At 37.3% G+C, this 209,106-nt stretch overlaps 6 protein-coding genes and 1 long non-coding RNA gene across 16 annotated transcripts; 4 read left to right on the forward strand and 3 right to left on the reverse strand.

The window, feature by feature from the left end:
- Positions 1 to 12,901: 12,901 nt before the first annotated feature.
- On the forward strand, positions 12,902 to 13,833 carry LOC113105312 (uncharacterized). Its single transcript, XR_003292345.1, has 2 exons — positions 12,902 to 13,385; positions 13,474 to 13,833. It is a non-coding gene; the product is annotated as an uncharacterized LOC113105312 (long non-coding RNA).
- Positions 13,834 to 20,044: 6,211 nt separating this feature from the next.
- LOC113106354 (F-box only protein 44-like) lies at positions 20,045 to 22,966 on the forward strand. 2 transcript variants are annotated; one of them, XM_026268198.1, is made up of 6 exons: positions 20,045 to 20,298; positions 21,372 to 21,633; positions 21,708 to 21,822; positions 21,955 to 22,050; positions 22,461 to 22,544; positions 22,630 to 22,966. In XM_026268198.1, the coding sequence occupies exons 1-6, from the start codon at positions 20,209 to 20,211 to the stop codon at positions 22,814 to 22,816; spliced, it is 834 nt and encodes a 277-aa protein (XP_026123983.1). In that variant the 5' UTR covers positions 20,045 to 20,208; the 3' UTR covers positions 22,817 to 22,966. The 2 variants fall into 2 exon arrangements, with proteins under 2 accessions (XP_026123983.1, XP_026123984.1); XM_026268199.1 differs by having other exon boundaries at positions 20,049 to 20,298; positions 22,412 to 22,544.
- Positions 22,967 to 31,711: 8,745 nt separating this feature from the next.
- Positions 31,712 to 35,091, reverse strand: LOC113106356 (sentrin-specific protease 8-like). Its single transcript, XM_026268209.1, has 2 exons — positions 34,949 to 35,091; positions 31,712 to 34,138 (listed from the first exon to the last, which is right to left on the reverse strand). The coding sequence occupies exon 2, from the start codon at positions 34,104 to 34,106 to the stop codon at positions 33,468 to 33,470; it is 639 nt and encodes a 212-aa protein (XP_026123994.1). The 5' UTR covers positions 34,107 to 34,138; positions 34,949 to 35,091; the 3' UTR covers positions 31,712 to 33,467.
- A 114-nt stretch (positions 35,092 to 35,205) lies between these two features.
- On the forward strand, positions 35,206 to 157,603 carry LOC113106355 (unconventional myosin-IXa-like). 8 transcript variants are annotated; one of them, XM_026268201.1, is made up of 44 exons: positions 35,206 to 35,537; positions 63,970 to 64,887; positions 98,911 to 99,005; positions 99,081 to 99,143; positions 100,680 to 100,779; positions 105,340 to 105,393; positions 110,898 to 110,998; positions 111,342 to 111,468; positions 114,478 to 114,567; positions 115,922 to 116,038; positions 117,165 to 117,299; positions 120,700 to 120,821; positions 121,554 to 121,695; positions 123,680 to 123,875; positions 125,364 to 125,477; positions 127,102 to 127,168; positions 132,492 to 132,620; positions 132,731 to 132,770; positions 133,328 to 133,450; positions 135,599 to 135,679; positions 135,793 to 135,903; positions 138,620 to 138,745; positions 138,920 to 139,069; positions 139,834 to 140,132; positions 140,733 to 142,199; positions 143,406 to 143,493; positions 143,686 to 143,883; positions 146,569 to 146,669; positions 147,087 to 147,217; positions 147,318 to 147,529; positions 147,618 to 147,734; positions 147,930 to 148,118; positions 148,630 to 148,677; positions 148,771 to 148,882; positions 149,142 to 149,203; positions 149,283 to 149,475; positions 150,564 to 150,692; positions 151,104 to 151,209; positions 151,496 to 151,627; positions 151,721 to 151,844; positions 152,340 to 152,393; positions 153,209 to 153,411; positions 154,203 to 154,345; positions 155,670 to 157,603. In XM_026268201.1, the coding sequence occupies exons 2-44, from the start codon at positions 64,045 to 64,047 to the stop codon at positions 156,098 to 156,100; spliced, it is 7,665 nt and encodes a 2,554-aa protein (XP_026123986.1). In that variant the 5' UTR covers positions 35,206 to 35,537; positions 63,970 to 64,044; the 3' UTR covers positions 156,101 to 157,603. The 8 variants fall into 8 exon arrangements, with proteins under 8 accessions (XP_026123986.1, XP_026123987.1, XP_026123988.1 ...); XM_026268202.1 differs by having other exon boundaries at positions 110,901 to 110,998; XM_026268203.1 differs by lacking the exon at positions 152,340 to 152,393.
- A 1,115-nt stretch (positions 157,604 to 158,718) lies between these two features.
- scamp2l (secretory carrier membrane protein 2, like) lies at positions 158,719 to 167,226 on the forward strand. Of its 2 annotated transcripts, XM_026268211.1 has the most exons (9): positions 158,721 to 158,907; positions 159,553 to 159,630; positions 159,909 to 159,983; positions 160,138 to 160,252; positions 160,334 to 160,462; positions 161,388 to 161,547; positions 162,681 to 162,782; positions 163,364 to 163,481; positions 166,289 to 167,226. In XM_026268211.1, exons 1-9 carry the CDS (start codon positions 158,851 to 158,853, stop codon positions 166,427 to 166,429), a joined length of 975 nt encoding a protein of 324 aa, XP_026123996.1. In that variant the 5' UTR covers positions 158,721 to 158,850; the 3' UTR covers positions 166,430 to 167,226. The 2 variants fall into 2 exon arrangements, with proteins under 2 accessions (XP_026123997.1, XP_026123996.1); XM_026268212.1 differs by lacking the exon at positions 162,681 to 162,782 and having other exon boundaries at positions 158,719 to 158,907.
- A 6,748-nt stretch (positions 167,227 to 173,974) lies between these two features.
- LOC113106358 (uncharacterized) lies at positions 173,975 to 178,332 on the reverse strand. The gene is made up of 4 exons (XM_026268213.1): positions 178,252 to 178,332; positions 177,422 to 177,449; positions 176,828 to 177,312; positions 173,975 to 176,741 (listed from the first exon to the last, which is right to left on the reverse strand). The coding sequence occupies exons 2-4, from the start codon at positions 177,442 to 177,444 to the stop codon at positions 176,230 to 176,232; spliced, it is 1,020 nt and encodes a 339-aa protein (XP_026123998.1). The 5' UTR covers positions 177,445 to 177,449; positions 178,252 to 178,332; the 3' UTR covers positions 173,975 to 176,229.
- Positions 178,333 to 180,605: 2,273 nt separating this feature from the next.
- Positions 180,606 to 182,947, reverse strand: LOC113105313 (uncharacterized). The gene has a single exon (XM_026266360.1). It carries the CDS (start codon positions 182,831 to 182,833, stop codon positions 180,773 to 180,775), a length of 2,061 nt encoding a protein of 686 aa, XP_026122145.1. The 5' UTR covers positions 182,834 to 182,947; the 3' UTR covers positions 180,606 to 180,772.
- Positions 182,948 to 209,106: the final 26,159 nt, after the last annotated feature.

The raw sequence follows: 209,106 nt of genomic DNA on the forward strand, positions 1-209,106 counted from the left end.
TCCACGCCCTCTTATGAACTTTTGCCAGTGTCTAGTTATCATAAATACTGATATGTGTTCTGAATTCATGAAATTCTAAGTATGTTATATGCCTTAAAATCACCTGAGAAGTATTGAAGTTTGACATGTTGCCACGGCAACAATATTTTTAGATATCAATATCCCCCTAGCAGATTAATATAGGCTGTGTTTTAACATTATTCTGATGAAGTTTTGAAGCAAATCGAGTAAAAATAAGATGCTGAATACAAAGCATTTTGAAAATGACACACTTCCTGCTGCCAGTTGGTGGCGCTATAACTTTGACTCCTAATAGTCACATATATGCGATCGACATCATACAATGAATAATCTGATGAAGTTTTATTAAAATCAGGAAATGTATGTGGATGGTATTAGACACTTCCTGTTTCTCATTTCTCGCCATAATTTCAACGCCTCGCCACGAGCAAACCGTTTGAGATATCAAAAATCCCCTGGCAATTTTCATCCCATTGTCTTGAGATCATGTTGACCGAGTTTGGCGGCAATCGAGTAAAAAACCTATGACAAGTATTTCAAATTCCAGAGCATATGCCTTTTTACATAACTCTAAATAGCTGACTTCCTGTTGGGCGGAGCCTATAACATGCAATACGCAAGTTGTTAGGCACGATGAGATCTAAATGTGTACTGAGTTTCATATTAATACGTGCAAGTATGTGTGAGCTATACATCAACATTTATGACTGTGTTCCAGGGGGCGCTGTAGAGCCCCTGTGCCACGCCCAGGTCCCAGACTCTGCAGGCTCCTTAAGGCCACAGATTCAAAGTGTGCGCAAACTTTCAAGAGTTTTTGAGTATGTTAAGGACCCCAAAAGCCCCCACAACTTTGACGACAAATATGAATAATAAACCCCAAATAGCCAACTTCCTGTTGGGCGGAGCCTATGATATGCAATTCGAAAGTTGTTTGTATTGATGAGTTCTATATGTGTACCGAGTTTTGTGCGTCTACGTGCAAGTATGTATGATATATGGCCTCAGCATTCCAGGGGGCGCTGTAGAGCCCCTGTGCCACGCCCGTGTATCAGTCTCTGCCCGCCCTAATGGCCGCAGGTTCCAATGTGTGTGCCAATTTTCAAGACTTTTTAAGCATGTTAAGGGCCCCAAAAGCCCCCGAAACCTTGAAGAAAAATAATAATAATAAATAATAAATATAGCTGCAAGCAGCGATGGCGGGCTCAAGCCACCAATGCCATCACCACCCCGGTGGCATCAGGTAAACTGTGCCCAGCGGGCACATGCATTCACAATATCCCTCTGGCAGTGAGGTTTTAAAGGATAGAGGGAGCGTAGAGGGGAGCGTGCATTTGCAGTGGCTGGGGCCACGACTCTGGAATACCCTGCCTTTAGAGATCAGACTGGCCCCTTCCTTGTCTATTTTTAAATCTTTGCTAAAAACTTTTTTATTTTCCTAGTGTACTGACTACTGTGTTATGCTACAATTTTGAAATGGGTGGTTTTAAATTTTTTGTCTGGTCTATTTTTATATATGTGTAATATTCTTGCTCTTATGTTAAGCACTTTGGTCAGCCAGGAGGCTGTTGTAAATGCGCTATACAAATAAATTGAACTTGAACTTGAACTTGAACTTGATATGGCAGTTAAAGGGTTAATCCGAATCATCTAGACTTTAAAATCACATTCACAGAACAATATATATATATATATATATATATATAACTTTAGTAACACTTTACAATAAGATTTCATTTATAAACATTATGTTAACATGAACAATATTTATATAGCATTCATTCATGTCAGTTAATATTCCAAACTTAAACATTAAAACATTGTTTTATTGTGATTTTTTCCCAAGCACATTTTACCAATTCCAAACCATATCAATCTTAATAACTACCATTATTTTTTATTTAATCATTTATGAGTGCTATACAATAGTCCAGGAAAGCTGGAAGAGAAAAACAGGTCAAGAAGAACTGACAAAAGAATTGCAAAAGAATTAGGAATTAATGTGAAGATTAATTTTTAGTCAATTCTGCAAGACAGACTTTCAGGAAAGGAGGTGGAATAAAAATGAGCTCCTAAATCTTAATCCCAGATTCTGGAAGATATATTCCTCAAACCATCAGACAAGAGGAGGTGGTGCTGGTCCTTCACGAGTCACTCTAATCTGTTCATTAAGCCTATATATAAAGTCTTAATATATAGTATTTCACAATACTTCATGGTATTCTAATTAAATAATTTTTTGGAATCTTAGATCTCTCAGAACCTGACACATTGTAATTCTGAGACTCCAGGAAAGTGGCAGTTCTGTAAAATGTTGGCGCTGGAGACTAAATGCTCACTGATAGTTTTCAAACCTAATTCACTTAAAACACACACAAACACACACACACAGTGACAGAGGGACAGAGTGACATCAGATGTATGTTTTTTAATTTTCTGTCATCCATATAATGTTGTATAGTCATGAAACTATGCATATTTCCTCAGAATGACTTGTCTTCTATGTGTACATTTTTTTGAAGTGTTTAGAAGCTGCACTTTTTTTTACTGGTTCCTTTTTTACTATTATTTCAAAAAATCACCACGACAAAACCATTCAAGCCATTCAAAATTCATCCGCACCTGTACTGTAAGATACATTCTTTAAACAGTGGTAAAAGAGGATGTGGTGCTGATCCTTCAAGAGTCACTCAAAACGTATTTGTCCATAAAGCCTATAAAGAATTATTCTTAATATACAGTTCACAATACTTCAGCTTGATATTCTAATAAAGTGAGGGTCATTTTATCAGTAAAATACATAAAATTCATATTATTTTTCTTTGAAAGATTTCTATAAATGATTTAAATCATATTTGTTTCTACAATAATTATTTAAAAGTGATCCTATAGCACCATCTGGTGGCCATTATTGGTACTAAGAATTGCAAGCTTGATTTATATGTTATGATAGTTTTAATTTTATGCTGGCTCTTGAAAATGATAAAGCTATGAAACTTACTGTGCTTCCTTCAAATGATGACTTCTACGTATATAAAAAATTATGAAGAGTTGGAATTAAAATTTTTAAAGATATAGTAAAATAACTATTGTATTTTTTTATGTTACTTTAATAAATCTCTATGGCCACACCATTTAAGGTATCCTAAACCCATTCCCAATTTAACATCTTCAGTATATGGCTTCATGTTAAAACAGTTTGGTGTGAACTACTTGTGTCTTCTTGGAGGAGAATGAATTCATTTACAGGCTGAGTTTATCATAAATCCACAATAACATTTCTGAGTTCTGTATCAATCAGTGTTGTTGTTTGTTTATTTTTATTTTATTTATTTTTCATAGGAAGATAACTGACCCTTTACTGTCCTTTTTAATAAATGAGCTATTTATAGCTGTATTTATAAACTGCTTACTACTGACTATTAATATTGGGACAAGGCTTTATGAAGCATGAACTGACTATTTACTAATGAGTGCAGTTATTATAAAGTGTTATCAATGCATTTGCTAATGTTAACAAATTAGACATTATTTTAAAGTGTTATTAAATCCCTTAAATGATTTGTAAGTGTTTTGTAATGATTATTGACTTATAAGCATTTGTGAAAGTTCTGCTTGCATTACAGCTTAGTCTTGATCTGTGAGCTGAACAGATTTACTGTTACATCCATGAGATTATGTAAATTCAAATAAATATCATGTCACAGTATGTCAGAGATCAGTATCAAATTAGTTTGAAATTATTATTTGCAGCACAAATAAGGTTTTTTAGGATTTTTAAAAATCCCTAAAACTGTCAGAAAAGGATAAGGCCTAAGATTTCTATGTGAGTGGCTAAATTTGTTTGTTTTTATAACTATAATGCATAAACTATGAAACTATACAAAATGTATAAAAAAGTACAAGTTATTCTTTTCCAATGTTTTTATTTATTTAAAAAAATTTTTTTTTTTGGATTTACATTTAAAAAATTTAGCCTACGGCAATCATTCTAAACCTCTTGAATAAAACCTGTCAATATTTATTATAGACCACTGTAACTGTGTATAATCTAACAAACGAGTTTATTATGAAAATAAAAGCGTGTACACCAGATAACTTGGACGATAAAGAAATTGCTAACAATAGTATAATAGAGCATGTTTTAGGTTTTTAGGCGTTTAGATGCAGAAATGGACAAATCAAATGTAAAATAAAATGTAATTGATTTAATTAAATATAGATTAAGTCTTGTTAGAGCAAAATAATAAATAAATACGTACACACATTAAAAAAGCAGCCAAGATGAATGAGTTTAATTTTTTATATAGATTAAAACTGAAGACAGAAGCAGCTGGTATATGCGGTCACTTAATATTAAAATCCAGTAGATCCACTTCAGATTTATTTCTCAACAGTTTATGTTCACGTGGCTGTTTTCGTTTATATTCGCCAAGCTATTATGTATTTTGAAATAATCTTGTCCGTGATGTGTTCGTTCTTACGACGAAAGGCAGAATCCTGCAGCTCGAGAGATACATGTTATTCTGCCAGTCGCGCTTTCAAATAGTCTTGCACACTTAAACAGGTCACAAACACCTGCATTTAGCTCTTGTTGTGTTATAATGGATGTATTGTGTGCATTTATGGCAATAATTTATTTTAAAAAGCTCTTAAACAAGAATAAATTCGTTAGTTTTGAACTTGTGACACTGTGCGCGCTGATCGGAGGCAGTGATTTCAGATAGGCAGCCGCGAATATTTCATTTTCACACAAACAGTTCAAAAACATCTTAATTTAGCTCATGGTGTGCTCTAATTGGTGAATTGTGTGATATCGCTGCAATACTTTATTTTTAATAGCTATAAAACAAGAATAAACTCGTTTTTTCTGAGCTCATCATTCCACACGCTCCTGCTCAGAGCAGTGATTCATCTCTCGTGTTTCTCACGTATCACTGACCACACATCCATTATTAATGAGCCCTGACCTGATAATAATCATATATGTTGGTTTAGCTTGTCATTGTGAATTAAATCCAAGTATTTATTTGTATTTTAACCGATTTAAAATCGAAACCAAAAGACAGTCTCCTCCCTTTTTAAGTCCGGTAACTGCACCTGTAGGGGCGCTATTTCTCTCAGACAATGGAAGTCTAAGCACACTCACTCAAACAGAGGGACAGAGTGATATGAGATGTCTGACAGTTTTTTTAATTTTCTGTTATCCATACAGTGTTGTAAAGTCATGAAACTATGCATATTTACTCAGAATAACTTTTTTTCTGTATGAAAAAAGGTTTTGAAGTGTTTGGAATTTAAAAATGCAGAAAAATTAATAATTCCATCTTTATTGTCATTTTAAAAAATCACCACGACAAAACCATCCAAGCTATCCAAAACCCATTCACAATTTAAGTTCCTCAATGTTTTTTCAACATGTAGACAAAGTTTGATGTTTATAGTGTTACTCTCCTCTGAGCAGTATGCATTAATTCACAGCTAAATGTAAAAAACAATCCACATTCAAATCAAAATAGCCGACTTCCTGTTGGTCGTAGCTGATGACTGTGAATTAGAAAGTTGTCCGTCTTGATAAGAACAATTTTTGTACTGAGTTTGGTGTCTGTAGCTAAAACTAACCCCCTCACTTTTGACAAAAGGTGGCGCTATAGAGTGCCTCATCCACGCCCTCGTATGAACTTTTGCCAGTGTCTAGCTGTCACTAATACTGATATGTGTTCTGAGTTTGAGGAAATTCTAAGCATGTTATATGCCTCAAAATCACCTGAGAAGTATTCCAGTTTGACATGTTGCCACGGCAACAATATTTTTAGATATCAATATCCCCCCAGCAGATTTATATCGGCTGTGTTTTAACATTATTCTGATGAAGTTTGAAGCAAATCGAGTAATAATAAGATGCTGAATTCAAATCATTTTGAAAATGACACACTTCCTTCTGCCAGTTGGTGGCGCTATAACTTTGACTCCTAATAGTCACATATATGCGATCGACATCATACAACGAATAATCTGATGAAGTTTGATTAAAATCAGGAAATGTATGTGGACGGTATTAGACACTTCCTGTTTCTCAATTCTCGCCATAATTTCAACGCCTCGCCACGAGCAAACCGTTCGAGATATCAAAAATCCCCTGGCAATTTTTCATCCCCAATGTCTTGAGATCATGTTGACCAAGTTTGGCGGCAATCGAGAAAAAAACCTATGACAAGTATTTCAAATTCCAGAGCATGCGCTTTTTACATAACTCTAAATAGCTGACTTCCTGTTGGGTGGAGCCTATGACATGCAATACGAAAGTTGTTCGGCACGATGAGATCTATATGTGTACTGAGTTTCATATTAATATGTGCAAGTATGTGTGAGCTATACATCAACATTTCTGACTGTGTTCCAGGGGGCGCCGTAGAGCCCCTGTGCCACGCCCGGGTCCCAGCCTCTGCAGGCTCCTAAAGGCCACAGATTCCAAAGTGTGCGCAAATTTTCAAGAGTTTTTGAGTATGTTAAGGACCCCAAAAGCCCCCACAACTTTGACGAAAAATTTGAATACTAAACCCTAAATAGCCAACTTCCTGTTGGGCGGAGCCTATGATATGCAATACAAAAGTTGTTTGGATTGATGAGATTTATATGTGTACCGAGTTTCATTCGTCTACGAGCAAGAATGTATGATATATGGCCCTCCATATTCCAGGGGGCGCTGTAGAGCCCCTGTGCCACGCCCGTGTATCAGTCTCTGCCCGGCCCTAATGGCCGCAGGTTCCAATCTGTGTGCCAATTTTCAAGACTTTTTAAGCACGTTAAGGGCCCCAAAAGCCCCCGAGACGTTGGAAAAAAATAATAATAATAATAATAATAATAATAATAATAAAAAATAATCCTAAGGAAAACAATAGGCCTCTCGCCCTTTGGGCTTGAGCCCTAAATATAGCTGCAAGCAGCGATGGCGGGCTCAAGCCACCAATGCCATCACCACCCCGGTGGCATCAGGTAAACTGTGTCCAGCGGGCACATGCATTCACAATATCCCTCTGGCAGTGAGGTTTTAAAGGATATGGCGGTTAAAGGGTTAATCCGAATCATCTAGACTTTAAAATCACATTCACAGAACAATATATATATATATATATATATATATATATATATATATATATATATATATATATATATATATATATATATATATGTATGTATATATATATATATATATATATATGTATGTATATATATATATATATATATATATATGTATATACATATATATTTAGTAACACTTTACAATAAGATTTCATTTATAAACATTATGTTAACATGAACAATATTTATATAGCATTCATTCATGTCAGTTAATATTCCAAACTTAAACATTAAAACATTGTTTTATTGTGATTTTTTTCCAAGCACATTTTACCAATTCCAAACCATATCAATCTTAATAACTACCATTATTTTTTATTTAATCATTTATGATTAAAAGAAAAACTCCTTATATTCATGTGTGCAGAATCATTAGGCATGTTTTCTTTTACAGATGAAATGCGCTAAAAAAGAGTTTTAACTCAAACTGTTTTAACTCAAAGTCGAAAATTATGAAATACCCATGAGAAATATCAAACACAAATGCAATACAGAAATGGATAAGTTAAGACTTGACCATTGTACAAAAATGCTGACTGGGTCATGAGGTTAGAAAAGAAGAAGAAAAAAAAACAGGTCAAGAAGAACTGACAAAAATAATTGCAAAATAATTAGGAATTAATGTGAAGATTAATTTTTAGTCAATTCTGCAAGACAGACTTTCAGGAAAGGAGGTGGAATAAAAATGAGCTCCTAAATCTTAATCCCGGATTCTGGAAGATATATTCCTCAAACCGTCGAACAAGAGGAGGTGGTGCTGGTCCTTCACGGGTCACTCTAATCAGTTCATAAAGCCTATATATAAAGTCTTAATATATAGTATTTCACAATACTTCATGGTATTCTAATTAAATCATTTTTTGGAATCTTTGATTTCTCAGAACCTGACACATTGTAATTCTGAGACTCCAGGAAAGTGGCAGTTCTGTAAAATGTTGGCACTGGAGACTAAATGCTCCCTGATAGTTTCACACCTAATTCACTTAACACACACACAAACACACACACACACATTACCCACAGTGACAGAGGGACAGAGTGACATCAGATCTATGATAGTTTTTTAATTTTCTATCATCCATATAGTGTTGTATAGTCATGAAACTATGCATATTTCCTAAGAATGACTTGTCTTCTATGTGTACATTTTTTTTAAGTGTTTAGAAGCTGCACTTAAAAAAATAAAAGACATTTACTGGTTACTTTTTTACTGTTATTTCAAAAAATCACCACGACAAAACCAGTCAAGCTATCCAAAATTCATTCGCACCTGTACTGTAAGATACATTCTTTAAACAGTGGTAAAAGAGGATGTGGTGCTGATCCTTCAAGAGTCACTCAAAACTTATCTGTCCATAAAGAATTATTCTTAATATACAGTTCACAATACTTCAGCTTGTTATTCTAATAAAGTGAGGGTCATTTTATCAGTAAAATACATAAAATTCATATTATTTTTCTTTGAAAGATTTCTATAAATGATTTAAATCATACTTGTTCCTACAATAATTATTTAAAAGTGATCCTATAGCTCCATCTGGTGGCCATTATTGGTACTAAGAATTGCAAGCTTGATTTATATGTTATGATAGTTTTAATTTTATGCTGGCTCTTGAAAATGATAAAGCTATGAAACTTACTGTGCTTCCTTCAAATGATGACTTCTAGGTATATAAAAATTTATGAAGAGTTGGAATTAAAAATTTTAAAGATATAGTAAAATAACTATGGTATTTTTTTATGTTACTTTAATAAATCTCTATGGCCACACCATTTAAGGTATCCTAAACCCATTCGAAATTTAACATCTTCAGTATATGGCTTCATGTTAAAAAAGTTTGGTGTGAACTACTTGTGTCTTCTTGGAGGAGAATGAATTCATTTACAGGCTGAGTTTATCATAAATCCACAATAACATTTCTGAGTTCTGTATCAATCAGTGTTGTTGTTTGTTTATTTTTATTTTTTTTTATTTTTCATAGGAAGATAACTGACCCTTTACTCTCCTTTTTAATAAATGAGCTATTTATAGCTGCATTTATAAACTGCTTACTACTGACTATTAATATTGGGACAAGGCTTTATGAAGCATGAACTGACTATTTACTAATGAGTGCAGTTATTATAAAGTGTTATCAATGCATTTGCTAATGTTAACAAATTAGACATTATTTTACAGTGTTATCAAATCCCTTAAATGATTTGTAAGTGTTTTGTAATGATTTTATTGACCTACAAGCATTTGTGAAAGTTCTGCTTGCATTACAGCTTAGTCTTGATCTGTGAGCTGAACAGATTTACTGTTACATCCATGAGATTATGTAAATTCAAATAAATATCATGTCACAGGATGTCAGAGGTCAGTATCAAATTAGTTTGAAATTATTATTTGCAGCACCAATAAGGTTTTTTAGGATTTTTAAAAAATCCCTAAAACTGTCAGAAAAGGATAAGGCCTAAGATTTCTATGTGAGTGGCTAAATTTGTTTGTTTTTATAACTATAATGCATAAACTATGAAACTATACAAAATGTATAAAAAAGTACAAGTTATTCTTTTCCAATGTTTTTTATTTATTTACAATTTTTTTTTTTTTTTTTTTTTTGGATTTACATTTTTTGCCTACGGCAATCATTATACACAGCTTGAATAAAACCTGTCAATATTTATTATAGACCACTATAACTGTGTATAATCTAACAAACAAGTTTATTATGAAAATAAAAGCGTGTACACCAGATAAATTGGACGATAAAGAAATTGCTAACAATAGTATAATAGAGCATGCTTTTGGTTTTTAGGCGTTTAGATGCAGAAATGGAAAAATCAAATGTAAAATCAAATGTAATTGATTTAATTAAATATAGATTAAGTCTTGTTAGAGCAAAATAATAAATAAATACGTACACACATTAAAAAAGCAGCCAAGATGAATGAGTTAAATTTTTTATATAGATTAAAAGTGAAGACAGAAGCAGCTGGTATATGCGGTCACTTAATATTAAAATCCAGTAGATCCACTTCAGATTTATTTCTCAACAGTTTATGTTCACGTGGCTGTTTTCGTTTATATTCGCCAAGCTATTATGTATTTTGAAATAATCTTGTCCGTGATGTGTTCGTTCTTACGACGAAAGGCAGAATCCTGCAGCTCCAGAGATATATGTTATTCTGCCAGTCGCGCTTTCAAATAGTCTTGCACACTTAAACGGGTCACAAACACCTGCATTTAGCTCGTGTTGTGTTATAATGGATGTATTGTGTGCATTTATGGCAATAATTTATTTTGAAAAGCTCTTAAACAAGAATAAATTCGTTAGTTTTGAACTTGTGACACTGTGCGCGCTGATCGGAGGCGGTGATTTCAGATAGGCAGCCGCAAATATTTCATTTTCACACAAACAGTTCAAAAACATTTTAACTTAGCTCTTGGTGTGCTCTAATTGGTGAATTGTGTGATATCGCTGCAATACTTTATTTTAAATAGCTATAAAACAAGAATAAACTCGTTTTTTTCTGAGCTCATCATTCAACATGCTGGTGCTCAGAGCGGTGATTCATCTGTCGTGTTTCTCACGTATCACTGACCACACATCAATTATTATGAGCCCTGACCCGGTAATAATCATATATGTTGGTTTAGCTTGTCAGTGTGAATTAAATCCAAGTATTTATTTGTATTTTAACCGATTTAAAAGTGAAACAAAAAGACAGTCTCCTCCCTTTTTTAGTCCGGTAACTGCACCTGTAGGGGCGCTATTTCTCTCAGACAATGGAAGTCTAAGCACACTCACTCAAACAGAGGGACAGAGTGATATGAGATGTCTGACAGTTTTTTAATTTTCTGTTATCCATACAGTGTTGTAAAGTCATGAAACTATGCATATTTACTCAGAATAACTTTTTTTCTGTATGAAAAAATGTTTTGAAGTGTTTGGAATTTAAAAATGCAGGAAAATTAATAATTCCATCTTTATTGTCATTTAAAAAAATCCCCACGACAAAACCATCCAAGCTATCCAAAACCCATTCACAATTTAAGTTCCTCAATGTTTTTTCAACATGTACACCAAGTTTGGTGTGTATAGTGTTACTCTCCTCTGAGCAGTATGCATTAATTCACAGCTAAATGTAAAAAACAATCCACATTCAAATCAAAATAGCCGACTTCCTGTTGGTCGTAGCTGGTGACTGTGAATTAGAAAGTTGTCCGTCTTGATAAGAACAATTTTTGTACTGAGTTTGGTGTCTGTAGCTAAAACTAACCCCCCCACTTTTGACAAAAGGTGGCGCTATAGAGTGCCTCTTCCACGCCCTCTTATGAATTTTTGCCAGTGTCTAGCTGTCACTAATACTGATATGTGTTCTGAGTTTGATGAAATTCTAAGTATGTTATATGCCTCAAAATCACCTGAGAAGTATTCCAGTTTGACATGTTGCCACGGCAACAATATTTTTAGATATCAATATCCCCCCAGCAGATTTATATCGGCTGTGTTTTAACATTATTCTGATGAAGTTTGAAGCAAATCGTGTAAAAATAAGATGCTGAATTCAAAGCATTTTGAAAATGACACACTTCCTGCTGCCACTTGGTGGCGCTATAACTTTGACTCCTAATAGTCACATATATGCGATCGACATTATAGAATGAATAATCTGATGAAGTTTGATTAAAATTAGGAAATGTATGTGGATGGTATTAGACACTTCCTGTTTCTCATTTCTCGCCATAATTTCAAAGCCTCGCCACGAGCAAACCGTTCGAGATATCAAAAATCCCCTGGCAATTTTTCATCCCCAATGTCTTGAGATCATGTTGACCGAGTTTGGCGGCAATCGAGTAAAAAACCTATGACAAGTATTTCAAATTCCAGAGCATGCGCTTTTTACATAACTCTAAATAGCTGACTTCCTGTTGGGCGGAGCCTATGATATTCAATACGAAAGTTGTTCGGCACAATGAGATCTATATGTGTACTGAGTTTCATATGAATATTGGCAAGTATGTGTGAGCTATACATCAACATTTCTGACTGTGATCCAGGGGGCGCCGTAGAGCCCCTGTGCCACGCCCGGGTCCCAGCTTCTGCAGGCTCCTAAAGGCCACAGATTCCAAAGTGTGTGCAAATTTTCAAGAGTTTTTGAGTATGTTGAGGACCCCAAAAGCCCCCACAACTTTGACGAAAAATATGACTACTAAACCCAAAATAGCCAACTTCCTGTTGGGCGGAGCCTATGACATGCAGTACGAAAGTTGTTTGGTTTGATGAGATCTACATGTTTACCGAGTTTCGTGTGTCTACGTGCAAGTATGTATGATATATGGCCCTCAGTATTCCAGGGGGCGCTGTAGAGCCCCTGTGCCACGCCCGTGTATCAGTCTCTGCCCGGCCCTAATGGCCGCAGGTTCCAATGTGTGTGCCAATTTTCAAGACTTTTTAAGCATGTTAAGGACCCCAAAAGCCCCCGAAACCTTGGAAAAAAATTAGAAGAATAAATAATAATAATAATAACAAATAATCCTAAGGAAAACAATAGGGCTCTCGCCCTCCAGGCTTGAGCCCTAATAATAATAATAATAACAAATAATCCTAAGGAAAACAATAGGGCTCTCGCCCTCCAGGCTTGAGCCCTAAAAATAATCCTAAGGAAAACAATAGGCCTCTCGCCCTTTGGGCTTGAGCCCTAATAAATAACATACACACACAGTACAGAAAGTGAGTTTAAATGTCATTAAAGACATAGTTCTCCTATGAATTAAAATTCTGTCATCATTTACCAAACCTGTATGACTTCCAATCTTCTGTGAATCACATAAGAAGATTTGAAAAATTGTCTTAGTGTTTTTATTCATACAGTAAATGTCAACATGAGCCCATGTACATTATTTAAGCTTTTAAAATGCTCGCTTTTGTATTCCAAATAAGAAAAAGTAACACAGGTTTGAACTGACTTGAGTGATAGTAAAAGATGACAGAATCTTTATTTTTATGTGATCTAGCCCATTAAGAAGACAGTACCAGTGTTAAATCAAATTCTAATTAGAAAACATAGAACCACATTTATTTTGATGTCTCATCTGCAGGTATGCCCCACTCTCTGATTGTGGAAGTGAGTATCAGATCTGTGTGGAGCTGCTTGATGAGAAGAAGAAACCCATCAGTACCTTTCAGCCTGAGAAAGTTTTCTTTCAACAGGGGATAATTTATCCATGGCGTCAAGTGTGTAGAATAATACTGATTGTCCCGTTATTCCCCTGTAATTGTCAAAACCTAAAACTGTCTGTGTGTTTATTCTGGTATATTACAGATGTTCCACGTGTTCAGGAATTACGGACCTGGAGTTCGGTTTATCCGTTTCACTCATGGTGGGAAGGATACTAAATTTCAGGAAGGCCAACATGGAATAAAGGTCACTAATAGTAGTGTGGAGATTTATTTAACTGATTAGAGTGTTTTCCAGATTTAAATCCATCACCTGCAAAAGTGACCTTCAAGTGATGAACTGTAGTGATGCAATATGCTTTAAGGATATCTTATATACCGCTACATAGCTCTATAGCAAATATATTATTTTACATTAAATGTTGTATGTTACACTGTTAAAATGAAAGACCTTAGTTAAACTGCTCATCATATAATCAAGTACAATAAACATCTCATAGCTACTGTGTGTGCTCTTACAAATTAATTTCTAAGCATTATACACTTGAAAAAGCATTAGCATTCATTTTGATTCATACCATATGTTATATCTTCAAGTGAGAGAGAGACAAAAAGTGGGTAACCTCTCAAAATGGGTAATAAGACTTTACTTTTTGGAACATAATAAACACAGTTTACATTTATAATGGCTAGAGGTGGGAGTAAGTCACATATGTGCAAGTCACAAGTAAGTCTCAAATCTTAAACTTCAAACATTAAGCAAGTCCAAGTCATTTTTTGTGAGAATCAAGAAAGTCAATACAATAAAAATATATAATAAACAAATAAATAAAAATTAAAACTACATAGCCTAAGATGTAAATGTAACTGAAATTAGTCAAACATGAAAAGTATTTAAGTACAACTGTTTCTATAAGCCTTAAACATTGAAGAAAACCATGAAAAAAATATTAAACAATTCAAGTAAAATGGTTTATATGCAACCAAATGGCATTCTTCCAACAAGCATCACCCTTATGGGACATGAACACATCTTTAAGTTAGATTCTTCCTTGTTTAACAAAATAATACAACAAGACCAGTTTATAATGTACATCTCAATAAATGTACAGTTTATAATGTACATCTCAATAAATTAGAATGTCATGGAAAAGTATATTTATATCGGTAACTTAACTCAAATTGTGAAACTCTTGTATTAAATAAATTCAGTGCTCACAGACTTAAGTAGTTTAAGTCTTTGGTTCTTTTAATTGTGATTATTTTGGCTCACATTTAACAAAAACCCACCGATTCATTATCTCAACAAATTAAAATATGGTGACATGCCAATAAGCAAATTAGCTCAAAACACCTGCAAAGGTTTCCTGAGCCTTCAAAATGGTCTCTCAGTTTGGTTCACTAGGTTACACAATCATGGGGAAGACTGCTGATCTGATAGCTCTCCAGAAGACAATCATTGACAACCTTCACAAAGAGGGTAAGCCACAAACATTCATTGCCAAAGAAGCTGGCTATTCACAGAGTGCTGTATCTAAACCTGTTAACAGAAAGTTGAGTGGAAGTTAAAAGTGGAAGAAAAAGATGCACAACCGAGAGAACTGCAACCTTATAAAAAAGTGACATGACATTCAGCCAAGTATGGTGACCCATACTCAGAATTTGTGCTCTGCATTTAACCCATTCAAAGTGAACACACACAGAGCAGTGAACACACACACACACACACAGCCGGGGCAGTGGGCAGCCATTTATGCTGCTGCGCCCGGGGAGCAGATGGGGGTTTGATGCCTTGCTCAAGGGCACCTAAATTGTGGTATTGTGGCCCGAGATTTGAACCCACAACCCTAGGGTTAGGAGTCAAACTCTCTAACCACTTGGCCACGCCTTCCTTTTGGCCTAGTGAGGATTGTCAAGCAAAATCGATTCAAGAATTTGAGTGAACTTCACAAGTAATGGACTGATGCTGGGTTCAAGGCATCAAGAGCCACCACACACTGAAGTATCAAGGAATTTGATGAACCACAGACAACGTCAGAGGCGTCTTACCTGGGCTAATGAGAAGAAGAACTGCACTGTTGCCCAGTGGTCCAAAGTCCTCTTTTCAGATAAGAGCAAGTGTTGTATTTCATTTGGAGACCAAGTTCCTAGAGTCAGGAGGAAGGGTGGAGAAGCTCATAGCCCAAGTTGCTTGAAGTCCAGTGTTAAGTTTCCACAGTCTGTTATGATTTGGGGTGCAATGGCATCTGCTGGTGTTGGTCCATTGTTTTTTTTTAAAACCAGAGTCACTGCACCCATTTACCAAGAAATTTTGGAGCAATTTATGCTTCCTTCTGCTGACCAGCTTTTGGAAGATGCTGATTTCATTTTCCAGCAGGATTTGGTACCTGCCCACACTGCCAAAAGCACCAAAAGTTGGTTAAATTACCATTTTGTTTGTTGTGCTTGACTGGCCAGCAAAGTCACCAGACCTTCTCTATGGGGTATTGTCAAGAGGAAAATGAGAAACAAGAGACCAAAAAATGCAGATGAGCTGAAGGCGACAGTCAAAGAAACCTGGGGTTTCATACCACCTCAGCATTACCACAAATCGATCACCTCTATGCCACGCTGAATTGAGGCAGTAATTAAAGCAAAAGGAACCCCTACCAAGTATTGAGTACATGTACAGTAAATGAACATACTTTCCAGAAGGCCAACAATTGTCTAATAATGTTCCTTTTTGAACGTTCACTCTCGTTATGTATGGGAAAACTCCTTTTTTCATTCTGCTGAAGTCTAATTTGTTCATGTTTGTGTAGATGCACAAAAAAATGGCGCTTCAGCCAGCCAAAAGGGGAGGGGCAACCACTCGCGTGTCACCTTGTTTCACTACCGAAGCTGCCCTAGGGAGCTAGAGAGGAAAACGAGGGGCTTCGTTCTCGCCTAGGCTGGAACACCCCCCAAAAGCTCATTCTCCCTTGCCTGTATGCGTTTCCTCCTATCTCCCCGATTTGCCAGATCATCAGGCGAGTCAGGGAAACCAAATGCTCCCTCCTCTTAGTAGCTCCGCTCTGGAAGAACCAGGCTTGGATTAATAAATAAACTTTTCCACAACATTCTAATTTATTGAGATGCACCTGTAAATAGCAGCAAGAAACTCCTGGAAGCTCAGATGTGTGAAGCTGTAGACTTTCCTCTGATGAATCACAGATTTCTCCTTAAATATTTCAGTGCAAATCCTAGAATACACTGAGGCATCAATGACATCTATGTTGCACTCTTTCAGATCCTCATATGATATTGCCTTTCTTCAACTGTTTGAAATCCAGTTTAGCAAGTTTCAAAATCACATCTCGGTTGGGCAGCCATAGTTTTCCTTGATCTCGCCTATCGATGTACTTCTAATTCCTTATGTTACTGTCAAGGTCCAGAAAAGTATAAAAGACATCGTCAAAATAGTCCATCTGCCATCAGTGGTTCAGTTTGAATTTTATCAAGCAACAAGAATACTTTTATGCAAAGAAAACAAAAATAACAACTTTATTCAACAATTCCTCTCCTCTATGTCTTTCCGTATCACCATGGCACCATTCTGGAGAACATCAATTGAACGTATGCAGTGTACGCTCATCTGTGTTTTCTTTAAAATCAAAGCATAAATACATGTAGTAAACATATCTGTGTGTCGTAGCTGACACAGAATAGCGTACGCAGTTTGCATTCAGCGGATGTTCTCCAAAATGGATATATGTGATATGTGATGCGGAAAGACAGAGGAGACAAATTGTTGAATAAAGTTATTTTTGTTTTCATATTGTTAGATTTTTAATACTTTGTGACCTGGATCCCCCCCCCCCCCCCCCCCCCTTATTTGTATTTTTATCTCATGTGAGTGTTTATAATTATAAAGACATTAGTCAAAATACTCTTTTAGTCTACATCTGTATAAAGAGCTACTGTAAACATTTAAAACGTTCAGCCTTTTGAACTTCCATCAATCAGTAGAAAAAAGAAATAACACAGGGTTCTTTTCATTCATCTTCCAGTGGGCCAAAGTCTCTTAACTTCCCAGGAAATTTGCAGGCCTGATTACTATTCATACATTTTAATTATGGACATTTACTACAAACAACTCTGTTTTAAATACAGAGAAATAAATAGCCTAATTCTTTTCATTGTTCTTTAGTCAAAGCACATCCTCTCGGAATTTCAAAAGTCTTTGCACCATCAAAAATCGCTGCTTTTCTTCTTGTGTAATTAATAATCTCCTGCGACAGGGTATGGGATCAGAATCCCGCCAAATGTATTGCAGTCACAGATCGAAAGATAATAAGCATAAATCAAATATTTAAAAACCCGTGTACAATAATAAAGCACAAAACGAGTCATGGATTGAAAAATAATATGTGTAAATATATGCATTTTCCCCATAGACTTTTGGAAAATCGCCAAAAATAAGATCTGTGTTCAACAAAGAGTTATGATCCTTACATGTTTTGTTTATCAAGATAATCTTTACAAGTTAATCAAAAATGTATACATTTTGAACCCTAAATAAAGCCGTCAGATATAAAATGCTAACGGCAGGCTATAAACGGACTACAGCACACCATGGTTGTGGATCAACGTCATCATCACTGGAATGCTCTGCAAACGTCATCAAAGGAAGTCAACGATGGGGTCGCGCAGATTATGATATAACATAAATATATAGGACTACATTCATATTTTAATTTTTATTAACAATCACATTTAAAATATGTACACTATACTATAATAAGAAATAAAAAAAAAACTATAGTACTATATAGTACTATAAAGTACTATATAATGAAAACTGTATGTTTAATATACACTTTAATTGACTATTGCTGCTATTACTTGACTATTAACAGAATTGAAGCCCTGCTGTAACTGTCATGAAAATAAGAAAATAAACTTTTATTTGGTTAACTGTGTATATATGTGTTTTTTATAAATGTTCATATAATTGCATAGCTGTCTCGTGTGCCTTCTTCCTGTGCACAGCCATATAGTAAACTTTTCTTTGCACTTTTGCCAATCAAATAAACATTAAATAGAATTAAGATTTTATTATAAGATCTTGATTTTATTGTTTTTTAAAAATGATTTGGGGTTGTATTTAATCCTATCTTGATGTTTTATGTTTTATTGATGTCTATTAAAGTAAATGTAATGATAAATATACATTTCAAAGAGTTCTATGTACTGTAATTATATAAAGCTATACTGTCAGTGCACCATAGTTAAGCAAATGAAGTAGATCATTGGGTTTGATTCAGTTCATAAGGATTAAAACATCTTGCCGACACAACGCACAACGGTACACAACAATGTTCCGATCTAGGTCGCATTAGCTTTTGGTATCGGAAAACCTTTTTCTCCATGGTTAAAATGCCAAAAACTAGATATAAGAACAACCAGAAATGTTTGTCACTTTTCAGTTTCGCGCTATACTCAACGTTATCGTGTGGGTAAGTGTCAGATGTAAAATGGAACCGGAAACTGTTAGGCCAGTAGAGAGTGTAGTCGGAAACATGTCACAATTCCCACTGCATATAGTCTATTCGAAGGGAGTGAACATGTTCAGTTTGAAGGGCACATCACAGGGAATAAGGGAACATCGATACATCACTTCACAGGAAGTGGAGAGCGATTATCCCCCAACCGTCATTGCGCGCAGCACGTCATCACCAGTCAAAACCAGGGGGGCAGGGTTTCATATTTTATTGAAGCATCCCTGGGCACCGCCATTGGCTAACGGACCCCCATCTGCTGTTAGCATTCCATGGACTCCCATTCATTTTTGCATCACTTTGACAGCGAATAACTTTACATCTGAGTCGTTTAAAGACTCCATTTGTCCATTCATTATTTCTAAAGAAACACGAAAATGTATAAAAGGCCCATTACCTTGTATCTTACATTGTGGCCCTGTAGAATCAGTTTTTGTAAAAATAGGCAAACGATTGCATCATAACCTGCGACTCTTTGTCGCACAGTAGAGAAATTACCGTATGGACAGGAGGAGAAGCTCGCAGACAATCTTTTACTGTGTATGAGGCAATCGGGGGGACGTGGAGGCATGATAGGCTTTTCAATCGAGGGAACCCATGCGCCGCTAACTTCCGGGTTGTCCTACAAAGTAACGCCATAACTTCGGCACTCTATTTAGAAATGCAAGCGCAGAACGTGGAAACAAGAGTAAAGGGGAAAAGACCACAAGCACAAAAAAAAAAAAAACAACAACAACAACTTTTGAGCAGGAAACCTGATTTTGTTTCATTTGGAAAATTTTGAATTCATGTTTCAGTTTTGTGCAATATAATTTTAAATGTGTTTACATTTTTGATTCACGCATATTATTTTTCGATCCATGACTGCGCTGTTTGTTTATTTTTCGGTTTTGTGCTTTATTATTGTACACGTGTTTTTAAATATTTGATTTATGCTTATTATTTTTCGATCTGTGAATGCAATACATTTGGCGGGATTCAGATCCCATAACAGGGCTGTGATGTGACTGTTGAGTTTTGAGTTAGGACATCAGAGTTATATTCTAAAGTTATGAAACTTTATTTTTTTAGATAATTGTTCAAGATGCTTCTGTAAAACCGGTTCTTATTTCTGTAGTAAAGATAAAAATAAATAAAGCACTTTGGATTTTGTCTTAAATTATATCCTGAGCCAATTTCTTTATAATAACCCTACATAGAGTGCATGTGACTAAAAGGGGATTTACAGAAAGGGTCTGCTGTCCACGTCCTCCGCGCATGTTCCACTTTTCCAGAAGAGATTGCTGCCACATAAAAAGTCAGAGTCAGTGTTTGTACTGTTAGAAGAAGGGTAACTTCTGTGGATCCACGTATCCCTCCGAATGCATAAAAGAGTAGAGTTGGCTAAACGTCAAAAGAAAATGTATCAGAAAACAAGAATGTCGACAGACTCTGAAACCAGATCAGACGCAGTAAGTTAATGAATTCTTTGTTTTGTTATACGGAATTGATGACCAGTTTGCTGCATTACTTTTACACACCACCTAATGTCAGGATTTTTATGGAATAATACGTTCAATCTCGGTTTGTTTTCACCAAACCCTGTTGTGTAGCCGCCTTTCCATAGTGACCGGAAGTCACTATTTTCCAATAGAAATAGAATAGAAAGTAGTGCGGGAGCTGCGTGGAGTTCCGATCACATGCGTATGCGGAAATTTCGGATCCGAGTTGAGCCTCGGATACGTTCAAATATTTGAACTTCTGCGACTAGACCGTATGCTAACGCCCGACCGGATGTGATGTATTCTAATAAAAACTATCGGTGCGAGGTCAGAATTACCAATATTTTGTTAACATAAACATTATCCTTTAAACACTATTTCTGTAAAATTGTGGTTTATAATAATTATGCCAGAAATAATTATTTAATAATTATTAAACCATTATTTACGTTGATTAGCCCCCTAAAACCTACTGTTTTTATTTTGGGGGTCATCTGATTTGACGATGCATTCATACATTAACTATGTTCATTAAAATTATTAATTTTACCATGGTGAATATCAAATGCCAAGGTAACGGTTGCTGCACGACCAGTTTGAAAGTTCTGCGCGACTGCCGCTAGAGGGAGAAATGCGTCTGCAGTGGACGTGTGTCTTTTGGTCGCTCGGTATTCACTGCAATGTATGCGCGCAAGCGGGACATTTCTTTACATTTCTCCATTTGTGGTCTGAAAAAGAAAGAAAGGCAAACAGCATTAGAACAACACAAGGGTGAATAAATTATGACTTAGGCGTTTTTGGGTGAACAGGAAGTTTAAAATGTTTCACACGGGCTACTTTTCTCAAAACCCAACGTTTTATGCAAATTATAGGCTATGTAATGTAATATTTCAGTAGCTTACACTGCAAAGTTTTGCGATTTAGGGGCACATCATGAATAAATGTTGTTTTTTGGGACATAGTAGCTGATGACGAGCAACCACGTTCCACATGTTGATTTTCAAAAAGGATTAGAACTGTAAGGTAATCCTTTCCTCTGTCAGTGTTCAGGTCAGCAGTCAGCTGTTCCTCTGGCTGTGGTTGAGGAGGTCTTACTGAACCTGCCAGCACATCAGGTGGTCCAAGTCTGTCGGTTGGTGTGTCATGAGTGGAAGGAGCTGGTGGACAGTGCTGCACACTGGAGAGTGCGCTGTCGGAGAGAGGGGCTCCAGCCGAATGATGCTTCCAGATCCCCAGAGGACTGGTGCCAGTTTTACTTTCTATCTAAGTTCAGACGTAACCTGCTCAAGAATCCCAGAGCTGATGGTAGGATACATAATTAGGATTGTACAATATAATGAATTTTGCAACTGGTGTCTCTTCTCTGATGTGTTTATTAGATGGACTTCAAGGATGGGAGATTGTACAGAATCGAGCTGACAACTGGGCAACCGAGTTGAACAGAATACCGTTTCCAGACAACACCGTCACCAAATGTTTTGTAACATCTGATAGGTATGTTTGATATTTTAGATCTTTAAAAAATTTTTTTAGCTCATTTTATTTCAGTCAATGTTGCAATATGAAGATAAAAGCAAATACCAAGCCAGTCCACACGTGAATCACCCACCTCAACTTTGTCCTCAGTCTGTGTTTGAAGGAGCAGCTGATTGATCTGAAGGAAGAAGGCTACAGTGAGGCTTTCATGGATCAACTGCGACCTCATATCAAAATATCAGACTGGTGAGCATTTACTCAAACTCCCACAGTATCTTAGGGGGTGGATCCTGTAATTATTTCTAATTTCTATTCATTATTTTATTGTTCATCTAAACCTGTGTGACGTCTTTGTAAAAAAAAAAATAAAAAAAATAAAAGAGATACTTCTGTGTTACTTCTGTGATATAGTGTTTTTTTTTTTTTTTGTCAGAATGATGAGAGTTAATTGAGTCACACAGGCTAAGAGTGACTGAGTGACTGTAAACGATAACAGTTTTCATCTTAAGATGAACTATCCCTCTAAGAAGACAGTACCAGTGTTAATTCAGATTCTAATTGGAATTTTTTTTAACAGAGACACATTTATTGGATGTCTTATCTGCAGGTATACCCCACCCTCTGGTTATAGAAGTCATTATTGCTTGTCTGTACAGTTCCTTGATCAGGAGAGGAATCCCATCATTAGCTGCCATCCTGATGTTTTCCGTCAACAGGGGAACGATTATCCATGGTGTCAAGTAAGTAGAGTGACACTGAAAGTCCAGTTATTCCCCTGTAATCAAGCTACTAGTCAAAGCTTGAGTTTTGTCTGCTTTATTTCAGATTACCTACATCTTTAGGAATTATGGTTCTGGGATTAGATTTATCCGTTTCACTCATGGAGGAATGGAATGGTCTGGAATACGGGTTACTAACAGTAGTGTGGAAATCTGTCCAGCTACAGTTTTCTAGAGTGATTTTTTTTTTTACTTTCCTAAATGTAAACGGCACAAAAGTGACCTACAGGTAAAGAATTCTAATGAATTCTAATATGTCTTTAGGAGATCACGTATTTATTATAATGTAAATCAGTGGTTCCCAACCTTTTTCAATTCGTGGCCAACACAACCAAACACATATGTTTCCGTGGCCCACTGCAAAAAATGAACCGACCCCGCTATTGTTGGGTTAATAACTTAGTATTCAGAAGCTAGATTGTTAAATGTATTTATTGAATGTACTAGGGCTGTGCGATATGGACAAAAAAAAAAAAGATTTTAATCATGATTTTGACACACACAGATATGCTTTACAGTCATAAATGCATTCAGGATGAATTTGAAAGATATTTACAAAAGAAAACCAATTAGAGCTTTATCAAAAAGTTGTAACGTCTCTAAAACAGACATAAGTCAAAATAATCACTACAGTAAAGGTGTAACAAAATGTATATAAATACATAAATAAATAAATCCCAGGGACTTTTATTTTTTTTGCCATGCATTGTTCATAGAGCTCATTAATTGTAGCGGTGCCTCAGGTGTTGAAATAGATTTGTTATACATTATACAGGTTCACACGTACTCCGTCTGCAGTGCGTATATACAGTATGTGTATGGAGTTCAGAAGCAGCAGCGAGAGAGCGTTATTGTAACACGAAAGCAGTGTTACACATTTTAAGGAGGAGACACATTTTAAGTGTGGCCACTTAAAATGTGTCTCCTCTCACTTAAACTGCGTCCTGTGCACTCAGCTCTCTCTATGCTCATGTGCTATTAATTATTTTCACTTGTTTTTATTGCTAGCCTTTTACTGCGTGCAGTGTGAACGCTGATCCGTTAACATGGGCTCGGAAAAAAAACGCATTCTGATTGGATCGGATAGTATACTGCGGGAGGTCAGTGCAGCTGAAAATTGTGCTATAAAGCGATTTAGAAATTGCGCAAGCTCAAATCGGGATTTTATGATGATTTCGGTTCATCACACAGGCCTAGAATGGACTGGAAATGAACAGAAAATAACTCGGGCTGACACCGCTCAGCCAAACGAAAAACCAGATCCAGGCAGAGCTCGGCAGCGGTAGCAGAGCAAGCAGGAGGAAGCATGTTGACAGCCATTTATGCATGTTTGAATTTGTTGTTCTATGCAGCAAAAATATCTAAGATATATTGGTAGTTTATTCTTAAACCAATCAGCGAGCTCGAATAGTGGAAGCATATCACAGTTTAATATTTATTTTTTTGTTATTTAATTATGTATATGAAATGATGTTATTATGTTATGACTTAGACATTTTTACATATATTAACAATATTATTGTTTCTTTTAATAGTAATTGGTGGCCCAGCTGCAATACCACAATACCACCGCGACCCACTAGGGGGCCGCGGACCATAGGTTGAAAACCACTGCTGTAGATGTATTCTGTGCCAATCAAGATTGTTATACTGTTAAATGAAGGACCCTAGTTGACCACTGTAACTACAGCTATAGACACATACTGCTTAGGGTATCAAAATCGTATATCTCGACATGAGTAATTGTATGCAATGAGAACGACAATCACAATTCTCGATATAAGAGCAAAAAATACTTGCCTAATTAATGTGAGATAAAAGTTCTCTAGTTTATTAGACAAATAAAATGCTATAAATTAAATTTGGTTTGATTTATTTTGATGGGTCTATCTAATAGAAATAAGAAATAGTAAAAAAATTGAATAAAGTAATCAAATCTAAAATAAAACTTCACTGTACAAATTAAATATAAATATTTTCATTAAAGTTAAAAAAGTGAGGTGGAAGGGGGTGGGATCAGAAAAGCACAAGCTGGGATTTGATCCCAGGTTGCCTGAAGAAACACACTTTTACAAATCCATATAGATTTTAAGGAAAGCAACAAAGTAAAAACGGTACATAGTACATCACTGCAATTACATTTCAAGAATAATTATTGGTCTAGATTATGAAATATTGCACACAGGCACTGTTTTTATCTAGAATTTGTATTAAGATTGCAATCCCTTGCAGAGATAGTTAATTACCACAGAGCCACGAGACGTATGGGATCATTTGGTGATACTTTTTGTGTGTGTGTGTGTATATATATATATATATATATATATATATATATATATATATATATATATATATATATAAATATTGAGGCTGATCACACTGCCATTATACTGCCATTTATATGGAAGTTTTTCAACATTTCTCCTGTTATGTTTGAAGAAAGAAAGAAGGGCATAATTATTATTACTCATTATATTCTATAGGCTATTTTAATAATTAAAATACATAGGTTAATATATTATTGATCTAATATGATTTTAAAATCATATATTAATTAATGACATTGTAGTAAAATATTACACCACCCAAATATGTATTTACTTCCCTCTAATTCTCAACATCAGTGCAGGCTTTTTTTTAGCTTATATTGACTGTTATAAAAAGTGATTAGTGGCCTGCATATAGATAGCCTTGAAAATAAAACAACTGGACAAAATTATAGTTGATTACTAGACATAATATAATTTCATGACTCTGGACACTTCTTTGTGAAGCAAGTGGTATAATACAGAAAAATTATATTTTCTTTAGCCATATAAAAACAGTTGGGTAAAATTTATCTGCTGGAAATTTTAGGTATACAGCGACCCCTTGCAGCTCTAGTGTTAAAGGGGTCATAGGATGCCCATTTTCCACAAATTTATACGATTCTTTAGGGTCTTCATGAAAAGTGTTTAACATAGTCTGGTTAAAATTAATGGTAGTGAAAAAAAAAAACGTCAAAAACAGCTCTTTTCAGATCATGCAGTTTTGTAGCATTTTCCTTTAATTGTTAATGAGCTATGCTGACCCCGCCCCTCTCTTCCGAGTTGCTCACTGAGGTACTGTTTACTTTAGCCACATTCATTGTGAAATAGGGCTGTCAGTTTTGTGAAAAAATAATTTTCGATTTTTAAGACGTAAGTGTTTATTGAATCGATTGTAAAATAAGACGTTTCCTTTTTCAACGTCAAATAATGGACGAACGTAAAGAGAGTGCTGGAAACGCACAAGTCAGCAATATTTCTTATTTATTGGCATGAAGTTTCATGCAGAATAACAAACAGCAACAGAAGTGCAACATTCTTGAAAAAATATATTTGCGGAGGGGACGGCTGCCATAACAAAAGAAAAACATCACTGCAGGCTTCAACCCGGCTGCATTTATGATTTAGACAATTCAAAAATCTCCAAGATTATTTTAAATAATGATTCAATCCATTTCAAACAACTGTTCAAAAAATTAAACTTTAAATGGACAGAATCTCCTGTAACTAGATGCGCGAATGAGGTGAATTCGCCTCTACCACATCGCGAGACCTCCAGATGCACGTAAACGCTTCTTTATATTGACTTAACATTGAAATCATTCGCTCCAGATGCTCTATTCGCGTTTGGTGTGAACGCAGAGTAAGAGGTCGCTTCGACATCACTGGGTCTTATAGGCGCATAAAATTGCTGGTATTTTCTGTCTAGCTTTCGCAAGGCATAATGCACTTTCTGAATTCTTTATTTTCTTTTTCTGCTTGTTTGTGAGTTTTGTTACATCTATATTTTTTAATTGTTTAATTATTTTAAAATTAATAGTGTACATATTTGGTTAAAATCGATTCCCTATTTTCATTTTCGAAACTTTTTTTGGTTGGTCCGATCGATTGTGCAATCGATTTTCGAACTAAAAGTGACAGCCCTATTGTGAAACTTGCTAATTAGCAAAGGCAATTTGCAAAGATTCATTAAAAAGCCTTATACACACTTCTTCTTTGGGTAAAGCTGGATCATGAATGATTTGCGCGAACATAGACTCATTCACTTCAGAAACAAACGTAATCTATACTCCATCTTCAGTGGCTCAGATGTCGGGAGTAAATGACGACTGCCATGTTCATTATTACATCCACCACAGAACACCTCAATCGCTTAGGAAACATTCTTGTCATATATATATATATTTTTTTTTTTTTATTTTTATTTTTTTTTTTGAGGCCTTCTGACCCCAAGATTCAGCTAATCTCTGCAAATCTCCATCTCTCCTCCTCACCGTGCATTAGGGTGATAGAGACACACATTCTACTTCCATGCAGATCTGTAACGTCTTTAGTTGATTAGAACCTCTTAATAATTGCCCTGATCATGGAAATGGGGATTTCCAGTGCTCTAGCTCTTTAATTACAGCCAAAAATCAAAAATGTTGTTCTGTACAACGAAACACAAATCTTTGGTTTTACTCCTGGTGATTGATGATTAAACAAAAAAAAAAAAAAAAAAAAAAAAAAAAGACAAAGCAAAACAATTGCCCTACATGAAGCACTGAGAAATTAGGAATAAGTCAAACCAAGTGAAGCAATCAGTCAATCATCAATAATCTTTTATCAATCAATTAATAAACAAACAAGCATACTTTTAAATGACAAAGTGAATTATTTACATCAAATGCTAACAAATTAGTCATAAAGCAATCAAGGGAATTGTTCATCAATAAACAAACAATTAAACAACATTAAAAAGTTTTAAATTACAAAATGAAACGTTCCCCTCAAGTAATTAACCAAAGGAATAAATAATAGAACGACTTTCGTTATGTCGAGATAACGAGAAAATTAAGTCATTATAACAAGAAAATGACTTTTGTTATGTCGAGATAACCAGAAAATTAAGTCATTATAACGAGAAAACGACTTTCGTTATGTCGAGATAACGAGAAAATTAACTCATTATAACGAGAAAACAAGAAGGAAAAAAATTATAATGCATGGCCACTTAGAACTTCCGTTACTATGTGCACAAGAGAATAAGAAATTAGTTAACAAAACTAATTAAACCCTTGAAAACACAGTATGTAAAAAATAAATAAATGAATAAAAGTACATGAGACAAAACGTTCTGTAATATTTCACACCAGACGATCATTTAAGCACACATAATTCTGATTGTTGATGAGGCTGTAAGTTCACCATGGGTAAGTGAATCAAATCCTCAAAAAAGAAATTATAATAGAATAATAGAAGAAAATAGAAGAAAAAAAGTATTTTAAAGAGATCCTAAAAATAAATCTTTTCTCATTTACTCACCCCAGTATATCAAAAAATAAAATGAATCAAACATGAGTTTGTTTGTTTTTATTACCCTCATACAGCACATATTTACACTTTTAAAAGTTTTATTAATATTTGTAATAATAAAGACAAGTATATTTAGCTATTTACTTTATTATTATTTTTTTTTAATAATAAATTCATTTTTATTTTATAATCAATGCTTTGCACTTTAATATCATGTTTCTAAATGTTTTTTGTTTGTTTATTCCATATACTGTGTATAACTGGTGACACAATTTAATTGTGGTATTTTTTATTAAGTAAAAAAAAAAAAAAATTGCAAACTTATTTCTGTACCAATAAAATGTGGAACACTACATGTTTTGACACCAAAATGTAATCTCTATTTAATTTAACTTACAAAGTAAAGTTTTCCTCTGTATCACTTGATTTTGGGACATGTAAGATCCTGAACATTACAAATGATGGGATACAGTGGTCCCCAGTGCAGAAGTCCAGAGGAACTCAAATCTGCTCCTCCCAGAGCTTGACAGTGGAGGTCGCTCCCTGCTTCTTCAGCTCCGTTGTCTCGGCTGAGGAGCCAGTGATGTCCCACTACTGCTCTACACACTTTATGTTTCAACTCAACCAAAATCTTCACAACACCTGCACGTCATTACCAGCTCTAAAGCACATCACTGGCCTTGAATAAAGACACATAGACTCTCTTGTAATGTTTATTTGTTACTCCAGTGAGTGTCTTATCTGAGTTTACATTCCATCCTCATATCTGTTTTCTGCCTGACAGTACAACTGTGCCTTCCAGGGAAAAAAAACAATGCAGTGCTTTGAACATTAGGTGGAGACAAATATCTGAAACCAAAAATCAGTCATAATCATTTTAACATCTCATCTGAACTTACTATTCCTTTTACTTTATTCGCAAAAAAATGGGTCCGGTTTTTTGTGCTTTGATGCAACAGAGCTCCGGTGATACGTCTGATTTACAGGTGGTCACAAACTCAAAGATAACCATCACTATTTACTTACAGATGAGCACATCTGGTCTTAGTGGCACCTAAAATGTTACTTCAGTAAGCATTTCTCAAGGTCTGCTGAAAGTCAATTTCTGCATAAATCTGTAAAAGCTAATAAAATTGCAATATAGTATCTGAAACACGTTAACAGGGGACACCAGGGTAAATTTCTATTGTTTCGTTTTTTTCTCTCTCCGGTGACTTTTTCTCTAGATATGTTTGTTCTTGAAAGTCTTGTTGTAAGCACATACCCTAAATAATTGTATACCTTTATTGCTCCATGTTCATTTAACACACACTGACCTTCTATGGTTATAGAAGATCACATTTATAAATTGAATAAAATCAGTGTATAAAAACATTTTATACCCCAAACTCTACCCAAGCTGACATTTTTGACAAATGACATTATAACTAATGCAACTTATACATTTAATGTACATGACTTATCATCTTTTGTGTAAAAATCAGAGAGATCTGCATCATGGACATGCAGCCGACAAACCTGCAGCCACTGTGTGATGGTATAATGTCAATATAGAGCAAAATCTCTGAAAAATGTTTCCAGCAGACAGTTGAATCTATTCCATGTTCATGCGTTCATTAGTTCTGAAGGCTACTAGGTGTTCAACCTGGCACTAAAAAGTGTACCTAATAAAGCAGCTAGTGCGTGTACAGAGTAAAAAACTGTTGTACGTTTGCCTGTACAAGACTGTAGAAATGCTACAGCAAAAACTAGTTACTACATGGAAAAAACTGTAATAGATTCTTGTATTATTGTAATTTTTTTTTTTTTTTTTTTTTGTAAATTACTTTAAATGTACATTTTTTGAATTAAAAATGAAGAAATCATCCTTTAATTTACAGTGAAAAACTATAAACTGACTCTGGTTTTTTATGTAAGATTATGTTGTATAATTAATGTTTAGTCCATTATTTCAATGTAATGTACGTATGTTACCAGTGCCATGTATTCGCCTCAGCTTGTAGAAAGGTCATTTGTGATCAACATGAATTCTTCCTGTGGCTCTCTTTGTATCACCTGTGTTATTATGCTGATTATTAGTGTGTGTTAAAGATAAAAAACAGATTTTGGTAGCAGCGTGGCCTTGATCATTCAGCAGAAAAGTAAAAATCACAGCATTTTTTTCATTGCATGGGCTTTAGTTTACTGTAAAGTCAGTAAAGAGAGAGAAAAGGATACAAAATAAATTAATTCCTAAGAAGAGCATGAGTAGACATCTCTAAAATGTTTTTTTTTTTATCATTTGTCATGTAACACAGACTTTAAGCCTTCCTTTTCATGTCCTGCGATGCCTTGACCTATAACTATTAGCTCAAGGCATGTTTTCAAGCCTACTAAACCTGACCTATAGGTCCAGCCTGCCTCATTTATCCCAGAGACAGAGGGTTTTCATGTGGAAAAAATAGCAGCAACCTTCGGATGTCCTGTCTTCAAGTTCATAAATCCATTGCTTTGTTTTTGTCAGTGGAATTTGTCTTTAAGGAAGTCGGCTACACATAGTAACCTGTCTGGTGGCTTTGTCAAGAAATGGATTTTGCAGCATCAAATAAAAGACTTCTCTTTAAGTCTTTACATATATAGCCTATCACCAAATTTTTTTACGCTATATCTTTTTTTTGTGTGCACTTGTAAAACTAGTTGAGATCGGTTACAGACCTTTTGGAGAATGTGCAGGAGGCTATTTGTGTTCACCACATGATCTCAAATTACAGACCTCATACTGTAACAGAATATTTTGAAGGGCCCAAAATGGGTGTGGATGATCAATAACATACTTTTCACATCACACTAGACATTCCTTTGTCAGCTATTGTCAACATCCACAAAGTTCAGATCTAATAGGTTTTGGGTTTACAATTTTTTTTTTTTATTAAGAACTATTCAAGAACCATCAACACTTCAAATATATATGTGTGGACACGTTTTTTTCTTTTCTTCCTGAAATTCATTTACACTTCTGAGGAGATCTGCAGTACATTAGAGTGCAGTTTAAGAGGATGTGGATGAGGTGTACTGTCCCAGAACTGAGATCATGAAGGTCAGGACCCCCTCAGAGAGATAATGTGAAACACCTGAGGCCCCGGAGGAGCTCAGAGAGCTTTCATACAGAGTCTACTGTTGAGAGGAAACCTGGTAAACCTGAGGCCCCACAGCTATCAACACGGTTCCGGTGATTACCTTTGCATTATGGACTGCGTTTCATATTAAACGGGTCATTTGTTGCATAGACAAAAATGGCACGACAATATATGAAGGTACGGTTTTGATTATTTAAATCTACGGACTTGTTTCTGTAAGTTAAGAGTATTAAAGCGTCTTAAATTTTCCCACGCATTTTAGCCAATCAGTGAACATGACATTTCATGATCATATTGGGAGAAAAATTATACACACACACACACACACACACACACACACACATATATATATATATATATATATATATATATATATATGTACTTCATTCAAAATGTCTACTCAATAAAATATTTTGTCTTATTTTCATATGTGGTAATATATATTTTCTATATAATATTGCTACACAGGTATTCTTCTTAAAAACATCTGACAATAAGCAAGAAGTTTCCATGTAACAACTCACTGTACCCCACTACAGTATGTCTGGTTAATTAACTTTATTCTTTCATTTAGCAATAATATTGACAATGTTCAACAGCTTTTTTTTTTTTTTTTGCGTAATGCTGATTTTAATGTTTCTTTATTTGAGCAATATTCTGAAGTAAACAGACTGACAATTTAACCTTGTCTCCGCTTAACACCATTTTATTAATTTCAATAAGATTTTTCTTAATGTCACAAAACAATTTGATAGATGTCATAAATATGTAGAATGTTTCAATGTAGAATTTGCAATTCAGTAACATTAGAGAATTTCTAATCTAGTATCTGAATACTGTTGCAAGTTTCTGTGTGCATCCAAACAGTCTGGTCTTGCTTTAGATCAGCAAAACCCTCTTTTCTGCAAGTGTATTTTTCACAAATAATAATAAAACAACAACACAAAAAGGTTCCACTAGGAGTTGTGATGAAATGCCTCCAAAGGACACACATAACTCATAATGGTTTAACTGAAGTCAGTATTACTTGTATAGTAAAGTGAACTGCAAAGCAGACATGTGTTCCCTGCAAGCAGTTTTTTTTTATTGGGACGATAAATAATGTGCTCATTCTTATCAGTTTTATTCAGTTGTAAGAAAACTGGTATATACAGCTGAGGAATATACTGTCACACAATCATGCATTTGCTGGTGTGAGGTCACAAAGCATCTTTTCAGCTCAGCCAGAGGATGCACTTGGTTAATTTAAAACTACTCTACTGTTTTTTTTGTTTTTCAGCATGTGTTATAATATAACATTTCCCTTAGACAGTTATAACACAGATCACATTCTTTGTCATCTGAAGTCCTCTCAAAATAAGCCCTGAGCAAAAAGTCCTGTAAACAAGCATCACATTCAGTTACTCAATTCAGGCTACTAATCTAAACTAATCAGCAACAATACATTCTGAATCTACTGCACCAACTGATTTGTTATACTGATCACAAGTTTCTTCTCTCTTTTAAAATAGAGGAAATGTCTTAGACGCTTTCTTAAAAGAAACAGCACATCCAAAAGTGAAACCATCAATCTGTATTTACTTACCCTTGTATGACTTTGTTTCCTTAACGGAAGATGTTTTGCAGAATGCTGACATTTTCATACAATGCAACGGGAATGATGTCTGAGGCTGCCAAGTTCAAAATATGATAAAAAATGCAGGCATTATAGACATAGAAAATTCTCATCCATAACGTAGATGAGTTTGTTTCTTCATTGGAATGGATTTGGAGTAATTTACATTAAATGGATCCTCTGCAGTGAATGGGTACCGTCAGAATGAGAGTCCAAATGGCTGATAAAAACATCACAATAATCCACAAGTAAGTCGCATAACTTCAATATATCAATTAAAGTCTAGTGAAACAAAAAGCTTTGAGTTTGTACAAAACAAATCCATCATGATGCTTTTAACATTATTCGGATATTTTTATCAGATATTTGGACTTTCATTCTGACGGCACCCATTCACTGCAGAAGATCCACTGGTTATCACGTGGTGTTTTGCTACATTTTTTTCCAAATCACAGTGGCCCAAGGATTAATACATTCCCAGCTAATTTTAATCTTGTGGGTGAACCATTCAATAATGATGCTTATTTGTAATTACTGGAGCATGATAGAGCAGTCCAAATTCACTTACACCGTATGAAAAAAATAATTAAAAAAACTTCTCATTTTGGGATTAGAACGAGGTGAGTAAATAGTTGATGGAATTTTCATTTTTGTATAAACTATACATTTAAGAGTTTGGCAAAAATGTTTGAGAAGTGCATGCTGTTTTCAAATGCAGTTTATATTGTGCAACCTTTGTGCAGGATTGACTATGATAAATAAGTGTGTTCACTTTGCCCAGTGGCTAATAGAGTTCATGCGATGCCGTTGCATGATATAAAGGGTCAGCTAGTCATTCCTTGGCAAGTCTCTGTATTAGCGAATACCATTCTGTCCGTTTCCGTGTAATGTAGGCGGGTGTTATGATCTGAGCAGGCAGGTGGGGACAGCCCTCGACTCTAGCACTCTCACACAGAGCCTCAGCATTACAGATCACATACATGCCACAGTCATAGCTGTTCTGCTGCGAGGGGCTTTGCTCCTCCACAAAGGGCACTTTGGTTCCAGTGCCTACAAAAGCCTCCAACTTAGCTGCAATACGCCGGGCATGCAATGAGTTGCTTCCACTCTGGGAGTCGTAGTGGGAGAACTGGCCGGTGTCTCGCCGATAGAGAAGCAGGCTCCAATGGGAGCCACCGGCTGATTGATTAGAGTTGTCATTGACAGCCAAAAAAACCCACCGACGAGATGCGAGACTCAGCGGCTCCAGGAAAATGGCGAGTTCCTCTTGACATGAGGCGTACTTTATAAACTGAGCGACTTCAGGGCTGATGAAACAGACCTTCTCACCCAAACCTTTGAAGCGTTCTGTTGCAAAGTACTCAAAGGCGAAACCTATGACTTGATCGTTGAGCCAGTGGGGTCCATTTAAAAGTGCCACATCTGAGCACCGCAGGAGACTGTCCTGGTAGCTCAGTACCACTGGATCCATCCTCAAGGCAACCAGAATGACAGCAGCAGTTACTGTGGGGATGAAATTTAAGAGATTTTATTGATTTATATACATAGTACCAAGTTAATACCATGGTAGTTAATGCTTTTACATCAAGTAAACTTTTTAATGGTCCCCCTCAAAACATTTCAGCTTATCCAAAATTCTGAAGCTTGGCTATTAACTACAGAAAGTTTACTTGATGTAAAAGAAAGTTCAAAATCTTTTCACCATAGTTTTTAATTCCTTTTCTATGTATTATGTTGTTTTTTGATTTTATTTTATCTGTGATGCATTTGATCTTATGCTTATTTTGTTTGTGCGTGTGTGACATTTGATGTATGTGATTCTACATAAAGCACTTTAAGCTTCATTTAGATATCATGTAATGAAGTTTTATTATATTACATTATTATTATGAAACTGTCTATCTATCAATCAATCAATCAATCAAATCTATCTATCTGTGATCTTTAACTGTACCATTCCACTGACACAATACTTTCGTAACAGTCATTTATCACCTACACGTTCTGTTCTTCTTACAATTTTGTATGGCTATTAAATTATTAGTACAACTTAAAAATTACTCTGATCTGTAGTTGTTGTGTTAGTTTTGAGATATAAGACTATTTATACTGTTATTTTATAAGTGATTCGGCATTAATTAAAGTTGTCTTATATGCAAAACTTGCACAAATCAGTCACGTCACTGCACCGCGCACTAATTTAGGCCAAACAAACAACGATTTAAAAACAAATACATTCAGCTTCTCAGCTTTCTTCATACTTTTAATAATGAAACAGTTAGTCGTCTAATTTGACGACATATCGTTTCTTACCTTGCTAAAGAAAGAGTCCCCAACGTAAGCTCTCATAACGTTCACCTTCCTCTTCAAAGGCTCAACGAGGGCGGGTGCCGTAAACAATTCACTGTTGTTATAGAAAATGTCGCGCTTCTACGCGATTGCGACAGTGTTGAGGGGCAAAGCGCTTCTTCGCCTCACGAACACGCCTTTTTCCAATACACGAAGGTGATTGGCTTACATAAGTGACGCAACTAAATACTCTGAAAGGCAGCCCCCGCCCATCGCTGCAGCTTACCCCGCCCAATTCCTCCCGATTCCAAGACCAGCCCGTCTGAACGCTGATGAGAAGCAGCACTGATTAAGCAGAAAAACCCCCAGAAAGGAGTTCTGCGAGCGACTCCCACGAGAAAAGAAACGTCGCACTGTTGGGAAATTTCAATGGGAAAAGGACTGTAGTAATTTTTTGGTCAAAATGGCACATCGGCACATATGTTTGGACACGGGAAAGTTGCAAGGGACAATTTGAGAGAGACAGTTCTGGGATATCAGTGGATTCGCTGGATTTGATCTGTCCTTAAAGGAGAAGCGCGGTACACTGGATTTTTACACTGAACTCCGAGAGGTGAGGTTTAGTGTGAATTACACAAAAAAACTTATCGTTCTCAGTCACCATTACTCGAAATTTCCCCGCAGACACCGGTTTTATATCCTGCTTTAAGTCTAGGTTTTCTCGGGACGTTTGCGCGTGGCATACGTGCAACGGTATATTGTGATATTTGTGTTGCTTCGGTGTCAGCAGACATCAGGGTTACCAGTGAAGGGTGTAACTAGTATAAGTGTGTTAGAATAACTCTGAGCTGACATTTCAAAGCGGCTGAGTAAACCCCTTTTAAAGTGTGGAGATGATGATGATGATGGTGCATGTATTATTGAACACTCACTTCAGCCTCAGTACTGCAGTAATCGTGGGCCAAATCTGCACAGTCATCCGGACCCAGTCATACTGTTTCATTTTCCTTTCATTCACTGCTCTTTTTTTGGAGATACTGTGGCCCTAAAAGTATGTGGGCACTCAAGCCATGCCATTGCATTTAGGTAGCATCTACAAACAAATTATGCTACAGCTTTATTCATTTGTTTTATTTATTTATTTATTTTATTTCAGAACTAATGTCACTTCCCTGAGCTGTTTTGTATGTATTTGAACCATCTGATTCAGCTGTTAGGGTGGCTTGAGAGATTGTGCCAAGACATGACTTTACTCCGACAACTGTCTGGCCCTGTAAATGGCATCCAAGAAATTAGTCAAAAACCTCCTCGTGTGGTCAGGGAGCTGTTTTCTTTCAAATCAGATTCATAAGTCGACACAATAGTTTGCTACTGTGCTTAAATAAATAGTAAAGTGGTGATATCATGGTCCTGAAATATTGTATTAACGCGTTTATATGAAACGTATTTTAAGCACACCATGTTGCTATAATGTATTTCAATAAATTATGTAAGAAAAAAAACAACAACAGTACAACCATAGACTTTGTTGTTGTTTTTTTTTGTGAGAGAGTTTTTTTTTTTCGAGAGAGAGAGGCTTTCAGTTTGAAACAAAATCACTTCACAGGTTTAAAATTCCTTGTTATTAAATATTAACGCAGAGCAGAAATAAAAGTTGCATCACTTAGCCCGGGGGGAGAAGGTAAGGCCGGATGAGAACACTCATTTTAGTGACTACTTGAAATTGCTCTGTGGTTGTGGTTATTTAATCCTTTAAAAAAGAAATTCCAAATGCTTTTTGTATCTTTCCTTTTTCTAGATTCTGTTTACATTTAATTTTAGTTATCAAAAAGCATGTTTAACTGAAACCATGAAACTCGTACAGTTTAACAGCCATTTATTAAAAGTTTAACATTACATTTTAGGGCCGTATTTATTAAAATTACATTTCCCCTAAATACTATTTTATGTTTTCCATATTAATGCGTGTTAATATTAATAATTTTATCAGGATTCCATTTTAATGGTTCAATTAAACTTGAATCAAAAAGCATTTCATAACACTGGAACAATTTGATAATTTGTTACAATTTCTAAAATATAGGGCCCTATGAAATTTTTTAGTTTCTTTTTTTCCAGAAAGTCTGTTTGAATCTTTCTGGATGTATATCATATAAAAATGTTATAAAATGAAAATGTTATGCCAAGTAGAGAGTGATATTCCTTAAAAAGAAAGTAAAAAAAAAATTGTTTATCATTATAATAAGATATTACAAAAGTAATATGTAGTCATCATCACAGTTTCTTAAATTTAAATTAAACTTTTATTTTGGCAAGTTGTAGTAGTCAAGGCATTTGAGTTAGATGTATATTTGATATGATGGTGGTGGTTGGTTTTATCAGATGAAAGGGTGAAAGTGAACTCTCAGAGCAGCTCTGGAGATGAAGTGAAGTGAAGTGACATTCAGCCAAGTATGGTGACCCATACTCAGAATTTGTGCTCTGCATTTAACCCATCAGAAGTGCACACACACAGAGCAGTGAACACACACACACACACACACTGTGAGCACACACCCGGAGCAGTGGGCAGCCATTTATGCTGCGGCGCCCGGGGAGCAGTTGGGGGTTCGATGCCTTGCTCAAGGGCACCTAAGTCGTGGTTTTGAAGGTGGAGAGAGAGCTGTACATGCACTACCCCCACCCACAATTCCGTCCGGCCCGAGACTAGAACTCACAACCCTTCGATTGGGAGTCCAACCCTCTAACCATTAGGCCACGACTTTCCCCAAAGCTCATGCTCATGCTTTCTCGTTCTCATATAGTGAGACAGCAGGCGCTGAAAACACCACAGCTGTAATGCATGCTTGAGTATGTTGTAGACTACGTGTTCTACTGTAAATTCCATTTTTATGACTTGATTCCGTGTTTTGTCAGCATTGTTTACATTGTGGAACTCATAGGGTCTTACTGTACTTTATGACGTCTGGGGAGGTCTAGCTGATTGTTAGAGGCTCTGTATGATGAACCTCGCTTGTAGGAGAAATCTGAAGCAATTTTTTGTACCACAACAATAAGAGGAAACTTCCATAGGAAGTAGTATAACTTTCTGCCAGCATCAAGTTGCCTGGATTGTACTGTGAAGGAGATGCAGTAAGTAATCCACATTCCAGAAACTCTGTATTTGGACATATGTTCTATGCTCTGACTAAAACCTGTCAGCATTGTATAACCGTTCATCATCTAAACAAACCAAACATGAGTTACACTGTCTGTTTTTTATTGTATTTATCTTATAAATGTTTATCTTTTGAATATGTCAGCTGTTCTTCAGACAGTAAGTTATTTAGTTGAATTGCAGATTGCGGACAGCTGTCTGCAGACAGACAGACAGCTGAAAAGGAGTATGGGTCATATTCCCAGGCATTAAATAACTGGAAACAACAGTAATTATTCCTTAAAGCCTTCTGTATTTCAAACACAGACTGATGTGTGTTGACAGTTTATTGTTCGGTTACCATTCAGATCAATTTTCATATAAAGATGCTCACGCGATTGCCGTGCTATTTTGCTTACTTTGTGCATTTTGACTTCAGAAATATGTGTATTGGGTTTCCATAGAGCCAAATTGACCACAATATGTGCCAGTCCTAAATTATCATCAAGCAATAAATCTTCTTGGATTTATGTATCTTACAGGCTGTAATTTTTCTTGGAGCTTGTTTTCGAGATGATCTGAAATTCAAAGCCTGGTGTTATGTTTGTCCAATCCAAACAAATATTTGGAGTGGATTTGGATGTAATTCAGGTCCGTGTGTTGTCTAATTCCAGAACTTCCCTTTAAAATGGCTTTTAAGCCTCTATAAACTCCCAGCAAAATGATTCACTGAAAACATTATTTAATAATCTTTAATAAGTTCTGATGGTTTTCCCTCATTGAATATGACTTTTTAAGGGTTAATTCACCCAAAAATGGAAATTATATCATTAGTTGCTCACCATCTTGTCATTCCAAGAACACTTTTTTTCCAAGAACAGTCTTTTGTTAATCTCTGAAACTCAAATTAAAATATTTTTTTATATATTTCTTATGTCCCTTAATTCCCTTTGTTGCTTCAAAAGGTTCATAAAAACATTGTAAAAGTAATCCATGTGAATAAGCAGTTTAATCCATGTCTTCTGAAGAGACACATAATTAATTTATATGATAAACAGATTTAATTTAGGCTTTTATTCACATATAACAACTGATCAGATGCAATGCAGATTTAATATGGATTTCTTTTACAATCTCTTTCTGGGCTGCATTTCTCAAAAGCTTCGTATTGTAGATCCATTGCCACCAATGGTCTCTGTCAACTTATCTCACAATGCTTTACAGTTTTGGCTGTCTGGACTTTCAGAGACGGGACAAAAATCTCACGTTTCATTAAAAATATCTTGTTTTAAAGAAGGCCAAAAAGGTCTTATTAGTTTGAAATAACACAAGGATTTGAACTAAGCCTATATGTTAACTCAATTTATTACGAATAGTTACTTAAAACTCTTGATGTGTCTATCTTTAGGAAGGCCTGTATACATTTAACAGACCTGATCAAATGGTATAAATAAATAAGTCAAGGTCTTGCCTTTAACATCTACAGATAGATCAGCGGGGAAAGGAATGCATGTGTTTTTGAAAATGAGAATATTTTTAAATCAACACGACATCTTAAAACTCATCACTTATGAATGCACAGGATGCAATGTAATTGGCCGAGACATCTGTCTAGATGTAATTGGCTGTAGTGGCAGTGGTGTAGAGGGGATGAATTAAAGCCCAGCAAACTGTTGGTATGCTAATTAAAGCTTTACTGCTAAAATATCAATGCTAAAATAACGATTTGAACTAATAATTGACTGGTTGTTTGGTAGATGACTAATAGATCCATTTTCCGTTTCACTCCACTTTTTTGAAGCACTGAAAAATTTATGAAAATCAACGTCTTCCCAGATTTGACCCTTTAAGACAATCTCTTGAGGCCATCATAATTATTCTAGCTAGTACTCTTCATTTGGAGATTCTGTGTGTTTCAGTGGTTTTTCGTAGCCATCTTGAGTTGGATCCTCAATTAGACAAGAGAACAACTGAATCCATTGCTTTCGTTAGCTTTTCATCTGCCTGTGATGAGTGTCTACAAGATTCCTCTGTATCCCTGAGGACAGATCCTGAAGGCAAGCTGTCACATTTCCTTCTTCCTGCTGGGATAGGAAGGATTGAATGGTGCCCAGACAGTAACGATAAACAGAACGTTACATATGATATTTGTGCATGTTGTATATTGGAATTTACTTTTTTTTTTATTCTAAAAACTTTAGGAGAATTTTGAATTTCCAAAAATACTTAGTGTTCATTTCTTAAGAAAAAAAAAAAAACCTATAAGAAAAATCTTAAAATTCAGCATAAATAACAGAATAATATTTCAACTTAAATCCCCAAAGGAAAGATGTTTTATGAATTTGAGTTGATTTAAATATTAAGTATAACAACATAACACTAGCTACATAAAATACCTATTACTGTTATTGGGGATGTGCGCAAGTACTCTGAAGTGATATGAACGATAATGCAAAGAATTATTGTTCATGGTTCTGCATGACGTAGGGCTGTGCAAAAAATCAAATGTGATTTTCATGCACATCTCATCAGTAAAGACGCTCTTTTAATTAGAAGTATTATCTCCAGCACGTGTGTTCAGATCAGGGTTGCCAGGTTTTCACAACAAATCCTGCCCAGTTGCTTCTCAAAACTAGTCCAAATGTAGCCCAATCGCGTTTCCAGGAGGTTCCCCGATAAAAATTGCTTTCCGGGGTTAAAATTTTAGTTTTATGGCATGGTTCCCTCGGTAAACTTCTCATTTTAGGGGCTAAATATCACGTTATTGGTATTGTCGCTTCGACCCGCGGACATGAAAAACAACCACAGACTTGCCAACACTGGTTGGCATTTACTACACCGAGCCGTAATTCACTGACAATCTACACAAAATCTATTTTAAAATCGGAGGCGATTCTTTGTCGATTTTGAAAGCGATTTTGTGTTAGTTGTCGGTAGACTACGGCTCTGTGTAATAACTGCTGCTCCACCTGAACCAGTGTTGCCAAGTCTGTGGTTGTTTTTCATGTCCGCGGTTCGAACCAACCCCAATACCAATAACGTGATATTTAGCCCCTAAGATGCAAATTTTACCAAGACAGCCATGCCAAAAAAAAAAGTATATTTTAACCACGGGAAGCATTTTTTAAAAAAAATCTGGGAACCTCCTGGAATCGCGATTAGTTTTGGACTAGTTTTGAGAAGCAACAGGGCAGGATTTGTTGTGAAAACCTGGCAACCCTGATCTGAACACACGTGCTGGAGATAATACTTATAATTAAAGGAGCGTCTTTACTGATGAGATGTGCATGAAATCGCGTTCGATTTTTTTTTGCACAGCCCTAGCATGACGTGGTCTTTTTTTTTTTTTTTTTTTTTGGCGAGAACAACCATTTAAACACCAGAGCCTGCTGTTTTTTCAGTTCATTATCAGTTTTTCAAGAATTGCACTTAGAAACATATTTTTCATTTATTTGTTTTTTTACAAACTTCTTGTTCTTCTATTGCATGAATCTGGCCTCCATGCCTTAGATATGGGACTTGGGACTCTGGGGTTTTCTTCCCTCGTTTTATCGTCGTTGAGGTGAAAATCACAAGTCCAATCATGTAGAAAGTAAAAACCAATATTTCCTCAACAATCTGTGGGATTTAAGGCAGACATGCATTTAGTAGAAAATCAGGGTTTGTTTTGTTCCATTGCCTAACCTTAAGTATGAGCAATAGCAATAGTTATGCTTTAAAATACTTTGGATGTAGTACTTAGCTAGCTTAAGTAGGTAAGTAGGTACCTGTCTGCTCTTGATAAATGTGCAGCAGCAGAACAGGTGTTGACAAGCCACTTTTTGTAGCGTAGGGGCCCTAGTAAAGGGGGCACTGTAAAACTGGGTTGTTTCACTAAAAGTACATGATTGTAAGAGAAAAATTGGGCTGCTCTGACCTTCTTATCATAGTGAGAAGACACTGCACCTGATCTATTTAAGTTAAGTGGTCAGCATTAGTCCTGCTCTCTACAATATCTCTCCTTCAGCGTTCAGGAAAAATGTCGGCTGTTTGAAGGGTAGGGGAGATTTATCAGTAGCTTATCTTGTCTCAAATCTTGGATTTGGTCTTAACATGAACGCTCTGCAAAACCAGTTTTTACAGCAAGCCAGGAAACTACATATGAAGGGAAAGGCTGTAAGTAAATTTTTTTCATCTTTAATGGAATGAGGAGATAACCAGTAAATTAGTTGGTGCACACTTCCTGTACTTGTTGTTATTTACTCATATAGTTCAGACCTTTATTTTCTTTCTTCTGTAAAACACAAAAACAGATATTATAACAGCCCCCCAAAAAAGCAGCTTGCTCTCTTTCATGTACCAAAAGTGGATTTTGATTTATACTGTCAAGATTCAAAAAGGACCAAAAAGTAAGATTTAAAGCAACATAAAACTGTGTCCTAACCGTGCATGATGCAACAAGTTTCCAGGTGCAGTTTTTCTGTCCACACTTATTGCTTTTCCTTGTGGAACTTGAGAGATTTATCATACAATGTTTCTAATCTTCCAAAATAAATTTCATCTTGTCCGTGTTTAATATCTAATGCACACATTCATATACAGAACTTGGATGCTATAAGAAAGGAGCAAGACAAAGCATAAACAAAGCAGCCATTTCAGTTAGCACACAAACATTCATTCGTCCATACCAAAAGACCATTGGTGCAGTTGGAATGAACACCAATCTAATCTGCAGAACTTAAGGTGGACCTTAAAATCACAGTGAAATCAAAATTGAGTTTATTTTTCACTGTAATGTTGCTGTTATTTTTACATGCACATCATCATTTTTTAAAAGCGCACATCATCATAATCTTTAATCATGTAATATGATGTAGCAGTATGCCAATATTGGTGTCTTTTTGCACACTTAAAAGTGTGGACTTTTCTATTACCAGCAAAGTATACATACTTTTACTGTGTAGTGGAAGTATGAGAATTTGGTTCAGAGTCCAAGACTTGAAACATGTCAAACCAGTGATGTTTCTGTTACTTTTAGGCCTTTGTTTGGATTCTCCCTTTTTCATTTCTACAGTTTGGCTATGTCAGAGCAATGAAGGAAACAGGAAATTATAGGCCTTATGATGACTGACATGAAGTCAGAGAAACCATATTTTCCTTTAGTGTAGTTTAACTGTTATGTTACAGCTTAAATTTCACTTGTATGTAACTCTTGGACAGTGATTTATTTTATGAAGAAGGTCCAAAATGAACTTTTTAAGGATCTTAATGTTTAGACCGTGATTGTTGCAAAATGGTTCATTGCTGTTTATGCATCAGTAAACTTCTTATTGTTCCTCTCAATTTCATGGAAACCGTCTGTTATTATTAAAATTATTAAATTATAAGAAAGTGAGCATAGAACGTTCCTTTATAGTTGCTAGAGCTGTCAATCACTTCAGTTCAGTGCGTACTCCGTGATCGCTGCAATGCTTGGCACTGCAACCGGTTTTTTGCAGTGCAAGTACATCTAAATATAACATCATTTAATATTAGGTAATATGAGCACCTGTAACAGTTTTCAAATCCGGAGAAGATATGTTCCTTTTAAATGGAGTGTTTAAATCTGAGTTTTAAAAGAGTTCTGAAATCAGGGTAAAAATGGCGTTCTATTTTTTAATTCTAACAGTTTTTGATGTAAAACTTTTGATGTAAAAGTTAGAAATGCATCCCATTAAATATGATAAAAATGCAATTTGTGACCTCTTTAAAAAAAAAAAAAAATTTTTTATAATGGACTGAATTAGGATAGAAATCAGTAATTCATTCAACATGGAGTTAATTTGGCAGGCAGAGTGCCGGGTGAGACGCCTTCTGCTCGGCTCCTTGTGTCCTCCTCCTGTCTGCTGCTGCCCTCAGGCCACGCTCTGCTCAGTCTAGCAGTTTGTCCTGAAGTAGACATTTCTAAAGGAGAAATGGTGTGTGCATAATCCTCGTTACTGATATCAAGCCTTAAAACATCTCATTCTCTCGCTGTAATGCCCATACAACTCACACATGCCTTAACTGGCTATAATAAGAACAAAGTGTCAAATTGACAGTGAGCTTTCATTGTGGGTGGGCCTATCCAGCATTATATGATTTTTACTGACCATGATCACTTTCTCTTTTTGATTGTTAGAGTAACAATGCAACATCAAATGTCTGTACCTGTTTTTTTTTTACTTGTCAGAAACTAGCTAGCATAATTTAGGTAAAGGGGAGGGCGGTTTGCTGCATCTGTTTTTAGTGGGTACAAGAAAATAGTGCAGTGTGTTAAAGGTGCGGTATACTCATTAAAGTCAATATGAGCACAGTAATGTCATGTTTTGGTTTTGGATCTGAATCACTCTTCCTGTACCGCCCATGTTGGGGTCTTTGTTCCAGGAGCGGGCGCCGTAGGGAGGACAGGAAAAAGACCATTGCCATGGAGACATTGACGGAGTGGCGGCTTACATGCCAGGCCTCCACCTTTCTGTACTCGCTTACTGACTGAGTCTCTCTTGTTCTTTATTTTTAGTAGCAGCTCTTGTTTGTACATTTAAATTGATTGGAAGCTTCATTTTAGAGTGCTGAGTTGTATGGGATAGATTATATCAAGATATGCAGAGTTCTATGAATCTTTAAATATGTTTGAGTCAGCATTGCATTGAAATTGCACCATGGCTGCAGAACATTCGGCCTGGGCTCTCTTGCAGAAATTAAATTAAATTAAATTTATGCATTTAGCAGACGCTTTTATCCAAAGCGACTAACAGTGCATTCAGGCTATCAGTTTTTACCTATCATGTGTTCCCAGGGAATCGAACCCCCAACCTTGCGCTAGCTTGCTTGCTAACGCAACGCTCTACCAGTTGAGCTACAGAAATATTGTGTTCTTCTGACATGCAATAACAATAGCTAGAGAAACCAAGACACATGCTTGTAGATGTCAACACCTGTCAGCATTTAGCATTACACATGCATGTTTGTATTCTAGCATGGGATGCTGGGTAAATGAAATACAACTGCAGCGTCCCTTCGGAATAGGCTTTAGATGCTGTGAGAAGGGTCTGCCTTGAACCCAAGGTCTTTTTGAATTAGAGTAAAGACGTGACCTGGGCTTGAACCTGAGCCAAGGTTTGAATGGTTGTCAGGCCCAGCAGAGCACGTGCCGAGGTCAGCAGCCAGACACACTTGAGTGCCACTCACCCCAGATCATATGTCTGTAATGCAGGACTGCCATTGGCTAACGGCTCCAACTCCAGTCTTATGTCTGTCTGGCAGGGGTCAAATATAGCTGCATGTATCTTTATTGTTGTGCATGCATCCATACCTCCCTGAGGACACTCTAGAGTGTCTGTGGAGATGTAGCCTATAAAACATGAAATTTAAGTGCACTTTTATGACATGACTTTCACTATTTTCTACTTCATAATTAATGATCTTTAAAGATTGTAGCATTGTATATCAGTGTTGTTTATCAAAGAGTGTTACTGAGAAAATCAGGCTGGTTATGGATGAGTGTCCCTGCTTTGAAAACCCTCACAATACAGGAATGCAAGAAATTGTTCTTAAGCTGTATTTTCTTTAATGCTCATTGTCCAGATGCAGGAAAAGGTCTCAATCTGTTTGGAAATTCTTCAGGAAAGTGGACCTCGAGGACCAGAGTTGAAAACCCCTGGTATAAGTATTAATAGGAAACACTGCAGCATCAGTGTATGGGAATTACACACATGATAGAATGAGTAATTCACTTTGCCCTTTTTGAAGTCTGTGAATCAGCTGGAGTTCGATACTGGCATGTTAATGTGATCTTGATTTAACGAATGCAGATATGTTCCTGTGACATTTAAATTAATTTTTTGCCATGGAAATTGTCTATGTCTGAGTCAGTAAAGTGTATTGGAAGTGATAAAACTTTGCATTGTCTGTAGATTTAATTTAAAAATTAATACTGATGTATATGAAAGTTATAGTGTAAATTGACTTCCTTAGTGAGCTCATGAATGTTCATTTCTCCCAAACGAGGTCAGACCATGATTTATAGCTCTGTGATATGACTCATTCACTCCAGAAAGACTGTTCAGACCACCCTCTCAGTTCAGTTCCTGATTCATCTCCCACTAGTGTCAGCCTATCTAAATGCACTGTACTTGCTGATTACTCAGAATCCTCATTTCTGATTCAGAGCCTGATCGATAGTAATGATGCATTACCATGCATCTCTTTGGCACCCGGGGGGATTTTTACTAGCATGATGAATAGACAGATTAAAGTTTCAGTATTGATATTTTACTGGTAAACGCTTGTGATCTAATTCTGCTTTAGGATCCCATTATTATTTCATGAAAATGATACTACAGTAGTCACATACATGTTACGTTGAATAGTCTCTTAATCAGTAGTGTTCAAGCCACAAGCAAGACATTTGATCTTACCAACCATTCTTAAGCATGCCACGACAAGACATTTTGGCAATCTCTTGGTTTCTTTATCTGTTGCGTTGATTTAAATCTCTGTGGTGTTTTGCATTGAATGCTAAATATTGAAATATTAAAACGGTGTAGCTATGCAGCATTTTTGTTTCTGGTTTAGGACACAATGTTTGAACCAAATATCCGATGTTGGGGAGTGTTACATTAAAAGTAACGTTACATCATTGTATTACCCCTAATGAAATAACATACATTTTAAAGAAGCTATTATTATATTTTTTTCTCACAAAGAATGACTCTTCCATAATGATACCACTATGCAATAAAAAATAAAATCAAAAAGAAGAGTAGGCTAACTACTGTGAAATTGTTTTTTTTTCCTTTTTTGTACTATGATAAAAATGTTTTGCTTTACTCGCAACTTTGAAATGATAACCATATTTTGTGACACGCATTACCCCCAAAACTGGTCATGACAGTCTTAGCAACTCCAACTTTTGTTTTGGAATTGTTTTCTTTTCCAAATAAGGTAATTTTTTAAAACAATGCTGATAGCTTTCTGTCCAGATGTTGACACAAACTGAAGGACATGCTGTTTCTCTGCCATTTTTGGCTTATATACTTGCATGTTTCCTGCTGCAGCTCATTCTGAATCCCTTCAGACTGATACAAGCTTGAACTAAGTTTTTGGGGTCAGCCAGTCCGATTTGTTGAAGTGCTTGTGTCTCTTTTGGTTTCAGTTCTAACATAAATATTCCAGTGTTGGCTCCATGACTGTGACAAAATTGTTTAAATGTGTTTCATTTTGGCTTCTTTTACCCTACACAATGTTGTCAAGTGACAGAATCAACCTGCTTGTTATATAACGCATGGAAATTCCCCGTCTTCTTGCCTGAGGATATTCCTTGGAGAAAAGCATTTTTGCTGTGGTTTTAATCCTGGAGTGGAGGAGAGAACAGCAGTGGGGAAGGTATATCCTCCCAGATGCTTCTCATAGTGGTTTGTAACAGTCTGAGATGTCTTATGATGCATTTGCTTTGCAAATCCAGAGGCTCAGTGAGTGCTGGGATGGTGATGTCATCCCTCCTGTCCGTCTGCGGGATAGGAGACTGTGATTCCTCAGCAGGCTGCTGAATGACAAGAGCCAGACTCTCGGATCCTCCCAACCCTCTTTACCATCTACTTCTCTTCCTCCCTTTCTCAGTCCTGGAAAGTGTCCAAATTCACATTCGGCCTATCCTAAATAGAATTATTCTGTCTTAGTATTGTTGTAGGTATATATTTATAATGAGAGAGATACTTTTTGCCCACAATTCCATTGTTTCCTGTAAAGAAAAGGAGTTGAGTGATTTGTTCATTTTATATATAGTTAAGGTTTGTACTCAATTGCGTATCTTTTTAGCACCAAAAGCAATGACCAATCAAGTGTTTAGTTAACCAGTGGTGCATCTGCTTATTGCTGTTCTTTTTTTCATTGTGAGATCATTGACTTAACTCAACATGTTTGCTAACCCTTTCATTATAACCAACAAAATGTGAAAACGCTGTAAATATAAAGCTCTATTCTCACAGAATTAGTTTTATCTAGAGACTTTTTGCATTGGATAAACACAACCTGTGATTTTAATAGAATTTACTGACTTATGGCCTGGATATAATGACAAGGCTTTGCGTAACAATATATATCATAAACAGAAGAATGTTACTTACCACCCACTGCTATACGTCATCCATCTTCATCTAGTCATTATTTTTTCGCTCTTCTGATGGTTTTCCGCTTTCTCTTTCTGCAAATTGAATTTGTATGGTGTACAGCTACATGACCACACACCCAAAATACTATCAAAACAATACAGAGTCTTTAGTCCTTGCAAAAGATGGATAAAAAGGCACACAGGAAACAAAAACCTTGATATATGACCCTGCTGAATTACAGAGATGCTGATTCGCAGTGGACTAATATTATCGCATAAAATTTGCTGGGGAATTTTTAATTTATAAATTACAGACATGCCTAATTGGCATGGGACTATCACAGACAACCTTCACAATTGTTATAAAGGACTAGAGGTCACCCGGTAATACTATTCCCATGTGGATAGGGCTTTAGATTCAGTGTGCAGTGTAAATGGCTTCATTGATTATGCCAGGAGTATTTGTAGGAGTTTCACTGAACTAAAGCTATTGAAAGCTTTTCTTTTCGCTGTCTGTATACATTTATGGTAAAAAGAAATGTACCGTATAAATAGGCTTATATATAATACTTCATACACTATCATTTGTTAGGGGTTGGCAGGAGTTTTTTAATGATTTTGAAATAATAGTCATTATGTACTTTCTCATCACTAGTGAAGTACATACTTGTAGTTTCGAATATTGTGAATGGTGAAGTAGTCATTTCTCTTTGAAGAGATTTCAGGAAATGACATTCTTCTGATCAGCAGTCATATCGTGATGTGTCCAGTGAGAAAAAGGGAAAGTAAAGGACAGGGAGGGACGGGCAGACAGGAAACTGAAGAGTACGGCATGTGGACATACTGCTGTGATGCAGCAGTGAGGGGAAGTGGGAGGGAATCTCTCTTTTCAAACAGCCTGTGTGTTGCTGGCTCTCTATGAAGAGTGGCTCTTGCAGATAAGGTCTCCAGAGTGAAATGCCACAAGCCAACACAGGAAATTGTGTCACAGTGAGAGAGAGTGAGAGGAGGGATTGTCTGTGCTTTGAACTGTTTACTGTCATCCTCTCCACCAGCTTTGACACCCATCCACATGGAGTAGCTTTACAGTCCCAGCCACAGCAGTTAAAGGCGGGGTAGTTAAAGATAGCCCTTCCAAAAAAATGAACCGTTTGCTGTCATTTACTTTGTCTTTCTAACATAGCGTGTGGAGCACCAGGACAGAATAGCACCATAAATGCATTCTAAAAGTCCAGACAACCTGCATGTTGTGAAGCATTGTGATATAGCTTTGTGTGAGAAATATACCCAAATAAAATGATTCACTAAAGATCTTCCCTGTTGCTCTTGGTCTCATATCACAATTCTGCATGTGATGCACTGACTAAACTCAAATGCTATATACTGTTTATCATGTATTCAAAATGTTAATTTAAAAACAACAGAAAAACCTTATGTAACGCAAGACTTTTGATTTTAAATCAAGCCTGAAATACCTGGAAGATTTTAGTGCATTACTAAAGAATTACCATAAAGTAAACCTTGTCATAATTAATCAATGGTCTATCATTAGCAATCATTTGGCATAAATGCTCTTTATACAAAATTCTGGCATGAAACTCTAGATGACGCAGTCCGATAGGTCTAACTCAATCTGACCTAATGACATCATTATCACATGGCACAGCTGATTGGTTTTCTCCTGTATCGATAGCTAATGAGCTCGCTGCTCAGCATTCAAATATATGACTGGGCCCTACCACAGCAGTTTCATCTTGCTTCAGGAACCCTCCACCTTCCCCAGCTCCACCTGTATAGATCTGCTGTGATTCATGAATGTTACATAGGGATTATTTCATGTATGTTATTTATGCAGTAGCATGTTGTAGATGTTGTATGTTGTAGCATGTTCAAGACCAATGCATTAACATTGTCATGTACATTACCATGCCAATCCCTTCGAGAGTTGTCATGACAGAAATGTATTTATTGTGAACCGATCTAAAACCGTAAACCTGTTGTAGAACGTGCAACAGTGCCACTTTTTTGAAAATGGCAGCGTTTTCATAATCACATTAGGCATTGTTCACAATTACTGCTTTTCCATTCCCAAATTAAAACCTATAAAAATTATGATTTGAGACGTTTGTTCTACAATTTAAGATATTTCAGACTTTTTTAAATACCTGCAGGGAGCTTTATTCACACACATGCTCCTTCATACACTTAACAGCTCAAAATAATGAAATTACTTGAAGTGAGTGATAGATGATGGCGTATCTAAATATAAAACCTGAAATTGCATGCACAATGAGATATTAAATGCCTAGAAAATATTAATTAATTTTGACCAATTACTGATAGGTACTGGTTTATACTGTGCATCCTTAGGTTTATATTAACTTTAAATAGTCCACCCAAAATAGCCTCGAGGTTAGTGCGCAGACATACAGCGCAATTGCACTTCTGCATCATTGTTCTTTGCCGAACATGTTCCACTCTCTCTCTACCCAATGATTTCCTGTCTGCCCACTATTGTCCTGTCTGAATAAAGCTATAAAAAACCATAAATATAACTTTAAAAAGTTCACCCAAAAATGAAAGTTCTGATGTTTTTTCCCACCAAATATTTTAGACTACATTGCATTTCAGAGAAAAATCAGCTAAAACATTATTTGAAATATCATCTTATGTAAATGTTTTGTAATCAAATCTAGTCAAATGTCTAACCTTAAAAATGACCACCTTTACCTTGCAGAGGAATGTTTATGTGATAGTTGGATCATTATCCATTGCTCCATCTGTGGAAAAATAAGGCTTATCTGCTGGACTACTTCAGGACACCAGCAGCTCTGGGCAAGATCCTGAATTCTGCTCAACTGCTTTTAACTTGGAGAACGCTTGGAATTCTCAACAAAAAAAAGTCTTAATTGCCATAAACAAAACTTGCATATCATCTTTATAATCTGAAATGGGCTTTTGAGATAAACATCCAAGTTTTTTTATTTTTATTTCCTTTCGCCCCATATTGAGATTTTACCTCTGATGTGAAAGGTTAAATTTTTCTGGTCCAAAAATAAAAAGTGTTATGCATAGTATGTGGAAATGGATCTTGTTTTTCATTTTCTGCTCAGGAAATCTCTAGTTCCCCTTAATTAATGATCATTTGCCTGGAGGCCTGCGGAAATATTGTATCTGTAGCTTATGAACACAAGTGAGGCCCTGTAGGCAGGTTACAGTGTTACACACACGGATCTGTTCTTTGTTTCACTCGGATGCTTATCAGTACAGCTGCCCTGCTTTATCATCTGGGTTAACTGAGCTCGATATAGCAACATATGCTTGCGTTTGTTACTATGTGAAATGCATAATACATTTCAGCTGCATTTGTTATTATTGACTGTCAATATCTAGTAAAGCAGATATGAGATATGGAGTAGCTGATGATTTAGTGGTTTATGAAGACGGAGGCTGTTTTTCAATCCAATATTATTTTTATTTTTTTAGTGATTCAAATTGTGTAGACGTTTTGCATTTCTGGTTCCTAATATACGTTTAAAATGTTATTTTATAGATGGCAAGCTGAGTTTGGTTTATTGAAACAATGACTTCTGAAAGATCGTGTAATGCTGAAAACTGGATAATTCGGAAGCTTTCCATCTCAGGAATAAAATACATTTTAAAAGTATATTTTAGAAGCGATAGCAGTTATTGTATAGTTTGTAATGATATTTCACAGTACTGTTTCTGCTTTATTTTTGATCAAATGAATGCAGCCTTGGTAAGCATGAAGCTTATTTCACAAACATTAAAAATCTTAATTTTTTTTCTGGTATTGTATATTGAAGTGTTATTTAAAAATGTAAGGAAACATGTACAAATTTAGATGTTTGTTTTAATGGCAATATAATATTAAGCAATGTTATGAATATTACAATTAGCTTTTTTTTTTTATTCCCTTCTTCTATCACAATTGGGAAGTTTGATTTATTTCTATGAATAAATCTGATTTCATATAGGTAAATTTTTGCCTATTTATACAGTATATTGATATATATATTCTTTCGAGTCTTTCTAATGAACTACTTGTACTAGCTGTCTATTACGTCTATGGTCATTTGGCTACCAGTGTCCTTAGAAATTGCCCAGACAAAGTCATTGCCGCCTCTGTTGGCGAGATCTTCAGTAGCCCAAGCTATCAACTCTGAACATGTGTGGCTGTTTTGACTGCAGGCCTGGCCTGTAATTACACAGACATTTGTGAGGGGAGTATGTCCATGGGGCGAGTTGGTGCCTGAACTGGTATGCCCTCCCAGGCCTCTTTTACCCCTCTACCCCTGTCATAAATCAAAGGGCCGGCTGCCCGCGGCTCATTATCTGTGTAATTATCTCATCCTGCAGTCCTGCTTTATCTCCAAGACAGCCTGGGCCTCACTGCCCTCACCCGGTCCTTCCCAGACAGAGCCCTGCATGAGCCCAGTCTCATCTTCTGGTGTAAAGCCTCTGATCTTGTGCCTCTGCATAACCCTGTCTTCATTACCGATATGTTTAATCTTGTTTTTAATTGGTATTTTAATGAGTTTCTGGCATGACCAATGTTAGTTAAGCGATAAATCCCTCTAACATGAAAATTTGGTCATGTTCTTGAGTCTTACAAAGTTTGTATGCATATTTACGCTGCAATATTATGATTATTTTAAAAAAATGTTGAACATGAGTTATTTATGAAAATGTCCAGGCTGTTCTTTCACATACAGTGAAAGTGGATGGTGCCCACAGATCCAAGCATCGTAAAGGTTTGAATGAAGTAGGCTACTGCAAAATTAGTTTGAATAAAGTACAGCAAGCATGATGTATTTTGTAGGCCAAAACCCGCAAATGAGTTAGCATGAGTTTGCACTTCCATCTCCGTTTGTCCTGAGGTCAGTGCATTTGTTTAATGGGGTTTTGCTTAAATTACATCAGTAATACACCATTAGGATTTTTCTTGTCTTGCAAAGGTCAGTTGCTAAAAAGAGGGACATTAAACGCCTTCAAGCTAAGCAGGAAACCTGCTCTACTCACAGGTCAGCTTTCATATACTCATTGTGTTTATTATCATGCTCTTGAAAACTACTCTCACTCAAAGTTTTAGGGAAAAGACTGGAAGAGTTGCCAGATTAATTGTGGTGACATTGAAGTAATATGACCATGGTGTAGTTCATTTAAAGCCTTAAAGGGGTCATATGATGCGTTTTCAATTTCCAAACAGATTTTCTTTATCAGAGTTAAGACTCTGCCACGCCACCCTAAAATGGCTCATTCTAACACGCCCCCACATGTCTACATCACTATATGGAAATATTTGCATAATGCCGGCCAAATGTTCACGCAAAGAAAGAAGGCGTGGTTTCAGTAACCGCAGTTAGTTTTGAAACAGCCATGTCGTGGAGTGTGTATCTAGGTGAAAGCAGAACTGATAGTAAAACTAAGGACATTTTTAACTGTCTTTTAGATTTATTTTGAAAGATGAAGCTCGCGATTATGGAAAAGGGTGCAGACTGTGCTTGTCGGAAGGAGGGACTTTGTAGAAAACAACTCGTTTGAGAGAGATGGGGCATAGAGGACATGTACTAATGTAAAGTATTTGAAAAACAGTGTGTTTTTTGAACATTAAAGAATGTAAAAATATTCTATTACACCAAATACACAAAATAATGATCTTTTAAAAAGCATCATATGACCCCTGACCCCATATGATGTTTTGCTTCTGGAGATTGTATTTAGGCGTCAAAAAAATATATTTTAACTTCCGCATTGGCCTACAAAATATGTCAAGTCTGACATGATGTAAGTAGGTGATAACATGGACATTGAGAGGGGCAACATTTTTACTTTGTTTACCCTTTATTATTTCATTACATTCTTGGAATATTAGCTTATTTGTTTGGGCAAACTATCCTTTTAAAGACTGCTTCTGCTGGATGACTTATAGGTTGTGTGTATATGTCTTGGATGTTGTGCAAGTGCTTCTCAAAAGTAACGCATGTTTACCCTCGCTTTATGTTCAGCATATTTTCCCTCTGTCTTTATTTTTGGCAGCAGTCCTATGAAACAGTCCCCGTCCTTTGCTTTGAAACATGTTTGTTTTGCAACAGTATATCTTTGCTTATTACCCGCAATAATAACCTAAGCCCAGAGGCAGTGAACATATTGAGATTATGGATGTTTGTCCTCTACATTTTTGAGAGTTTGTCTCAGTGATGTTTTTGTGTGTTTAAAAGTGTGATTTCCTCTTTCCTGCTTTCTCAGAATATTATTGACTCTTGCAGTGACTTCTAAGCACTTGTAAAAGCAGTAGAACTTAAGCTTGTGGGCAGTGCTGATCCTAGACTTTTGGGGGCCCTAAGCAAAACTGTATCTGTTGGGCGGGGATGGGGCAGATGGGGTTGAGTATATGAAACGCTTTTGTCCATGTTTCACTTAGTGTCTCTTATGCGGCTCGGTACCATAGATTGTATAAAAACATTGACGTAGTGTCCGTGACATCACCCGTAGACTCCTGAAGAGCGTTTTTGAAGCTCAAAGTGTGCAGAGCGGGCCGTCGCCATCTTGGCACTGCGCGACTCTCCCGAACAATTAAAAATGGGCAAAAGGTGGGAGCTGGTTGCTGGAGCCATGCCCACCTAGCTCTACCGCAGTGACAGCAGCAGCAATTCACCTCCCGCTCAAGTGGCCACCCCCTTAATTATTCAAAACTTTAAGGCTTAATATAATTTAAACGGATGAGTTATAAAAGAATTCACCCCCCTCACAGTTGTCATAAAGGGCAAAATTAGCTACCGTATTTTCCGGACTATAAATCACACTTTTTTTCATAGTTTGGCTGGTGCTGCGACTTATTGTCAGGTGCGACTTATCAAAATTAATTTGACATGAACCGAGAGAAAAGAACCAAGAGAAATGAACTAATAGAAAACATTACCGTCTACAGCCGCGAGAGGGCGCTCTATGCTGCTCAGTGCTCCTGTAGTCTACACTGAAGACATAGAGCGCCCTCTCGCGGCTGTAGACGCCTATGTTTTCTCTTGGTTCTTGGTTCTAAATAAATGCGACTTATAGTCCAGTGCGACTTATATATGTTTTTTTCCTCATGACGTATTTTTGGACTGATGCGACTTATACTCAGGTGCGACTTATAGTCCAAAAAAATACGGTATATAGATAAAAATCATTTTATGAACCAGGTTGTAAACATGTATTTTTCTGCTGTAAAGTTGGGCATTTTAACATGGGGAGTCTATGGGATTGACTCCCTTTGGCGCCAGCCTCAAGCGGCCAGTCGATGAATTGCAGTTTTAATCACTTCCTTGTTGGCTTCACGAGAGAGAGCGGGAGGTTGCCGCTTGCTCGGTATGCTCTTAACTAATTTTTTTAGTATCAAACAAGACTTTGCGACATTCATGTTACATGATTTGACTGATTCTTACCTAGAAAGGAAAGACAGCACACCGCATTAAAATAAATGATCATTTATGTTTTCATAACTGCTAGCCAAATTCAAAAACAAAAATAAAATTAAATCATCTTTGACAGCAAGGGGCCCCCTGGTGTTTCGGGGGCCCTACGCAGCTTGCGTATTTTGCGTTTAGGGAGGATCGGCTCTGCTTGTAGGTCCAGGCAGGAACACTTGTTCCTCCATGCCTCATTAGTCCCTGTTTCAACTGCATACATTGGTCTCTATGCTCTCTGCTGGTTGGTCAGTGTGGAAATCATATGTATAGACATTCTTGCCTTCATAATCAGAAATAGCTGCTCCAGGAACTGTTTCCCTGCAGAAGATCTCAAGCAGTGTTGAGTTATGGAAACAATGGGCCTGTTTGACTTAATTGACTCAGGGCATTGCACTTGTAATGCCTTAGATGTAGAAGTGTTGTTTGAATGGAGCTCTACCTCCAAGTGTCCAGCAAAAGAGTCACTGAGCTGGTCGTGGAGGATGGATGGTTTAGAGTTGTCTTCGGGGTTCACCACACATTTTCAGAACAGTAGGTCATAAATACACCCACACAGAATTAAAGGGTTATTCCACCACCAAATGAAAATTCTGTCATTAATTACGCTACGGTGATGTGGAGGACACAAATTGTTGAATGAAGTCATTATTTATGTTTTCTTTGCATGCAAAAAGTATTCTTGCAGCTTTGTAAAATTACATTTGAACCCCAGATGTCACATGGATTTTAGAGATCTCCTTGGTACGTTTCTGGATGTTGATCATGTTACTTACATTGCTGTCTATGGGAGGGGTCAGAAAGCTCTCAGAATGCATCAAAAATATCTTAATTTGTGTTCGGAAGATAAATCGAGGCCTTGCAGGTTTGAAACGACAGGAGGGTGAGTAATTAATGACAAAATTTTCATTTTGGGTTGGAGTAGACCTTAACATTTTGATATATCTCATGATAAAAGCTCATATTCCACCCCAAAGTAAAAAAATAAATAAAAACTTTTTACTATTTACATACATTATACACACACACACACACACACACACACACACGCACACACATTTATATATTAGTCAGCAGCTTTGTTTCCAGATTTGTTTTTCCTATTCATTTTCCCATAAGGATTAATGAAAAAAAACTCTTTAAGAGTTATAAGCTATGAATCAAACAAGTCCGCTATGAGGTGATTGAAAATTGGAAAAATAGAACAATGGTGTGTGCACACCAAAGATAAAGCGAATATTCTCATTGAGTTACTGTAGATTACGTGCGGGATGTTTTCTGTGTCAATTGTGCAAAACATTCACTGCGTAATGCAAACACTCCAGCACGTGTAAACAGAAATGTGTCTATAAGCTCTTCACTGATTGGCTTGTGTGACAACACATCATCTGAATTTTCCACTTTTATATTTTTCATCTTGCACAGAAGACGTGTTTGCAGGCATATATTGCGTGTTCACGGTGACCACATCGCACAAATTCACAACTTTGAATTGATTTTGTATGTAATCTACTAATTAATAATTAGTAAAACATTATAATAACAATAAAAAATATTATTTATATAGATAGATATAACTATTCATTTAATATTAATTATGTATATAGAAGCAAAAATATTATATATTTATTGCAAAATATGTGTGTGTGTGTGTATGAGTGTATAGTTTTGTTTTGATTTACTGTGTTTCGTTTTCTGATTGATGCATTTCTTTGCAGTAAATTTGTCTATCAACAATCTCATTTTTAAAAGTTATTATCATTATCGTGTTGCTGTAGCTCAATTGGTAGAGCAATGCAAGGTTGGGGGTTCGATTCCCCGGGATCACATGATAGGTAAAAATTGATAGCCTGAATGCACTGTAAGTCACTTTGGATAAAAGCATCTGCTCAATGCATTCATTTAATTTAATATCGTCAATTTTCCTACATTGAAAATGAATAGTTTATTTTCAGAAACTGACTGCACTCTATTCCAATTATTTTTAAAGGTGATTCTCATTATATTATTATTACTGTATTATAGTAACATTACTGTATTAAATGGTACAGAAATAGGCTTTGTTTTCTTTGAATATAATTTGCATGTGTTATAGGCATATTTGTTTTATATTTGTTTGGGTCCCAGAAGCCTCCAGCTTTTCCAGCCACACTCATCCACTGTCCATGAAAGTTACAACACTTCTCATGCATTCTCAAGGACATGCTTCAGAAAGTCTTCACATGTGATAAAGGTTTGTTACAAAGTAGTGGAAATTCCTGCCAAGAGATTCACAGTTTTGATGACAGGCCGGAACCCTCACTGTCCACTAGGGCTGCGCCGATCACGAACAGCCGATCGTTATGCGCATCTCGTCAGTAAAGCCGGTTCTCTAATTAGCGGTAAATTCCCTCAGGTGCGTGATTTCATTAACGATCATTAACGATCAGCCGGAGCACCCCTACTCTCCACATCAAGTTATTTTGTTCAAGAATTCCCTGCTGATACTAAAGGAAGATTATAGAACTTCTTTACCGAGTATGTCAGCCACAAAATGTCTGGTACGTTTACTATGTGAACCGACCTGTGTTTGTTTGGGAAAAACAAATCGTATCCTCTGCTTTCTTGGAATTTCTTAAATATGTGGTTTCTTTTTGACTAGATCAAGTTTGTGAAGTGTGAAGTTCCTGATGTCATCAGGCTGTAGCCATTAGTTGATTGAGCTGGTATGGTAAATAAGGCACAGTGTGGACCCAGGAACAGAATCTTCCTCTAAATCTGTTGCTATCCTTTAAGTCGTGTGCTGACCATCTGCTCTGCTGTGAGGTCCCCAAATCCTCAGAGAGCTCAGCGAAGTGCACCTCTAATACTCTCCTTATGGCTACTTATGCAATCTACAGAGTGCACTGAGTTGGACATGAGTGTTTATCTGTGCATGTTCATTTGATTCTGTGTTCTGAGCCAGAAATCAGAAAGTATGATGTAGGCTAGTATATGTATATTATATTTAGTGTGTATTATTATAAAATATTTCTACATTTGTTACTGTATTTTTGTATAATTATACTTAAATTATTCATATAATATTCACTTTACATGATAACACTCTGCAAACACTGCAGTATGCACACCATGTACAGTATATATTTTCTGTATGCCATAACACACTGCACCTTTTATTTGTGCACTGTACAAATGTTTAAATTCTGTGAAATACCGTTAATAATTATTGTCATGTTATTATCCAATAAATAGTCACTAAAAATAAAAATTCTGTACTATAATTTAAAAATAATATCACTACATTTCAAATAATGTGAAAGTAGTTATCACAACATTATAATATGCAGCAGATATATATTACTTTTGAGATTTTAAATAAATGATTAGTGTTAAATATAGGTATAAATACTGTCAAACTTACCACATTTCAAAAACTTCCAAAAATAAGGCTTAAAATATGTTGACTTTATTGCATTATATGCCAGTAGTTGACTTCAAAAATATGAAAGAAAAAAAACAAACAAAACAAAATGCTTATTTGATAATGTTTGCATGCCTGAAAATAGGGAATCAATTTTAACCAAATATGTACACTATTAATTGTAAAATAATTAAACAATAAAAAATATAGATGTAACAAAACTCACAACCAAGCAGAAAAAGAAAATAAAGAATTCCGAAAGTGCAGTATGCGTGGCGAAAGCTAGACAGAAAATACCAGAAATTTTACGTGCCTATAAGACCCAGTGACGTCGAAAGCGTCCTCTTATGCTGCGTAAATTTGTAATGTCCCTAGCCTTTTTGCGTGTTTCATGCCTGCCTATTGCAGCCTAGCCTAAGTGTCGATTACGTTCAATAAAAAAAAAAAAACACACACACATGGCCTGTTCTCAAGTCCATTTAAAGTTTAATTTTTTTAACAGTTGTTTGAAATGGATTGAATCATTATTTAAAATAATCTGTTTTGAAATGCCTAAATCATAAATGCAGCTGGGTTGAAGCCTGCAGTGATGTTTTTCTTTTGTTATGGAAGCCGTCCCCTCTGAATATTTATATTTTTTCAAGAATGTTGCACTCCTGTTGCTGTTTGTTATTCTGCCAGAAACTTCATGCCAATAAATAAGAAATATTGCTGACTTGTGCGTTTCCAGCGCTCTTTTTACGTTCGTCCATTATTTGACGTTGAAAAAGGAAACGTCTTTTTTTAGACATGGAAAATCGATTTTACAATCGATTCAATGAACACTTAAAAAATCGAAAATGCTTTTTTAACAAAAGTGACAGCCCTATGCTGCACAGTACGCAAAAGCAATATTAGTATTCCTAAACATAGCCAGTGTATTGGAAACCAGCTAAAGGATGATAGGATCTGTTAGTTTTGCCATAACACTCACTGCTCTCCATTTCCTTAACAGCTATTTTTCCACAAATGGTATCCAAACATTCTACTTGAACAAGTCTTGGACTGCAGTTAAGCCCTTAAACAATCCCAATGTTTAAAAGATGTCTAAATACAAGCCCAAATTTTCATCCAACACAATTTAGTGTTCTGCAAATGTCCCTGTGTAGATTGTGTCGGTTATATCAATAACAATGCTATGGAGGACTGAACAGAGACCTCGGTGAGACCTGTCTCTGCACCTGAGAGCGCTGGCTGGAATCCAGATATCAGTCTCAGCCGCACAAGAGGGAGGCTCATTGGCTCCTGATGAGAGACGGGCACCAGCAGACAGGGGCCACATTGACCTCACAAGCACACATAAATAAAGCCCTGCTCCTGAACGGGCTCCTGTATTGAAACACCGAAGGCTGTTAGTGTTTGAGTTGTTGTTTAAAAGATAGCCTGTGCCCTCAGCTGAAATAACACATCAGATTGTGTGAAGACTGAAGGTAGACTCATGATTTGTTTAGCTTCAAACAAATACAGGTCTGTGGGTGTTATTTCAGTTTTGTAACCTGCCGGATTATTTCAGTTTGCTGGGCGCTTATAGCGAAGTCAGATGTAGTATGTTAAACATTGACATTTATGTACCGTTTATAGGAATTTAACAAAGCAATTACCATGTTTTTATTTTGCGTCAGTGTACACAGGGCTTCTGTAATGAATAGTTACCCTTAGAGACTATTCAGGCATTATTAAGTGGATGGTTGTGAATCGAGTTATTGTGTGTCTGCTAGAAAAGGTGGCAGCTGGTGATTTTGGCAGCCGGCTGATTTTCTGTGCTCTGTTGAGAGCAGATAGTGACCCAGTGTGTATTGAAAGACAAATCTGGCCATTCTTGATAGTAATTCTTAAACAAGTCTGGTTTAATCACTTAAAAACTGAAGCTAATCATTTAACTTGATCTTTTGGTTTGTTAGTTTTGTGAAATTATGAGTGGGATTATTAACTTAATTAGTTTACTCTTGCTAAAAGAGAATATGTCTATGGATACACAATATCTAGATATCCAGACAGAAGTGTATGCTCTGAAATGTTTGCAAATTCATAGTGTGTTTGATGGATGATGAAAAAAAAAAAAAAAAAAAAAAGACTCCGTGCATACTATTTAACCTATGCAAATTTGTATTGTAATCTGTTTCTCTCCTCAGAATGCATTGTTGTTTTCAAAATTTGTAATTCAAATATTCCTGAAACACTGTTACATCTTGTTGAATGGACATTCATTCGTATGATTTGGTGTGTTTTTTTAAAAACTGGTAACTGATTAAGTAGAAAAATGACAAAAAAAGAGGAAAATTATGAATCTCTCTCTCTCTCTCTCTCTCTCTCTCTCTATATATATATATATATATATGTATATGTATATATATATATATATATATATATATATATATATATATATATGTATGTGTGTGTGTGTGTGTGTGTGTGTGTGTGTATATGTATATATATGTGTGTGTGTATGTGTATATATATGTGTGTGTGTATATGTATATATATGTGTGTGTGTATGTGTATGTATATATATATATATATATGTATGTGTGTATATGTGTGTGTATATATACCAGTGACCAGTGGTATATATACAATGGTATATATACCAGTGAGGTTGCATATATGTCACGTATCCTTACCAATGGAACTTGTTACTTGTGTCCATGAATGTATTATTCCATTATTAAGATATTTGCTTGTTATAGATACCGCTACATTTCCCAAAAGCATTGCATTGTTGGTTCCAAGGGCGTTTACAGTATACAGGGGTTGTGCAATGAAACTGAAACTTATTTTAGACTACAGTAATTTATTACTGCATTCTTTTGCTGCTAACAGACCATCGATTTGTTTTAGGAATGACAGCTACAAGTCCTGAACAGTGGCTAGGGTGATTTTGAGCCATTCCTCTCGCAGAACAGTTGCCAGGCCAGGCCAGACTCGCTCCTCTAAAACACCCCAAAGTGGATCAATAATGTTCAGATCTGGTGAATGTGCAGGCCATGGGAGGTGTTCACCTTCACTTTCATCTTCATCAAAACCGTCTGTCACCAGTCTTCTTGTGTCTATTTGTGTATTATCATCCTAATACATGCGCCACCTTCAGGGTACAATGTTTGAACCATTGGGAGCACATGGTCTTCCAGAATGGTTAGATAGTTCTTGGCAGGGATGTGCCCGTTTGAAGATGCTGCCCAAACAGTGCATGCAGCAGTCTGGGTGGATAAGCCTCTTTGGGGCATCTCTACACAGCCAGTGAGTGTGGACTCATTAGAGAGCAATACATGTTTCACATTGTCCACAGGCCAAGATTTGCGCTGATGAAACTGCCATTTGCCATTGGCACAAGTAACTAAAGGTTTGGCTATGACAGCCTAATCATGAATATTGACCCTGTGGATCTCCCAGTTGGAAACAATAGATTTGAGATGCACAATTAATTCTGCAGTTTTTGCATAAAGTCCCTTTTAGACAGCTTCCTCATGCGTTGACGGTTACTAATGTTGGATGTGGTTTGCAATTTGTGCTGATATGCCCACATTACCCTGGATACAATGGCTCTCGATACACCACAATGACTTGTCCTGGTCACAAGTGCACCAGTGAGACATGCACCATCAATTTATCCTCCTTTGAACTCTGGTTTGTCTCCCATTAGGTTGTGTGGATTAGGGCTGTGTGATAGGGACAAAAAAAAAAACCTATCACAATTTTTTTTTTTATAAATTTTGCGATTACGATTTTGACACACACAGACATGCTTTACAGTCATAAATGCATTCAGTATAAATTTGAAACATATTTCCAAAAGAAAACCACTGAGAGCTTTATCAAAAAGTTGTATTATGTCTCTAGAAAAGACTTAAGTCAAAATAATCACTAAGTAAAGATGTCAAACAAAATCTAGACATATGACAAAAGATTATAATAAAAAAATAAAATAAAACCCATGGTCAGGGAATTATTATAATTTTTTTTTTTAACCATGCATTGGTCATAAAGCTCACTGTAGCGGTGCCTCAGGTGTTATATGTTTTGCTCAATATATTTATTGCCCAAGGTTCACAAGTACTCCGTCTGCAGTGCGTATACAGTAAGTTATGTGTACGAGAGCACATTATTGTAACGCGAAAGCACATTAAAATAATGCACGAGCGGATAGACGCAGACGCATGCAGATTTCCTTTGCTCTGTTAACAAAACCAGATGCTCAGATCATAAACTGTATAACGCTCAGATACACGCTGCCTTAAAATGTGTCTCCTCTCGCTCAACCTGTGTCCTGTGCTCTCATAACTCTCTCTGTGCTCATTCGCAAGATATTAAATCTTTTTGCACCTTTCTATTTATAACCTTTTCTGTTCTCATCTTTTTACCGCGTGCAGTGTGAACGTTCTGATCCATTAACATGGGCTCAAAAAGAAAAGCTACGCATCACAGAAATAGTGTGTGAACCTGGAGTTAGGCATATGCCCGGTCTGCTCTGTTCTCGCGCTCCACTTAGGCGCGCTGCATTCTGATTGGTTCAGATAACATACTGCGGGAGGTCAGAGCTGCGGAAAATCGTGCTATAAAGCGATTTAGAAATCGCCCACACTCAAAACGCGATTTTATTTCAATTTTAATTAATCGCACAGCCCTAGTGTGGATTAAAGTAGCTTTGCTATTGCTCTGCTAATTAAAGTTTAATACACTGCCATTGCTGATGGAATGGAAATTAGTGAAGAGTCGCATATGGTCACGAAACCTCCAACACAGAGCTGGACGATTAATCGAAGAATAATTGAAAATTATTCGAAATTCAGAACCTCTAACCGACATAATTTTCCCATGTTGGTTCATCATATTAAAATCAGAGTATTGTTCTCCATGTTAACATAATGATTGTCTCTTTTCTTTCTCTGGCAGTTGTAATGTCTTGAAGCGGTACCCGGACCGTTTGAAGGATGTACAGTGAGTGCTGATGGAAACTGCTGCTCCAATATGAGTGTTCATGATGTTGGCGGGAGACGACGCTTTGAGGACTCTGAGTTCACCCTGCGCATCTACCCAGGGGTCATCGCAGAGGGCAGCATCTACTGCCCCATCACCGCCCGTAAGATCACTTCGGCTGCAGAGGTTATCGAGCAAGTCATTGAACGCCTCCAGCTAGATAGGACGAAATGCTACGTCCTAGCAGAAGTGAAGGAGTTTGGCGGGGAAGAATGGATCCTCAACCCAACCGACTGTCCTGTCCAGCGCATGATGCTTTGGCCTCGCATGGCCTTGGAGAACCGCTTCAGCAGTGAGGACTACCGCTTCCTGCTGCGAGAAAAGAATCTCGATGGCTCCATCCACTACGGCAACTTGCAGATGTGGCTGCAGGTCACAGAAGAGCGGCGGCGCATGGTGGAGCGGGGCTTCCTGCCGCAGCCCTTGCCGAAGGACTTCGATGACCTTTGTAACCTGCCGGATCTCAATGAGAAGACTCTGCTGGACAACCTGCGCAGTCGCTTCAAACAGGAGAAGATCTACACCTATGTGGGCAGCATCCTCATAGTCATCAACCCCTTTAAGTTCCTTCCTATCTATAACCCCAAATATGTTAAGATGTACGATAATCACCAGCTGGGCAAGCTGGAGCCGCACATCTATGCGGTGGCGGACGTGGCCTACCATGCTATGCTGCAGAGTAAGCAGAATCAATGCATTGTTATTTCTGGAGAGAGTGGATCAGGCAAGACTCAAAGCACCAACTTCCTGATCCACCATCTAACGGCTCTAAGTCAGAAAGGCTTTGCTAGTGGGGTTGAGCAGATCATTCTGGGTGCCGGACCAGTGCTGGAGGTAAGAGCTGATTATAGAAATGTAATATTTCACAAGGTTGTTGGCAGTGGTTTTTATAGACCAATTTTTTTTTTTTTTTATAGTTTATTAGGTATTAATAATCAAAAACCGGGTACAACTTTTGTTCTGGGTCAAATTGTTCCACATTTGTTTCCATGCCATTTGCCAAAAATCAACACAATTTAAAACAAAAGTTCATGCAAAAACTCTTTATTATAAAATTAAAAATATTAATATTATTAATAGAGTATATAAATATTATCTAACATTATTTGTACATAGTCTGTGTTTTTATGTTATTTCTTTGTATTTTTGTTATGTCAGGTTTTCAATCTCCAGTGAGTGTAAAATGAGCTCCTCGCACTGTGCTGCAACAATATGGTAATCAAGGTCCATGAAACTAACAACCAAAAACAACATTTGTCAAATTTTTTTTATGGTAAAACTCAATTCGTTAAAAAAAAATTGTGAAAAAAAAGTGTTCGAAAATCTGCTGGGTTTCGAAAAAGTTGGGTTTTTTTATAACCTAATTTTTGCTGGTTTTCAAAGTGTTGATTTTTGGCATGGAAACTAATGTTTAGTTACTTTGACCCCAACACAAAAGTAATATTTAAATTTAGAGTGGGTCAGATTGACGTGAAAACAACAGGAAGGTTAATACCATTTGGCAACAAGTTATAGGTTTGAGCTTAGATCTGATCTTTAGGAAAAATTCTGTTCTGTCGTAACCCACTGAAACGTGTTTAGACATTCTTCTGTCAGTTGCTTGGTTGCTATTCCTGTCAGGTCATGCTTGGTATCTGTATATTAAACACGTCAAGTGTATATGGTTGTCTGTGATTGTGTTGCTTCATGTAGCATTTTTAGTTTCAGATTGAACAGAAAAACTTGTCACGCCAACTTGTCATTTGTCTTGGTGAGTCTTTTGAATCCTGAGGCATTACCTTTGAGGTCTGAGAGAACCATTCGCTCTTCGGCCTCTGTTTGAAATACTCAACGGCACACCTTTAAAAAAACAAGTTATTGTGTTTTGTACAATTGTCACATTCTTTGATTTGCTTCCAGTTTTGTTTGTTTTGTAGTCTGGATAACCTCTTAAAGTGATGATAGTTTAGAAAGGCATACACTAGGTCATGCAATACAATGTTACAGTCATAATGCAGCCAAAAGAACAGGTTTTGAAAGCTGCTCTTGTGGACTCCAGTCATGCCAGGAATTCCACATGGCTTTTGTCACCAAGACGCACATGATGCTGTTTTGATAACGTTATCAACTTTACTTTGGTTAGTGCTTTTCTGTGTGTAGTTTACTGGTAGGGTTTTTTGTCACTGGAAGAATGATACGTTAAAAGTCGGTATCAAAATAATTTATTCGCGCACATTTATTAAAGCGAACCATAAGAGGCCAAGATAAAATCAAAGCAACTGTCACTTGTGGCCTATTGCTTTGGCATGTTGTTGCCAGCATTTTATAGAAGACATAATGTGCAATAAATAAGTACATTCATTATTAATAATAACCGTTCAAAAGATAAACATCTTTTGCCAAGTAATGTAGTTCATTATTTGGCCAGACTCTGGATACGTAGCCTTTACTAATGTAGTTACTATTAATATTCCACTGATGTTCAGCGTATATTTTGTGTTTTAGGAACAATATACTGCTGCTTCAACTGGGACTACAGTATATTGACAATAAAGAACAGCTTTGAGTGCCTTATTGATTTTAATTAAATTGTTACTACATAAAATATTAATCACACATTCTCATTAAAACTTTATTTTATTGCGCAATTCATGAAGGCAGGCCTTCCTGCACAGCACATATGCCGTCTCCCTTTTTTTCGCAGAGTAAGCTTGTTAGTAGAGTGCTATGAACTAAATTGGTTGTCAGATTAGTAAAATGGCCAGAAATGGAATTTTATTTGTCTATTTCAGTCTAAAACACTTGATATAATCATACTTTTTTACTTGCTATCTGCTTGCTTAAAAAAGGCTAGTGTTTAAGCATATGGGTTAATGCCCAACCATCTGGCTCAATTGAATGGCTCTTGAGTGGAGAGGATGGGCTTTAATTGTTTGCAGAGTCATTACTGATTAATGCAGAGTGTGTGGAGTGGCCAAGCACACAGACGTCTCTTCCTCTTTACTCATATGGAGGTGACCCATCTGTCACTCTTTCTAATGACAACACTGCCGGTTTATACACACACTCAGTGCCCGAAGCTCTTTAAGTGCAAGGGAGTTGACAAGTGGTGTACAAGTGTGTAGTTTTAATGTTTTAACTAGTGGTGGTTGCTAATTCGTCCGAAATGAGTGATACCTAAAATCATGTGGGTTGTCGAGTATTAGGCTACTTTAAGATATCAGACTTGCACGTCGCATAGACTTACACTGAAAGTGGAGAACCTAAGACATATCTGGAACCTCCAGAACATTTACTTTATGGTTGAAACTATCATGGCCAAGCACCCCTCAAGTAATCCTTGAGAAAATGAATTATGTTTCTGGATGTATGATCAACTGTGCATTGATTATGTTGGTTAATTTACCCAAAAATTTAAATTCTGTCATTATTTAGCCACCCTCATGTCGTGCCAAACCCACAAGACTTCCCGTACTAACTTTCTGGGCCTTGAACATAGTAATTCTGTTGCTGTCTATGCAGGGTCAGAAAGCTCTCGGATTTCATCAAAAATATCTTCATTTGTGTTCCAAAGATGAACTAAGGTCTTACCGGTTTGGAGTAATTAAGGGAGTAATTAATAACAGATTTCTTTTTTTTTTTTTTTACTTTTCTTTCAGGCACATTGATGTGATGCAACCTGTTCTTCAAGGCCTATGACAGACGTTTAGAAAGGCGTTTATATATTGCGAATTATCGGTGAAGAGTTGCCTGGCAGTTGAAATGCAGGAGCTTTCATTTGTACACCACTTCCTTCTTCTTTAGCAGGCTTTTGTTATGGGTATAATCTTCTCTAAAGCTTAAAATTTCTGCTCGAGTGAGAATATCAGTTTCAAAGACTCATCTCATGCTGGCTTTCTGCCAGAGCAGTAGCGTTGATAGTTGGGAGTCTGTGTTATGAGTTGGCTAATATGTAGTGAGGATTATTCATCCAACAAACCTTCTGCTGTCATTTTTAAAGAGTTGTTGACTCAGTGCTTGGCATTTGTGCGCTGCTGGTATCTTTAATCAGAAGTGTTGCGTTGTAATGCATCAGATGGTTCCTAAAGACTTCAGTTTCATGATTCAGAAATTTCAGTTGTTAGCCACACAATGGGCCTTTTTTTTTTGGAATCAAATAATTGTGCAGAATATGTTTGAAAGTCCCTTGTGTGTTGAGAGGTTTCAGTTTTTCCAGATAGTACAAGTTTGAAAAATTTTCCATTAATTATTTTTGGTATTTGGACTTCTGGTTTAGAAGTAGTTAACTTTTTGGTCGTTGGATTTCTCTGATGTCATTTTCTACAGTCCAATTTTCGCAATGTCTAAACCTTGGCACAGTCCTCAGTTCAGTTGTTTTCTTGAGTAATTCGGTGGGTTTAAAGGTATTTGTGCGATTGTGTGACGGTGTGTGAGGTAAGGGTCTCTGGGAGTTTGGCAGGCTGCTTGGGTTCGTTTCCAGGCCTAAGTGAGGATTGGTGTTTTTCAGTCCAACAGAAACATTTCAGCTAGAGCCATATAAAGTCAGCCCGGGTCACAGCATGGCCGTTCCTCCCCAGCAGCCTGTAATGAATCTTTAATACCTACTGTCATTAGTCCTAATGCGCTACTGGGATTATTGTGAATCACTGCTAGCACTGGGTGGGGCGGCAGAGTTTGGGGGATTTACTGTATGTTAGTATTCTTTATCCTGGCAGAGATGTTCTGGTATGTATTAAAGCCAACAGTATCTTGATCATTTCGTTTTTATGGTTTAAAAAAAAAAGTGTTGCTGAGCTTTATGAAGATCAGTTTATGTTGACATGAAATAATCTGAAAGTATTACATTTAAATTTTACGTAATGGAAACTCCAACCTGATCTTCTGTTACAAGGTGGTGATTTTGAATGTCCACCTCTAAACCTAATCGTCATTGAGCCGATTCTCTCAAATATTGTCGGATTGCTGTTTTTATCATTTATATTTGAAATGATGTATTTGGAGAAAAAGAGACAACATCTTCTGTTCCCCGTAGAAGCACTTAATATAGCTGTTTTGAGCACCAAATAAATAAGACATAATTCGTGAATATTTATTTTGTGTAGATATCGCTTGGTAGCCCTCAGGTGTGTCCAGTCATGTAATTTAATAAATTTATGATAAATCATGTTGTCACAATAGTAAATTTAAAACAGAATTCCTCAAAATGAACATCAAAAGTTTAGCCTGAATCTTTACATATGAGATTTGAGGAAGGTAATGTACAGTGCCACGTCTCATAAACACGGCTTGGATTGGTCATGTAGGGTCACTGCTTTTCAGGATCTTAAGTGGAAAGAGTGAAAGGGTTAAGCCAGCTCTTCTGTACTTTATCTGTCAAATCAATTCAAATTGGTTTTAATCAGTTCTCCACTGAAATCACTGAAGCCTGTTGTAAACACAGTGCAGGTGTCCTGATAAATCCTTGTCTGAAATGCTGGGCAATACATTGTCTAGTCTCACAGAGCCAGACGTCTGACTATCAGTATCAGTACGTCTGGTTCACATCGCTGCTGCTTCTGGTCGCCCAATCAGCTTCTACTTTGTTTTTCATTAACATTATAATTCTGCTAGATTACGGTGTTCTGTAGTTTACTAGTATAATGTATTGTCATAAAAGCATTACTGCATGTTAGCATTTATTTTGTAGAATTGTGGTTCACCTGTTATCATGGTCAGTACGCAAGCTAACATTATTTGGACTGGACAGTTGAAGTCTTCCCTGACCAATGGTCCTTCAGAAGTGTTAGAGTAAACTTCTAAAGTGGTGAAAAGAGACTTGAAGAGTTTACATTATCATTTGCTCAAATAGCAAAAAAAAAAAAAAAAAAAAAAAAAATGTAGAAAGATTAAGGTAGAGAGAGCGATGTCAAATTTACCGTCACTTCCCCAGAAGGTACATTAGAAACATCCTTTTTACTAGTTTTTTTTTTCAACAACATTGTAATATAAACAAATAAAATATAAAACAACTTGCTAGAACTATAGCTAGTTTTGCAGTATTTCTAACTGTGGAAATGCACCATCACGGTCTGTGAAAAGGATCCATCATGCTTGCATTCCCAGGGTTCCTGCATGTCTCTCTGCAGACCTTTGGTCCAGGTGTGGTTTCACTCCAACACAACATACTGTCAGTTTCTCTCAAGTGTGGTAAATCTCATCCATTCTGTGTGGATCTGACTTACATTCTTTTTGAAAACCTTCTTTTTTTCTTCTTTCAAACATCATGAAGCACTTGTGCTTTTTCTACAAGGAAAGAAATGATTGGAAAGACTGAACTCTTGTTAACTGGATTGCTAGTAGGTCTGACAAAGAAAATGGCAAATCATTAAGCTCATTCGTTGTTGGCATGGTTTTTTTATTGTTGTAAAAGACCTGACTGACTGTTGACTTAGTTCACCTAGATGTTCAGACTATTGCATGAATTGCATTGTTGAACGTTAGATAGTAAACACCCAGGCCATGCCAATGAATGGCTTTCTTCTCCTCACAGCTGTGCTTTATTTATACAAACCAATCAAGCTTTTTACACCGTGTATTGTAGTATGAGTAGTTAAGATATTGTGAATGAAAGCTGGTATCAGATTTAATGTTCTCTTAATATTGATTGTATTGAGTTTGTTTTATTTATTTATTTATTTATTTATTTTTTTTTTTTTGCCGAGTAGCACACACAACTTTTTTATTAACTATTTTATTTTATTGAACAATGTCTCATATTAAGTTATTTTGTAGCCACAGGAACTTGTAAATTACACACATGCAATGTAGGACAGTCAGATCTTCATTCCAGCATTTTCAATGTCAATTTTCAATTTCAATGTCAAAATTACAAATTATGATACAAATGTTTGCATTTAGTAATAGCATAAGACGTCTGTATGGGTTTTTGTGATATTGCTACAAAATAATACACCAATATAAATGGTGTACCACCCAAAAATGACAATTGTTATCATTTACTGTCCCTTATGTTCAGGGTTGGGGGTAACGCATTACAAGTAACATGAGTTACGTAATCAGATTACTTTTTTCAAGTAACTAGTAAAGTAACGCATTACTTTTTAATTTACAAGAAAATAACACCAGTTACTTTGTTTTGTCATTTATTGACTGACAAGTCTCCTGTCCCCATATTGGGAGAAATCAGAAGTATAGAGGCGTTGTGTGCATTGTGTGAACATGATGTAGTTCTACATTAAATGTGAATGTGCATTAATTCATCCCAGTTGCAAAAAAAAAAAAAAGTATTTATCAAAAAATGTATTCAAACAGTGAAATGCAAACTCAGGATCTGACACAAACCTGCAATAATTATCTTAAATACTATGTTAAATAGCACAAATGTATCTAATCCCATTTTATTAACCAGTGTCTTTGCTGCTGACCTTTGATCCAGTTCAGCCATACTAATAAGCAAAAATTACTTGTAGATAAACTAAAAGTTGTGCTTACTTTTGTTTTTTTTATTGCTGAAGAGTGTTGAACCTTCTTCTCCTGTGTTCTACTCTACAGACGTCAATTGACTTTTCCTTCAGCCTGAGGTTTATTCATTACACTTTTTGGTGTGAAAGGGCTTTTACATTTGTAAATAGAACTTCTATTAAAAACACATTGTATAACATTACTTTCTATGAAAAGTAACTAAGTAATGTAATAAGTTATTTTTTTTTTTTAGGGAGTAACACAATATTGTAATGCATTACTTTTAAAAGTAACTTTCCCCGACATTGCTTATGTTGTTTCCAAACCTGTTTGAGTTTCTTTCTTTTGTTGAACACACACACATACACACACACACACACACACACACAGATATTTTGAAGAATTTTGCTAACCAAAATGTTCATGGTAGCCACTGACTGAAACCTTAAGTTAAAACTTTAAAGGAAAATTCTCTCATCATTTACCCTTTTAGAAAGTTATAGTCATACAGTAGAATACAAGTAAAAGAGGTGCCAGAAACTTCCAATAAAAGCACATGCTTCTTTCAGGATGGTTTCAGGATGATTTCAGATTTTACTCTTACTGTAGTTTGTTTTGAAGTTTAAGAGTTTAATGAAATGGTCACCGATTATGGGATGGCAGTGCAGATCCAGACCCAAGACTGTTCCACCCAAAACATTAATCATTTCTTGTACATTTTTCATATTTTACCATGTAGTTCTGAAAACAGAAAACATGTACACTTCTATGTTATGTATTAAAAATATTTTGCTTCCATAAAATGAAGCCTATTGTTGAACCATTACAGTTTTTGCCTTTTCAGATTTAAACGTTCTATTTTCCCAAGTAAATTTGTTTTTTGTTTTTTTCATCGTAGAAATATATTATCGCACAAATGAATATCAAAAAGTAAAATCATTTTCAAAATTTATAGAAATGTCTTGAGCACCAAATCAGCTTTATAGAAATATTTCAAAAAAAATATTTGCCACTGACTGCAGAGAATTCAGCTATATATATATATATTTTTTTTTTTATAAATTAAAATAGAAATTTGTAATAATTATTCACAACATTACTGTTTTTACTTTGTTTTTGATTAAATAAATGCAGCTTTGGTGAGCATAAGAGACTTCTTTCAGAAACATCTTATTTACTATATTTATTGCTTGTAGTTGCTTATATTATTCCTTATTTATACTCTTTAAAACAAGAAAGTCATAACATTGCATAGTTTAATATTACACAGTTTCTATAATAAACTTTAAATTAATTAAAAAATGTAAAATATTTTCAGTTTCTATAATGAGAGTGAAACTGTCACAAATGCATTACTATATCACTACTAAATGTGCTCAGTTGTTACAAAAATTTTTGCACATTGAAAAATCTGAGTGATTGTAAACTTAATGCTACTAAATTGTATTGATCTATTTTTGGATTCTGGAGTGAGATGTGATCTGGACATGTTTTAATGGCATTTGATTGTAAAATGTTTTTTTACAAACCTTTGCTAAGAATGAAACAGAAGTTGAAATTAGTGGATTTCAGTGTGTTTCTTATTTGTCTTTCATCACACAGTCTTTTCATTTCTACTGCAGTCTGCCCTCATTAATGTGTATATTTCATTATGCATGCAGCATGAGTCACCTGCAGATATGTTTCATTGTTATTTATAAATATAATTTTTACAGTGCCAAATATTTGCATTTTGCTTTGTTTGCACTGGCAGTTGCTGTCAGACATTTCCATACTGGTCACTGAGAGTTCAGAGTGCACTCGACAGATACCTGTAACACTCAGCGGGACACTGGAGGGAATCCCTGTGTTTGTCTCAACGTCACAGCTAATCAGATTGGCCTCCTTTCTCAGAGTTCCAAGTGGGATGTTTTACTAAAGTATGTTGGTTTCCCCCTCCCCCAGCCACCAGCCGGGCCCATGTGATTAATGTGGGCTGTGTTTCTGGTCACCACCTGTTTCTTAGCAAGCAATAGCGCAGAACTGCAATGCAGCCCTAAAGCTGAACTGTTTACAGTTTTAGACCACACTTATGCAATGTGTGGGCGACTGTTTACATTTAAAGAGATAGCAGACCTAAAAAGTCACTTTGTTGTTTTCATGGTTTATATTGTTCTCCTTAAAATTACCAAAACCGATAATGTTTATAGAACAAAGTGGTTGTGGAATTCTACAGAATAATGTGTTTTTGTTCCACCGGAGCAGAAAAGCATGGGTTTGGAATGGCATTAATGTTTCGATTTTTCAACATTTCATTCATGCTTAAAAGCAGTTGGCTACATTTCAGCCCAAAGAAATTAAGTTTTAAATGAATTTAATTTGCCCTAATGTCATTCCAAACTGGATGAATTTTCTTCTGCATTGTTTTTCTAGCTCCATACAATGAAGGTCCTCGACGTCCAGTGTTGTTTTGGACCTCGTTGACCTTTTATTGTATGTGGAAGTTCATTTTTCAAAAGATCAAAACCTGGTAGTAAAGAATAAGAAGTCTTCTGCATATATAGTCTTTAATAATTAGTTTAATACAACTTTGTGCAGCTCACTTGATTCAGGGCTGTGTGCTGCTATTCAGAGCGAATAGTTAAGTTTCTTGTTGGGAAATGCTCCAAACTAAATCTGATCTGTAGGGTTGGACAGAAGTTTGTGGAAGTGATCCAGCCCTGCCTTGTCAAGCCTGATAACATGGCTTCTTTGGATTTCTAAGATGTTTAAGGCTTTATAGGGATAAAGTAGGCATTTTCTTTAGACTTTAAGCCATCTTAAAGATCTGTTAAAGAAGAATGAAAAAATCTTGCTAATTTAGTCAAATCATGGGATAATTTATTACATTTACATTTACATTACATTTAGTCATTTAGCAGACATTTTACCAAAGCGACTTACAAATGAGGACAATGGAAGTAAAAAAAAGCAATGAAGTGCTATAACAAGTCTCAGTTAGCTTAAACACAGTGCACGTAGCAAGGGATTTTAAATAATATAATACATAAAACGAAAATAGAATATGATTAGAAAGGTAGTTAGAATGAATGAATGAATTAATAAATAAATAAATAAATATATATAATAATTTTTTTATTTTATTTATTTTTTTTGACTGATAATGCTGCCATATGTACGGTCATCTGTTTCAGGAAACTTTGAACACCACTCATCAGCAGTTTCACTTTGAATGTGCCAGAAAACATGCTTGCGTCCTGGGATTCCTTGCTCTACTGAAAATACTTCCTTGAAAACAAGACTCCCATTCTATACTACTACTACTAATAATAATACTGCTTTGAGAAGTGGCTATTTTCCTTTGTAGCTCTTTGGCCTATAGCTTTTTGGCCGTTTCTTATAAAGTTGTGGGAGTCTTTCCTCCTGGTAAACTGCCCTCTGTATTCGATGTGTCAGATAGACAGTTCATGGAGATCTGTGGTTTATTTTTCATCTTCTGTCCATTAGGGGCTGTATGCTACATTCCTGGACATGTTTGGGAAGCTAGTCTTCACTTTCTGCTGCAGTCTGGTCTGGCTTTCCTCTTCCTGCTTCCACATGTGTCTGCAGCCTATCAATGTCTTTAGGCCGTAGCTGTGGCTATTGTTTAAACAGGGCTGAGGGTGTGTGCAGTTTAAAGACCGTGGCCATCAATGGAAGAGCTTATTCCTCAATGTGCTGCTGACTAATAGATGAGCAATGGAACATCTTGCTTTAAAACTCACGTTTACACCCAGCGACAAAGTATTAACTACACACCCTTTACTCCTTTACCAACACACCCACACACACTTGCACAGTGTGTGAATGATACAGAGTTGCTTCTCTTCACTAGCATGACTAATATGTTTGGTGTTGCCATTTTATCACTTGCTCTTTAAGTGTTAATTCACTAAAAATTCTGTCATTTACTCATGACAATTACCATGTTGTTTCAAAGATTGTATGGCATTCTTACTTCTGTGGAACGTAAAAGAAGATATTTTCAAGAACACTGAGGTCCCCCAATGATTTTGAATCAAGAAAGTCAAATTTGAAACAACATTTAGGACTGTATGGTATCCGCAATGTGAAAAAGTGGACCGAATCATGGAATCCAGTATTAAAAATTCAATTTACTGGATGATGTGGAATTTCATTTGATACATAAATTAAAAGTAGGTCAGTACACTTAAAATCTAAACGTAGCATGGACTAGTGTCGGGGGTTGTTTTTTTAGTACATGAACACATGAACATAATTTCATGCTCTGGGAGTCACTTTTTTATGAGCATTTTAGCAATTCTTTTGAGAAAAACTATCATCATATCACATACAAACAGAAATTTAAAGGTCTTCAAAGCAACCTGTCAAAATAAAAGCTTGGTTGAACGTGAAGAAACTGTAACAGAAATTGATTGCTTAATGTAATGATAGTACTACTACTACTACTAATACAATTATTATTAAAACATAATTTTTCAAGGAATATTTACCAGAAAAAATTATTTACCAGAATATGTTTAGCAGAAAAACATGGTATTTCTGATTTAAGAGAAATATATAAAATAATCATAAATACATTTTTTAATCAAATCTAATAGATGCTTTATATTTAAAAAAGCTTTTAATAATTAAAAAAATATTGAAACCATTAAAATGGAAACCAGAAAATTACAGAATATGATAAAAATAAAACTACTTTTGAGAAAAAACACGCATTTCACACGGCCTTTAAGAATTTACTTTTTAAATTTTTTTATAAACTTTTAATAATTTGCTGTTAAACATTGTAAGTTTCATTATCTCAATTAATTAGACATGCTTTTTAATTAATACAATTTAATTCAACCATTAAAATTGGGACTGGAAAAATAGAAAACAGAAAAAAATTAATTTAGAAATATATAAAATGGAATTTGGGGGAAAAGGGATTTGATAATACTCTATATTGGGTGTGTTTCATTTGCTAAATTTTTTCTTTTTTTTCTTTTTATGAACTGTCTTTTAGGACTGTAATTCAGCATTTTTATTGTTGAGTTTTAGTAGTTATTTAGATTGTATGTTTTGTATCAATATCACTAGGTCTGGTGTGAGGTAACTTGTATTAACCCAACGTGTGTGTGTGTGTGTGTGTGTGTGTTTTAATACTTGAAAAAAGCTAGGTCACACTCTTGGTCACTTTGATTTGTTTGATGAACAGAACCTTTTACACTTGGCCACATACAGTAAATGTGCCTCTGAGCTATATGCTCTCTTTAAACCAGTTCTTTCATCCATGTGTCTCATGATCACTCACTGACGATTCCCAAATGTCCATATGTTGATGTAGTCCAGGTTGGGTGGAGTATAGTTTACATTATATGTGGACTGAACAATCAGATGATAATGACCTCAAAGTAGAATTGCTCTAGAACATCCCCATGCATGAGCTGGAAAAACTGAAAGAAATTAAATGTGTTACAGTTGTTGTGAAGTCTTATTTGTGATTTTACGTATTGTAATTCGGATACTTGTTGTCAAATACAATTTTATATTCCGTTTTTCAATTCTTATGCACTTTTATTTCTTCATCTGTGAGGACCTGACCTAGTGATCTATCAGGACCTTCTCACTAATCTAAGCGTTCCAAAGTTTGGCTACATTTGCGATCAGATGGCAAAAATAATCTAATCTAAGCAAGAGAGGTGTCACCGCCAACATGACAAAGCACTTTAATTAAATAGATCATTAAAGATTGTGAACACGATTCAAACATCAATGTGAAATCTGATTCATCCAGTAATGCAACAAGTACATCTTAAGTCATTGAATCATTTATTCATAAATAACATGTGATTTTGTTTAGTTGCCTAATGTTGTTTCTTCAGAATCATGAGGGAACCACAACCTTCATTGGGGAAAAAAACTAAATCTATCCAGAATCTTGCATTTTGCACACAAAAAGCTTTTAAAGAGTCCAGTTTTTATGTAGCCTGTTGATTTTTGTTCATGGTATTCAGCTTCAATAAATGGTATGTAAAAAAGAGTGACAGGATAAATGTTTGATATCATAATTTTTAGGGATGCACCGATCATGATTTCTCATGGCCAATTCCGATACCGATTTTTTACAAACAAACTGGCCGATTCCGATACCGATTTCTGTTTTTTTTTTTTTTTATCTTTAAGCAACAAACAAGAAGGAAGGAAAGTGTGCATAAACAAGATGTTTATTTGGTATTTAATAGGCAACTGGCTTTTGGCTATTGACAACAATAACTGCAACCATCTGAAATTAACGGCAGTATGTGCACAGTAAGTAGCCTACATTCAATACAAACATAGATGTTACAGACATCAGCATTTAGCTTTTGTTATTGAATTGGGTTGAAACTACAGAGAACTGTCCTTAAATTTAAAGATTAACTGTAACCATGTGAAATTAAAGGCAACAACTGCATAGTTCTAGAGTCCAAACAACACAACCAACACATATTCTTGATCAGCATTCAGTATTTTAGTTTTTAAATTTGGTTTTAAATAAAAAAAAAGGTATTTACCAGTGTCTTTATTTACAGACTAAATAAAAGTATGCTATATAAATAGATTATTCCAAAATGTTAAAATCAAATAATGTTGGTGCGAATAAAACAAAGATGCAAAGTGTTTTCATTCATCCAATAAAAAAAAAAAAAATTAGGGTAATGATTTACATCTAAATTTTTTTTAACTTGAGCCAATGAAAAATAAATAACTATTCTCTCAAGTGAAAAAATATAGATGTGAATCATTACCCTAAAATTTTTTAATTGGACGAATGAAACACTTTTTCTCAGTGTGCTACAGCAGGTGATTTTTAAATAAAATTAAGCCGATGTAATTTTAAGGTAAAATAAAAATAATCATCCTATACAGAACTGTCGTTTACTTCTGGCTTTTCAAACGTGTATGCATGTTCCCCTTTACAAAAAAAAAAAAAAAAAGTTTCGTCACAGTTTAGTCCGTTTCGTTTCTCATCCAACACGTGAGAAGTTGATCTGAACATCTCTTCACGTGTTCAGGGCTCGGACCAGTAACCGTAAGCTCGCGCAGCTTAAGTGCGCATGTTATGTCTTATTATCAGGGGAAGTCGTGGCCTAATGGTTAGAGAGTCCGACTCCCAATCGAAAGGTTCTGAGTTCGAGTCCCGGGCCGGCAGGAATTGTGGGTGGGAGTGCATGTACAATTCTCTCTCCACCTTCAATACCACGACTTAGGTGCCCTTGAGCAAGGCATTGAACCCCCAACTGCTCCCCGGGCGCCGCAGCATAAATGGCTGCCCACTGCTCCGGGTGTGTGCTCACTGCTCTGTGTGTGTGCACTTCGGGTGGGTTAAATGCAGAGCACAAATTCTGAGTATGGGTCACCATACTTGGCTGAATGTCACTTCACTTCACTTTTTTTAGGGGAAGTCGTGGCCTAATGGTTAGAGGGTTGGACTCCCAATCGAAGGGTTGTGAGTTCTAGTCTCTGGCCGGACGGAATTGTGGGTGGGGGTAGTGCATGAACAGCTCTCTCTCCACCTTTAATACCATGTCTTAGGTGCCCTTGAGCAAGGCATCGAACCCCCAACTGCTCCCCGGGCGCCGCAGCATAAATGGCTGCCCACTGCTCCGGGTGTGTGCTCACAGTGTGTGTGTTTGTGTTCACTGCTCTGTGTGTGTGCGCATTTCGGATGGGTTAAATGCAGAGCACAAATTCTGAGTATGGGTCACCATACTTGGCTGAATGTCACTTCACTTCACTTCACCTTTTTATTTGTGCGCCAGTACACCAACGGCTGATCGCTTCCTGCTATCTGTGCCTCAGACATGAAACTCTGCACTTCCAGTACTGATCGGCTGCCCGTGTCCTGCACATAGATTTCGAAATACTTCCACACAAATGACATAGCGAACGATTACAATGTAATCTGTGCACGAGGCCGCACTCCCGGAAAAATCGGCCGAAAGAAGACCAAAAACCGGCTGATTGCCGATCGCTTATTTTTAGCAAAAACCGTCCGGTTCTGATTTATGTCCGGTCAATCGGTGCATCCCTAATAATTTTATCACATTGGAGTTGAAATTGGGAATCGATAAGTGGAATTGAAATGATTCCCAACCCTAGAGCCCTGTTACTCCCACTACAATTTTAGCCAGACCCTTGACTGACGGCAAAAGGTATGGGCTCTATAGCCATTTCAGCTTGCCAAGATCTGCCTGACTGACTTGAAAATTGTCCTTTTGTTCAACATCATATTTAGGCATAACTACAATTTATGTTCAGTTATGTGCCTCAAACAAAACTCTTGAATATCTTTTATTGTTTTTAATCCTAACCTGCTTTCACATTAACAATTACTTGATGGGTTTTAAAAAGATTAAGTTTTGACCACTGTGACTGGTTTGCTGTACTTTACTCCTGTACCAGTGTCTGGGTGATGTAACGGGAGCCAGAAACAGAAGTGCACTGTGTAATGGGTTCACTGGGGTTAGGCTTGCCCTGGCACCAAACCAGCACTGCATGCTCCAAGATGCCACTGCGTTGGCACTGTGCCAGAGTCTTGCTTAAAAACACATGCATGCATAACTCTGAGACACTCTGAGGACTCCACATGTCCCATCTGTCTGCTGGTATGTTGGAACGCCTCTGAACTATGACATTAGCTCTGTACAGCTGGAGCCTCCTGTTTGAAATTCTCATTTGTCAAGGGATTCCTTCCAGTGTTTTGCAGGAGTTAACAATGCAAAATTGAAAATCAACCAATTTTATCATTTACTCACCCTTGTTGTTACGAACCTATAAGCCATCTTTGAAACAATTTAAGGTATTTTTAATTTTCCATTCCACCAAAAAGCTTGGTCTTTTAGGACTACTGTAATTCAGCATTTCTTATTGTTGAGTTTTAGTAGTTATTTAGATTGTATGTTTTGTACCAATATCACTATGTCTGGTGTGAGGTAACTTGTATTTACCCAACGTTTTTGTATGTGTGATGAAGGGGTGGTTCTCTGTTTACTCAGAGATAAGCCCGATTATAAAGGGGCAAATTTGTCTAATACTTGAAAAAAGTGTCTCATGATCACTCATTGACGATTCCCAAATGTCCATATGTTGATGTAGTCCAGGTTGGGTGGAGTATAGTTTACGTTATATGTGGACTGAACAATCATATTATAATGACCTGAAAGTAGGATTGCTATATAACATGCCCATGCATGAGCTGGATAAACCTGAAAGAAATAAAATGTGTTGCAGTTGTTGTCAAGTCTAATTTGTGATATTACATATTGAAGTTCAAACTTCACTTCTGCTCGCTTCTAAAATTATTGTAGTGGTGGAGAGCCCTGTAGGTTTGGGAATAAAATATGATTCTTATTCCAGATTTGTATACTTAAGGTCGGGAATTGGATACTTGTTGTCAAATTAAAATTTTGGTTCTACCTATCGATGCTTCAAAAAGTTCTTAAATGTAATCATATGAATCAAGCTATTTAATCCAAGTCTTCTGGAGAACAGATGCACAGATGATGAACATGATTAATGGATTTAATGTAGGCTTTTATTCACATATAAACATTGATCATTGTATACATGAAATAACTGATCAAATATGGTAAGCAGAAGTTCATGCATGGGAAAATTCATTTTCGTGATGTAACATTTACAATATAATGCAACATTGCAAGTGTCATGTGAGTGTAACTGTGATAGAGACGACAATCCAATAATTGTATCCATTGTCAGATTTCTACTATTTTATCAAGCCTTCAGATAACTTGGCCATGAAGAGTATTGTTGGCACTTTTGATAAAAGTGGCAGATAAATGTATTGAAAATATACTGTAAATTGGAACAAAAGGAGATCTAAATGCCAATGTGAATAGGAGCTGTAGGTTCAGGTTTGAGTTAACATAAAAAAAGAAGTTCCAAGTTTTATTAGAAGCCGAGAACATTGGTAAAACATGACTTTTTGGATTCAAATGTCATTGTTTGTAAGCTGTTTACTTCTGAGAAATGCTTTTTCAATGTGATTTCATGCCTGTCTTTGATATCCAAGAAACAAGTCACAATTGCCGTGTTTCCACCGAAATTATTCGGAACAATTGTACCAGCAACTTTTTTTCCCAGGAACTATTTTCCGCCCAGACCTGTTGCTTTCTGCGTTTCCAACGCGGTCTAAAATACTGGGAAGATTAGTCAAATAGTCTGGTGATGTAAGTCTGCACGCATTTCTCAATACAAAGTGCGCACATTTTGGACTTGCATCCTCGGAAGTTCAGACTTTGCGCTTTTGACTCGGGAGTGTGATGTCCGTGACGACACAAATCCGGTAATTCTGCAAACAGGAGCATACTTGACAACATCAGTCAGCTCACCTTGGGAACTGTAATTTTCCTCACTGAATATTTACAATAAAACGAAATAGGATATCAAATACCACTGCCTCCTTTCAGTTTTCATTTAAAAATAATAATAGCAGTAAAAATTTACTTAGTTCAGGAAAATGTGTATACAACCATTACAACGAAACAAAATATTATATAAATTGCTTCTTTTTATTTTCATTTTAACATATGGATAAATTGAATACAGGCCAAAGATTACCTGTTAGATTTACCCAAAGTTTAACCACTAAAATGACATCAGAGCCAGCGGCGAACGTCAGAAGGACTAGTTGAGGTGAGACTTCTCTCGGCAGATACTTGAGCACTGAGCTCTCGCTGATCGCGTGGAGCTGATAGTCTCCGAAATCGGCAAAACACATTTTTAAATAGCTAAAAATTTATCTTTATAAATAAACCATAGATTTGAGTTTAAAACAACTACATTCTCGACTGAAATACTTTTCAAATTAAATTTCATTACACAATAACAGTAATATTTTGTAAACGATCTGAATAAATGGTGGTTGAAATCACAATGCTGCATGAACTCAACCAATCAGCATGTTTAGCGCCCAAGTCTTGCCCCCAAAAGTTCCATAACTTTGAAAAAGTACTACTTCGCCAGCAGGGACTTTCTGAGGGTCATTTTTTAGTTCCTGGTTCCTGTGGTGGAAACACATTGTGTACCAGCCCAAAGTCCCTAGTTCCAGGGTAAAGTTCCTGCAGTGGAAACGTGGCTAATATTTGTTAAAAGGATAGTTCACCCAAAAAATAAAGACCTTGGAGACTGACATGGAAGAGAAGAATTTCTGAATTAATTAATTATTTTTGGTTTCTTTGCATTAGGTGTGTAACGATATATGTATTCATACTGAACCATCACAGTATGGACATCTCGGTTTAGTGCATGAGGCCTTACAACGAATACAGGCAATTCACCCTCAACTTAAAATATTGTATTTTCTTATTAATAACGCATCACTGTAAAAGGTCTTTTATTTCTGTATTCTCACAATGAAACCAAAATATTGTGCTTTTGTAAAATAAATAGGATGTTGCTTTCTGCCTTTTGAGTTTCCATTCTGTGAACAAATTAAACATTTCTCAAAAATGAACTGAAACTCACATATATAGGCTATGTTACATGTCATACAGTTTTTTTCCCTTGTTTATCTGTTATCTAAATCAAATATATTTTAAAATATATTAAAAAATTGGAGCTTAACTCTGCAGCGCATTGGACCTCCTGGACAAGATTTGAAGAACCCTGCTTTACATCTACATTACGTCTATGCATGGTAGGGGTGCTCCGAACTGAGAAGCTGCGCAAATCCACATTAATTTTCAGCGTTTATTTGCGCATCTTCTCAGTTAACAACGGCTCTGTGTAGTAACAGCTGCTCTATGTGAAATCACGCACCTGTGGGAATTAACCGCTGATTAGAGAACCGGCTTTACTGACGAGATGCGCATTAATGACCGGCTGATCGTGATCGGAGCACCCCTAATGCATGGCCAGAGGGCTGTCAGATTTAATAAAAATTTGTGTTCTGAAGATAAACAAATGTCTTACAGGCTTGGAATGACATGAGGGCGAGTGATTAATGGCAGAATTTTCATTTTTGGGGGAACTATCTATGGTGAACTAATGGTGAATTAATATTGAGCCCTGGTTTTAATCTTGGAGAGTTAGTGCTCTGGTTCAGTGCTCACATTTGCCATCACAATCATTTAGTCTCATCCAACCCTCTACCAGCTTCATAATCGATACAGTTGATGTCATCTGATTAGGGCTGGACGATTAATAGGAAAGTAATCGAAACAGAAATACAGAACCTCTAACCGGCGTAATTTTCCATGTTGGTTATTTCGTTTTTTTAATCCTGTTAATACTTACCCCTTAAAAGCATACTACCGCGTGTGTAGCCACATATATACATGTCTATAGTCTATATATATATATATATATATATATATTGTCACGGGAGGAGCACAAGACAGACACAGTGGGCGTGGCGTCAGGCCTCGGAGAGGCTTTTATTAACAGAAATCATAAAACAAAGGGAATAAAAGTGGCCAAAGGGGGAAAGTGTCCAAAATAACAGGGAATCTGGTGTCCTCGTCGTGCTGCGGGATTTGTGTAGGTCGGGCAGTGTTCATCAAGGAAGGGTCCAGGCAAGGGGCGGAGTCCGGCGGCCGCACGCGCTCCCCTCCTTGGTCCGGGGCGCGAGGGGCGGCGGCTTCTCCTAGCGGCCGCGTCTCTCTCGTTGGCCGCGGCGCTGGTAGGGGATGGACGGCCCGGCATCCTGGCCCGTCGGCCGTGTATACGGGTGCGGTTCCCATCCGGATCGCGGGTCCGGCAGCTCACGTCTTGGTGGCGCGGGAGTCCCTCAACGCACCCTTCCTGGACCCACGAGGACACCAGTGTGCATGCACGGGGAAGAGACCGGTCTCCTGAGGAGAGGCGCGTTGGGCTTTTAAACAGCGGCGGTAATGAGGCTCCACTTCCTTCAGGTGTGCCCCATCACACGCCGCCAGCCCTGACTCGTCCAGCGCCCCTCCTCTCACACACCCACTCCAGTCGGGAGCCTGGTGAAGGGCGGCGATTTAGGACGGGGTGCCGGTGATAATCAGGGAGGAGGCAGCTGACTCGTCACATTCCCCCTCCCAAGCGACATCCCCGTCATCAGGGCGCCGCCCACACGGGAGTGCTACCATCCTCAACCAGGCTCCAAACGGTCGGAGTGGGCGGGGCTTCCTCTCCGGGCGGTCCTCCCTCTCGCAGCGCACCAGAACAGGGACAGAGAAACCGGGTTTTAGTGACAGCCTCAACCAACCACAGGGTAAAATGACAATGGAAAAGTCACTTACCCCTTGTGTGGCTGGGAGGCTGTCCCCAGTTTTCCTCCGTCCCAGTCTGGGTTCTCACGAACGTTTGCAAGCGAGAGGGAGTGACGTCACCAGACGTTTCCCAACTGCGCTGTCTAGGCTCCGCCTGCCCGCATTCTCCACCAGCGTCACGGGAGGAGCACAAGACAGACACAGTGGGCGTGGCGTCAGGCCTCGGAGAGGCTTTTATTAACAGAAATCATAAAACAAAGGGAATAAAAGTGGCCAAAGGGGGAAAGTGTCCAAAATAACAGGGAATCTGGTGTCCTCGTCGTGCTGCGGGATTTGTGTAGGTCGGGCAGTGTTCATCAAGGAAGGGTCCAGGCAAGGGGCGGAGTCCGGCGGCCGCACGCGCTCCCCTCCTTGGTCCGGGGCGCGAGGGGCGGCGGCTTCTCCTAGCGGCCGCGTCTCTCTCGTTGGCCGCGGCGCTGGTAGGGGATGGACGGCCCGGCATCCTGGCCCGTCGGCCGTGTATACGGGTGCGGTTCCCATCCGGATCGCGGGTCCGGCAGCTCACGTCTTGGTGGCGCGGGAGTCCCTCGACGCACCCTTCCTGGACCCACGAGGACACCAGTGTGCATGCACGGGGAAGAGACCGGTCTCCTGAGGAGAGGCGCGTTGGGCTTTTAAACAGCGGCGGTAATGAGGCTCCACTTCCTTCAGGTGTGCCCCATCACACGCCGCCAGCCCTGACTCGTCCAGCGCCCCTCCTCTCACACACCCACTCCAGTCGGGAGCCTGGTGAAGGGCGGCGATTTAGGACGGGGTGCCGGTGATAATCAGGGAGGAGGCAGCTGACTCGTCACAATATATATATATATATATATATATATATATATATATTGTTTTTGTAAGTTTGGAGGTCTATTTTCAGCTACACTTTCAAACGGTTTAAATTCCAAACAATACACACAATGCTGTAGTTCCTCTGTGCGACAAAAGCTAAGTGTTAACGGATAGCCACTCTTGGATCCAGTCCCCTTGCAACATTATCCAAATCTGCATCATTTTGTGCTATCAGATGCACAGCAGGAGGAAGAATAGTGTCGGTCAGATGGGGTCATTCCGCAGGACAATGTGCTCTTGTTTCTCGTAGGCCGTTTGGGCTGGTGGGTGACTGAAGGAATGGAATAAGCACAGTGTTAGTGAGTCAGTGCTTAAGGGCCTGTTAACTGCCTCTGAGCATTGGATCAATGCTTTATTTGGACCACTGCACTTCACAGCTTTTGGAAACAAATAAGCAGTCACCCCTGTCCTCCTCTTTTACTTCCTCCCACCGTCCATATTTCACAGAGCACTGGGTTGCATTTAACCCAGCATTTTTAAGAGAGTTTCCTTAGATATGATTTTATGTAACTAATCTGCTTGTCATTTATACTGTCAGATTTAACATTTAGCACCCTGAACCATTAGTGTCTGTTTAGAAGAGATAGAATGGCTGAGCTAGACTTGTGTGCAGTCTAAACAGTGGTTTGTGGGGGTCATGCTGTTCAGCTGTCAATAACGGATGGGCTTATTGATGCATTAGCAGAGAACACCGTCCTAATAGCCTCAGTCTTCCTGTCTGAAAAGGCGGCACCCCTCATTTCTGATTAATGGATCATTAGAAGCCAGAGCTTTATCAGTCGCACTGCTGACAGTTTGCAAAACACCCATAACACATTAGTATTGATTTCATGCCTTTATGAGCCAGGGAAATAGCGGTGTCTGATTTAAAATGTTCCTTATTTGAAGATAACTAGGATACTTCCGTGTTGTTCATGAAATACTGCTTAAGGCCACTGTATAATAGTGTATAGTCAACAACAGAAAATAGGCAGCTTGGTCTTCCCTTACTATCTTCTGTCCGATCACTAAAGGTGCTTGCTGTTTGTAACATGATGATTTGATCTAAGATCTGTTAATATAGCATTTTAGGTCCTAATGGACACATTTCCAGTTTTAACAACATTCAGCTGGAATAATGTGATTTCCTCATTATTAAGGAAACCTTTCCAAGAAACCTCATGAAGAGGAGAGAGACGGCTCCCTCAGTGAGTTTTCCTGTGGCCTCTGAAGCTGAAGAGCACAGCTCACTCCTGTTACATCGCCTTGAGAAAACAGTACGCCATTGTTTGCTGTGGAATGCACAGGGAATTTTGTGTCCAAAAAAAAGGAGGCTTAGCTTCAAACTGACCCCTTCATTGTTTATTATTCACGTTTCGTCATGTTTACTTTGTTGTTTAGGTAAAAAGAAAAAGCCATTTTGTGTTCAGACAAAATAAAAATTTTGGGAGGATCACTCTTTGAAAGTTCCATATGACATCCTGTCTCTCCCACTTGGGAAACGAAATACTCTTAAATAACACAAGGCAAAAGTTCCGTTTTTAAAAAGAGACTATTGGATTGTGTGTCTGTGTGCATGTTCATCATTTTTTTTTTTTTTTTTTTTTTTTTGTGGTGGTTTTCCTCACATGACTCTCTTGAGATGCTTCGGTGCAGCTGGAATTAGAAAATAGAATGCCACATGTGCTTGCATACTGTATTGACCCATGGGAACATGTGGTATATTTTAAATATGTGCTAAGTAACTTTTTCCACATCAGTAATTGTTCAAAAATACATTTAAAAACCAACTTATACATGGTATATGTCTGGGTGATATAGTGAAAAATTCAGGGCATCCAGATTCATTATGAGAAGGCAAAAGTCTTTCAAACGATTAAAGTTAATGTGCAAAAAAATATATATAAAAAAACAACTTGATAATTTGATTCAGTAGGTAAAATAATTTATTACATTTATTAAGTTTTAAGAAGTCATGTGGTACAACCTGTGCAAAAAATTACGAATTATTTATTATTTTGCATAAAATTAAATGAATAAAAATGGAAAAAAAAAATTCGATTTCGAAAATGAATTTCTATTAATTAACACATGTAAACTCGCATGTATTCAATGTGTAAAAAATACACCCCAAAGGGTTTTCAAATATTAGATTTCTTACAACTCTGTATGCATTTTAAACCTAGATTTGAATTTTCTTTATCTTGGGTGAGTGAACACCACCCCGTGTTTGGATACCAAAAAGGTTAGCACAAAGCTGACGTATATATAGTCCATCACCTCTGTCATATTGACTAGATAAATATGATCAACATCAGTTGACATTTGAGAGTCTGTGTAAAGAGTCTGACCCTCATGTGGTGACAACAGCTGTTTGTGGCCACCCACATCCCGGCTCGGTCATCAGCTGCACTAATTTTAGGCTATTTACATGTCAGGAAGTATGGTAAACCTGCAGGCTTTCAACGCAGTAACCTTGATGGGAATTTGACATTAGTTTCCACCCAAAGCTTAAAAAACAAACCCAGCAAACCATATATTAAGCATTTCTTGGATCCTCTGTGCACCTGTTTTGAAAGAATCCTTCTGTAAATCATCAACAAAGCATTCAAGCTCTTAGGATGAAGTACGTCTGAATGAGGGGCTAAAGTCTCTGGCCTCTTTTTACTTTGTTTACACAATTTCATAGCTGTTGTAATGAAAAAAACACGTTAGTATCTGTGGTATGTGCTTTTGTAGTCTTGAGATACTGAGCCCATTAGAAGTATTTGGGCAAGTATCTTAAGTGTTTTAGTGAAATAAATCGGCCTAAAATGAAAATGTTTTTATTTTTTCATGCAGCCCTCATGTTGTTCCAAACCTGCATGATTTTTTCTTTCTTTCACGCAGCAGCAAAAAAAGTTAGCATGGATCTTCATGATGATCTTTGCAATTATAATGAATGTGGTGATGCTACATAAACTAAAAAACAAAAGAAAAAAACCCCATACAATTATTTTCCTTAAAAGTTGTCTATAATATTGGCTTTTTATTACAAGGCTCAATGGGTTCTTAGCTTAGTGGGCTTATTAAGTTCAGTCCCACTGTTCCTAATAAGCTTTATTTTAAATAAACTAAAAACTAAACAACTACACTGTAATAAGTTAATCAATAAAAAGGATGAATTTCAATTTTTTTCACTGCCTTTTCTGCACTGACTAGAAGACATCAAAGCTTTTAAACTGAGCTAAAAATACCTGAAAGACATTTCTGAAAATTCTAAATTGCAAAACTCAAAAGTTATATATCAAACCTATATATTGCCTGATATTTGCACTATATAAAGCCAATAAAAATAAAAATAAATAATAATAATGATAGATAACAATATCTGTTTTAAAAATAATTGTAAATATTATTGTTAAATATTATGACAAGAACAGTTCCATTGCCCAGTCATTGTAATGCCGTGGTCGAGCAGGAAGTGAGGCATGGCTTTGGAAGGCCCTGTGTTTAAAATACCAGCCACGCTAATTAACTCTGAATAGACTGCTCTCACAGGGAAGTGTGTGTGTGTTTTGTGTGTATGTTTAGGAGAAAAAGATATTTAAAGAATCCCCTGATAGTCACGCTTTCTTGTTGTGTAGCGTAAGTGTGAGAGGAAGAGCAGTCTGTGACAGGATGAGGGGAAGGATGTAGCTTTCAGCTCAGGGTTGAAGGAAAGCAGGCGAGTTTGAGCCGTGACTCACAGACCACTGAAAGATAAGAGACTAAACTTCCCTGCTTGTGCTGAACGAGGGATGCCATTATACACAAAACAGCTCTTCAGTTATTAGGGTGCCATGAATTCTTTTTTTTTTTTCAAATACTGTATGTGTTTTTTTGTTCTCTTTGTATGTTGTTTTTAAGTTTTATGGGGCTTGGTGTTGATACATTTTTATTATTGGTTGGGCCAGTGATAATTCCAATTTTAATATTTCTAAAGTTATGTTTTAATTATCATCAGATGAAGGTATAAAACATTAAATATAATTTATCTTTTTAAATTAAAACATTGTAATAAGAAGATATATTCTACATTCAGAGTACACTCTACTGTTAATTATAAATTAAAATTATATATTTCTTCAAGACCTTACATCTTGATGGATAGATTTTTCGGGGACACTCGTTCACACAGATACTTCATTTTTATATAGCAGTCTTTTTGCACTTTAATACTCGCATACATAATCTGATTAACCCTACTTTTGATTTAATCATTCAAAACTTGTTAACATTCCATGACATGCCAAGTTATACTGTAAATAAAATTTTTATGACTGCATTCCATGAGTGCGTCCTCATTTTCCACATCACGGAAATCATGGGGCTGTAAATGTGCTCATTTTCAGCTCTGTCTGGTGCAATACTGAACATCTAACATTAAATGAAAGATGCCTGTAAAATGTGATTCGAGTACACAAGACTGATCATCACTCACATGAACTCAGACCCTCGTTTCACATCCCTGGCTGAATGCTGCAAGGCACCACTGCTAAGACATGGAGCACCATTGAAATGTGAGTGATACATCCCCTCTGGCTCTGTCATGAGGCATCAAAAGTGTCTTTCTGACTCATAGTCCCCCTCTGAAACTAACGTGTTCATTTCGGATAGTTCTCTCTGAAATCCTATTAGATTAAGCACTTTTAAATCTAATGTAAAAACATTATGCTTGCATCTGTGCAATGATTGAATTCTGTTACATGGATTGACTGATTAAACTTTCAGCATTTTAGGTTAACATTTACATTGTGTAATAGTGGCTAAATTGGGATGGGTCACTGAAATGGGCCTTATTAAAAAAATCTTGTTTCCTTTTTCTGTTTTGTCATAAATGAACGCAACTTGTTTGACCTTTTAGCATGTTTCTGTTGTCTTTGTTTAACAAAAACCTCAGCCGAAGGCACTGATTTACAGTTTTACCATGGTTAAGGGGTTTTGTAACGCTTAACTGTTCCTTATCAAGTTAAAATCACTGTAACGCTTGGTCTGTTGTGACACTTCAAGGTTTGTAGTTAGACTTGCTCTTGCTTCCTGTTTTTGGCCAGTTTTGCAGATGACAAATCTGGATGCACAGATGCAGTTGCGTGCCAAGAGCATCACATAAATACTTAATGCTGGCTGATGTCAGATGTGTGAAGGTTTAACTCTGTGCAGAGGTTTTAATTGCATCCAGAGTTTGCCGTTAAGCTGGGAGCTTCGGGGAGGGATAGGCCTTTATAATTATGCAGCAGACTTAGATGCCAGGGTTTCTGCAGTGCAGACGTCTGGGTTGTGTCCCAAATCTAACGGTCCCAAAGACCCTCTCCATATTGCTGGCAGATTTAAGAATATCTGGAGAGAAACACAGGTGCTGTACTCTCTAACGTGTAGGGTTTGTTCTGTCAGGGTTTGCTCTGGACATGCTTTAATGCTCAAAAGACACCATTATTTTTCAAATACTGTACATTATTGTAGGTCCTCTATGCCCCGCCTCTCAAACGCATCGTTTTCTATAGTCTGCTCTGATTGGCCAACTGACTCAGTGCATTGTGATTGGCTGATCACTGCAAGCACTCGATGGAAATGTAACGCCCCTTTCCATAATCACGAGCTTCATCTTTCAAATAATTGACTCTTCTGGTCCAGTGTCACATATTTCAACAATACATTGGAGTAGAAACTGAATTATGCAATTAAAAAAGGTCATTTAAAAGCTGCCTTTTCAAATTAAATGCTTATACAACTCAATTTTTATTTCTGTTTTTGATTTTCAAAAAATTATTTTGGTGCATCACAAAACAAACAAAAAAATCTATAGAAATATAATAAATATATTTTTTAAAGATTCTTCTTAAGACCAAACCTAGATGTTTATACAGATGTAAATTCATAGTTACTAGGGGTGTAACGGTTCACAAAATTCACGGTTCGGTTCGATACGATTCACTGGTGTTTTGGTTCGGTTCGGTACGGTTCGGTACGTTTTAGATACAGCAAAAAGAAAAAATTGGCAGATACATTTCCTTGATTTAAAAAAATATATTTATTAAAACTAACAAAGTATGTTTTTTTTTACATTGAACAATGATGGAGCTATTCTTTACCCATCTTCTATGGTGTTTTCTTAGTAGCATACTGTATAAAACAAAAACAGCTCCTTATAAAAAAAAAAATGAAAATTTTATATTATTGTTGTAGTAGTTATGAACAAATACAAAGATGTAACTTTTTATATGGAACTCTATAACTCTTTATATTGAGTGTGTTTTTACTCAATTAGTTCTCTATAGGGCTTTTGTTTTTAGGCACAAAGCAGGAATTACGGTCTGGCTGAAATGAGCTCGTGAAGGAATATTGTAACGGGGCTCAATTACATTAAGCATATTCTTAAAACCTGCGTTTTCCACTACAGAGCGCGCTCGCTCACTCAGTACGCGCGGCGCTGGACCCTGGGCTCAGCGTTGCCCTTCAGATACAACGCAATTTGGGCTGCACTATGCCAAGAGCAAAGTAGGTGGAGTTTTCAAAACTGCCCGTGAATACGTTCTATTTATAACAGTTGTTCTATCTAATAACGTGCAGGCCTGTTAATTGTATCGTACTGCTCAGGAAATTCCGACACAGTACAGTACTAGTCCATTTTGATTTCCGTGCTTGCTCGGATGCCCCGATCGATTGGTAAAGTGCACCCAAACACCAGACCTGTTGGTTATTGGAGGATCTTCTATTTCTGGTCTGTTAAACGCATTGGCCATTTTGCAACGAGCCTTCAGCGCGTACTGAGTGAGCGAGCGCCTGCTGAGTAGCCTAACATAAACATATAAGGTGGTGTTTCTTTCCCTCTTCGGGGGTGTCAGGGGCGTTGCCTGTTACGTCGTTTGGGTTATTGAGCTACCTTGTTGAACGCATATCATTATATTTCACAATTTTTTATTTATTTTGCAAATATAATTAATTAGTCCAACGAACCGTTCGGTACATAATGCGTACCGCGTACCGAACCGAAAGCCTCGTACCGAACGGTTCAATACGAATACGCGTATCGTTACACCCCTAATAGTTACACATTTACTGTAAAATTGTGGCAAATGGCACAAAGCATTTATTGTTTTATTGATCATTTTGGAAACTTCAGTTAGAAAGGGTTAAAAATCAGAAGGAATTGCAATACTAGCCCTGGACCAGCACTATATCGCTGTATTTTTACTAGTTATAGTATTGACCTAGAGCAATGATATGTTGTGGATTATTATTTTTTTTTGTTGTGTTTTTTTATATTCTTTAACAGTATGTCTGGCTGGGCTGGGCTGTGTTGTTAAATCAATGAGGCTCAGTGTGACCCTGAACAGGCCCGGTCACATACAGCAGCAGACTGAATTATTATTGACCAGAGAGCACAGCATTAGCCGAGCTGCCACTCCCATTACAACAACTGAATGCGTCCCACAGATAATCTAAAGACACTCAGGAGGATTGACTTCATTTAGGCCGCTCAAAACACTCTCACACTCTATAGTGTAACCATTCAGGGCAAAAATGTCCTAATTCTGGCCTAGGCCAAGTGGTGAGTCACTTAGCAGTACAGCACGTGAGTCTGAAACCGAAAGAGGAAATGGGGAAATGAGTGCTGTTGTAATTGAACAGCATGCCAAACATAATACTGTCCTAATGACTTAATTTAAGTCATATATTATAAAATTAAAATGAACAATTAAAATGTAAGAAAATAAGGTGATCAAAATATTAATTAAACTTTAGTGGTAAAATAAAAAAAGCATGTGATGGTTTAAGCTGTAGTCACAGTCATAGCTGAGCAGTGATGTAGTGTGTTCACAGAGACAGTCATCAGTGGTCACCAGTGATTTTGGATGAGGCTGGCATTGACCTCCAGAGAAATCCCAAAGTGCTCAGGCAGGATGACTGTGTCCAGTGGTGTTAGTCAGACTAAACCCACTCAACCGCCGGGGATTTACAGTGTCCAAAACAGCCACACAACACGTTTATAAGTAACATTTCTGTAGTCACTGAAAGCGACGGGACCCTGTGATTTGACCCCAGCTGATTGCCGTGGCTAAATGTACAATCCACCAACAAGCTCTAACTCAGAGGAGTGTGTGCAAAATGAATTGTCAAATAAAAAATAAATAAAATAATTTATATACACTATTGATCAAAGGTGTGGAATAATTTTAAAGGGACACTGAGTAGGAATTACTCCCATCTAGTGGTGAAATTGTATTTTGCATTCAAACTAAATTTGCTCGCCAGCGCCTCGCTTTTTCAAATGCGCGTTGCATCTACGGTAGGCGATATGTACCAAAAAGCTTTAACAGGATGTATTCTAATAGCACTTCGTCGAGTTTTCCTTCAGGTGAACAGGTGTGTTATTTCAAACAAACTGCAACATGACAACTAACAAACGAATGTTACAGTATGAATTACTGACTGTGGAAAACATGAAATATTGTAATTAGTAGTTATGTCTAATTTATTCGTTATATTTTCTGAATTATATGCATTGTTAGATATAAAAAAAATATTATAATATAGACTGTAACACTGACTTACCTGTCGAGAAGAAAACTGGCCACTTCAGCGTCTCTTTTGAAATCTTTATCAAGCATTAGCTCTTTCCACCTAGAAAAAGCTTCCTCGACATTAACTCTTGTTTTCTGTAATCTACGGTCACGTTTCCTTTTACGTTCTATTTTTGACTGTTTTGGCGACGATGTTTTCTTCTCCTGTGGCGCAGCATATGTATGGTCCATAATAAGAATGCAATCCAGACTTTTAAACTTGCCGGTGCAGTTTCAAGCGCCTCTGACTGCTCTGCACCTGCGTTTCTGGCTCTGTCCGAAAACGCGCTGTGGAAACGCGTTGGCTTAGTACTTTTTGTCCCTCTCTGCTATTATAGTTTTGCAAGATGGCGGAACTACATGGAAGCCTCCGTCAACCTACCCGTCCCATGTATATAAAGATAATAAATTCTTCATTTACAAGGATTAGTTTAAACATTGGCATAGGTATTTGTACACCATTGAGGGCATATTTATGAATAAAAATATTGATTTTAGATAATAAAATACCTAAAAAGTTACTTATTGTCCCTTTAAAGAAATTACATATATTAATATATATGTTTTTAAATCTGTATAAAAATTAAGGTTTTGCATTTTTTTTATGTATTTCAAATATACAGTAAAAACATCATTTTATGTAATTATGTTATTAACCCTTTGAGAGGTACAGTCCCACATATGGGATTTTTATTTCCCTGCCCCTGGGAGTTTGGTCCCACATACATTGCTTGTATGATTAGCTAGCATGTACTAGCATGTTGGTATGCTAATAACATGCTAATCATACTAGCAACATGATATTAACATGCTCATCGTGACAGAAAAATGCTAGCAACATGCTAGTGACATGCTTATCATGATCGAAACATGCTAGCAACATGTAAGTGACATGTTAATCATACTACCAACATGTTAATAGCATGCTAATCATGCTAATAATAAGTTAGCAACATGTTAGTCATGCTAGAAACAGCCTAGCAACCATCCCAGGTACCCTAGCAATGTGTTTTATACAGTAGTTATCTGTTTTTCTGATTTTCTGATGAAAACATTCAAACTTTTTAACTTTTAAACTAATCTGAACTGTAAACTTTCATTATGTAAATATGCAAGCTTTTAAAACTACTTCAAACTTTCTGGCTTTTTCAAACCAACTTAAAGTTTGTCTTCAGACCTTACTCATCTAGTTATATTATAAAATATTATTGAAATATTACCGCAGTTTAATAGAACCATTTTTGTAAAGTGGAAAATATATATTTTTTTTGTGTTATATGTTTTAACATTTATTCCGTAATTTTAAAATTAATAAATAAAATGTAAACTTATAAAAGAAATTCAAATTAACCACTTACATTTTTTTTTTTTTAATTGTTTACTTGCATGTTGTGACCATTGACATCAGAGAACTGACCATATGATTGTTAAATGATTACAATATTAACATCTCGGGAGATACGTCAAGTAAATATTTAAAGGTCAAAGGGGTTCAGCTGACAAAAGAATTGAGGAATACTTGATCTATAGAAATAAACATATGCCGTCTGGCTAAGAGAGGCACCTGAGACTCTGCAGGCCCCAAACACACTGACTGCAAACTCTCTGCGCTCACACGTGGAGAGGATTATGGTCTTATCACACTGACACTGTTTTGAGAGTGTTTCCCCTGTGACGACTCTCTGGCCAAGAGATAATATTTACCTGATGCGGTCCATTAGAAGACGTGGCTTGAGATCAGAGCGGGTTGTTGTGTGTTTGTGTGAGTGACAGAATGCTCTAATGGTTTCATTTCTCAGCCCCTGAGATCAATTCACAAGCTCTTACACTGAACGCCCTCTGTGGAGCTCATCCAAAATATGTTTGCTAAACGTTCCCCTGTGTCTTGTGCCGGGAAAAGCCACAAACTTCCAGTTCCTGCTTTTGATGTTATTTTATTCTCAGTTCAATATGTGTCAGAGCGGATTTCGGTAATTGTGATTAATTTGGCTTCTCAGTTGTTTATTCACTCCCCCAACTTCTCCTATGAGATCAAGACCTTTAACTCAAGACAAAAGCCTTTTGTGTTGTTATTTCATCTGTGGAGGATTCGCCGCTGCCAGAGCATGCTGGGGTAGAATACACCATACCCTTTCATAGCAGGCCTTTCGTAATATATACACAGTCACCTTAAAGTCACCTTTATTTATATAGTGCTTTAAACAAAATACATTGCGTCAAAGCACTGAACAACATTCAAAGTGATTATTTGAGCTAATATTATATGCTTTAAATTAAAGGATTTTTAAGGCTAATACTGCAATACCAAAAGGAGTGAACAGACAGTTGTTTGAACACTTATGAAATAAATATTTTAGTAAAATAACCACAGTAATGATTAGGACTATCTATGTAACACATTGATTTGCTATGATGGATTTTTGTCTTTTTTATTTCATATGATATAGTTTTAGCAATATCAAACCAGCAAGAGTGTGTTTTAGTTTTTTCCGAACATCAGCATAATTGCAAATATGATATTGATTTTATGCAATAGTTCAAACACTGTTTTTGTTCAATTGTACCAATGAAAATAGTTCCAAATCGAAAGCAGAACTATTCTGCCTTTCTGAGCTACAATAAGTCAATGCTTCAGTGACCCATTCATAAAGTCATTTGCTTAATTTTTTCATATTAAGAGTTTCATTTTATAGAAAGAAAGAAAGAAAGAAAGACTTTAATATTTCAATACTCAGTATGGCCATTTAAAACCCATAAAAGTCCTAGCATTATTTATGCTATTCTAATTACAGTGTAAATGCATTCATGCTGCCTCAGTCTCTGCAAATATACTTGAATACTTTCCAGATGCAACTTCAGAATAAACTTTGTAGCCTTAAAAGCTTATGTCATACAATATATTTTGAATCTAAATATTTCTCTATATTTTTTGTAATGTTTATTTAATCTGTTCTCATTTAACACTATATGACTTTGTGGGTCATTTCTCAGATCAAATTGATTTCCAATTAATTTAATTAATTTGATTAGTTAATTGGCACAGCATGAAGTAATTTAATAAAAAATGTAATTACTTGACAGCCCTGAAAAAAATATGAAGAAAATAATAATAATAATAATTATTATAATTATAATAAATACCCGAGGCCTAAATAAAATCACACGCTTATGTTTCTAATTTCAAAGGCCCTCATTTTTGAAACCGAAGTGCTAAAAATGCTTTTGGAAAACTGCCCCCCTGTTCATGATTTGTGAATCTCAGCAGACTTTAATGGCAGCTGTTTCCTGCAGTAACAGGAATGTTGAGTATCAAGAAGCCTGGCAGTCCATCCTCACTGTTTTCTCCGTGTCTGTTTAAAGTTTTTTGGCTTCAGCAGGCCTGGGATAGCCGTGAAGTATTGCTGTGTCTTTGACTGCACAGGAAGAGTTGAGGTGACACTTTAACGGCTGATTTTTGTCCTCGTCTGACCCGTCTTCCTGGAGCGTCCAGGCCTCTATCATTTAGTGTGCAGAGCGGATGATGAATTTCTGAAACCCCATTCATTAATATGTCAGAGGAGTGACTGTGCAACATCCACTTGATGTTTTGCATGTGCTGTTCATCATGAAGGGCTAAATAGACTTTTCCATCATGGGTTCCAAAGGCCATTTGTAAAGTTATCTCAGTGTTTGACATAACCTTTTCTAGACATTCAAGACATAGCTGGCTAGATGCGTCATGATGGCGGGACTGTTACATTAGCTCATGGCTGTCAGCTGTACACCCCTGGTGCCGCCCTACCCAGAATTCCGTTCGTCTGTGGCAGAACGGCTTGCCCTTGCTTCCCCCGAGAGCTGTAAAGCCCACTCTGAAAGTCTGACTCATAACAAGGCGGTGTGCGTCTGGCACACTTGGCTGTGGGATTGACCTCTGGAGCGGCTGTAGGTGCCAGGAGTGAGCGCTGTCCCTTCAGACGGACCTCGGCAGCTCGTTCCACTGAGGAATTTGTTTATTTGTGGCGCAGCTACAAATAATGAGAGCATTTATGTACAACTGAATGACTTCCTGCTCTCCAGGCAGGCCTGTAACAAAAATAGGCCAAAAGGGGGATGTAGTAGGCACTTACAACAGACTTAGTGTGGTCTTACAAAACATTTTTTTTGTTTGTTTTTTTCTTGATGCAGTCCACTTACAACTTAGTCAAGTTGTCTTGCATCACACCCTTAATTATTTTTCACCCTCTCACTGACCCCTACAATTAAAGAGCCTGTGCTTTTAAAACTTCTACAGTATGTGAATGCGCTGGTATGGCCAACCTCTTCACACATTTACAGTTGTGGGTTTGTTGGCTTGTCAAGCATGTTTTTTTTTCGTACCTTGTTTTTCTGTAATAGCATCTTGTAAAGCATGCAATTAATATTTTTAGAATTATTAAATCTAATTGTAATTACTGCACTATGTAACAAGAATGCCATGGGCCAGTTATTTAAATTGTGAAGTATGCATATGCTGGGGTTATTTTTTTATGGTTTTCAATGGCAGACGTATTATTTTAAAGTGGGCTTCAACTGAAAATAAGTTGAAACTTTAATTAGCAAGCGAATAAGTTGCAACTGAATTTTAAACTGAAGCTCACTTTGACATACTGTATCATATTTATTTCTCTTTGATATACTGAATTTATTTATTTCTTTTCCCCTTCATTTTAAGCGTGCCAGCTCTCTTATGCTGTTTGTTTTTCTTGTGTTCACAGGCTTTTGGCAATGCTAAAACAGCCCATAATAACAACTCCAGCCGTTTTGGGAAGTTCATCCAAGTGAACTATCAGGAAAGTGGCACAGTTAGAGGGTAAGAGCTGCGTAAGTCTGCAGTCTTGCAGAGCTGTTTGAACCCTTGTCTAATGTGGTGTTTGTTCTTATGCAGGGCATACGTGGAGAAATACCTGCTGGAGAAGTCCCGGCTCGTCTATCAGGAACACAATGAAAGGTATGAGATCTTGTATGATTTGTCAACGCTGTTGAATTTTCATTTCAACAGTTAAGAAAAGAAGTCAGCTGTTGAATTTAAATATTTTGTAATTAAATCAACATTGTTATACTGGACTCGACAACAGTTTATTTAAACTCGAGAGTGTGTAGATCGTGAGGAAATAAATCCAGTAGTGAACATGTGGGAATCATTTCTCCACAGTGTTCCGTTTTGTCAGAGTAATTTTTTCAGCTTATATGTGTGAATCTCAGCTTTATCTACTGGATGTTATTACTAGTCCCACTGGTTTGAACTTCTTGTTTTTGGAGTTTGGTGTAAATCACAGCAGTCATATTGTACTTGAGAATCAGGGACATGCTTTATCAAACGGAAATGATGAGGCGAAAAATGATAAAGGGACAAACAGTAAAGCTATCTCTGTCATTTTCATTTTTTGTCCTTACCAGCTAGGTCAATGACATGACACACACACACACACACACACACGCGTGCACACACACACACACACACACAAATATATATAGACACAATAAAATACACTAAAACTACCATTCAAACAGTTTCAGATACAAGGTACAATATCTATTACTGGGGCTGTTCAGAAGGTACAAATTTGTACCTAAAAAGTTTCATATTGATACCTCAAAGGTACATAGAGTATTAACATTTTTGGGGGTAAAACTTTACAAGTAACGTGATTAATCAGATTACTTTTAAGTAACTAGTAAAGTAACGCATTAATTTTAATTTAGAAGGAAATGTCTGAGTTACTTTTTCAAATAAGTAATGGCAGTTACTTTGTTTCCCATGTATTAACTGACAGTTCTTGTGTATATAAAAATTATTTATGTAATAAATTTTTATTTTCCAATGTTTTTGCTTCTGACCTTCGATAATCCAATTCAACCATACCAAGCAAAAATGACACATTTGTGTTTCATTTTTGCTATTGCTGAATAGTGTCGAACTTTCTTCTACCGTGATATATTCTCACTGCAATTTGTTTGAGCTGCACCCTTTACTGAGCCTCATTCATTTCACTTTTGTTCTGTAAAGGGCTTTTACATTTGTAAAATAAGTTCTTTATATTAAAAACAAACAAGCAAGCCCTGCCCAAAAAAAAGAAACTCAAAAGTTACATAATGCATTACTTTCCGTAAAAAGAAATGTAATAAGTTACTTTTATAGGTAGTAGCGCAATATTTTAATGCATTACTTTTAAAAGTAACATTCCCCAACACTGCACATTAGTACCTAAAGTGTATATATCAGTATCTAAAAGTTACAAAAGTGAAAAGTTACTGTCACAGTGACAACTTTTCTTCCTTTTTTTCAATTTCTGAATTAAACTTTTACATTTCTTGAGGCATAAAGTCAAAAATAAACCTGTTGTCACTGGTTAAGGAAATTTTTAAGGTGGTAGTCAGTACATAATGCAAGCTGCTCCGATCTGGACCAGACTGTAACCCTTTATGTATTCATAGGCACATATGTTCATACTGCACCTGATGGTACATTGGTTTGTTCTTCCAGGAATTACCATGTGTTTTACTACCTGCTGGCAGGGGCGAGTGAAGAGGAGAGGACATTGTTCCACCTCAAAAAGCCTGAAGAATACCATTACCTCAATCAGGTACGGGCTGATACTGCTGCATGCACCATACTCACCATCAGTGAACCTATTTACTACTGGTATTAACATTGGTCTCAGATGATCCGATCACAAGTGGTCAGCCGAGAAACATTGTCATTTACATCCAGTGTTAACATGCATCTCCTGTGACCACTTGAGATCGAATTTCATTGAGGGGAGGGTCTATGATTTCATGAGCACTTACATCACTTACTACGTCAGTGTGTGACTGCATGTTAATGTCAAACTTACGGAAGATGTTTTGTGCACATTTTTGTGTGGGCATTTCCAAAATTTCTAATTGTTTGAATGTTTTCTTTTTAAGTCTAGCCTGAACTAGCTGCAATGGTAGATGGTTATTTTGTTGTCCGTTGTCCAGGGTGCATCAAGACACATGTGTTTACATGAAAATAATATATACAGTACAAAGGAAACGTGTGTTTCTCAATATCCTGAACTGTTTATACATGGAATTGTCCACATATGACTGAATATCCTGGGATGTTTTTTTTTCTGAAGGAAATTTTATTTCTTCTCCATGGAACACAAAAGGAGATATTTTGTAGAATGTTCATGCTGTTCATTCCCTTACAATTAAAGTGTATGGTAGCCTGGGGTGTATATTTCTAAAAAGGCATTATTCAATATTAATTTATTCAATAAATACAGGTACAATTACAGCTTGGACATTCTGCTATAACTATTGTATTCCTTAGTGAGAATAAATTATGATTTCAGGGATCAATTATAGATTTTGTTTAGCGACAAAACTACAGATTTGTATTTTTGGTATGTGTAGTGTTAATAAGATATCAATACTTATTTATTCTACATCATAAGTACCTGGATATTGTGACAGCCCTAGTCTATGGCGTAGTTAAAAATCAACAAAGCTTTGTTGACAAAATTGGATGGCAGCATTTTTTGTGTGTGTGTGTGTGTGTGGTGTGGTGTGGCCTTGTGGAGTCAGGTTTTGTCAGGAGTGCGTGTCAGGCAGCTGCTCCCTGAGGCCGGTGTCACTCTCACTGGGCAAACAGGAAGGAGGGGAAAATAGAGGAAACAGATTCCACAGTTCATTCCTTTCAGCTGGCCCCGTGGTCTCGTACACAGAGACGCTTTAAAACCCAATCCCCCCACAGAAAGCATCCCTGTGCTCCTAACATGCCCCTCATTTCCATAACACACACCTGCCTCATGCTTTTGTTTCTGTGTGAAAATCTGTTTCATGCAGCCGTCCAGTCTTTTGTTTTTGTGTGTAACTGATTAACGTTAAATGCTCACAAATATTAACACTGCATGTGTTAATAAGAGTTTTTGTCTAATGTGTCTGTGTTTATATGTTTGTGTATCTTCCATTGCAAACTAAATTAGAAGAGCTTTCTCAAAATAGCTCAAATCTTCAATCTGATTGACTAGCTTTTACATCACACACCAACAAAATCAAAACCACTAGTGGGTTTTTGGTTGACTAGACAGTCATGACCCATTCCTACTCAGTAATTTGGCCAGTGTTTGACAGTCGCTAGCAGAAGTCTCAGGGTTTCGCATACAGAGGATCTCTGTTGTCTCCAGGCAAGAGTCCCTCTTTTTGTCCTTGATCTCGTGCGTCCATCTGGCACTGCCTGCACACACAAATTCCTCTGTGCACTTACATATTCAGCAGGAAAAATAGAAATATCAAGTTAGGATTACATACAAAAGTCCAAGGCTCCAGTGAGCTGAGAAACTTAATAAAGAAGAAACTTTAGAGGTGTGAATTCTTGTCATTTTTTCAAGTACCATTATAGTTTTTTTTTTTTTCTTAACGTCTGTCTCTAATGTCTCTTAAAGCCTCAAAAATGTGGAGAATTCAAAAAAAAAAAAAAAAAAAAAAACATTCACAGAAATATGGCTGTGGCTTGCGGATTTAATTCTAGCCTGTTGTTTTGCTTTGCTAATAGTCTAACTTTTTTGAAAACTTGTTAGGCAAGAGCAAATACTAAATGTTATTTGGTTTTCGTTAACATTTCACAGTAAGGTTCAATTTGTTATTAATGCATTAGATACAACAAACGATTAATAATCATTGTTTTTCTTGTTAGCTGTTAGAATATAAATGTTGACTTACTGTATACAGCCTTATTGTAAAGTTTTACAAGGTTCTTTATAAATTAATACATTTTCTTAATTTGATAAATCCTTATAAAGGTAAACATTAATTTCTCCTGCATATAAAAATTCACATATAACCCATTTCACGATCTGTCATCTGAGTGTGTGCCATCTTTTGTCTTAATATATTTGGTACATCTCAAAAAATTAGAATATCATTGAAAAGTTCTTCATTTTGAATTTAATTAAAAAAAAGCTAACTTTCTTATATTCTAGATTCATTGCACACAAACTGAAATATTTTAATAGTTTTTTTGTTTTAATTCTGGTGGTTATAGGTATATAGTATCTCATAAAAGATTTTCAATAAATATTTGCAATAAATACTTGGTTGGGGCTCCTTTTGCATGAATTACTGCTTCAATGTGGTGTGGCATGGAGGCGATCAGTCTGTAGCACTGATGAAGCGTTATTGAAGCCCAGTTTGCTTTGAAAGCAGCCTTTAGCTCCACTGTATTGTTCATCAGATCTTACTTATCTTCCCCTTCACAAGTCAGGGAAGTCGTGGCCTAATGGTTAGAGGGTTGGACTCCCAATCGAAGGGTTGTGAGTTCTAGTCTCGGGCCGGCAGGAATTGTGGGTGGGGGGAGTGTATGAACAGCTCTCTCTCCACCTTCAATACCACGACTTAGGTGCCCTTGAGCAAGGCATCGAACCCCCAACTGCTCCCCGGGCGCCGCAGCATAAATGGCTGCCCACTGCTCCGGGTGTGTGCTCACAGTGTGTGTGTGTGTGTGTGTTCACTGCTCTGTGTGCGTGCATTTTGGATGGGTTAAATGCAGAGCACAAATTCTGAGTATGGGTCACCATACTTGGCTGAATGTCACTTCATTTCACAATACCCCATAGACTTTCTGTGAGATTCAGGTCAGGTGAGTTGGCTGACCAATCAAGCACAGTAATATCATGGTCATCAAACCACTTGGAAGTGGTTGTGGCACTGTGGGCAGGTGTTAAAGTCCTGCTGCAAAATGAAATCAGCATCTCCATAAAGCTTGTCAGCAGATGGAAGCATAAAGTGCTCCAAAATCTGGTAGATGGCTGCATTGACTTTGGACTGGATAAAACACAATGGACCAACACCAGCAGACTTTCACAGCTCCCCAAATCATCATTGACTTCTGAAATCTGGAAGACTTTAGACCTTGATTTTCAAAAGAAAAGGCTAAATTTACTTTAATCTGAAAAGAGGACTGTGTACCCTGAGCAACAGTCCAGTTCTTTTTCTCCTTACCCCAGGTGAAATTATTCTGAATTTTTTTTTTTTTTTCTGGTTCAGCAGTGGCTTGGTTCTAGGAATGTGAGAGCTGTTGTACTTTTCTTGAAGTTGTCTGTGTGTGGTGACTCCTGATGCGCTGACTCCGGCTTCAGTCCACTCCTTGTGAAGCTCTCCCAACTTCTTGAATTGGCTTTTCCTGACAATCTTCCCAAGGATGTGGTCATCCCTGTTGCTTGTGCACCTTTTCCTACCACACTTTTTCCTTCCAGTCAACTTTGTATGAATATATTTTGATACAGCACTCTGTGAACAGCCCAGAAATATTTGAGTTTGTGTGCAATGAATCTAGAATAAAAGAAAGTTTGCTGAAATTAAATGGCAAGAGATCAAGACCTTTTCCATGATATTCTAATTTTTTTAGATGCACCTGTATGTCATTTTGAGCTTTTGCTTTGTTGGAATGGAATACTATCATACTTAGTTGAGACAGGTAGCAATAAGAGGCCGGAAATTTTAAATGTACATATAAGGCATAGCTGGAGCACCAATTTGCAACTTATTAGGTCAACTGGCAACATGATTGGTTAAAATAAGAGCCTCTCAGGCAGTGTCTCTCAGAAATCAAGAAGGGGAGAGGAACACCAATTCCCCCAATGCTGCGGCGAAAAATAGTGGAGCAATATCAGAAAGGAGTTTCTCAGAAAAAAATTGCAAAGAGTTTAAAGTTACCATCATCTACCGATTTACTGAATTTATATTCCCCTTTTTCTTTAGACATGCAAAACAGTTTCTAGCGTGCAGCAATAATGTTTCAACCCATGGTATGCTGCACTGAAAAACTCTCTAATTTGTAGTCACATAATAAGTTAAGAAAGACATTGAAATTCCAAAGTTGAATGATCAGACTGGAACTTGGAAATCAAGTCCATTGCATTATGGGATAACTCATACTGCACCTTAGTGGGCCATCTGTATTGCATGTGTATTTTGTGCACAATATACTGTACATACTAAAGAAAATAGTAGTAGAGTAGTTTGAAAGCATCCCTTTCTGAGCATAGCCTTTTGTGTTTCTAACCCAGATCATCTTGCTAAATTGTGTAATGCTTTTGTTCTCCCATTTAAAAACTGCATGTGTTTAACAGGCATTGTGTGGAATGTCGCTCTAATCCCATCTACCTTACTTCCAGATGACAAAGAAACCTCACAGGCTGCACTGGGAAAATTACTATGAGAACGAACCGGTCAGTATTGCAATAATGTGTCGTTGCTGTACAGAGAAGAGTCACTGGCTCCACAAATCACTTTCTTTCGCACAATACTCCACTCCCATCCTCTCTCTATGTGTGTGTGTGTGTGTGTGTGTGTGTGTTTGGCTCGGGGTGTAATTCGTATTCTCTCTGCTTCTCAATGGCTTTCCCTTAGGCTGTGCATATTGTTTGGTCATTGTGTTTTTGAGGTGTTCCCTTATCTGCCGTCATGCTATTCTTCTGATTCTATAAATAGATTGAACTCTGGGCATCTCAGTTAAACAACATTTGGTTGGATAAGACTGATAAGCAACAGTACAAACAAGCTTTATTTGCATTGGGAGGGTGATACAAATGTACATTTGAGATCTTTGACTCTAGTGACATGAAGAACTAATCCCAGACTTCACTAGCTGAGAATTAATGGGTTAAATACTACTAAATTATACTTTTATCACAGTACCAAAAATTTTGTAGTCACATAGTACAAATACCAGTAAATTTAATTTGGAAAAACATTTAATGTTAAATCAAATTAGTTAAATATTAATGCTAATAGTAGTTATAAGTAAGTAATACATTAAAAAGCATGTAGCTTTCACGTATAGGTCAAGTGAAAAGTTTAGTAATTCAATAATGAACAAAAACACAATGCATTTATACAGTGGCAGGTATTTCGTCTGCATATACACTATGAAACTAAATGAACAGAACATGTAATTACTGTAGATTGACCATGTTGATCACCGTTTGCACTGTTTACAACTGTACATTTAACCCTATGTCCATAGAATAGTGATCCCACCTCGAATGGCCAGTTTAGACAAATCAAATCTCAAATATTTTTATAGTGTAGATTGAAGATTTATATGTCAGTGCTGTAACAAAAATATAAGTAAATATAACAAATAATATAAGCCCCATAAACATCCATTAAACAGTCAAGTGAATTAATGTGGATTTTCCTTTTGTTTTGACAAACTTGAAGGACGGAATTAAAATTCTGTCTATAGTAATTTATTAAAAAATAGGAATAATACCTAAAATTTTAATAGTGAATTTCCTGCTCCCTGTTTGATGGCGTGACTAGACTACTGATGGAGATCTGATTGTTATGTGCTGTAAACTAGTGCACTTGGAATCAAGCAATGCTGCATACTTTAGATTAACTTAGATTCCAAGAGGTCCAAGATAAACTTTAACACTCTACATGAAAACAACTCACACAAACCAATGACCAAATCAACATGGGTATGTTGGCATGATTGTTGTTTCTGATATGACTGTTGTATTTCCTGATTGTTGGTTCAGTGTCTTCATGTTCTCTGTCAGGGGTCTCAAACTGTCGGCTCTTGGATATGGCTCCTAAATGTCCAACAACAATAGATTGCTCATTGTAATAAACATTTATCCTGTTGAAGTGATGCACCTTAAGTTTTGCCAGTCTTTATGATGTGCTGCACAACTGTTTTTCTGAAAGAAACACAATAGTTTTAATTGGAAATATTGTATGAATTGATCACTGTGTGTTTTAGCCCTTGGAATCAGGAGGCCACTAATCCTGAAAAACACAAACAATATATTAATAATTCTGAAAACAGATTTTGTCATGACTTCTCAGTGCTTTACTCAACTGCCATGATGATGAATCTTTAAATTATCTTAATTTTAGCACTTTTCTACAATCATTTTGATATGCAGTTGATTGAAATTAACTAAATTCATCAATTGGCATACCATGTTATTAATTGGACCAAAAATATAAATTTTAATTGAATGACAGGCCTAGTACAGTATGAAATTAAAATTCATGATTCCCTTGCCGACATTTAAACTTAAATTTATTCACTTAAGATTATATATAGATTTTTTTCATGTATATTGAGTTTGAGACCCTTGCTGTTTATGCCCAGTTACGGATTCCCTGTGCCATGTTTCAGTTCACAGTGTACATTATCATTAATTATTGTAAAAAAAAAAATGCAACAATCAGTAGGTAAGTGTTCATAATGTGTTACAGTGCACAAGAAACATGAAGCTTCTATACAGAACTATGCGTTGTATCCATGCCATTTTGCTTCAAACCCAAAGCATAATATGTCTGTCTGTTTGCTCAAGTCTGTTTTGGTTGAGAAGTTTTACAATGTTTAACTGTTTTTTTTTTTTTTTTTTTTTTACATTTCCTACCCTGAAAATGTGAATGAGAAAAAACAAATCGGCAGGACTGAGTTCAAACCATAAAACGTATAGAGTTTCAGCAGTGTTTGCCTTTCCACTGCTCTGGTATGCTATAATTTTGGCATCAGTAATGAAGCCAGGCGATGAAGGAGACACTGTCTCATTAAAGGGAGGATGTGTGAGTAAATTTGACTGTTGTTGTGAGTGGGAAGCAGTTGCTCTGCCAACTGGAGCCGACCTCTTTGGATGGCATAAGTCTTGCTTCACATTTTCTTCACAAACACTCTTTACCACTATAGTGAAAGAGCAGTTAGAAGTGCTGACAGCCCTTGTAATTTTTAACTAGAGATACAGCAATATAAAGATGATTGCCGATATTGTATAAATCAGTATAAAAAATAAAAAAAAGCAGCATTCACACTAAGGGCCCTATCAAACACCTGGCGCAATGCGATGCCCAGCGTGGTGCAAATGTTTTTTGCTAGTTTCAGCCTGATGCAGTTATCGTTTTCAGGTCCAGCAGTAAATAGTAAATGCACTTGTGCCCATTTGTTTTGCCCTTGGGTGTGCTGCTCTGAAAATGAGGTGCGTTCAGGTGCAATGTTTGGCACATTGCTATTTTGACTGAAAACTGAAAATGATTGCACTATTGACCAACTAAAACCTGGTCTAAAGTCATTGGCGCTGTATTTTTTTATTTGTATTTAGTATTACTAAATATGTGCCTATAGATGCACAATGCATGTACACTCTGCTTATTACACACACAGGTATGTACAGCAGTACATGCCAAATGTTAAAAATGAAAAGATTACCATGTAAAAGGTTATTATTGTGTATGCTTTAACTTTGTGCACGAGCGCAAAATCATTTTATCATTTTAATGACCTTGAACAAAACGAAACAAAAAATCTGCATAAAAATAGGCATCATTATTAATGTGTGCATACTCGGACCACTAGCTTTTCTTTTCTTTTTTTTATCTGTAGTATTGGCCGATACAATATACTTTTTTTATACAATATAGACTGAACAAAATGATAAATGATTGAAAAACTTAATTGAATAAATGCAACACTTTTGTTTTTGCCCCCATTTTTCATGAGCTGAACTCAAAGGTCTAAGACTTTTTCTTTGGACACAAAAGGCCTATTTCTCTTAAATATGGTTCACAAATCTGTCTAAATCTGTGTTAGTGAGCACTTCTCCTTTGCCGAGATAATCCATCCACCTCACAGCAGTGGCATATCAAGATGCTGATTAGACCGCATGATTATTGCACAGGTGTGCCTTAGACTGGCCACAATAAAAGGCCACTCTAAAATGTGCAGTTTTATCACACAGCACAGTGTCTCAAGTTTTGAGGGAGTGTGAAATTGGCATGCTGACTGCAGGAATGTCCACCAGAGCTGTTGCCCGTGAGATGAATATTCATTTCTCTACCATAAGCTGTCTCCAAAGGTGTTTGCAGAGAATTTGGCAGTACATCCAAACGGCCTCACAACCGCAGACCACGTGTAACATCACCAGCCCAGGACCTGAAGGTCCCAGCTGCTGGAACAATCGGTTTGCGTAATCAAAGAATTTCTTCAGAAAATGTCTCAGAGAAGCTCATCTGCATGCTCGTCATCCTCATCGAGGTCTCGACCTGACTGCAGTTCGTCACCGTAACCGACTTGAGTGGGCAAATGCTCACATTTGATGGTGTCTGGCACTTTGGAGAGGTGTTCTCTTCACAGATGAATTCACTGTACAGGGCAGATGGCAGACAGCGTGTATGGCATCATGTGGGTGAGCGGTTTGCTGATGTCAACATTGTGGATTGAGTGGCCCATGGTGGCGGTGGGGTTATGGCATGGGCAGGCCATGGTATAGTGGTCACACCAGATACAGACTGGTTTTCGAACCCGGACCCCCCAATACAGTAAAACTGCACATTTTAGAGTGGCCTTTTATTGTGGCCAGCCTAAGGCACACCTGTGCAATAATCATGCGGTCTAATCAGCATCTTGATATGCCACACCTGTGATGTGGATGGATTATCTCATGGGGAAGTGCTCACTAACACAGATTTAGACAGATTTGTGAACATAATTTGAGAGAAATAGGCCTTTTGTGTACATAGAAAAAGTCTTAGATCTTTGAGTTCAGCTCATGAAAAATGGGGGCAAAAACAAGGTCTTGTGTTTATTATTATGTTCAGTGTACATCATCTCAACATTTTGCACGATTATAGAGAAAGAGCAGTTAGAAGTGCTGACAGCCCTTGTAATGGCAGCTAGCAATATAAATGATGGCTAACATAAAAAAATAAAGTAAAAAATATTAAATATTTATATAAATAAAACATAAAAATAATAAGTAAATTGAATCAAATACAAATCAGTTGTAGTACTTTTGGGTAAAATTATCAGTATGGGCCTAACCGGATCAATGTCTTTTGCCATGCATTCAAGCACCAATATAGAATTTTACAAGCAAAATTAAGAAAACAGACATCAAAGACCATACTGGCTAAACTATGTCCTGTTATTGACTGCTTCCATATTTGGCTTATTGAGGTGATTGCATTATCTTGCCCAGTGTAGTTATGGTCGCAACATATTCCGTGTGTTTTTAACACTACATTGAGAACCACAGATCTTGCAGATGGGAAATCTCTTTCATGCAGTGATTTATGAAAGTATAAATCTATTAATCCAGATTTACTTTGTGGGATTGTGCACATACACAGCTTCACTGAACATGCTTTTCTTGTTCCATTTGATGGAATGGATCAAGTCATAAATTGCTACTTTTCAGATTGCCTTTGCTGGTGTGCCAGATTTCCAACTCGTGTGTAAAAGGCAAATCACTCAGAATTTTCCACTGCATGGGCAGAACATGCATATGCTAAAATTCACCAGGGCCCTAATTTTCAACCAGAAAAATGTGACTGCTCTTGTTTTTTTGACCAAACTTCATAATGATATGGTGCTCCAAGTCAATCAGCCAAACCCTGACAGTTTCTCTCTGAAGCTTTGGCAGCACATAAGCCCCCACACCCCCCTCCCCCCAAAAACTGCTCTACTATACACATTTGTGTTTGAATGCATACAAGCAGCTGAAACGCTAAATACTATTAGCTTATTATGTGTAAATGTGCCGTACATTACTGGAACATCATCATGTTTATAAGTATTTTGTAGAGGTACTAGAGGTAATTCAATTATATTATTGCATAGCAAACCACCATGAAGAAACCTCAGACTGCTACTGTGGTGTGAACTGGCGTTTAATTGTTTGAAATGCTGGTAACCTTTTTTTCTCGTTGAAACCAGCAGGATTGCTTCACAGTTGAAGGGGAGGATCTTAAACATGACTTTGAGCGCTTGCAACTTGCTATGGAGATGGTGGGCTTCCTTCCCGCCACGCGTAAACAGTGAGTTTGTCCTGGCCCCCCGGCCCTCATGCACATACACAAATTTACCATTACGTTAAAGGGATAGTACACACAAAAATTCAAATCCCAAGCAATCCTAGGTGTATATGACACTGCTAGTCTTTCTTCTTTCAGACAAATACAATCAGGTTTATGTTGCAAAATGTCCTGGCTTTTCCAAGATTTAGAATGGCAGTGAATGGGGTTTAGATTTTGAAACAAAATAGTGCGTCCATCCATCATAAAAAGTTCTCCACACTGCTCCATAGAGTTAATAAAGGCCTATTGGAGTGAATTGATGTGTTTGTGTAGGAAACATGAACAATTTTATTTTCCCTTGCAGGATTTTCTCTCTGCTGTCAGCTATCCTTCATTTAGGGAACATCCGTTACAAGAAGAAGATATACCGGGAAGACTCCATTGACATCTGCAATCCTGAAATTCTCCCTGTGGTATCAGAACTGCTTGAGGTACAGGATCATTGAATCACAAAACACATTGTTAACTCTACTGTAAGCATTGTCATTTGAACTGACATGATTTCCTTTAGGTCATGTTGTTCTGAACCTGCATGTCATTTTTGTTGAATGCAAAAGGATGTTTGAAGAATTAACAGTACTTGTCACTCTTTTCAGTGTAATAAGGGCCTTTCGCACTGCAGGAACCTTTTCATAGTACCAGAACTAACTGTGGAACTACCCACTAATGGGCATTTTCACACCACAGGAACTAGGTGTGATTTTAGTACCGGACTGCCATTTTCGAGAACCAAATTAGCTCCTACTCTGGAGCAGGGTCTAACCAGCACAACTGGTACTAACTGTGATGGAAGTAGACATTGATTGGCCAGACACTTTCGAAAACGCCCTAACCCGTCATGATTTAATAGCCATGTAACTTACTGTAAACATTGTGTCAACTTATTTCACAAGTATGATGAACAGTGATAAATATATGGACGCTTAAGTGGAGGCAAATGTAGCACTGCCATTGGAGATTTTAATCCTCCTTTCCGTTCATTCAATCGCTTTACGTATACGTCGACATTCCATCTCCATTATTGTGAAGCCCGCGAGACACAACAAAAACACATCTTCGATCACAGCGTCCTCCATCCTCCTGTTGTTAATTTTATTTCTAATTGTTAACATTGTTGAACACTGTGCACAAATGACATCGCTGTCGACCGGCTTACATCACTTCCTAGTACACAACGTGAGTGCAAGTGAAACCCTTTAAATGGTACTGGGAAATAGTTCACGCAAAATCACACCAGTACATTAATGGTGTGAAAGGCCCTATAGTGCAAGAGGACAGGAGCATTCAAGCTTCATTTAGGATGCTTAAGTAACTTTTTGTTTGATATTCCCCATAAAAATAACATAATGATGTTTACCTCTGATGAGATTTTTACCCAAGAACCACCACTACCAGTAATTGTGTTAAACTTGAGAGCTGATTTATAAATTAACTACATTTGGTTACTTTGCAACCATTAAAAAAAAGTACTTTCTATCTAGTTTAAATGTGTGTAGGGTCAGTGAAAACATCTGGATGGGCTCAACTCCACCCATGTTGTCACGTAACATCAGTTGTGCCACTTTCAAGCTATTCACAGCTCCTCTCCCATGGTCCCATATTATGGTAAAGTGTCCATCAAATGCACACTCTTGAATCTTGGCTGACGTAGTTGGTCATCTGGGTGCTTTTCACCACTTGTTTCATGAATACTATTAATTCTGACGTACAATCTTTATTGAATAATGAAGATTTTGAATAGAGTGTTTCAAGCTCTATAATGTATGTTCAGACTATATTAATTCACCATACACACATTTCAAGATATTTGAAAGAGGAAGGTTACTTTCTCACAGGATTTGGTCTACAAACTGGCCTACTCAAGAAAGTAGATTGAGTTCCTGAATGAAGGCCATGGAGCCCTGTACTATGCAGGAAATAGGATGTGATTGTCCAGACCCTTTGAACTCAACACATACATAATGTATATACATAGCTTGCTATACCAGGACTTCTTGTGGCCTAATAGCATGATCAAAGCCAACCTGGCCTTTATCTTTAGACACACACCTTCATGAATCTCTGTGAAGAAAAGAGAGAACGGCCACTCAAGTGTTTTTACATTTGCCCTCAGACAGCAGAGAAAAGGAAGTGTGTGTGTGTGTGTGTGTGTGTGTGTGTGTGTGTGTGTGTAAACCTGGTTGAACCTTGAAAACATTGTAATTTATGCAGATGAGGCCAGTCCAGAGCTTTGATGAGCCCTTACACATCTGTTCACAATTATCAAGTTGAATGACTCAACATCAGGCCCAATGAGTTTATACACTGCTAGTCCAAAAAAAAAGTCACCACCTGGATTTAACTAAGTTCCTCCCATTGGATAATTACTGCATGGATGATTGTTATGTGCCCAAAGAATGAGGTCAGCTGACTACCTGAGTATACTGAATGACCAGGTTATTCTATCAATTCATTTTTTCTTCCCTGATGACATGGGCATATTCCAAGGGAGCATATTTCAGGGAGCATGCAACATCATTTTCACACATGGATTGGCCACCACAGAGTCCAGAGTCAGACCTTAACCCCATTAAGAATCTTTGCGATGTGCTGGAGAAGACGTTGCACAGCGGTCCGACTTTCCCATCAAGATTTTGGCAAAAAATGAATGCAACTCTGGATGGGAATAACTGTTGTGACATTGCAGAAGCTTATCAAAATGATGCGTAATCAAAGCTAAAGGCGGCCCAATTAAATATTAGAGTGTGTGATTTTTTTTTTATTTTTTTTTTGGACGGGCAGTGTATAATTAGTACATTAGATGTAGACATCTCCCCCAGTGCGCACAGACCATACACATACTTTTCACAGTTCACTGCTGGGTTCATTTTGGTCCTTTAATGTGTTAATGAACAAGCGTTGACCTGTGTTGAGGTCTCTTGTCCACATTTTCTCTGGCACCATTTGCCCAGACTTTGATTTGAAACAGGCAATATACAGTACTGTAGTTTATTTATTAATATTATTACAGCTGTATTGTTTTTATTTACTATATTATTATTCTGTATTATTGTTGTAATATAGAAGTGGATGAATATGACTTCATTGTGTTGCATTGCAATCTCCCTCTGTCTTAAGTGACCCAAAACCCAATTTTCCGGAGTGCTACCGGATGTTTAAAGGACAATTCAACATTTCAGGCCCCAAAGTCAACAGCTGGAAAGAAATCTTTCCCACGGCCATTAGTGCCGCTTGGTGCTAGTTATGTTTTTCTCCATGTCCATCTATGTAGCTAAACACATCTTGAATTAAAGCTGTAGTGTGATCCGTACCTTTCACTGCTGAAGAATCTAGAGTTGTTTCAATATATTATGAATGAGTGCAGACTGTACAAGTCCTAGTAGCTGTCTGATTGTGCTTTTGTATGTTAAAAATGAGAATCCTGTCTTGTATCATGATAGGTCAAGGAGGAAACGCTCTCTGAGGCCTTGACAACACGTAAAACGGTGACAGTGGGCGAGAAGCTGATAGTCCCATACAAGCTGGCTGAGGTAAGAAAAAAAAAAGCCTTTTAATTTTCTCATTTAAATGCATTAACCTGATTGATGTAACCAGAATGAAGTCATTTTGGATAATGTTAGACCAAAGGTTGTTAAAAGTCAGTCAGGCTGAACAGTTTTTTATGCTAGGAGGAGACTTTTTTTTTTTTTTACTTATGTATGACAAAAGTGGCCTCATGACCTACATTTAGCATTACATGTTGCGTGTTACTGTTAAGGACACACACTAGTATCAATCATTTAAATTGACTAAATGCGGTTTTAATAAATAGTAGCCCAGCTATAGTGAATGTTAATGTCTTTTTCAGAATAAACCAGATGGGATGATGTTCAAGTAGACACAGTCAAAGTCTAAATATAAAGGTCTTTTTGCAATTTTTTTTGGCCTTCCTAAAGAGTTACTTCAGTTTTAATTTTTAACATTTCTAATTTTCTTAATTCATCCCTCCACTCTAATGAAGCTCGCAGTGAAGTAATGTGATTCTCAAGGACTTTTTCATGCTCCATCATCATAATTAGAACCAGCTAGGGGGTTTTCAGAGCTTTTATCCAGCATTAGGACTCTGTTCTCCTGTCATCTTTAAATAATGGACTGGCAAAGTCTTTTATTAAAATCACAGTCACCATTTGTGTAGACTTAACACGTGCGGCAGATTCTCATAACCTTTATCGGTCATGAATGTTGGTTTCGTATTGAGTAGTGCTGATTTGAAAGCAAAACAAGTCTCCAAGGGATTTTATGTGTGACGTGGACCCAGAACACACAAAGCTTTCATGTAGAAGGATCACATATGGCGCACTGTCATTTCTCTGATTGCTTGCGAATGTGTATTAGAGAGGCTGCCACAGTCCTTAATGAAAACCAGCTCAGATTCCTCTTCCAGTTCATCCAATAGTCCTCTAAATCAACACATCTAATCACTGTGGTTGGCTCTTGAAAAAATATTTTCTTTCTGGTTCAGCTGAAGTCAAGATCAAGGCTATACCTACAATAGCTTACTAAACTCTGCCGATCAGAGTTTTAAGATCGTTAAAAAATATGTCTTTGCATTTCAGCATATCATGCCCAAGACAAGATGTGATGATACCAAAATCTGAATAAATGTTTTTATTCATTGCCAAGACAGCCCATATACATGTTACCATAAACAAATAATGCCTAACCAGAGGTTTATCTGCCTAGAATAGCTGTCCCACCTTTTAGCCATCTAAAATATTTCATTGAAGAATTCAAATAAGTGCTTAAGTAGTATTGGAATACTGCATTTCACATCTGTGTAAGATGAAAAGGTCTCTTGTCATGATATGTCATTATATCAGATTGATGGTTTTCACTCTTTTGCAGGCTGGGACGGTACGGGACTCCATGGCTAAGTCTCTCTACAGTGCCCTTTTTGACTGGATTGTGTTCCGGATCAATCATGCCCTGCTCAACCAAAGAGATTTGGAAGAATCGGCCAAGGTAAGATCATTTCTGTACCAAAGAATAAGTGCTGGATGTTTGCATGGGCAATAGCTTCATAGATCGAGCCCTAGTGAGTCACCTGACAGCAATTACATTACACAGCAGGAAAATGAGTTCATCTGACAGAGACGCACCCTGTTTTTCTGTGGCTCTCACTGCTTTAATCTCTAAATTATGGATGGAGACATTATGTAATAGGATATATTCAGCCACACTGACTGGGCCCCTGCTGTTATGCAGAATTAATTTGAAAATTTCTGAGATAAAGTCTAAGCAAGTGAATGAACATGGATAGATCAGGCTACACAAGCTTACTTGATTAAATTGATTAGATTAATTAAGTTAAACATTTTGGGACACAATTGAAGTTCAGTTTCAACCAATAGTAATATTTTTCAGCTCATGTTTACCTGCTTCACCTTTTAAACATATGGAAAGTCACAGAAACCCATGTTTAGTCACTGAAGTATATTCATCGTTTGCACACAGCTTTTTGTGTTTGGTAAGTTGACAGAAGGCATGAAAAGGAGCCAGTTGCAGAATGTAACTGTTGTACAAGTGGAAATGCATTTTGGGAGTTTTTACCAGCTATGAAACTGCATTTGCAGTATTTCATTTAAAAACAGCAGTTACTTCTACTGCTTAGGATTTGGGTTAACAAATCTAACTATGAATTTAACTATGATGATAATAATGATAATAAATAGAGCTAAAACCAAGCTACATGCTCATAAACATATTGTCATGCTTCAATCTTTTTTTTTTTTTTTTTTTTTTTTGTATAGCGCTTTTTACAAAATAAATCGTTACAAGGCAAATCTGAAAGATGCAGCGCATCAGACTGCAATTGTATGTAATTTCATTTGCAGCCTTTTTATATACCATATGGTACTTGGTGGGTGCTAATGTTATGCTAATATTAACTAACCTGTAGACATGGTTATTGCTAGTTACCTGACTGATACAGTAACGTGTCTAATTTAGTAGTGCAGACATTTTAACACTATTGCCCCCTACAGTTTATTACTGATACAGTGAGCAAAAAACGTGCTTAAAATAGCCTAGCATTCAAAATGAGTACTTTTCAGTTCTTCATTGTCTTCCTGTCTCATCATCTTTTCAGATCCTGTCCATCGGGGTTCTCGATATCTTTGGCTTTGAAGACTACGAGAACAACAGCTTTGAGCAATTCTGCATCAACTTCGCCAACGAGAGACTCCAGCACTATTTTAACCAGCACATTTTTAAGCTGGAACAGGTAAAGTTTTTTTTTTCTCTCTCTCTTTTTTTTTTATTTAAAAGCTGGACCCAGAGATAACCATCGGCTTCTCTCCCCACACACAGCTCAAGATTTTAGCCTAATAACAGATTTATTGCCAGCAATTATGTCTCAAGTTGTTTTGACTGCACACCGAGTAAAATAAGTACGCACATATTGCTTGACTGAATGCAGAATCAGATCTTTATTTTTGTGTGCTTTCAGCTGTCCTTGAAGTGCATGAATTAATCATCAATACAGCCCAGGGTATACGTTCTTCTTGGATTCATGAAAAATATAGGGGCACATGTTTTTCATTACTTGAGCTTGCTTGAGAATTGCATTAGTATATCTAGGGATCAGAATATAGAAACTTGAGAATGGTCCAATTTTTATTTTTGGCCAATAAGCATCCACCTAAAAATACTCTGGGAATGACCTGCATGCTAGCATTGTGATTATCTTTACACATGCAAACTGTTCTGTGTTTTATGGTAATAAACTTACATAAAAAATTCATTATTCAAAATGTAATCATTAGAGAAGTCTTTAATGGGTTGGGTTGATGAATGCCTTTGGCTGTGTGATCATGTGAGGTAGACTGTCATTAATAGTAATAATGTTTCACACAAAATAAACCGTTTGATAATTAGACAATAAAAAAGGTTGCTTTACTCCAACCTCAGACAAAGAATTGTGTTTCTGTAATAATGTGTTTTCTCAATGAGGCCATTCTCTTGGGATGACTAAAGAGGCGACCAATCACGGTAATGACAGCCTGTCAAAGCTGTGCCTTTGTGACGCACCTCAAAGTATATGTTTGCTCAAAGAGGGTTTGTTTAAGTTTCTAGTCAGTCCCGTTTCCAGATTTGATAAACTCACTTTGACTAGGTACATTTATCCACACAAATCACACACTGTCATAGGAAGTGTTGCTTTATGCAGATGTGCAAATAATAGTCTATCACTTGTGGGCTTAGCACTCTATTTCTGCTTATGTTGGCAAATGATCCCTCTGAGCAAAGTCAAATTTGCTTATCTGCTTTACTTCATAATATACCGGTTTTCAGGGTTGCCAGGTTTTAACAAGAAAACCCACTCAATCGCTACTCAAAAGAGGGCCTAAAACTAGCCCAATCGTGTTTCGAGAGGGTCTCCAGTAAAAAAAATGAAATACATGTTATTTGGTGGGGTTCCCTTGATAGAGTTAACATTCCAGGGGATAAATATCACGTTATTGGAGTCGCTTTAATCTGCGGACATAAAAAACAACCTGGAGCAACAGTGTTAAAGTAGCCCAATTCCATGGGAAACCCGCAGACTTGGCAACACTGGCTGTTTTAGGAGTTTCAAGGTAGCTTTCTTCTCGCTGGTCTTCCCATGATTAAAGATAGCATTATTTTTTGGTGCCATCAGCCAATCAATGTTGTCATGATGTAAATTTTAAGTCCGTGATTAGACGTGTGGCATTTATGGCTCAAGTGATTGGTTCAAAAATGTGTTTAAATCATGCCTTGCTAAATGGTAAATGGGAACAGTAATGACTAGTACAAGCTGAACTCGTATTGAGAATTCTGGGTAATTTTGATGTTCTTATTAATGGATTTTTTTATTGGATTCGATCGAGTCTAGTGAGTATTGCCACAACAGTTTTTCTGTTTGTTCCTTGATAAAAGTGCAGGAATTTAGTTTCGTCTGCCAAATTCCACGCTTTAATTGCTCTAAGAGTTGGAAACTCTTGGATTCAGATGTCAGGAATGAGTTCACATCCTGAGTGGATTGCCAAGCATGTTGTGTGGTTACACTGAATGTTTAATATAGACCATACCCAGGTTATCTACACAAAACATGGAATGTGACAGATTCACAGATTATGAGCATTAGTTAATGTTTGACTGAAAAAAACTTCAAGTTGGCTAATTTCGTTGCATTAGTTAAAGGGTTAGTTCACCCAATAATTTGAAAATTCTGACATTAATTACTCACCTTCATCTTGTTCCAAACACATAAGACCTTTGGAACAACAAATAAAGATATTTTTGATGCATCTCGAGAGCTCTCTGACCCTCCTATAGACAGCAGGGGTACTACCACAATCAACGTCCAGAAACATAGCAACGTATATTGTGAGGAACAATATGAGGGTGAGTAATTAATGACAGAATTTTCATTTTTGGGTGAACTGTCCCTTTAAGATTGTTTACCCTAACTGAGTTCCATAATTGAAAGCTACAGTTGCAGTTTTACTAGTAGAAGCAGGTTAGTGTTAGATTATGAAATTGTGGCAGGGAAGCAGAAAGTCCCTCCTGCATACTTACCATCTGATGTCCATAAATACAGCCATGCTGGAGTCATGCAACACCACACGTGCTTTCATTAGTCCATTAATGGGCTTTTTTTTCATTGCACCATTTATGGAGACGCTGTAAATGTGTTTTATTTGATTTGAAGGCTATTTGAGTGCATTTCCCTTATCAGCCAAATAGAGTGCATGTGGTTGCTTCAAAGTTTCAGAGTGCTTCAGATGAAGGTCACATTATTAGTACAAGAACACTGTTATTATTACTCATACTTTGAGTTGAGGCTTTGAACAAACCCATAACTGCATAACCCATAAAAGCGTTAGATTTTGGCAGCACTGTTTGTTTTCTATGTCTTTTGCTATGGTTATCATTATGAACTGACATTCATAAGCTTAAACATTTTCTTTTATCTCTCATGGACAAAAAAAAACATCAATCTTTTATCAAACTTTGTTTCCATGAACAATAGTATTATATATCATATTATCATGATGAAAAATCTATAGTGAAAAGGTTTCTTGTAAACCTAATCCCCTCTTTTTTTCCTCTTCCTTACATAGGAAGTTGAATGATAAGTGGAGATTATCTGCTTTGTTCTGCTGATTTGATACTTTTGCCTTTTAATGGGCAAATAGGAGAGAGATTCAACTGATTGTATGAAACCCTGCTGGGATTATATCCTTTATTGTTTCATTTATTTTCCCAGCGATCCAAGGAAGCATTTGAGGAGAAAAAAGCAACACAATGTTAAGAATGTCTTTCATATTATTAAACCGCAAAGACCACAAAACCTCAGGCCGGCAAAAGGAAGTCTCCTCTAGAGGAACATGAAAACACTTTGCAGGCCTGTTGTTTTGTTGTTCTGGCCGCAGTCCAAAAAGGAAAGAATTACCCGTGTAGTTATAACAGGTTTTGTTAGATGTTCAGGTGTACGTTATGCACACATCTCATGTTACTATGAAATATTCAGGTACCGATAAACATTCTGGAACATATTTGTACGAGTATGTAAAAGGAACATCAAAGGAACCGTGTAATTGCCAGAATCTTTAATTTCTCATGAATATTGATTGTTAATGTTGATTTTGTTCTTGTAGGAAGAGTATAGATCAGAAGACATTGCTTGGCACAACATTGATTACATCGATAACACTGGTTGCATTAACCTCATCAGCAAGAAGCCCACAGCACTGCTCCATCTACTGGATGAGGAATGCAAGTATGTCTGCCTTTTTCTCTGCACACAAATAAAGGAATGAGAGTGTGAAACCAAACTGATACAAGTACCATATCATTTATTGATAGTTAGAACAACATGGAATTTCTGCATGTACAGTAGATATGAACTGTACTAGAGGGGTTTACCTGTGAATTTAATACAACTAATAATAAATCTGATGTACATCTGATTTACAACACACATCTGATGTACAACACACACACACAAAAGAAGGGTAAGGTTCCCTCTGCTTAAAATAGCTGGAAACCTGAATCTCCACATCAGTGTTTTTCATAGCTCAAATCTCTAATGTCTCATTCTTCCTCTTCCTGTGGCTGTGTTGCTTTTCTGCTGAAGTTTTGGCAGCAGCTCTAGTTCTTCTCAAGGCCAGAGGAACAGCACAGGTTTATAATATACTTATCTCCAGTAACTCGGACATGCTCCCTAGATGACCACTTTCTGGTTTTGGCACTTGGTTCTCATCAGCTTTTTTATAATTTATAAGGAATATAAACAATTTAATTAAAACTTTTTTAAATAAAAATGAAATTTTATTTTGCCCCATTAAAACATAAAATTAAACTTATATATACTGTATATATAATGAAATAAAGAAAACTAAACCTAAGAAATAAAAGTAAAGAAAGTGATATCCTGAGAAGCACTTTCACTAAATTCAATATATATTGTATAATGGCCCTTCTAATGCACTCTCTTCATCCTGTATTACAGCTTTCCACAGGCCACCAATCAGACCCTTCTGGACAAGTTCAAGAGGCAACATGAGGGAAACCGCTATATTGAGTTTCCTGCAGTTATGGAGCCGGCCTTCATCATTAAACACTATGCAGGGAAAGTCAAATATGGAGTGAAGGTCGGTGCTTTTTGCAGCTACACAAAAACCTCTTTGGGTTTTAGGATTTATATATCATAATTACAAAAACAATGTCTGACTTGTAGGTCAAATAGTTCATAAAATTAACATATTGTAAACCATAAACAAGCACTAGCAATGTGTGTAAAAACTATAAAACAGTATCTATCTGTCTGTCTCTGTCTGTCTCTCTCTCCATCCATCCATCCATCCATCCATCCATTCAGGTGCCGGTCATATAATCAGAATATCATCAAAAACTTGATTTATTTCACTAATTCCATTCAAAACGTGAAACTTGTATATTATATTCATTCATTACACACAGACTGATATATTTTAAATGTTTATTTTAATTTTGATCATTATAACTGACAACTGAGGAAAATAGCAAATTCAGTATCTCAGGAAATTCAAATATAACTTAAGACTTATATAAAGAAAGGATTTTTAGAAATCTTGGCCAACTGAATTACCGGCTCCTTTTGCCTGAATTACTGCTGCAATGCAGCGTGGCATGGAGTCGATCAGTCTGTGGCACTGCTCAGGTGTTATGAGAGCCCAGGTTGGTCTGATAGTGGGTTGAAACAAGGAATGTGACAGCTGAAATCCATGTATTACATACGTCTGTGTGTAGTGGTTCTTGAAGCACTGACTCCAGCTGCAGTCCATTCTTTGCGAATCTCCCCCACATTTTTGAATGGGTTTTGTTTCACAATCCTCTCCTGGGTGCGTTTATCCCTATTGCTTGTACACTTTTTTTTTCTATCACATCTTTTCCTTCCCTTTGTCTCTCTATTAATGTGCTTGGACACAGAGCTCTGTGAACAGCCAGCCTCTTTTGCAATGACCTTTTGTGTCTTGCCCTCCTTGTGCAAGGTGTCAATGGTCTTCTTCTGGACAACTGTCAAGTCAGCAGTCTTCCCCATGATTGTGTAGCATACAGAACTAGACTGAGATCATTTAAAGGCTTTGCAGGTGTTTTGGGTTAATTAGCTGATTAGAGTGTGGCACCAGATGTCTTCAATATTGAACCTTTTCACAATATTCTAATTATCTGAGATACTGAATTTGGGATTTTTCTTAGTTGTCAGTTATAATCATCAAAATGAAAAAAAAATAAACATTTGAAATATATCAGTCTGTATTTAATGAATGAATATTATATACAAGTTTCACTTTTTGAAAGGAATTATTGAAATCAACTTTTTATGTGACCAGCACCTGTGTGTGTGTGTGTGTGTGTATATGTACTGTATATTCTACCAAAAATGCAGTCACAATTCTGTCTTTTGTCACTGGTTGTACATATTGTAGTTGATAGCGGTTTGCTGTGACCTCTACAACACTAATTGTAAGGAGTCTTTGTCACATGACTATATTTATAGTATATAGTGAGTAACTCTCAGTTTGTTGCTCATGACACCATAAACCTGACAGTAATGAGTAACTGTGTGAAATCTGGTGGGCTGGCCCTCTGGTCTGTTTTACGTTAACAAATCAAGGTCGGCAATTTGATCCTTTAGTACACTGAAAGATCAGGAACATCACACTCATTTTTCAAAAAACATTTTTTGTATATATAAAAGTCTTTTTGGCAACAATAACAAAGATTTGCTTGGGTTTTCCAACCATGACTGAATACTTTGCTAAAATCAAAAATTCTGTCTTAAATTCTGGCTTCTGCATAGGCTTTTATCCAAGTCATAACATACAATTTGACAAGCAACAATCATAAAAGACAGAAACAGATTACATGGTGTACACCCGGCTTAAGTTTGGCAGAGTTTGATAGTCTTGAGTAGCTGATCTTCTTATTTACAATATAAAGCCTCTGTTTATGCATTACATAATAGATCTCTGCAGGCCTCATCTCTGCAGTTTTATTGGCTTTATTGAGTCGATGAGCTTGTATTGTTTCCTAATAGAGTTAGATGTAATAACAGCACAGTTATCTGACTGTCTGTATGACTTGCTGTCCCAGGACTTCAGAGAGAAGAACACGGACCACATGCGGCCGGACATTGTCGCGCTTCTCAAGAGCAGTAAGAACGCCTTCATCTGTGGTCTGATCGGTATCCATCCAGTGGCCACCTTCCGCTGGGCTGTACTCAGAGCCTATTTCAGAGCCATGGTAGCCTTCAGGGACGCTGGGAAGAGACATGTGGAGAAACGCAGCGGTGAGTCAAATGAAATGGTTATCTGCACTTTTTTTCTGATCACATGCTTGTAGTTTGTATGACGGATTCTATATTTTCTTATTGTGCCAAATCCAAGACCCCTTTTGGATCAATAAATGATTCTATTGGCTAAAATACTGCTTTTGGGGTTCTGTTGTGTGCCTCACTACAAATAAAACAAGTTGATCTTAATCAGTTTAGTTCTAACCATCAAACTCCTTAGGTTAAAGTGTTTTATATTAAATTATGTTGCATTAAATACATGAAACTGCAGCTGGTCTAAGTAAACTATCATTTTCATAATTAGCTAACATTAGTATTGTATGCAAAACAATTAGCCTGCTAAGCTAACACAGAATATCATGCTGTAGCATATTGTAACGCACTTTTTCTTTAAGTACTGTAATGAATTCAACATTTTGGAGGCAGTTTTTTAAAGAGCGTTAAAAAAATTTTTCTTCTAAAATTTTAATTTGAGAAAGAGAAATATATGTGTGTGTGTGTTGTTTTAAAGATTGAGGTAAACAGTATTATTGTAAAATATTATTACAATTGAAAATAATTATACACTGTCTATCTAGCAGCCATTGCTCCAATCTTCGAGTGTTATGTGATATTAATTTTGTGCACAGAAAACATTTCTTATGATGAATAGTAATTTATATTTATTTGAAATAGAAACCTTTATAAAAGTATTTACTGTCACTTTTGATCCATTTATTGAGTGACTGTTGAAAAAAAAAAAACTATAATAAAAAAAAATCTTACTTCCCTCAAACTTTTGGAGTGTACTGTAGTGTATACATTTTTATTTTGATCTTATTTGAGTGATTATTGTGATTGCAGCAACTGTTTTGTTTTGTTTTTTGGGTCAGGCATTCCAAACGACTACCCGTCTGGGTATCTGAGATTTTGTACAGTATATTTCCATTAACAAGTATTTTTCAGGGGGGGCTATATGTTTTGCCACATTAAGCTGTATAACAGTCTTTTCTTTTATGTAAAAAAGTAGTTAGACATCATGACTTGAAATATTATATAATGTATGACAACATACACACATGCTATTTAGTGAACCATGCCATGTTAGCCCAGCTCCTCTTGCTTGTTTTCTATTGCCCTGCTCTCTAGTTCTTCAGTATCTATATGCCTTTCTTTCATTGCAACAGTTTTATATCAATGCTTTGAAACCTCACATAGAGTGGTGTTTCAGCAATCTAGTTTAAACCGTAAGTGCTGCCCACTGCCTTATGGGTTGCCCTTCATATAGATCACATTCACTGCATTTCAATGTGGCCCAAATCTGATTTTTAAGTGTGAACGCCAAAAATCACATTCATTTTCAATCCATGTCATGTGTACCAGACTTTATGCTGATAGTCAACATTTAGCTTCGCATAGACAAGCACATCTTATTTCTCCCTATTTAATCTGTCTTTTCTCTTTCTTCTTTCTTTCTTGTTTGTGTTTGTTTTTTGGCTTCCTAAGGGCATGACGCTGCTGCTCCAGTTGTGAAAAGTGTGGATAGCTTTAGTTATCTGCATCACCCTGTGCATCAGAGAAGCTTAGAGATCCTGCAGAGGTGCAAAGAGGAGAAATACAGTAAGGCTGCCTTTCCATCATCTTGTCTCCTCACTTCATGCACCCCGGGCCAAGACATGAGGACCCTGTTAAATTGTGCTGTTACGGCTATATTATTACATACCTCTTCAGATACACATATATAACAGAACCATTGATTTGATTCAGAACTGAAACTGGCAAGACTTGCCCTCATGTCTCTGCCCATCCGTCTTGCACCTGTCTTGCACCTGTCTTGCTTTCCTGCATGATGTCAGTTTGGGCACCTGTCTTTCACTAACAGCCCTCTGTATGGGTTCAGTCCAGCATGCATGCTTCTCGGGCAGCCCACCACTGTCCCCTCACTGGAGCCCCTCTTCTGAGCACTCGCGCCCCAGCACCGCTCCAGCTCAGAGTACACACTCGTTTTTCTTTACCTCCGAGGACAGCGGGCTCACAATAGGTCTGCTTGATGGAGGTAGCTCAGATTGCAGACTATACACACAAAAACACAGGAAAAAGAAAAGAAAAAAAGATGTATGGTTCCTACCTGTTAGAAACTTTCCCTAATAATTCATTTATTGTAGTTAGAGCTGGGTGATATAATTGAGAAAAAAAAAAACTGTAGATCTCAAAATGAGTGATTGAAATATATATGTATGTGTGTGTATTAAGTTTATATTTTAGGTGTTTTAGTTATTTTAGGTTAGGTTTATATTTTTGTATGAATGTGTAAGTGCCAATATAAATTTTATTTAACTTAAAATTGACAAATTAATTTTTAAAAGAATAAATATTCTGAGAAATATTTCGAGAAATATAGCATTACATCACTTGGTCATTAAAGTGAATGGGCTCCATCAGAATGGGAGTTGATAAGCTTTGAAAAGCTGATAAAAACATAACAATAGTCCACAAGTAATCCACACAACTCTACACTATCTATAAACTGTCGCTTCTGGACAAAAAGTCCATGGTCCATAATCTGTTCTTATGGAGCAACCTCGTCTATTTCTTGGATGTCCTAAGGTTGAGCAAATATTAAGCACATTTTCATTTTTGAACTATCGTTTAAGGAAATTTAAGGAAGTTTTAATGAAACTTGATAAGTTAAAATAAATAAATAACATGACTATTATTAATATTGCAAATATATGGTATATTTTCAATATATCACCCAGCTTTAGTTGTGCTACAATAAAAGTCTACATGTGTTTTTATATGTGGATGTATGAACCTAGAAACCGTGGGTATGTGTGTCGTATGTCACTGATTCACATAAGCATGTTTCAAGTAATTCACTTCTAATTGAATGGTTAAATGTTTCATTTCATCAACAGCAGTGAATAAATGTACATCACATCCTGTTAGGCTGATGATACATTGGGCAACTTTTGAGCAATGTTGCCATCAACAGGCAACCAAGTGAGACTCAGTGTCCCTGATCTAAAGTATCCAGACTGAAATTTGCTACCCATTGTCAATGGAAAAGTGCCCAAGCAACATTGCTTAAAAAAAGTTGTTGGTCAAAATTTGCCCCATTTATCACCAGCTTTATACTTATGAGAACCATTAAACATTCATCTCATAAACTTTCATTAATTTCCATATTACCCATGTGTCTTGGGGCAGTCTGGTTGTATAGGTGTTGTGTTCTCTGTTTCAGGTGTGAACAGGAGGAATCCTCGCACTCCACTGTCTGATCTGCAGGGAAGCAACACACTCAATCAGCGGTGAGAACACATCTCGCATATGACCACCGTCCTGTCCTGTAACCACTTACAGATACACTGGACATGAAAAATGTCTAAATCTAACATTTGGAAGATATAATGTTTATTATTCTCTAATGACTATATATATGTGTAGTATATTTAAGTGGATGCAGATTTTGGGATTAATAAGATGTGTAACTTCTACAAATTTTACAGTACAGTGCAGCTTATATCCCTTATAATAATAATTCCAGTGGAGGTGTGTATGACATATCTCATTCCACAAGCACTTTGATGAGATCAGCATGACGTTCTGCTAGCGCACTGATAATATTTTCCTAGAGAACCTGCATATTATTTTTTTCTATTGTAAGCAGCTGAAATTCTCTGACACTTTTTTGTTGTTGTATGGAGGGGGAAATGAAGTGTGTCCGATGAGCCCCTGGTCAGTATTCACACGGCTTGTTAAGGTCTCTGTGTGGGTGTAGAGTTAGAGGAGTGACTCCACAGATACCCGGAGGACGACCCACAGCGTTCTCGGATTCATGCTTTGTTAATGACTGCATGGCACTGAGATTAGTCTTGATATCCAGAACAAGTGGCAAGAGCCGAGCTCACAACAGTGCTTTTGTTGCACTGTAAAGTCCCCCTAATCTGTTTTGCAACCCCACACACTTTTGGGGTTTTTATGTGACCATTAAACACCAGGAAAGAGCAGCTGCTTCCTGTGTGATGTAAGACTGGAGTTATTTGCTCATTTGGAGGACAGGCCCTGGGCTGATGGGTAATTACTCTCCACAGTCCACAACCACATGCTTCATTGACCCTCCTGTACACAGAATATTGTCATAAAAGTACTGTCCCCCCTCCTCTTTTTTTTTTTTTTTTTGGTTAACGTTTGGTTTATTTGACAGATTTTTCCCAGTGAGTTTTATACCTAGAAACTGTGCAAGTTTTCACATGATGTCACACACTCATAGGAACGCCCACCTGGCAGGCAAAACAAAGCTTTAATCCACTGACCGCCAGTTATTAATACGCAGTTTGCATTAAGTATTAATGTAATGAAACACAGATATTAAAAGGTGAAATTCAGTAGACACCTTATTGATGCAAGCATATGAACCCAGAATATAAACGCAATGTACAAAGTTTCACATTAAATGGTTTCCCATTCCTTTCCCAAGGAAAACGCTGAACCATTGACTGATTGTGTTCATATTCCGACCTCATCTGTTTGCCTATGTAAACTATACATCATTAATATAGTGATTACTGAATTTGATCTTTTAATATTACTGTTTTAAATATATTATGGCACTTTAAGTTTTTTTTGCGAGGTTTGTCGCACTGTTTAATGATTAAAATATTGCCGTGGGTGCTTAATATGGATTGCAAATGGCCAAAACTCACATTTTCCCATTTTCTTTTCACATTTTTCTAATACTTTTAAATAATTGTAGATGTGAAACAGATGGAAAATTGATTGGCAATGTATTTAATAATCAGCATTCAAATAAAAACTTGCATTTGAAATGTATATAAAATTATCCAAAAGCGCACCAACATATAGCACCACTGCGCTTTGGGAATCCCAAGTTTGAGTCCCAGCTCGTGGACATTTACTGACCCGCCCCCACCCCATCCCTGTATGGTCAGTGTTGAGACGCATTGTGTCTGTGGTGCATACTTATATTTAGCTTTCACACTGATAATATTTCTGCTGAAGCACTATAAAGACTAAATAATTATGTTGAATGGTTCCTTTAACATCTATGAATTATAAAATGGTTGTTTATACAAACTTGACTACCTCAAAATCTAATTTACAGTACATGAGCAGATAAGCCACAGTAGTTGTTTTTACATGCTCCCAAACCGTGTCTAATCGGACTGATGGCTCAACTGAACCGAAAAGCCTTCATGTAAACAGTTTAATCAGTTCGAATGAGATTGAAATGAACAAAACTTTGATCAAATTGTAAGGGACCTGAAATAATTTTATCAGCAGGGAAAAACAAACTTGTAAACAGCTGAATCTGAATATATTATGAATTGGATTCCAAAATACCTTGCAAACATGAACAGTGCCATGTTACATGTTTACATAAATTGAATGTCTTATGTGTATATATATTTAAATGTCAAGTCTTACATACTGGTCAGTGGAGGCAGGCTATAATATTTGCTTTAAAAAAAAAACTTCAGACACATACAGACTAGTCATGGCCAAAAATATCGGCACCCTTGGTAAATATGATCAAAGGAGGCTCTAAAAATTAATCTGCATTGTTAATCCTTTTGATCTTTTATTCAAAAAATAACAAAAATCTAAACTTCCATTGGATATTAAGAATTTAAAATGGGGGGAAATATCATTATGAAATGAATGTTTTTTTTTTCTCAAATACACGTTGGACACAATTATTGGCACCCCTAGAATTTATTTTGAGTAAAATATTTCTGAATTATATTCCCATTCATATTCAGTATTTTGAGCACTCCAGGGTGATTATGAACATGAAATTATCCAGCCATGGCTTCCTGTTTCACAGAAATATAAATAGGAGGGAAAACAGAGCACCAAATCCCCTTAATCATCCATCACAATGAGAAAATCCAAAGTATATATTTCTGATGTGCAGCAAAAGATAATTAAGCTTCTTAAATTAGTGAAGTGGCTTTAAGAAAAGTGAAAATTCACATTTCCACCATCAGGGCAATAATTAAGAATTTCCAATCAACAGAAAATGTTAGGAAACTGCCTGGAAGAGGAAATGTGTATATATCGTCCTAATGCACGGTTAGAAGGAGAGTTGAGTAGCTAAAGACTCTCAAAAGACACAGCAGGAGAACTGCAGAAAATAGTTGAGTCTCAGGGTCAGAAAACCTTAAAGGGTACATAACAATATAGAGTTTCACCTAATCTCATGTTAATCTTGAGTACCTATAGAGTAGTACTGCATCCTTCATATATCCAGAAAGTCTAGTTTTAGTTTTTAGTTTTATCATATTTATAAAAGAAAAATACAGCTTTTGATTCTCTCCGGAAAAAGCAGAGCTCCTGGAGGTGTGTCATGGGCGGAGCTATAATACTGATGTTTCGTGTTGTTGCCATTAACATATATTCACTTATGTGCGGATTTCCAACAAAAGACAGAAATCTGATGCAATTGTACTTAAACAAATGGGGTCATTTATCACAGGGGCTGTCCATGTTTTAATAGCAAATGATGTGCAGATCCACCGTTGACTTCGGCCTTGTTTATAAAACATTCATCAGAAAAGACCAGAACGCACTTGCTACACTCCATTGCTGTCCTGGAAAAACAAATTGCATCCACTGTTCATGTAACGCTGGGTTTTTTAGAGAAAGTTGAACATGGTAAACTTTCCCTCACATCTAAAAACACAGTTATTTGGAGACATTTTCGAACAAATCCTATGCAGCCACTAGGATTTTTATTGTAGGTGGGCCTCCAGAAAACTGGATGGGCCAGTTACAATAAGACCCCCCCCCCCCCACCGTCTAAATAAGACTTCCGCCAACATCATTCATTTCAGTGGATCACTTGCTGGTGACAATGAAGAGTCCACATGTCTGATTGGCTGAGAAGTTTTCACTCAAAGCTTTCCTCGGACTGCTTATTGGATTAACCGCTAGAATAAAAATCACTCACTACTCATAGGCCTGTATGCAGCGCTGCCGACGATCTCCTGTAAAAAAACAGCCAAAACCAATCCGGAAGTAAGGTTTTCGGCACAAAATTCTCAGTCATTCTTCTAAATTATTTTTTAAAACTTTGGCCATGTTTAGCATAAGAATCCTACTCTTTAATACTGTGAACAACTCTGAATACATGAAACAGCATTGACAAACGGTGGACAAACGGTACCTACATCTCCACATGTTGTTTTGGCAGGATTTCAAGAAAAAGCTGATCCTAGCTGATCCAAAAACAAATTCCAGCATATTCAGTTATCAGACATGATTGGAACTTCAAATGGGACTGGCTTCTATGGACAGATGAAACAAAAACAAAAAATAGCTTTTTAGCAGCAAATACTCAAGATGGGTTTTGTGAACACATGGATAAAAAGTAACCCCATGTGGACAATGACATATACTGCTGTATTTTTGATGTTTTGGGCCTATATTTCTGCTGGAGGTCCTGGACATCATGTTCAGACAAATTGGATCTTTGATTCTATCAAATACTAACAGATAAAAAAAAGTGACTGACTCTGTTAGAAATCTTAAACTAGGCCATGTTTAGATCTCCCAGCCGTATAATAATCCAAACACAAACCTCAAAAACAACACAAAAATGGGTCACTGGGCACAAAACAAGCTTCTGCTATAGCCATTCCAGTCCTCTGACCTGAACCTTATAGAAAATGAGAGGAGTGAACTGAAGAGGAGAAGCACCAACATGGAGCTGGGGATCTAAAGGGTCTGGAGTGATTCTGGATGAAGGAATGGTCTCTGATCTCTTGTCAGGTGTTCCCTAACCTCATCAGGAGTTATAGGAAAAAATTTAGAGCTGTTGAACTGTCAAATGAAGGTTTCAAAAAGTATAGAATAAAAGGGTGCCATTAATTGTGGTCAACATGTATTAGAGAAAAACGTTTATTTCATAATGATATTTCTCCCCATTAAAAATTATTATTATCCAATGAAATGTTAGATTTTTGTGAATTTTTTTAATAAAAGATCAAAAGGATTAACAATGCAGATTCATTTTCAAAGATAGCTTCGATTATTTTTACCAAGGGTGCCAATATTTTTGGCCATGACTGTACTGTGTGTGCCATCAAGGCAAGAACGAGTAGCTCAAGTGACATTACCACAGTGTCTTTCTCTGCACACTCTGAACAAATATGTGAATCAGATTGCAATGTTCAGGATTCATATGGATACATTATATCTTAAATCAGAATCTTACATTTGACTGAATTCAGAGCGGCTGATGAAAATTAGTGCTTGCAAACATCCCTATTAACATTCAAATGATAATAAATTGGCATGGACCGCAAACAGTAACATACATTTCTTATATAATTGTCTGTATTCAGTCTGATTTACTAAATAGAAAGTGCTGTTTTGGCTTGATGTGTGTTGGGCAAAGACTTACAACAAAAGTACTACCCTACTAAGGCTCAGTTAGCTACTTGGTTTGTTAACTGCAAAAAACCTAGATGTATACATGTTGGCTGGGTCTAGAATGATTGAAATCAAACAATAGATATTTCATTCAAATTGTTTTGGGGTTTTTTTGCAGTCAAGAGAGTTAGAGATATGAGATGTGTTTAATATCCATATTTTTGCTGTCTCTTTCAGAGAGGGATGGAATGGGCGTCCTGGGAGGCAAAACCGTCTTTCCTCTGCTGGATCCTTGAGTGAAGATGAAGGCATCTTCGTCAACTCCACCAGCAGTAAACTCCTGGAGCGAGCCCACGGCATCCTTATGTGAGATTCTGTCTCTCTGTGCTACACAGCTCTTTACTTTTACTGTCATCAAATACAAGAGTCTACTGGAATAGCATAATCACTATTATTTATGCTTTTTTTTTTCACAGGAGAAATAAAAACTATAAAATGAAGCCCAGTCTTCCAAAGGTGCGAATCCCATAACATACTTTTTACCTGTTCTTTTTACTTTTATTTTTATTTTATTTATTTTTTTACTCAATAACAAGTCTGTCATGAGTTACTCACTATAATATCAGTATTTTGTTTTGTTTTGTTTTTATGAGATATTTAAAAAAGTGTCCAAGTTTATGGCGTTGTGTTTAATGCCCAAAAGTGCTAATAAAATTTGACCAATGCTGAAGTCAAATGAATTCATTTTTTATTTTTTTTTATTTTCCCGCACATCATAAGGCTTCAGAATACTTGAAGAGTATTGTATTATAATTTATTTTGGTGTGCTTTTTGGCTATTTCAGTACCTTTTGGAGCTTTCTAGCTGTGTTAAGTGCCTTTTAGGGTACTTCATTGATTTTTAGTTTTAATTGTAATTGCCATGTACAGAATTGACTGCTCCTTTTGTGTTCCATGAAAGTTCATATGGTTTTATAATGACACAATGTTCTGTAAATGCTGATAGAACTCAGATTTTTGGTAGTTTAACTAGTCTTTGTAAGCTTATGCCTGACTGTCTATGTGTTTCTGCAGCACTTACTGGATGTCAAGTCTCTGAAGTACTTGAGTAACCTGACGTTACACGATCGCATCACAAAGTCCCTGCTTCACCTCCACAAGAAAAAGAAACCCCCGAGTATCAGTGCCCAGTTCCAGGTCAGATCTCGCTCTTTCTTAAGCGTATTCTGAATCATGTCTATGTTGTGTAAGTATGGTGTAATTTCCTCCCTGTACAGCTCTGTTTTATTTGCCCCAGAAAAAGCCCAGATTAATCATAATAAATCATGTCCGTCTTTGATACAAAAACATAAAAAAAGCAACTGCTTTTGAAAGTCTATGATTCATGAGATTTTAGATTATGTGATGCAGTACGTATTTGTCATATGGCTGTTTTTATGTGGACAGGATCTCCTTACCTAACCAGAGCTTGAATTCATGCACATTACAGTCTATTGAATTAGCTGAGCCTCTGTGTATTACTGTGTATTACTGTTATGGGTTTTACATTTATGGTCACTTTTGGTCCTGTGGACTTAATTAAATTCAATTAAATTAGACATTAAACTCTCTTAAAATAAACTTTTCTATCTCTCTAGTTGATTTACTTTAAATAATAACAATGTTAAACTGTGGATATACATGAACCATGGAAGGATTTTGGTTGTTTTATTTCTGAACCACCATTAACTTTCATTCATTTTGTCGTGACCATTTTAAATGAAATAAAATGTTTGACGACTTTGTCTTGCTAAGTTAGCATTTTATGTATTTTGAATACATATCATTTAGTGCCATGTCAAATGATTAATCGCGATAAATCGCATCCAAAATAAAAGTTTTTTTTACATAATAAATATACAGAGTACACACATATATATTATGTTTATATAAATACACTCATTCATGTATACATTTAAGAAAAATGTTTATACATTGTTTATATTCAACCCTGAAACAACATACATAACTACCAAATTTTGCTATAAGTTTAATGCAACATATAATAATTGCTGTTAATAGTGTTTATCATCTGTTTGTTTACGTCTTTAATTGTTTTTTCCATTCATTTCTGCCATATGTACATTAACTGACATAGAAACTTAATTTTCTGCTTTGCAATAAGTATCGTGAACAGTGCTATATAAATAAACTTAAATTGAGTTGAATATATTAAATATATTTATACATGCTATAAATGATAGGAATATAGATATACATGTAAATAATGAAAATATCTTCAAAATATATGCTGTTTGTGTGTGTATTTATATAAACATAATACACCTACAAAAAACACACACACACATATAATGTAAACAAAAAGTTTTGGATGCGATTAATCAAAATTTATCTAATCTCGTTTGTCTAAAAATATACAAATCTTAACATAAATTCTTATTTTATAATGGATTCTCATAGTTTAATCTAGCTAAGAAATCTAGCTGATTTTTTTTTTATTTCCAGGTTTTTTAATACAACATTCATCTACTAAATGAATATTAAAAAAGAGAAATGTTGACATCTGTTTAAAAAAATTCCAATCCCATGTGACACGAAAATGACTGTAGTTTACTGCAGTAAAAATGCAGCATTATATGACAATTGATTCTGCTGGTTTAGAATTACATTTCCCTCTAGTGTCTCAGATTGAGACAGAGAGCTGAAAACATTCACTCGCTCTGCAGTTCTGGGGCGTCTGGCAGCAGGCCTGCACAAATGTGTGGATGACTTCACTTCCCACATCCTGTTCTGTGTGGCTCTCACTTTGGGATAGGAGAGTGAATTCCTGACCACCAAAATAGCCACTTTCCCTCTGTATAGAGAGATGCAGACATAGAAACACACACAACAAAGTCTTTTCAAAGATCTGGAAAATTTACTTGTCTGGTGCTATATGAAATCTTTTTTCTACTTTGAAATGGTATATATGTGTTATATTACACAATATTGGAAGTTATAGTAAAAAGTACTGAAATGGACATCATTGTCTTCATTTAGAATATATTTTTTATTTATTTTAAATGTTATTTTTTCTTATGGAGTGAAATGTTCTTGACTGGTTTTGTGAGATTTACCTTCAAGAAACAGTCAAGAAACATAAAAAAATGACGAGATCTGAACAATTTTAACTTGTGCTGCCTTCATAAACACTATAGCTCAATGTGTTATTCAGCCTGTTAAAGTAATGCAGACAACATACAGCTTGTGTTTTACTGTAAAATACCATTTAACCTGAACAAATCCTTAATTATGAATTTATTTAAGTTTTTTTTTTTTTTTTTTTTTTTTTTTACTTCATTTAAGGCCTCTCTCAACAAACTGATGGAGACGCTGGGTCAGTCAGAGCCATACTTTGTGAAGTGCATACGATCGAATGCTGAAAAGGTTTGTGAGTCCATGTGAATATTTTGTATTAATTTCACTCATACAGTATGTCAATTATATACTATATACATTTCTGTGTTTATTGTTTGCCATAAATCCCTGCTGTTTTTCAGCTCCCTCTGCGTTTTAATGATGCCCTGGTGCTGAGACAGCTTCGTTACACAGGCATGCTGGAAACCGTGCGTATCCGACAATCTGGCTACAGTATCAAGTACACTTTTCAGGTGAGACTAATGCACACATACAGTAGAGGATTTTTTCATGTTTTCTGAGTAGTCTCTAAGGCTTATCTAAAAATACAGTAAAAGAAGTAATATTTTGAATTATTATTACTCTTTAAAATAAATGTTTTCTATTTGAATGTGCTGTCAAACAATTAATTGCGATTAATCGCATCCAAAATAAAATAAATACATAACTGTTTTCTATTTGAATTGCCCAATAAAAGTGTTTAAGTTCTTAAAAAAAAGAAAAATAATTATTTACTGAGCCCAAAACTTTTGAATGATGTTGTACACGGATCAGCATAATTTCAGCATAATTTATCCTATTCTCATCTTCTGGAGTTTCAAAGATGAAGTCATTGTTTCCTGTTATTCAGTTCCTTTCCTGGGTGTGACTGTCTGGAGATGATTCTGTTCTTTTGGCCACTTTTTGTGAATTCAGCCCAGACGAATAGCATCATGTAGATCATGATACAAATAGGATTAGTGTAAACTGATTTCAATAATTCAAACTGTTTTCTAAGGCAAACCTCAATATTACGGTTTCTTCTGTTGGGTATCATGTAAAATGTCCTTTACTTTGTTTTTATTTAAAATTGTACTTGACACATTAGTCAGAGATATCGACGTAAGCAAATGTCTCTGTCGATAGTCAAGACGATATTAGGCTCATTCTCCTATTAATGTATTAATTAGTAATAATAACTTTTTTTTTATTTTTATTAGGCGGCCTATTTTAACACGGCTATCAAACTGCCCAGCTATTTCACTTCAGCACCACATTTTACACACACACACCGCGCGAGCGCAGGAGGATTAGAGCCTGTAGTCACTGAAGAAGTTGTAACGCTCTGACTCGGATAACTCGTTAAATCCATGAAATGAAAGAGAGAGAAAATGAGGAGCTGGTGTCCCACACATTAAATGGCTGCTATACGGCTACGCGCTCTTCTCATTCACAAGAGATTAACTCTTTCATGAATAAAGTAAAGACAAAATAATAACAAGGCAGCAGAGCGAACTTCTCCTCCATAGTGGTTCTCATGTAGTCCTTCTCTTAAAGACTAATCACTTAATTTATAACACTCATTATGTGGTGATGAGGACTATATGAGAACCACTATGGATGATAAGTTCTCTCTGCCGCCTTGTTATTATTTTCATGTACACCGGGCTATAATGTGATGCATGCAGAATACATCGTTTTGGCTGTTACAAAGTCTCCATCCACAAACAGACGTACGTTGTCTGCAGATATGACGTATTTCATTGCACTATAACAAGTAATCTGAACAGCCTATATATGTGCAATATTTAAAACGAGCCCTCACTAACTGAGTTTAATGTCACAATTAAGTCGGAACGCATCTCATTCATGTTTCTGTAGCAGTGCATCAGTCTCATGAGGTGTGGGTCCGGAGCGCTGTATGACTGATGCATCAGTTCAATTCAACTTTTGTCCAAATATATGAACTTACCTGTTTTAAATACTTTATATTTAACGTGTTCGTTTATGTCCAATATTAGTGTTAAACTGCTGGACTTTGAATGAAATCTACTATTGATTTCACCGTTGTCTGATTTTGCAGAATTATTTAGACTGATAACTTCCATGCGCAGATGCGGCAGATTTGTCATAGGACGCACGATATGATAGTTGTGTCCGACTATATATGAACTGGCTGTTTTAAATATAGTATTTTTATATTTAACGTTAGTTTATCAGTATGTTTGAAAGTATATTTTTTTTTATTGGTGATTCCATAGGCTCTCTCTCGCACACCTGCTCGGTTTAAAACACCAAATAGTTACGCATAATACGCAGAATAAAGGGTCTCTCTCTTGCTCCACCCATGCATGATAATATCATGTATCGTCGATCTCACGGGCTGATGATATGACAATCTGAAAAATGGCCATATCGCCCAACACTAGTACACAACATGTTTCTCACAAAATAAAATATACACTTTATTCAAATAAAAAATATCGATTTTTAAAGAAATATTAATGTTATATAAGGAAAATTAGTTTTTATCTGTTTATTTAATTCATGAGTGTCAGTACCATAAAAGGGATATGCATATGTTTCTGAATTTCATTTGTGGTTAAAAAGAAAAATAAATGGAATGGACACAAAAATAAACAGACCCTTAATCCACACTTTCACTTTAGTCAATCATTAAGATAAAAGATTTCTGTAATACAGCCTCTAATAATCAGTAAGTAAACATCTATCATTACAGTTAACAAACATTAACCATGTGCTAACAGCCGCTTAGAACACTCTAGCAACTAGCAATGACTTATTTTTTTTATTAAGTTCTCCATCTTGACATGTGTGCTCAAGTGTCTTTTTATGAAGCCTGAGTGTTTCCGCCCCAGTAATATCTGTGAGATATGAAGCTGGTGGAGTTAGCTGACTTCACAGAGGCTCTCTAATAGTCTGCAATAAAAGTGGCCAGGAATAATTGCATACACAACGGCACCTCCTCCCAGACTGTCCACCCCCAGTGGGCTTCATTGATGGAGACTTCAATAAGGCATGCCTTCACAGTGATGTTAGTGTTCTGAAATCTGCCCTGTTTTAAGGCCTTAATGAGAAATGTCACTTCCTGGATGCTTCAGAAAATGAATGACGTTTTGTGTGTGTGCCATCACAAAAAAGGTTTGACTATGGCGGTGTGGTGTTAAGTGTCTGTGTTATGCCCTCCAGGACTTTGTTCGACACTTCCATGTGCTGTTACCAGAGGGTTCCAGCCAGGCCAGCCAGGAAGCTATCAGACGGTACCTGCACCAGGTGGATCTCACTCCTGAAGGGTTCCAAGTGGGCCGTACCATGGTATGATCAACCTTCAGCCTCTGCCAGTGATAGGACTTAATTAAATTCCTAGAGTCTAACTTTTTCTGATGCCTTTGGGATGACACATACTGTCCATTCATGGTTAGCTTTGTTGGAAATGTACAGTATTGCATGCATGTGACGTGTCACTTTGTCTCTGCATGTGTATGGCAGGTGTTCCTCCGTGAAACAGAGCGTCAGCGGCTACAAGACCTGCTCCATCAGGAGGTGCTGCGTAGAATCATTCATCTTCAGCGACGTTACAGAGCTCTTCTGGAGAGAAGAAACTTCCTCAGAATGAGACAAGCTGCTTCTCAGATACAGGTACCTCGATTTATTTGTTATTTTTTTAATAAACAGTATGTGGAGTTATAGTTTATTTTTTTTTCCATTTGGAATTGAGATAATCTAAGATATATATATATATATATATATATATATATATATATATATATATATATATATATATATATATATATATATATATATATATATAATCTATACGTTATAGATGTTCTTTTCAATTGGGATTGCATAAAAAAATATAGTTTCAGTGAAAATATTTAATCTAATTTTTATTAAACTATTTTATTTAAATTATTTATAAAATTATTAAATCATTTTTCAATGTCAATCTTGAATGACTGAAAATTAATGAAAGTTCATTGTTCATTGGGCAGAAGGTGTGGGAACCGTGTCTGTGGTATTTGGGTTAGGCTTTTGACATGTAAACAGTGGAAGCACTTTTCAGAAATAAAGGTTTTAGTATTAAATAAATATTATTTCAGCTCTAGTCTAAAGGTAAATTATTTGTTCTGTCAAACAGTCCAAGGATGTTTTAAAAATAAAAATGTGGAAAGAAATATTTCCCTTTTTTGAAATATTATAAATATTTAGATTTACATCTTGGCATTTCGTTTTGACCAAAGAATTCTTAGTAGGATAACTTTTTAGTATTTAGTATACATTTTTCTAATTAGACTGTTTTGTACATGTGAAAAAGTATATTCCTGTCTATTCTAAGTTTTTGCACCAAATAATTTGGAGTAAATCTTTGAATCCCCACTGTGTTGTGTTGTCTCCTGCAGAACTGGTGGAGGAGCTGTCAGTCTCCACAGAGGGACAGCAGGTTTGAGTATGTCCAGCAGGAGGCAGCGGTTTGTATCCAGTCGGCCTGGAGAGGCTTTACAGAGAGGCGCAGACTCCTGCTGTGGAGGGAGGCAGCCGTGGTGATCCAGAGAAATTGGAGGCTGTATTGGCGGGGGCGGGCAGCCCTCCGGATCCAGACTGCTTGGAGAAGACACAGGGCCAGAGAGCTCTACCTCCGGCAGCGGGATATCACCATCCGCCTGCAAGCAGCAGGTAGAGGCTATCTGGCAAGGCAGAGGTATGATACAACCCTTTCTACAGAGCTACATCTCAGATGAAATAAATTGCCTTATGATACAGAGAGAACTCTATAATGGTCTGGGTTACACCAATCAACATTCTAATGCTTTTTATACAGGGTTCATAGAGGGAGCCTGCCAAGCAAAATTCTGATTGGTTTAACACCGGAATTGCATAATTACTTAGTTTATAGTTGTTGTTTTTTTATTTTTATAGTGTATATAATTGCAAAATATAAACAATATTGTTGTCTAGTTGGGTATTAAAAGTTGTATTTACTGTATAGTACATCCAATGGCATGCATACAGTACACTTACATAAAGCAACATGTACTATATATCAAATCTCAGCTGTGTGATAGTTTATATCATTGCAAATTGAAAACTATATTATCGCACAGCCCTTTATATAAAGTTGGAAATGCAGTACATCTGACTTTAGCCACATATATACAGCATACTCACTTAATGAGATAGACATTAGCATCATGATTTTCTGCAAAGCTGATGGGGATTTTGAAAAGCACTACACAATTTAAAAAAAAATTAAAACGTGTCCTCTCTTCCTACTAAAAAGCATTATTTTTTTAATTTTCAGATTTAGGGAATTTAAAGAGCAGAGATTAAAATCCACTCAGCTGTCAAATGGAGAGACCAGGCTGTTACCAGAAGAGGGCAATCTGAGAGACATGGGTTTGGATCAAAGGAAATGGGAAGACTCCAGCGAGGTGCAGGGCGGGAACAAACAGACCCTCATTGGTGAAGTAGAGGGGCCTGGAGAAGATGTTTTGGAAGAGCTGGTGCCAAAGATGACAGAGGGTACCGCAACAGTACAACCGGCATCTGAAGTGACAATCCGAGAAAGACCACAGACTCTAGAGGATCCCAACCAGAGGACCCGGGCCAAACGGGAGAGTCGGCGGATGCGAGAGTTGGAGCAGGCCAAATTCAGCTTGGAGCTTCTTAAAGTGCGCTCCTCTGGAAGCATGTCTCCTTCAGAAGAAAGGCGCTGGTCAATGGAGCTGGTCAGCGAGATCCCTCACACTCCTCAGGGTACTCCAGACAGCCAGAGCTCCAAGGGCAGCTTTGAGCTACTCAATATAGATGACTATTTCAAAGACAAGGCACCTTGTGCCGAACCAGAGGACCTTGGTTCTCCTTCTGTACCTGACAAGCACAATGTGTTCTCCAACATTCCCGAGTCCACTTTGCCCTCTGACACTCCAGCACCTGACATGATGTCAAAACCAACTGGCCAACCTGAACCTCCCAAAATGCAGAATTCGCTCCCAACTTTCTACTCCCCTCCCTTAGAAAGCAGCTCTCTAATAAAGTCCACCATAAATTCTGCCACCCCTTGCCCTGATGGCCTCAAAAAACCTATAAAAGACAGGAAGGAGTCCACTCGGAGACCTATGGTTGTGGTTATTAGTATGCAGAAGGAAAGCCCTTTAAATGAAGCAGATGTGAAGCCTCCGGAGGTCAAAGACAGTGCCGCCCAGACTAGCGAGCCACCAAGCCCAGCACAGCCTAGCAGCGAAAGCCTTTATGTTCTGGAAAAGCTAGAGAAGCTTAATGAGCAAAAGGAAGAGCGTCAGAAGCAGCAGCAGCAGCTAACTGAAAAAGAGTTGATGGAGCAGATCCGTCTGCAGAAGCACATCCTGCAAAAAGAACGTGAGCATAATGCCCAACATGAGAGAGAGAGGTATGAGAAGCAAAGGATTGAAGCTCTGCAAAGGATCGAGCAGAGTAGGCAAGAAGGTTCAGGAGGAAAGCCAGATAGATTCTTCACAGACAGAGGCCCTGCTCCCTTAGCTCAGCCAGAGCCTGACCTCAGCTCCCAGCCACTGGTCCCGGAAAAGGAAGCGGCTCCTTCCATTTTCAGAGGCCAACCAAAAGATAGCCGCAGTGTAGCAGAAGGGTGGGCACCGAAGTTGACTCTGGAATCCAGAGGGGATGAGGCCAGAAGGAGAATAAATATGAAACCGTCCACTCAGAATGTCAACATAAACATGTCCGAGAGGCCTGGAAACATGTTCTTTTCTCCGAAGGCCAAGGTTTCAAAGTAAGTGATGTGCTTGACCTCAGGGTGCCAGGCTACTAAATAGTTAATCGCAAAATGAAAATGATCCACCATTTCTCATCTTCCAGACCTGTTTGATTTTCTTTCATCTGCTGAACGCAAAACTAAAATATCCAAGTTGTCCTTTACTATACAATTAAAATGGAGTACTGGCTTCAAAAATAAAAATAATCCATATCACTTTTCCACTATTATCCAAGTCTTTGAAGTCAGACATTAGCTTTGTGTGAGAAATGGACAAATTTAAGCTGTTGTTAACATTAAATGGTTAGTTCACCCAAAAATGATAATTATATCAGTAATTACCCACCTACGGAGGGTCAGAGACTCAGAGTCTCAGATTTGATCAAAAATATCTTAATTGTGTTCTGAACAATGGTCTTACTGGTTTAAAACGACATGGGGGTGAGTAATTAATGACAGAATTAACATTTTTGGTTGAACTAAGAAACTAAAGCCCCTTTCACACTGCCATTCTGGCAAATACAGGGGTAAGGTGTTCCTGCAATTGTTCCCTGGTCACTAGATTTTGCACTTTCACACTGCCAGTGATGACCCGGTATATGTGCGTGCTTTCACACACAACCCTTGAAGATCCCGTAACGACACGTGACATCAGCGCGTGACGTGTAATGTACGAGTCGACAACGCAAGGCACGTTATACTTTCACTGAAGCAAGCAAACGATCTCTGCGTGAGCACAGAAAGTGAGGAACTAACTGATCTCTGCTTCATTACAGTTTGCACATATGTTTTCGTCGCGAACGTTGATCTTCCTTCAAAACAGCCTGTAAAAGAGTCGTGTCATCACTTCGACACGGAATTAGATCTGGCTTTTGTTCACACAGCGCTCGTCCCGGGTCGAACCCCGCAATGTTACTAGGTCCCCGACACGGGTTCAATTCGGTAATCAATCCCAGGACGTGGTTGCTTTCACACAGAAGGCGACCCGGAAATATTGCAGATCCAACGTGCAGTGTGAAAGGGGCTTAAGTCTAACATGAAACTTCCTAAGATGCCATCTTTAAATATGCTTAAAGATTAAAGATGCTTAAAATTCTGGTCTATTCTGCACACAAAGCTAAAGAAAGGTCTTATATGGTTTGTATGGACATAAAGGTGAGTAAATGATGGCAGCATTTTCGTTTTTGAGTAATCTAAACCTTGAACTTCTTGAATTTGTTTTAGGTTGGATAAGGACTTGGCCAATCAAGGGAAAACCGCAGGAGTCCAGAATGAAGTGAGCCTCTTGAGTTACAAATCCGCTAAGAGTGAGGTGAGAGATGTAGCAATTGACACTTGACACATGATAGATTTAAATAGCTTTTTACAAACCTCAAGAGTTTTTTCCCTCGTTATTGAATACATTTGTCTTTGAACTCTTTCTGCCACACGAGGCCTTTGAGGGGTCACCTGACCTTGACGTATGGGGGAACATCTTCATTTGTTTTATCATTTGGTTGATTAGGTTGGCCGACCAGGTCATAAAAAAGCCCGAATGGCACGGACACGTTCAGACTTCATGACCCGTGGTTCAAACACCATGGGAGAGGGGGAGTCAGAGGAGGAGGAGTATGATGAGACCCCTCTGTCTCCTGGCACACCCCTCCCCAAGCAGGACTCAGAGGAGAGCACACTAGAGGCTTGTCACAGTGACTCCGAAATGGTAATTTAACGGTCTGTGTTAGTGCAAGCAGACCCAGCAGCAAGATCTCTCTCTACAGCTAACTTCTCCAGAAGAAGCTGATAGATCGCCTTACTGACCACCTGAAACGCTTCTACACTCCCTATCCAGTTGAAGGACATAGTCTTCAACCACAGATGCTGAAACGCCTTTTGAAAACTATTCTCATCTGTGATGGCAGGTGTTTTTCTGCATCCACATAGAAATACTGTACAAATAAATTATACAATGCAAAGAATCATATGCATTTTAATATGGGCTGTCAATAGATAATATATATATATATATATATACACATATATATATATATATATATATATATATATATATATATATATATATATATATATAAAATAATGAGTACTCTTAAACTTAGAATTTTACTCAATACATACAGTAGTTTATTTTGCTATCTACTGTAAATAGGGACATTTCGTGGACATCTATTGTTTTTATATACAGCTAGATAAATAGATGTATATCAATATATTACCCTAACCAACACCATACTTAAACTTTTTTACATTAAAAAAGTTGTATACAATTTTTATCTAATATTTATTTTTTAATTTATAGTTTAGTTCAATTGACATTACATTCCCAAAAAGATTTTGTCAGATTTAATTCACTTCTGGGTATATTTCTTTCCAAATATCAGTTAATGCTAGAATGGGTAAAGCTGCACCTACTGGGTATGCGCACTTAAAAGCGATACTCCTCCCCTAAATGAACATTTTGTCATTAATCACTCACCACATGTCATTCCAAACCCGTAAAAGCTTTGTTCTTCTTTGGAACACAATATAAGATATTTTGGATGAAAACCGGGAGGCTTGTGACTGTCCCATAGACTGCCGAGTAAGTTATACTGTCAATTGTTGAATAAAGTCATTATTTTTATTGTATTTGCATACAAACAGTATTCTCATCTCTTCATAACGTTACGGTTGAACAACTGATGGCAGATGGACTATTCTGACGAAGTCTTTCAAACCTTTCTGGACCTTGACAGTATAACTTACTTGGCAGTCTACGGGACAGTCACAAGCCTCCCGGTTTTCATCCAAAATATCTTATATTGTATTCTGAAAATGAACAAAGCTTTTATAGGTTTGGAAAGACATGGGGGCAAGTGATAATTTGGAGTATCCTTTTAATATAGTGTAATTTTTGTCTATACAACTATATATTTTTTCTATAGTGTAATTTTTTCCTATACTCTATACAACAATAGTTATTGTAAGGGTAGGTAGGCAGGGTTGGGGTAGGTGTAGACATTAATAAAACACAATCTAATTGGTAAAAAATTACCGTTTGTAGCTGTATCCCTTCTAGCCACAAACCAAAATATCCCCAATGTTTTTTGTCTGTTGCAATGGCCAGCAGAACAGTGTTCTTAGACATTATGCTGACACCTATTGGTGTTGATGTACTGTAACATCACACAAAACCATGTTACTTTACATTATACACATAAATTGTCAAAGGCTCTATGAATTTTTCACTAGTTATTAAAATAATTTTCTTAATTGTTTTTTGACACAAATTTAATTTAGTCAATTTTTTTTTAAATAACTTTGACAGCCCTAACTTTAATGCATTTTCATCCAGCACAAAAAAATAGTAGATTTAATTCTTTGTCACACTTGACCCAGAACTTCTGTTTTCTTCAGTACATTGGTTCAAGAACCAGCCACACAGATATGGATGGCTTCCATCAGAAGTTTGCTTTCCTTTCCTGATGTAAAAAGGCATCTTGCGTAAAGTTTAACCCACGGCACTCTTCACAATCTGACCACGCTGCTTGTCTAGACATAACAGTTATGCTAGTTATACAGTAGGTTGCTCCTTCCTGAACAACCGAGACCTTCTGTGAGATTCTGCTTTCTACACTGCCACCTTGGATAAAGAGTACTGCATGCTTTAACATCTAGCTCTGTCTTCTCTTCTGCAACAATTCACCAAGGCTAAAGCAATGGAACTGTCATGGCGCATATTCTAGATTTATTTATTCTGTACCTCTCTTTCCAATACAGTAGAATTTAGTCATTATCTGGGTCATTGAATAACACCGGTGCCTTTTTTTATAACAAATGTATATATATATATATATATATATATTTATATATATATATATATATAGAGAGAGAGAGAGAGAGAGAGAGAGAGAGTAATTAAATAATGTAATTATTACATATTTACATATAATGTAAATATCTGTTGCTTATATCTTTTAATATAAGTTACTGTATTTATTATTTAAATTATGCAAAGGTACCTGTTTTGTAGAATGACCCATCTAGTCATTTATATATGTTTTTTTGTTTTTTAAAAGATTTTGTCCTAGTCATATGCTATCTTTAGAGTGCACTTTCACTGTGTGCCACTGGTTAGTTTTAGTGCATTAGTGTTGAAGAAGATTGATTTAACCAATTAGTGCTTTCAGACTATGTTAAGGAGCAACACATGTTCTTACTCTTTGTGCACATTATAAACCTTTTAAACTCACACTACCTACCGGAAAATATTGGCTGAAGTGAAAGGAAAAGCCAAAGTCAATTTAACTGCTTATATTATGCTATAAAAGGTTTTGAGAGACAAACCTTGCCAATAACTGTCAGTTAGAGACCTTTGCGCTTGCATGCAATATGTCATTATCTCTTTCAGCTGGCCACAGTCAATGAAGAGCAGAAGAACATGTATAAAACCATCTCATCTGGAGAGCTGGGCAAAAGTGATGCGAGGAAGAACTCTCATGGAGATGGAAGGTGCTTGTTTTTTGAAGAACGGTTGAGATTTAAAATATTTGCATTTTTCATTTTTATTTTACTCTTCATTTACTCATATTATTTCATCCACCCCCTCCCCCACATTACAGAATGTCCAAAAAAAAAGTGGATTTAAAATATATATATATTAAAAATTTATTTTTATATATTATTATTATTATTTATTTATTTTATATATAAAAAGATGTTCCTGTCTAAAAAAAGGACAAAAAAGCACCCTAGAGTTAGTCAGTGTGACACATTTAGACTCATCACTGCTGGTTTTTCAGGCTGTTTTACACACAAAATGTTTGTGTCTTAAGAGAGAAAACATGGGCCTGGAACATAAAGTAAATGAAATCAAGTGTAAGTATCACGAAAATGATCGCTGTCCTTGTCAACATGTTTTGTCTGCAGGGTTCGCACTAAAATGCGGTTTTGGGGAAAGGCAAGGCATGGAGAGAAGAAAACCTCACGAGAACGGCTGTTGTGTGGCAGTGATACTTTGGAAGGAGACTATGCTGAAACAGCACTTCTAATGGAAGAAGGTGAGTTGAAAGAAAAAAAACATCAGTTAAAATCTTTCAAGTATTTTTAGATGTGAAGAACTCTTTTGGTCATGAAAACACGGCCATTCTGTTTATTCAGGGGTAGAGCGTCTGACCCCTCCTCAAAGCCCAGACCTAATGTTACAGAGGGAGTTTAAAGAGAATAAAGATCCATCCCCCAAAGTGAAGCGCAGACGTAGTGTGAAGATCAGCAATGTTGCTCTGGAGCCCGTCCAGTGGCAGAACGATGCCCTGCAGATACTCACATGTGCCAGTGACTACAGGAGCATGAATGACTTCCTCATGAAGAAGGTGATGACTGTTTTCTGCTTCAATTAACTACAGCTGTATTCACTTATTGATGAGAAGTCGTCTTCCTAACCTTGTTTTAATCTCACAGATTACTGATTTAGACACAGAAGATGGTAAGAAAGACACCATGGTGGATGTTGTCTTCAAAAAGGCACTAAAGGAGTTCCGCTTAAATATCTTCAACTCGTACTCAACAGCTTTAGCTGTAAGTAGCTTTATAAAGCAATTGTTTTACTGTTATCAACCAAAAATGATTCATATTGCCATCAAAAATGTAGGACATTTTAGGTTTTTGCAAAGGAATGTGTGACCGTCCCTATGAGATATTGCTTGTTGTCACATTGTGTCTGGTTAGGACATTATGTCAGAAACAGATATATTGTTTTTGCTCTGTGTGCAGATGGATGATGGGAAAAGCATTCGTTATAAGGATCTCCACGCCCTCTTTGAGCAAATCCTGGAGAAAAACATGCGTCAGGAGCAGAGGGACTGGAGCGAGTCACCAGTGAAAGTTTGGGTCAACACCTTCAAAGTCTTTCTGGATGAGTTCATGACGGAGCACAAACCTCTGGACAGCAGTATGAGCAGGGTACGCTCTTAGAACAGTCAATGGCACTTTTCATGAACGGGATACAAAATAGGGCTTCCAGAAAGTAACAGGGTGGAACAGGATAGCGAAGGAATTTTTAGATATGGGTCTGAAATAAAAATGAGATTAATGTAATATTTAAGTAAAATATATTCAAATGAATTATAAAATAAATGATAACACATATGCAAGGTTATATATAATACTTCTATCTTCTCTCTCCAAATAGAATTTGCTGCAAAAAAAGATTTTAAAAAGATTCTCTGATTTTAAGTGTGCTGAAATATGCTTTTAATGCATAGGTTTGATGTAGCTGTTCCTCATAACAACAAAACATGTAATACATATTTTGGCAGTTATCTTAAAGCAATCCAGTGGTCATATATATATAGTTTTATTCAATAATATAAGATTATATATTAAATTGTATAGGTCTGTATATTTTTACATGCATTTATATATACATGTATATTTTATCAAACTATTTTTATTGCCTTTTTTCCTCCCATAGGCACCCAAACCAGACCGCAAGAAAAGAAGGAAGAAGGATACTGATATAGTGAGTGCAATCACAGACAGAGGTGTCACAAACTGAATAAGCATTTCCGTTTTTCATGGAAATCAACCGACACTCTGGCTTTCTTTGTTTCAGGTGGAGGAACACAACGGCCACATATTCAAGTCAACACAGTACAGTATTCCCACCTACTGCGAGTACTGCTCCTCCCTCATCTGGATGATGGACAAGGCGTGTGTCTGCAAACGTGAGTTTCATGTCCACAGTCTCCGCATCAAAGTGACCCTGAATTCGATTCAGCATAATCAGATTGTTTACCAACAAGCCCATGGCCTCTCGGCTCGAACAGAGAACAGTTTGGCTTTGTAGAGCAGGAGGTTTTCCGGCATGTTACAGTGAGAGAAGAATGTTGACTTGAATTGAGTTTATTTTAAGTGGCAGTGCCTGTGTCGTATATGTACTGATGTTGAAGATGAGAATGAATGAGATGTCTGTGTCTTGTGTAGTGTGCCGCTATGCGTGTCACAGAAAGTGCTGTCAGAAGATGACCACCAAATGCAGCAAGAAGGTAAGGACGTTTTCTCTGCTAAGTGCATTCATGTGATTTGGGCTATAATAAAGCATGTTTCCTTTCTTCCCATGTGCAGTATGACCCTGAACTCTCGTCAAGGCAGTTTGGTGTGGAATTGTCCCGTCTGACAAACGATGAGCGAGCGGTGCCTTTAGTCGTCGAGAAACTTATTAATTACATTGAGATGCATGGCCTGTACACAGAAGGGATCTACAGGAAGTCTGGATCCACCAATAAGATTAAGGAGCTGAAACAGGGTCTGGACACAGGTATGACACACAAGAACACGATAGGGATTTTCACACTGTGCTTAATCCTGAGTTATCATTGTTCTTAGCCCTGCTTTTAACCCCAGGTAAAGGTATGTTTCACACTCGTAATTTAGAAGTGCGATTAGCATAATTTTTTACCCAGGATTATGAAATCCTGCTCAGGAGCAGGGTTATCAGTGCTTTTCTTTTTGTTTTTAAAGGACAGTGTGAAATGACATGGTGTTACAGTGCTAGGGCTAGACGCTTAGCAACCAACCAATCACGTGTCTCATATTCACGTGTTTTGGACAGTTACGGAAACACAATGTGTTGTATAAACAGTCGGTTCACTGTTTTAGTGTTAAAAAAAATCTCGAATAGGAGAGAAGACGGTTTTATTCTTTTTAGATAAAAAGTTATTTCAAGAAACACTTGATAGTAACGTCTGCAATATACAATGTAAGGATGCACAATGCTACATTCTTTATGTAAACTGATTGTATGCTGCGTTTGTCCAATTAATGACATTGTACGTTCCTAAACCCTGGGTTAACATTCTTATTTGCATATTTGCGGAGTCAGTGTAAAGCATCATCTTATAAATACCCAGCAATAATTATTCACTTCGGTTAAATTATGAATAAATGCGGTTTAGAATGACCCAGTTGTTAACTATTTCAAGTGTGAAAAACACTAATGATATATATCTGCAAGAGACTACAATTACTGCTTTACTGTTTAATAGCTGTTTATAGAGCCTTTCCAGCTCTGCACATTTCGGATGTTTTTATTGAACATCAGCTGAGGTCCGAGTACTGTATAGTAATAAACTTATAATATAACTTAAGTTATATTAAACACATATGTGTATGTTACTTATATAACATGTATACTAAACAAAATTGTATGATCTCTGAAAACATGTTAATATCTTTGTTTTACCTCACAAATAAATGTATGTTGTTTTAAGGATGTTTCACAAGATTCTGATATCTTGTCCACCGTACATTACTAACCTTTTATAGTAATATATCTACTATATCTAGTAGATGTATTACCATAGTAACTATATCTGTAGTCTGGAATCTGGTATTTTCTGCCCTCAGATGTAAACAGCGTGAGTCTGGACGACTATAATATTAATGTCATTGCCAGCGTTTTCAAGCAGTGGTTACGTGACTTGCCTAATCCTCTGATGACCTTTGAACTGTATGAGGAATTCCTGCGGGCCATGGGTAAGCAGATGTGCCTGTCAAGAATGATCTGTCACATTTATTGCATTAGCATTCAGTACAGCAAAAACAGTTTTGGTGTCTTTTTTGCTTTTTGGTGTTTATTTGGGGGAGTTTTGTGTGTGTGTGTGTGTGTGTTTTCGACACATTGAAATTGGTACTGGTTGTATTGATGTTGATGAAGTTATGTTGATGTCTTGGATTTTTTTTTTTTTTATATTACTTTTTTTTAAATATAAGTTTTAAACTCTAAATCTCGAATAGATGAAATGATAATAGTAACGCAATGTTTTTGTACATTTTATATGCCAGTCTGCAGATGCAGTTCTGTTCTAGACCCCCAGTTTTTAAATAAATTAGACATTTATGGAGACATACAGTAAGGTTTGAACTTGGATGATAATGTCTCTTCAGGTCTTCAAGACAAGAAAGAAGCGATTCGGGGGGTTTACTCTATAATCGACCAGCTCAGCAGAACTCATCTGAACACTCTGGAGCGCCTTATTTTCCATCTGGTCAGGTGAGATGGCAACTGCAACTTCCCATGTCACCAAAAAATGTATGCAAGAATGACTGCCTCAAAAAGAGAAACTTGCTTTCTGCTATACCATTTTAGGTAGTCATGTCCACAGAGAAATCTCATTGATCTAAAATCGCAGATTATTGCTTATAATAATAAAAAATAACTATTATTTCCATAACTATTATTTCCTGAATGTTGGCCTTTAGTGAGAACAGTGAAATGATGTTCTGACTATGAAATGTCATGCATTGCTAGAACACAGTCTTGATTCTGCTGTTTACAGGATTGCCCTGCAGGAGGAAACAAACCGCATGTCTGCTAATGCACTGGCTATCGTGTTTGCCCCCTGTATCCTGCGCTGTCCTGACACTACCGACCCTCTGCGGAGCGTTCAGGACATTGGAAAAACCACAGCGTAATGGGCAACTCTTACTTCTTTCAGTTTGATAAGACCAGTTCAGATTAGTGACGGATAGTGATTAAAATACTTCCGTTTATTTCTTTAAAGGTGTGTCGAGCTGATCATTTGCGAGCAGATGAATAAGTATAAGGCCAGACTGAAGGACATCAGCACTCTGGAATTTGCGGAGAACAAAGCCAAGATCCGACTAACATTCATCCGCAGGTCCATGGTAAGGGTTAAGAGTGAATTTCATATTTTCACAAATATCCACATAACCCAGATGTCCAAAACCTGTTTCTAGATCAACATCCTTGTTGGACTTGAAACTACATTTTTATCAACCTTTTATTTCCCCTCCTATTTTATAGATAGTTAATGATTAGAGTTAGGACAGTTTGTTTGACAGAAATATTGTTCCTTAACCTAAAACATTAAAAGATGTTGATCAAGGGAAGATGGATAAGCGTTGGTCCTGGAACAACATTCTTATCTCACAATCACAAATTTACATCAAACGCACCCTTAAAATTAGAGGAAAATGACAGTTTGATAAGTATGAAGCTCCAACCCAAGTTATAAGCTTAACTTTAACCCTAAAATCTGACAGATACATTGGTTCAAGTCAAAAAAGGATGTTGTTGTTGTGAGTAAATCAGCCACATTAGCCTCAGTCCTGACAATAACCCCATTCTCTCCTCTCCCTCCCCTTTCCTCTCGAATCCAGAAACCCGTAATAATTGCTGTTAGATTTATGAGCATAACCCGCAGTGCTGCGGCGGTAGGTATTTATGTATTCGCTGTTACTGTAAGTGTCATCACGTATGCCGCGTCCCAGCACTGTGTGGTCCGTCTGTCTTCATGATCATGACATACAGATGCTTGAGCAAGAATCTCAAGAGCTTAGATGTTAGTCACCTTGCACTTTATTAATCTAGACAGGTAACAGAATCACCTTGTTGCATTACATTTTCATAATGCTGCACTGCATGACTTGGGAATGTTTTAAATAATGTTTTTTTGCATTCACTCCATGTGCTTAATATTTTACTTTACTTTTTTTCTTTTTTTTTCTTTTTTTACTTGCTTTCTCTGGTTGGTTATGTGCAGTCAAAATCATTCAGAAAGGTAACAGCTTTGGGCTGAAGTGAATCTGTGTTGTCCATCCAGGGTTCAAAATGAACATTTACAAGAGCCAAATGGCTACTTGTCCATTTTATATGAAAAAAAAGAAAATCTCTCGCTCACGCTCTCTCTCGCTCTCTCGCTCTCTCTCTCTCTCTCTCTCTCTCTCTCTCTCTCTCTCTCTCTCTCTCTCTCTCTCACTCTCTCACACACACACACACACACAAACAGTTGCATTTGCTGTGTAAGAATACATTTCTGACCATCACTATTATGAGGGAATCAAAGAATCAAATGACAAAATAATAGCATGACGAGTCATTTTCCATTTGGACATTTTCCATTGTTCATTTTGGCCTCTGTATTCATGTTTTGTTTCTGTAGCCTGAATGAGTTTTGAGAATGAAACTAGAAAATGCTTTGTTTGATTGTAGCAGTATTTCTAGTGTTGTCTTGTGTTTTGTTTGACAGGGTAAGGGCCAGGTGCACAGGTTGAGGTATCACTTACCGTCTCCTCCAGTGAGTCCTCGGTCTTCAGCCGCCCCAGAGGTGATGCAGGAGAGCGGTGATGAGGAAGCCAGCAGAGATACAGAAATCTCGGAGCAACAACAAGTCGCCATGCAGCAGGAAGAGAAAGTCCTGACTGAACAAATCGAGAGTCTGCAGAAAGAGAAGTGAGAGAACTTATTAATTAAACTTATTAATACTCAAAGGGTGGAACAGCATATCATCATATTACTATGCTCCTTGTACAGTATGAAATACCCCGAGGACCTGCTAAATATAATGTGCCGTATACAGACAGGTTGCACTGCACTGGGTATCCCACAATGCAAAGGACTTGACCTTTTGTGTCAGTTTTAATAAATAGAAGGAAGCAATATGAGCTGTTATTTTAGCATATTGTGTTTGATGATACTGCCAAGATAATCTTACCCAAAAAATTGTGACCCTGGACCACCAAACCAGTCTTAAGTTGCTGGGGTATTGGTAGCAATAGCCAAAAAAAACATTGTATGGGTCAAAATTATAGATTTCTGTTATGCCAAAAATCATTAGGATATTAATTAAAGATCATGTTCCAAGAAGATATTTTGTAAATTTCTTGCCGTAAATATATCAAAACTTAATTTTTTATCTGTAATCTGCATTACTAAGAATTAATTTGGAAATCTTCAAAGGCGATTTTCTCAGTTTTTAGATTTTTTTTGCACCCTCAGATTCCAGGTTTTCAAATAGTTGAAACTCTGCCAAATATTGTCCGATCCTAACAAACCATACATCAATTAAATGAGCTTATTTATTCAGCTTTCAGATGATGTATACATCTTCATTTTGAAATATTGACACTTAAGGCTAGTTTTGTCGTCCAGGGTCAATGCTTTTCTTTTTAATTATTATTATTATGTAGATGTACGCGGTTAATCTGGTTTGTACTGAGATTAGTTTGATGGTCACCTCACAGGGAGGAGCTGACGTTTGAGATGCTTGCTTTGGAGCCGCGGGCATCTGATGATGAAACTCTGGAGTCAGAGGCCTCTATAGGCACCGCAGACAGCTCTGAAAACCTGAATCTGGACTCTGAGGGAGCCACTTCGGACTTCTCTGGTGAGTGACTACTGAACCTTCCTGTTAAATGTGAAACTTTTCAAACTGCATGCTGTTTTTTAATCCATGTCATCTGATTTACTGTGTTACATTTATAATGCATCTCGGAGTATGACAGGAAATGGAACAAGAATAGATTAGATGATGGAAAAGGATCAGTACAATACATAAATAGCTGTGTTTGCTTTTGGTTATATTTTCCAATAACTTATGCAGCCCAGGAGACATTTCAGACAGAGGAAGTGAAAGTGATTACAACAAAAACAAACACTTTTTTTTGTTGGTTTTGGGAGTTAACATGCAATGATAAATTGTTTCTAAAATAAACTTGGAATGTTCATTAAAGTGATGAACAATCATTAATGAAGTTCACCCAAAAAATAAAATGTCATCATTTCCTCATTCTCATGTCGTTCCAAACCCTGAAAAAAATTGTTGATTTGTTTTGAAGATATTTTTAGTATTCTCTCATAATGTTTGCCAATGCATTTAATGTGTAATTGATATTAGAGTGTTTTAACCCTCTCAGGCTCAAATTAAGTTTTAGTAACAAGTTTTTAGTAAAATATGTATCTGGAGTAATAAGGTAGTTCGTTTTTAACTGTTGCAAATCATCAATGCCTGCCTTGAGAGGGTTAATCCAAGTCTACTTCTGAGACAGTTATTTTTTTTTTTATATCACACATAATTTAGGCTTTTATTTACATATGAACACTGATTAACACACATACTGTATCAAAGAAACTGTATCAAATATGGTAAATGGGTTTTGAACATCATGACAGTTTTTATTTTTGATTGAATTAATCCTAATTAATTCTTATCCTAGTCTTTAAATTCATATGTTTTCTTGTTTCTGTTTTATGTGTTTATGGTTAGATTTTTATGTACAGCACTTCGGTCAGTCTTGTGGCTCTTTTTAAATGTGCTTTATAATTAAATTTAAACTTGGACATTTAGATTTCATGTGGATTTCAAAATAGTTCAGACAAATAAAAAATCTATTCAGTACTGTAGTTACAGAAACAAATACTGTAATTATTTTGATTTAATTTACTCAGTAAATTGGACAAACAGATTCATTTAAAAGGAATCAGACATCCAAAACTATACATAAGAGAGAATTTTAGAAGAACGTGTAAAGCTGTGTGCCAAACAGTGACATAAAATCCAGCTATGCAGTGCTTGGTCACTCTGTCACACTAATGGAAAACACATCTAAGATAGTAATGTCAGAACTTCACATACTTTACTCCCCAGCATTGGTGCTAAATGATTTTCTAGCGCACCTGTTCACATTGCTGTTCTCTTTGTCTCTCAACAGAGCGAGGCCCAGCGCTGGCCGCCTTGAGGCCAAAGAAGTCAGAGGCAAAGAGCAGGAGGGTTCTGCGAAGGCAGCCTGAATCCCTGGACTCCATAGAATCCAGTTCTACAATCTCCTCTGTTTCGTCTTCCTATATGCAGCCACTTGCACGAACCCATAAATTACGTTTGCGCTCCAAATCACCTTCGACACAATTATATCTATCCAGCGCCCCCGACAGCCTGGACCGGCCCGAGCAGGACGGAGAGGAGAGGGCGCAGTTCACCAGCCGTGGCACCTTCAATCCAGAAAAATCCAAACAGCGCCTGCAGGGTGCCAAGGTCTCACCTCAGAGGCACCGTGACCCTCCGATGGGCGGAGGGCAGAAGAGAGATCCAGACTTGCCCCCCCAGCAGGTGGTGGTGTACGGCAGCAACGAGTTCATGGTATGAAGGCCACAAGGCTCCACGTCCATCCACGGAAAACAGCTCATCCCTCCCTGCTAGCTCACCCGAGTTCACATTCGCTGCATTATAGTCCTTAAGTGCCATGTTGACAGAAAAAAGCAGGAAGAGAGAGCTAGGAGGCTTTCTGATCTGCATGTGAGAAAGCTGAAAGCAGGGCAAAGGGAATGCTGAACCATTCCTGTCCGGAATGTTCTCCTTTGGGCTCCGTGACTGTGACCGGGCTCCAAAGTCGGGAGACGAAGCCATTGATGAACTCCACCAATTCAAGCTAAACCATGAGCTGCTTTAACGTTTACAGCATTCTCTCCCATGTATTTGCCCCCAAGCCTATTTAATAAATTTTATTTACATGGAACATATAAATCTATATAAATATATTATGTGATATAAAGTGTACAAAGCCAGAGCACCAGTGATTGCTGGGTTGATGAATTCATGTATATTATATTGTGTATAGGTCATGAATGAGTTGGAGAGAGAAGTGAGGATGTGAGTGTGTCTTGTCAGAAAACCTCTGGATGTGTTCGTGCTGCTTTTTGTCTTGTGCTTGGAGGGAAATGATGCCATTAAAGGGACCAAGCAAACTGGTGTTAAAATGCCAGAGGATCCCACACTAAATGAAGACTCCAAAGTCTTCCCAAACACCACATAGTGTATTATGTCAACAGTTTTTTGTGCTTATCTGCCTCAGTCTTGTTTAAAGAAACCAGTGTTAAAACACAAAAATGCAGAGTTACTGGATTACTATTGCTTAAGGTATTCTAAATGGAATCATTCGGAATCTTAGGATAATCCGTGCCCTGCAAACACTAGATTCCTCTTGCTAGAAAATGACTTAAATATGACTTAATATATTACCAAATGGTCTCTTCTGTCTGTATATATACTCTCATGCGATATTTCCCTTTTATTCCTAAATATTTAATTATTAAATTAAACCTAGCTGTAAAAATCCACACAAGTGCATTTTGGAAGGCTATGCTTCGTTTCGATCCACAGCTCTCATTCAACTGCTGTATTAGCAGTGTTGCCCTCAGAGAGATTCTGATATCTCTCCATCATTAGTTATTGATATCAGGAAGCTGAAATGATCAAAAGCAGTTATTTTACTTGTGCCACCAGCAAAATATTTCTCTGTCTAGACCATTTGTCCTTTCTTTGTCACTGTGGTTTGATCCAGATCAATTTGTCACCGTCATGTTAAACTGTGATTATATCCGGTAACATGGCTTGGTAAAGGTTTCTAAATGTGATGGTGTTTGGCAAAGGCTGTGAACGTCTGTGGACATAAAACACATGACATCAATCTCAGACTGTTAATTTATATTGTGCTGTACAGGGTCACACCGCCTGCAGGATTGAGCAAACAGCTGTCTGGCCTCAGATCTGTTTTATGTTATGTGGAGTCGTGTTGAACAAATATTTCTTATGAAAGAGAAAAAAAAAAGTCAATGGTTGTAAAATAAATCACACATTTTGAACAAATAAGAACTGTTTTGGTGAAGTAAAGGTCTGAGTTATTGTTGAGTAATTTGTTCCAGACACATTCAGTTTTGTATATTGAATGATTTGAGCTTTTGGAGGAAAACTTGAATTACCAGTTTGTCCTGGAAACCTGAAAGAGGTGCTCTAGTCTTTTATCACTTTGCCAAATGGGTGGATCCGGCCTACTGTAAGAGAATTTTAATTGTGTTAGAGCTGTTTAACTCGTCTTACTGCTGGCGAAAGGTGCAGCCAGAGCTCCACACAGAGACCTGATCTCACCATCATCAGTCTGTCTGGAATAACATGAAGAAACAGAACAAACTGAGACAGACTCAATCCAGAAGAACTGTGGCAATGTGTCCAAGACACTTCAAGAAACCTGCAAAGCTGCAGTACTGTGCAAAGTTTTAGGCACTTTAAGATGACATCAAAAATAATGCCATAAATAGATTTGATTAATGATCTTCTATGAACTTAACTAAATGAAATCAACATTTAGGTGTGACCACACTACGTGTTAAGAAAAGCTTTTTGTCCTAGCTGCACTTGCGATGCTAAATTATCAGAATCATTACTCCAGTCTTTGTGTCACATGATCATTTAGAAGTCATTCTGCTGTTTGAGAAACTTTATTATAATTATTTATTTATAGTTAATACAGTACTTTTTTTCAGTAATCTTTGATGAATAGAAAGATCATCATTTATCTGAAATCAAAAGTCAGTATATTTAAATCATTATATATATATATATATATATATATATATATATATATATATATATATATATATATAATGATTTAAATATTTATAAATTTTATATATATATATATATATATATATATATATATATATATATATATATATACATATAACATTAAATTATGGAATTATATAAATTAATACTTTTATAAAGACATAATGTTACACAATATTATATTTCATATATTAAAGTATCAAATCAGAATATTTGAATGATTCCTGAAGGATCATGTGACTTGAGTAATGATGCTGAAATTCAGCTTTGAAGAGTTCAAAAATTCAATGAATAAAAATGGTAATGCAGAACTCGAGTAGTATTGATTTCCAGCAGTGTAAGCAGAGATGGAACATGAGATCCAACGAACCCCGGAGTGACGTGACGACTGACTCCACCGCGCATGCGCAGAGAGGCGTGCGCTCAGCCTCAGAGAGTCGCGCTGGCAGGTACACAGAGCACCAGTACACCTGTGCTGCTCACCGCAAGACAAAATGTCTGGATTCGATAACAATCCCTTTGCCGAGCCTGTTGATGTCAATCCTTTTCAGGTAAATTTCTACTTATTTATTATGTCTTCAGTAGTATGTAAAATGTAAAAAGTTGTATGTACGCTGTAAACCTGTTTGGTTGGTTTGTTAGGCTCTGAGTCACTAGCGTAATGGGGTGTGATTGACAGGCGTTCAGCCAATTACGATTCACTGTAAGGCTGACAAGCCAATCAGCATCTGATGACGATAGAGGAAGTTTGTTCAATTAAATCGTGTTTTTATATACATATAACTGTGTTTTTGCTTCGGTGGTTACCCTCCTAAACCTGTTTATAATTCTGTAAATAACTTAAAGCATTTTACAAACATAAAAACATCCCCATGCCTTACATCACGCGAGGTGTAGCCTACTACGAAACCCATATAAGTTACAAATCCGACAGGTGCATCCAATTTAATTTCGTGACACGGGATATATATTTTTTAAATACAAATATTAAAAAATAAAAATGAAACCAATAATTGGCAATACTGTGGTACTTTCAGAGATGTCATGGTAACGTAATTGTTATATTAATGTCTACCGGAGGCGTTTACATGGCACTCCAAAGTACTTTAAAGAAGTCTATGGCGCATGTCCAGAATCTGTGTATAACAAGTCAAGTGTTACATGAATAGACAAGTCATATTTGATGTGCCTGACAGGATCCATCAGTTACTCAGGTGACCAACACTGCAGCCGATGGCATAGGAGAGTTTAACCCATTCACAGCCGGTGCTCTGGTAAGCATGCCAACGATCTCCAATCCTCATTTTCAAATTCAATATCTTTTATCAATTACTCATGTCCTTGGCTTTATATCTAGTCCAAAAAAAAAACCTTAAATGGAAAATAACATGCAACTCTAAGTATAAAGAAATGAAAAATCCTAATAGAATCAAGTAGTAGGAGTTCTGTTAAAAACGTTTTGTTTATTTTAAAAAGCGTCTGTTGTGCTCTGTATGTAATCACAATCGAAGAGTTTGAAAAGTTTAAAAACTTTCCCCCCATCTCATTTAAGGATGGGCGCACCATTCCTGTATCAACTGCCTCTCAACCAGCAGTCCTGCAGACCACAGTGGAGCCCACTCCACAAGTTAGTACAGTGTTTATGCTGAACTATACTTAGCACTTGATATTTGTATGCTAATGCATGCTGTATTTATCTTAGTACATCATGAAATAAGGTAAACTACTCATATAATCCTAAAGACAAAAGCAGCATGAACTGTATCTCTTTCCTCCATCAGGCCAGTGTCGCTGCAGGACAGGCTGAGCTCCTCCGTCAGCAAGCGGAGCTGGAGAAGAAGGCTGCGGAGCTGGAGCGTAAAGAGCAGGAGCTCCGGGATCGAAATACAGCATTGGGTAAACCACACTAATACTGATCCTATGCTGTAACACTTTCTTCTGTGGTCTCTTGACATGAAGGAAATTTTTTGTTTTCAGGTAAAGAAAACAACTGGCCACCTTTGCCCAAGTTTTTCCCCATAAAACCTTGCTTCTATCAGGATTTTAATGAAGAAATTCCTGTGGAATATCAGAGAGTTTGTAAGATGATGTACTACCTCTGGATGTGTAAGTGAATGCATCGTTCATAGATGTGTAATCAGTAAAGACTGTTCCAAATTGAATAGTTTGTGATAATTATACTGCAGTGGGGTTATTACAGGGGGTTTTAAGATAAAAATAAAACTGTAAATTAAAAAAAGCTTTTTTGTTACTTGAAATAAATAAAACTTAACCTAAAATAACTAAAACTGATAGTGCAAACTAACTAAGTGCAAATAGTAATTAGATGCTATTTACACAACACTAAGTGAAAATAGCATATTTTCTTAGTCATAGATGCTATTTAAACTAAGTGCAAATACCAATAGAGGCTATTTACACTAAGTGCAAATAGTGATGGATTATATTAACACTGTTAAAATAGCAGGATTTTCTGCTATTTATAGGCCTATTACTTATTGCAAATAGTGGCAATTATCTGCACCTCAGTATTATAATGCATTATAAAAACAGTATGCAGTAATACCATATTGTGTAAATTATCATTTTAATTCAAATTATTAAATGGATGCCACCTTATTGGGACAATAAAGCCCTTCCTAACGTGTAAAAACCTAATCTGATTTAAATTGTTAACAAAATCTATAATAGTATAGCGATGAATCAGAAATAATACTGTATTGCAGTATTTATTTATTTTTTTGTGTGTGAAAATCTGTAACTTTTTTGTGGTGTTAGATTGCAAATTCATATGGTTTGAGCTTCATTGATCACACTGGAAATAAAAGGTTAAGTCAAGTACATTGCATTATGGGATGCAGAATTTTGCCCAGTGTTGTAAGTCGTCTGAGTATTTCATTCCACTCTGCCTACTATACATACACTGCAAAACATTTCGAGAAGTATGGTTGTATGCTTTGGCAAACATTTTAGGAAATGATCATGCTCTATGTAAACCTAGATAACGGACCACATCTTCTTTTTTTAACAGATCACAGTCTGACACTGTTTCTGAACCTGCTGGCCTGTCTGGTGTATTTTAGTGTCTCTGTTCAGAATGGAGTGGACTTCGGACTCTCAATCCTCTGGTTTATTTTGTTCACTCCAGTTGCTTTCCTCTGCTGGTACCGACCTGTATACAAAGCTTTTAAGTGAGTTCAGTGTTGATATTTTGCATTGTGTCATAATTTTTAACTATATTTTTTATGCCAGCCTCATTACAGTAATGACAAAAGTCACAACAGGTGAATAGAGAATTTAACTCAACTGTTTTGTTTTACATTTTTTTTCTAAAATGCTGTTTAAAGGGTTAGTTCACCCAAAAATGAATATTCTGTCATTAATTACTCACCCTTGAGTCGTTCCAAACCCGTAAGACCTTTGTTCATCTTTGCAATACAAATTAAGATATTTTTGATGAAATCCTAGAGCTCTCTGATCCTCCATAGACAGCAACACAACTGACATGTTCAAGGCCCAGAAAGGTAGTAAGGAAATGTTAAAATAGTCCTTGTGACATTATAGGTTCAACCTTAATTTTATGAAGCTACAATAATACTTTTTGCATGCAAAGATTTAATCAAAAATATCTTAGCGACACGAGGGTGAATAATTAATGACAGAATTTTCAATTTTGGGTGAACTGACCCTTTAAAGATTCAAATAAGGTATTATCTAATTAAATATGCACTCATTTGAATATGTATCTGAACATTGGAAAAAGCTCAAATCGTTTTCATTTTGCTGGCATATTATAGCTACAGGTTTTTACTTTTATACCTCCATAATACAAAATATATAAAAAAAAAATGTGTTTTTATGATTAAATGTTACATATATCAGCATTCTGTAAAAACCTTCATGATGCATTGAGGAATAAAACATCAAAGTTTTTAGTAAGTGCTACTAAAGTAGAGATTTCTGGCTCTCAAAATTACTTTCTTTGAGAAAACAGCCTTTAAAGAAATGCACTGCAATTGAAATCTGCAGATACAAATAGATATGTACGTGTAATAAAATCAACACTAAATTGTGTATTTTGGGTGGTTCTTTCCCCTGGTCTGAAAGATGACATGTTATGGAATCAGCATGAAAACCAACAATGATTCTGCATGTAGCGTCTTAGCTTTATTGTCATAAAAGAAAAACAATATGTAATGTTACAGTGTAATCTTTGTAGTCCTGAAAGCTGCTTCAGTTATTAAGATAACAAGGTTTATTGTTTTGACTTGAAAGGCATCTGAGTTTCATCATCTCACCTGTAACTTTTTCTTTTGAATTGCAGATCTGACAGCTCCTTCAATTTCTTCTTTTTCTTCTTCATTTTCTCATTCCAAGTAATAGTGTACATCATTCAGAGTGTGGGGATCCCCGGCTGGGGAAACAGGTGAGGTTCTCCATCACTGGCGATCTTTTTTCCTGGGGTCTCTCTGTGAGTGTGGGCTGTATTCTCTGTTTTCCGTGAACCTCCTCATTGTCATATTTATTTCTGGTGAATATCCTGTACGCTTCTCAGCAATGTGCCTTTTTAATTTACAGTACAGTTTCATACTGTTAATATTCTACCAAACTCTAACCCGTTATTAAATGTTGATAGACCTATCCAGCACAGAATGAATAATAGCTCTAAATGTCTGCTTGTTAATGAGAGGTGTGGGATTTCTTTTTTTTCAAAACTATTTTAATTTCTTTTCTATGTTAAGTATATTTAAGTTTAGTTGTGTTTGTGAGATGTGTGTGCTGAAAGCTGAGTAAACCTCTGCACAATCGGACTTTGTTGCTGCCTAGAATTAAACTGCTCGTTTTGTCTAGCCAGACGAGAACAGCACACTATTTCAACTCACTGTTTCCCAGTTTAAAATACTGTAAGGCACTGTGAGACAATCTGCATTGTAAAAAGCGCTATAGAAATAATGGTGACTTGACTTGACTCGCAAGCATTAATGTGATCTAATGATTGTTTGGCAGTGGCTGGATCACGGCCATCTCCGTGCTCAACAGTAACATACCCGTGTCAGTCTTCATGATGGTGGTGGCTGGATTCTTCACTGGCTGTGCTGTGCTGTCTGTTATCTTACTGAAAATGGTAAGTTGGCCACATACTGTATGTGAATGTGGTTGTTCTTGCACTTGCATACATCATTGTCTAAAATTTGTCTATTTTTATCTGTCTGTTTCTCTTTATCTCTCGGTCTTAAAGGGTTAGTTCGCCCAAAAATGAAAATTATGTCATTAATAACTCACCCTTATGCTGTTCCAAACATGTAAGACCTCCTTTTATCTCACAGTTTAAGATATTTTAGATTTAGTCCGAGAGCTCTCAGTCCCTCCATTGAAGCTGTGTGTACGGTATACTGTCCATGTCCAGAAAGGTAAGAAAAACATCATCAAAGTAGTCCATGTGACATCAGAGGGTCCGTTGGAATTTTTTGAAGCATCGAAAATACATTTTGGTCCAAAAATAGCAAAAACGACGACTTTATTCAGCATTGTCTTCTCTTCCGTGTCTGTTGTGAGAGAGAGTCTGGATATCCGGTTCGCGAACGAATCATTCAGTTCACCAAATTGAATGGAATCGTTTTAAACTGTTCACATCTCTAATACGCATTAATCCACAAATGACTTATGTTAACTTTTTTTTTAAATGTGGCTGACACTCCCTCTGAGTTCAAACAAACCAATATCCCGGAGTAATTAATGTACTCAAACAGTACATTGACTGAACTGCTGTGAAGATGAACACAGAGCCGAGCCAGATAACGAACAACAGACTGACTCGTTCACGAGTGAAGAACCGGTTGCATCGGTGTTCGGATCACCAGTAGTTCTTTCGGACAGTTCGATTCAATAAACCAGTTGAAGAAAACGGTTCACCGGTTCTTTTGCGCTCGACATAATGGCGTCATTTGCGATGATTGCCCGGATTCAAGCCTTCGCTTTACCCGCGCCCATAACACTAGCACAGAATCAATTCAGAATCAATACCAAAAGAATCAGTTCAGTTCAGACGCTCTGTGTGTCGGTCTGCTTCACGCTGAATCACACATGCGCAGTCATCAGCTCCTCCGTTCACGAATCGGACGCGTCTGACAGAAACGGTTCTTCACTCGTGAACGAGTAAATGTTTTGTTCATTATCTGGCTCGGCTCGGTGTTCATCTTCAGTTCTGTCTTCACAGCAGTTCAGTCAGTGTACTGTTTGAGTACATTAACTCCGGGATATTGGTTTGTTTGAACTCAGAGGGAGTGTCAGCCACATTAAAAAAGTTAACAGCTTAAGTCATTTGTGGATTAATGCGTATTAGAGATGTGAACCTTTTAAAACGATTCAGTTCGATTTGGTGAACTGAATGATTCGTTCGCGAACGGATATCCAGACTGCTTTGATTTGAACTCTCTCACACAACAGACACGGAAGAGAAGACAATGCTGAATAAAGTCGTCGTTTTTGCTATTTTTGGACCAAAATGTATTTTCAATGCTTCAAAAAATTCCAACGGACCCTCTGATGTCACATGGACTACTTTGATTATGTTTTTCTTACCTTTCTGGACATGGACAGTGTACCGTACACACAGCTTCAATGGAGGGACTGAGAGCTCTCGGACTAAATCTAAAATATCTTAAACTGTGTTCCGAAGATAAAAGGAGGTCTTACATGTTTGGAACAGCATATGGGTGAGTTATTAATGACATAATTTTAATTTTTGGGTGAACTAACCCTTTAATGCATATTAAAAGTATTAGAACCAATTTGGGTCAAAAAATGAAAATTAGTTTTCAAGCATCAAAACAGAAAAGTTTATTATAGCTTTATTTTTTCTGTATATTAGAATGTATCCTGATTAATTAAATTTTTACTGACCAAAAAACTATGACTATCATACATTTTTAACACAATTTACAGAAAACGCCCAATAAAATACCATTCAGTGTAGCAATAGTTCATATTACAAAAAATCATGTCAGGCATATTTAGAACCAGAATCGTAAAAGACTGTGTTTAAGGATAAGTACATTTCTGCACATCTGTTATCTTGTATAAAATTGGAATATTTCAGCCATATTTTGATGCTACATGAAACATTACAGTTGACGGTTTACTTGCATTAATATGCTTTTTATGTATATAAAATGACTTCTTTGTATTTTTATGCAGACACCAAAATAGGATATCTCATCTTTGACCCATATACACTTTAGGTAGCAGTATGTAGGTACTTATTTGTATGGAAGTCCATTTCCACAACTGAATAAAAAAAATTAAAAATAATTAAAAAGGTTATTGCTATTTTTATTGAGATACTTTGGACACATTTTTTTCACAGAATTGCATGATATAAGCTCAAATTTGTGAGATATAATATATAATAATAATATATAAACTCACAATTCTGACTTTTTTTTACTTGCAGTTGCGAGTTTAATTCTTGCAATTCTGACTTTATAACACACAATTCCGAGTTATAAAGTCAGAATTGCATGATATAAAATTGCATATGCGAGAATGGCCAGTTTTTATATCACATATGCAAGTTTATATCACTCAAATCTGATGCAAAACTTTTTAACTCGCAACTGCAAGCTTGTATCATGTAATTTTGAGGGAAAAAAAGGTCAGAATTGTTTGTATCTTGCAAAAAAACTGTTAAAAAAGTTGAAATTACCTTTTATTTTTTTATTCAGTGGTGAAAACAGGCTTCCATTAAATTTGCATCCTTTAGGCCGGGGTAAACAAAATAGTACAGATGTGTACTTTTGAAAGGGAGAAATCCACAGTGCCAGCTTTTAAACCTTTTTCCTCTGAGAGTGTATTTACATTTATTATTAATTACTAATAATGTTGTTCAAAGGTCAGTTTGGGATTGTGCACTGACTTTCACTGTGTTTTCAGGTTCACTCCATGTACAGACACACAGGTGCGAGCTTCCAGAAGGCGCAGGAAGAGTTTTCTCAGGGGGTCGTGACTAACCGAACCTTCCAGTCCGCTGCGACCACAGCTGCATCTTCAGCCGTACAGGGAGCCTTCCACTAACAGCCACGGTTAAAGACTGTCACAGTCTTCCATCTTCCATCTGTCACAAACTTCCATCAAACCAGCTAAATCTCTTACGGAAAGCACACTCTGTATTTGAGGCTTCTAAAAGCTCATGTTTTTTTTCCTGCTGCAATACATTCATTTGGTTACTGAAAATATTTTGAGGTGAAAAGTTACCTGGCTGTTGATCGGTGAGGCACTTTAGATGATGACATGGGTTCTGTCCGAATACAGGCTGTCTTTTCTTTCTGTATTCCTCATGTAATGAAGGCAATGTTTAGAGATGGTTTTATGAAGTTAAAGTGTTTCAGTGGCACTATTTAATTGGTTTATGTAATGTTACAACATTGTTACAGTATAGTGCAAATTCCAGTCAATCCAAATATCTAGTTGTTTAGGTTTGTCACTGCTATATGTATTTAGAAACCTTTTGTGAAAGGTATTGTTGCATGTTGAATCTTATACACTCTGATTTAGTCTTTATACTCCAATTAAATCTGTTATGTGAGCTGATGTCAACAGTTGAACATTCATTCCCCAACAAAAAACATATATTTACCTATGGACTGTCTTTAGAGTGAACTGTAGTACTGTTTGTGGAAAAAAAACTGCTGTTATCAGTTTGTTAGTCTTGTTACATTCTCAAACTGAAGTGATGATTTTGCAGTGTTCTTAATTATGAACAAAACATGTATATATTTATAAATTAAGCAGATATTATTTTACTGTGGTTGATTTGGGTGGGCTGCTCAAATATTTTATGAGTTATTGTTCAATAAACATATTCTGATGAATGTTTTGTTGCCATTAGTCTATATATATATATGATCATTTACATGGGGTCTGTATTTATTTTGTTGAAATACCTGACTTTCCAGGTTCCCTTACGAAAATTAGCCATAGTTTTAACAAGAATAGTTTTTTTATTTTTGTAATTTGCAAATAATACAAATTATTCATTTATTTATTTATTTTTATTAAAGTTGTATTTTCACTCCTATAGTAGTAGAAACAAAGATACATCTTAGCATGAACATTTCGGCAGTATTATGTAATTCTTCCCACATCATGACTTAAGACATGTGGGGCATGTTAGAATAAACCATTTTAGATAGATGTCATTTTTATAAAGAATATCTATTTTGGTTTGAGCCTCCAGTCTTTACAATTTTACAGATCTTCTTTATACACCTAGAGCTTGTATCACTCAAAAGAGAAAGAACAACTTGAAATCTCACCATATGTCCCCTTTAAGCTGTTATCGGCACCAAGTTATGAAACAAGTTGTTTTTTTTTATTACAAAAAATGTATACACAGGAAAGTTCTTTTTACACAGAACATAAAAACTTTCATCAAAAACTATAGCTAATTAAAATATTACTTAAGAACTTACTTAAGAAAAGAAGATACCATGCTAATTAGCCCGTTTAATCCCACCAGTCACAAAAGTGACCAGAAAAAGTTTTCATAAAGCTCTAAAAACCTTACTGACTGATGTTTTAGTGCACTTCCTGCAAATATGGAAAAAAATAAAGGGTCTCAATTAAATATGTGCAGTTTCACATGATAAGTGCAAATTGTCACATGATCAGAGAAGCTTATTTCCTGTTTGCACCTTGAGAAGATGATGGCTGTATCAAAGCTCCAAAACTAAAGGCTAGAGAAGATTTTTGGTACACATGATATTGAGGGTGTCTAGGATTAATATGTGCATTCACATATATTACATTTTGTTGAGTGTGGTCATAGAATGAGTAAACATGTTGATGGTCAATGAGTGGTGGGATAACAGTGCATTTAGGTATGCAATATACATCCAGTTGCAGTTTAATATTGCACTAAATAAAAAATTCAAATGTTACAAAAAATGTACAAGAATGATAATCTGAATACTCTATTATATATATTTTATACTCTATGCATTAATATAACATACATTTTTTTATATATTTTACAAAAAAATGAAATTAGATTTTCTTTTTTATCTCAGTGTTCCTATCAATTTTGCATAATGTTTTTATGCATAATAACCCTAGGATGTGATCAAAAAGTTTAAAATAGCTGGGCTAAGATATCTAACCATTTCTATGACTGCAGAAATATGTTATTTCAATACACACATTAATTTATCCCACAATTGTGACCAAACAATTTTTCACACACTTTTCCAAAAAAAAAAAAATATTATTTCAATTACTAAAGACACATCATTTGGATATATTCATGTCTGAGGAAGATTAAATGGGGTTCCTTCTCACCCCAGGTTACACCACCAAAAAAAGCAATCGAATTTAACCCTTTGACGCTTGGCGATTTGGCTGGTGTTAAATCAGAGAAAGATGCGCTCAGTGCTTTTCATACCTCAATACTGTTCAGTGTTTTCAGCTGCTTAATTTAATTTATTTTAAGATTTCAGACATTTAAACAGAAATTTCAATTAAGTACTAGCAAAAAAAGAAATGTATAGTTTGTTAAATACACGCTGATTTGATTTCAATAGAAAGTGTCAATAATAAACCTTTCAATTAAATTTTAAGACGTGTTTTATTCCTATCAAATACACATTGCGTAGGTAACCATAAATTTTACTCTGTTTTCTCCCCTACAAGCTTTCTTCTTCTTCGGAACATACTATTTTGGATGAAAACCGGGAGGCTTGTAACTGTCCCATAGACTGCAAAGTAAGTTACACTGTCAAAGTCCAGAAAAGTATGAAATACATCGTCAGAATAGTCCATCTGCCATCAGTGGTTCAACTGTAACGTTATGAAGCGACGAGAGTACTTTTTGTAAGCAAAGAAAACAAAAATGCTGATCTTTTCTTTCAAATCAAAGCATAAATACACGCATAAACAGCGCATCCTTGTGGCGCGGCTAATACAGAAGAGCATACGCAACATGCGGTGATATGGAGAGACAGAGACTGCTGACAAAGGAATTTTTGAATTAAGTCGTTATTTTTGTTTTCTGCACTTACAAAAAGTATTCTCGTCACTTCATGAGGTGAAGGCCAACAAAGCTTTTTCGGGTTTGGAATGACATGGGGTGAGTGATTAATGACAAAATTTTCATTTTAGGGTGGGGAGTATCGCTTTAAGTTCATGATGTAGGCTAGTTAACAAGTTAAAACTAAATAAAAGTCTATTGTGAAAAAGAGCTATTGTGCCTGCGTCACTATTGAAATAAGATGATACGTACAAATGATTTAAATATTTAATATTGCCTTTTTTCATGTACTCTCGGGTAGAGCTGCTTCGTTCGCTCATGCCTTGGCTGCCAGACGGATAAGTCACCTTCATGTTTAAAGTAGCATAATGTAGGAGTCAGTGCTGAGCCAGTTTAAAAACAGCAGCCGAGGCACCACAAGGAAAAAGCAAGCACATCAGCATAATGTGAGAGGGGGCCCCCCTATGGAAGATGCTGATACATGACTAAATGTTCTATTAATAATTACTTTTCCGATTTTTAAAATGGTCAACTGTCAGGGCCCCCTCAAAATGTGGCTCCCCGGTCAAATGCCTGCCCTATTGCTATGCCTTGGCTGATCAGTGACTGGAGTGTGACTTGAGTGCACCTGAACCCATGTAAACACAATGTGCAAAGTTTCACGGTTTGCCATAGAAAACCATTATAAGGAAAAACAAAATTACAATTAAACGACTCATATGACGTTGCTAAAAAGAACATTATGTTGTGTATTTGGTATATTGGAATATGTTTATGTGGTTTAAGGTTAAAAAAAAAACATTATTTTCCAAATACTGTACATAATTGTTCCTTTTCTATCCCCCGCATTTCTGAAAAGTGTTGATTTTTACAAAGCTCATCATTCTGAAAAGTGAGATTTATGCTGATTGGCCAGCTAGCCAGTGCATTGTAATTGGCTGAATACATCAAGCATTGGACGGAAATGTTAAGCTCCTTAACATACTGTGATGCTGTCTCCTGACATGGCTAGACAGAACCAATAAAACCCATTACAAACAAGGCATTTGTTGCATCCAGTGGGTACATAATTACTGATATACTTACACTGTTTTACGTGTTGCATTGCATAACAGTGTTCCTGTAGCTCAAGTGGTAGAGCATTGTGTTAGCAAGCAAGCAAGTGCAAGGTTGGGGGTTTGATTCCCTGGGAACACATGATAGGTAAAAATTGATAGTCTGAAGGCACTGTAAGTCGCTTTGGATAAAAGCTTCTGCTAAATGCATAAATGTAATTTAATTTAATAACAGGCTGCGTGAACATAAAACCATGTCTGTATTTGTGATCAGAGAAACAACAAGCTCTAACAGTTATTCTACACTGCTTAAAACTCGTGTTTGAATCATCAGTGGCAAATCCTTTACATATGAAAACATACTTACAGACTGTGTGTAAGAAGCACAAGTTTGGAATTGCCCCACTTTATAGAAACAACACCGGCATTGTAGGCTACTCTCAAAGGAAACAGTCCTTGTCCTATGGAAAATGTGCTGCACATACATATAGAATATTTGGGTTAAACTGTCCCAGAATAGTGTTGTAAATACAAGTTAACCACTGATTTCTAGTTGTGTCCTCTTTCGGAATGCCAAAAAAATAGCTTCGCTTTCACAACGAAACACACAGCATCTCCACAACATGGCGCAGGCAGCATGAATAAAAGTTACGCCTTCTTTCTTTGCGTTAACATTTTGGCAGTGTAAATTTTGACAGGGATTTTTGAGTTTGTCTTAGTCTTTATCTTGAGATGAAAATGCTTAATAGCCTTAGTTACAATTTAGTCATTTGAGTCTTATATAGTTTTTGTCTAGTTTTAGTAGGCGAAAAGTCATTGCATTTTTATCAAGTTTTAGTCATTACTTTTAGTCAAACTGCAGTTACCAACATTTATTTTGGGAGCTATTTTCTATGTAGTATTTAAACTAAAATAGTCATTAAGTCTTCTCCCTTTAGACCAAATAAATTATGCTTATGATACATTTTAATCAAGTTTTGAATTCGGAAAATCTTGAATAAATTCTGAAAATTTTCATTTTTTTGGTGAACTATCCCTCTAGTGAAAAGGGAGCAACTTATAAAAATTACAGTTGTTCATATATAATATATTTAAAGGGGGGTGAAATGCTCGTTTTCACTCAATATCCTGTTAATCTTGAGTACCTATAGAGTAGTGCTGCATCCTTCATAACTCCAAAAAGTCTTTAGTTTTATTATATTCATAAGAGAAAGATAGTCTGTACCGATTTTTCCCGGAAAAACACGACCGGCTGGAGGCGTGACGTGTGGGCGGAGCTAAAGAATCACGAGCGCCAGTAGGCTTTTGCGTTGAGAGCATGTGGAAGCTGTGACATTACCGTGAGGGAAAAACCATCATCCAAAACAAACCATGGCTTACAGTCAGATTCAGCCATTTATTTATGATCCAGAATCAGATCCCGAGGCTGAAACTGAACGAGAGCAGCAGCAGCAACGACTCGCTCCGAGCGGGGCTCAAACCCGGGTCTCCGATGGGAGGCGGACGCACTAACAAGGAGGCAGAGATATTTTAAGCAGGTTTACTCACCGCATGCGGTTCCAACACACGATCGTGACCCTTTTTCGTTGGGATTGCATCATCCTTAAGAAATAAACGATACGCAAATCCGTCGTCAAATTGGCCTTGTTTGTAAAACAAGCATCTTCGAAATGCAGGGAACAAACAAAAACGCTTGCACAAATCCGTTGATGCTCTGTAAAAATAAACTCCATCCACTGGTACCTTAATGCTGTTTTTTTTTTTGGTAATCTGTGCAGGGTTTTCTTGCCCTGGCAACCAAAAACACACTCCTTTTGTGACATTTCGCGACGCCCTCGCTCTGATCAGTGAAGTCTGTTGTGCTCTCAGTGCTCTGCTATACGGGAGCGCGCGCTCTTCCGGCAGACCCTTAGGACCCATATAAGGAAATTTCGCTCCATCTAACGTCACACAGAGCCATACTCGAAAAAAACTTTCCGAAACTTGTGACAAACCGGAAGGAGTATTTTGGGAACAAAAATACTCCTTCAAATGTACAACTTAATTTTTGAAACTTTGTCCATGTTTAGCATGGGAATCCAACTCTTTAACAGTGTAAAAAACTCAGTATGCATGAAATAGCATTTCACCCCCCATTAATAATTTATGATTTCCAAAACATACAAATACACAAGAGATACAGTAGGTTTACCTTTAATATTTATTTAACATATTTTGTTGGTTAGCATTATAATGACATGGATAGGCTGCTTAATTATGAATGCTGTCCCTTTAAGACGGAAGGCATGAATGTAATACTGACACACGTTAAATTTTCACCAACCTGTTCACGTTCACTTAATCCATAACTGTATTTACGTTAAATATTCTGCACGGAAAACATTTGGACTTTAGGGTGTGTAGTTGAGAGCTGAGAACTGAGCACGCACTGTATATGAGAACTGAAGAAGTGGAGCATGAGCGAGACAGAGCAATTCTAAGGCCTGGTTCACACGGGACGATTTTAAAATTGTCGGCAGATTTTCCAAACCTGAGAGACCCCACACACGGCGATAAAAAATCACGGGTCTAACAGTTTTGGTCGCTCCGTGTGTGGTGTGCAGCCACACGGCAATATCAACACATCACGCACAAACCGATTTGACTCCCGAGCATTCCCAGGTCAGACGGGAAATCTCGCAAAATCCCTCGAGATCAAACGTGACTTTAGAATAAACAATCATGGCGGACAAAGAGGATGCAGTGGCCATAGTTTGTGCTTTGTTTTTAACGGGGAAAAAAAAACATAAGAAAAATAAGAAAAGGCGATGGTCAAAGAGGTCCAACATGTTGGATATCCCCGATTTGAGATCGGAGCGGTCCCTCTGCTCGGAAGAACGTGGGGACCGCTCCGATCTCAAATCGGGGATATCCAACATGTTGGATTTATTTTGCCCGATTTCTTCTTGTGTGTGGTGTCCCCCGAGGACAAACAATCAATCACGCAGCCTGTGGACTGTGGCGTGTAGTCAATCAGAAAGCGAGGTGACGAGGCGGTGAGGAAGTACCGGGAAACAAAATCAAAACAGCCGACTTATATAATATAACAAATATAACAAATACAAATAAAGTCGATGGGCATAACTACATCCACACCTGCAGTCCACTAGAGTACATGGAAACGAATATATGAATGTTTATTTCAACGGTTATTAATCTGTGTAGTACGTAACAACATTTCTATGAGATAAAACAACAACTTTCCTCCATATCATGTTGTAGCAAGTATAGTCCATGCTCGCGTTGTCTCCACCTCTTTGACCATCGCCTTTTCTTGTTTTTCTTATGTTTTTTTCCGTTAAAAACAAAGCACAAACTATTGCTACTGCATCCTCTTCGTCCGCCATGATTGTTTAATCTGAAGTCACGTTTGATCTCAAGGGATTTAGCGAGATTTCCCGTCTGACCTGGGAATGCTCGGGAGTCAAATCGGTTCATGTGTGATGTGATGATTTTGCCGTGTGGCTGCACACCACACACTGTACGACCAAAACTGTTAGACCCGTGATTTTTTATCGCCGTGTGTGGGGTCTCTCAGGTTTGGAAAATCGTCCGACAATTTTAAAATCGTCCCGTGTGAACCACTTGAAGTTAATCGACAACGAATTTTGACTCTGGGACGTCTGGTCACCTCATCCCTACCATTTCGGGTGCCAAGGCTATTGTTTAAGATCGCTACTTCTACTTCTTACAGCTGCCATACTGAGACTAGATATGCAAATGCTCCTTATTCGATTGCAATCCAATGACAGGGATGCACATTTTTAAGGACAAGAAAGTAGACTATAGGATATGTTTTCCATGTCCGGTAGAAATCAAATAACATTATAGTTCACTCTCATCTTGTTAACGAAGACACGGCATATATTTCTTATATTTCGTTTTAGCTAGTCAACATCTTTGTCACAGAAAAATGTTCATTTACGAATATTTTTAATTGTTGTCTTCTTTAACAAAATGAACACTGTTTGGCGCATTATGCAAATTTTCCGGCATCATGACTTAGACATGTGGGGGTGTGTTAGAACTAGCCATTTTAGGAAGGCGTGTTTGAATCTTAACTTTTACAAAGAATATATCTTTGGATTTGAGACTTTAGTCTTTGCAACTTTACATCTCTTCTGCACCAAGAGCTTGTAACACTCCAAAGAGAAAGGGAAAATAATGAAAAATGAATAATGAAATAATGAAATAGCATCATATGACCCCTTTAAGCGGATTGCATTCATATTCCAGTCTCATCTCATTGCCTGTTTAAACTATGCATCATTAATATAGTAATCTTATAAATATATTAAGGCACTTGTAAGGTTTTTTTTTTTTACAACGTTTTTCGCACTGTTTAATGATTAAAATATTGGTGCAGATGTTTAATATGGATTGCAAAAGGCCAAAACATACATTTTGTTCACAACCATTTGTTTTATTCCTTTGAGAGGTGATCTAAATATTTGCGGCTGTGAAACAGTTCTGCAGTTCTGTGGATGTTTTGCCCTCCAGGTCTTCGAGCCGGTCACGTGACCGAAAGCTATCAATTTGTTAACATTCTTCACTCTTTCACTCACTATCATTAATAACCAACACTATTGAATGTTGATGCTGTATGTAGTTTAATTATTGATGTAAGACATTCCTTTTTGAGGTAAATTCATAACGTTGTCTATCTGTTATGTTGTGTCTTTAAGCCAGGCTTATGATGTTATATTATATGTTTATTGTTTTCTCTCTGCTAGTAGGATGATTATAGAATGTGCACATAAAGCCACAATTTAAGATTAGGTTTTATTCTGTTCATAAAAAAAAAAAAAAAAAATGGGCATACACCATACGCATTGGTCACAAATTTATTTATTGAAACTCGGAAACCATAGAAAGATCATATTATTTTCATTAAACAACATAAAATATAATACAATAATTTAAATTATTCATGTTATTCATTAAAATGCATTATATCATTATAAGAAACATGGCAGTCATTACAATTAAAATCCAATTTCTGGTTAAACCTGAAAACCAAAGGAAAAAATATATATTTATAGATAATACAACACAATATTACACATCATTAAATAGTAATGTTACAGATTTGCTGGTAGTAATGACATGAATGAGTCCTAACAGTCATGACGTACCCTACTCGGCTTCTCATAAAAAAAAAAAAGAAATTATGAAGGTAAAATCTACATATAGTTCCAATTAAAATATTGTTTAGCATAAAATGTGTTAAATATTATAAAACAGGCTGTTGATTCATTAAATGTTTTATACAGTATAGTGAAGCCTCTCCTCCATTTAGCTTTTTGGGCTGAAGGTTGCAGGCTTGTCTTCCAGTGGATTTGCTAATAACCAAAGGGAACTGACAATACAGGAACTAAAAAACAAAATCCTTGGAACAGAAACTGACATCAAAAACTAACCTTAATTTTTTTTTTATATATGAGCTATAAACATGCAAACAGCAAACAGCAAACTGATTATATGAAATTAATTATGAGTAATTAATAAGATGTTAACAATGTGTCATATAATCCATTTAAATGGAGCCATTCATGAAAGTAGTTGAAATGAATGTGCAGTGGATAAGATTTGAACTAATTTGCCTTGTGATTAAAATCTTTGTAAATTTGTTGTAAATTCATTTCTGAAAGAACACGATATAATTATAGAGATAACTCAGAAAAAAATTCCAGAGTTATTTAAGTGGTTTTCTTTTTTTCTTTCAAGCATTTGCTATGTGAGTTACATTGAAATGATCAGTAATAGCTGTCATTTTCTGAATTACTGGACGAGTTGCATAAAGCCAGTAATCCTCTAACATTCTCCCTCAAAGTATTTATAAGGCCTGGGACACCATCGCTATAGAGGAGCCGATTCTCAGCAATATTTACCATTGCCTTCATCACATCTTCCATGGACTTTACAACAGGCTGCCAGAGGATGAAACGTTGTGTTTGTTTCTCGAGGACAGTGACTCTTCCACTAAGAACACTCAGAAGGTTGACGCTTCTCCGGACCACTTGCTGAATTTCAGCTGTGTCTTTCAGATGCTCTTGAACCTCTTCAATCTTCCACTCAATCCTCTTCAGTGCTTCATTGGCCTGCTCAATTTCGGCCTGTGTCTCCGAGATTATCCCCTCGTAATGTAAAGCTTTTGTAACCCAGTTCCACAACTGAGACTCACAGTTTTGTTTCTCGCTTTCAGCATGTCTCAAGGCATTTGAAGCTTCTTCAATTCCCCGCTGTCCCTCGGTAATCATTATTGGACCTAGAGAACAGGAATCTCTTGAATACACATCAACCAAAGAAAAACAAAAAAACTTCACAAAGGGTTAAGAGTAATCTAATACTCACCAGCAATCCATCCAATAATTGGTATTGCAAGCAATACCCCGCCTGCAATTGTCAGTCCTTCACCTGTCTTCACTCTGTCTTGTTGTACGCTTAGGGCATAGTTTGCTGATTCTAGGTTTTTGACAGCCTGTGACAAAGCTTCTTTGGAATACTCTAATGAAACTTCAGCCGACCTCTTCTCTTCGTGCAATTTTTCCATGGTCATGTTTTTTTCTTTCTTCTGCTGCTCAACGTTTTGCTTCTCTCTAATAAGTTGCTCCATGCGTTCATCCAAATGTACCAGTTTGTCTTGAACCATTTTCTCAGTATTTTTCATGCTCTGCTCCGCATCCTCGATATGTCTCCTGATTTCTTTGTAATTGGAGCATGTGTCTGTGGTGGGATCGACTTGTGCATTCATAAGGGACTTGCAGATGTTACAGATCGAGACAATTCCTTCATGTAGAGACTTAGAAACTGGCTCCATAGACTGCAAATCCATAACACTGCAAGTATACAGATTTTTTCTTTTTTAATGCTTTGATGGTGTAACTGAATAGTTTTCATCACTGTGCATTTAAATGTAATATGTGCAGATTAGATAAAGTCACTTACTCATGTCTGTAGAAATGGTCCATCTTTCCTGTCACACACAAACACAAAGGATAATATAAACAGGTGTTTTGACAGTAAGATCACAAATAATGAAATAGTAACAATCATTTAAGAGTGCTGCACAGTAAATAAAAAAATACAAATGTACAATCTCAATGGCACTAATATCAGAACCTTGATTTCAGTCTCAAAAAAAAAAAAGTTGCAGTGCATAAAATTGCCCTAATTTTTTGTTGACTAACCAGTTTTGTCTTGCTGAACGTGCATCGCACTGAACTTTTTAGATACAGATGTTAACAACCGGCAATGGTTTAGAAAAAGTCAATAGTTTAGTACACAGAAAAAGAATATGCTCTTTTGTATGTACACATTTTGTAGCAATGTGTTACCGAAGTTGTGAAAAGAATTACATTTTCACTGAGAATGAACTGTAGACAACTGTACGTGCTATTTGTTTAAACTTCAAATTCAAAGTGATTGTAAAAGATTGTAACAATAACCCTCAAAACGTATTAACCCCGCAAGCACATAATTTACTGAGAGAATAAATTGTCTACTCTACATGAACCATTGGTGCTTGAATCCTGATGATTGCAGCTTATACAGCTATATTAATTTCATAACCTTTTCCATAACAAGTCCACTCTCACAGTGGGGGGGGGGGGGCAGTCCCCTTACATTATATAGTATATATTATATTATACAGTATATTTTTAACTATATGCTTTAAATTTGTTATTCATGTGATATCCCTAAAATAAATGTAATAAAGTAACACTATAGCATCTATAGCATGTTTAATCAAAAGGTCCTAAATGCAGTTGCCTTACCCTATCCAAAAGTCAGAGCAGTTTCATCAAGTCATAAGATCTGTTAAGGTGCATTGAGAGTTGTAGCAACTTTATTTCTTGTTTTGGTGGTCTCTGTTCTGTAATGGGCGTTCATAGTGCTGGAGCTCTAATGCTATTGGTAGATGCCTTGCTATATTTAGAAAATGCGATTAAACATGGTCACAGGGCCTCTTGAACTGTAGGTTATAAGGTAAGGCAGAGTAAGATGTTCTAATTTTATATCATGGGTTATTAGTTTTCTGGGACACTGTATGTTGAACCTCATAGTATTTATTACTTATTTATTGTTTGGTGTCTATTTTATAAATTAGGATTTGTGGATACATTCAAATGTTTAAATTTGTGGAGTAAAAAAAAATCCTTTTAAATACTTTAATTAAAAATGTAATACTTCATAAGGATATTCAGTATTTCCATTAAATTGATGTACAGATGTGACATAGATTTGACATAGATTGGTGAAACGTTTTTCAAAAAATGTTACAGTTTAACTGAATACTTGTCATCAATATGCTTTAAATATAAACACATAATATGCGCAGATTGGATAAAAGAGCTTACCTACTTATGGAAATGGCTCATTTTTGGATGGTATGAATAGATGTTTTTGACAATGAAATCACAAATCATCCAACAGTAACAATAATTTAAAGGTGATTCAAGACAATAATTAAAATAATGCTGTTTTTACAATTACAAAGAACCTTGATGTCATAAGATGTTAAGATAATGATAAAGATAAATGTAAGATTGAGATGAAATCATTTTATCATAGCATCCTGGAAATATTCCTTTCATACTGAATCAGTGCATAAAATTGTGTAAATTTTTGTTGACAACAACCAGTTTTGCCTTACATTGAGCTTTTTAGACACAGATTTCAACAACATGCCTACTGCAAAAAGTAGTTTAGTACATGGAAAAAACAACATTAGACACATTTATATTGTAGCATTGTGTTACGAAAGTTTAACTTGTTTAGATTGTAGCAGTAAGCCCAAAATGTATTAGTCCCTATATGCACATTCTTTAGTGAGAGAATTAACCGTCTACATGAGTAGACCACTGGTGCTTGGATCCTGATGACTGCAGCTTACTGTAAATCTATATTCAGTTCATAACCTTATTTTTCATTCAGCTTTAGGTCAGTGGATAAAAATAATTTGCTCCCGAAGCCTGGTGTAGTGAAAAACGGTTTCCTTTTGGTAATGAGTTGACTCTCACAGTGGGGGGTAAAGTGCCCTTTGGGGCTAATTAAACTCCTTGAAATGTGTAATAGGGTAAGACTGGATAAAATGTCTTACCCACCCCCATCTCCCCAGCTAGTTCTGTATCTCTCTCTGGAAAATAGTTATCTATGACCCTGTATGTTGAATATCAAATAACTTGTTTCTTGTTTGTTTGTCTATTTGTTAATGGGGGATTGTTTTTTATTTTATTATTATTATTATTATTATTATTTGTGCAATGAAAAAATATACATTCTTATTTTGAGAATGTGAGAATGTCAAATAATTTTTTTGGAATAGGATGGTCCCGCCAGAATTTGCATGAAAGACCCAAAATGGCACGTTGTAGTATTATTATTGTTGTTTTTCTTTAATATGTATTGTAATTCATGGTGCTATTATTTAGTAATTCCATGAATTAGATGTACATTTCAGACATATTTCATTTTCATAGCCTAACTGAGGGACATCTTTACATTTGAATCCATGGTGTTGCTATTCTGAAATATCTTCAGTAAAAGTAAAGAAAATTAAGAACCAGATTTACTAAACAAGAAAAATAAATCATTCCCCTCATTCCAAAAATAACTGCCCACGCCTTTTCAACATTAATTCTTCAGGTCATGTCTTTAGTAAATCCTGACAGTACTGTTTTAATGCCAAAAGACAGTTTGCTCTGGCGAACCTGTTAGTAAATTTGGCCCTTAATATATTAATGTTTATGTGTAAAATTTTAAATAGTACATAGTATTCAATAACCCACAGAATCAGACATTGCTTCTTTTCTTTTTACATAATGACATTTCAGTTTCAATCAGACCGAGACCACTTCATTCAGGTGATCTAGTGTGGATCTTGGTTTAGATGTGAGTGTGTTTGCATGTTCATATACAGTATGCCTAAACAAACCAAACTATGGAAGAAAGAGTGCCACGTTCAAACACTCCGAACAAGCCAGGTGTGAAAAAGATTTGAATAAATCCTGCATTCAAAGGCTTCTGCATATTTTGAATAGGCAGGGTGTTCAGCTGTTTTCGGTTAATGTAGATGCTACTGCAAACACTGCTTTTATACAGACAACAAATTTCTTGTTTGGTTGTTTATTTCAGTGGATCTGCTTTATTAATTAAAATATGTTGTTATACAGTTATACAGACTAACGTTGGCTCCTATCATATACAGTAAGTTGAGCAATAATTAATCTATATTGACTCTCAACTATTTCAATATTATCTGTGACAACATTGTAAAAACCGATTTATTTAATTCGTTTAGTAATATGATTCTTCTTCTTTACTGAATCCAGTTTGAACGTCCTCTTGAATTCTCTTGATTTTTTCGGGAGAAACAGCAGGCAGAATGGCAAGCAGCTCTCGTTCAATCCTGTCTAGCCTTGCCGTGCTCTTCCTGTCAAACTCCAATTTATTTTTCAAGACAAGGTTTAAGATGCCTTTTTGTGCCTCATCACAGCCGTTCTGGAGCAGTGTTCGCTCATGCTCAAATTCAGGCTTACTTTTATCCATGGCCATCAGTTTGCCCAGTGAACTGATACGATCCATCAGGTACTTGGTGGAAACATCTGTGTATGTTGCAGAGATCATATGGACCAGACTAGCAATGTTAGTGGCTTGGAAGGCTTGAGTATATAGCAGATCTTTTGAGAAGAGCTTTCCATCATAGTTGAGGGCTTGTGTTTGCTCAGATGTGGATATAAAGTTTGTGAGGGTTTTACTCAGGCTGGTTTTCACAATGTTGGAAACCATCTGAAAGAAGTGAACCATCTTCTCCCACTGCTCCTTCACTCTCCCCATGGCATCCATTCCTTTGATCAACATCTCTATGGTAGTTTTGAAGTCGATCTCTTTCAGTTCACAATTCCTCATAGTGACCAGGATTTCAGTTAGTTCCTTCTGGTTGTTCTCTAGGTTCTCCAGACACTTTTCATAAGTCTGTCTTGTACTGTTCAGCTGAGCTCGGGTCTGCTCTATGGAAAATCTTGCATTCTCTGTGGCTCTCTGAGAAGGACTCGTGTTCTCTGACTTGTCTTCTGCTCTGTGCATCATTGGTGGTGTTGGAGAAATGGCAGGAGTATTTGTGATGGCTTTACTTTTACTATCAAAAATATGGGCTGACTTGCTCAGATCCAAGACCTCATGTATTATTTGAGTACTTTTGTCTTTGTCACATTTGCCATCTGGTGCATATTTTGCAAGCTGGTTGCATATTTCCATGCCCCTTTTGCATAACTCCTGCGCTTGTTCATTTGCTGGACAGTCAGGGATTTTCTTTAAATTGTCACTGATTCTTACTATCTGTTTTGCTATGAAATCTGTTCTTGGAGTTTTGCTCTTCTGATCATACAGATTTGTCCAGGCAATGTCATCGTCCTCAGTGTTCACATTCATTAGTTGCTGGATATTCTGGACACACTTTAAAATTTCAGCAGACTTACTATAGACGTTTATTTCAGCTACCATATCTTTTTCACCTTGCTGATTTGACCCTGATCCTGTTATTGCAGAGGAAATCAATTTCATTGGTTGACTAATAAGAGATGTAATTCCGCTAATCACACCTGTAATGGTTCCCGTTATCCCTCCCACAAAATCCATGCCAATCATTTCCCATCCATTAGGGAGAGAATCCAGAGCTGCCTTGTAGCTCTCATGAGCCTGTTCCAGTTCTTTCTCCACGGCACTCATCGCCTTCTCAGTCCTTTTCTTGGTCTCTTGAGCTGACTGCTCCCTCAGTTTGCTCTCTTCTATTTTCTTCTTGATTGCTTCCAACTCTTCCCCATAGAAGTGTTCTGCATTCACACATGCTTCTAGCAGCTCTTGGATAATTTTAATGACTTCAGTGAAACGTTTTTCAGTTGCATCAGACAACTTCAGACATTCATCTGCAATGACTCTGATATTGTCTAGCTGATCAGGAAGATGTGCTTTGACGACTTCGTCGTTGTCTTGGAACAGAATCTTAACAGCTGTTTTCATGTAATCTGGAACTTGGGCAGTGTGGAGGCGAATTTGATCCATGCTCGTATGGGCCTCATTGAATGCCCACCAACCAGAGTTACACACTTGCATGAGGCAAGCACGGAAAGAATCAGGGTATTTGATGAATTTATAGCCATCTTTTGGGGGATTTTTATTGATAGAGAAATCTGTTGAAGATGAGATGAATACCAGCTCTCCAAGGATGGCTATGGATAGAGGTGCTGGAGTCAGGTACTCTTCCCAGTTGGCATAAGGCTGCATTATAAGTTTGGTTTGATTCCTCATGTCCTCAGCAGTAGTAAGGCTTTGAGTAGATTTTGCAATTGCAGAACTCATAGCTATCCTTTTCCTGATAAAAAAAACAATGAGAACAATTGAAAATAATTATCCGATCGCAGAATCCAACTTTGTAATTAGAAGCATTTATCCGAGTGCCTTTTGTTAGACTGAATATTTCTGGCCCTTTTTATGAAATAGTTTATCTAGGTTCATTACTGGATGGAAAGAAAATACTTCATGTAACAGATTATGAAGATACAAAAACTTCAGTGAGTAGAGAAAGCTGCAATGGTGAAGACTTTTCTGTGTGGTCTTCTACGAGCAGTGCCCCCAATAGAGTCTGGCTGATGACATGTACATGCACATCACTTCTGCAAGTGAAATTACTTGCAATCACCACCTGCATATGTCTTGTACTTGTGACATCACTTGCGATTGACACAAATCATGCAGATTGATATTGGAGACAAGACGCTGTGCTAGTGAAATGATTCAAAGTAATTAATACTAATCAAGCACTGGAACTGAACTGTACGAGAGCAAAAAATAAAAAAATAAAAATCAAATCACTTTTGTTTAAAGCGTCACTTCAAATGAACTACTCTCATTAAAAAAAAAAAAAAAAAAGTTTCCTTACCCTTTTCAAATGTCAGATGCTCAAGAAGTTCAAGACTCTTGGATGGTCTGATGGAATAGATCAAGCTGTAGGTGCTTTTAAAGAGAGCATGTAGAAAGCTTGCTCCATAAAAGGGTGAGTTAAAAATAACACATCTGGCAACCTAGCACTGTGAACATATATGACCAACATTTTCTTAGTACATAAGCTTAGTCAGGACCCCTTGGAGAGGCCTAATGCGCATTCAAAGTCAGGGAGAGCATGTGCCCCCCTCAGATTTTTGAGCCAAGTGGATTTTGAATGCAGCTCCCAAAAGACAAAAAATAGCCAATTAATGTTTACTAAATTTAACATGGTCACAACTATGTGATTAGAACATTCAGCACGTCATATCAGATGCTAAATTCAAATCTGCCTTCCCCTCGCTAGCGCTGAGCCAGAGACAGAGGCCTTTTTACAGCTCTGCATTATAACCAATCACACACGAATACGATGCTGTTGCGCTTATGAAGGCAATGATCAATCAGAGGTGTTCAGAAGAGTCATCGCTTAGATAAAATGTTTGTAATGTTTTCTTCATTTGCTCGCTAATGACCTCTTTCTCATGAATTCTCTCATCATAATCTCGTTTTTGTTTTTGAGAGTGCTCGAAATAGATTATTAGTGAAAATGTTATTTGATAATGTAAATGTTCTCTACTCTCTTTCTGTGCAACGAAAGTGCAGTGGTGTAATGTAACGAAGTAAAAATAATTTGTTACAGTACTTAAGTATTTTTTGGGAGTATGCTTTACTTTAGTTTTAATATTTCAGCCAACATTTACTTTTACTCCACTACATTTCCTAATTAAAATGTGTACTTTAACTCTGATACATTTCCCTGAATCATATTAATTACTTACTACAAAATAGTCAGGAGTCAGAAGAACACAGACTGCAGGCATGTTTGACAAATCAGTGGTCTATGAACACATCCACATACAGATTTAATTGATTTCTTTCCTAAATTGCACTGACTAGCCTACTCTGAGACATATAATTTGTGTGATGCGGAAAACACAGTCTGGTTCAATCCAGTCATAAAAACGGAATTCCTATAGCCTAACGCGGATGGAATATGCCACATTTTGGATGCGTATGCTGATCTGGCATGTATACTACATCATTTTCAGTCGGTTTCACTGGTTTTGTGTGGATGCAAATATCTCTTGATACGACACAGAGAGAATGGAGTGGACTGTGGAAGCGGCGCGCAGGTGGAGCAGAGAAGCAAAACTACTGTTCAGGGTTTCAAGTTCAGGTCAGTTTCATCTAAATATGCTATTGTAGTTTGTAAGTATTTTGCCCTTTCCAAGGAAACTGCTTCTTGGAAGTTAGACAAGTTACTCTGTAAGATTTTATATGATATTTGTCTAAATCTTTATTTTGTTAAATACTATCTGTACTGGCTTTCATACTTTATACACCACTGCCAAAGTGTTGTGATTAAAAGTCTAACATGCAATGTTTTTATTTACATTAACCTTCAGTGTTACATTAACATTAAATATAAGCTCAGTCCTATTAAAAATATGTTATGGCATGACACCTATGTTTAAACAAACAAGTTTTTTTATGCATAGGCCTATAAATAGATTACACTATTGAGTTACTTTGCCCAATGGCCACTATAGATCAACATATTCTATAAAGGTGAGAATCAAGATATTTTGTGATAATAATTCAGTTAATGCATTTGGAAATGTTTGGAATAAAAATGAAAAAAATACATAAAACATAAGTGCTGTTGTAGCTGCTGTGTGTCACATGACAACCCCCCACCCCCACCTGACTCAGAAATAATGAGTGCATGATGCCCCATTCCATTTGCCGTTGGTTTTTAACACTCTGGGCACTGCTTTAGCATAACTTATAAGTGCACAGGGCACTTAATCAATTTTTATAGTTTCTTATTGTTTTGCTTGTTCTATACGTCAGATTCAGATATTTTTAAGCACCCATCCACAACCCAACCCTAAACCTCAACAATTCAGAACATTGTGTAACAGGCAGATGAAACAGGTACAGGAATTTGTTGTGGAAAACCATATAAAAGTGTTAAAAAACAACTCAAGTTGTTTTCTGTGGTTACATTTGTGTCTTGTTTAGTAGACTTCTAATCCACACTCACACAATTACACACAATTATTATTTTATTGAGGGAAATTAGTGTGTAATTAATGTAATTAAATGTACCACAAATAAAAAATTAAAACGTAAGTGCATAAGCTTCTATCCTAAAATAGGTTAAAAAAAAAAAGTTTGTTGACAATAAACTTGAGAGCAACTCTGGTCTCACTTGAGCCCCTTTCACACTGCACGTCGGACCCGCAATATTCCCCTAACATTGCCTGGTCGCCTTCTGTGTGAAAGCAACCACGTCCCGGAATTGATTACCGAATTGAACCCGGGTCGGGGACCTAGTAACATTGCGGTAATCGATCCGGAACGAGCTCTGTGTGAACAAAAGCCAGATCTAATTCCGTATCGAAGTGATGACGCGCGTTATCGCGCGACTCTTTTACCGGCTGTTTTGAAGGAAGATCAACATTTTGCGACGAAAACATATGTGCAAACTGTAATGAAGCAGAGATCAGTTAGTTCCTCACTTTCTGCGCTGACGCCGAGAACGTTTGCTTGCTTCAGTTAAACTATAACGTGCCAAGCGTTGTCGACTCGTACATTACACGTCACGCGCTGATGTCACGTGTCGTTACGGGATCTTCAAGGGTTGTGTGTGAAAGCACGCACATATACCGGGTCATCACTGGCAGTGTGAAAGTGCCAAATCTAGCGACCAGGGAACAATTAAGCCCCTTATACAGGAACACTTTACCCCTGGATTTGCCGGAATGGCAGTGTGAAAGGGGCTTTGTATATATATACTTTTCATCTCGTTTGTGTGCAGTAATGTAATGGCAATTTAATAAATTAAATTCTTTCATTACAGATTTAGTTTCCAGAAAAACCAAACATAGGTAAAATGATCTGTTTCCCACATTATCACAATTATTATACTTCTCTGTTAATTCTGTGATTGGCTGGAAAACTAAACTGAAAGCAATCGTTTCATCATGACTCACATTTTGAATGTTTTAAAATTTATCATCAGTGTATTTATAGTCCAGCTGCCTGTAGGCCTATTAAGTTACTGCCAATCGTCAGTTGCTCATCCCTTTCCCAATATTAGTGTAAGCAATGAGTGGATGGAATGACGTGAGTGAATTCAGACACTGTCCAGACTCAGTGGCACCCGATGCCACCCGCTGACATGTGCCTTGTAGCAGCCGATATTAAACACCTGACTGCATCTGCTAGAAAGCTGAAACTTGCCTGAGGTTAGACAATGATCCAAAGTGCACATTAAAATAAAAATAAAAATGGTTTACTGAATACCGAATACATAGTCCCTTTAGGAATATTGTATACAAATGTTATTTTTATATTTTGATTAAAAGTTGGATTTATGGGAATATTTTGAAAATTGACAAGTGTGTCAATATTAGTGGAATGGGCCGTGCTACATCTGAATTATTTAAGCTTTCGTAGTTAACAATATCAGCCATTTAAAAGCATATTTGTTATCAAAACTTTACTTGTATTGGAATATATATTCCCAGATAAAGCAGTTACATAACAAGAAAGAACCATGGTTTAGTGATGAGGTGGTATTGCACAATGATAATTATTAAAAAAAAATTCTGCAGGAGTGTAACAATAAAAGTGCATTTGAGTTAGCAGAAATATCTCATGTTTGTTTTGTTTGTAGGCTTTTCCCATTAGAATTCATAATTTTCAAATTATGAAAGAGATTTCAATATAAATTTTCCAACATGAACAGGTTTACACTATGCTTGACCATTGTCTGTTCATGTCTAGTGGTATTGTATGTGCAATTAAAGCCTTTTCTATTTTGATGGTTGGGAAGCCTTTGAAGGAGATCGTGAGCGACTTCAGAGGCTTATACAGGTGGATCTCGATAAATTAGAATGTCGTGGAAAAGTTCATTTCAGTAATTCAACTCAAATTGTGAGCCTTGTGTATTAAATAAATTCAATGCACACAGACTGAAGTAGTTTAAGTCTTTGGTTCTTTTAATGGTGATGATTTTGGCTAACCTTTAACAAAAAAAAAACACCATTCTTTTGGAAAGTATTATAATTTACTGTACATGTACTCAATACTTGGTAGGGGCTCATTTTGCTTTAATTACTACCTCAAAAAGATTCGCTATGGGGTTCAGGTCTGGTGATTTTGCTGGCCAGTCATGCACACCAACAACATTCTCATTTAACCAACTGTCAAATCCTGCTGGAAAATGAAATCAGCATCTTCAAAAAGCTGGTCAGCAGAAGGAAGCATGACGTGCTCCAAAATTTCTTGGTAAATGGGTGCAGTGACTTTGGTTTTCAAAAAACACAATGGACCAACACCAGCAGATGACATTGCACCCCAAATCATCACATACTGTGGAAACTTAACACTGGACTTCAAGCAACTTGGGTTATCTTCTCCAACCTTCCTCCTGACTCTAGTAACTTGGTTTCCAAATGAAATATAAAAGTTGCTCTCATCTGAAGAGGACTTTGGACCACTGGGCAACAGTCCAGTTCTTCTCCTTACCCCAGGTAAGATGCCTCTGACGTTGTCTGTGGTTCAACAAATTGGTCTGTGGTTCAACAAATTGGTGAGTCAAAATCTGATTTACGATTTAAATAGATTTCCCCCCTACTTAAAATCAATATTCAGATGACAAATAAATGGTTCCAAACAAGTTATATATGCGTATATGCATGTATAGCCTACGTTGTGACGGGGTGAAGAAGCACACGACACGAGGATCAAGGTAAGTTCCCCGAAGGGTGGATTTTATTGAGGTGGTGTAGGGAAAAATAGCCAACGTGAGGGGTTTCCAGTGCTCAGTGCTCAGCCTTCTCTTCCTCCTTCGGTGCGCAGTGCGGGTTAGAGCTGTAATCGGGCCTTAAAAGTTAGGCCCGACAGGACCCGAGCCCGACAGGTTTCGGCCCGAGCCCGACAAGTACATTTTGATTGACAGCTTTTTTAAAGCCCGAACCCATTTACAGCCCGACATTATTCAAATGTGCGCACGCACACAGCTCTTTTGCCTTTTGTCAACAATGAGAAATTTATTCATGTTTTAACAATTTACTCATAACTAACGTAGACCACTTGGAAGTTGGAATAAAGAAATAAAATAAGTCCTCTGTGACATCGTAACATCTCAGCATTCTAGACATATAGGCTCATTTAACCTATAAATAGACCAACGCACCAATAAAAACGAGTCATTAAAAAAAAAAAAAAAAAATTAAGATAAATTTTAAATTAGGATGGGTATTTGGCAATAACGAAATTAAGATAAAGGCTCCGCTGGATTTGCTTTATTGAATAAAAGAATAATGCCAAACATTAGCGTAAATACTCTGTCAACATTATGCATTTAAGACTCAATGAATATTTAGTTATCATTTGAAAAACCTTTACTCACAGAGATTAGGCTAGGTCTACATGTTTTTGTGGAGGAAAATGATTGAATCCACTGTAGATGTCTTCAGCGCGTTCCTGCGCTCACTGATGGTGCGTCATTATTCACTCATTCTCATTATAAACACGGTCAAAACTTTTCCACACCTCGCTCAGAGTTTGCTTTAGTTGCTGGTGCCTGCTGGTGCAACCAAAACGTAATCACCAGAGGCAAGCCTCCATTACACCTGCTCAGCATTCCGTTTCGCATCTTTCTCGCGCTAATCGAAACACATCACATGACCGCTCGTTTACCTCGCAAACCGGAGCGCAAGCCCGAGCCCGGCCCGAGCCCGCATAAGATGATATAAATTAAGCCCGAACCCGACCGAACCCGTCGGGTCCGGGCAAAGATCTTCAGCTCTAGCGCGGGTCCCTGGGGTCCGTGTCCTTAGTGGGCTGGCGGTCACACGCTGCTGTCTGGAGGGGAAACACAGAGAATTGTTAGCTGAGTCTTTTGGAGACATCTCTCACCTCTGCGTTCGACGACGCTGCTTATAAAGCCTATTTCTGATGGGCCGCAGGTGTGACAGCTCAGCCACTAATGAGCAGATGCAGGTGTGTCTGCTCTGTTTCCAGGGCAACACTGATGAGAGCTCGGGCCACGCGTAAACCCACCAAATTCCCTCGAAATTGCGTTACTCTCAGACCCCCGGTGCACACAGATAACATTAACATTAAAGCCTAAAAATCTAGATCAAAATATAAAATGTAGTAGATACAACTATACAATAAGGGAATGTAAAAAAAAAAAAAAGACATAATAAATTAAAAAATAAAAGTTAAATAAAGCAGCGCAAGGCAAAAGGCAGATAGAGTGCAAATCAATGAAGTGAACAACAGTGCAGATAAAAGATTATTTAGTGCAAAAACAAAAGCTTATTAAGTCTGATTAAGGGGGGGGGTGGGAGGTGAAATGCTCATTTTCACTCAATCTCCTGTTAATCTTGAGTACCTATAGAGTAGTACTGCATCCTTCATATCTCCAAAAAGTCTTTAGTTTTATTATATTTATAAGAGTAAAATAGTCTGTGCTGATTTTTTCCGAAAAAACACAAGTGTCTGGAGGCGTGACGTGTGGGCGGAGCTAAAGAATCACGAGCGTGAGTAAGCTTTTGCGTTGAGAGCGTTTGGAAGTTGTGACATTATCGTGAGGAAAATAACATGACATTACCGTGAGGAAAAAAACATCATCCAAAACAAACCATGGCTTACAGTCAGATTCAGCCGTTATTTATGATCCAGAATCAGATCCAGAGGCTGAAACTGAACGAGAGCAGCAGCAGCAATGACTACAGCAGGACATCTCTATGTGGTATGTATTGAAACTGTATATATTTGCTTAGCGGTTTTGGAAAATGACTAAGTTTCACTTTATGTCGTCTTTTTCTTTTTCTTTAAAGGTGTACAAGGTTTACTTGATGTGCTTACGCGCCGATAGCTAAGTTAACAACACAGAGATACCTGTATTTGAAGCAGTTTTACTCACCGCATGCGGTTCCAACACACGATCATGACCCTTTTTCGATGGGATTGCATCATCCTTAAGAAATAAACGATACGCAAATCCGGCGTCAAACTGGGCCTTGTTTGTAAAACAAGCATCTTCGAAATGCAGGGAACAAACAAAAACACTTGCACAACTCCGTCAATGCTCTGTAATCTGTGCAGGGTTGTCTTGCCCTCGCAACCAAAAACACACTTCTTTTGTGACATTTCACGACGCTCTCGCTCTGATCAGTGAATGTCTCTGCTCTCAGTGCTGTGCTATACGGGAGCGCACGCTCTTCCGGCTGAAGTGCCCTTAGGACCCATATAAGGAAATTCCGCTCCATTTAACGTCACACAGACCCATACTCGAAAAAAACTTTCCGAAACTTGTGACAAACCGGAAGGAGTATTTGCCTTTAAGGTGGCAAAGGGCTCAAGAGCAGTTATATTATTAAACTGACTGATGAGGTAGTGGAATAACGTCAGTTCCATGGAGAATGAGGTAGTGAGCAGACCAAAGCTGCACAAAGTGACTGGTGCATGTCATCGTATATTAGTGGGGAGGGGAGGGATCTGGGGGGGTCATAGTTCAGTGGTGCTTGGGGCAGGAAAGGGAAGGGGGGGCAAGTTCGGGAGCGAGTTGAGCTTCCTGAAAGCCTGGTGGATGAAGCTGTCCTTCAGTCTGCTGGTCCTGGCCTGGAGACTCCGCAGTCTCCTCCCTGATGGCAGCAGACTGAAGAAGCTGTGTGATGGGTGGTTGGATCACCTGCAATGCAGAGGGCTTTGCGGGTGAGAGGGGTTGCATAGATGTCCTGGAGGGAGGGGAGAGAGACACCAATGATCTTCTCAGCTGCTCTCACTATGCGTTGCAGAGTCTTTCGGCCGGACGCGTTGCAGGTTCCATACCACACAGTGATGCAGCTCGTCAGGATGCTCTCGATGGTCCCTCTGTAGAAGGTGCACATGATGGGGGGTGGGGGCCTGAGGTCTTCCAGTCAGAAAGTCCAACAGCCAGTTGCACAGCGAAGTAAGTGTTGAGCCCCAGTTGGACCAGTTTGTAAATGAGCTGTTGAGGGATGATTGTGTTGAATGCTGAACTGAAGTCAATGAACAGCATTCTGACATATGAGTCTTTTTTGTCCAGATGTGTGAGTGCTGAGTGGAGGGTAGTGGAGATGGCATCATCGGTCGAGCGGTTGGACCGATATGCAAACTGGAAGGGGTCCAGGGAGGGGGGGAGGGCAGACTTGATGTGGTGCATGACTAGCCGTTCAAAGCACTTCATGAGGATAGGGGTAAGTGCAACAGGACGGTAGTCATTGAAGCAGGATGGAGATGGCTTCTTCGGGACTGGGATGATGGTGGTAGTTTTTAGGCATTTGGGAACAACAGCCTGACTCAGTGATATGTTGAAAATGTCTGTGAAGACATCAGTGAGTTCTGCTGCACAGTCTTTCAGTACACGCCCAGGGATGTTGTCAGGACCCGGAGCTTTGCGTGCATTGATCTTGCTGAAGGATCTCCTCATGCTGTCTGGGGTCAGCGTCATCACCTGGTCGCCGGGAGGAGGTGGAGTCTTCTGTGCAATGGTGCTGTCTTGTTGCTCAAAGCGAGCGAAGAAGGTGTTCAACTCATTTAGCAGACAGATGTTGCTGTCACAGGTCCGTGGTGGGGGCTTGTAGTCCGTAATGGTCTGTATCCCCTGCCACAGGTTCCTAGTATATATATATATATATATATATATATATATATATATATATATATATATATATATATATTATATAATATATAATATATATATTTAAGAGATGGGTCTTTCATCTTGATATAAAAATGTGTATGTATATGTGTATGTATGTGTATGTATGTGTGTATATATATATATATATATATATATATATATATACACACACACATATATATATATCTCTTAAACTTGTTTTACACAAAACACACTGATATGCTTCTAATATCCAAATCCGTTAAAGGATTTTTAGGCTGCATTAATTAGGTAAACCGGAACCGGGAACACTTCCTATAACACCTGATGTACTTGCTAGCTCCTTAGAAGAATGGCATCTACGCTAATATTAGTCTGTTTCTCTCTTATTCCGAGGTCATCGTAGCCACCTGTTCCAGTCTGTATCCAGATCAGAGGGTCACTGCAGTCACCCGGATCCAATACGTATCCAGACCAGATGGTACACTAGATTAGCACCTAGAAAGGACCTCTACAGCCCTGACAGACAGCGTAGACCCGAACAACTAATGCCCAAGATACAGATCCCCTGTAAAGACCTTTGTATCGTGCCACTCGTGTCCTGTGTAGACATGCAGTGACTTTATTAATGGGTTACGTTATAGCTCTGCTTGTTTTTAATGTTTTTAAGAAATATCTGTATTGACTGCATTATATCATCATCATATTGTAACGATCCCCCTAATAGGCTGAATTACACAGATTTTAAATGGGGTATAGATTAAACTGTGTGAGGGCTGTGTTTAATAAAGTGTTTAATAAGAGGGGTCAGACAACAAGGTTAAAAGTGAAACTCAAATATGCATTTGCAATGTACACGTTTTACATCCCCTGTGGAAGCTACTTGTTGACATGGTGAATATAATTAATCTTTTAGGAGCTAACATGAACATAAATAAGATGCAAAACATAGCAATATTATTTCAAGTAGGCATGAAACAAATATTGATGCTTATCAAATAAAATGATCAAAAAGTATTTATTTGTTTGTTGTATATAATTTTGTAATGCAATTTTCATGAAGGATTAAGAGGTTAAAAAAGAGTTTCGACAAATATGGATGAGTTGTTTACAATAAGACCAGTAATGTATTAAGAGAACAAATTAGTTTTGATTGTATGCTAACTTTAAAGTGGATCACCATCGATCAAGAAAACTTTTAAGTGTTTTAAAATGTTTTGACTGTTTAGCATTATTTTTATTTTTGTGTGTATTTATGAATCCCCTCTCTAGGATCCTGCAAAGTTGATCAGTTCTATTGATTTCAGATACATCACCGATGCACCGACTGAGCAGGAAGGTTTAGGTGAGGTCATTAAGGATTGTTTGGAATTGTCATTTACCCTGCTACTGCTTTCATGTACAGTAGTTAATTTCTTCACTTCTTTTTCTTTTAGATATATTTGTAAAAGCAAAAATGGGTCAGAAAAGTAGAGGTAAGATTCAGAAAGACTATAAAGATTGTGTCTTTCATCAAGTGTCCTTTGAGCACAGATGTACACTAAAATTCAAAAGCTTGGGTCATTAAGATTTTTTAAGAAACAGATTTATTCAAAATGGTTTAAAATGGTTTAACTTTATTTTGATGGTCCTTTAACACATTATATTGACTATACAGTTAATAATATTGATCCTTCATATCTATTAACTCTCATTAAAGTGTTAGTAGAGTTTTAGAAGACTGGTAGAGTTAGGGTTAGAATAAACTGACATATATGTGCAAAGTTACTTGTAGTCGGTAGGATCTCTGTTGGAAGACCATCACAATAAAGGGTTTGCAGATATTGAGATGTCTACAAACACTCTAATAAGAGTTATTTGGCATGTAGGTGCAATGTTATTATTCTCAACAGAAAGTTCAAAATGGACCAAAAAAAATAAAATTACCAAAAATTGTCTTCAAAATAATTTATTTTTGAATATTTGTTTGATTTTTTTTTTACACTAAATGAGCCATTACAGGAATAAATTACATAAAACCAAAAAATGAACATTTTTATTAACAACACAAAAAACTTCTAAAATGTAACAATATTTTATAATATTACTGTTTTACTACATATTTAATCAAATAGCCAGAATTACGCATATGTGCAGGACAACAAAACAAATAAAAACACATGACCACTGAAATTACTCACACACTGTTTTGTACATAAACATGTTGGCAATGTAATTTCAGTGTGCGGACAACTATCTACTTTTAATTATTTTACTTGGACAAACAATACAATGGTGATTCAAAGTCCACTACATTGAAAAACACATTAAAGAACAACCTTGTCATATTTCACTTCAGTTACACATTAAATTTCAACTAATCAAACTAAGAATATAAGACTATGTTTGGCAGGAGAGTTCATAAGTCTATCAGATGATTGATGCCAACCAGCGATGAGATGTTCATGAAGCAATTACTTGGGTAACCAAGCTGGAACAGTTTCAGCCTCTGTTGTTCTTCTCTGTTATTCTCTGACCAGATGACACAAGCAGTTAAATTCCAGGCTGCAGCAAAGTCAGATTGTGCAGAAAAATCATTTAGTTCCTGTGGTCTTGTCTCAATGGCCATCTAGGAGACGAGGTCTTTACTGTGGATCTGTCTCTCGGGCTCATCTAGTTCCTGGTCTCCGCTGTCTTTCAGGGCTGTAGAGGTCCTTTCACGAGTTCACCCTTACGTCTAATCTGAAGGCGAATAGTAGGCATATTTTGGCGTGCTGGGGGAGGGGTCCAGGCCCGAAGCATAGCCCGAACCCAAATAACTCCCCCTATACCTAATTTTGGATAAATAGATTAGAATAGAGGAGTTGGGGTGGAGGAGAGATGCTGAAAAAACTGTCATGGGACTGGAGGTAGGAAGACTGGATATACAGTCAGGTCCATAAATATTAGGACATCGACACAATTCTAATATTTTTGGCTCTATACACCACCACAATGGATTTGAAATGAAAGGAACAAGATGTGCTTTAACTGCAGACTTTCAGCTTTAATTTGAGGGTATTTACATCCAAATCAGGTGAACGGTGTAGGAATTACAACAGTTTGTATATGTACATCCCACTTTTTAAGGGACCAAAAGTAATGGGACAGATTAACAATCATAAATCAAACTTTCATTTTTTAATACTTGGATGCAAATCCTTTGCAGTCAATTACAGCCTGAAGTCTGGAGATCAATTAGACATCAGCGTACGCTGGGTTTCATCCCTGGTGATGCTCTGCCAGGCCTCTACTGCAACTGTCTTCAGTTCCTGCTTGTTCTTGGGGCATTTTCCCTTCAGTTTTGTCTTCAGCAAGTGAAATGCATGCTCAATCGGATTTAGGTCAGGTGATTGACTTGGCCATTGCATAACATTCCACTTCTTTCCCTTAAAAATCTCTTTGGTTGCTTTCGCAGTATGCTTCGGGTCATTGTCCATCTGCACTGTGAAGCGCTGACCAATGATTTCTGAAGCATTTGGCTGAATATGAGCAGATAATATTGCCCGAAACACTTCAGAATTCATCCTAATGCTTTTGTCAGCAGCCACATCATCAATAAATACAAGATAACCAGTTCCATTGACAGCCATACATGCCCACGCCATGACACTACCACCAGGATGCTTCACTTATGAGGCGGTATGATTTGGATCATGTGCAGTTCCTTTCCTTCTCCATGCTCTTCTCTTTCCATCACTCTGGTACAAGTTGATCTTTGTCTCATCTGTCCATAGGATGTTGTTCCAGAACTGTGAAGGCTTATTTAGATGTTGTTTGGCAAATTCTAATCTGGCCTTCCTGATTTAGAGACTCACCAATGGTTTACATCTTGTGGTGAACCCTCTGTATTCACTCCGGTGAAGTCTTCTCTTGATTGTTGACTTTGACACACAAATACACCTACCTCTTGGAGAGTGTTCTTGATCTGGCCAACTGTTGTGAAGGGTTTCTTCACCAGGGAAAGAATTCTTCGATCATCCACCCAAGTTGTTTTCCATGGTCTTCCGGGTAGTTCGGTGTTTGGAAAGCAACCAAAGAGATTTTTAAGGGAAAGAAGTGGAATGTTATGCAATGGCCAAGTCAATCACCTGACCTAAATCCGATTGAGCATGCATTTCACTTGCTGAAGACAAAACTGAAGGGAAAATGCCCCAAGAACAAGCAGGAACTGAAGACAGTTGCAGTAGAGGCCTGGCAGAGCATCACCAGGGATGAAACCCAGTGTACGCTGATGTCTAATTGATCTCCAGACTTCAGGCTGTAATTGACTGCAAAGGATTTGCATCCAAGTATTAAAAAATGAAAGTTTGATTTATGATTGTTAATCTGTCCCATTACTTTTGGTCCCTTAAAAAGTGGGATGTACATATACAAACTGTTGTAATTCCTACACCGTTCACCTGATTTGGATGTAAATACCCTCAAATTAAAGCTGAAAGTCTGCAGTTAAAGCACATCTTGTTCCTTTCATTTCAAATCCATTGTGGTGGTGTATAGAGCCAAAAAGATTAGAATTGTGTCGATGTCCCAATATTTATGGACCTGACTGTATATACGCTTGTGTGCTAGTTAAGATGATTAGCTAAACGAGATGCACCTGTGCCAAATTGGATGATTATCTGATCAGCTCCTCCTGAATTTTGTTAATAAAACCACATTTCACGAGTTCACCCTTACATCTAATCTGAAGGTGGACAGTAGGCATATTTTGGCGTGATGTCCTGGGGGAGGGGTCCGGAGCATAGCCTGAACCCAAATAACTCCCCAAAAGAAGCTTAAAGGCATAGGACAGCAGCTAGAGAGCTAAATTTAGTTGCCCCCCAAAATGTGCATGTTGAGAAGAAGCGGAGCGACCGGGAGAGCCCGTGCAGTGTTCGCCGAGAGCTGCGGCTCGCAACGTCTTACCAGCGAGCCCTCCGTGCCACTTATGAGAGGAGCACGATGCCGGATATCAAAAAATGCAACCGAAGGGAGCCAGTGGCTGTACTCCATCGGGAGGGAGATCCCTAGCCACCATTGAGCATGCAACATAACTCAGACGGGGGGTTCACACTGCGACCAAAGGGAGACGTGGGTCTGCTGCACCGGAAGAGGAGCCCTAGTCCAATGCTGAGAAGGCAAAGAGACGCGACTGATGGAGGGACTCCCGCTGCATCCGAAGGGAGCTGCGGCTCTGCTGCACCGGAAGGGGGAGTCCCTCATTGCGAGTTGATGTGAGGCATGGTTTTACGCCTCCGAGGGCTCTCCCAGCCTCCGTAGGGGTTCCGCGACTCTGCTGCATCGGGAGTGCTGCCCCAGAGGGGAGAGCCCTGATTGACGCAAACTGGAATACGACTGTTGGAGGGACTCTTGCTGCGTCCGGAAAGGCGAGTCCCCCTTGCGATGCGAGGCGTGGTTTGATGCATCTGATGGAGGGCTCTCACTGCGACCGAAGGGAACCAGCGGCTCTATTCCACTGGGAGGGACATCCCTGTCCGCCCTTGAGCATGTATCATCAGATGGGGGGTTCACCCTGTGACCGAAGGGATCCGTGGGCCTGCTGCACCGGAAGGGAGAATGCAGAATAGGCAAGAAGATTCGAGGCGCGGTTTGATGCAGCGGATGGAGGGCTCCTGCTGCGACCGAAGTGAGCCAGCGGCTATATTCCCCTGGGAGGGAGATCCCTGTCCACCATTCAGCATTCAACATAACTCAGACGGGGGATTCACCCTGAGATGAAGGGAGCCGTGGGTCTGCTGCACCGGTAGGGGAGCCCCGTCCGATGCAGAGTAGGCAAGAAGACGCGACTGATGGAGGGACTCTCACTGCATCCGGAGGAGCTGTGGCTCTGCTGCACCAGAAGGGAGAGTCCCCCTTGCGACTGGATATGAGGAATGATTTGAAGCGTCGGATGGAGGGCTCTCACAGTGACCAAAGGAGGCCACGTTCCTGCTGAAGGGAGAGCCCTGTCCAATCCTGAACAAGCAGAAAAACGCGACTGATGGCGGGATACTCACTGCGTCCGAAGGGAGCTGCGGCTCTGCTGTACCGGAAGGGAGAGTCCCCCTTGTGACTGTATACGAGGCGTGATTTGATGCATCGGATGGAGGGCTGTCACAATGACCGAAGGGGTCCTTGGCTCTGCTGCACCGGGAGGGAGAACCCCGTCCGCCGCTGAGCGTGCAGCGCAACTCAATGACAGACAAAAGGCTCACGCTGCGACCGAAGGAAGCCACTCCCCCACTGCACCGGAAGGGAGAGCCCTGTCCGATGCTGAATAGGCTAGGACAGTGGTATTGAAAGTGGGCCGCCAATTACTATTAAAATAAATAATAATATTGTTAATATATGTAAAAATGCTCAAGTCATAACATAATAACATCATTCCATATATATAATTAATTAAATAAAAAAAATTCCACTATTCGAGCTTGCTGATTGGTTTAAGAATAAACCACTAATTTATCTTAGATATTTTTGCTGCATATGCTACAGAACAACAAATTCAAACGTGCATTAATGGCTAACAGCCTCGACATAAATGGCTGTCAACGTGTTCCCTCCTGACTGCTCCACTGCCGATCTTGGACTGGATCTGGTTTTCTCGTTTTGTTGAGCGGTGCCAGTCCAAGATATTTTCTGTTCATTTCCAGTCCATTCTAGGTCTGTGTGATTAATCAAAATCGTCATAAAATCACAATTTCAGCGTCACGATTTCTAAATCGCTTGAAAGAACGATTTTCTGCAGCCCTGACAGAACAGGTTCACACTCTGTCTGTGATGCGCCTTTTTTTCAGAGCCCATGTTGATGGATCAGAGTGTTCACACTGCACACGGTAAATGGCTAGAAATAAAAATGTGCGAAAATAATTAATATCTAACACATGAGCACAGAGAGAGTTGTGAGTGCACAGGACGCAGTTTAAGTGAGAGGAGACATGTTTTAAGTGCGCGCACCCTCTCCGGGCGAGCAGCGTGTATCTGAGCGAGCACGTCTGATTTTATGACAGAGCAAAGGAAATCTTCGTGCGAACAGAGAGATTTGCGCTCGTGTATTATTTTAATGTGCTTTCGCGTTACAATAACGAGCTCTCGCTGCTGCTTCTGCACCGCTCACACATACTGTATACACACTGCAAACGGAGTACATGTGAACCTGTATAATGTATAACAAATCTATTTCAACACCTGAGGCACCACTACAATTAATGAGCTCTATGAACAATGCATGGCAAGTCCCTGGACACGGGTCTATAAACAGCAGTTCAGTCAGTGTACTGTTTGAGTAAATGAATTACTCCGGGATATTGGTTTGTTTGAACTCAGAGGAAGTGTCAGCCACATTAAAAAAGTGAACAGCTTAAGTCATTTGCGGATGAATGCGTATTGGAGATGCGAACCGTTTAAAACGATTCAGTTCGATTTGGTGAACGGTTTCAAAAAGATCCGGTTATATCGAATGATTCGTTCGTGAACCGGATATGACATACTGCTTTGTTTTGAACTGTCTTACAACAGACACGGAAGAGAAGACATTGCTGAATAAAGTCGTAGTTTTTGCTATTTTTGGACCAAAATGTATTTTCGATGCTTCAAAAAATTCTAACTGACCCTCTGATGTCAAATGGACTACTTTAATGATGTTTTTCTTACCTTTCTGGACATGGACAGTATACTGTACACACAGCTTCAATGGAGGGACTAAGAGCTCTCGGACTAAATCTAAAATATCTTAAACTGTGTCACAAAAATAAACGGAGGTCTTACGGGTTTGGAACAACATGAGGGTAAGTTATTAATGACATAAATTTGCAAATTGGGCGAACTAACCCTTTAAGTCAACGAACGTATTCACTTGTTAGAAAAACTGATTTGGCTTTATTTAAATGTATGCATAATCGCATTCAATATATAAAGTCTATTTAAATTGTTCAGATGAACAAAGCACAAGGTTTTCTTGCATAATTAGCTGTTTAATTGTTTGGACAGACAGTTCGTATATTGGCCTATATATTCACATTCATAAATCTGGGATTAAATGTTTTGTATGCTAAATATGAAAACAAGCGTATATGCACAGTACCTATAACTGCGTTTTGCATTTTGCAAGATTGACATGCTAAATGGCCAACTGACCCGGTTTACTCTCATTAATTTTGTTTACGAACGAGATAAGCTATGTACCAGTTCATAGCATTCACGAACGACATGTATCCGTTCATTCAACTCGACATGTGTACCGGTTAAGTCCTTTCGTTCACGAATGAGAGCTCTAGATCTCGTTCAGACTCTTATGAAATTCACTCAATGTGGTTGACAACCTAAAAGATTCGTTCAAAAACAACGATTCGTTCACGAATGTCACATCATTACAACACACGGTCTTCGTCGCTGTGGAGGCAGCATCTAACTGCACTATGGCTGGAAAAGCCACAGTGAAAGGTTGAGCCGCGACGGGAAGCGAGAGAGGCTTGCTGCGGTGAGAACTGGGGCACGGCCCGGGCTGGTTGAATGCCTGCTGCTAGTGCGATCCAGCATTCTAAGAGAGCCCGTTTTTGGGCGGGACAATCGTGTTGTCGAGTGAGGCGAGCTCGGGGGTTTGCACGGTCTTTTGGCCACAATGTGTTGACGCTTGTTGGTGTTCAGCGGCCGTGTTTGGTGGCAAAAAAAAAGCAGCAGATCTGAAAAATCCCCGGTATATCTTCGTTGGAAGGAAAATTGGGTCTGTGATAAGATGACAGACAAAGCGAACCGAATGCTGACAAACTGTCCATGACCAAAAAACAGGAGGGATAGGAGGTAGGAAGACTGGATATATACGTTTGTGTGCTAGTTAAGATGATTAGCTAAACGAGATGCACCTGTGCCAAACTGGATGATTATCTGATCGTACTCCTGCCGAACTTTGCTAATAAAACCACATTTCTAGGTGCTGATTCACCATCTGGTCTGTATACGTACTGGATCCGGGTGACTGCAGTGACTCTCTGATCTGGATACAACGGATTTGGATATTAGAAGCACATTAGAGTATTATGTGTAAGCCAGGTTAAAGAGATGGGTCTTTAATCTAGATTTAAACTTCAAGAGTGTGTCTGCCTCCCAAACAATTTTAGTAAAGCTTTATATTATATCTATCGGTCAATGGTGTTTAGAAAGGAAATGTCTCCTTGATGTCATTCCAAACTTGTATGTCATTCCCAGACAGCAACATAGTGTTGGCCCAGATCCGGCACACCTCTGGCTTGCGTGAAATCCATGCAGGCCAGATATGGGCCAACACTGGTTACTGTCTGGGTTCTTTCTTCAGCAAACACAAAAACAATACTTTTAAATTAAATTTATGCATTTAGCAGACGCTTTTATCCAAAGCCACTTACAGTGCATTCAATAGGGCTGTGAATCTTTGGGTAGGCAGCGATTCGATTCGATTCACAAAAAATAGGTTTTCGCTTCGATTCAAGAACGATTTCTGGAAATTTAAACGATTCAATTTGATTTGATTCACAATTAAATTAGATTTGATTCGAATATAATGTTTCGATTCTGCACTCTTTAAATGCATTCACAGGATTCTTTAAATGCTAAATCAGGGGGCAAATTACAGTAGCCTTTATGGTTAGAGAACCATAGGTAAAAAAAAACAAAAAAAAAACACATTTTGTCCATTGTTATATGCTAGTTTAATGTTGGTATGGCATGACATGGCATACGTAAAAAATTATGTAAGCCAAGATAAAGATAACAAAAAAGAGTATTATGTATAAGCTAACATTTTGTCACACCAGGGGCGTAGCCATCATTTCAGAAGTGACAGAAATATCAAATACAATTGTTTTATGTATGTAGCCTATGTATTATCATAATTATTATTATTATTTATTTAATTATTATTATTTTTTTAAGGAATTCTCTTCTTTTTTTATTACGTTTAATTAGCTGCAAGAAATCAAATACACTGCTGCACAATAATCAATCATTTGTTATCGATAATTTATTCCAAATGGCAATTTTATGATTGATTTATATACTAGGCTACATTTAATTATCAATTATTTTAATTTTCTGCACAGAATAAGGGAAAAAATATACTTTATAGTTTCTGTAATGTAATAAATTCAGTTTAGCTGCAGATAAAGCCTGGCACGTCTATGAGAGAGAGATCACTTTTCTTTCAGTGTGAAAACTTCTTTATCTAATTTTCAGAAAATAAAATGCTATAGTAGCTATTTAACTTTTCCTCTCCATCAGCGAATGATGATTCTGAGAGAAAACCCTCCAGATGTCTGTTTGCTAAAGCTACAAACTCTACTTTCAGATAAACCTCGCACTCATTTCAAGGTCATTGTTCATGCTGTGGTTTTTTTAACAGTTTCCTTCATACATTCGGTTCATCCGTATTGTTTAAACACACTTATCATTCAATGGAACTGTGCGTATGATTTAGACACTGACATTTCTGCTCCGACCATGAAATAAATACGCAGCTTTCGACTGCTCAGGTAACGCCGTTGGTAAGATGCAGAGAGCCATTGACAAACTACAGAAAAAAACTACTTCATTTTACTATTACTGGCCACGAGTTTTGAGGAGAGATCACACGTCATCAGCTGCATCAGAGACGAATGGAGCGCGAGTGCAATCCTGTGACAGTCTCAGACGGTAAACAGTGGAGCACGTGAAGGACAGATAAGAGGCTCGAACACTGTCCAAGGTCTCCATTAATTTGTGCATGTAGTAATTTAATGAGTATATATTTTGAAAGCACTGAATCGCTATGGAAACCGTGATTCATTTGATTCTTAGCGTTTTGAATCGATTACTGTCCGAGATTGGCGTTTCACGATTCAAAAATCATGTTTCAAGATCGATGCATATGAATCGTCAGGGTTTGTAAACGATGCATCGAGAAAACGAGTGAATCATTACACCCCTAGCATTCAAGCTATCAGTTTTTACCTATCATGTGTTCCCAGGGAATCGAACCCCCAACCTTGCGCTTGCTTGCTAACGCAATGCTCTATCACTTGAGCTACATGAACACTAAGAAAGAAAACACTTTTAAGAAAGTATGAGTCTAAACTATTATTTGTTGTATGCGGAAATCAGATATCATTGTGTTTCATAGAAAAACGTCGTACATGTTTGGAACGACATGAGGATAAGTAAATGATAACAGGATTTTTAGCTATCACTTTCTAGTAAGAGTTCTTACTAGAACCAGGAAGTATGACCATATAAGCCTTGTCCTGTCAACACTGCACTGTCTCCCTATCAAGCATTGTATAGATATTAAAATATTGCTCTCAGTATTTGAGCGACCTCTTGTTACATTATAATCATCCATGTCAATACTGGAATTAACTTTTCCATGACATTCTAATTTATTGAGAAGCACCTGTACTGTCTTCCTGTCTACATTTCTTAAAATTCAAAATTATGTATCTTGGTTTTCTTTGCACTTTTCCAGTGCAAACTGTAATGTCAATGATAAATACCTAATGAAATGTTTGCTTTAAAAGAGTGTGACTGTGTAACGATAGGACACAAGAGACGAGAGATCCAAAAGCAGTGTGTTTATTGGGTAATCCAAAATTCAGAATTCAAACAAGCAAGCGGTCATAACCATAAATCAGTCTAGAAACAAAACAAACAGAAAACAAGGAACTCGAAACTGCAAGGGAACACGAGGAAACTGAGTGATGGAAAATAAGGACTCCATGACACAGACAGAAAACAGACGGTTTATATAGACAGGATAACGAAGGAAGTTGAGACAGCTGAGTGCAATAGCAGTTATGCAATTAACTGTGATGAAGGGACAAAGCTATGTTCGAAATGTAGTGCCTGCGGTTAGGTGCCTATGGGGAAGTGAGACCACTAGCGGACACCCAGGGAAACACAGACCAGAAACCGTGACATTACCCCCTCCTCTACGGAGTAGCTACCAGATGCTCCACCTAAACACAAGAACAAACCAAGTAACACAGAGACCAGGTGGGAGGTGGACCAGCGGAGGACCAGGGGGAGGGACGGAGGACCAGGCAATAGAGGGAAACAGAGACAGGAAGCAAAAAAACAAAAACAAGGAGACCAAGAGGGAGGTGGACCGGCGGAGGATCAGGGGGATGGACAGAGGGCCAGGTCCACAGAGCGAAACAGAGACAGGAAGTGCAAAAAACAAAAACAACAACAAGGAGACCAGTAGGAAGGAGGACCGGTGGGGGATAAGGGGGAGGGACGGAGGGCCAGGTCCATAGAGGGAAACAGAGAGAAAAAAAAAAAACAAGAAACAAAACACAAGACCAGGAGGGAACAGAATGTCCAGGGGCCCAGGGCCTAGCCGACAGGGCAAGTATCCAGGGTGGATTAGGTGGAACTGGAACCATGCGTTCGAGACAGAAGCCCACCAGGGTGGCGCAGAAGACCACCACATCCGTGCGGTCGAGACAGAAGCCCACCAGGGCGGCGCCGAAGACCACCAAAGTGGGAACGATGGCACAGGAGATCAAGTCCGTGGTGTTTTGACTGGATTCAGGAAGATCAACAGTGACTTGACTCTGCTCATGAAGATCATTGGTGACTTGACTTTGCCCATGAAGAACACTGGTGACTTGACTTTGCCCATGAAGATCAACGGTGACTTGACTTGACTCCTGAGGTCTAACTGTGGTATTGCTTAAATCATGAGTGTTAATGGTGACTTGACCTGACTCGGGAGGGTCCACGGTGACTTGACCTGACTCGACTCTCGAGGGTCCACGGGAACCTGACCTGACTCGACTCTCGAGGGTCCACGGGAACCTGACTCGACTCTCGAGGGTCCACGGGAACCTGACTCGACTCTCGAGGGTCCACGGGAACCTGACTCGACTCTCGAGGGTCCACGGGAACCTGACTCGACTCTCGAGGGTCCACGGGAACCTGACTCGACTCAGGAGGGTCACCTCTGGCGGCCACCTTGCAAAGTGGCGCTGGGCTGGCGGCCATCTAGTGCGGTGATGCTGGGCTGGTGCTCCTCCTGTCTGTAGACCCTGGCCTAGAGTCAGCCATCCCACCTGGAGAGACAGGTGTGGCTGGGGTATCCCACTGAGACCGATGTTGCAGGTACAGTATGAACCCCCAAAAATCAACCTCCAGCTCATTCATTTCACTCTCCGACAGAGGGTTGTCCAGACGGACGTTAAAAAAGTCTTTCAAGGCCACATCCCAATCTTACCTCCAAGGTCCAGAACTCTTGTGCCACACCACCCACCTCATTCCCCTTTTGACGGAGGGTGGTTAATTTTAGGAATCTCTTCCTCCAATCCTCCATGCTGGCTGGGGAACGGACACAAAATCCCACACCGCTGTATCTGATCTTGATGGAGTCCTTCTGTAACGATAGGACACAGGAGACGAGAGATCCAAAAGCAGTGTGTTTATTGGGTAATCCAAAATTCAGAATCCAAACAGGCAAGAGGTCATAACCATAAATCAGTCCAGAAAGAAAACAAACAGAAAACAAGAAACTCAAAACTAGAAACTACAAGGGAACACGAGGAAACTGAGTGACGGAAAATAAGGACTCCATGACACAGACAGAAAACAGACCGGTTTATATAGACAGGATAATGAAGGAAGTGGAGACAGCTGAGTGCAATAGCAGGTGTGCAATTAACTGTGATGAAGGGACAAAGCTATGTGCAAAATGTAGTGCCTGCGGTGAGGTGCCTATGGGGAAGTGAGACCACTAGTGGACACCCAGGGAAACACAGACCAGACACTGTGACAGACTCAATATTGCAATTTGTATGATTCCTTTTAAAAATCTGATCAATTCATATTTTAATGATCTTAAAATATGTACTGTGCAGCCAAAGAGGGAAATGGAACAAGTGTATTCTGAAACTACTGCTAACTTGATTTACAAATCCAGACTTGAGAAGTAACTAACAATGGGAAATTAAATTTGCTTAATAAATGCTTTCAGTTCATCAATTGTGCTTAAAATAATTGTGTAATACAATAAATACTTACTGTATATGCAGTATGTGTTTGCATGTATGTATTTGTGAGTGCTATGACAAATTTCTGTGCACTCCACTGCTCACTGAACAAGCAAAAGACCTAGTAGTGTTTTACATTTTGTCATAGTTTGGCATGTAAATGGATAATTGATGTTTGAATTTAGAGTTACTATGTATCATTTTTTTATAAGGGTTAAAATAGTTTTGAAAGAAATGTTTGCCATAGTTTAGGAGCCATAGTTTAAGAAAGCATGTACTGTATAAGCAATTGTATTGTATAAAATTAAAATAATAATAATAATACACTTTAATAGACTATATATTCTTGGTAGTATGGCGTGTGGGTAAACCAAGGTTGCCCAAAAACAATCAAACTGAAGAAAACATGTAACTGTCCTATTTTTCTGTTATTTTTTAAGGCACTCTTCTTTTTCTAAAAGTACTATGGTAAATAAACTTTAAAGAAAAGAGAAAGGTGTGTATCTTATTATTGTGCAATAATAAGGGAAGCACCCATGGTGATGTTGGTTGTCTTCCCAACCCATTTTATTTTATTTTTTTAATGAGAATCTCTTTGACAACAAGTCATATGGATAATGGATTTCACTTGTACAGATGAAGTACATCGATTTGCCCCCTTTGGAGGGACATTTTGAAGTTTCTTAAGTGCTAGAAGGTTTCTTACATGGACTAGGAGAAATTTTGTGAAATTCACACTCAGACTCAAGAGCTGTTTTTAGACCCCTTGTTGCTACCCTGGTCTTCTTCAAGACTTTCTGAAGCATGTTTTGTTCTGCTCTTAAATTAATTTGGTGGATCAGCGTGGCTGGATTTTAATGAAATGGTTGATTTTACATGGCTTGGAAATGCCCTTAAATCCTAGACTTCTAAGAAGCTCTTTACTCTTTTGATCTTATGGTGGCACCATGTACTTCACTGCTGCAAAGAGAATTAATTGACAATTTATTTATTTATATATGTTATACAGTATATATACAGTAAAAGGTGTGGATTTAATGATGGTCTGCCAGTTTGCAGCTGCGGTAATTTCCTTTTACCACACAAGAAATGGCCATAACAAGAGTCATTTAATCATTTATATTTGCATGTTATTGAAATTAAATGATATAAAGCTTATAGTTACTCAAATATACATGGTAAATTGTTTGACGTGCATAAAACAAAGATTAGTGAAGTACATGAAAATACTATTTAATCTTTCTACTTCAAAATTCACGTTTAGTTTCACTGAAATTTACAAGCAATTTCTGAGCAAAAATTGTTTTAGCTTATTTGTAACTTTTGACAAACTAATGCATTCTATCATATTTATTAATTTCGTTAATATGGTGTGCTGAAACTAGAATTTCCATAATTCAGTACACCATTGTGCATCAAAATGCAATGTTTGTAGCCATTTCTAGATATTCTCAGTCATTTACCAACACCAGATTTAGTTTCCCCACTTGCAAGACCATTTGAGTAGTGTACAATTCATAGATTAATTTCATAAAAAATGTTGTACACTACCATTGCCAATATTATTCTTTAAAATATATACTTTTTACCTTTTAGGGTTTATTTTTTACATACATTTCCAATTAAACATTTCCAATAACTACCAGGAGCAGTTAATGAATTCTCATAAGGAAACACAGAATGAATTAAAGCTGCAAGCAGCGATGAACGGGCCCTCGCACCCGGGCTCACCGCCATCGTGTTGCTTTAGTAAAAAGGTGAACGTTGAGAAATATGCATTTAATGTCCTAAATATAAGTGGAATATATCAAAGTATATCCCATATATGTGCCAATCTTACCGTTGCCAGCAGGTGGCGCTATCATTATAATGGAATATTGGCCTTCAGATGTGTTCAGGCCAGGACTCTTATCGAACATGTGAAGTTTGGGGAAGATTGAACATTTTATGCTTGAGTTACAACAACTTCTCTTGCTGTGGCAAGACATCAAATTTTGTCATGGCGCCATGGAAACGGCCTTTAACAAAAACTCAAGATCTCCAAAAGTTAACATTGCACAGGCCTTTAGATTAGACTGACAACAAAATATATGTTAATCTCAAAAAAATTATAGGAGTAGTTTGTTGCAGCGTAAAACATGTCACTTCCTGTTGCCAATAGGTGGCGCTATGACTATAACTGAATGTGGGCATGTAGATCTGTTAAGGGCAGAAATTTTATCTAACATGTGAAGTTTGGGGCAGATTGGACATTGTATGTCTGAGTTACAGCAACTTCCTTTTTCATGGCGAAACATCGAAATTTGTCAGGCCACCATGGACACGCCCTTTAACGAAATCTAAAGATCTTCGCAATTTAACATCGCAAAGGGCTTAAGATTACACTGACCAGGTTTGGTGTTGATCTGAATAAATCTCTAGGAGGAGTTCGTTAAAGTACAACCCCTGAAAATGGCAAAAACAATGCCAATATTGCAGAGAAAATTCTAAATAACCGACTTCCTGTTGGGATTCGGATTTCGTACCAAGAGACTTTTTTTTAGGTATTGGTGTGTTACATGTGTATACCGATTTTTGTACATGTACGTGAAACATAGCTCGAGGCGCACTTTGTTGAAAGTGTATAGGTGGCGCTATCGAGCCATTTTGCCACACCTGATGGAATTTTGGCCTTCAGATGTGTTCAGGCCAGGACTCTTATCACACATGTGAAGTTTGGGGAAGATCGGACATTTTATGCCTGAGTTATAACATCTTTTATTCCCATGGCGAGACATCGAACTTCGTGACGGCGCCATGGACACGCCTTTTAACGAAAACTCAAGATCTTCACAACTTAACATCGCACAGGGCTTTAGATTAGACTGACCACAAAAAATACATTGATGTCATAAAATTTCTAGGAGTAGTTCATCGCAGTGTAAAATATGTCA

This window comes from Carassius auratus, chromosome 7, assembly GCF_003368295.1.
Source record: "Carassius auratus strain Wakin chromosome 7, ASM336829v1, whole genome shotgun sequence".
In the NCBI taxonomy this organism is placed as follows: Eukaryota; Metazoa; Chordata; class Actinopteri; order Cypriniformes; family Cyprinidae; genus Carassius; species Carassius auratus.

Coding starts and splice junctions, on each gene's coding strand:
- LOC113106355 (XM_026268201.1), top strand. CDS start 64,045: ATGAGTGTTCATGATGTTGGCGGGAGACGACGCTTTGAGGACTCTGAG. Junction 64,888..98,910: donor GTGCCGGACCAGTGCTGGAG/GTAAGAGCTGAT, acceptor TTGTGTTCACAG/GCTTTTGGCAATGCTAAAAC. Junction 132,621..132,730: donor CGAGCCCACGGCATCCTTAT/GTGAGATTCTGT, acceptor TTTTTTTCACAG/GAGAAATAAAAACTATAAAA.
- LOC113106358 (XM_026268213.1), bottom strand. CDS start 177,444: ATGGACCATTTCTACAGACATGA. Junction 177,313..177,421: donor GACCATTTCTACAGACATGA/GTAAGTGACTTT, acceptor GTATACTTGCAG/TGTTATGGATTTGCAGTCTA. Junction 176,742..176,827: donor AATTATTGGATGGATTGCTG/GTGAGTATTAGA, acceptor CCTGTTCTCTAG/GTCCAATAATGATTACCGAG.
- LOC113106356 (XM_026268209.1), bottom strand. CDS start 34,106: ATGGATCCAGTGGTACTGAGCTACCAGGACAGTCTCCTGCGGTGCTCA.
- LOC113105313 (XM_026266360.1), bottom strand. CDS start 182,833: ATGAGTTCTGCAATTGCAAAATCTACTCAAAGCCTTACTACTGCTGAG.
- scamp2l (XM_026268211.1), top strand. CDS start 158,851: ATGTCTGGATTCGATAACAATCCCTTTGCCGAGCCTGTTGATGTCAAT. Junction 158,908..159,552: donor TTGATGTCAATCCTTTTCAG/GTAAATTTCTAC, acceptor TGTGCCTGACAG/GATCCATCAGTTACTCAGGT. Junction 159,631..159,908: donor CATTCACAGCCGGTGCTCTG/GTAAGCATGCCA, acceptor ATCTCATTTAAG/GATGGGCGCACCATTCCTGT.
- LOC113106354 (XM_026268198.1), top strand. CDS start 20,209: ATGCATAAAAGAGTAGAGTTGGCTAAACGTCAAAAGAAAATGTATCAG. Junction 21,634..21,707: donor CAAGAATCCCAGAGCTGATG/GTAGGATACATA, acceptor TGTGTTTATTAG/ATGGACTTCAAGGATGGGAG. Junction 22,051..22,460: donor CATATCAAAATATCAGACTG/GTGAGCATTTAC, acceptor TTGTCTGTACAG/TTCCTTGATCAGGAGAGGAA.